Source organism: Chiroxiphia lanceolata, chromosome 4 (assembly GCF_009829145.1).
Source record: "Chiroxiphia lanceolata isolate bChiLan1 chromosome 4, bChiLan1.pri, whole genome shotgun sequence".
Taxonomy (NCBI): Eukaryota; Metazoa; Chordata; class Aves; order Passeriformes; family Pipridae; genus Chiroxiphia; species Chiroxiphia lanceolata.
Genome location: NC_045640.1, coordinates 42,777,550 through 43,019,730, shown reverse-complemented (window position 1 = coordinate 43,019,730; position 242,181 = coordinate 42,777,550). Strand labels below are relative to the sequence as shown.

General features: G+C 37.7%; 1 protein-coding gene across 6 annotated transcripts; it reads left to right on the top strand.

The window, feature by feature from the left end:
* The first annotated feature begins 51,171 nt into the window (after positions 1 to 51,171).
* On the top strand, positions 51,172 to 232,520 carry RAPGEF2 (Rap guanine nucleotide exchange factor 2). 6 transcript variants are annotated; one of them, XM_032685079.1, is made up of 30 exons: positions 51,172 to 51,549; positions 102,615 to 102,685; positions 106,289 to 106,345; positions 121,487 to 121,570; positions 141,735 to 141,810; positions 142,970 to 143,137; positions 145,831 to 145,848; positions 186,127 to 186,258; positions 195,099 to 195,276; positions 196,718 to 196,854; positions 197,368 to 197,526; positions 199,184 to 199,336; positions 199,703 to 199,867; positions 202,825 to 202,932; positions 203,019 to 203,222; positions 203,320 to 203,428; positions 205,446 to 205,692; positions 210,107 to 210,264; positions 214,742 to 214,982; positions 215,230 to 215,613; positions 217,157 to 217,368; positions 217,449 to 217,572; positions 218,168 to 218,191; positions 219,246 to 219,469; positions 220,127 to 220,312; positions 222,043 to 222,195; positions 224,197 to 224,422; positions 226,001 to 226,560; positions 228,921 to 229,226; positions 230,403 to 232,400. In XM_032685079.1, the coding sequence occupies exons 1-30, from the start codon at positions 51,481 to 51,483 to the stop codon at positions 230,426 to 230,428; spliced, it is 4,959 nt and encodes a 1,652-aa protein (XP_032540970.1). In that variant the 5' UTR covers positions 51,172 to 51,480; the 3' UTR covers positions 230,429 to 232,400. The 6 variants fall into 6 exon arrangements, with proteins under 6 accessions (XP_032540970.1, XP_032540973.1, XP_032540971.1 ...); XM_032685082.1 differs by lacking the exon at positions 218,168 to 218,191 and having other exon boundaries at positions 230,403 to 232,520; XM_032685080.1 differs by lacking the exon at positions 145,831 to 145,848.
* Positions 232,521 to 242,181: the final 9,661 nt, after the last annotated feature.

The window sequence follows — 242,181 nt, the reverse complement described above, 5'->3', positions numbered from 1 at the left end:
AAAATAATGGAAAATGAAGACACTGACTGTTGGAATAGGTCCTGCGGAGTTTTCACACTCTTTTGTGGCTGGCACTTAGCTCTTTTCATGTGTATTTGAGCTACCTGAAAAATGTGTCACTATTCGATAATATATCCAGTTTTTAAAATTGCTCAGTCAAATGGGAATGAGTGACACCTCGTGTCTGCTAGATTATGGAGTTTAGTTTAAAATAAAGAGGTCATCAATTTCTCTCAAAGTCTCCAAGACCTGACTTTCTATTTAGTATTGTCAGCTTATTGGAAAATCCTTATTTAGAAATAAAAACAGAGATGAGCTGATCAACTATAATTATGCTGAACATCTTTGAACAGGTCTGAATTACAGTCTGATTTGTAGGGTGTAAGCACTTCTTACCTGTAGACTGAAATGTTTGAGGTTTGCTTGTTGGTCAGGCTAACAAAATTTGGAAGTAAGGTGAAAAGCCCAGGAACTTTAGCATCAAGGGGCTTGATGGTGAGGAGAAAACCCAGTTACCCTGTCCAGTCTTTTCTTCTGTCATACTAGCTGCATCTGCAAGTTTTAATCTTTGCTTTGCTCTGTTGTGCAATGAGTCCCTTGTAGCCAGTTGAAAGATGTTTACAACAGAAAAAAAAAAAAAAAAGCTGCTGCTGGGTTAACAAATTGAATTTGTCTCAAAGGGGCAAGGGAAGAAATGGGACCCCTTAGCTAGGAACAGAGAAGGACTGAGATTGCTCCAGCTCCTGATGTCTTTGGTACTTGTGAACCATTGGACTATCTTGGTGGTTTAGGTGGAGCAGCAGTGGGTTTTCCACCCAGGCTTTGTGAGACTGTGAAACTCCTCTGCTCTGATTCCACTACTTAAAAAAATGTAGTTAAGCTGTTGATCATATCAACTGGTTGAATTTCTTTCTTAAGGGCACTTAGCCAGTGTCTCAGAATCTGTATGTTTGGGATGGTGGCAGGTTAGGAAGAGGCAGGTATGGAAGCTGACAGGTATAAAATGGCCAAGCACTGGGAAAGGATGGAGACCTGCATTAATAAATACTTATGTGGCTGAGAGGGCTGCCACAGAGCTTTTAGGACAGACAGCTGCAAAGGAGAAAATAATACCTAGATTTGAAAAATTCTCAAACTCTGCAGTCAGATTCCATGATTTGTTCAAAAGATGTGACTTGAAATAATACAAATATTGATAGTGAGCAATTGATTGTAGTTTTCCTGCGTATGAAGGGATTCTCCTCATACGTAAAAAGGATTTCAAGGCTACAGCAGTAAACATGAACTATATCACAAAGTTAACTAAGTCTTGTACCAAAATTCTGCCAGTCTTTCTCCTCTTATCTGTAAATGAAAAAGTTATATAGCAAAGCTTTCTGCTGATCATCCATGCACCATATTCTTTTGCTTTCTGTACTTATATGTTTGAAGAGATCAGGACTAAGCATATGAAACAGGATTTTGGATATAAAGGACATTGGGCCAAGTGACAAACCATGAGACTGTGACCTATAAGGCTTCTGATCCCATATAAAATTATCTTGTGGACACATGCTAGTAATCTGCATGCTGGAAAATTACTCCTATAATAGTTGCAGTTAGTTGTCTGTCTGGCACAATTCCAAAGCTAAAACAGTTTAAGCAGTACAAGTAGAGTAGAACTTTGTCTCGAAATCCTGAAGGTCAACACATGACTGAAGGGCTTATAGTGACAGTCAAGCACTCAAAAATAAATGTAATCTCATAAACTGATTTTTTTCCATTTGAAGCTACAAGAGAGATTCCACTGTGATCTGACAAAATGGTGTTTGAGAGAGAGCAGACTGCCCTGAGAAATGAGTTTCTCACCAAGAAGTAAAGCTCCCAATCCTAGGGGCAGAGAAACGTTCGTGAATGTGGAAATATGAAGTGATACTTAGGTCTGCTTGAGATCTTCCCATGTAGGGGTTTTATGTTCTGATAAGAGTAGCATAGGGTCAAGGGCTTGGGTATTTTGGCTCACAAAGATGTTTTGCCTTCTGTTAAGTTGAATTCCAACCCTGCATATAACAAAATTGTTTCAAATATGTCCGTAATGTTACTATTTTAACTTTTTTTTGCTACCTTATCTCTTTGTCCCTAGGTAAAATGAGCCTGTGTAGTTTTCTCCTCTTTTCTGTGTGTCATATAAATGTTTTCATTTTTTATTTTCTACAATATTGCAATCACTTTTTTTTTTCTTTTTAAGATCTGCACAGGCCCTGTTAGCCTCAAGATGGACAAATCTCCTAAAGTTGTTCACTTTAGCTATGAAAAACATAGGGGTTTTAAATTGAACTACTTGTGATTCCCTACAACATGTGTTTGACCTTCAAACACAGCTGCCTCATAAGCAATGTGAAATTAAAAATCACATTTCCAAACCATCCCATTAGCTCCTCCTGCCCTTTTAAGGAACTGACTCGTACAAGGTCACTGCAGTCATAGTGCAAGCGCTTTAATTCTTAAAAGGCTTCTTTCTAACAAAGAAATTACGCCTTAACTTTTGATTTGGGAAGCAGAGGTTCATGGGATGCGCACATCATTGCATCAACCCATTGCTGAATGGGTTAAGAGAGCCTTCTTCATTGCCTGAACTCCAGGCCAGCCTAGTCCTGCATTGTGGCCTTGTTGGTCAGGAATATTGGGAGTGGCCTGCCTGGTGGGGGAATAAAACAAAAATGGAGTTAGCACTGAGGGAAAGTTAACTTTTTTCCTTTCCCTGCTGTTACAGGGAAATTACAGTTACAGTTCTGGCAGTCTCCTGTCAGGGTTTGATATTCCTAACGTGGAAAGGGTGACTGAATCCAAAGGCTCGTTGAGCAGGGTCCTCTGGATGCTGACCTGCTGCTATTGCCAAAGCCAGTGACAGACTGACCTGTGCCATTTCAGCACAGCTGGGAACATAACAGCCACCAATGAGTGAGTTCCAGGTGAGTTTGTCAGGCCTCTGGTATTTAAACCATTTGTGTTAAACCTAGCCACGGCCTCACCCCAAAGGGAGACAGCTGCCTCTGGTTTTCCATGTGCCATTTTCTTCCCACAAGAATGCAGTAGCCTGTCCTGTTGCTCAGTAGTGGGTAAACACCAAAAGCAAAAGATGCAAAGCCCATTTGTCATGTTGCTAAATAAATTCCGAGTCTCACAGGTAATTCGTTGGCTGATGGGAGTGGTTGGAGAAGTAGCTGTGCATTATTATATGCTTGAATTAAATAAGCTCTGGTGGCTTCCCAAGTGCGAGTGCCGATGCTTTTGATATGCAGGCAAGCTGGTAATTAGAGAATGCTGTTCTTGTCTTCACAAGGCTTCCTGTCCTGAGCCTTGTGATATTTAGACTATGTTGCTGCGAAGGACCTAATCTAACTAGTTCATCTCTGGGATCATACTAAACTTTACAGGGAAGCTGACTCTTCTCCACCTTCCCTTGCTTCACTTCAAATTAATATTCTTTCTTTTCTTGTAAATATACAAAGCTTTTTCTACATGTCTGTTTTTGTGGCCAGCAACTGCTCTGCAGCCCTGAAAAAATCTGGCATGGACTTAGTGATTAGTGCTGAGAAGATTTCAGATCTTTGTCTGGTTGGAGAGCTAAGAGCGGAATGGTCCCATTCCAGGAGGCAAAGCGCTTCCAGCAGGGGTCCCTGGAAATTACTGTCTCAGTGAACCCAAGCAGCGATCTGCACCTGCAGGTCGCCTTGCTGCTAGTCGTTGGATGTTGCTAAGTGTCGATCTTTCCTTAACAATTGGGGACTGTGCTAAAAAGCACAAAGATGAACTTGTTAGTGGTCTGGGGTGAAGCCTCTGCACCATCAGACTGCCCTTTGCCATGTTACACTTCCAGTAGTTTGATGATGGTCAGCTGCCAAAGTGCACGTTACTACCCTTCTTATAGCTGTGATGCTGAGCTGGGTTGCATTGTAGTTGAGGTTGAAATATGATTGAACTTTACAGTGTGGTGGACTTGCTCAAGGTAAATGCAGTTTTACCGCTCTGTAATGATGTAGCATCGAGGATCCTGATAGCACAGCTTGTCAGTGTAGCACAGCACTATGCAGCGATGCTGAGATCATCTCTGGATTCACTAAACCTGTTTCTAGTCACTCTGTAACACATCTTAATCTCAGGACCAGGCTGAGTAAACCACAGTGATTAACCATTCCTAGTTCTTGACTAAGCTTTGGCTGGTGGCAGGTCGGGAAATTTCACCCTGTGTCTGTGGCTCATCATGAAATCAGCTCCTGTTTGTTTTCTCAGCATTCTGGTAATTATCACCATTTATTACAGAAGGATGAGGTGATTGGCCAAAGGTATGCAGGGATGCTGTGTCAAAGGTTAGTACCCAAGTCCTAAAATAATGCCATCATCATGGAACAATCTTACGGGCCAGGCTCAGATGAGGGCATGTGTACACTTCCCTTTTCCCTTCCTGGCAATGGCTTTAAAGAGTCAGAGACATAATGTCTGACATTCAGACATATCTCTTTTGTGAAAGAAAAGAAGAGAAAATGTGTGCTCATTCTTATATACTGCGTACAATTAAAATTGTACCTATAAGGCTATTTTAGCTGAAAGTATCTACCGCGTGGATTCTGCCAAATAAATGTATTTTGGTTTTCTGAACACCTGCTTCTTTGCTGTTATGCATCTTTATTTTTTGCTTGAGATGCATGAATTATGTGGGAAAAAGTAACTCATGACAAGCAGCTGAGCAACACTTTGGAAGAAATAGCAGGAGTCAGTAACCACCCAAAAGAAGTGCTAGTTTTCAGAAAAATATAGGCAGAAGTGAAAAATCAGAGTCTCTGAGGGAGTTTCTTGTTTGAGGCAGTGGGAAGGTGTTACAGACAAGCATGTGGAATGTACAAGATGTTAACTTACTCCTTCACAGAAACAGCTTATGTGCTAGTTTGTACTCGTTGGTGTGCAGGTATCTGTAATGAATGTTGTGCTGCTGTAATGCAGCATGTTTATATCTGACCATTTTAATATAGAAAATACTGATATAATGCAGTTTTGCTTGGAAGTATGCGTATGGGCTGAAATACTGTAATGAGTGTTATGGCTTTAAACTATGTGAATGGATAGGGGCAGGAGGAAATAGAAAAATGAGCAAAAAAGTAAAATTCTGGGTCATAAATGCCATTTGCCTCTGTACCAGTGTCTGTTGTGAGTTCCTGACTCAGCCTTGGTGCTGCTTGTTTTAATCCATGTGGTGGGAATCCGAAGATGAAAAGCAACCATGACCAGACAAGATGTGACTGTCATTCTCTAAGGCGATAAATGGCCATGGCAATCCTGGCTGTTGCTGTTGGGGAGCCAGCTGATTTTGGCCAGCTGCTAGGTAGCTGGAGATGGTGAACCCCTTGGGGATAAGGTGCCTTCTGCATAATTAGACAAGCTTGCAAACTGTTTCTCAAAACAAAGGCCATTAAATTATTTATTTCTGCTGCTTGAGATTAAGGAGTGGCTCTGGTTGTAAAAGTGAGTGCCTGAGAGGCATCACCAGTTTCTGAAGGACAGCAAATGCCAAACCAAATTGGAGCCTGAGTTTTGCTGGCGTGTCAAGGGGAAGAAATGTGAGGTTTGACAGCAGGAGAAAGAGAAGACTGGGCACCTACTATAGGAAGGAATAATATTTATAGAATCCTTGAATCGTTTGGGTTGGAAGGGACCAAAGTCTTCTAGTTCAGGTCTTCTAGTTCAGGTGTAGTTAAAGGTCTTCTAGTTCACCCCTGCCCTGCAATGAACAGAGAGATCTTCAACTAGATCAGGTTGCTCAGAACCCCATCCAACAAATAAACACAGTGTTTTGATCTTTGTGCTCATGATGAGGATGAGGTTGAGTCTCTGAGCAAGTGCAAGGGAAGTGGCTGTAGCAGGGAAGAAGACAACATGTCTGCCCCTTTCAGCGTAGTCTGCCTAAAGCAATGATCAAATGGGAATTTTGAGCACTGAGTTTCACATAAGTTAAGGCTGTCTGCTGCTGATCCCTTGTGTTTACTTGTGGAAATATACCCTTACCTACCGGCTTGCAGTAGGGGTCAGATGAGAGCTGCTACTGTGATGCCTCGAGAATCCATAGCCAGGTGTTAAGGATGAGAGGGAGAAGCATGACTCCCCCTTCCAGCATCACCTACCCATTACTTCAGCTTAGCTGTAGCATGAAAACTGCACTCTGAAGGACTGGTGAAGTAACAGAGGTACAGCTGGCTATAATACCGAAACGCATGTTTTGTGGGACCGGTGCCAATCCAATTCTCCTTTTCCCCAGCTGCAGTTAGTGTAAAAGCTGGTTTCAGATTGCTTGCCTAGCTCTAGATTGGCATCAAATAGCTCAGCTTTGCAAACCCTATTACCGTTCATGGTATGTTCTATTGGACCTGATTGTTATTCTACTGGAGACTGTCTAAGGTAACCTATTGAAATAAATCCCAATTGCTCCCTTCCTCACCAGTGAAGCCCCCTGTGAAGCTAGCTGTCATTATTTCTGACTTTAACACCACTCTAAGAGGAGGTGTAACTCCTGGGAAATTGCAGAATGTATTCATTCTGTTTCCAGTTTTTTGCCTCTGCTCCCTGACTGTTACAAAGCAGTCAGGGACGCGGGGCTGGCAGTGGGCATCAGTCGGAGAAGGAGCCGCTCCAGCCGAGTATCTCCCACAGCTGTGAACACTGCGGAAGGGCATTGTGTAGCTCTTGTTTCCTTCAGGAGTGGAGTCCCTGTTCTGTGTGAATTATGAGCACAATTGTCAGTGCTCCAAGCACCGGCGAAGGAAGCTGCTGATAAATTAGGTGCAGTAGCAGCAGCTGCAAAATCGTTGTCCTGCTGGCTAGGGAAAGGCAAAGTCATCAGAGAATTAAGATGAACTGCTAAGCATATTTTGCACTCAGAAGGCAGTTCCATAGGAATTAAAAGGAAAACAATGCCATATAAAAGTTTTTCTAACTTCTGCTGGAGCTACAGCTGTTGTTCTTCAGGCCTAATATTCCTTCATGCAATGAGCTGCCCCCACACAGCTTCTTCAAATAGGATCAAAAGGGTCAGCTGGAAAAATCCATAAAGAAGTGAAACAATTCAAAGAAGAATGCAAAGGCTTTGAGCAATGGCTGCTTGGAAATCAAGGTCAAATCATGCCTTAATAGCTAAGAGTACACCCAGGAGTTCAGATATCAGACCCTAAGGATCATGATTGGGTAGAAGACAAGAGTCCACAGCTTTTTAAACTCCCGTCTTGTGCATAAGAGAATAAGAAAATGTTATCTTCCTCTTTCAAAGCTTGTTTTGCTCACAGGAGACTGACACTTCACAGCAGCCATCCTATTAAAAAAAATCAGTAGGGAACACCAAAGTAGTAGTAACCACTTGAGCTGTGCTGCGTTTGACACATCGGAGTCCCACTAGAATTGGGACTTGGTCATCTTGTTGATTTAGAAAAAAATTATATTAAGGATATCAGCCTCTCATTTGTTTTTTAAACCTGTGCTTCAGCGTGTCTCCTCCTTAGTTGTTTTGGTCACATGTTCCTCCAGTTCAGGACTTGTGACTGCTGTAGTGCTGTTTACACCTTTTGCAGTGTATCGTTTTACTTATACGTTAAGTGTAGCAAATCTTTCATGATTTACTTTGCAGCTAGCGTACTTTGCCCAAGTGGACTGGAAGCTATTAAAAACTTGCCTTATAACCAGCAGAAGAATAGAGCTGCCTTCTGTCTTTCGGTCCTGCTGGCACACAATGCTTTCTGTTGTAGTAAAGATTCAATTTGAAATTACCTGTAGATGTGACCAGCTACACAGCTGAACTTTGAAACATTAAAACTTTGCATTAAAAGCATTTTGTTAACATAGGTCTGATACTGTGCCATCTTCAGAAATGGCCTAAAGAACCTGGCAGAAATCTTGTTTTGCTGAGCAGCTGACTTCTACCTTGTCAATATAGAGTACACGTAAGTAGAGCTTTCAGACTAATTCTCTATGCGTTTCTCACTCAAGGTCACAAGCAAGACTTGAACTCTCAGGCTCTGAAGTCGAAAGACGGGATTCTTCTATACCAGCTCTTTTGAGGAGCCCAACCACAGCCTTTGTGTCAGGTAGGATATGGTTTTCTCCCATGAGTTGTGTTGGTGTCTGCAAGGCTGCAGCAGACCTCTAGGCTTAGTCTTGGCCTTTCTCCCTTAGGTCTAAAACCTGTACTACCAGTGTGGCTCATTGTACAAGTGTGCATGTTTGTTTCTCCTTGGATAAATCCTCCTCTCTTGCTTTGGCAGTGCTGTTCTCCCTTAGCACGGAGAAAGGCAGCCCAACTGCAGCCCAGCAGGTGGTAGCTGCCAGAGACACATGACCAGAGCAATGATTTACTCCTTTAACTTGACAGGTTTAGGCTCTTTCACCATCTCTGTCTGCTCTGGGATTGTGAAACCTCTTAGCACACTGCAAAATTCCTCAGCTATAGTAATTTCTCTTTCCCAAAGGTGTAATAAGCTGGCCCCTCAGCCTGCGGTTCAGTATAGCTTCCATGAGGCTACAGGGCAGAGTGTGACTGATTCATTTCTCTTTCACAAGACTGCCTATGCTGTGGTACAAAACGACGTTATTCCCAGGGGCTGGTCTTGCTGAAGTTAAATATGTGCCTTCCTTTATCAAACTGCTCTCTGCAATTTCTGCACATTTCACAAGGGGATTGATACTGGTGAGTAAAATTTACAACCAGAAACCTCAGCCCCTTTAGAAAACCAAAGAGGAGTTGGAAGGAATTGTATGTGTTTCAAAAACTAATGTTTAGGTGTTCTGACATGCAAGTGTAACCAGTGGTAATGTCAATGACTTTTTTTTTTTTTAATAAACTCTTTGCAGCTGAAAAATGTGATCACTCCAACAAAACAAACAGCTTAACCTGCAGAAATGAAGTGCCAGCAGCTGGCAGTTTGGCTGTTTAATAAACTCCTTCTGCTATCAGCCTGTATCTGTGCTGTCTTAGTATGTGAAAAATGTGCTTGATGCCACAGTGATGTCATGAGCCCAAGCTGATAGCTGCTTATGGCTTCCAGCTGGGCTGCTGAGTGCTGGGAGGCACCGCAAGCCGAGCAGATCCCAGGTTACGTGGAAGCAGCGTCCAAAATCTACCTCATTTCTAGTGCCTCCTGACCCAAATCACTTATTAGTCAGAAAAACGTTGACCTTGTCTGCTATAGCTCAAGCACAGCAGCTTTTTAGTCATTTTTCTGAGCTGATTGCTGCAGTTGGCTCAGCTCGGGTAGCCTTTCTGTAGGACTCAGATAATAGTTGGTGTTCACTATTGCAATTGAAATCTGTGTTATTGGGGAAGGTTGCATGTGAGAGTGGCTAAGAAATAGTGGCCAAATTTAGGAAGAATTCTTGTTCTGATGAGAGGAGAAACCCCAGGGACATGTTTAATCACTGCAGATTGAGTGATATTAATGGCAAAGTTTTTTATCCTTTGTGTTAACAACTACATGTCATGCTGCACAGACGTGCACTGATCGAGTTACTCTATTCTCTTACTGGCTGGAATTCTTTCTTTGTTAACCCTACTCTGCCTATAGTATTTTTTTCTTCCTGTTCATCTTGGCATATGTAAAATTAGATGGCCCACTTTCCCAGGCAGGTACCAGCCCATGCTTATAAAGTTTCCGGTGTACTATTTGAGGACCCCAAATAGATTAGTTACCTCTTTCCCTTACTGTACTATCTCAAAAGGGAAATTGCTGAGACAAATCTTTCAGGAATGTAAATGACTCCCTTTGTCTATGCTACAAATGAAGAAACAGAGATAAATCTCACCCATGAGGGAGTCCTTTGGAGGACTCATGTGCAGCCCTATCACTTTGGTTTAGGTATTCCAAGCTAACACTGTTTTCATACCCGAATTAGGAAATTGGGGATTTAACTGATGAATATGATACATGTATTTTCAACAAATCACATATGTTTTAGAGGTTCATCTACAGTGCAGGGTTCAGAGGTTACTGGAGTGCTTCTTCCTGATCTGGAGACTGGACTGAAAGGCAGAAGACCAACAGTAAACCCCAGTTTTCCAGGCTGGATGATGTGAAGAGGGCACTGTGCTCTGTGACGTGCCTGTGAGCAGGGTGTGCAGATGAAGAGAGCTTAGCATATGTGTTTGCATGCACAAGTTTTCAAGAGTTCTGGCTCTTCTCTTGTGGAGAATGCTCTTTGCTCATCTTTTTTCACTTCAGAGAGAATAATTCCTGGTGTTTATGGGGTTTCTTCATTTGAGGTAGGTAATATACAAACTGTGGTGGCACATCCAGGCTGCAGTTTCAGAAAAATTGCTTGAATTTAATGTTGATGAAAATCTAATGTTCCAACTTTGAGTCAATGCATCATGTGTCAGCCTTTCAGCAGCATTAAGTTGCCAATACCTATAATAGAATCCTTATCCATCTGGCTATCCTTAGCCATAAAAACAAGAGAAAAATCTCAGCTACCATCCAACCCTAAACCTGTTTTCTTACTGAACCAATCTGGATGTGTCATATGCCATTTAAAAGCTCATATCAATTACAGAGTTATAATCAGTTTGAATATTTTACCATCCAGGGCACTAATTTTCTCTCAAAACTTACCTTGAGTAAGAGAACATCAATTATGATTTTTTTTCCCAACTTGCATGGATAATTGATGTTCAAGATGTTTGTAAGCAAAAAAAACCTGTGTATAACTTACAGGAAGAAGATTTTATATACACACAACAGTTAGTAATGGGACCAGAATTTCTAGGTTGTCAACTCTTTGTTGAGTGTTTGAATTCCTTCTGTGCTTTTCCCAGCAGTCAAATCTGATTGTCTTTTAATGCTGCTACAGTAGGGATTTTTTATTCCATTGAAAAAAAAAGAAATTAAAATAAAATTAACATTTCAAAAGGCAACATTTAAAGGTAAGATGTGAGGAGAATGAGAAAAAATGTTTTCCCCAGTTGTGTTTGTAGCTGTTTGCTAGACAGCAGAGGTGTGTTGCGGCTCGAGAGCTGTATGTTCATCGCCAAATTCTGAAACAAAGTGTGAGAGAGGAATGATTAAAGACCTCTTCAGTTCTCACTTCTACCTCTCCAACTGGTGCCTTCGTCCCCTCCTGGCTTGCAGCCTTTTCCCCCACCCTCTACTCCTGCTTTTGGTTTTGGGCTTTTCTACTCTCGTCTTTTTCCATTACGGCCACCTTCTCTCGCTTTGCGTTATTTTCATACCTTCTCATCTTTAGACCTGTTCTGCATTTTGCCTGTTCAAAGGATGTGGAGCACATGCTGTATTGGGCATATGCACTGAACTTAGGTGACAAATTCTTATAGATTGCTTCTGAGAATGATGAACTGCTTGCCCCAAGCTGTAGGGCTTGGTCAGGTGGAAACTCCAAAAGCACAACCTCCTCATGATGGCACACTTGAGGAATTTCAGGTGTGAGAGCTAACAAAACCCATTCCTTTTACTTGTTTTTTATAATATGGGGAAAGAAATATGCTTTTACATTTTCAGAATTCTGAGAGAAAGGTGATCCATTAGAGCTGACTCTTTTAAAAATGAGACTACCCATGTGCTATCAAATTTAATCAAATAGTTTCTTTTGAAAATATATAAATCATCAAAAATAGTTCCTTAAAAAGTAATCATAACTACAGATGTTGCTGAGTAGTAATACTTGACTCACAGACACATGACTTCTTTTAAATATCATGCAGAACAAAAAAAGAGAAAAATTAATATCACAGGCAGTACTATATTTCTCCCCATCTACCTGGACTGATAAGTTTTCATCTTTTTCCTTGGACAACATTTTAAAAAGACCAAAATTTAGCCAATAAAATCAGCAAAATTCTCCTCCTTCGTTAACTAAGTGCCCAAGAGACAAATGGACAAAAAGCTAGGTTCCTCTATTTAAGAGGAGTTTGCAGATAAAATGATGCAATAAATTTACCCCGGGTTAAAAGTAAATTCTCTTCTAGCATAAAAGTCGCCTTTCAAATGTGTTAGAAGCTTTACAGGATGCAGACTAAAATGATAGGGAATAGCACTTTAGAGCTTTGGACGAGGTAATGCAGAAGTGCTGTATATCTATGCCGATGTTCTTTATCCTGTCACTGGAAACAGACTGCAGTGGCTGCAGTCATTCAGGTGGAAAGGAGAAACTCCTTGAAATGGTGGTTTGTCTTTAACTATTTAAAATTTAGTATGAACTAGCTGGCTTCTAAATAAGTGCCATGGAACGTTGTGCTCAATTAATTAAACTGCTGAAACTCATAATTACTTTTTTTTCCAAGACTATTGTTTTTCCCAAGGAGACTCTTAACAGTGCATTTCCCATATGTTATTCACTTTATGGAACTGTATGTCTTATTTCACATGTACTTCATTTTAAATATTCAGTACTATGTATTTTTAATTTATAGCCAAATATTTCAGCATCTGAAATGGTAGGTAAATACTATTTGTTTTATTTTTGTAGCTAAGGCAGCTAGGGAATAGACAAGTCAAAGGTTTGTGATATGATATATTGGCATTTAAGCAAATGACTAGCAGTCTCCTCAAAACTCAAAGCATGACCTTTTGTGAAATGGCATTATTTTATTGAACAAATGTGTTTTTAATGTATTCTGTTATAGCTGCTTGCTTTTGTGATTATACGAAACTGAACTGCCTCTTGCAACAGTGAAAATTACAGTGGTAACAAAGGGACTGAACTGGTTTTGACTCTTGATTCTCTTCTGCAAATCTGCAAATGCATTTGTTGTAGTCTGCAAATATTAAATCTAAACTTCCACAGTTTTGCTACAGGGTAGCCTGTAAGCCATGACTTAGTGACATGAGAAATGAGAGAAACCTGAGCTGCAATGTTTTAATGATTTTTTTTTTTTTAAGTAGAAACATTCAGTCAAGCCGAGAAAATCCCTACTCATTTGCTTGCAATTTTATCTCAAATGATAAACCAGCATTGGCTGAGAACAGGTTTTGTGAGTTCCTTGTGAAAGCCCTTTATGTGAGAGACAACGTCCTCTTTCCCTCTGCTGAAGGCTGAGAAAACGGCAGGTCAAATTTCTGCTTGTACCAAAGCCCCAGTTCTTGGTAGTCTAGCAGCAAGCACAGTGTCAGCAATTGTAATTCCTGGCATTTCTAACATGGAGGTGGGGAGTGAGAAGGGTAGATGAAATCTATTTACTTTAGAGAAAAATGGAAGGTATGTTCATTGCTGAGAATGTATCAGCAAGGGGCACAGACAAGAAAATAATTTTGGTTGTTCATTGCTTAAAACACAAATATATTCTAGGTCTTGTACATAAAGAAAACCTTCCAGATTTGAATGAGTGTGCAGCTGACAGTGTGGAATTAGGAAAACGAACTTCTCTGTTGGAAACAACACTGCGTATAGGGTACATAGACATGACAACTATGAGCTTGAACTGCCAGCTCAGTCTCTGAATGTGTCCATATTCTGAACCATTTTGCTCCTGCTCTCTTCCGTAGATATAGCTTAGTACATAGGCAAAGCTCAGAAGAATACTCCCCTAGACTTATCACTAGCCTTGCTTACATCCATGGAGAAAGTACATGACATGCTGAGAAAGTACATGACCTCTTCATTACAAAGAACTGTGAGATGTTAATTATTGAGGGATTCATTATTCCTTTTTGTCTTAAAGGAAAATACCAGGAAAAAATGTGTTAACGTTGGGAAGAGGAAGGCTGTCATTAGTAACTTCCGGATTAAAAAATTGGGATAGACTATTTTATTAATACACATGGAGGGAAACAGAAGGCCAGACAGACCCAGTAGGGGCTTCCCAAGGCATTTGTGACTTGAGATCCACTTAGGACATGCTTGGGTTGGCGGTTCCTGGGTCTGTTTATGAGGCTGTGTCTTCAGAACATGTTTGGCTTTGACAGATCCTTTCTCTTTCTCTTCCAGAGTAACTCACAGCCCATCCAGGGAGTATCTCTATGGTATGCAATCATAACTGACCTCTCCATAGGCAGGCAACTGCCAAGCTTTCCTACAGCAGCCATATGATAGCTGGATGCAGTTTAGCAGTTTTATGTGTCTGATTTGTGGTGGATCTGAACCTGAGCTTTTGTTTTGTTGCCTTCTTATGTTTGTGTCTAAATTAAACACTAAGGAGTAATGAAGAAGGATGGTCTTGTGGTTAAATGTATTCAAGTGGCAATCTGGAACATGGAACTATTTCTGTCTCCACCACATCTATGGCCAAGAACAAATAATTTAAGCTGTCTGTGTCTCAGGGTTTTCCCATTTATAAGAGAGGATGAAAGCCCTCTCTGGGTGACTGAATGGCTTGAGTGCTTTGATTCCCAGCAGAAAGAGCTAGAGAAAATAAAGTATTTCCAATTTGGTAGTAAAAATAAATAGCACATAATTATTCTGTCACTGGCTCTTCTCCACTCTGTCAGGGCAGTTCTGGTTCTCAATGAGAAAGAGGATGCCCTGCATATCACACAAGATGCACAGAGCCAAACAAGAGTTAGTCTCCAGCTTTCTCTGACTACTCCAGTGAGATTTACAGTGTTAATGGTGAATAGCAGAGAAATGGTGTATTTACTCATTCTGATTTCACTTGCTGTAATGGGAAGTAATTCCCTTGAAGTCATTGGGATTGCAGTGGTGTAAGAGCTGTATCAATATCTGTGCCCTCAAGCTGATGAGAAAAATAATATATGATCATACCATAGCAAATGTATATAGAAAAGGCAGGGAAACATTCTGTAAATTATATAAAAGCAACATATTTAGCAGATGAGCATTTAAGAAGTAGGAGCCTGAGGAAGTCTTGCTGTTGGCTGGTTTACAGAGCTCTCCACAATATTTCAGCTGCAGCACAGAGCTTCAGCTCTTTCAGAATCAAGCTTCTTTCACCAGCCATCATCTACTGGCCAAAAAAGTTCACAATAAAACAAAAATATTTAATCCCCATAAAGGATGGATGCATAGGAGAGGCAGTTGGAAAAAGGCAGCAGTTGTCTTTCTGGTTACTCCAGCTTCATGTTTAGCATGGGAAAGCGGAACAAAAGAGGGAGGAAAAAGATGAAGGAGGCTGAGGAATAGAGCGGACAAAACCTGTTGCTGCAGCAGAGGGTAGCCCCCTTGTATGACAAACTCAGAGCATGAGGCCCAGCCATGGCCTGTGACATTTCCCTCCCTGCAGCCACAGCCCTGGATGGTGACATCCCACCACACATCCCCTCGCTCCAATGCCGGCCCTGACCCCAGAGGCTGGAGATCACTGAGCAATGTGTAATGAGCCAAAACAGGAGGGTTATACGGAAGGTGAGAAACAAACAGGAGTTCATCAACATGGGGGTGCATAGTAAGAATGAGGTGAGGAAAACAGTGCTGCTTTGTCTTCAAATTAAAATTAAAAAGACATTTGATCTGGCCTTGGGGCAATGTGGGTGCAGTTATTCAGGGAAAGTAGGCTGAGAGCCACAGGCAGTCGAAACAATGCTTGTGTCAGGCAAAAGATGAAGGACAGGGAGGGCAACAGGGCAGAGACCAGTAAGGACATCATGAAGAAATGTGCATGGTAGGTGCAGGACAACGAGGAGATCGGATCCAGACAGCATGGGTCCATGAAAAGCATGTCCTGATTGGACCAACCTGATCTCCTTCTATGGCAAGATGACATGCTTGTGGATGAGGGAAAGGCTGTGGGTGTAGTCTACCTGGACTTTAGTAAATCCCTTGACACAGTTTCCACAACATTCTGGAGAAAGTGGCTGTTCATAGCTTGGACAGGTGTACTCTTTGCTGGGTAAAAAACTGGCTGGATGGCCAGGCCCAGAGAGTAGTGGTGAATGGAGTTACATCCAGATGGCAGCTGGTCACAAGTGGGGTTCCCCAGGGCCCAGTATTGAGGCCAGTCCTGTTTAATACTTTAATAACTGGACAAGAGGATCAAGTGCCCCCTCAGTCCAGGGCAGTGATTGTGCCCCTGTACTTGGCACTGGTGAGGCTGCACCTTGAATCCTGCGTCCAGTTTTGGGCCCCTCACTACAGGAAAGACATTATGGTGCTGGAGAGTGTCCAGAGAAGGTCAACAAAAAGAGGTTGTACCAAGGTGGGGGTTAGTCTCTTTTCCGAGGTAACAAATGATAGGACAAGAGTAAATGGCCTTAGCTTGCACCGGGTGAGGTTTAGATTGAATATTAGGAAACTTTTCCTCACAGGAAAGATTGTGAAGCACTGGAACAGGCTGCCCAGGGAAGTGTTTGAGTCACCATTCCTGAGGTATTTAAAACGTGTAGATGTGGTACGTGGGGACATGGTTTAGTGGTGAACTTGGCAGTGCTGCATTAATAGTTGTACTTGATGATCTTAAAGGTCTTTTCCAGCCTAAATTATTCTATGATTCTTCTGTGCTGTCCCTGCTTCAGTGCAATAGGGTCTGCTTTGGGTCTGAAGGGTGGAAGGCTTGAGAGAAAGGAAGGCAGACTTCACACCTCCCTTTTTTTCAGCTGCTTGGTCTTTTTTCATCTACAGTAGAGGATTTGGTACATTCTATGCACAAATCACCTGATTAGCTAGAGGGGATTATATTGATACAACTTTGAGTGTAGGAAGTCTTAAATCAGCTAATTTTACAGAATCATATTAACCACAGTGCTTGTCAATTTTTTTTAAGTGACTGCAAGCACGTACTCAGAGAATGTTGCAGCAGTTTTACTGCAATAGCTGAAACTTTTGTGAGCTTTGTGAAAGAAAACTCTATTTGCTGGTTTCACACCCTAGTAAGAAAAATCCTTTTTCACTTCTTTAGTTAAGCCCAGAGAGACCCACCCAGTAAATTATAGTAAGAAACAGGTTTTATTCTGAGTGATTGCCATGGGAGGAAGGGACAGCTTATTCCAGGGAATTGAGGTGGGAAGTTTCTCATTGGAAAGCTACCAGAGAAAGTACCAGTGCTGGGCTGGGAGAAGGTGACTGCGAGAGGGGAGAAGCATTTTTAAGGTATGCAGGGAATAAGAGGAGCAAGCCCAGGGAAGTGGTTGGGCTGCAGGATGGTTTTGCTGATGGATGCTTACACAGTTATATCATCAGTCCAAAATATCTCAAGTTATTAAAAGCTGCCTACAACTTAGCTGTTTGCTTTTCCAACAAGGAAAATATTATGTCTTGTGGGAAGTCATGAGGATGACATACCCGAGAATATTGCATATTTAGTCACTAATCATATAAAATAAACATCTTCTAAATATTTCCAGTAACATCTGTGCTAGTTTAACTACTGGTTTATGTTGCATTCCTCTATGGAATAATATCCCAGAAAGCAGAATGTGTGTCACTACCATCCATTACAAGAATTAAACTTATAGATTTTTCCTGTCTATTGAAGCTGAATGCCCTTCAACCTTTAAGAAACATTTACTTCTCATTTTCCACCATTGCATAATCCTAATTGTCTAAAATTTTCAGTGCTTGCCCTCTGATCTTATATATTTAATATTTGGCTTGCATAAAAATGGAGCATGATGAGATAGGGATTTCACTCCTACTGGGCAGGAGAAGCCGTGAGGGAAAAAAAAAAAGAGCTGCATCAGAGTTTAATAGGAATACAAGCTTAGTTTTCTGGGAGAAAAAACAAAACCAAAATCAACCAACCGTCTTTAAGCCAGTAGAAGAGATTAGCCTCTTACTCCAAAGGAGAAAAAAAATCAATAAATCACTTAAAACTGAAAAGAGAAGACAATAGCAAAGAAGAATGGAGACAGAACTCCTCTTATAGCTGAGACCACTGAGACAAAGCACGTTTGTCCTGTACTAGGATATATAGATTACGTGTGCTGTAATAGGAAGTAATGTATTAAGCAGGTATATGTGTTAGCATTTTGGATGAAAATATTTCATTTTTACTAGCAGGCACTGCCTTCTTGGTAAATTTACCATCTTTGCCAAAAGAGTAACTTTTTCTACAGCAAAATTTACAATGCATCCTACTTCTGAGCAAAAGTGTGGGTATATATCACAATTGAAATAATTCTTTTTTGTGGAAAATAACAAAGCAACCTTTCTGTCAGTGAAGTGACAACTTTTTTTTTAGAATAAGAAAAACAAAGAAAAACCTCCAGAGTTACTAAAGTAGTAGAATTCCAGCAACTTTAAAAAGTTCTTGGTGTGAATTCTCTGTGACTTTGAATTATGCAGAAAAGTCTTTTGAGGCTGAAATAGTAAAATATATTGGACCTTGAACTGCCTCTGAAAAAGTCAAAATTTTCCCTTCCAAGAAAAAGCAACCCAAAGAAATGCAAACACCTTATAGTTCTGTTAGTGCTATAAAGAAACTGAGGTGTGTCAAGTACGATTTTTCATATAGGGATGACTGGATTGGAAAAGAGTTGTTTAGCATTTCAGAGTATTGTTGAGTGTTTTGACTCACTCACCTAAGCAAGAGAGAAACCAGGAGAGGACAGCTGCGTGAGGCCAGGTTTTTACTCCTGGATGGGGTCAACTTGCTTGCTGATGCTCCTATGTTGATTGTCTGTACCATCAACATAAATCCCGTCACTTCTCATTGACATTGAAACCAGTAACCTTACACTGGCTGCTGATATCCTAATTTCTCTTCCCTGTAAAGGGTGTTAGACTTTACTTTTGGAAACAGGAGTTAGACAAAGGGTAATGAGGAGTGGGACTGAAACAGCAAATACAACTAGGCTTTTTTTTTTTTTAATTAAACATTAGATGTGGACTCTGCAAATCAGAGATAACAAGACTGACCTAAAGATACAGAGTTAGTTTCCATAGCAATGAGACCTATGAGTTCTCAAAATAGTCGAGTCTCTATTAGGCTGGAAGCAGATAAAAATAATTTGCTTACATAAGGGCAGGCCAGATCTCACCCAGCAAAGAGTTTGATTTTAAACACGTGAGGATAATAAGTTTCCATATGTACCTGAGTCTTTTATTTGCCTGGGAAAGAAATACTCTTGCAGAAAAGTGCCTTTATGTCTCTAGCTCGCTCTTTTTCAACCCTACCACACTGCCCAGGACCTTTGCCTGTGCTTCTAGCTGTCGAGCTATCTTTAATGCAGACTTTAGGTTTTTCCATGGGACAGATCAGTTTCGCTTCACTGAGAGCAAGAGTCAGCACTGAGCACTGCTTCTTCCTCCAGCCTCCCCTCTAGCTTGGCTGGGCGTCACCTAGGACCCCCCACCTCATCATTTGGATGAGATCAGATATGCTTGCAAAGTGTGTGCTGTGAAAATAGGTGTACTTATTACGTAGGTACTTGCAGGAAATATCCTCGTCCCTTCTTCCTGTCTCTTCAGCAAGGTCTAGGTGGAGTTACAAAGATGTGCACTGCATTCCCTAACCACAGACCCCGCAGCATTCCAACTGGGATGGCGTGAAGAGAATAGGAAGTCTCTGCCACCATGCCACGCAGAGCACGTTACTGTAGCAGTGCAACAAGAAGTCTGTCTGTCCAGTGTCTTGCTGTCCCCGGCAAATGCCACACTGATGTTAATTAATCTAATGTAAGTTGGATTTAGCTCATTTGGAATAACATTGCGAGGACAGGACTGCAAATTCAAAATGCTTCTATCCTCCTTTTTCAGTTGTTGTAAAAAAGCATAGGAAGCCACCAGTGAACATCCTTGAGGTGAGTCTTTTTGTAACCAGTGGTATTAAATCATGTAATAGCTCATGAAACTGATCTCTGAGGACACCATGTTCCTTTAGAAAAATTTGAGTTATGTTTCTTGTACTCATGAATTACAGCAAAGGTATTTAGCTTAGAAATGCTTTTCACAAATTAGCACTGTTTCCAATACTGAAGAGAATCAGGACTGAAAGCTGTGGCAGGGAGAGCAAAAAGCCGATGGTGAAAAATAATCTCGTGAGTATTTCAGGCTGCTCTTAAAAAAAAAAAAAAAAGTGTTAATGACTCAGCGTATTAGGAAGACCTAATTTAATTTTCTAATATTGCAACCTTTTGTGAGACACTCCATTAGCTAATTGAACGCATTTAATTTACTTGTTTCCGACTTGGGTGACTTTGTTTTCCTATCCACCTTCCTGTGGTGAAGAGCAAATAAACCATTCCCCAACAGCAAATTGCTGTTTCTTTGTTCATCTATCAATTTAAACTAGGATTACTTTCCAAGCGCTTAATAAGGTGCATGTTTCATGAATGTTTTATAAAAATGACAAAGCTGCAATGCTGCCTGGCGGTGCTGGCTGCCTTCCAGCAATGGACTGAAGACTCCATGGGATCACAGATTTTGTGGAAGTGATTTTTATGCTGTAGCTTGTCACCAGGCTACAAAAGTCGCAACAACACACTACTGTAATAACCAAAATAAGCTGATAATGACTTCTTACTCCCAGCACATGAGGAAGCATACCCGTGCCACAGTTTAGAGAGCAATTATAGCTTTTGAAGACCAGCTGGCCCATCTGCTCCTGGTACTGCTGCTACTACTGGCAAGGTGGAGTTCAGCTTGGAGGAGCTGCTTAGGCTTTTTCATGGGTCTGTCTGTTGCACCCAGTTGAACCCCTGACACCTGTGGCACCAGTGCTGCTGCTCCAGGGTGTACAAACAGGCAACGGGGGGGGGGGGGGGAAAGGAACTTCTTAATATTCTGTGAGAGCTCCTTGTACTATGGATCACTGTGAAGGGAAGCAGTGTCCTGAGGGCAGCAGCTCCTGTTCACAGCATTCAGAAGTGAAAACAAAGGGAAGGGAGGAAGAGACTGAGCAGAGCTGTGTCTGTGTGTCTGCCTGCACGGCCTTGCCCTCTGCCACAGCACATCTGAGGCAATGCAGAGATGTGGTTACATCTGCGGAGCAAGAACAGGACAGCTTTCCACAGTCTTGGGAGCAGGCAGGCATGTTTGGATACCTGCTGTGATGATGGAGGCACTTCAGTCATCACCTCCTGCTTCTCAGGCAAGTTCTAGGGATTTTGGGCATGTCTCATTTTTCACTGGGGGTCACTACCTTGCATACATTAATATGCTGTATTTCCCAGTGGTTATTTTTGGAGAAAGGTGAGAAGATACAATGAAACTCCTTGGGCAGTCCTTCTCCGTAAATGCCCTTACTTCTTTTCACAGCTCTGTGTTTTACCTAGATTATGAATGCCTCAGCAGTGGTGAACCTTGTATATTCTGGCATGGTGTAAATTCTTTTCACATGCATGGTTTGGTGGGAGAGCTCTGCCAGTCTCATAAGGCCTTTTTCTAATGTCACACTCCAATTTCTGTAATGCATTCCTAGCTGCAGATGATTATTGCTTTATAAACCTGAGATTTCTTTCAAGATGATTAATAAAAATAACTCGAAAAATTAATTCTGACTAAAAAAAGGAAATGGGTTCTGTGAAACAGGGCTCTCTCTTCAAAAGGGATTAAATATTCCCTAGAGAGCTCTTTTAGCTGCTTGAAATGTATTGTAGTTTAGGTCTGCAACATTCCTATGCCTTTATGACAAAATATCAGCTAAATACTCTATTCTCAATGGTTTTCTGCAGCAGTGGGTGCCAGGCTTTCATTAGATCTGTTGAACTTCAAAGTCAAGTATGCCAATAATATACCTATTCCAGGAATTCTCAGAGAAATTCCTCATAGGGCACTGATTAGACCAAATTTTAAAAAAATAATAAGTGGTTACCATAAACTTTGGCACCAGCATGTGCCAACCTGGAAGATTTAGGTGGAGATATGACAATGACACTAGAGAATGTGAAAAAAACCCATCACTACTTGCTTCCACATTGTGCAAGGGTTGCAGAGACAGCGGGCTTGCCAGTTGATTGACTCCTTTATAATTTTGAAAAGAGCCAATAAAGAGTCACTTAGAGAAGAGTTTTTAAGGAGAGGAAAAGTAGTTGAAAAGGTAAGGGATTATTTAAAATGCATCTAAAGGTCACAAGTGGAAAACAGAAAAGGAATAAGACCCAAAGTCCATGACAGACTGTACCTCTGAGATCATGGGACACAAATACAGCCAGGATAGCAAATATCACTGCAAATAAGTCAAGGTTCAATCTTCAGTAATAAGCTTTTTTTAAACTTAACTCACTTGAGTGAGATAACCATGTGTATTACTTTTGTCTTGGGGAGAGAAGCAGCAGCACCCCAAGAAGTCTTTATTTGAATTCCTGTCATGCTTATCTGCAGACAGGACTTGGGCCACATGTTGGTAAAAGAACTGGTACAAATAGTTGAATCAGAGCTCCTTTGAGGCTCAACAGAACAGAGTGGCTTAATTGTCCTCCCTGAGTTCTCTGCTTCTTCATCTTACTTGTTCAGTGTAATTGTTCAGGTCCTGTGCAGTCAAACATCATATCAGATATAGATTAAGCAGTGACAATTGGTTAGGCAATTTCTTTTTACTGGGCCCACAGAACTCAAGTAGCTCATGAGCTCTACTTAGACCAGTAGCTGGACAAAGGCTTTGAACTAGCCCATGTTTATCTCTCAGTTTATCTCCCCATTCACAGCTGTCCTTCCCTTCATTCCTGCTACTCTGTTCTCCTCTTTTTCTACATTTTCCTTAGAACTGTACTAAAACAATTGTGTATATCCGGTGGGCTGTTTCAACTGCGGAATAATTTAGACATGCACTTGAAAAACTAAGCAACCCTGTTCCCAGGTAAAGTCTAAAACAGGACCCCACTTCACATGTGGATCAGTGCAGTACCAGCAAGTCTAAGCATTGGGGAAAAACTGCTTCGAGGGAAAATTGGATTTTCCTCTTGCAGGTGTCATAGCCCAGTTAGAAACATTATGAGTAGACAACTGGCAGACATTGATGCTTGGATTCAGGCACACAGATGGAGATGCTCACTCAGATGGATAGGGACTTGCCAGCACTCCTGTGGCTCTCACAGCGCACCACAGCACAGAAGGGGACACAGACCCTTCTTCCTGCCCTGGGTGCTGAAGACTGAGTCCTCCACAGCAGCCTCGTGAGCTGCCTGGCTAACATCCTTGGGGACAGTAAGGCAGCCTGCATTTGGACATCTATCACAGCAGTCAGTAGGAGTTACATTTTGGTTTAGTTTGGTTTGGTTTTGTTTGTTTGTTTTGTTTTGTTTTGTTGGGTTTTCTTTTCCCCCCCAATAGGGCATCTTAAGAGATAAGAAGACCATAGAGCAGCTTGGTTTCTCAGATATGTCAGAGGAAATAAGTTTTTCTGTGGTTTTCTCTGGCAGACATGAGCAATTCACTATAAAAATGCTAGTAAAAGGAACAACAGCAAATTACTCTTAAAAATTTAATTAGGTTTGATTCCACTATACTGTCTGCACAAAAGAGAGATGATTCCTGATTTGGGGAGGTTTAAGCTCCTAGGTTAATTCTGCCTATTCAGCTAAAAGTACGGCTCCAGTGATCTTATCTACCCCCTTTGTACCAGCTGTGTATGTTCAGGCTCAAGTTCACACAATCAAGTGCCTCAAATCAGTTGAATCTGTATTGCCTTCAGGGTCAAAAGCTCAGGTCCCTAATACCACCTATTCTGTGCTTGCTTTACCTTGTCTGGACAGGCAGACTATTTCTAGGAAGTGCAAGCAACAACAAGGAGTGGGGCATTTGGGCTAAGCATGAGGTCAAAGCTGACATGATGGAGCAATTAGATAATCAGCTTCTGAAATCAGTGGCTATTAAGCATATGCAGCCCAGACAGCATGGTGATTGGCACGTAGCAGTGTTGATGCTGAGGGTCTATTAGCTGAACCAGCAGCTCCTTGCTCCAAATACAGGCAGTATTTGGGAAGGGCAGATGATCTGGCTTCAGCCCCTCTGCCCCTGCCACGGCCATTAGGTGTGGCAGGGCAGGTGAAGTGGTCCTCTGGGTTGGATTGAGACCATGGATCACAGTGCAGAGCTTTCTGTGTCAGGACAGGGCTTATCAACATGTTTAGATTGTTATCATTTGATAAAAGCTTAATCAAATTGGTATTTTAAAGAGGTTTGTTTGTATGGCCCTAGCTGTCATGGAAACTAGCTGAATTAAAAAAGAATAAACTAGAGTAAAAGCCAAAAAAAAAAAAAAAGAGGCAAAACAACTGTTTTGATCAGTAACTTAGGGAACACTGCTTCTTGGGTCTAATGCAGAGTTTGTCAGGAGTAGGGGTGGAGAAGACAATGGCAATTAGACACAGCAAATAAACTGCACACACATTGCTGACCAGCAGACCTGGTCAGACCCACACAGCACAGCCTGTGCAGGCTCAAATACACTCAGGCAAGAGATACAAACTTTGTGTTAAAGTTCATTCTTGTATTAAAATTAGAACAAAATATGACTTCTGCTACCATCTGTAATTTTCCTCGCTGCCCATAAGCACTTATGCAGACCTACAAATGTGCATGGCACTTCACTGACCAGGGAAATTGCTTCCCTGCAGCATTTGCTCAACATGGGGAGGGGGGTGAGGGCAAGGGCTTCTTGTAGTAAGATTGCATAGCATGAAAGGCAGTTTGCTTTGGTGGTGGGAGTGCATAGCCCTTCTGCACTGCATTGATTTTCACTCTCCAGCTGTTTTGGAATAGGGCTGAGTGGTTATTTTTGTATTTATTTTAAAAAGCGCATGCTATTTATGAATTTGAGTTCAATTTTGCAAAACTTTCAAATAACAGGTTCTTTCATCCTTGTTTGTGCAGATAAAGAGACTGTCCTCTCTGGCTCTCATTTTAACCAAGGAATTTTCTTTGCATTTATTCAAACTGATTCTAGCCTGAAAAGGTACTGTAGTCTTTATTGTGAAAAATTCACCGCACTACAGAATAATATTTATGTCTCTACAAAGACATTATTTAAAGCATCATATAGAGAAATGATCCTTAAGAAACAAAAAGCATTTGTCTATAAAGAGAGGGCATTTGTTTGGTGCAATCAAGGAGACATAAATAAGGGTTGCAAAGTGTCATCTCTATGGTGACAGCATTAAGGCCCTTCTTCAGCATGCAGTGTGCTTTCACTTTCAAAAATTTGAGGGTATTAACACTAGCAGAAGCCTTGTGAGGTAAGAATTACCACTTTGTACAATATGCTTGAAAGCATTATAAGTCTGGGTATCTTAAACATGCTTGGTTAGAATATCTCAACATTGTATCTGTGGTGCAAAGGAGAATAAATATAAGCACTGTGTTTTATCTTAAAATTTGTTAAAAATCATATGATAAATCATGAGCTAAAAGCTTTATTTTTCTAATAAATTGTTCTAAAAGCTATTTAATTTCACTAAGCAGCTTAAATTGTTTTTATTTTAATCTCTGTTGAGAGCAGTATCTGCAGATCAAAAATGAGAGTAGTGAAATTGTTGATGCTTAGATATTTGAGAGAAGGACATGGAATCTATGTCTGCTATTGATTTTACATGAAGAAAATGGTTCAGATCCATTTTAGTACTAGAAAATACCCACTTAGAAGTACAAAGTAGACTATAAAATCTATAGATTGTAAAAAAAACCCCACTGAACTGAGAGTTCATTCTCTATTGGAGAGTTCATTTATGAATACATAGCCGATAATGGAAAAAACCCTGTAGTCGTAGGCTAAGTTTAACTGCCCTTTGCTGTGCAGGGGACGAGGGGCCAAGGCAGGAGGACCTCTAGTCAGCTATGCATTGCTCAGCCTTTGCGGGCTTCTCTCATGGCCAGGGCTGCAGAATGTGTCAGGCAGAATGGTAACACACTTTATGCAGCTTCTCCTATGATTGAGAAAGACCTTACATCTCCCTTCTCTAGTCCTGAAATCTGGACTGTCGGCAGTGTTCCTTCGTTGTACTTACATTGGACAAGTCTTTCCCAAATGACTACTGCTTCCTAAGCAAGTACACAAAGCTCTGCACAGGGATACCAAATTGCCACTTACTATACTCTATGTTGGCAATTTTTTGGTAAGAACAAAAAGAGTTCGGTGCACATTGTTAAATTCAGAGAAGCAATATCACAAACCTATTAAACACATACACCTATACATGGAGGTTATTCATATGTGCAATATATACATGCAAACCCTTATTTGTGTTTTCATAAGTTTGGACTCACACCAGATTCATTACGGTAGGAAATGTTTTTGGATTCATGGCAGGAGATAATATTCAATAAAGCTTGGACCATACCTCTATTCAGACTTTGCAGGGAAATTATCAATGAAGATTCAGAATTTTACCTAGAAAAGTGGTGTACAGCAAAAAAGGTGTGCTCAGGGAGCAAATGAGGCTTGCAGAGGGTCTGAATGCTGCTGATTTTTGTCTCCCTGCCATTACATTACATCACATCACAAATGATCAGCCCCTAGAAATTAAAGATTTATCACTTTTGTACCAAAGACCGTTTCCTTTCAGAGAGGTCTGATACAGTTAGGCTTCATATTTTCAATGGCTAGTTAGCTCTGTCAAGCAGCTCCATCAGCTTATTACACCCACAGCTAATTTCTTACTGCCCCATATTGATCACCATAACTGGTCTACTCTGGCCTCCAATCGGGAGGCCTGGAGACACATCATCTATAACGCAGCTGTCTCCTTTGAGAACACACGCAGGATCACTCTCGAGGAAAAAAGGCAACGCAGAAAGAACCGTGTCTTGCAAAATACACCATCTAAGGAGTCTTTCTGCTGTGCCTTTTGCAATCGGATATATCTGTCACGTATTGGCCTCATAAGCCACCAGCGTGCCTGCAGCAAATGTGGATAGTGCTTTCCCAAATCTTCATTCGCGAAGCCCAGCCATGATGACATGACTGAATATATTCCTTTGGTTATAAATAGTTGTGAGCAGGGGAAAACAAATACAGAGACTTTCTTCTCTTCCTCTTCTCTGCATCCAGGTGGAAAGATCAAATAGGAAAGTCTACCCCTCTGTCTTGCACATCTTCCCCCTGGGAAGGGTAGAGGAGAGTGAGTGTTTTTTGTGTGTTTGGGAAGAGACCACCAGATCACCAAGAGAACCAAAAAGGGCAGCTGTTTAGAGTTGATCACCCAGCAGCTGGTCTTTCTGTTTAAGGGGATTCCCAGTCAGCTACAAATTCAGTTTATCCCTACAACTTCCCTTCAAAGGTCCTCAAGAAGCATGAAAGACACCTTAAGCTCAAAAGTTGGTTTAATGTGAGCAAGGCAAATTTTACAACTGTAGAACTGAAACCAGGCTCTGAAAGGTTTGTACACACACCTAACCCTGCTCACTTTCTCTATGGGTCTTCACTTCCAAATTCCTCCTGGTTTCTCACCAACTTCCTGGGTTACACCAAATGCTACATACTGTCCTTTACCTCCCTAAAATTATTTTTTTTCCTTCATTTCAGGAACCTGTGCATCTAATATTCCAAGCATTTTTCTAATCCCAACTGTACCACAGTTTTCCAAAATGTCTCATTTCTACTTGCTTTTCCTAGTGGTCTTGCTCTGTCCTTGGGAAGATTCCTCCCTCACAGGCAGGCTCATTTGCTCCCAGACAAAACCCATGAATAACGTATATACTTCCTCTATGTTTGGTGTTTTAATAAGGGTTGGAGGGATACAGAGTGTTCAATGTAGACATACTGCAGCGTAGTGCAAGAGCACCTTAAGTATTGAAAATCTTTTTAAGGAAAAAGTGGTATAAATTCATAAGGCTCTAAATAAAACAAAACCCTAGCCTATTTTGGGCTTCTAAAACTACTATGCAATAAACATAATAATGTAAAATATAGCCATAGCAATGTTAAATATAGCCATGTCATCACATGTGAATTTGCATGCATATGTATAAGAACAAATCTGATGTATATCATATCTACATGTATAAATACAAATTGTTTCAGGAATCAAGCCGTAGGACTTTTTATTATAACCTATCACAAGCATGAATTCATCTGTAACTAGATGTGTAATAGGTTCAAAATAGCTAGAACAAGTGGAAAAAAATTGGATGTCTGAAGCATGTTATCTACTTCTGCACCCCATGCCCTGCATGAGGCTGAGCAACATGCAGGTTTGCAGAATTACCAGGGGTCTATAAGGATCTGTGAGCATACAGACCCTGTGAGAGGCTGAAAACCTGATGCTTTACGTGTCTCTGCAGTGTTTGGGAGTCAGCTGGGACAGATCACTTGATGGCTCGTGTCACTTTAGACCTTGCTCCCTCAAACAGCTCCTCCCACATCTCTGTCTACTCCAGTCATGTGGGAAAATGCAGCCCACAGCCACTCAGCCCTTAAATGCAAACATTATATTGTGCTGGATAGGTTGCTTTAGTCAGGCAGCCTCATGAACCTGGGAGCCTTACTTCAGGCAAAATATTAGAAAAATATTTCTTGAAGCCTCTGTAAGCCTAGGTTGATGTTTTACTCGTACAGTTTTTATCAGTTGTATTCTCTCTTGTTCCTTCCTTAGTCCATTATTAATCTTGGCCCTAATGATAATTCAGAATGAAACTGCAAAGCAGAGCACAACCTTTTTCTGCCTTCTGCAACTCAGGTAATTTCATAGACAAAGTCTTTCTCCACTCTGGAGATGTTTCCTGGTGAAATGGCTGAGTTTCCTCACATGCCACCCAATTTTGCCAGGGTAGTGATGTCTGCGAGGTGATACATATGAAAGATGGGGGAGCCAGGCACCACAAATAGTTGGCATTACTGGTGCTGTCTATCATTGCAGATGTAGGGAGTAAGTTCAGTAATCATGTATAGCATCTGGGCCTATAGACAGAAAAGTCAGAGAAACACACTATTTAAATTGTTTTTCCTACTAACCTATTTCAGTATACTTTATTGTCTTTTATCTTACTTATAAAGCAAGAACATTACACAGCTGTTCCACTTTGCAAGAACATTGTACTTGTTATATCTTTTGTTAGAATGTCTCCAGCTGTAGGGGTCACATAATTCTTTTTCCTGCTCTAAAAATCTGGCTGTTGAAAAAGCAGCATGACGTGAAACAAAATTAGTCTCCTTCTAGTAAAGAGCAACTTTTTGTCATTTTGATTGGGTACCTACCTTTTAAAATGGTGCTTTTAGTTTTATTTATATAAACATGTTCAGGAAATGGTTATGCATTGGCAAAACATATGAATTTAAAGTGGCTTTGGTTTACTGAATTAGATTCTATGATTTTATTCTAATCCAGAATTAAGGTGGCTTTAATTCAATTTAATATATCTCAATGTCAATTTAAAATATTGACTACAAAGTTACTTTGAATAACAAACCCCAGTGATTTTAAGAGACTTTCAATGTTATCCAGAGATGTATCTGAAAGGAATTTTAGTGCAGAATTGTGAAAGGGTCTGAATTTATGGAATGAGATGCTGTTCCAGCTGTTGAGGTGCATGACCAGAAGGCATGGTATAAGAAAAGCAAAATGAAGCCGTACTCTCCATTGCTGATGGGACATCTGGCTGGAAAACCTCATAAGTCCCACCCAGTGTGAGGACCTGAGTTTTCTTTGGTAGCAACATAGGAGGCTGGAGGGTAAGGCACAGAGCTAACCTCAGAGTTTTACTCATGCTCAGGTTCACCAGTAGCTTCCACATCACTGCTTCATAGTCAGTGGTGCAATGGTGCTCTTTTCAGGGAGTCCTGCACTCTTATGGACTAGGTACAAATAAGCAAATCAAATCTTTAGAAAGCTGCTTTAGTAACACAGAGAGGTAGAGATTTAACCTAAGGGCTGGTCATTGCAAGCTGTGTCTCTGCCCTGTGCAAACAGGGCAAGAGTGTTATGGGAACTCATAAATCACCAAAGTCTCTGTAGCATCAATTTGCAGCCTGAGATTAGTATTGATATTTTTACTGTCAAAGCTGAGAGGCAGATTTTTGCCTTACTGGTTATTACAAAGCACTTGCATAATAGCTTCAAAAGAGAAATTCCAAATTTAGTATGACTAAGTTGTTGAGATCATGATTGTCTGAGAGGCACCATTGCCATCATCACCTCTATAACTGGGATGTTATAATGATTCAGCTTTCAAATATCATTTAGCCAGACAAACCCCACACAGATTTCCAGATGAGAAGGAAATATTTGTCATCCATGTTTTTGACAAAAACGTAAAGTCCTAGAAATATTGCATTATTACACTGGAAGACAGGTCTTCCTTTGGGCAACAACCAGAGTTCCTTCTGCACCACTCAGAAGTTTTGTCGCGCAGAGATTGTAAAGCACAGTGTGGCTTTACCCTGAAAAAGCCCTGAAAAAGCCACAAGCCATGTTTTCAGTTAAAAGGATGAACCATTAGAAGCATGCTGACAAAGTCTTCTACTGGAGAAGCATCTGATGATGTTAGACGACTTCATTGCTGGTATAGATTTAAATCAATTCCCTGCTGGTCTACTGATAGTTATGCAGCTGCTTTAGGTAGTAGAGCTGTACTGATCCAGACTGAGGCTGAAAAAAACCACATCCTCCACACTACCGTAGTTATCACAAAATAAAAACAAAAATGCAAAAGAGCAGGATGAGTTTTCACATGAAGCTGCTCTTGAAAATGGGTGAAGCAAAACAGGAACAGATAGGAACTTTTTTTTGTGAAACACTTTGGGAGTTACTCTGGAACAGTTTCTATACTTAATCATACTGAATTTTCAACTATAGATAATACTTGACTCCTGTTCCTAGGCAAGGGCTTAATTTCCAAACCATGTGTTTTCTCAGGATACATATTAAACTGAAAATAGATCACTATGTGCAGAGACAATTGAAACAAACATCACTCCAGTACAGTTCAAAGTCAGATCAGCCCCTCAGTAAAGGCTGGCAATTTTGTTTTGACTGTGATGCATTAACAGTGAAGGACACCTTTTATAACCAGATTCAGTCCTATTCAGCATGGGGCTAAAATTTAAGTATGGGTACTCCATGTAACGCTTCCTTTAACATCATATCCAAATTTCCTGCATCCTATAATAAGCTCTAAGGAGCAGATACTACCTGAGCTCACCTCTCTGAGTTAATAGCTGATGCACAGTATGGTTCCAAGGCCCCTGCATTAAGCAGTCCTGCTAATTTATAGCATTTTTCACTGTTATTTAGAGATCGTGGGGAAATCTTCCTAAAGTTGTTTCACTAATCCAGTTTACAGCACAGCCTCTAAACAGTTGCCATTAGCACAAGTGCAAAGGCAGTGAACTGTGCCATAGGTGAAATAATAAAAAGCAGGAACCTCTAAAACCAACTTTGCTCCCAGAGCTTGGATTTTTGTCCTGATTTTTCCATCAGGTTTCTCACTTTTCAATTCCATAGTCTGAACTGTCCTTTAACTGTACATTTCCCTTTTCAAAGAATCCTCACTAATTACATGTATTATTGGTCTGTTTAGACTTCAGAATAATTGCTAGAAATTGAACTGTAATTTAATAGCAAACCAAGAGTCTCTCAATACTTCCCACTTCGTGATTAACATTCTGTAAGGAATGCTGTCATGTTTGTCATACAGAAAGCAAAGTTTAGACTTTTGTTTCTCCTTGTAGAAGCAAGGGAAAGGTTAAACAAAGGAAATCAATTATAAATGTTCCATTAGTAAGGATGAAGATAGAATATATCTGTCGCTGGGAAAAACCCTGGCTTGATTCCCAAGGGACTGCCTCTCGACAGTTTTGGCTTAGCAAAGGCGTTTGAGCAGGCTATTCTTGGTCAGATAAAGAGAGGCAGTGCTGGCAGCTCACACACTGTGCAGTCTTGAAATCCCTGCAGTATGCTCCCTAGCTTGTCCAGATGCACTGATTCTCTAGGCTCAGTGAAGGACATATTTATTTGATCAAGCTTTTGGAGAAAGCTGTGGGTATATTCCCAGAATGCTGAATGAGGGAAGAAATGATAGTCAGAATGACAGTTATTTCAATAACACTGAGACTGGTTTTCCTTTTGTTTCACTGTTACTCCACATATATTAATTATAAGCTAGGGCAATAAATTTTATTTATACTAATGTAAATAAATAATCATATAAATCTTAGCAGTCTTTCATCCCAGCAAACACATATGCTAGTGGGGCATATTTAAAAGCACAAAACTAAACCATGGCTAAATACAGAACCACTGCTTAAATTTACAACACCCTTTAAGGAATTAGTGTCCTCCCACTCCCTCAACAACAACAGAAATAGTTCATTCTACTGACCAAACAGTAATTTCCAGATGGCATTAATCTGACCAGCTGAAGCTGGTAGTAGGGATTACTAGTCGTGGTGGATATGGTTATGCATATTTTGTGTAAGTTTTCAGAGAATAAAGGCCAAAATTGCCCTTGTCACCCTGTGATGAACATCTTTAACCTGACTTAAACCGTATAAACACATAGCAAATACCACAAGTTGAGCTTGGTGTTCCTCTGATTAACTCTTTTCAAATTAATTCCATGTGTGGACTTCTCTTTTTCTGGAGTTCCGGAGTTCCTGGTTGCAGTTTAAGTGGAACATCCCAATTGCTTTCCAGTATAAAATGGCCACAGCTGGTGTTATCTAGCAATAGCTATTTCATGAAGGCTTAATGAAAAGTATAAGCAGGCCCTAGACTTGTGCTTACAACAGAACCTATTGATTTCCATGTGAGCTGAAGGTACTCTGCAGTTTTGCAGGAAAAATGAGTTGCTCAGAAAACAGAGCCCCAGGGATTGTGATTCTAAATCAGTGATGAGAAGGTTTTCTATTATGTTTTAAACTTCTAAGTCAAGCCAGACAAAGCACTAAACATTAATTTTTGAACAAAAAATGGAGAAAAAATGAAAAGCTGTTTCTCTGTTACAGACCATAATTTCAAACATTACTCCAAATACAAATACATCTCTCCAGCTTATTTTACTTCCATTATTTTCTTCAAAGGATGTAGGCAAAATTTCAGCATCATAAACTGCTTTTCATGTTTCATTTGTTAAATGTATCTCCTCTTGAAAAGCACCAAATGACAATCAGTAAACAGATGTAACCATTCATCAGAGACAGCAGAGACTTCAACATTTTCCTGCATCTCTCTGCTCTTTTTTTTGCATTTTTCTCTTTTGGCTATTTTTAGAGAAAAAAGATACCTAGGGTATCTCAGCGCCCTGAGTATAGCCATGCAAATGTCAGTCACGACATTCAGCTGCTTGGTGTAGGAATCCACCCTTTGAGAATTACCTTGAGGTCATCATCTAATAAGAGGCACCAGCGCTGGATGGGATGCCATGTGTCATTTCTTTGCAGCATTGCCAGTTTCAGCCCCTTTACCTGCCTACCTGGGGATGCCCATGGCAGCGAAACAACTGCTTCTCAACCACATGGTAAAATGCTTTGGGGTTTTTTTTTTGGTTTATTTTTAACACATTAGTTCACTGATCTCATTTTCCATGTGGCCTCAGGGGGTGGCTTGGGAAGAAACAGTTGTGCCAAAACAAACAGTGTGAGATGGGAACAAGTGGTTGAAGGTCAGGAGTGCTGAGCTGGCATAGTCCCGAGGACTGCTGCAACAAGAGCAGTGTTCCCACCCTGGCATGCACAGAGATGTGAATGCCTTTCATCCCTGGGGGGACTGCATGGAAACCAGGGGCTACAGCAATCACCAGATGAAGGCTGGTGCAGAAGGATGGTTTGAGTCTTAGAATATAACCTCCTGGAGGCTCTGAAATCACAACCCATCACTTGTGGCACTTGCATAGAGCATGGTAGCTCAGACTCTTGTATAGTCACGGTATTTCTTTAGCACTTTCTTTTTTTACATATATGTTATGAAGACAGAGATAATGGGACCCTTAAACACAAGAAGTGTCCTTTTAATACCTCAGTTAGATATTTTCAGAAGGTAATATGTATCACCTGCACTGTACGTCAAGTAGTATTTAACTCTGCTTTTATTAGCTTATCTTTATTTTCTTAGATTTGATTAAGAGCCTGAGGCTGGAAAAGCGCAGAAGAAATAAAAGCAAGCTCTACCCTCCTGTCACCTGCTAACAGTCTTTCGAGCAGATAATCAGGATCTTCCACGAGAATAACTGAAATGATATAGTGAAGAAGTCCTGCTTGGTCAGGTTTATTATTTAGTTAATAATTTTTGCTTCCTTGAGAAGATGGGTTCTGAAACTATATGAGAAGGTCAAGGCCCTTTTGACCTTAAGGATGCCAGTTGGAGCAGGATCTAGGACACATCTGCGGAGGTATGTGAGTGCATTACTTTTAAAAAATTGGATCATGACGAGAGAATCATATATTTTGTTGAAATCTGAACCAAGAAGCTTACAGATACTATTACATAAATAAATCCCATTTTATTTTTAAGGAATTATTTAAGGGATTAAAAAAATAATCTTCTTATCTTTAAACCACCAGAAACAGAACAGTAATCATAGGCCTATCTGAAATACTAGGAACTTTGAACATAGATGCTTGGCTCTTTGTCTAAAGAGTCCTACAATGCATATGAATAATACACTAATTATGAACCCATCTGCTAACTTGTAAATCTGCAAAAACACACTTGCTCCATTATGTGCAATAAAACTCTATAAATAATCAGGTGAATTTTACTTTTCCCTTTACAAGATATCAGTGTCACTAATAGCAAGCTGTGCATTCTCAAATAGTGATTATGTTCCTGCGATTAAGTTACTTCTGCTGCTTTAAAAATAACCTTGACTATTCCTCTTGTCTCAGAATTGCCTGGCACAAATCTTTCACAGGAGCGATGCCTGTGTCACACAATACTGTAGTGACATTATTGGATTAATGACAGTCAGCAAGAAGAGCCAAAACACTTTCCAAGATAAGTTTCTCAGGAAAAGTGCTTTCTCCAGAAAACCCATGCTCCTAAAAGAGTGTAATCCACCATCTACTGAGAGTAACAGCAGTCTTTCCATGATATTAGATAGAAAGGAAAAAAGAATAGAAAACCTTTTAGGTAGGAAAACTTCTTAGGACAGAATTGTAGCACAGTAGTTGAACTGAAATAACTTTATCCAACTTGACATTTTTCTAAAACTTGCTCAATTTTTTTAATGATAATAACAATGCTGCAGAAGGGTTGAGTAGGTAAACTGACAGGCTGGTTTTGTCACTGGGTGCTATTTATACAACTTATACCATGCAATTTTACCACTGTGTGCTCTTTCTGACAAGAGTGGGGATGGTATCATGTTGGCTTTTATTAAACAGGCAATTCAGCATGACCTCCAGATAATATGCCACTGAATATATTGGTGCTGCACCTATATCTTGAATACTGTGTGAAGTTCTGATTCCCCACTCTTACCAGTCTCATGAAATGACCTGTTAAAATGAGAAAAAGTATGGAAAGGTGTTGATGTGGATGTACTTATCTACCTGTGCCATTCTGTTAATCTTAATAACTGAAAACTAGCAGTAATCTAGAATCAAAACCATTGACTTCGTTTCTTTTCAGGAAGTCAACAGAAATTTTATGTCCTCTCTCTCTCTCTCTCAGAAATGACTGAAAAGGCTGTGGTAGAGAGCTGTTAAATAATGACCTTTCTGAAGAAGATGAATAAGGAGCAGTTGCAACATTTCATAAGCCAAAACCTAGAATTAAATTGCTAGAAACATATTTAAACATCAAAGGAAATTCTTTTTTCACTCAGTTCATGGCCAAATTGAGTCACCTTTTATCACAAAGAAGTTGCAAGGCAAAACTTTTGAATGAGATTTAAGAGCAATTCTGTCAAGGATATTAGATGATATGAATTCTTAATCTGACCCCAAACTGCAGGTTTTATGTTCCAGCGACTTGTACCTCAAGAGCAGAAGCTACTGCTGTCTATAACTTGAAGAGTAGGTACTCATATATGAACTGCTACTGGAGCACATATACTGTATTACAACTCAATTTATACTACCCAGATATTGTTTCTAGTAATTTGGCATTTAAGGAAAAAATGGAATATTGAAGTACAATTTGTACAATTCTTGTTTAATTACTACAAGATACAAGTGCATTGAAATGTATCAGTCTCTAAATAAAATCATTATTAGTGTGAATCTATATGCAGATCATCACTATAATTTAAAAGCAGTCTCTGAAACGAATGCAAATTCTTTTCATAAAAGCCCATTATTTTTATTCTGGAGTATTTCCTTTTAAACTGGTACATTTGAAATTCAAATGGAACTGTAGCTAGAAACACTGAGAAATCCTTGCTGGTGCTCAGCAGGAGGTTTTCATTTAGTCCCTGGACCAGAACCTCATTCTCCCTTCAAACACTGCCAGGGCTTTTTCTTCAATATGGAGGTGCAGGTCGCACTTTTAAAGTAATGAATGAGAATTGCTGAGCAGGGCATAAAAGCTTCCACACTGAAAAAGCATCCAGTTCAGTTTACTGTCTCTAGGTGTGCATGCCTTTTTAAGCCTAGCACACAATAAATAATCCCTTGAGGCTGAAAAATACCCAGATACTTACTTGATACAAAAAATGTAAACATCAAAAGGAAGGGGTTTTTCTGTTTAGGCATCAAACTCTCCAATGAAACAAAAACTATGGTACTATCTAACATCATTTTTTGTCATTGCTTAATCCTTTTTAACCGTGCTGCTCGTGCTTTGATCACCAATCTATCATGTTTAACCGAGTTTCACCAGACAAATGCTGGCAGCGAAGATACACAGTAACGCTGCCCTTTCCCTGCCCACATAGGACCTGCAGTCCTGTTCTAGGCTGAAGCAGTACCCCTGCGGTTTGAGGGGCTCCGAGACCCCAGCACCAACACATACTCCATGAGTGTCTCCCCACCAAAGCCCTGTGGTGGAAGGGTGGCATGGTGTGGTCTCTCCTTGCCTGAGAGCGGTCCAGCCCCTGCTGCACCAGCGCTCCTGTGCCCATCATCACAGTGGCTGCAGGCTCTTCCACCCAGGCAGGTGCTGAGGACTGGTGCACTATTACATATCATTCCCTTGCCTGCACAAGTGTCCCTGGTCTTGGCCTGGCCCAGTCCCCCCACTGGCAGGATGGCAGCCCTGGGAAAACAGCCGCTGCAGGTGTCCTTGGAGAGCTGACTCCAAGTGAGGCCCTCATGTGTTTCACTGCATTCAGTAAGTCTGCTGGAGATTGCCCATTGACAAGTAAAATTATTTGTCTTCAGGAAACTGGAGTTTTAGAGACCCTGACTTCCTGGGTTTCAGCTGCTATGTGCTACTTTGGGGATCAAAACGGTGAATCCTGGGCAGGACCTGTGGGTCTTCAGAGTTTTCCACTCCATGGAAGTGATCTGAGTGAGGACATGCAGGTTTTTCTCAAGAGTTACTTTTTTTCTGGTTCATCCAGTAATTTCGTTGAGATTTGAGTTTTTTTGATGCTGGCAAAAGATATGGAATAAGAGAGCCCCAGACAAAAGTCTGGCTGACATGCCTGTCAGAGCTGCCTTGATTTCTGCCGATCCTCCAGCTGCTGGTTCCATCTGTTGTCTCCCACTTTTTTTATTCGCTTGTAAACACCTTAGGGCACAAGCCATTTCTAAGTGAGCAAATCCAAAGGACTGGTATGGTGCAATACAAATCCTCGGTGCTTCAACAATGCACACAATATTAAAAATGCTCAGCAAGGGGTTTCCAGTATATTTCTAACCACATCTGAAACAAACTTCTAATTAATGAATAATCAAGGATAGCATGGTGTTCCTTGCACTCTAGTTAAACATATGTGGTAGCTCTGATTTGTGTACTGAAGCATCTTTAGTGTCACTCTAATAGTCTTCCTTTTCCTAACCATGCCTAAAGGGCAGTATTGGAGCATTTGATTGACAATGCCTATCTATGCACACCTGTTGGCACATGCTGATCTTCTGAATAAGAACTGAGCTGATGGACACTGGCTTTGAATCACTAAGTGTTACTTGTTCAACAACATTTTGCTGCTGTCTTCTCTTGGCCCTTCAGCTGCTCCTCTCAGTGTGACTTGTCTCAGTCTCTCCTATTTTTCCTGGTCTTGTCTCCATTGTTCACTCCTCCTCCCTTTACTTTCCCAATAGCCTCTTCCCCAAGCCAGATTGTTTTGTGCTCTGTCATGCCAGGGGAGAGTACACCCAGCCTCTGCCAGGCACCTCCAGGGCCTGGGTACATCTGTCATCTGCAATGGTCATCTGCAATGGTCATCTGCAATGTTGTGCTATGCTGCCTTGCACTCACAGGCAGACTCAAAGGCTGGCTTCATCCTCAAGCCCTCATCTCCATGGAAAAGTACAGTCATTGAAAAACACAGTGCAGTTAAAGAGGTGTTATACTTACACAAGCAATGCCATGTTTGTTAAGTGTGCTTATGCTGGTATTTTTTTCCTACAGGAGGGGGATAACCTTTATTTTTGTTGTCTGAATTTACACTATCCAAACTTTTTCTGCAATTAATGGTGCATGTCTCATTCTGAAAGTAAAAGACCACCCTTCTAACTGGCATGCTTTTATTTAGTATAAAAAAGGCCTAATAAGTTACAGAAAGAGAGAAGATGGGAAAATATGACAGCTGTGTCACTGGACTGCAGATTAAATCGCATGATTTCAAAATTTTCAGCAGCAACACCAACAACAACGTCAGTAAAAAACTTTGCAAAGGTACATGCAGTTTTGAAGCAACCGCATGATGGACATCAGGGCTTCCTCAGGCCTTACAAGTAAGCTGTCTTGCTGGACAGGTCTGTTTCAGAGATGGAGGGAGATACGAGGCACTACTGCAACTGTGGCACATGGTCTGCTTTTTCTACCTGCTTAGGTTTGGTAGTTTGTTTTATTTTCAAAGAGTTTCATAATGTACAACATATATCCCCACCTAGCTGAATAGTATTTTTTTCAGTCCACTGTGTGGCATCTCAGTTTCAGGTGCAAAGACTTTGACTTAAAAAGCCAGGCCTTGGATTAGAAGAGCTGAGATATGGACATGTGCTCTTCTGGCATCCCTGCTGTGGAGAGGGGGAGGTCAGGAAATCAAATGCTGAGATTAGTAACACAATACACCACAAAAGGAAAATTCACCAAAAAGGGCTCATCTGTTGGATCCTGAACGCTTCTGAGAGCATATTCAAAGTCTTTTGCTTTGGTGTGGGGTTTGGGGTTTTTTTTTGGTTGGTTTAGTTGTTTGTTTGGGGTTTTTTCCTTGTTTCAGTGGACTTAGCTCCTCTATGAATTTCACTCCAGGGAGCCATGGTAGAGCTGTCCTGTTCTCCCTGGGCTTATGGAGCAAACTGCGGGAAGAAATTAAGAGGACTGACAGAACTCTGAAGTAGATGATCTGCAGCCGCATTAATTATTGATCATGTTAGCAGTTGATGAGTTGTGCTAAATTGATCTGTGGCAAGATAACGTGAATTAAAAGCTGCTTAAATATTTAGTTTTGGGCTCTTTATATATGGTAGGAATTTGAATGAAAGGCTACGTGTGAGTCATGACTGGAATCAGCTTTTCAGTAAAGACAAGATATCAGAATAAAAGGTACTATCTAAATGTAAATCATGATTTATTAGGGAAGAAATCTCTTGCAGGTAAACATTTTAATGGAAGACTGGAAATCTTTCCTTACAAAATTTTCTCTATATAGGATGATAGATGAAGATTTTCTTGTTATTAGTGTAATTCTTGCATATTTTACTTTAATTAAACCTTGCTGCATCTGAAATAGTGCACAAAGTGCTGTGGGGAGAGAGAGACTAAAGTGCTGTAGGAAGTGAAGGAAGACTGTTGGCTGAAACTCCATATGTTTGCTGCAGCATTGCAACGCTGTACAGCTGGAGCACAGCTTGAGTGAAATGAATACGTAGATGACTGGTGAGAGGAAGTAAGGGGGCTAATTCTGACATTGGATATATGTGTGTGTGTGTATATATATCAGGCAAAAGAATTTGCTGACGATTCTGCACAGGGGCTTGTAATAGAAGGGAGCCAGTGCATGTCAGCACCACGAGCTAAAGTGCCTTTGCGAGCGAGATAAGTCCCATTGAATAAAAGGGTCGGCATCATTCCGTCTGAAGAAGAGCTTCTCGGATCTCCTCAGCAAGCTCAGATCCTACTGCATTGCCTCACGAACCTTTTTGAAAGACTTTGCAATATCATTAAAAGAGTTTTGGAGGTTGACACACATTCTTAGCTGGTTTAGGTGCTGCAGTTCCAAATAAATCCTTGGCTGGCTTCTCCCAGCTTCTCTACAGAGAAATATCCTTAATGTAAAGCAGGCTTGGTCCTGAAGTAGAAACGTTGGCAGTTTAGTGCAAACAGGCTAGAGTCATCTTTAGTGAGAAGAGGAGGCTCCTGCCTACTGTAGTTTCTTCCTTACAGTTTGTCTCACCTCTTTCCTCCATGTATCAGAGAGCACTTTGGCATTTGAGGGTATTTGTCTTGCTTTTTCCCACCCTTCACAAAGGCTGTCCTCTGCTTAACATGCACATTCTTTCCTTCGAAGCCATTTTCCTCTGTAGGCTCTCTGAGCTGGCAAGCTGCCAAACAGTGAGCTGCATGAAAAAGCCTTGATCATTGACAGGCTGTCTTACAATTTCATTCTTGTATTCGAGATGCAGATGGATGTTATTAGAAAGGTTTTTACTTCGAATGTGCGTGGCTTGTCCACATGGCTGAGATTAGTGCTCAACAGTCATATAATGCTTTTCATCCTCAAAAGGTCTTTACAAGCCCCAGCTCTCAGAACGCCCTTGTGAGGTAGGTGCAGGCATTTTGTTATATGGTTTATAACAAGGAGTTACTAACACATGTTAGTAACTTGTTCAAAGATGTATTGCACAGCAAGCATTATAAAGGAAGGAATTATTTACACTTTCCTAATGGTCTTCTGTGATGTTTTCCTATAAAGAAAAAAAAAGTAAGATTTCACCATGGCAACATATTTTCCCATATGAAAGAAGTGATTAGTGACATCAAGAATTAAAATGTATTTCAGGTTACAGTACTACTAGATAAATATGCACTTCTAAAATTTATGAGGCCGAATTTCCTACCGCACTCAGCTTCAATTAATACAGCGGAACTGCAGCCTACAGGGATCGTCAAAGAGACCCAAATTTGATAGAAGATTTGGAGCACTTCCCTCTAACCATACTTCAAAACAGAGGGAAATGATTTTAGGAGGAATGATGAAAAACGCCTGTCTTCTCAGTTGAAAGGATAGTGCAGGATTATTTTTTTTCCCTGCTTTAACTGCAGGATTATAATTAAAGCCCCAACAGTCCCAGTATGAACTCCCTTCCACTGAAAGTTCTTGTAATATTGTATCTCGTCTGAGTGAGGGGGCTGAAATAAGCTGTAGCTATAAATTACTTCTTTATAATTATATATTTGCACTGAGCTTTTACTGGCATGACCACATTGACATGCTTTACCTTGCACAGACAAGCCAGTGGAAGTTTCAGATGTTGACCAGCACACATGATCTGGCTAGGGCCAAGATCACTCTATGAAATGTGGTTTCTAAACTAGGTTGGCAAGACCTTGAAAGCTGTTTAAAAGTCAGTTTTAAAGGTCTTTGTAAACCTTAGTGAGCCTTAGGGCCCACATAGGTAGCTGGAAATATTGGCTTGGAAAACAGTAGCCAACTTGACCCCATAAAGAATAGTTAGGTGAGATGGTGAGGCACTTCTGAATAAACCAGCAGGGGCTGACTGGTGGGAGACTACGGACACGAGGGTTTGCTTCATAGACATATACCTACTTTATGCTTTCTGGGTAAATAGATTGAGAATAGCCTGTCTAGCTCAAGTCGTGAGAAGGGTAAAGCTTGATAGGCTAAAGCAAGTGTATATTTTAATTGCGTTCCATCTTCCCTATTTTTGAGTTAGCTTTACTTTCTTTCAGATTATTTTTTTCACCAAGTAAATAATTGGATAGTTATGTCCATTGAATGAAGGACTATGCAGCATCTCAGGAAAGAGGGTGAGAGTTAGTAACTGAACTCTGGTGTGTCAGAAAGAACCACACACTTGTGCTGCATTGAGGAGACTGAAAGAGTGGAATGGCATAAACTAGTCATGCTTTTTTAACCCTAGAAAGGGTTTCTTACTTGTTTTTCAGAATAATTCTACATGCGATATTATCTCTCTCTTGTTTTTCTGGTAAAGGTATCTGGGGCCACAAATTTCTTTGGAGGAAAGGAAAATGTGAGTTATCTTCTATTTTTGTGATCTCTATACAGTGTTTCAGGTAAATTCAGGGAAATGATGGGCAGATAAATTAATCAAAATTATTTTATGGGGAATTACAACTGGAACAAGTTATCACATTTTTATGGATTACACATTCTCAGCCTGCAATGTCAGCTATCCTATTTCACTTTATAATTGTGCAAGTGAGTACATCTAGACCAATTAAGCATTTTCAGTTGCGTACAAAAGAGTTGCAAATGTCTGCTAGAGGATTGAGATATGATATAATTTAACTTCAAACATTTGGGTTTAAGGTTAAGAGATGCTTTTTGAGGGCTATGACATACCTGCATGGTTTTGAAGGTAAGACATACATACGCACATTGCAAAACCATGAGGTATTTAAGTTAATAGCTCAAGCCTACATCATGCTTTTAATATCTTCAGTACTTTTATTTCTCTTTAAAATTTACAAAAACAAAGATCTGCAAGCACTGCAGAATGGTTTCAGGCCACTTGTGGTCCAGTTTTTGTCAAATGCCATCACATCTCCTTCCACCTACAAACCCCTTTTTATTTCCCACAAGATTACCCTTGGAACCATTGGGTTTGAGGCTCCCACAAAGCAAAGTGCAACTTGATTCCCATGTGCACAGATCTTTTAAAATCTAACCGCAGAAGGAAAATACTTTGCCTAAGCTTCAGTATTGGTCTCCTACTTGAAATGAACTGAATATCTGTACCATTATTGATGGTTTTAAAAAAAATGTGGTATTTTTGCTTGAAAGGCCCCTCTTTGCACTTTGAAAATGTGCTGATGTGTGTTTTTAATCAATTGTATTTACATTGCCCAGGAGTATCAACCCAGTATCTCACTCAGAGATTTACATATCAGGTGAGCAGGACCCTCACTGAAAGTGTATTCCTGATGAGTATGGGTTAAAGACTACAGGTACTTCAAATAAAACTTTGGAAAATCTATTTGAAAATAAAAAATATCCATGCAAATACTTAACTTCTGGACCATTGGTAGTATTTTTGGAACACAAGGGACCCAGAAAAATTAATTAAAGATAAAATTTTCTCTTGTACTCTTCTGCTCGATAGCAAGAGCAATCTAACTTCATACCCGAATGCAACAGTAATGTGAAGGCTTGAGGCAAAATTGTTAGCTACTCACATCAATGGAATGAAGTTATACAGCTCACTTCCACCTGAGAGAAGAACTATTTTAACAGTTTGTGCTTCACTAACAAGACACAGATGTCACCATCGGGCAAACAGGGGCAAGATTGTTTTGTGGTTCGTCATGCACCTCTTCCCAAGGGCACAGCTGAGTGCAAGTTAGAACCGTCTCTCTTTCTGGGAGTTTCAAACAGTGCATCATTATTTTTTTTGCTAGAGAACATCCTCTGCTGCAGCACTCTCAGAACTCCCTGCAAGCCATCAAGAATCAGAGACAAGGAGAGGGTCCTTAGCACTTTTAAACTAGCAGGATTTTGTTGGTTTCATTGAAATACAGGGACTCTAATCAGATGAGGACCTGGACTGTAAAATGAAGATATGCTGAAGCAGGAGAAATGATCTACCCTAGATTTTCTCCTGCTGCAGAATCTGCTTCCTCATGTGAATACTACTTGTGCACAAACAAGAGCATGTGGATGCCAATCTCCACCCTCCAATTTATTTGCAGGAGGGTACTTCTGAAGTATTTCAAGACTTCCTTATCACAAGGACTAAATACACAGAACTGTCTCCATGCCAGATAGCTTGAACTGAAGGAAGAAAAAATTAAGTATGGATAGCAGGAGTGTGCTTACTGTGGCAGTGCACAGAGCTCTCATCATGCCAGTCAGGTGCCAGCATATGTCAGCAGACCTCTAAGTGGCTAATAGCACCAAAAAAATCCTTAAATGTTCATGTGTTTTTCAAGTTTACATCTTCCAGAGGATCACTTGATTTGCCACAAAACATTAATCTCAACTACCTCTTTTTTACAATTACTTCCCACATTTCAGTTTCTCTTCCTGACCTAGAAAACACATTTACAAGATATACTTGGTTGGTTACAGATCTTCATCAGCCACTTCCCTCTGCTAGTTGCTCTGCTAAGCACAGCAACAACGACAAAGGCTTTTTCTTTTTCTTCTAAAAATATGTTTTAGAAAGGAAAAGTGAACCAGACATTGTGTTCTTATGTTTTTCCAGCAGTGATACAAAAAGGCAATGGTGGATGTTCTCAGCACAAATCAGTTGTTACAGGAATAGGAAGATAGTGTTTATCACAGCTAGCTGCTGAATGTTTGAGGAGTATTATGAGTATCTATTGCATAAATGAAACAAATAGCAAAATTAACACAAAAACCCTGGGGAAAAGGGATAATTTGTTGCTCTGTGTCTTAGATCCAGGTAACACAAGGAATATATTGTGTAAACTTCTACCTCAGACTGCTTATGAGCGCAGTAATGCTTATTTTTGTCTGTTCCTTCATGTCTCTATTTTTGTATTACTGGAGGATTTCTTGCTCCAACTGAATTTAATGCTTGAATTTATCATTATGTATTTGTACATAAGCTGAAGTTTATGGTGGAAATAGGGATCTCTTTGTATTAAGTTCATTACAAAAAGAAAGAAATAGTCTTAATTTTCACTGCTGACATTAACAGTGATTGTAGAGTCTATGTGAAAAAAAACCTGGTCATTACAGCGTTTTGAACCTGAACTGTTTATTTTTTCCTATGATCTGTTTATTAAGAGTATTCTTTGACTCTTAATAAACAGGTGCAGGTGCAGTGCAGAGCTCTGCACATACAAGGTCAGGCATAATGTTATTAAATTGTCCAGAATTATCAGAAAAATTCCATGATAAGCTTAGATCACCTTGGCAGCTTAACTCAGTGTCCATCTACATGGAATATACTTTCTTTGGATAGGGTAAAATTAGATTTTAAAGCTCTTATATTCCAGATACTGGATGATTTCTTCCTGGAAGAATAGATGGAACATAAATCGATGGAGTGTGGTATTAGTGATTTGTAAGTAAAAAACTATTAACTTTTATAGAATTCACTGAACTTAAAGCTGATCCTAACCATTTAAATTGGTACCTAGTACTTGTCACATTATGATATAGGTGTGAATATGCTTTGCCAGGATATGTATGTACAGCAGAGGAACATTCAGTTAAGCACACACCCACACATCCCCATATGCTTTGAACAGATCTAAATGGTGACTGAAAGATGAAGAAGGCTGAGCCACATAAACATTATATACAATGACTATTAATTTCAAAGCAAGGCAGTAATTTATGGAGGTTGTTAGGAAGCAATGTAAATACAAATGCTCTTCTAATAAGCACCAGTAGCATCATGTTGGAACATATTTGTGATTCACTATATTGTGTTAAAGCAAGCAGGGAAGAGTGTGGATGATCTCCATGGAAGATGGTGACAAGACTAAAGAGGCAAAAGCTGACAGGAATGCAGCATTTGGGGACTCAGTCCAAGGAATAGTTCTAGCATGGGCTGACTTAGCAGTGCAGTAAGCAGTGCTTGGTAGTTGAGCGAGGACAGGCAATATCTGGAATAATTAATCAATAATTCATTATGGAAAAATGCTACCAGCTGTAAACTTAATTTGTAGAATAATGCCCTGCAGTAATGCCAAAAGTTATAAATATATTCATATTTTTTGAAACAGCTAGTACGAACTGAAGCCAAATGCTTTAATCATATATAATATATAATAAAGCTGACCTAAAAAAAAAAAATAGGTTTCTGATGGCAGTCAGTGAAAACTAGGCAGTTAGTATAGAATCCTCATACTGAAAATAGCACATTTGGAGTGAAAGGTCTTAATAACAATCTTAACAATTTTGTCTCTTATAAATATTTGATATCTTTGTGCAGGAATAAAATTCCTACCTCCTATGTGTTTCATTTTCCTTGCAGAGTTTTACATATTTTATTTATTATTCTGCATGATCTATTAGATAACTTTATCATCTAGTGTTTTATGAGAAGCAGTATGGTTGGATATTAATGATCATCTAGCTATATATCATTAATATGTATGAGTCAAATTCTTTTAAAGACTTGGCCAGCTTTGAATAAATAGTAGTTCTGTGTAGATTTGACTTTTAGACAATTTCTCCTTTTGATAGTTTGGTACAATCATGTAATGTTTCGGTTGAAGAAACTTCAAAAGATTATTTTAAACAAGTCAAATGTAGCCATTTCAGAAAGAGTAAGTTTGTATTTTCTTTTAGGAAATATATTGGTTTAAAAGCAAAACACTGAAATGTAAGCTTTGGCTTTAATTTGTTCAGTAATGAAAATTTCAAAGACAATGAATAAGAATGAAATATTTTTTCCTTATTTGGGATGCTATTTACTGAAATATACTATGAGAAATATATGCGACACCAAATATTTAGATCATGAAACTCTTATGATATACATTCAACAGTTGAAATTGTTCCTATGTATATCCTGCCTATACTAGATCATGGATGACTATTTGGAAAGGAGTAGAGTGCATTTTTTAACCCATATATAATTCAGAAAGTGTCATCTATCTAAAATGACACTGAGCTTAGTCTCTCTGGTACCTTTGCCACTGTGTAGCAGCTGCAATTCGAGAACTCCCACAAGGCACCTTTCCATGCTGGCAGCCTGTTCCAGAGCACACCAGCACCTACTTCCTGCTGTGTGCTTTGCATCTTCCCACTGAACCAGCCTCTCTCACCACACGTCCCGATAATGACAAAAGATGCTATTTAACTATTTCTGTGTCTGTAGTTAATTTTCTGTTTTTTTAAAAAAAACCAACAACAAAACGCTGCTACTGTTATTAGTAACAGCACTTTGCAGCGCTTTCTCTGTCTCAGAATACTTTGCCTGAGAAGTTTAGTTGCTACTTTTGTGTCTCTTTTCACAGAAGGAGAAGCTGGAGATGTTGACACGAGGCCTGGAGCCTAGCTTCCCAGTGGAGGTACCAGCATAGAAGACTCACAACTATCTCCTATCATCACTTTCACTCCTGAGAGACAAGGGCCAGACCTGTAGCACGGTCGCAAACACAAATGAAGCTTGTGTAGATGTACCTGAGCTTCAGAAATACAGGCTCAGCCTTCAAGAGTTCCTGTTAATTTGCTCAGTGTTCACACAGGGTGTAGCATGGGGGCCACCATCAATTGCTATGCCTCCTGGGTGCTGCTGCAATACAGATATCAGCCACCTTTCTTTTTCTCAGGGTACCTTTATCAGTACAGCTGAAGAGAACACTGTGTGGGCTGTGAATTCCTCTCCAAGATCATGTAAATACTTGGATGGTTCGTGCTGGTCCCTGAGCTGTTGATGCTAGTATTAAACTAACTAGCTAAAGCCGGTTTGCATACATTTGCAGCTACAGCAGAAGTTAAATGATAAATATTCCCAAATGTAGCTATGCAAATAGTGGCAAATTCTGAATAAATACATGAAATGTATTATAGTAGTAAAAAATCCTTCTCTTTTTCCTTTAAGAAAAAAACAAAGGATGATTTTTCCTTTATGGCACAGGCCAAGTTCTCTTTCATAAACTTTAGAATTTCATACATCTTATGAGTACAAAAGGACCGTAAAACTATGTTAAACATTCAAGGATTATTTTAGTATGGACCGTGTTAAGCTACTGATATCTTTCTATTCTACCCTCTGATTCAGGGGCACATAGTAGTTGTAACTAGAGGATGTTGTGTAAAAAATTAACAGACAAAACCACCCACCCAAACAAACAAATCCACATGTCCTTCATCATACTGTAAAAGATGCTAAAAACTGGAATTGCAAATGGTAGCAATCCCATCCATGTATAAATCCCAAAAGGAGAGAGATAGCATTCTTGGAAATGGTGCCACCCCTAAAGACAGAGCATAGAGGCTAATCTTGCTCAAAGGAAATTGTCTCCTCTTGGTAGTGGCCTTACTTGTGCCTAAAATAATTCATCTCTGACTTAAAAGCCAATAAAATTAGCTTCAGCCCAGGCTGAAGGGAATGGCTGCTGTTCTGAAGGTCAGCTCCAGAGGGGTTCACTGGGCTGATACCTCCATTCCTCTATAACAGTCTACCTCCATGAATGGTTATGGAAGTATTTTTTATGGTTGCTGAGAAGAGAGAGAGCTGGGAAGGAGACATGCAGCTCTGAGGGCTGGAGTTTGGCGGCATGAATCTGCTTCAGCTGCCATGCCATCTCGAGAAGATAGATGAAAATGAGTACTTATCCAAAGAAAGGGGAGAAAAGGACATCCCGGGGCTTATAACCATGACGACTGTATATAATTTACTAAACTCTCTCAAAGAGGCAATGTTTTGTTTCCCTACCAGGGCAGACAGGCCTGTCCTGAGAAAACCAAGTGTTTAACTGTGGGTGACTAATAACTGGTGTAATGAATTAAAACCTGTATGACTAAGTCAAGTGCAAGCCTTTCAAAGTGTGAGTATCTTCTTAAAAATGAGATTTAGCAAATAAACAAAGAGCTCCCAGAAATACTGAATTTGTTTCCTTGGCATTTCAGTAATTGTTTGACCTGACCATTTCAAATTACCACTTGAAAGAAACAGAGATATTCAGGAAGGCAGGTACTCTGTATTTCCAAGAAAAAATACTTTTCTAAAATAACATAGTGCTTAGTTATAGCTATCCAAAAAGATATTATGCTGAGCCGTCATATTTTGAGTTGCATCCTTTTCATACTGCTGAAATATCAGTACTATATGTATTGCATGTATATAGTTAACTCTTGGTTTCCTTGTGTAATATGGAGTTGAAAACCTGTATAATGTACTAACATGATCAGAAAAACACTGTCACACACCCCTACCCCTTTAAAAAAATCCATTGTAAATAAGGCTAGATATGTAGATTGAGGAATAACCAAAAAGAAAAATGAATGCTATGGCATGTCATGGTATATATGTGTATTTTAAAACATACTGATTTATTGTTAAATTTGGAAAACAGGAGGACAGTGGGACTATGAGAATATTGAATTTGCAAAAACATTTGACACTGTAAATTATATTTTTTGAGTATTTGCATGAAAAATAGGGTTTCCAGTGATAATTGGATATTTTCTCTAATATTTATTGTCCTTACTCTGTATCTTGATGATTATTTACTGATTTGTTTATTTTTTTCTATTCTGAAAAAACTAGACTAATTTCAGCTAGGAAAAAAAACAGCATAAAGGACAGACTAGTATCCACCATGGAGGATATGAATAATCAGAAGCATTTTCATTATACAAATTTGTTGCTTACAGACACTAAAAAGGTGCTAACATAATACATCTTTAAATATTATTAAGAAGTTGTTGAGTGTATTTGTACATAGTCCTCTAGCTTTCATTCATTTCCATTTATAACAATTCATGTACCACGTGATAAGCCTTTGACATACATCTATAACCACTGAGATTTGTCACACTGAGCTGAGTACTATCAGCCCAGATCCCATTGGCTGAAGTGAAACATCCCTATGAATCACAGCTATTGTGTTACCAGACAGCACGGCAAAAAATTAACCAGAGCAAAACACTTCACTTGATGCTGTTACAGCTAATAGGTCTGAAATGAAAGATAATTGCATATTAAAATAGAGTGGGTAGCTCTGTTTTGATGTAGAGATATAAAGATGTCAGGCAAGCTAGTCTGTAGCAGGAGGGAATGGGTGCCCTGGAGTGATTGAGGATTGAAGCCCAGGAGAGCATTCCTCACATTCCTGTGGCACTCGCCCTATACATATGCCCCACAAAAAAAGGGAACTTTAGCACTCCGTGTTGGTAAACTCAGCTTTGGAAAAGCTGACACTTTTCTATAGCTGCAGGCTTGATTAATTTGAAGAAATTATACCCTCTGAATGATGAACACGAGGCATATTTAAACTGTTATTTTTTAGGGCAAAGGACATTACATTATCAATCTGTTAGTTAGGAAAAAAAGGTCCCCCCAAAGGACTACTAATAAGCTCCAACAAGCAAGATGTAGAGAATGTGGAGCCCTCCTTAGTATTTTCCCATAATCTGCCCAGAACGATTGGTATTACTGCAAAAATATTTTGCTGACACATATGAGTGGGATTAGCCCGAAAAGCTATCTTTGTTAATGAGCCATATCTAGAAATTCAGTAGGTTTAGAAGATTACTGTCTGAAGACAGAGCATTTTTGAGAGCCATGTTTGTCTAAAAGTGTAAGATTTTGTCTCCTGAGACCAGCAGTGTATGTTTTGTAAGGAAAAGATGGTTATCCCTGGGACTTTTCACAAATAAAAAAATCAAATAAAGATGACACTACCTTACTTGGGATTGAAATGTGACTGCTAGTGACTGGGAATTAAACAGATTTATTAGTGTTGACATTATTTACATTGCGTGATCCGTATCAGTGAAGGGTACACATCGCTTGTGAAGGCAAATACATTAATAGTATTACCCTGCTGCTAATGGCACGTTAATAATACTTCCATGATTCGCGTTTGTCAAGCTGCTGCTGAGACGTGCTCAGTATCGTGGTAAACAAAGAAAATCAGCCATGTTGCGAGACCCTTTATTCTTTAAAAACTTAAGTTCACGTGAGAAGAATCCGCTGCTAGATAATCCCCAGAAAATTGATAAAGATTTCACATCCCTTCCTCGTTTTTATCCCTTATGACAATGACAGAGGGAACAGCCGGCTGATACGGATTACTTTTGAGAAGTGTGATAACAGGTGGGCTCCCAAAAGTCACTAGATCCAGCAGATCGAGTCTTTATAGTTTTTGTTTCAGTGTCCAGCTTGCTCAGCACCAGGATCCATCTACAGGATGCACGGCCAAAGCTTTGGTGATGCACGTGTTTTAGGACGATGGCGGCAGTCGGTCAGACTTCTTCTTTTTTTTTTTTTTTGGTTGTTAAAACCAGGAAGGATGTTTTCCCAGGGGGAGGATGCCGAACCACTGCCGCCGGAGGAGACCCCGCCGGCCGCGACCCCCAGCACCCCGCCCCACCCTCCCTGCTCCGTCCCGCCTCCACCCGCCCCCCGCCGCTCCGCCTCCCCGAGCCAGCAACTTCCCCGTCGCCGAGGCGGGCGCGGAGCTCCTCATCAGCCCGGATGGGAGGAGGAGGAGGAGGAAGAGGAGGGAGGCGGCGAGGACGGTGCCCAGGGGGATGCGGCGGAGCGGGCCGGCGGGAGGCGTAGAGCCGGGTCGAGAGGGAGCGCCGAGCCCTTGTCGCCGCCGCTGCCACCGGCGGGGCTCGGCCGCCGCCTCCAGCTCCGGGCGGCGGCGCTGCTGAGCCCGCGGTGCCTCCGCGCCGCCTCCCAGCTCCTCGCCCAGCGCCCCGGCCGCGCAGCGCCAGGCCCCGGCCGGCCCTCCCCCATCGCCTCCCCGGGCGGTGGCGGCGGCGGCGGGAGGCAGGAGGGGCGCGATGGCGTCCTACGTGGATAACAGCTTCCGCCAGGCGGTGATGAAGAACCCGGCGGAGCGCAGCCCCCAGGTAGGCGCCCCTTCCCCGCAGACCCCGCGGACCCGCGCTCGGGGCGGTGGTGGCGGGGCCGCTCCGCCCGCCCCGCGCAGCCCCGGCCGGGCAGCCCGGGAGCGCCACGGCCGCGCTCCCCCGGGAGCGCAGCGGCTCCCGAGAGGGGTGCCCCCGCCCCCCCCTCCCCGCCAGCCCCGCTGAGCTCCCCAGCGCTGAATTCCCGGCCGGCAGCTCCCGGGAAGGGAAGACGCGCGTTAACGCGACAACTTTCCTTCTGCTCACTGATTTTGGGGGAAGAAGAGGGATAAACGCCAGCGGGGTTTGTTTTGAAGGTTGCTTCCGGTAAAAAGAAAAATGCACTTAGAGTATAATTTTTCCTTTGGCTTTTTCTTTTCCTGTGTGTTTTGTTATTGCCCCGGAGTACGCTGTGGCTCCGGATTTGAATTCAATCCCTACTTTTACATAGCTGGCTAGAGCTGGCAGCGCTGTTTCATAATGTAAGGGCTGAGGTCAGTGGTATTCTTGGCAAGTCCTTGCTCTCCAAAGTAGGGTGAAATCCTTACACAATGGCACCAGGCAGGAATTTTTTAGATACCTGCGCCGGGCTCCTGGAGCCCTCTTTGTCAGAGGAGTGTGTGAGTTCAAGCTGTTTGTAAGCGTAGTTGCACTTAGAGAGGCTGAGAAAGGTTAAGCTGGGGACCGGCGTGCGTACAGAAACATTTTGACTTAACATGACCTGAAAAACAAGTAAACTGAATGAGTTCCTTCTGCTCCCGAACGCTTGCTGCAGTGGCTGTTGCTGCCAACTGTCTAAAGACTAATAAGCTTTACACTGATCCCCACATCAAGCTGCGGTTCAATAGCTAATGATACAAGGAGTTACTTTGCTTGGAGTTGTAATGCCATCTGTCCTATTTTCTAAAGGCTTGTCCTGCTCTCTGAGCAGTCCCTGTTTTCGGGTTTTGGGGAAGAAATGTTACTGATTGTTTTGGCAGGCGTCTCACTGGCTGGGGATGATTTCAAATTGGGGTCAAAGAGAAAACCTTGACTTTCGGTCACCACCCATAAGTCATTCCTCCTACTATAGATACGTCATTGTGGTAATGTTATTTTTATCCTCATGCTCGTGGAATATGTGTGAGAAAATAAAACTTCTCATGGAAAAACATACTGACTGCATAGGCATCGTATGTAGCGTGTCTTTGGCAAATCTTTTTTTTAAATTCTATTTTACAGGAAAAAAGAAAGCTGCTTCTGGAACTTGTTTTTGTGGTGCTAAAGTTGTTTCTCTGTCCTTGTTTGACCTTTCCAAAAATGTCTGTTTGCCTTCTGTGCTGGACCCAGCCCTTCAGTGTGTTGTGAAAGCTGAAGGAGGCCAAGTGTGCTCTCCTGGGGAAGACAGTCTCCGCAAACTTGTAGCGAGGTCACTTGTGTTGGTAGAGGTGTAAATTCCAGCTGGGGGAGCCTACCAGCAGTGTCCAGCCTCAGGAGATGGTTATCAAAGGATGATTGGGTGTTCAGGAGTAGTGAGGCTGGCAGATGCTCAGAAACCAGTTGATCAGGTTGTGGGGCCACCAGCCTGGGCTTGGGGGACAATGCTTTCCCTGTGGCTTGGTCTGTGCCATGTGAACTGTTAAACTTTCTCGTGCCCTTGCCAGTTGGCTTTGCTGTCTAGAAGGGATAATAAACAAACAAAAAAGGCAGAAAGTAAGAAATGACGCAGTGAAGAATGCAACCTGAATGAAGGGATAAAGCCTATGTGAAGGGCACAGGGCAGAGAGCTAAATCGGGAACACCAGGGCTGCGTTAATGCTGTAAAACTTCCCGAATCAGCAGACTGGCAGCCTGCTGTGGCAATCACGGCAGGAAAAGAAGCCCACCCTTAAATCCATGAAACTGATGCTGGCCCAAAATAATCCACAAATAATACCAAATTTGTGGGAAACATGATGTGTTTTTAGCACTGGAAATACTTGAAACTGGTAGTCAGGCGTGCCTTCCTGTTGCTGCTGGGGAGAGCAGGGCTTGCAGCAGAAAACTTGGTTGATGTTTTTGTGAATAACTCATGTTAAATTGTGTATGTTAAAGAGTTTTCTGATGTTGGTTCTCTGTTCTGGAAGTTTGATTATATTTTACAATAGTATTGGAATTTGAAAGAAATATGCTTATGCTTATCATCTTTCGTTGTTAAGTAAATGGAAAAAAAAATATAGAAAGGTACCGAGACCTTGCTTCTCCTTCCTCCCTTAAAGTAATTTTTTATTGTCTCTTTACTTGTATTTTCCTGTCCTTGCAATGCTATCTCATAAAGATAGTTATTTAATTTTGGCTTTTGGGAAGTTGAGAGAGAGTTGGAAAGAAAAAATATATTTATCATATTCATGTCAGTACAGGAAATAACAAGAGAAGTATGTTAGTAGCGTATTTGCTGCTTACTTGCATTAACAAACTCTTTGGGGCTCAGCTTTTCCCAAATCACGATGAAGTAAATATCTGTTTGACATTACTATTCACCCTGGATTGTCAGGGTGCAAATTTGGCACAATGCCCTCACTGCAGGCTCAGAGGAAAGGAGTGACAGTATGATAGCCACTGTGTATGGCTTTGAGAACTACTAAGTCTCATACGCATTGTTGGAGAAAGCAAACTTAACTTGGTATGAACTTCTGTAGTGCAAAAATCTCTTGGTAATTTTAGACTGGTCTGATTTTTTTTTTTTTTTTTCAAATAGGTAAACAGTGTATTCTGCAATTGCTTTGGTAAATTCTTAACTTTGTATCTCTTTGGTGTATCCTCCTTTACGGAGTTTTCCCGAATTTTGTGAATTACAACTCAATATTCTGTTGGCTAAAGAAACTAATAAATAATTAAAAAAAAGAATATGTGTACGACCTGCTCTTTAACATACCTGTTGTGTAACAGAGCTCTCCTCTTTAATTGCTGTATTAAACTATTCATTTTGTCTTTGAAGACGTGAACTAGGAAGTTAATTTAACTACTTTGGGGAATCTAACTTTTAAATGTTCATAAATTACAAATGGTTTTCTGCCCTCAAGCTGTGAGTAATAGCAATCTATTTTTTTTTCTCCAAATGTTGTCTTACGTGGACTGTTATAGCTTTAAGTCTTTTCAAAACAAATTCTTATTGGCATCATAGACCAGCTTAGTAAGCATGCAGTTTTATACTGGTGTAGCTTAATCTGAAAAAATAGGGCTGCTTTTGTTTTCAAACAAGAGAAACCGAGCCCTAATCTTTCTTTATCCTAACGACTACCTTATCCATACCATTTGCATGGCATGGTATGTGAACAGCTAGTTACTTCAGAAACTCTGCATACTAGTTCACTGTTTTTGTGCCATGTAGTGACGTCTGCAGGCAGAAAATTTTTTAATGTGTGCCTTCATATATGTTAGATGCCTAAGGTTTTCCTCTGGAAACTGCCAGTGTGGTACATTGAGGCAATTCAGTACAGCAGTAACGAGTAGCAGAGATATAACAGCATCAGATCACATCTTGAGGGCAGACGGGAGAACTGTACAGTAGCCCTTAGTTTGATGCTAGTGCGTCATTTAATGTCAGAAGACATCTAAACAGGATGCTGTTGTTAAGCAGATACTCCCTTCTTGAACACTTGAGAGGAACAATGGTTTAATTATAGGATGTACCTATGCGTTTTCCAAATAAACTTTCAGCTTGTTCCCCAGTTGTGTTATTTTTATACTTGTAACCAGTGATAGCATGATTGTGTGCAATCTTCAGATAAGCCAGAAATGAACATTTCCTTCTTGCTATAGTGATCTCTTAGCAAATAAATACAAGGCCTTGTAGTTTAACGGGATCATAGAAACTAAGCGTTTTACGTGTGAGTCTAGCAAAAGAATTTAGTCTTTAAATTCAGGCTGATCATGGTCTTTATACGAAATACACCAGAAGACTAAAACGATCTTTTTCAGAAGAGCTTGTTTGGGATTTCTTTCTTTTGGAAAACAAAAATATTTTGGAGCTTGAGCATTACTTTCAGATTTTCTTCACTGTCAGCATGCTAGCATGTTACCATCTTTTTGAGGCTAGCATTTAAAGAGGAGGGTAACCCCTGTTATCACGCTGCTAACAGCAGTATAATGCTGAGAACTGGTTCTGTTGCTAAATTCTCCTGCTGGTTCTTGGAAGCCCTGAAGAGCGAAGGACTGTGACAGCTGATGCCTGGTATTTGGCTGCGTTGCATTGTTATAATGTCTTTCCATACTGCATCTCAGGGCTTTGTAATGTGGTTATTCAGGGGTAGCCTTAGCTTGCAAGGCTTGACATTCTGTTTCTTTGAGGGGAGCCCATTTGACCAACAGAATTAGATTTCTGACTGCACTTCCCGTGGTAATGTTCAGGCTTTCTGCTGTCTGCAGTGACTAGTTCTGAAGTGGGGGCACGAGCCTGTTACGTTTTGTGTTAACGTTGGGAGCAATGTTAGTAATGCAGCTTAATGAAGAAATGTTGCTAGTTCTTGGTCCAGGCTTCTCTCTTGCTTGGCAGTCAGTGGGCTTGAAGTAAAATTGCCGTCACAAAGTCATCTGTAAGGGTAGTTGATCTGACCAAAATAAAAAAAAACACCAACCCTTTAGATGCTGCAGGGTTTTGGAAACTTGTTCAAAATAGCTAACATCCCCTGAATGTGTCTGATGAACTTTAAGTGATGTCTCTTGGGGTGTAAGTAGGGCAGGAGGATACTTGTGTCTGAAAAAGAAGTTATAACAGACACAAGTATCTAGAGACCTTTATCCATAGGGGTTTTTCTTGTTGTGTTTCAGCACTAAACTGGGAACATAAAATCCAAAGTAACTACTGGGAAAAAGTGATACCTTTCCATGACAAAGCAAATATTGTATTTGTTTAGTGCAGAAATAATATCACAGAATGTATTTTTGAAATAAGTGTACTTTTTTCCCTCTTAATGTTTTTTCTCAAGCTAGTATTGCTATGCAGCATAATTTCATGTGCAACAAACTTAATTGTGTGAATATATCTTTTTGTGGCTGAAACCCTTTGCATAGCTCAGATATTGTGACCTCTCTAATCTCAATCTGTTAAAACAATCCTGGAATGTTTGATTCTGAACTTCCAGTGTCAGTTTTCATGTCCTTCCCAAAAGTAAGGGTATGTGCTGCAATGGGCTGCTCAGTATCCTGTTTGTTTTGAAAGAAGCTATGTTTATTTCCCAGTCTTTCTGATGGGAGGTGTGTGTGTGCATTTTCCCATAACTATTCATATCTTTGTTGCTGAGAGCTTTGAGAAGGGCAAGAAATTTTTAATTTCTTTTGCAATAGTTCTTCCCTGTCATAGGGCTAGTACTTTCTACATTTGTAGATTCTGTAGTGCTGTATCTTTTACCAACACATGCAAAGACCTTGGTATGATCAGGAAGCCTTCACCTATAGCACAGAAATAGCCAATTTGAAGTCTTATCCTAAACACTTGTCTGCTTTCTCATTACATCATAAGATTGCAGCTCAGTTAGCTGTACGTATCTCAGCAAGTTTGAAACTTGGAAAGTGAGCATTTAACTGGAGCACCGATAAGCTCTGTGTAATTTCCTACTTGATTAATTATCTGCTTCATAGTTTGCTTATGATTTCTGCCCTGCCGTGGCTGCAGAAGTGTTTGCACTGGGTTTGGGCTGGGTATGTTCCCGTGAGCATGTTTTTGACAGCCTTTGTGGACAGAGTCACCTTCCTGCACTTTAAAATTGGGAGGCTTTAGTTTCCTAGGGAAGTTACTGAAGTGAGCAGTGCTGGGCCCAAAGCCCGGGGATCTTCCTCTCAGCCCAGGCTTTTTTTGTCCACTTGCCTCTTAATGTGCTGTTCAGATATAAGAGCACGTGTCTGTACCCTCCGTTATGCCAAAAGACCAGTTCCCTCTCACCCACCCCTCTGGTGAGTTGGGCCCAGTGGTGCTGTTGGGGAGCCTACGGTGGAGGATGATTATTGTAAAGCGATACTGATTGGCATGGATAGGCTTGCTTTTCTGCCAGAACTGTAATAAGCAAAATCATCTATTGAACTTCTAAAACCAAAAAGACTAATACATCTTTCTTGGGTGTAAAAGTGTAGGTCAGCAAAGGTAAAGAACACACAAGCATTTTCCCCAAATCGTGTTTTTCTTTAGTAGGAGGATAGAGTATTCTGTGGGTTATCAGGTTATTCACAAAGAACCATTAAGAAAAAAAAAGATAATTTAAATGTAATCTCCAAAGATGATTAATTTATTTTATGCTTATTACAATAGAGCTTAGCTAAGGTTTTTTTAAGAAGTTATTGTTTCTTGAACTCTGTTGTTTTAAAAAAATCTGTATGTTTAAAAGTTTTTAAAGGTCTATGCTTATGCAAATTACTAGTAGCTACTAATTAATTCTGTTGAATAACTGATGTGATTTTAATAATTTTTTACATTGGAATGTTGCTACTTAATCTGTTAGCATGTTTCAAGAATAACTGAACAGTCATTGTAAGAACTTCGACTTCCTCGTTGAGGTTTTTTTGTATCCTCATGAGAAAATGTATTTTGGCTTGTGTTTTGGGAACTTTCCCACAGTAGGAGATCTAATTTTTGTGAGGTATTGTTTGGGGATTCAAAAGGAGCGCTGGCAGAAAGATAGCTCCACAAAGATGCTTTGTGGAGGGCAGCTGAGCCTGCACGCCTTGTTTGCTGCAGCCAGTGTTGCAGATTTAATTTGCTGGATATATTTTGCGTGAAGGAGTGTGTTTGAATAAGTCTCAAAATGGAAGTGGTTCTCTGCTTCCCTTTTCCTGAAGCTGGTGAAGTTAACCACTCTTCTTGAAAAGGGAGAGAGAAGAGCCCTACTGCATCGCTTTTCTTACAGCTTTGTTTTGCAGTTAAAAGCAGCTATTTCTTCTCTCTGGGTATCTCTGTTACGCCCATATAGCTGTAGATGTGTTTCTCTGTGTGTCTCTGTCTTCTCTGACCTGAGTAAGAGTGATTCAATATTTGATTTAGAGCAGTTCTAAAGAATTCTAGTCAACAATAATGAGCAACATGTATATAATTATCTGAGCAAAACACTGAAGCATAAGAAAAGGCTGAAATATTTAAATTGGGGGGAGGGGGAAGGGAGAGTGGAGAGTGGGAGGCACAAGTTTACTTTTCAGGATTGATAAAGGTTGAAGGAATATTCTTATATTAATATTTCTGTGGAAAGCATAACTTACCTATTTTTCTCTTATTTGTATGTATTCTGATAAACACCAACACAATGAAAATGCATTTAGTATCAGTGTAAATTACCTGGGAATGGGTAGTAAGTTTCATGAAAGATGCATTTCTGGAAATGCCTGTTGTTGACTGTCTTTACCAGGCTGTTTGTTTGCTTGCTTTTGTATGTCTTAAAATAAACTTGTCTTAATAAATAAAAACTTTTATTACATAGTTGTGGGTTTTTTTTGTTTTTGTTTTTGTTTTGGTTTTTTTTTTTTTTTTTTTTTGTTTTTTTCCAGTTTGCATTTGCAGTTCTGTATTTTTAAGGATACTCTTGTGTCCCATCCTTATTTTACTTTTATGGTCATTGGGGAAAAACTAAAAATAACTGAAAACTTAGAGGGGTGAGATAAAAAGTTGCACAAATGTGATTTGTAAGCAGTTGATGGGATATACAAGGCTATACCACCAATACAGATGGAAGAAACTTCTGCTTGAGATTTGACTTGCTGAAACCAAAGGCTAAATCTTTCGTGGTACATCATACTTCTTTAGCAGCAAAGTTTGTTTAAGAGCTTTGTTTCCCATGCTGATGTTCTCAGCTGCTTCATTTGTGCCAATCCAACTGTTTCTGAGGCTACAATATACACAGGATAAGTGGTACAATCTTGTTAGCTGAACAAAAGAGATGGTGTGTGAGAGTTTTTACTTTCTAAAATCTACATGACTCAGTCTGGTTTAGATTATGGCTTCAAACGTTTGTGTTGGTGCAGCTGAAGGTGTGAAGACTTGTGCTACAAGATTGAGAATAAATGCTTATGGTTGTGTGTAGGAACCTCTGAAATAGCTTAACCTTCTCCAGAGAGTATATGGTGCTCCATTTTCAAACACTGTCTAGAAGTATAAAAAAAAATTAACCTGGATGGAATATTATGACATTATTTATTCTTGATGCATTTACTAAAATGAGAATTTTTTTTTAACTTATTAGGCATATGGGCAAGATGCTTCTTGAGAGAGATTTTCCCTTTTTGTTTGTTATGAGGATTAATGTAAAAGGAAACTTCTGTAAAATGTAAGGGCTTTTTCCCCATTAGAATATAGCAATGGTTAGAGATCTGGGTAGTAGTGCTACCCTTGCATGCACTGAATTGGGTGGATGAATTGCTAAGGTAAGGCCTGATATATTTTTTTTGTATTGCTAATACTGAATCTTGGCTGTATTTACATTGCTTTGTTGTACGGTACCTGAAAATTGGATGCTGGTGGGCTCTCTTCCCATACTGGGGGCAAAAAAAGAAGTGGCAATTGTATTGGCATGCAAGTTAAGAGATATACAGATTTTTCCATTTGATATGTGAAATCTATTGGGACATACTTAAAATATGCACTGTCTATTGTTTTTGTTTTGACTTTGAGGTAAGTGCTTAATCTTGAGAGGAAACCATTCCCTCACCTGCACAAAACAGTTTCTCAAAATACATAACCTTGCTGAAATCAGTTACATATTGCATGAGTAGCCAGTGCTCATTTGAATGGTTGTGTGGACATTTGCTATTTGTCAAAAGACACATCAGAATACACAGCATATATGTATGTGGCAGTAAATATTTAGATACATTTTGAACTGAGAGAAAGAGGCTTGTCTGTGCAATGTTACATCTTCTTTGTGTCCCTTGTCAGTGTTGCCGTGGGTGTTCCAAAGTGTCTTCCTTCATCAGTGCTGCAGGACAAGCAGGCAGGCACTGCCAGAACACAGGACCCCATTGCTTACTCATACAGTTTTTGAAGGTGCCATAGGTATAGTAACAAAAAAGATGGACTTTTATTTAAATAGTGATGTCAATATTTGTAAGTTGTGGCATTTTACTATGTTTATGTGTGATGGTACGTAGTGTTGAAATAGCTTTGACCTTTATAAGCTAGCAACTGCAAAATGATAATGTAGTTGTTCTTATCTCAACCTGTGATCTTTACCTTTTGTGTCTCCAGTTCCCCTTCCAGTCCTGCCACAGTGGAAGGGAGAGGTGGAAGGGGGCAGTGAGTGAGTAGCGTGTGGTGGTTCGGAGTGTTTCACTGGGAACACTAAATTGGAAAATACTTTTCCTAAACCACGATATTACAGTCATTGTAATATATTCCCTTTCCCCCATTTTGAGTCTCGTGTGGTTGTGTGGAAAACGATCTCACAGTTGGGTTGAGATGTGGGAGGGGGTTTGGACTAGAGAATTGGATTTTGGAGCTCTCAAACCATGACAGGAGCTCTGCCTGTGGAATCATTCCTCAGCTCTAGAGGAACCACAGTCTCCCAAAAGAGTCAAAAACTGGAAGAGAAAAGCAAGTGCTGGGTGCTGCTGAAGCAGAATGTGAGGCAAAGGTGTTTTATGTGGTTGGGGTTTTTATCCCAGTTGCTAAATTGATAACAAGATGCTGAAAGCTGAAGTGATGTAGTCGATCTCAACACACATTGTGATTTCTAATGATCAACAGCTTCTCCAATGGAGGCAGTAAGTGGCCCATCGATTTTATGAAATGATATTATCTTAAGAAAGACAATAAATGGGGGTGTAGTTCATGGAGGATGCTCTGTCTGAGTATGATGCAAGAAATAAGATTTTGCACTGGTTAATGAGGAGTGCTGTTCAGGTGGTGTCTCTCTCTAAACTCTATTAGTGCAGTAGCTAAGTAGCTTGAATGTATTTGCTGCTAAAGGAGGTAGTGAGCAGATGGTGAACACTCCCAGTGAGGCAGTTTTTACGCTGAGTTATGGGGAGGTAGTTGTGAGGGTTTCAGTCTGAGTTGCATTTCATGTTCTCCATTGATCCTGTGGTACACATTGCTAGATAGTGCATCAAATTTGTTATGGGTCTTCAATGAATTTGTTATACAAAACACAAAAGATCAGACCCCATGTGAATAGCACACAGTTGTCTGATTTGAAGACTGACGTATTTCACATGTGCCATAGATACAGAAACACAAGTGGCTCTTGCCATCTACATGCTGACCAGGAACAGGCGCCTGCTGGAATGAGGGTAATTGAGTTTCCGTCCTTGTCACAGCTTCTCCGTTACTGCTGAAAGCTGCTGATTAGCACCAATGCCTTGTTTTAATTCCTGATGATTTAGTTGGAAAATGCCAACTCCTTGATTGTAGGCCACTGAACAACTATCAGATGGCAACACAATTCCAGCTCAGCTGTTGAAAATGGTTTGAGGTAACAACTGCAGGGGAAGGATGATAGTTGTTGCTGTGTTGTGGGTATTTGTGGAGGTGGAAGAGAGGAGTATATTCCATTATTGCTGTATTTTAGACAGCCATCTATTTTAATGCTAGTAGCTTATATTGTACCAGACAGAGTATTGATGGATAGCTGATCTCCACTGTTCCTAAATCCTCTTTAAGAAGCTTGTACGACTCTTTAATTTAAGATGACTTTTAGAGGAATATTGCTTTAGTAGTTGAAAAACTTTTGGACTACTGGGTATTGCTGGAAAATATGATTGACATGATGCACAACATGACGGTGTAGAAATGGTTTGTTAGCTCTGTAAAGTAGTGCTAAGGACCCAGAGCAAAGAAAATTGAGTTCTGGGGTAGGATACTTCTTTTTGATCTGTGGGAGAAGATGGTATGTTTCTATATGTCCAGGCAAATTAGAAATCCTTTTTTAATTTCTCCCTTCTTGTACTCATTCTTTGTACCTAGTCTTGTGCTATGATTTAACCTGTCTTATTAATTTGATGTCTTGTAGTTTTTCCCTTTCTAAACCCCCATTAGTAGTGCTTTGTTGAATTTTGTGCCTTAAAGTCATCACTTGAGGTACTTTTCTTCCAAGGAGAGCACTTAGGAAGAGCTGTGTGATTTTGGCTAACACTTTCTGTCATATGTATTTATTTCTGAGTGGGAAAGAAACTCCTTTTTATTTCTGAATTGCAATACAGTGTACTTTATGCAAGTTATTTTTCACTTTTAAAACAAAACGTACAAATACTCCAAGTATGTCATCATCAGAATTGGTGTATGCCTAACTTCTACTTTTCTTAGGTTGATAAACTAGCATTGCTGTTTAAGGTCTAATGTTCTTATGTAAATGAATATACTGTGTGAATTCACAACTGAAGAGAAAATAATGGCACTTTCTTACAGTCTATCTTGGCTTGATATTAAATGAACATTTAGTCATGACGAAAGTAACACAGTTTACAGTGACACAACCTCTATAAATCCAGTTGGATTTGCTGTTGACATTGGCCCACGTTCCAGTATGTGAGTTACCTTACATTTCTTTTGAACAAAGGGGGTTTGTTCAAAACAGGTGCTCTAATGGTTACCCTGGCCTTTATAAATAGCTTTTAGGTGAAGTATTACTTCTACTAACCATGGGTAACTTCACAAGGCATCTTGGTTTCTTGTGTGAGGTTTCCATTTTATAAAAAAAACCCAAAACCCACAGCTACAGCTTTGTGATGTTTGCTGCCTCATATGTTGCTGCTTATTTTTAGAGCACGCTTATCACAATTTGTCAGCCAAATATTGGCCTGTCACCTCTGCAGTTAGATAGCTGCTGAAATGCCATTCTCAGGATGACTTTACCTACTCTGGTTGTTCCAGTGTGATCTTAGGTTCAGTCGTAAATAACATATCTAGAACTTACCAACTTTGTGAAACACATAAAACAGTAGAAGACACGTTATATTAAGTTTTGCAACCATACCATAATGTGTTAAACTCACTGTTATAAAATGGTTTGGAGAGTCTATGATAAGTTGCCTGAGTCTGTCGAAAGGTTTGAGTGTTATTTATGAACGCTAGAGAAGAATATTTCTAAATCGTTTGTAAAATGAGCCAGGAGATAACAAAGAAATAGCAGGGCCAGTATCTAGGCTGCTAAGACATAGCTACTTGCACACTGTGCATTGCTTTAGGAAAACTGTGTCACAATTTCTTTTAAGGAAAAAGGAAAGTTCTGCTTTATACAAGTGACATTTGATATCTTACTTGATTTCTTTTCCTGTTTCTTCTATTTATAGATGTCTTCAGTTTGGGATTTATCTGAAAGCTAAGGTCAGGAAGTGCCTTCCTCCAAAAATGCTACTTGTTGTGGTTTTCTGGCATGTCCTCTCTCCTCTCCTTCCCAAAAGGAACTGTACAGAAAGTATTCTTCCACAATGATCCTTAGTTCTGCAGTATCATGCTGTGACTGTGGCATATGCTGGTTCACCTCCAAAATTGAAACTATTTAAAATAATTTCTTGGTGTCCACATCAGTTATATGACTGATTAAAATGCAAAAGACAGTAATCACCTCAGTTTCAATTTTTTCTTTTAGTAGAGTCTACACCTGGGTTGAAATGTGGAGGCAGAGACACTTAGGCTGTATCCTATTTGGTAGGACTGACTTCCCACGTAGATTTTTTTTTTTACATAAGGATTCATACATACTTGGGGGAGATGCTTATCTGTTTCATGCTTCTACCAACCATGTAAGGTCATGGAGGGTCTTAAATGTGAAAGGTCTCTCCCACCTTGGAGGTGATGAGAATAACAAGCAAATGGTCATTAAATGCATGATAATTTTTGCTAGTTCTAGTGTATAGAAGAGGTTCTCCCCAATTTACAAACAAAAGGCTTAACCACTTAAACTAGTCCTCAGGGAATACAACAATCCTGAGGGCAGCAAAGATGTGGGAATGCAGTGAAGGCTTTTGACTAAATAACTGGTTTTGTCTTAGCCAGGGTTCAGTGTAAGGTCTTAAATTTAGGATTGATTTCTCACAAACAGCCCTGTTTAGTCATTAAAGTTAGTGCTATTGTTTATGCAGCAGTAAAACTGAACTTGTATGCTTGTGGTATGACCACTTAGCAAGCACATACCCTACAGTACATTTGAGGAATAACTATTGCTATAAGGAATTCAAAATGAAGTTTTATGTGAAGACATGATTAAAATCTATAACTTAACGACTCTAAAACATCAGAATGGACATTTGTCTTTCAAAATGAATGTGTGGGTTTGTATTTTTTTTTAAGAAGAAAATGACAAAATAGTGTCTGTAAGTAGTTAAAAGGGACAAAGTAGTGTCTGTAAAAGAAAGACCTTGTTGTTCTGTAGATGATCTGATTGCCTGCAGTGACAGACCATCAAACGTGGTGCTCAGCAGCGGCTTCTTGATGTTGAGTCATTTCAGCCAATTCCAGCTCTAAGGATAGCGTGGCCCTGCAATACCTGCATTGCAGCTGCTCTGGAAGGATAACCTGCTCAGAGTATACTTACAAAACTTGGAGATGCTGCAATCATGAGTCATTTAGAATTTTAGTTAGGAGCCTGCTGCTTAGGGACAACCCCCCCTAACTTTTCAAATGGATTCCAGCTTAATTAAGTTTAAAATTATTTACTTTGATAATATTAAAAGGAAATTATTCTTAGGAAATTAATTCGCCCTTTCAGTTAATTTTCTCAGGAGAAGAAAATCTTCTGTGAAGATCTTGTGTGTGTGTGGGTTTTTTTTTTGTTGTTTGTTTGGTTTGTTTTTTTGTTTGTTTTTAGTTTATCCTTTTGGGGGGGGTTGTAATTAAACTAAACCCAAACTAACAAACCAACAAACAAACAAAAAAGGAAAAAAAAGAAAACCCACAAACCCACAAAAGGGATCTGTGTGTGTAAATAGGTGATTTGTGAAACGAGCTGGTAACCAGAAGATTGTCTTCAGATCTGAGACAGAAAAAGAACATAGTGAGAAGCTCCCAGGTATGTGTAAGATAGTGACCTGATAAAAAGCCAGATAGAGAAAAAATGTTGCACTAGTTAATACAGCATCCCCCACATAGTGGGTTGTCTTTTGTGTGTTTCAGCTTGCATATTATACTACCATCACCTGATTCCGTTTCTTGAATGAGCAGAAGGCTTTTTTTCCTTTCTCCAACTGAGAATCTCCCAGTTACTGTCAACTGTAAATTTTTAAATTTTTTCCCCCTTGGTTACTCTTCTCATTCTACTGTTTACTCACTCTGCTCTTCTCATTCTCTTCACAGTTGCAGGCTTTCTGTGTGCAGAACTTTGTTTCTGATTGGTTTGTGCTGCTAGGATTCAGCTTTCTAAAATTCTGAAATTATTCACTTTGGTGTTGAACAATGCAAGAAAAATGCTTTAAGGGGTAAAAGGAATTCAGTGTGTCATAATCACTAAAGCATACTTGCTGCTTGTGGACAGATTCCTTCTCCAGCCTAAAAAAACCACCTCTTTTAGAAATCCCATATAGCTACAAAATCTGAAGGATGAGTTAGCAATTGCACTGACATCTTGTAGTATGGTGAAACTGAAAAAAACCCCCTAGGATTAATTTTTTCTTGGCTTGTTACTTATGACATTTCTATTTAATCAATATGCTGTGGTTTACATTTGCTTTTTATTAAAAAATAAAGTTCTTGGTAACAACATGATACTGAAATGACACACTTTAGAAATGTTTTCTGACTGTGTTTATGCTAAAAAATATTCTATTCAAACATCTGTTTACACTCGGATAAAATCAAGAAAATGACCTTTCTCTCCCATGGGGTGTGTGTGGTTTGTTTGGTTTTGTCTTATTTTGTGTTATGAATAAATGCATTAAGGCAACTGAAACTAATATGGCTACACTGAAATGGTATCGCTTGATAGCATGGAATGCTTGAAACAGCAGGAATATGCTTTATATGTTCAGTTGTGGAGGGTCTTCTGTTATTTTTATTCTCACAATGCCGTCTTTAGTTAGTGTGAGTTATAGTTACTATTAACACAGGTCTAACATTTCATAGTCATTCTCAGTTTCAACAAATAAAGTATGGCTTTAAGAAAGGAAACAAAACTTCTCCACTTTGTGTAGGATAAATGACTGTAAGAATGAGGATGTACTTTCCAAATCAGTATTTCATATTTGGAGTTGTGGGTAGCAGTTTGTCAGTCTTTCCCCATGTTTGTTGAAGAGATAATTTGGAAAATCAGTGGACAAGTAAATTATTCAAATGCTATGCCAGCTTTAAAAATATAGATGACATGCAGAATTAAGTATTAATTAATATCTTTTAGTGGAACCCTGAAGGTATTTAGTTGGATTTCTAAGTAGTTCTAAGAAATAAAGCTTTATCTTTGCATTTTCTGTGATCTGCTGCTTGTTTGGCATTTGACAGAGTAACAGTGGGAAAAATTGTGGATCTGGATACTAAGAAATGCTTTTATAGTCAATGTAAACCTAGAATGTGAGTTAAAGATATATTTTTACACGAGTAAGCAAATATTCTAATGCCAGACTGCTTTACTGTCTGCTGTCATTAGAACTGGGACAGCAAGCAGAAGACTTGAGTGCTTTTTTCCAGATAATTTGGCTTTTTATAAATAAACTCTGGTGTGGATTTTTGTGTCCAGCTCCTTTGAGTATCTCTGGAAGTTATAGTACTTCCAGTGATAGCAATGTTGAGAAAAAAACTTTTTTGATGTTTCTGCATTATGACTTCTGTAATTGCTATCCTGTGGACAGCTGAAAGATATTACCTGTTTCATAAGGAAGATCTTAAGGCTTTTCAGGTGATGGGACTGCAGGTAGGCTGCTGTTTGTAGGAACCTTAGAGCCATTTATATTAGCTGAGTCATTAAAAAATTAATTTTAAAGTACTTCAGTAGCTTTATCTAACCCTGTCTCTCTGCCACCTATGTGCACTTACTTTTAACACTTTGGAGAAAATTACTTTTGCAGATCTTATAGCTCCTTAAGGGTGACAAAAGATGTTTCTGATGCCCTGCAGTTTGACTTGGTAGGTGAATGTGTAAGGATTACACAGTCTTCAGGAGCTAATTCAGTTACAATGTATGTTTACGTAGGTTATTGGGTCTCCATGGTTAGCCTATAAAAATATACAAAATTGTGAGGATGAGATAAAAACTTTCACCAGTCAACCTTTATAGTAAAGAAAATGATTACTGGTGAAACTGTCTTTGCAATCTGGAAGACTTAAGCAGACTTTCGTTAGAGAGTCTACAGTTTCAGGTAACTTTGACCCTTTTTGCAGGTAGAGAAGGGGAGAGAGTGTTTTGTCATAGTTATGCTGGTTGTATGAAGGTGTATATGTAGACATGGGTATTCCTAATGGAAGTGGATGTTTTTCTCTTGCCTAGATGATGTACTCTGCACTGACCTGAGCACCACTGTGCTGCTGTCTATGGAAGGCTTTTATTGAAAGAACCATCTATAATTTTTTCCCCCCTTCAGAATGAAGAGAGCATCCTGTAACTCTGTAAAATGTATTTTGTATACAATTACTGTTTTTTCGTGTTAATGTGACCTTTTCTTCCTCCATTATCCAAACCCAAGAAAGATAATTTGGTATCAATATTTTGTGCCGTTTCTCTTAAGAGGAACTTAGTGTAGCTTATTTGAGGGGAAAAAGTGTTTGTATGCAAAATTAATATAATGTCCAGCTTGAAAGTGTGTGTTGGATTCTATAATATGAACAAATGCTAATATTTAACAATAATATGGGCAGTAATTACTCTCTTGGATAACTTGGAAATATTAGCTGCAGGCATTTTAAAATGTTAATGACCTTCAGCCCACTAGTCCAGACAGTTTCTGAAGGCTGAGGAAGTTGTTAAATAATGAAGTGCAGTGATGTTCGCCAGAAGCAGCCTAGCAGCCAACAGAGTAGGTACTACTTTATGTGACATTTTAACATGTAGTAGATGAATATTAACCACTTTACCAGAACAATGTCTTTTTAAGAGGTTAGTGGTTTTTAAAGGCTAAGCCCCAGGTGAGTAGTACAGGAAAAGGAATGAAATAGAAGAGGGTAGAAGGTCAGAGTATGTGGTGCATGTTTCCAGGTAGCTTCTTTTTCTCCCTCTGTTAACTGTCCCCTCCAGCGCTTGGCACTTGATCTGTGGTTCTTTAGAAAGTCATATTGTTTCATTTACCGTAGTGGCAGAAGAAACTAACTTTCAGAGGAAGGTTATATAAGGAGAAGTAGTGGACTTGAGTTTATAGTGACTCAGCCCATATTTTTGCTTAATTACTACTGAGATAAGTTTTAAGGTAACTTCATTAATTTTAATTTACAGAAGCAAGTATGTGAATATCTTTTATTGAAAAAAAATATGTGAAGGGCTTCTTCAGTGTGACCAGGCTTTTAGCTTATTTCTGTTTTGTTGGGTTTTTTTCTCCACTCTTCATTCAGGTTGAGGTAGAAATGTGCCTTAACTCTAATCGGATTTGAGCATCTCCTTGATTTAAATGAACTGTATTGGCAAGGCTGTTCACGCACTGATTTAATAGGCTCTAATGTCATATATAGATTGCATACTGTAGTTTGTGGGAGTTTCTCATATCTGGACTGGGATCTCAGAAGGAAGAGGAATGTCAGTGATGCTCTCCTGTACAGTGGTACCAGTCTAACTTATGCTCTGATCAGTTTTTATACTAGCAAAAATGCTTTTGGTCGTGTCACATCACTCAAATACTCATTTTGTTCTGAGAAGTGACATAAACTGTACTGGCAAAGCAGCTTTTGTAGACGTCTTTGCTCGTGTCGACTAGGTTTGACTGCTTTGCAGGCTGTTATTTTTGTAGACCTGTCTGGAGACAGAGAGGGTGTGTAGGTGTGATAATAACAGCTTTCATTTTAATAAAATTTAGTAAATTTTTTTGTAGTCTCCTTGCTCTCTTTCTGTACAAGTACTACTTCACCAATGAATTAAATAACAAGCTAACTGATCTGCAGGTGTTTCTAAATTTTTGGATCCTGTGATGTCAATAGATATGTTTCATCTCGCTACTGCTGTTCATAAGGGAAACGGACACAATTCTCTAACTTTTTCCAGTAGATTACAAACACACGGTGTGACACTACAAACCCCATACAGAGAGAAAAAAGTGTGCTAAGATGACAAAAATTGCTGTATGAAACTACTAGGCAGGCTGACTTAAAAGTAAGGCTTGGACTAATGACTCTGTTTCAGCAGGAACGTGGGTTGACTGGGTCTTTTGTAGTATTATTTCTGATTTTACTAACCTGGCATATCTTTTAAAAAGAAGTGCTCCTGTCGTAAGGGGAGAGAGGGGAACCCATAGATCTGTGATTGTGTGGTTGAGGAGGATAAAATTTTCCTATGGGGATACCAGATACACTTTTAGTAAATTAATAAGGTAAGCAACCTTTCTGTACTTTTACGCTTGGCTATAGTTCTTGTAGAGAGAAAATTGGGGGCTAGTTAACTTTTTTGTCCCTGTTTCATTGACAATATAGTATCTGTAAATACAGGTTTAAAGTATTTAAATACTTTAAATTTTTTGTTGCTTAAAACCTGGTTGTACCAATTTGAAATTGAAAACAACACTGCTAATGTTAAATTAAAAAAGCAAGAGCTTCCAATTTCAGTGAAGTGTCCTTACATGGATTACCTACGTTCTTTTTTTCTTGACTTAAAGCTGGGCAAACCAAAAGAAAACTGAAGGAAATGATTGGTGCTGGCATTGGTGGATACACTGCTAGCACAGCTTCAAAAGAGAGGCAACATTCAAAATTAATACATGAAATAAGACTTTTAAGTTCAAAGTAGGAAGAAAGTAAATAACACTTCAAGATCTTCATTATCTCCAGTTTGTGCTTTTGCAGTAAAGCTTATAGCTTTCTTATTTCTGCACAGAAACATTCTAAAACCTGACAAAGACTTGACCTTTTGTTGCTATTGGAAATGGAATATATTTACTCCTTGGTATTTAAGACAGCCAAGCATTTATTTGACTTTAAATGATCTTGAAGTGTTAGGAGTAGCATCTGTATTTGTGTTTGGGGTGCTCTTGTTCTCTCAAAGGCTATATTGTATGCAAGAAACTGAAATAAAAATCATGGCACAATGTTGTTAAATACATAAATACCTTAAATAAACTTTTCTTTCTTAATTCTTGGTTCGACACTGTACTGGAGAGAGAGGTTTTATTTTGGTAATCTGAAAACAGATCCGTTTCCATCATAGCTAAACAGTAATTTGAGAGACAATACTGCCTGTGTAAACTATGGAGGCAAAAAATAGACTTCCAGTAGTCGTAAGACTTGCTTGTTTTTCACAGCTGCATTGTTGCTCATAGGAAGGTTTACAGTTTGTTTAATTAAAGCTTGCTCTGTAAACAGTGGAAAAAAATATAACTTTTTTTAACCTGATGGTGCTTTTTATGTGCTTTGAAAACTGACATGCCAAATTTTACAGGAAAAACAATTGCCTGTTTTCTACACCTGCAGTTAAGAAGCAACTCCTTCAAATAGTCATAATCTAGATTTACCAGATTCAAAAGTGAATCATTTTAGCACTTTTGACAGCATGCATTTAACAGCACGTGTTGTGTGTAGCAAAGAGAGCAGCAAGTAGATTGAGTGGCCCATCAGCAGCTGCCAAAACTGTACATTGGATTTAAGCCATAGCTATTAATCATTTCTTCTATGAAAAGGAAAAAATGCATCAAAAGCCTTCAGGGCATTGGGAGGGGACATTCCTCCCCTCTGCTAAGCAGAGAAATATACTTTATTTAGTCATACAGCAGCTGCTTAAGTATTCTGAGCTAGTGGAGTTGACTTTGAGTTGTGTTTCACTTCTGTGAATTTCATTTTTTGCAAATGTGCTTATAAAACTTTTTTTTTAAAATGCAGCCGAGACCATCAGGATTAATTTATTCTCTTTTAAACAAAGCTGCAAAGATGTCATCTGTTAAATTTTCTTTCTGTGTTTCCACAAAACAGAAAGGGAGGACATGAACCAAAATTGCTTCTACTGCTTCTTTTTTTCTTTAGGACCCAAAAAAATCATAGGATTTGGAAGGGACCTTTAAAGGTCATCTAGTTCAGCCCCACCGCAGTGAGCAGGGACATCTTCAATTAGATCAGGTTGCCCTGTCCAACCTGACCTGGAACGTTTCCAGGGATGGGGCATCCACTACCTCTCTGGGCAACCTGTGCAGTGATTCACCTACCTCATAACAAAACAAATTCTTTTTGTATCCACAAGATAACACTGTAGTATTTCTAAGTTATAAATTTTGCAACACTTGTAATTACTGGACAACATCCTTTACTCATGTGCTGTTGCTAATGAAACATCAGTTGCGCTGGACTGAAAGTAGAAACTCTAGAAATGGGCACGTTGGTGGAATCTGAAGAAAATGTTTTTGTTCAGATTTATGTCAGCTACCCATACCGCCTGACTTGCTCAGATTTAAAGGGATGAATCTTGCAAAACCCCCGCAGTGAGTCACAAACATTTTTATCTTAGGAAACTTTGAATTTCCATTTCAGGAAGTGGAATATATATAACCTTCCGTAAGAAGACCAAAAATTCTTTAGATAATATAGAATTTTAATAGTAGATATTAGATGGCTGATATTTTCAGGGCCAAGATCAGTCCAGTCTGAGTCAATTGTATTTATGCAGTTTTCAGAATAATTAAAAAAAAAAAACTTAAATGTTTTTCTAAATCACTGATGCTAAAATAATTGCAAAGCCTGAAGATGAATATAGCCATAAACAGTCTTCGCTTTGATTTTCTTCTTTAAAATTTTGAATTAGAGATTTTGAAAAGGGGATAGAGTTATTAAAAAAAAATAACGCCTCAATATGTACCAGTATTTCTCATTTATATTTGCATCGGTAGAAGCTGCACTTTCAGTCTGCATAGACTGAAAATTAAAGCTACTTTTGGGTCCAGTAAGGAATGGCTGCCTCTCAGTAGTCAAAAATGTCACATCTAATGCATCATGATTTAAAAAAATCTCTACATCCTCTGATACAGATCACAACTCCAGAAAAATTCCTGCTCTGCTGTGGTGTGTAGCTCTTAAATCACTTCTATGAACTTACATGTTTGCTCGAGTGCTACAAGGGGTGGTATTTTGCACTAGACAAGACACCTTAAAATTTTTCAAATAAATTTTGCAGATAGAATACTGATTTGGCAGCAGCAAAATGAGAAGAGAGATGCCATTCCTTCAATGAGATGTAGTTTTGCTGGGCATCCACAGATGAAAACATGCACGTATATTCAGGCTGAGGGAGGGGAGTGTCGACCAGGTAAGAAGTTGGAAAATGGAATCTTGGAGCTGGTGGCAGAGACAAACCTGCTCCTGAAAGATCAGGCATCTGTTGGTAAATGATGCTACAGCTTGTTTTTGAAATGAGTAGGAGTGGTACAAACCCATTTTATTTGGCAGTGCTGGCTTTCAAGGCCTTTTCAACCTTCCTCTACAGATTCCTTGTTTTGCTTTAACAGTGGCTGGAGAGGAATCTTAATGAGGAAGAATCCTAAATTAGTACTAAAGTGTGCAAGAGGAATGTTGCTGGTATCTCTTTTGGTCTCAACCCTCCTCATGTTTTTTGTGTTCTGAACTGTTCAGCAATTATGCTGTCAGGGATGCTAACAGATTGACAGCTATGCTTTGCATATTGGACAAGTGAATGACGGAAAAAAACTGGTCTTTGTGGCTTCAGGAGAGGCCTGATTTGTGTTGGGTGGAATATATGCAATTTTATGCTGTTACTTAAAATGCAGAATTTAATTGAAAGAAGTAATGTCAGCTCACTTGTGTAGCAAATAGGAAGGAAGTAAACACTGTAAAATAAGTATTCTTGTGTTCTAGGCTTGTAAACTTCCCATAATATATTAATGCTATTACCTCATAATAGCAATCTCACTGAGGTAGATTTTTTGTGATACTTCCATTGTCTCAACTCTTAAAGAAGCTAGAGTATAATATTGTGGGAGAAAAATTTGTAAAACTTGAAGATTATACTGTAATTGAATATCAAGTTAACACATGTCTCCACAGAAGACAAAGTTCTTTTTGCCTGCTAGAGTAAAAGACTCAGCACTGTCCTTGTTGATACTGACCTGATGATAAAGGCCTTTCTTATCGCACCTTCCCTATATTTGAGAATTTCAGGAGGTTTACCTGAAATTTCTGTAGTATTGAAATGTTTTGTTGTATGTGTTTCATACTTCTGTCATTCTCCCAGATGCAAGAATTTCAAAGGGGAACCATCTGGGTAAACAGAACTCTTGAAATGCCAGTGTCTCTTTGCACTGGAAAGTCTGTGCTACATCCTAAAAGTGCATTTTTGATGTGCACAACCTTGATACTCCATATACATATGTTCAGAAATATTTTAAATACATTGAAGTATGTAGACTCCCTTGCAATTTCTATGTATGTAAGCTTCAGGTTGACTAAAAACCTTTACTGGCTAATTAATTTGAAAGAATACTGAAGGATTTCTTCTAAGTACTTGTAAAAATGATTCTTAAGCTCTATGGTATGATTAGGCCACTGTGTTATAACACAGTGTTGTTAGGAAAAAGGATGTGTATATGATTTTTGTGGGGTAATTAAATGAGGCATAAAAATGTAGCCCTCTCCAGTCCTGACCTTGTGAATTCATTTAGCTTGCAGTCCTGTTATTTTAGTTGAGGTGTTGTAATGCTTAAACTTGGTGATATGAACTATATACTTTGCTCAGATGCTTTCCACCAGTAAAATAGTGGTTGCTGAGTATATAAATTTTATATGTATTTGTTGGCATCTGCCATCTATCACCTTAACCTCTGAACTCCTTTTTCCCAAAAGCTGTCTTTTAAGGAGTGTGTTTTCCCTCTGCTTTTGTAGTCCATTGTGGATTTTGTGGGCAATGACCTACAGGGGTTTATAATAAGATGCCTTAAGTCTGTAGTTTGATTTCATGGCCTTGCTTTATACAAAATATTTTAAAAATAAATTCTTGATTTGAACTGAATGAGGAAGTAAGTTTTTTACCCCAGACAAAACATGTATGTAATGCATACTGTCCAAGGGAACTTAAGAGTTCATTAAAGGTCAGTGGTCAGATATCTTCTTGTCTTTCCTTGTCATGAAAATATTTCCATGTTTCTGTGGCATGTCTAAAAATAGTGACTACATCCCCATATTTCTGTGCAATTCCAAACAAAAATGCATCCTGTTGATCATATAAAAAATATCCAGTGGAGTTGTTTGCAAATGGGAACTCTTCAGTTTTTTAGTAATAAAAACTTGTCTTTCAAGAAGGATGAATTCTCTTATTCTGTTCTTTCAGTTTAATTCTTTAAGCCTCAGAATGCTGTATAATCCAAATGCCAAATGAAGAACAATATAATAGAAGACATTTTCCTGAATTGCTTCCTGTGGAAAAACAAATAATAATGATGCATGAGGAAGACTGGGGTGGTATGAATGTTGGCAAAAGATGTAATCCTGAAACACTGGAAAGCTGACTGTAACATTAGGATGGGCACAAGTTTGTTATGAGGTATTAGGATTGCCTGGAATCTTAGTGTTACAAAACTGTTGATGTGTGTTGTAGTGTAGTAAGGAGGGTGAAATATCCTTCTAACGGCAACATTTCAGTATATCAGACCGTATCTGTTACAGTATACGTGTTTCTGGCATGCCTGTTGGAACAGCATGGATGGAGAAAAATTAATTTTTATGGAGTAAGCCGAAAATGACCACTGATTCCTGTTCTCCCTGGAATGAGCTGCTGTCAAACACAGTTTTGCTGGTCTGTAACCCTTCCTGAAGGCAGCCTTCAACCCTAATGAGGGGAGTGGTGGAAGAAGGTGTTTTAAGAATTGATGAAAATGGGGAAGGAAGACAAATAGAATCAGAATATCCAGAAACCATGTTTCTAATGAGATATTGCACAGCGAATGTTTCCTGCAGGAGGACATATTAAACCACGGTGACTCACTAGTGGCTTGGTTGCACAAGGTGGCCAAGGCTGTGCTTGTACATGTGCTTGTGGAGGATGTGCCAGTTGATGCAGTGGGTAATTTCTCTGATTCAGTTTTACAGCACAGCTGCTGTGTGGGACCAACTCCTGTGTGCAATTATTGCTATATTTATGAAGTCCAAATGCATGGGATTCATCTTTGATTGTGGCAAGGAAGGTTAGAGATAATAAATGGTATTTGTTTGGTAATGAGAGGGATGTTGTTTCCCAAATCAGTTTAAGCTTTTCTTTTAAGCAGTTGTAATCTTTTGTTTGTTACAGCAAATGACAACTTTTACATAACAGAAAAAGATAGTGTACAGAAATTATCCTAACACTGAATAAATATGTTCAAGTATGATCTCATTCAGTTTCCTAAATGCATTTTGTCCTTACCTAAAGGAGCAGCTGGTGGAGCTGGGGAGTGTGATACCACTGAACACTAACCTCCCAGAAAGTGCAACAGGGCAGGTTTCTCCCTGCCTGCACCTCTTGAAGCTTTTTTGCCTGTAGCAGGAGTTACTGTTAAATGAACAAAAACATTTGGGATTTTTCAGATCATAGTGAAACTTGGGGAAAAAATGGGGTAATATGTTTATTTTAGAAGTGCTAATTCCGGGTAATGGGACTCATCTCTCAGTAGCTATGCAAAGGATAAGCAATATGCTCTTAATGTCAATATTTTTAAAGCTGGGTTCACTGTGCACATGATTTAATGCTGAAAAATGAGTTTAATACAGGAAATCTTGTTTGGGTGACAATGGAAGGATAGCAAAGGAATGTATTTCAGTTTGTTTGGCAGAGCTCTTTTTGAGCCTCCTTGTCAGATATGGATGGCTCTGACTGCCAGGATTTGGTTTTTTTTTTCTTGAAAGTGTTGTGACTGCTGTTTTCCCATTATGTTTTTTGTATTGGCTTTCTTCTTTTTGAATACCATTTTTAATTGGTACTCCATACCATAATTATGGAGTGCCCCTTTATATTCTAGATTCATAGATTCTTAGAATAATGTCATTGGAGAATTTTGAGTCAGCATTTTCCTTTCTGTACTCATACCAGTTTGTTTGCTGTATTAATTGGGCATATGAAGAAAACATATGGAGAAGGCTGAAGTTCTGTTGAAATGATGCTGGAGTATACTGCATGCCTGATATATAGGTCTAACAATGACTACTCAGAAGGCATTCAGGGGAGCCACCTGAATGATTTGGACCCTGTTAGAGACTTGGATTTTGCTGTTTTTTCCCCTAGCACTTACTTTGAGGGGGGAGTTCTCTAATTAGCATAAAAATACATACAAAGTATTCTTTGTAGCACTGAATATGGGAAGACCACAAGTTAAACTAGAGAAATTTGTAATCTGAATAACTAGGAAAATGTTAGTTGTCAGTAAGTGCTTGAGGCAGGGGATTGTTCGAGCAGATTCCCTTGCTTGAAATCATAGCTCTGTGCTATTCTAGTGGATGTAGAAGTTCTGAGTATGCTTCTGTATGTGGTGGTATGTGATCTGCTGTCTATGGGAGCCTGGGCTGGTGGTTCTGCGTTTAAAACTGATGAATGGCACACTGCGAATGCTAGCTATTACTCTTTCTGGAATGTGTTGAGGTACTTGGCATGATTTAGTTGCAGTCCAGCTTTTTGCCATTAAAACGTTTAATGAAGATGGGAAACTGTGCTTGGTGTAGGTTATCTTGATGTTCTCTTGTTAAAAAAAAAAATCTCATAAACTAGGAAGGTCTCTATACTTGCCTGGATAAGCTGGTGTCTGGATTTAGTGACTAACTCTGAGTTATATTTCTTCTGCATTTCTCACTTCAGATCAATAGACTCAGTGCTTTTAACAAATCAGGGCCTTTATTAGCAGCTTTATTTTAAATGTGACTTTACCTGTACTAGGTTTTCTAAGTTTTAAATTGTGTGTGTAGTCTCATTTGTAGGCACAGAACTTTGAATTTACAGCTTCCTGTTCTCCCTTCTTTCAAAGGAGCCTGTTTTTAATTCAACAAAGCAAACATCTTGCCAATGTTTTTTGAGCTGTATAACTGCTGTAGAGCATGAGAACTAAAGAATTGAGGAAATAAAGTTGCTATTCTCCTAACTCTATTTAGTTTTTCCCTTCACTCATTTCTTATGAATGAGAGAACTAAATTGAAGGCTTAATTGACAGCAAATATATTCAATAGGAAAAAAAATTAAAGGATACATTGGAGAAGTAATATTTTCATATTTAAAGAAAATATTGAGGATTTTCCTTTCTTGTTGGTTGCTGTAGGTTTAATGAATGCTGAACGGTGCCAAAGTTACTTGTAAGGCAACCCTGCTTCCCCTGTTATCTCAGGTGCTTATCAAAAAGGATGCTGCTGAGTATATAACTTGGTTTTGCCTTAGTTGTGTTTAACCAAATGTTTCTGAGTAATGATTTAACCCAAGTTTATGAACAAATTGATACCTCTATACCTCTTTTCAGAAAGCTAGTTGTTATGTGGGAAGCTTAATTTTTTCTCAGTAGTGGAGGCCTGTGCAATACTTTTCCTGATCCATTCCTCTCTCTTTCACCTTTTTAACATAGCTTGATGCAAGCTGGAGATGCTCAGCTAGGAAACAGGAGTTTAACACAACTTCGACCATTTTAAGTTCTTCTGAGTCACCTTGAATAGCCCAGAGCTGGTGGGAGGAGGAGGGAAAGTGGGAGAAATAATACTTTGTACCACCCAAATTGTGCAATCAGTTATCGCTCCATGTGGTTTCTGAGAAATTCAAAGTTGTTGGTCTCCAGAAGATGAAGCTTTAATTATACCCTCTGAAATGTTGCTTGCCCTTATTCTTTTCAGAATTCTGGTCAAGATTTTCTATCCAGTATCATTCCAACTTTAGAACTCCTTTCACAATTGCAAATGAACTTTTATATGAAATGTCTTACAAAGTTGGTGTCAGTTAGAGTTGCAGGAGAAGAATATGCTTGGCACATAGAGTGAATCTTGACTCTGGTAGCTGATGAATAATGGGGGAAAAAAGGGCATTTTAACCTTGAAATATGCTTGTCGGAAGAGTCTTATAATAGGAATTATTAAGTGGAAGTGGAAAAAAAACACTTAAAGATAACAGATTCAGTCAAGATAGCTCTACTGCATGCAGTGAAGTTTTTGATTCTCTTTCAACTGTTTTAATTCAGTAATCTGTGCAGTCTATGTAACTCTTTTCTTGCTGACAACATCAGGTAGGCATGTTTATTATAACGCGTCATTTTGAAAGCTTTAATGGCAAGAAGAGTTCGTTCACCTGTTTGTAACTCATGGCATTCAGGATGTAGGTGAAGGCTGAAACGGAACTCTGTCTCAGAGGTATGCAAGAACTACAATTTGTCTGATTCAGCTCATGGAAGAAAATGATCTATGGTTAATCTTGTCACCTTCCTCCTCCTCCTCATTATGGTGCCAAAAGATAGGAAGGATAATAGGGAAAGGATGTGTGCCAGACCTGAGATGAGTATCAAAGATGGATTCAAGGGAACTCAACTTACTGGTTTGAGAGTCCTGAAACCAATTACCATGCCTGGGCTGGTACTAAAGAATGAGGAACTGGGGATACCACTCTCGTTAGTAGTATGAACTTCATAAGTGTCAAATTGACACCTCACTGTAATCCCAGGTGTCTGTCACTTATTCATCTGCATGCCTTGTTTCTTAAGGTGAAAACAAGTGGCTCATCTTGGGACAGATACTGGGCAGGGACTTGAGAGAAGTGAGTGATACCACTCACCAGTACCAGTATTACCCTCGGTGAGTTACACAAACTCCCTAGCTAATCTGTTGAATTATGTTTACTATTCCAAACAGCAAAGTATGCAACTATAACTCCCCTGTGCGAGGCAGGGCACCAGTCTGCCTCCTAATAGTAGGAAATTAATGACTTAATTCCTCCTCCCCCCAATTGCTCTTCTAAAGCAGGCTGGGATACTGAGCGTGAATGAAAAAACCCTTGCTAGTATTTCAGTCATGGTGTTTTTTGTGAGTGGTTGTTTTTTTTTTTTTTTTTAAGCTTTTAAATAACTCCCAATGCTACAAATAGTTGAATAACACTTCTTGGTAACCATAAAAGTTGAACTCTTTGACTTGGTAAATTGGGCACATGCTTTCTTTATTCCTTTTTATTTTATGGCAAGGATAATCATCATCTTAAAAGCCTAACATCCTAATTATCAAGGTAATAAATGGTTGAAGTAGCTGTAACCCAATGATGCAAGCCATTGTATTGTCTCCTACAGGTGTTTTCTCATAAAGGGCAGATGGCTGATATGTTACTGACTCCTCAGGGACAGCAAATTAGGAGAAGGCAAATGCAGTTTACTGCTTCTAGAAAATAAATTTAACTCCATGTAATTTCATTCTTTTAAAGATTTCTCCTTGTTTTTGTCCTTGACTTTTAAAAGGTTTGTGTAGCCTTCATTAAAGGCACAATTGAAAAAGAATACAGAACTTTGGTCTTGCGTGTCAAAATTATGGTTGTTCTTAAAGAAATTGAATGTTCAAGTACTTCATGTTGAAGATAGTGAACCTATTTTCATTTAATAAAATGCATGTAATGTATCTGTAATTTTTAGGGTTCTAGGTTGAGTGCAAAACCTTGAATTAATTGAGCAGTCAACTTTCCTTTTTATAGAGGACGTTGAACATCTTTTTCAAATCGCCATTTCTCAGAGTATACTCCTACAAAATAAGGCTATGTAAACATCTGTGTAGTGAGTGCTTGGGGGTTGGAAGTCATGAAGAGGAGAGGTGGAAGGAAAGCTGTGGCTCCCTTAATTTGCTGGTATTGTGATACCTTTGGGATATAAAAAGTCAGGAGAACAGTATAGTTCATGATCTTTGCTGATGCTATCTTTGCTGTGACGGAAATGCTCAGATGGGTTGTACCACTATAGCTATTCTCCTGAAGAGTTTGTTTTGCTGTCAGGAAGGTGATATTTCCTTATGCAGTAAGGAAGATGCTTCCTTTTATCCCCATTGATTTGTGTTTGTGCTGCAGCTGACTTGCTCCAATTATTCTCTCTGTTTTAAGTAGGGTGGTTTTTTTTTTTTGTTTTGCTTTGGTTTTTTTTGTTATTATGGTGATACTTGCTGTCATCAGTAGCTCATACATAACAAGGCAACCTCAATATGTATGATAGATGGTTTTGCCTATTTTATGGAGATAGTGTTGGAGTATGAAAAAAAAATCAAAACTGGAGGAGGAGGAGTTACTTTGTACTGGAACACAAGAAATACATACATTAAAAACTGTCCAGAAGTCACCTGGCAACTATAGATTTGGGCAACTTGAAATATTTCTTTCTAATGAGAATGTTGTGCATGGCCTTGTTACAGAAAACAGTCTTACAAAAAGACTTCTGGATACTCAGTTCAGTCATGTTATGTGTGGTACCTCATACAGATTATAAATGTAGTGCTGCTATGACTTCTCTGGTATTAAGTTAAAATAGACCCAATATACTCTTGCTGTGCTTTGAGCATATGCTAAAACAATAATGTTTTTTTCTTTAGTCTAATGCAACTTCTGTCAACTTGATCTGAAACTAGACAAATACCTCTTTGTTGTTTATGGTATATGAAGCTTCATAAACATTGTAGTGTTCTCTTTTTACTATGGCATCTTTTCTTAATTGGTGAAATGTGTGCAATGGGCAATTGGGAAAACAAACTAAATTATTAAAGAATGCATTTTGAAATTTTGTCCAGGATTTTTTCCAAAAATAGTAATACAGTTTTTCAGGAAAGAGATAAGTATCAAATAAATATTATGTTAAGATAACTTTCTAATATCAAGACTCTTAACACATTGCTGTAAAAGTTAATGTGTTTGACTACAAGCTATCTGATGAGCTTGTATAGCTACTGCATGCTTTTGATACGTTTACAGCCATTTCATCATTGAAATCCTTTAATTGATTGATATTCCAATGTTATTTTTTTTCAAGAAGAATTGGAAAAATACACTTGTTGCTGAAAAATGGCTTGAACTTAAATAAACCTGTGTTGTATCATGTACGTGTGTATAGCATGTCCTCTTGAAAGCCAGTAAGTGACTTAGCCTGGTTTCAAATGGGATTTTTTATTATAGTTTTGACATGTGTGTAGATTGTGATTCAACACAAAAATGATTTTTCCAAGGGTTTTGACCACGACTAAAAGACCATTAGATCATCAGTAGTCTGGGGTTTTGTGAATTGCTGCAGTTTACTTGATTTTGAATCTAGGCTTGTTCTTGTGTTTGAGTTTTGTGGTAGGGATGAGTGCGTGTGGAGGCAGCACAATTTGCTGTTAACAGTCTCTAATGCTTTTCTTTAATAGAACTATGCAAGTTAGTTATCTGAAGAATAGTGTAAGGCACTTGGTAAATACTGAGTTTCACTTTGTTACTGTTGATGGAACAGCAGTAAGTCACTAATTGACGATAGACAGAAAGAGTCTCTAATTGATGCTGGAAGCTTGTGGCACTATTGAATATAACAATAGGGGTTTCCTGATAGCAAGTACAAAAGAGAAAGTTTCCTCCAAAATAACGCATGGAAACTTTTAAGATGAAAAAGCAAAACAGAGTTGTGTTCAGAGCTGTTGTTCCTTTATTTATAATGACTTTGCTAAATTATATGTATGTGCAGGGTCTGTTGGATTGTGCTTTTACTCAGTCAGAACTGCTTACTGTTTTCATTCTGACTGCAACTTGTTTCCTCCTCAAGTGGTTCTGACAATTCTTCTCCCTACCCCCAGTTTTAGTTTCACACTCTACCCCCCCCCCCCCCCCCCCCCCCCCCCGCTGCCCCCATGTTTCTGAGGGCTTAACTGTCTTTCAAATCCATGAAGAAAACCCAAAACTTAATTCAAATTTGCCACAGTGGTATGAAGCTTAGTACAGAAAAACAACTGAAGACTGTATATGGCTCAAAGTACCTGCAGATTGGATTGGGGTATGATATATGGTAAACCTGTCCTAAGCTCATGCTCCTAATAAAATGTACTCCCATCTTGGTTGACTGGTAACACAGGCTTTTACACTATGCTTCTTCTACATCCTCCTTGAAAATTTGAGGTATGACTAAAGTACAAGTCAATATGTATACATAGGCCTTCCAGCTACAAGAATCTTAATGAAAACTCAGATTTACATCTTCCTGCAGATGTTTTTAAAGTATTGCTGGATGTACAGTCTATGAAAGATCTGTAATCTGATAAATGAATGTTAAAACACTAAGCCAGTTCAGTGGTTTCTGTCATTACATTTCAGGTTTGTCTTTTGTCAATAAGCTGGAGTGTATGGGAGGTGACTTGTATAAACTGTTGTGTTTCTTTTCTGTTCACCTTTTTGGTCCTTTAGTTTTTTTTAAGATAGTGGTCCTCTCAATTCAAAGAAAGGAAAAAAATACACCTTGACCCTTGCTTCTAATCTTCTCATGTAACCGATGGACTGCTGAAACAATAGCAGTTACATCTGATACTACAACATCTTATTTATAGATGGAAGCAGCTGCATCCTCTGCCTTTGCATGCAAGAAGACCTATTGTTTTCAAGTCGCCAGGTTAATGAGACTGTGGGAAAATGGAGACCTACTATAAAAGCATTATTAAAGATAATTAGGTAACAAAAAAAGGAAGAGAAGATGTGGCTGGTGCGACTTGCTCTTAAACTTGAGTTAGGCATGATGTAAACATAGGATTTGTCAGTGCTGACAACGTAAGCTGTAGTATAGCCTTGAGTTTACTCATGATTCTTATATTCTACTTGGCTTATTAAAAATACCAATTTCCCCAGGCCTGAAATTTCTGGTGACTGACATTAAATAAGTTCAAATAAGTTCAGTTTGTAGGGAAAAGTCCATGCCCTGTTATACTTCTTTCCCACCACTGAAACCTTTCTACTTTCAGGCTCCCCCAGTGGGTTGTCTGCCTGGGAGTGCCCTGGTGTGCCGTGTCGTTTATCAGCAGGTACCTCTGTACAATCCTCACTGGGTCACTGAGGCAGGGAATTGCCAAGGATGCAGCAGGGAGTGGGTGGCACTGTCTGGTGGTACAGTTTTCATCTAGGAAATGTTCCTCTGAGATCTGTGACCAGCTGGCTGACCTCTGAATCTGGATTTTGGGAGCTCTAATAGGTTGTTAATCCCTCTGTTGTCATCCTCGTTTTTCCCCTCTGTTGGATGCCCTAAGTAGAAGGAATGACTTCCATCTTCATGGTAGAGCTCTCCAGGGTGAGGAAAGCATCTGAGCTTCGTTATAGGTCCCTGGAAGTCTGTGGATGAGCAGCCAAGGTCCTCTTTTTCTGTCATGTTTCTACCAAGTGTTCAGTGATGTCAGTTTAAAGGCTGCAACCTGTGAAGCACAGAATACAGCTCAGGCCAGTGCTTTCTCCCCTCGTGCAGAACATGCTTTTAGAGGCTGTAAAGTGTTTTCCATCTAGTTCATGATGTGTGAATAATAAAAATATAAATTGCTAAATATAAAATATAGGATGATAGTAGCATTAGGGTTGAACATTTTTTCAGTGCAAACTAAAGAGTATTAGGTTGGTTTAAAGTATTTCATGTGAAGTATTCTTTTTCTAAAGCACATACCTTTAAAATTTGTGCAAGTGGCAGTCTCTGACTAAATAATGAAGTATGTGTTAAGTCCAATCAACATCCAGGAACTCTGGTGTCTTCTGTAGTATACTTGTAATGTGTAGTGAATTCATCTTTCGAAAGCTATCTGGTTCTGGTGTAAGTGATAAGAGTTGCTGAATTCTCTGGTAAGCTAACTGAATGTTTTTTTACCAATCTATAAGAAAACCAATAGCCCCTGAAATTTCCAGTTTGAATTGTCTTATTTCAGGTTCTAGGTTATTGAATTTCACTCTGCCACCTTCTGTTGAACTGGGATTTGGAAGACTGACATGTGATGCTTGCTTGCAGGTGATCATCCAGTCTGGGTACCTCAAAGCCTTCTCTAGGTTCAGCTAACTTGACCTCATCAGCTTTTTTTTTTTTGTTTTTTTAAGCTTAGTAAGTTTGTGTTCTAGATTTGACACTAGTTGGTTTTCTTTCCCTATAAAGTGGTTATAAATTTTATTTATAATATCATTCAGTTTTGGCTTTAGTTTACTGATTGGTTATGCTGTGTACTGATGTTATGCTGTTCATGTACTGGTTAGTTGTGCTGTTCCGAGAGAGGATTTTTTGTGGGGAGGGAGTGGGAGTTGGCTAAGACTTTTTTTTCCTTTGTTGTCCATTCTTGAACTGTAAAGGTAATTAAAAGCAAAGGACTTGTTTTACTGGTCAGCTTGTAACTTGGCTTATATTGTAATGAGTTTATAGTAATTTTTGCTCTTGATTTAAATCATATAGAGAGCTTAGTTTGTTAAATGAGACTTTTATTTTAAAAGTCAGCAAGGTAATATCTCTTTCCTGTGGAACATATTTTTATAAGAAATCATTATTAGGGAGATGTTTTGCAGTGTTTAGGTCTCTTGACCCTTCTTATCTTGTTGAAAATCTAGCTTCAGTAATCTTTTAATATTAGACTGCTTTGTTGCACAGATTCTTTGGTAAATAGATTAATCTCTGGGTCTTGTGACTGTATTAATCTTGCTCTGCTGCTTAAGTTTGTTGAGGGATTTCTAGTAATTAGGACATCTTTGTGCTTGGTCTCAAAACAGTTACTGTTTTTTTTTCTGGGATTCTAATGGTGAAGTAGGAAACAGTGGAGACAACCAGATGTATTAGCAGTTAAGAGGTTATTTGGTTACTTTTTCTTTTCATGTTGCATAAAAAGCTTATAAATATTTAAGTAGTTTTTGCCAAGACACTGACCTGAAACAGAACCTTCTAAAACCATATTAGCTGTGAGATTCAGTGTTGGTATGTTTATGTAGGAGACATTAAAAGAATAAAATCACTTTTTAAAAAAAGTGCAGGCACTTTATTGCCTCTTCTGATACTTCATTATGGTTACTTGTAAACTGTGAACTACAGCAAGGCTAAATCAAGAATATTAATGTCAAAATGTATTTCTACAGTAATGTAATTCTTGTCGAATAGCACCTAGGACTTCAGACAATCACATGATCCCTTCTTGCTGGAAGTTCGTGCTTATCAATAGAGCTTTTTTGATTTACCTCCTCATAACTTTTCTGGAGAAAAATGTTGACACCAGGGGCAGTGGAATACTTCTTGTGAAGAAATCTTGTGTATGTTTTGTTGCAAGACTAATTTCAGTGTATTGATTCCAGTTATTTAATAATTTTCAACATTTTACTGTTACTTCAGGCTATTTTGGGGTGCTTTTTAGTATTAAGTGAATAGAGAATACAGAAAAGTTGCGCATGATGTTGCTTAGTCAGGATATTTGTGTTCTTTGTGTAAATGCTCTACCCATAACCCTTTTTCCATATGTGATGCCTGTTGTTGTTTTCAGTAAAGCATGCACTCACCAACAAAGCACTTTCCGGGAGTTAAGCTGGACATATGTGAGCCATCTCAGCATTCATTACAAGTGCATTCTGAGGCTTTCCTCTTCTGGCTTGAGGTCAGAAATAAAACTTACTCTTGGTAATAGTCATATTAAGGACTCAAACAGCAGGCTGTTAAAGTGAATGGAATGAAATGAACCAGAAGGGCAATAAGAGCTTTTTTTTTTGTTATTTTAATTTGCTTAAGAGAATGAGATTACAGCCAGAAAATTGTCTTGTCAGACAGCCAGATATTACTTCTTGGTCTTGCCAAATGCTCCAGCTTCCCCCTCCCTGAACCCTCTGCCAGCTCACCATGAGAGCCAACAGTGAAATCCTGGGCTAGTCCTTTTTGTTGTTTGTTGGGCAAAATGTCACTTAAGCATTGCTTTTTTACAAGATCTGAGAATTTGGATAAGCTGCGTTTACTTAAAAACTAGCAAAGCTCCTTTTTTCTTGAGGTCACCTTTTGTTTGTAACATACGAGAGTATATGTGTAACTTGAAAGTGAGGAGGATGCACTGATTTGCTGACATAGAACTCACTTTTAGTTACTGAACTAAGGGAAACCTGATATATTTAATATTAACTTTAATTTAGGAAGCCTGGAAAAGCTGATGTTTCAGGTCACTTGTGTTGGTATGAAGTACTTGACAGGTTTTTTTTTTTTAATTACATTTTTAAAGAGTTATTCTGTGAGTGTAAGAATCTGTGTAAATATTTGTTTCCAAGTGTTTGATGTTCCCAGCTTGTGCCTTCCTTGTGCTTCCCAGCCCTTAATCTTGTTGCTCCCAGTTAATTTGCATTTCTTCATTATTTCTGTCTGTTGTAAACCTTTCCAGCTATCAAGTAAGTTTAAAACTAGCCAATGGGCTTGTAAGTGATGAAAATTGAGATATATACAGGTTGTGTACAAAGGCAGTATTTGTTTCTCTTGCCCTGACCCTCGAGAATTCTAAATCACAGCAAAAATAAGACCAGTTGGCCTTAGATAAATTCCCATAGTTATCAAGTGAAGGCATACCAATGCCAAAAGGTGATCAGCTATTGCCAAAGTCTCAAAAGGAGAAATGTTTAAGGATCTATTATACAACACTGCTGCTCAGAAAATCCTTTATTCCAATGTTTAAAATATAAAAATGATGTAATTAATTCCCAAAGCACTTCAAAGTAACTCCAGAAAACCAATTCCAGAAAGCACAGAGCAAAGTTAACCTGTCTTTCTTGCAGTAGCCTGAGTGTAGCATTGTCCTGTCACCTCCCTGCACCCTCACTGTTGTGACCATTCTCCCAAATGCCAAAGGAACACCTTGCCTGACACCCCCAGCATCCTCATGATAGAGTTAAAGGATGTGTTGTTGACCCTAAACTGCCTGGAATTATCAGCTGGTTCACTGAAGGGCAAATGGTCTTTTCACATATTTTGTGGCTAACTATGCTCCATCTGTGTCCTGTGTGTGACTGTAATCTTAACCTAGTAAATAGCTAATCTCAAGTAGCCCCCCTCTTACTTCTTACTCAGCTTGTACCTTCTGTAAGTTCACAGTGCAAGTTAATAATTTCAGGGAGTATGTGTTCTTGCATTAAATCTTGAGCTTAGAGTCTTTTCACGTGCCGTTGGAAAGAAAATGAAGATATCCTTGGAAGGAAAGTGCTCTGTAATTTCAGGTTATTTGGGTAGAAATTTATGATTTCCTGATACTCTGAAATGAAAATGGAGTTTTAAATGCTTAAACCCCTACCCTAAACCAAAAGCGTCAAAACACAAACCACGGAATTTGCTGTTCTTGACTTTTAAATTACCTTGTAAGTCTTTAAAAAAAAAAAAAAAGGCAGCACAAAGGGAAAAGGGAAGTGCAAGTCACTGGCACAAAAGTGCAGAACTTGACCCCTGGGTGAGACAACTGTTCAGAGCCAGCTAAATCATCACTGTAACATTGGGAAATCTCTTCTGGCAAAACTCGGTGTGGAAACTTGAGGAGCAACTGTCTTTGTCTGTCAGCGTGGTCTTTCATCTGTACAGTATCCACCCGAGCAGAGCTGGCAGAAGGGAGCACATAGTACATGTGCTGTGTCAGTAAATAGCTTACAATTGTAAAACAGTCTCTGAGAGGTTGCAAAAAGGTCTTCCCAATCCTCTGGGGCAGAATTTCAGTTTAGCAGGGTACTTGTGAGTGCAGGTTCCCCCAAACTACATGCAAGACAAGTTTTGTACCAGTGCATGTAAGTGACCAATTAGTATTTGGCCATGGTGGAATCAAATTGCAGATAGCTGAAATCTGTTGCTTGTGACAGTGACCCACAGCCAAATCTTGCCTTATTTTTAGTCTGTTCAGTTGAGGGAGGATAAATATAAAACACAAGCAGTGCAGTCTCGGTGTTCTGCACTCAAAGTACAGAAGGAAAGGAAGCTGCAAGGTCCCTATTTGGGAACAGACTTAAAGTATTTACAAAATTTTCAAGAAGATTATTGTGTTGCTGATTGTTTTCATGTATGCAGCCAGCTTATGCTCTTGTTCTAGAGTGCTTGGCTGCTTCTTGTAACTTCACAAGTGCCAAAAAGCTTTAGTTAAAAGTGCGGCTGGAAACTACGTAGAACTTTTACCAGATTTTGCAGGATTTGGCTCGCCATTAAATGTGTGGGGTCTTGGAGCTGCTGCTGCATTCATTCAGACTTTTTCTAGTATCTGAGACTGCCAAGGGAGGTGACAAGTTCTTTCCTCCCCTGGTAGGTTCTTTTAGGGCTGTTTTTCCTCTAGCAACTACTTCGAGACCTCTGATTCATTTCTCTGCTGACCGGCAATCCCGTGTCTCCTAGCTGGGGCTAAATGCTGGTATCAGTGAAACTGTAGAAGGGTATGCAGTAGGAATGTAATGAATTAATTTCTTTGAATTAAGAATGAAGAAAAAAGCATACATATTTGCCAGTCTACAGCGATTGATAGGTTCATGAAGGAGCAAAATCCCTCAGATCTTTTTTGAAAAAGTCAAACTTTTGAAATGGGTTAAAAATACTGCTGAGAGAGGTAAGGTGGAGGGATTAATGTGACAAGGTAGAACCTTATGTTGTCAGAAGCCCTCAGCTGTAATGCATGGATCTTGTATGTAGAAACAATGACTTTATAATCTGAAAACACTTTAGTTGTATTGTGTTGTGGATGAAAAGTTTACAGTCTGATTACTGTTTTTTGAACTGGACAATTTGCTGAGACTACTGACCACTTGTAGATTAAATAGATAAAATCTGACAGACAAGCCACTCTTTGTGTTGGACACTAGAAATAATAATCATAATCTGTGTTAAATGTAATTTAGAATGTTGTTTTTAAAGGAAAAAGTCTCAACCCTTACAGGCTTCCCTGTTGGTTGTTATCTGGATCACTCACACTGTGATGATCTTTCAAAGAGAGGTCAGGTCCTGCAGGCACGCTCTGAGGAAACCTCGTGATGATTCAGGGATAGTGTAACTACTGGGCTTTATTTCTAGACCTGAGGACAGTGAACAGGATGCAGAGACACCTTAGATTTCCACAGAGCTAGTTTTGATCAAGTTCTGTTGCTCCGGAGACAATTTCCTGGGGATCTACCTTCTGCATCTCACTCTCCAGAATTTCTGTGGGTTATTTCACCAGCAGAGAGATGCTGTCTAAATGTAGTAGAGACTGCTGTGGGTATTACCTGACTCCTGACTTAATGAGCCCTTCCCGGTGGGGTTGGAGAGCAGAAACAGTGATTAGCCCTATTGGTACCAGCAGACAGCCACTGGAGACCAGAGCTAATAGCAAGCCTGCCTGTTCCTTGTGCTGAACAGCACAGGTGTGGTGTCCTGGTGCCTCGCCCTCTTAGCCCTCTGCAGCTCGGGAGCCAGTTGACCTCAGTCACCATTACCAGCTTTTCTTGGAGTCTTCTCGTTTTAGTCATACTGTCATTAATGATCCCTCTGCCTCTTTGCTTAAAGCTTAGGAGCACTGATGCGCGTAGTGTGCATCCACATATCCCAACAGATGCTGCTGGAGGCTCCTGGCTACCACCTGGCTGGCTCCTGGAGAAGGTGGCAGTGCTTCTACATGGGTCTCCCATTTTTTTTGTCATCAAACATCACTATAGGCCATTGTATCTTTAAGAAACATCCACTGCTGTTTAAAATCACATTTGTTGCTCCTATATTCTTGTGTCATACTAGGAAAAAGAAGTGGAAAGGTGTTGTCTCTTCCATGTTTTAGGACATTTGAGGGCTGTGCAAGCAACTGATTAACAGTGGTCATATTAGTACAATCTTAGGAATGCTTAGATACTGATGTTTAAACCTGCTTAGAGTTGGATTTCTAATTGCAAGGGCTTCTGTGGGACACTGAAAGTGGCACTCTGATGGCAGGGATTGCACCTATTGTTTATCTGAGTGCTTTTGGGAGGGGTGCGATATTTCACTGCCTTGCTTTACCTGAGTTCTTTTTGGAGTTACTTTTAATGTTAAAAGTGATTTATCAGACTCAGCAGGAAGTTAGTAACTCAGAAGATAAGCAGTAATCTCTGATGAGAAATATGCATACTTTTCGTGTCTGAATTTGGAGACAACATATGATTTTAAGCTACTGTGAAGGTATGCATTCAGTGTTTAAGAACAAATGTTTGCTCGTGAGTTGATAAGCAATATCTTTTTAAGGTTTGGTAAATTGATGGCTGTCATATGCTTAATTTAAATTAGTTTGCAAATCAACTGGTAGGTTTTCCCACATTAAAAATTGCTTAAAAGTTTATCAACAGTGATGCTTAAGATCTAGGCAAAAATATTCTCTTATGAAACCCATGGTATGTATTTTATTATACATGAAGAATGCAATGTTATATCTCTCTTTTTTAACTTAAACTGAGCAAAGCACGTGACATATGGTCCTACTCTGGAAAGACTATAGAAAAACCTGTTTCTCTTTAATACAGGTTGGATTAAGATTCTGAGAGACTGCCGGACATTGTCCTGTGGATGGGGTTTTCATGTGTTGATGTGTTTGGTTTCTCAATCTTGCAACACTTGCTGTTGGTCCTCTGATGACTGTACCATCTGCTAATTTGTAAATGTCCGTCCTTGTTGGGGCTCGTAGCAGGGAGGAACCAGGATAACAAATGGAGGGACATTCTTGAATGTCAGTAAAAAAAAAAGTAGAAGTCAGTTGTGACATGACAACCAGATATCTCACTCCTAGTTATTAAACTCTAGTTCAGTAGACGGTTTGTAGGCCAGCTGTGAGCTGTCACTGCTATTGTGATGCCTTGTGTTCTTAACTAGCAAGCCCCTGGTCACAAAGAAATAACTGGCAGTATCTCTATCTCTTTATGGTTATTGGTAAAGTTACTGAACAAAAAATACAGAAACAGCCAAGTAGGAAATGGAGTCAGTGTCAGATCAGCTTTATTCACAGCTTCTAGCCTCAACTTCACATGCTCGTGTGTGTGATACTGAGTGAAAATCATGTCCATATGACCAGCTCTGTAACTTGTGATACAAATGCGGTGTTTTAAGATATGCAGTTGGCAATTTGACAAACAGTATAGGTGTTGGGTCTTGGTGTTGAGCTGTCTGATGTGTGGAAGTGGAATTAGATCTGATGGATAGCTTCAGCAGGTGTGATGAGATAAAAAGGATTTCAGAGTGCTGAGAAAGAGCTATCCAGAGCTGCTAATGACAAATATTAGAGAAGGGTGTTTCCAGATTTGCTCCTATGGTTTAACAGTACAGCCAAACCAGTTGAATGGCTTGTTCCCTCCTGAAGGGATTTTCAGGGACTGGCAGAGCATTCCAGTGAAGTTTTGCTGTGTGACTTCTCTTGTATTCTTTAAACTTGTGTGCTCTTCCTGATGGTTTTCCTTTGTGGATGTAGTGCCAGGTAAGACTGAGTCAAGACACTCAAGTCCTTTCCTGTTAGGGCAGTGGTCTGTTACTTAAGTTGAAGCTTCTCTGTGTCACTTCACCTTAATAGGCAGAGGCAGAGCAGATGGGCTGAACCCAGCTCATCCGTCTGCTTTGCCACCCAGCCAGGGTGGTCCCACATGCCCTTCGTCATGTGGGCTGGCTGTGGGTGTGTACATGACTTCTGCTTGTTGGACTTGGACCATTAAAGAGTCAGAGCATTAGCCTGAGCCAGAGAGGAGGCAGCTTTGGCAAGTGGGGTTTGCTCACTAAGGCATCAGATGCTGCCCCAGTGCCCAAGAGAAAGGCCAACCCATTCCATAATGGAAGGACTTGCTTGCTTCTTCCCTCCAGTTTTATGGTCCTCAGAGCTGCATTTAGGTTGCAGGGTGATAACCTGAGAGGGGCTGTGCTTTACCACCACCACGATCCTACAGAAGCTTGAGCTCTATGGATGTTTGCCCATTTGATGTGCTAATTTCTTAGGTGGTTGGTGTTCTGCTTCTTAGAGTGCAAAAAACTGAAGTCAGATCAGAGCAGCGTCCCCAGTAAGCCCATCTGAAATATGGAAATTGATTCATCCTCAAGTAGTATTTAAAAAAACAAACCCCAAACTTGTGTTGCCTTCAGAATCCTACCATTGCTCATAGGAAGTAAAAAAAACCCACTACAACAAAAACCTAAACAAACAAAAAAACCAAACCCAAAAGATATTAATTTGGAGTTATTAAATGCACTCTGTTTCAGGAAATACTGGAGCTAATAAATAAATTCAGGCTTGGAGATTTTTCTGTTTGACTCCTTTTCAAAGAGAAGTAATCCCAGCACTAGGAGGATGTGACCACCAGCAGCGTTTGAGATGAATTTTTGGGTGAGGAATGATTTGACATGCAAATATGTTCTTCAGTATGATCATTTGCCTGATAGTCTGGGAATAATTTTCATGTGACCTACTGTTGTTGTTTCAAATAAAATTAATATCTGTTGGAAGAAATGCTCAGAAATATGCTAGAAATTCAGCTACTCAAACAAAAAAAGAACATGACTGCTATCTTGTGTGTTTAACTGTTGGGAAAATTGTATCTGCCTAAGTGAGTCTTAATGCTTTCTTTAAGCACATGAATATAAAATATATATATTGGGGTATTAACCTTTGGAATTAGTTGTGGTATAATATTTTCTCTCCCTTCCTCATGGTTTTATTGTATCTACCTTTATTCATAAATATGAAGAAACTGAGCAACATTATTCCTCCTAACCCTCCCTCAAAACTGTTGAAAGCAAAAAGAAGTGGTGCAGTTTTACTTCAGCAAATACGGGATGTTGCCTTGGTGGTTGGACAGATGAACTTTATTTTTTTTGTTTTGTGTTTTTGCTTTGGTTGGTTATAAGCCAGCAATATAAAATGATTGTAAGCCAGCCACAGAAAACAAGTCACTGTATTTTCTGTTGATTATAGTACTACTGAGATATTTCTGTAGTAAGATCTGGCAGAGCTCAGCTTCCAACGCGTGCTGGTTCCTTTTGTTTCTGGATGTGAGTTGTCATGGTAATAAGCCAGGAGCTGCAATGTGGAGCTCCTCATCTGCTCAGCCCTGGCTCAATAGTGACTGTTTGTGACAAGTAACCTCTGGAGGGATGGTCAGGTACTCCTCTGGCATCAGGGGCTTCTAGAAAATCCCAGTTTACAAAAGTGGAGGTGTCTCTGATACTCTGAGTGGTTCTGTAAATCAAGGTATTGCCAATTGGTAATCCCAATAGGTTGGGATTGAATTGTGCCTGGGAACTGATTGTTTTTGACCAGAGAGTGGGGTCAAACATACCCAGTATGTTTCTGGGTAGTTTTGGTGTTTGGTTTTGGTTGACAAAGGGAAAAAGTGCATAAAGCAGAGGGTGGAGCATGATGACATTCAGCACTTGGGACAGTGCTGAAATGCCCAATTCATTGCTGGGCTGCACCCTCCCAACAGCACAAGGATGTCTGTTTCAAGATCTTGCTTTAAAAGCAAGGTATAATGCAATTATATCCAAGAAGTTAGATGAAATAAAAGCAGTCAGGACTGTTAGAGCATCAGATGCAGACAGATGATCACAGGTGATTTGTGCAGAGGTGGCTTACTGGGTTACCCCTTCATTAGCTCAGGAACATTGATGCCTTATCTTGTTACTGAATTTATGGTGTGTTTGCTTTGAAATCTGTAGACTAATTAAACATTCTAAAAAAAAAAAACCAAACCAGGAAAAATATCTGAGAATTGTCATACCTTAATCTTGCCCTCACAGCTCTCGAGGAATCCTCTAAGCACATCCTATTTTTGGAAGGCAACCTTACCTGATATACTGTGGTCTCCTTTTCCTGGCCACCTTGTTTACCCTTCCTGATGTTACTCTCTAGGCTGAGGTCCTGTAAAATGCTTCTGCCATCACAACTTGGTACCGAGTAAGAATTTTTCGCTGTTTACTCCAGGACATTTGTGTATCACTTTCATTCTCCCCTGTTTTATTCTTTTTTCCTTATTTTCTCTGCTACAAGTAGTTGTTTAAAAATAAGCACCACTGTATTAGTAGCTGATACATTTGTTAGAGGAAGATTGATTTTCTTTTAGTAGGATATTTGGTCTTATTTCAAAAGGAAACCCCTGTAGGAACTGGCATAACTCTCCAACAAAAGATATGAATATTTGTGCAGTGAATGTGCTAATGAATAGATACGATACAAGCCTCCAACTGTTGGCTGTAAATATTGAAAAGGTGCAAAAAGGCAATTACCTATATTTTTAATGGTAAATAACTTAAGTGCCTTTCATAATTATGAAATGTGCAGCCAGTAGGAGATTTTTTTGTAGTGAAACCATTTTGTTTGCATTTGGACACTCAGCCAACATTTGGATTTTTGACTACAGAATATCAGTTTTTGTGTTAAGCATTCAATTGTCTGACTTCTGAGAGTCTGGAAAGCAGAAAACAAAGGCATTGCACTACCCTGTAATTTCATATGCTCATTAGTTTGTTTGTGGACTTCTATGACATGACAGGCTTTAATTTCCCATCTACCCTTTCCACATTCATCCCCTTCTTATGGGATGATTATAATAATGAGTGTCTTAATTTTTTTTGCTGTATTCTGCTAAAAGCTTATGAACAGCAGGATAGGTTGAATCAAGTGTACTACTCTTGAGACAGTGTTAAAAGTTGGGTAGTGTGAGTGGGTCATTGCACCTTCCAACTCACTGTTGTCCATTTCCAGTTAGGAAAAATTCTAAAATGCGAAAATGAATATATGTAATGAAATTATATTTTGAGGGAAGCTCTTTAAAAAGAAAATAATTCACAAAAGAAATAAAGTATATTTGAAAGACAGGCTGATTTCAAGACTCCATTGAAACAACTTATTTCTCTGCAACTATTTTACTATGATCCTGTGGTGTTTCTCCAATCTCTGACATTGAAGCAGTAATGCTGTTAACTCTTTGGAGAAGCATATTTTTGTTCTGTACTTGGACAACTCCCAGCTGAGACAAACCAGGAAAATGGGATTTCTCCTTTTTCTCTATGAGGTTTTGGAGTTGGTCCTGATTAGCTTAATGTGTGGGTGCTGCAGTTTCAGATTAAAATTACCTGTTCATCCTGTTTCTAGTTCAGTTTAAAATCCCACCCATAACCCATAACAAATGTCCCCACCCTCCCCATGGTGGAGCTAAAAATAGCAATTTTTGTGTGCCAGTGAGTCTTAACAGGATGACTACAATATTCCTTTCTTGCTACCTCTAGAGGAAGTGAAGACTTGGGTAGGCTTGATGGCCTGTAAGCTGCTCTTCTGATGAAGGCCAATTCCCAAGCTTAATCATGCCTGATTTCTGTGAAGTGATGTTCTGTCATGAATTTCCTGAAATATAATGCATGAGACAAATGCATACAGGTTTAACATGGTAACATTTTTCAGAACTTGATCGGCCACTAACACGTTTGGCTGCGGTTCAGGTAACTAATTTGGCATTTGATGACTCTAACAGACCTCTAAATTTCAAAGTTGTTTTGAAATCCCAGTGAGCTGTTTGGGGCATGAGTAAGAAGGTATTTGTTTTTAGACGCTCCTCAGTTTCAAATTGTCTAATAATTGTCTTGGAGAGCTGTGGTTTTGAGGTAAATCAAGCTGTTGCCTGGAATGGGCAGTTATGGAAAGGTGGACTAGACTGGTGGCTGACAAACTGGGGACAGCAGAGCTACTCTACTACGATAGGTTGTCTTCTTACCCATGTACCTGGCTTTGCACCTGTGTACAATGCCTCTCGTTTTTGCTTCTCATCCTTCCACTACATTTTTCATATGCCAAGCAAAAGAAAAGGAAGAAATTATAATGGCAGTGTGATGTGGTGGATGGTACTTATCAGAGCAGTTCTGCTGAGCTGAGTCCCCTGTGTTTGTGTTGTGAACAATGAGTTTCCGTTCTTGCAGCTTGTCTGGGAGCTAATGGTGCTGCTCCTTGGCAAGGGGAGGCCTGTACTATGCTGAATGGTGACTGGATAGGTCTGGTTTGCTCTTGGCAGGAAAATAGAAGCTCCACAGGTGTAGATAAGGACAAAAAGGATTTGAAAGTGTGCTTAAAACTGATTGATAAAAAGGGTAGGAACTTCTTCAACCCTACTGTGAGATCATTGAAAAGGTAGCATCACCCACTTCTGTAGGTTTTCTGTTTGAAGAATCAACCTACAGTATTAAAAATGTCAAGTTTGACAAAAGGAAGTGCTAATTGACTGTTATACAAACCTGATAGACCAAGCTTTGCACTCTAGATTATGCTTAAACACTGAATGTATTAAGAATGCATACTTTTTTCCTACATTTGGGAGTTTCATTAGTCTTGATAGCTTGCAGTTTCAAAATAGGCTCCTATAAAGGAAAATGGTTGTTTCAGGTAGATTTTTCAAAAGTAAAGTACATAACCTGTATTTATCCTTAAAACGTGGCCCATGGGATTTCATTCACGGAAGTACCGATTTGAGCCATTAAACACATATAATTTCACTTAAATATTTCATTTATTTCTGTGTAGCTGCCAAGTCAGTATCAAGTCAATAAGTTGTTTCCAATAACTTAGGCTTTAGGGTTTTTTAAGCCACAGATCTCTATGTACAATAGTAAGAATGGCTTGCAGAAATATGTTGTTGTACCTTACAGTGAAATTAAAAAGAACAATTTATCTTAAATTGGTAGTGTAATAGGTTGTATCCTGGCAGGCTTCCTGTGTGGCAGCTCCCACTCCCACCTGTATTTGAAGGTTCTGATGTAAGAAAAAGAATGTAAAAAATTTGTAGCACATGGCAAACACTTCATTTTAATCTCTTCGGCAAATTTGTCTTGGTATGGCTCAGTGATAAGTGCATATGTACCTGGGCATGCTCCTGCACAGCAGTTAGGATTCTGTTCAGGTTTTTTTCCAGTGCTGGGACATTGGAGGTGAAGATGAAGTTTTCCTCTTGATGTGTGTATGGCAGTGATTTTGATATCAGCCATACTGGATTTTTGTGTCACAGATTTTTGTATAGGTCAGTTATTGTGGTTTTGCTCCTGTCTTTTGGCAGGTTAGTATTTGCAAATGTGATCTCACCCTTAGGTCTTGCCTTCAGAGAAGGTTTTGGCTGGGGTAACTGACATACTCCCCTAACACTGCCCTGCCTTGCCTGCAGGGCTTGCTGACTCTGGAGGCAGTAACTTGTGTCATCTTCTGAGCTGCTGTTAGTGAGAGCCTGGCATTTCAGTGTGAACCAGATGTGAAGAAACATACTTGGGAGTGGCCATGTCTCTTCTGTGGACATGGAAATTTTTGTGTAAGCCAGATGGGGTTGATGCTGCTGTAGTCCAGTCTTCCTTTTGGTGATGCTGGCACTGCTTTAGCCTTAGTGAGCCAGTACAGGCAGGCAGACAGGCCAGTGCTAAATCAATGCTAGAAGAAAAAAAGCAAATATAAGTGCTTGGTATAGCTACCTGAGTGGCTGAGAGTCAAATGGTTTCAGGTGCTGGGTGTGTGAAAAAGGGAAAAAGACAGGATCCTATCACTGCAAGGAAAGATAGACAGGACTTCAGCAACCTGGGTTTGGACTGTGGCTTCATTGCTCAAGAAGAAGGAAAAAACTTGGCATTGCTGCCTTATTAGGACATCACAATTTGAGGAGTTCCCACTTTGAGCTAAAATAAGTGTTTAGTCAACCATATAGAAATGACAAATGCCTCTCTTTTTGTGAGCAATTTCATGGCCTGTTTAAACCCATCGAAGACTTCGAGGTCCCACCTTTTCCCCGCTGCATGAGCGGTTGCCTTCAAGACAATGAATTGAGGAATTAGCTTGTGTTTTATTTTTGCCCTTTGATATAAAAGAAACCAAACTATTAAAAGATGAAAGCTGCTGTCTTGTTTACCACTTCACAGAAATGAGTGGATTTCTTACTCACAGAGCAATGAATTTCTCAGCATTTTGCTTAACTGTGGCAAGGATGAATAGTTGAGTTGAGCCTGTAGTTTCACACCTTGATGCAAACCAAGACTGAAACCAGTGTAAGCTTGCGATTTTTAGAGATTTTAAAGAGATTTTAAGTTTTTCAGTCCAAAATAGAAATTTTTCACATCTCTATTATCTTACTAAAGTAAAAATTTCTTCCTTTAGCTAGTGTGAATTTGGGCCCAGCATTCTGGTTTTTTTGCCAAATAGGTTTGAAGCACAAATCAAATGGATAGAAATGACTGGGCACAAACATATGCAGACTTTTATTAGAATGGAGGGCATATTGGTTGCAGACCAATATGTTTCTACCGATCTAATTGAAGTTGAACTGTGTTAAAACTTGAGTCTCTGTTTTGTTTCAAAGTACAGTCAGAACTTTAAAGTGAGCCATCTGACACCACGGAAACCAGCAAATTAAGAAATGACACTGAATTAAACAAATTTTGTGCTGCTCCACACACAGCAACCAAAGCATATGACTTTGACTGCAGTACAGATTTAAGTGGAGGTTATATTTCATGAAGTCTCTTATCTTTCATTTAAATAAAACCTTGCTTTAAAAGCTGTACTAATTTGTGCTATTTGTTTTGGTTTTGGAGTTTGCATTGAGCTGTTTTTTCAAACTGTTGCCTCAATCTTTGTATAGAACTTGATTCTTGTAGCAAGATCAGCTGAGCCCTTGCATGGCTTTTGCTTTTTTTTTTTCCTTTCAATTCTGCTGGCTGGATAAAACTAGAAAGCAGAATGTTGGTAGATCCTCTGTGCTTTTGTGTAAGTAGTCTTTACTGTAGCAGAATATTTAGCCAGTTGTAGTGGAGATGATTGTCTTTGCTCCTCTTGACATTTTAAAACTCTTATAAAATTATATTTAAAAAAAAATGAGGGAGAAACTGTAGAGAATGACTTTCTCTGAGGTTCTGAGGTTCGGTCTGCCACCTTGTGGTCATTTGAGTACATGGCTTTTAAAAGCGGTATCCAAAAAAGTATCAGCCTGCTGCTGTCACCTGCCTGTTTTTATATATCCTGCTAGTGGCAGGTTTCAGGGACACTGTGAGCTAGCAGGAATGTTTCTGTAAGTCACAGTGGGGTTAAATTTAGCTGCTGTTTTAAGGGTTTTGCTCAATTAGCCGGCATAAATCACATAGGCAGGTTACATCCTTGAAAGACAGAGGTCTTTGCCTGAGAGTTTTAGAAGTTTAGCTTTTGTCAAGTGTCTAGAATATCAAAACCAAAAACTTTCATAGCCTAATTTTATGTGTGTGTGTTTTTTGTGAAATGACTTTCAGAATCTGCTTAGGACATTACAACACTTGGCACAAATATTTTTGAAGGACTCTTGAATTCTGTCAGTTCACTTTTAATTAAGAAGTTAAAGCAGCTGTCTGTGTTTGATATTGAGTATTTTTGCTAACTAAACAAAGCATATTTTTTTCTGAGATAAATGGAAAGCCTAGGTGTCCTAATGACAATAACTCGATATTCTAATTTTACTTTTTCTTAAATTGCTTTCCTACTCTTTAATGCTGCAGACTGACTGGAAGCATGCAGTGCTTTCTGACAATATATGGATATATATTTGCTGTTTTGACTCTACTACCGTTTTCCATACCTTGCACTGTTATGGAGAAGTTGATTGAAAGGAGTGTTCCTGGGTATTTTTTACTTCAATTTCAATGCCAAACCTTTGGTGCTAGAGGGAGCTGTTACCTGCCAGACACCCTCTGGAAAGATACAGCTTAATGAATGGGCAGCAGCTCACTTTGCCATTTTTCGGAAACAGCCAGTGCATGTCAGCTGAGATGTTATAATGACTATTTACTTTGATAGGACCCAACTGCTGAAGCTACTGGACTGTTTTCTTGCTGCTTTTTTTGCAAATAAAAAAAAAAGCCTCTCACCTTAGTTCTCTCAGTGATGAGATATCTCTAGCCAGCAACCAAGATTTTTTTAGTTGTGGTTTCCCCTGCCCCCCTTGCCCCTCCTATTTATTAAAGATCTTTAGATGTTTAGATCTTTAATGTCCCTTTCAACCCAAACCATTCTATGGTTCTCTGACTCCCTTCAGTGATTTAATTAGTTCCCTCTGCATTGAGTCACTTCAGCTGCATTTCTCTAGGAACATAACCTGCATTCATTAGTGCTTTATATATCTGTAGGGTCACTAGGTTTGTGTCATCCATGAGTTTTGAAAACCAAATGTCTTTTACGTCTGTGGATCGCTGTAAGCTAGCATCTGTTCTGGGAATACTTTACAGCAGATAAAATCTCTGCCACTTCTGAGAAACCTCAGTGCAAGCCGGTGGCAGAAAGGTTACTCTCCTTCTGTCTCATCTTGTCGTTAGACAGACTTGCAGGAAATTAGTTAGAGTAGCACCTTCTGGCCAGGCTCTTTTCCATCTAATGTGCTGCTACGAGCATCTAATCCTCAGTGCTCCACTCCCAACTTGCTGTGGTAGCTGGTGCCTTGTGCTGCACAGTCCACACGTCTGGATGAGCAGCAGTGGTGCCATGGAGACTGTCTGGCTTGCATCTTGCCCTGCTGCCTGCACAGGGCTCCTGGGAGCTTCTACTCACCTCCAGCCTGTCTAGCAAGTGAGCAGGTCACTGACTACAGCACACATGTCTTTTCACACACTTTTATTAATACTAAAAAAAAAAAAAAAAAGGGCAAGCAATGACTGTATTTTCTCTTCAAAGCCTTCTGTGTGCAAGGTCCCTCTGTCCCAAACCATGCATAATTACTTGTGTCTTTTTTGTGCCCTTTGCTCCTCACAGGACCAAAGCCTCTAGAGAGCAAGGGAACAGAAGGACCAGAATAGAAGTGAAATTGCAGTATTTTGGCTTGTGTGTTTCTTCTTCTTTTTCAAACTGAATATTTACCTTTTCATTGTGAGAAAAAATGTTTGTTTTGATACCGAATGAGAGACATCTATTTAGCCTTAACCATTGAGTGTAACTCTTGGTATCCTTTCTGACATGTTACCATGGTTTTAACAAGTACAGCAACATTTCTACACTTAATGTATTTAAATGGATTTTATTTTTATTTTTCTTTCTTAAATTCAGGTTCTCTCTGTGACTTCAGTCCTAACATCTTGGCTCAAATACCACATCTAGCATTCTGTCATTGTATCTGAAAACAAATATTTCTTGTACTTTGTGGTCAGTTTTAAATACACAAATATTTCACAGTGATCAAATCTTTCATAAATTTCCAGCTTAGTTATATTCTATTACTTGAAAACATCTTCTTAGAGTAAGTTATGAGAGTTGTATTGGTGTTAGTTTATTCTGAACTTTGTCAACCTCAGCTAGTGGTTGTGAACCATTACTCTGATTTTCAGTGAGTTATGCATAATACTTTGTCTCTCAACTAGCAAATTTAAGAAAAGAAAAAGGATGATGAAACAGCACGAAATCTGTGATCTAAAGTTAAATCACCCTAGAGGTTGTGTGCTGCACTGAAGTTTTCTCATAAGTCCTGTAGTCATTTTAAATATAAATTGAGCAAAACCTCTGCCTGACATTGGTGTTTCCCTAGTTGCATCTTAGAAAGTTTTAGTCTTCAATGCTCTTTTTATCTCTTTGTTAATGTTGTTTTGTGAGCTGGGTATTGGAGGTCCACAACATTGAAAGTAACATTTTACCATGTAACTAGCATTGTATTTTTGATTTTTTTTTTGTTATTATTGTCTTGTGCCAGTTTTTTTCGTGTCTAAGATTATGACACATCTTCCATTTGAAGAAGATACAATTTTAAAATATCTCTGTACAATGGAGTATTTTGTTAGGCTGTTTTGTACTTTTTTCTTTTCCTCTGAACAGGAAAAGACCTATTTCTTATGACCTTGCTTTATGAAATAAATGAAGGTTTTTGGGTATATTGGCCTTGGAAAGCAGGACAGTGATAGTTGCAAAGTAGCTCTCTTGCAATTCTGGATTAGGCTTGTTTCCTAGACAATGAATAATGACAGCAGAAGCAGAAAGGTTTCTGTATTTGATATGGATGTGGTATGATTCTCCCCCATGTCAGGTTCCAATGTATAATCAAAGGTTTTCCTGCAATTTGCCTTTAACCTCCTGAAAATGTTCCTACTACCCCAATAGGAGAACTTTGGATGTTTTCAAAAAATTTTGAAGAGGTATTTTAATAGCTTGTACCGAACTGAGAATCCTAATAATGTTTTCCTCATGTTTGTAGGACTTGGAGATTGTTTATTCGTATTTACATGGAATGGAAGCTTTGTCGAATCTGAGAGAGCATCAGCTAAGGTACGATACTTTGTCATTACAAAACACATATGTTAATGCATTAACAAAGCAAAGGAACAGTAGTTTTGCTAACTGTATATTACCTCTTGTGTGCCCTACCTCAAACTGAAAAGCTGACTTTCACTTCCTCCATTTCTTCCCTTCTTTATTGTCCTAACACTTTGCCCTTGTATGTGTGCATATACATCTCTATTTGTTCCTTCCTATTTATGTCTATTGTGGATGCATTTGTTTTCTTTTCAAATTTTCAGACTAGAAGTAAATGCTTTACGTACAGAGTATAAGGTCCAGTCCTGATTGAAAGCTTATATAGAGATGAAATCATTTATGTAATATAATAATCAGGAGAGCGGAGTCTGTTATTCAGCTTCTGTTTCAGTGTGTGCTTACTTTTGTATGGAAATTTTAGACAAATTGAGTACAGCACGTGCTGTACCCAATGATACTTAGTAAAAATATCTAATAAAGGTCATCCACATTTTTTTTACTAAAATACTTCCTGAAGCAAATGACTTAAAGTAAAAACTTTCACATGAACTCCTGATTTTTTGATTCTTTTTGTAAAGACTTGAGTTTGTTTGATTTTTATGTAGTTGTTTCAGTTGTCCTCACATAAGCATCTTACAGCAGAGATTTCTAAGAGTATTTAGGCATTGATGTGAAGCTGGCAGCTGCAGAAGGAGGCCAGCACATCTTCTGTATGCTCTGTGGGGTGAGAGGGTGAATTACTGTTGTTTTGCATCCTGGTGTATGCCAACATTTACCACATCTGAAGATGCTGATGCAGCTTTGACTTGATTAATGCTGGTTTAGGTTCTAATTTCTGGCCTTTTGCTTTGTCATTCTGTGGAAGTCCACGTTCCCAAGCCAATATTCTGTAATTTGGAAAAAATAGAAGGTGGGGTTTTCTTTCTTCCAAAATGATCAAGACACATTTTGCAATATGAATGTTGACTTCAAAGAAGTCTCTGTAATTACTTTGCTTTGGAAGGAGTCCGTGGTCATATTCAGCTAAATTATTTTGTGTTATGTTATTATGTGCAAAACTTTTAGCACATGAAGTTTTGCATAGCTGAACTGATGTTGTTTACAAAGATCAAAGTGTGCACATATGGTTGCGTGGTATGTTGGTATGTGCTTCTTGGCTTCCTGTGCAGAATGAGGTTCCTGCTGAGGAATGTGTGGAACTTGCTCTCCCAGCATAGTGAATTCCTCAGAGAGAGCTTCTGTTTACAGTACCATACATGGAAAAGGCTGGGCTCCTGGCAGATGTTGAACTGAAAGCTTTTATAGTATCCTTTAGGATACAACTCTTCTTTTGGCAGTGGAATGCCATAAAACCCTCTGAGATTCTTTAAAACCTAGTGTGTTAAATGTGACCTCTAGTAGTAAATAACTTACCACATGGCTTGCTGGTGATCTCATATTGAATTTATTATATTTGTTTAGGAAGCGGACAAAGATCACATTTGAGTGATCGAGCAAGAATTGGGCACCAGTACTGACCAGAACTAATTCAATTTTTCAAATACTTGAGGAAGCAATCTAGTTTGTGCTACTTGGTCACTGTAATTTCTAACTGTGCCACTGTAACACAAGAATTGAAACGCTTGGCTACCTTCTGTAAGAGGCATTTTTTCCTCTATTCCTGTCCTAATAATGGAACCAAAATGCTGTAATACTCAGTGACAGTGGTGAACTTGCGTGACTTTATCAAGAATGTGCTTCCTTCTATCCCAATTCAGAGGGGAACAAAACTTGCTTGTTGAAGTGATTCTGTTTCCTCTAACTCCTACTCTTAGATGGCCCATTGCCTTGCATCATTTCAGACCAGTACGGCATGGACTATCCTTGAGCAGTATTTTAATTTTTAAATCTGACTTCTAACAATGACTCTTTTTTTGGTATCTTCTCACCAGTAACTTCATGTCTGTACTCCCCTTCCCTCTTAAAACAGAGGATCAGAGAGAAGATGAGGGCTCAGGAGGTAGAAGCTTTTCAGTGTCTGTAAAAGATTTTGACAAGACCCAATTTTATGGTGGAGAGCACTGTCTGAAAAGAGGTGGTTCTGTGGTTCAAAAAGTTTTTGCTGTGCCAGGAAGCAGGAAGATTTTTCTTTAGCTGAAATTGGTACGCAATACATAATGCTTAATTATATACAGTACAGACATTGCCTGGAAAAAAGTTCTCAAAGATGGCCCAAAGAGTAGATCTAAAATAATGGGGTTGGAAGAAAGGCTGTGGTAATAAAACTTGATTACTAATTTGTATCTATACCTATATAGATATTTTATTAGCAAACAGAATTACAATCTCAATTTTCTGTTAACAATTTATGAATAATCAGGATACCACTATAAGCCTACCAGTTCTGGACAGAAAAAGCATTATTTCTTTGTGGGCTGAATTAATATATAAAAATCCTGCAAGAGGTGAGTGCTAAGGTGACTTTTGTAGCAGTCTGTTGGCTATTGAAATGAATGACCTAGGAAGTGGCAAAGAGATGCCTTTTTAAAATGTTACATCAAGCCCAGACTAACTCTTCCAGGCCTCAAATCAACTTTTTTAAGAGTTTTTGCCTTAGCAGCAATTCTTGAGTGCTTTTGTCTGCTTACGATATCGTTGCTGGCAGCTGGTCATTGGTACACTGAGATTCTGAGGATGAATTGTGTGAGGAAAGAAAATTTACTTCCAAAATTTAAATATAGTTACTCGTTTGAATGTTCACATGAGCCTCTTAGGCAAATCTCTGTCTTACTGTCTGTCAAATAGCCTTGGGGTTTGCAGTCTGCTTCAGAGCCACAGAAAGGCCAAGGGAGGCAGAGGGATTTGTTTCCTTCCCCTTCCCCCCCTATCTCCCAAGTAATTTGTACGACTGTTTCCTTAAGACAATAGACAGAAATGACATGTTAATTTTTTTTTTTTTACACCAAATTAACATTAGATTTCCTAATATGTGGTAAGTTCTATTATAATTTCCCTCTATTATGCCACATTTGTCAGGGAGACAGTGAATACAAAAGTACTTTAATCCTCCGCTCTAGACAGAGGATTTCTCTGCAGGAAATTGTCTCTACTTTGAACCCTCTGGGATTTCAGCATTAAAATCTCATGGTAATTTTCAAGTTACTCAATTTTAGCAAAATGAGAAGCATTGATTTACCATGCAACATAATTTCTTGTTTTATCTATTGAGCCTGACTTGAAAATGGGAGCAGTTTTTATATTGTTTTATTTCTGATGGGTGTTGTATATAACACATTTCCATCCACTTCTAAAATTCAGAATTGTTTTTTATAAAGCAACTTTATCGCATCACTTTATAAAATGAGATCAGTATAATTATATCCATTTTTATAGAATTTTTTTTATAGGAACAGTTACATCTAATGTCCTAAATCAAATCTGATCTTGGATGAACTAATAACTTTAATGCTTATATTTAACAATTTGTTTTCCTAAATTATGAATCAACTTAGCTTTAAATTGATGGTTAGTTTCTGCTAGTGGTGGAGGCACATGGAAATGCTGAGTAACTTCAGAAAGTGAAGTCTTTGTGACACTGATAAGAATTGTAACTACAAGTGACTTCTTCTCTTTCAGAATGATGTGTGAAACTGTTAGATATGAAAGGCATGAAGCGAATGAAGTTCTGTACTAGTAAGTATTTCTGCTTCCTTTTGTAGAATATTTAAAGAATTAATTAATTTTAAAGTGAGTTGAGGACAGTGATTGATGCCAAATCCCTTGCCCAGTGCACAGTGTGTAAATATAAACGATCCACTTCATTTTCATCATCAAACAGTGGAGAAATTTGCTGGTGCCAGGGAGAGAGCTAACAGTGGCTCTTGCTCAGTGGTGCATGTTGTATTAAATTTATATAAAATTAGAGGGTGTGGGATGTCTTCTCGTTAGTTGTCATTTTGTTTTACTTCAGTTTTGTGAAAGTAGTAGTGATCAGCTTTTCGTGCTAGAGGTGCCAAATTGACACATATAATGTGGTTTATAATTAGCAGGGATGTGCTCTAATGTCAACTCAGATTTGCTGTAGAGATCTGAGAATTGCGATTGCTTCATTTATGCAAACAATTTATTGAAACAAAATGTTTATCGTATTTTTACTTACTGCCCTCTAAACCAGACTCTAAATGCATATTGTTTCTGGGTTGTCTGGTGTTATTTGAATATTTAAGCATACAAAAAGCCTGTATGGTTTCTTTAATATATGTGTAATTTTTCCTGTATTGACCATCATGAAGATGATGTGATTGAACAAACTTTAATGCTGAGCCTTGACAATTCAGCAAAGTTAAATTAAGGTCTAATGAAACCCAGTAATGTTATGTATGGGAAATGCGCAAGGTAAAAATCCATAGGTGGATAGATAAAATCTATAGGTGGATAGATAAGTTTAATTAGACCAGTACAATCTTTATTCATTTTACAGACTGATTTGCTAGAGACTGTTGTGCTGGTGATTTGTCCTTTTCTAGGCAGTTGGTTTGTGTCTGTTATGTGTAACAGAGTTTCTGTTTAGACCCAGTATTTTTTGGCTCGTTCTAACCACTGACTTAAATTTAAATTATATGCTGAATTAATCAATTCTGCTAGTTAACCATATACTTAATACAAGCAAAAGTTGTAGGAAATATGTGCCTGAAAAAAGAAAATTCACAAACAGAAAACTGTGAAATCTAGGTTAACTTGAAGTGCTTTTTGCACTTCTTTTGGACTGATTTCCTTTGTCACTCCTTTCATGTGACTTCATCTTCACTTTGGTTGTTTGCCTGTCATTCATATTTACTTGCTTCTTGACATTTTTTCCCCATGACTTATTCAGTAGATTTAATGGGCAGTTTGGCAGTTTCTGGATAGAGATGCTAATGTAAAATGTGCTTGCACTACTGTTTTACATTTCTCATTTAATCTTTAATGGGCTAAACCTGAAAGTTAGCACTGAATATTTTTTATTTAAAAAAAAATTAAAAATTCAATATTTTTAAGCCTGAAATATACGTTCTGTTACTCTGAGTAACAGAACGTACAATTTTTTTTTAATAAACGATTTGAGATCTACCGGGTAAGAAAATCCCATGGAACCTGCAGTCTTTTTTCAGTGTTCTATTTTTAGAAGAATAAACTTGGAGGAATCCTTTTTTTTGTTTCTCAAACTCAGCCTATGTGTTGAAGATGTATTCTTCTAAAAAACAGAATTCCAATTTTACAGTGTACATGTTTGGAAAAATTCTTTGAGTACTGCGGGAGATAAGCAAACTGATAGCCAGGCCAGAATCAACCCACTCTGTTATGAGCTATACGAAATGAGTTTGAAACATGGAACCTGGTCACTTTTTGTTGAACATACCAGAATTTATTACTTAAAACTCTTATTTTGATCATGAAGGCTGAGATTTTAAAAAAGTATTATATTTGAACTTTTTAGATTGTTTGTTAAATTACAACCTTATTTTTCCCCCAGTGATGGTATGTTTGCAGTGAAATCTCAGTTGGGTGCTACATCTATTAAAATAGCTGCGACTGTTGGAGTTGTTAATTGACTTGTGTGTGTGACCTCCCTGAGGCACAACTTAATGTCTCAATGCAGAAAAGTTAAATCTTTATCCCTAAGTGCTAACATGCAAACTAATACCGTTGCTTTGTTTATTTCATCAAAACTTTCTCATAGTGAAAATTTTGTTTTTGTCTGCATTGTTAGCTGTATGTATAAAGAGGTAAGTTTCTATTGCGTGTATGCAATGCTGAAAATAATTATCTGCATTCCTTACAAACACAGTAATTATTTTATCCTACATTAAAAAAAAGTAGTTAATTTTCATGGTATCTCTATAGATTTTTTTTTTTTGACCAAAGGGGTAAAATAGGGCACGTTGTTTAAAATTGGCTCATCTCATCTGCATTTACTTTACTATCAGCGGGTATACATGGTAGTGACAAATTCTCAAACCCTGCGGCCATCTCACTGTTTAAATGGAAACTGGGTTATTAGAAGTGGCAGTTCAGCTTGAGTTATTCTTCATTTGCCAGTCATCCTACTACTTGCATTTGATGGGAAGATAATGATAAAAGGGCTCAAAAACCTGCAAAGCAAAATTTCAGAGTTGGGGTTTGCTTGACACGCACACTTGTTCTGTTTTTTTCTTAATCTACTTCTCATTAAAAAGCTATTTATTTTGGTCATTTGATACATATTTTCTCAGTAGTTCAAAGGAAAAAAAGTTCTGTTTTCATGTCTGCAGGATAGTAATTGTAGATGTCTCCAACAGTAAGTTTCCAATTAGCTTTTTCTTTGGGAAGCAAAGTTTTAGCAGATTTGTAGAGGGTGTTTATACCTCTTGACAGTTGAATAAAATTTTTCAGATCAAAATTTAAATGTTTGGTCTGATGGCAGACAGCAATCTTTGGCAATAGATGCTTTGCTCTTAAGGAAATTAATGGGTCTCTAATAAATGCAGTACCTCTTTTTCCTCCTCATTTTTCGTGCAAGGACTGTATGTGTTTTTCAGCCCTGCTCTTTGATATTTGTCTGTATGCATCAGTGGTGTTTGGCTTAGTCTTTCTGTAAGGAAGTTGTATATGTCTTTAGACTTTACTTATTTTCTTCCCTAAGGATATTGAATTAGCAGAAAATATTTCAAGATTTGATGACCTGCAGTCCAAAGTAATTCAATAATAAAACCTCATGTGTTTCTGAATTTCCAGGCTGTAGCACATGTTTTTGTGATCACATTCCCTGTAATTTCTGAGCAATTGAACCTGGAGCTAACTTAGGTACTGCTTGTATTGTTTTTTAAAAATACAAAGGAAACTCCAATCCCAGGTTATTGTAAAGTTGTCCTAGTTTAAGAGATCCTTCAAAAGAAAGCCTAATAGAATATATGCTCCTACCTCCCACATGTCCCTAGTGAGAAAATGTGTATTTTGGATTTAAGCTCTGATCAGTAAAAAATTGTCTCAGTCTGCAGCATTTTAGTAGTAACCTATTGGTTTTGATTGTGTTGATTCTTAGAAAAGGACAAGTGTTTAAAGAAGAGTAGTTATCTCTTGGATATCTTGAACTGAATTTCAGTGTTAATTTCTATGGCTGAAAAAAGCTCTTGTCTAATGCCAACATGTTTGTGTGCTTTTATGTCATTCAGTTGTGCAGCCTTTAATGAAATTCAGTGTGGGGAATAAAAAAGTAGAAGTTGTGCATGTAAACTGGAGATTGGAGAGAAAAAATCTTCTGTAGAACTGAGTTATTACTACAGAGAGTGTCCACAGCTGAAACGAGAAATAACAAGTTTGTTAATTTCTAAATTACTAACACTGGTAGGCAAGTGTGTGGCAAAAAGCTGTATTTGTACAATTCTGTTTTGTCTTGCTTTTTTCCTCATTCTTTACTTGTCATACGATCTGGGATGAAAAGCATGCACTTCTGTTAAGACTGTAGTGCATATATGGGAGGTGGAGTGTGGAGACAGAAGGGGATGAGAATTAGAGAATGCTCATCTTTTTTGATATTTCCATGATTAGAACTAAATTCTCAGGCCCAGTAGCAGTAATATCACCATCCAGTCTTAGCCAAGTTTTCTGAATTACATCACCATGGTAAATCACAAGACCCAAACACATTGGGTTTGGGTTAGCCATGCAATGTTCTTCAGTCATGGCTTGACCCAGCTATCAAAACCTGAAACAAATGAAATATGGAAAAGAAATATAAGAGCACAACTTTTTAGTAGCTGCTCAAATACCTATTGTTTTTTTAGATGAAAATGTTAGTGTCTTTCATGAGGTAGAGCATGAAAATGCTGGAGGGCATTAACTTTGTGTAGCTTTGGGACAGGTTGTGTTAGATCATCTCCCAAGGGCACATGGGTGAGATGGACTCAGGGCAGTGACTGGCAGGGAACTTGCAGAGCTTGCTCAGGAGGATGCTCTTCCCAGGGAAGAGACATGCTGTCATCCAGCCAGGTATCATGCATTACACAGGAAGTCATGGGGATTTTGGATGTATCTATAAAATATCTGTGTGTGCCTTAGCTAAGCAGCTGTAGGTCTGTGTAATCAACGTAGAGTTGTTCTGTGCAAGGACAGTTGAGAAATAGATCTATGAGTAGTCTTTAAGAGTGTGAATCTAGGAGTCCAACAATAAAAGTGACATTTATTGAATTCATAGTTCTTTCACAGTAGCATATTGTCCTGAAGACCCTCAAGAGGATAGAAACAGTGCATATAAACCAACAGAAAGTTATACCAATGTTGCTGTACACTTCTGCGTAGCCCGACTTAATTGTACGGCATGTGACAAAAATGAGTTTAAAGCACCTTCTTTAGCTATTATTGCATGATTTTTAAACAGAACAGCTTTGCTGAGACCACCTTACTGAAATTGTATTGAGTGCTTTTATGTTCTGTAGGTGTTCAAGAAATTTTATGATGTTGGTATCATAAAAACTAGTTATTCTATACAGATATAATGTATGTGGTCTATAGCTATATATGTTTATATCTTACAGATATAAAGCTTAAGTCCTAAAAGACTGCAGAAAGTAATTGCTAGAGAAATGTATGAGGATTAATCTGGTGTTTCCACTAGTGGTATTCCAAATTGTCAGTAAAATTAATACCTTGTATTCCTTAATACTTTAACCAGAATTTCTGAGTTTTGGACAGAATGCACCTTTTTGTGGGGGCTTATGTCATATTTCTGCAGTTGCTGTCCTTGTTTACTGAATATTCTTGACTTCACAGAACCCCTATAAAAGATTTCCTCCTTGGTCTTATTTAAAATGCACTGAATATACATAGTAAACTCAGAGTATGTCTTCTTCAGAGAAGCAGAAATAAAACAGAGCTGAGAGTGTGCAGTCTGTTTGGTCATAGATTGGACTCAGTCTCGGAGGTCTTTTCCAGCCTGATTGATTCTGTGATACAGGTGCCCAAGAAGGCCAGTGTCATCCTGGCTTGGATCAGCAGTAGTGTGGCCGGAAGGACCAGGGCAGTGATGGCCCCCCTGTACTCAGCACTGGTGAGGCTGCACCTTGAATCCTGTGTTCAGTTTTGGCCCCCTCACTACAGAAAAGACACTGAAGTGCTGGAGCGTGTCCAGAGAAGGGCAACGTTGCTGGTGAAGGGTCTGGAGTGCAAGTCTTATGAGGAGCAGCTGAGGCATCTGGGGTTGTTTAGCCTGGAGAAAAGGAGGTTCGGGTAGATCTTATTGTTCTCTACAGCTACCTGAAAGGATGCTGTAGCAGAGTGGAGATCGGTCTCTTCCATGTAAGAAGTGATAGGACAAGAGGAAATGGCCTCAAGTTGTGCTGGGGAGGTTTACACTGACTATCAAGAAAGATTTCTTTACAGAAATGCTTGTCAAGCACTCGCACAGTCTACCCAGGGAAGGTATTTAAAAGACATTGTAGATGTGGTGCTTGGTGACATGGTTTAATGGTGAATATAACAGTACTGGGTTAATGGTTGGACTTCATCATTGTAAAGGTCTTTTCCAACCTAAATGATTCTAGGATTGCTGGGTCAGTATCTGAATTTTCAGGTATATATATGTATAAAATATATTCATATATTCGTGCTGCTTTTACATCCATAGGTTTCTGTGGAAATCCTGCAGCACTATATTTAATAATGCAAAGAACTGCTGCAGCAGGGCTGGTTTCTTCTTCCTTTTTTTTTTTCTTCTTTGTCCTGAAAGTATTCCTAAAGGTGTATTGCACCTTCTGCTAGTTGGATAGTTACCAAAATAGCATTGGGATACTGCCAGTTCTGCACTGCAGTAAATCAGGAACCTGAATTCATATGTTGTATTGTGAATGCATTTTCTGTGGGAAATTTCTTAGGCAATGTGTATCATTAAAACAAACACATTCAAGGACCTGACAGTTGTCTCTGTATAAACAGACACTGAATCAAGGCTTCTTAGTAGTGTCAGTGATCAGTGTTAATCTGTTGGCTTTGCATAGCCAGTTCTAAATTTCTGTTACTGTTTGACCTGATTTTGAGACTTCTTTGAATGACAACTGAAGTGATGTTTTTGCACCTTCTTCGCTGTAAATGCTTCACTAAAACCTATCGTATTTTTGTTGTTGCTGTAATTCTGAGAATAAAAGCTTTGATTTTGGAGAAATACTAGGAGGCGATTAGATATAAGAACAGATTTGTCTGTCTTGACCACAGAGTGTTTTAGATCCAAGATTATTTTATTTTACTACTTCTGTAATTTTTTTTCTTATGATTTAGGAGACTATAATTTTGTTTTCAATTTCTCTTCTGCTATCAAGGGATAATTCACTGTACAAGTTTAGGATCAAGATTTCAGTGACAGTAGGTCAATTAGCTTGTGTGTGTTTGTTTGCATAATATATTTATTGATTGCCTGTTTAATCACCTGTCTTAGACTGACAGGCATTACTGACACTGCAATAATCTTTAATTTGACTGAATTTTCTGTTTTATTTTTATTGATTTTATAAGTGGAAAAGAATACAAATAAATTTAATACTCTAAAGAAAAATATACTTCTGATTATTTGTTTTCAGAATACTGAGTAATTACTTTCTGTGGTTCATTCTTCTTCATTTCCCATTCTTTCTACCAGGAAACAAGACACCAGTTTTCATCTTGTGTCCATTAATAAAAGATAATCATGGACATCAGTTGAAATATGCACTTTAAGATGCTTGTTCAATGAAAATCAGAAGTTCTAAATTCTTAGTTAGCAGTTTTATTACCGAATATGTTTTAACTTTGTCTTATATTTATTCTAATAATCTTCTAATCTTCACTCTAATTATGACTTCAATGTGTTCGTATAACAAAAAAGTATTTGAAAATTGTGGCTGATGCGTCAAGTACCAATCTCTTTTATTTCTGTGTTTGGAATATACCTGCTAATGTCATCAAGAGCATCTAAAATGCTCTGGCAGATGTCAGGTAACTGCTTAACTGGCTTAATAAGGAGGATTATAAGGATTATAGACAGTGCTGACAATGTTAGTAAATGGTTCTCTGGCTATTCTGAGTGTTAAAATACTACAGTGCTAGTGAGCAGGATCTTCAGGCAATGAGAAATTTACCTGAAAGAATTGTTCAACTTAGGCATGTTTGACATTCCAAGGCACTTCAGGGCTAATGTTTAATTGTGGCAATGGTTATTCAATTAAAATGATAAACTACCTGTAGCTTTCAGCAGACAGAAGTTAACCAAAATGAGCAAAGAGAAACAGACAGATTAATCTGCTGGAACAATATCCTATGAAACATAAACTTGCAGAGCAATGTTCTTTGTGATTTCTTCTTGTGTTGTGCTTAAATGTCTGAAAGAGGTCCCAGTTCTGACATGTCAAGTTTTCATTGTTTCTCCCTCTCACAGGTGGAGGTCTGGGAGCATGAATAATGTCTTTGGAATTAGTCTGTGCTTACTTTCTGAAATTTATTCAACTTTGAACAGCGTTGAGTATGATTACATGACAATGTAATCTTCTTGGTACATCTTGGTTTGTAATATGTTCTTTTGTCAGAACAGTACAAATGTTATAGTTTGTAGCATGATGGTACTATATCCAGTTTAAATATAAGTCTTGAATGAATCCTTTAGTGGTTGGAATTTTAAAGAATTATTGTCTCCATAAATCAAACCAGCTCTTTCACAACCAAGAAATTGTTCTTCCTGATTTCATGACCTTTTTATGAAGTAGCTTGGAAAATAACTCTGAATGGAAAGTAATTCTGGATGCTAATGTTCAACTTATGTTAGGGGTCCTTCCAGCATCTGGTGTTGCTGGACTATTCAGTCCAGCATTGGAGGGAGAATGGCACCTCCATTGTTTAAGTCTCAGGATAGACTTAAACTCCTGTAAAAGGAATATTAAGCAGTAATTGTATGGAAGTAATTTCCATGCTTGTTTCCATTGAGACCTGCATGCTGCTTAGCTTTTTTCAAGTGCTGTTTTAAAGGAGTTGGCTGAAAAACCAATGAACAGAAGGTGGTCGGAGCAGCAAAGACTTCTCTTCAGCATATGCTTTTAAGTCCAGGTACTGAATTTTGCACTGAAGAGAGGTCTTATTTTACAGAATTAAAGCATGTCTGACAACAGTCATCACAAAGACCTGCAAATTCTTGCCACTGTACTTATTATCTAGTTGAAGCAAAGGCACATGGTAAGCATGTGCTGAATGATTCGTTATTCCAGAGGTTTTAGTAGTTCTGCATCTCGTTTTGGTGGAGAATGAGAATTAAATGGATTGCATTTGTTAAAATCTAACTACTTCTAAAGAAATTTTAAAGGAAAGTGATGCATCAGGACTTGTTAGGGTAGAGTAAGACACTATAGATGGTGTAGATATTTGAGATTTATTTGGCCTTTCAACAGGTTGACTTAAATCTTTATTGTAGCTGACTATTTTGGAGGGTTTTTCTGCATCTTATAGGATCAGGAAATCTGAAAGCTAAAACTGGAACATCTGTCCTACTGTAGAGAGATGCCTTATAGAATCCATAGGTGTAAGGGACACGTGTTGAAACAAGTTATTTCATGTGCATAATTTTTTTGATATGCTTTTAATATTTAATTCAGATACATAGTTTAAAATGTATAGTTACAAATGTGCAAGTGCTGCTGATTGCTTTATATTGAAATAAAATAATTAGAATTAGAAAATAAATCTTTGGTTTTAAGTAGTATGTAGCTAATTGGGGATCTGGGAATAAGAAGCTACCGCTTCTAGGGGAATGAATAGATCATAGCATGAAGAGTTTGATACAAGCACTGAAGACTTTGAGAAAGCCTGCAAGCTTTGTGGGTCTTGGAAGTCTGGAGGTTTATAACTGCTTCCTGACATTTGATCTTTGAGTGCCTCTGAGGTCTCACAGGACAGTCATATGCTAGAAAATGTGAAGACCTAAGTCTGAAAAGACTGTCTAACCTTATCAGTGGTGACAACCTAGTGATGTCATCAGCTGTTGCATAATTATGTAATTGATGTTTTCAGACAGAACAGTTAGTGACAGCTATGGAATGACTTTGCATAGTTCTGTCTTCAGGTTTTTGTCATTTTCAAAGCACAGAGGTGTGCTGTCTGGCTGGAGGCTTTAGTTTCATTAAAGGAGTGCGTCAAGGAAGCTGGGGAGGGAAACACAATGGGAAGACATTGCAATCCGGTTTATGGGTTTCTGTTTCTAGCTCCTGAATTGCTGTAAATCAAATTCTCTGACATTCTGGGAAATTATATATAGATTTCCCAGGAAATCCACTGCTCTCAAAAGTGCTATAATACAAGAGTCAAGATTTCAGGTCATGCTTTATTCAGATTTCATATAACTGATGTGCAGATTATGAATAAAGCCTGCATATTGGTGAGTATTTTGGTATTGGCTTTCAGTTTTGCATCACTTTAAGGTTACTACTAGAACCTGAGTATTCTGAAAACTTTATCAGTAGGTAGCTCTATCATGTTACTTATAAGAGAAGAATACTCTTGGTACTTGAGTACTTTTTCTGTTGTCTTCACAGAGCATGGATCTTATTTTCAGGACAGAATGACTATACGTGTATTGATTTAATTCTTCTTACTGCCCCTTAATGTGTGACTTTTGGGTTGACTTCATTCTGATTCTCTGCAGGATAAATTGCCCGTGTCATCTTACTTTCTCGGTAATAAATCTTGTTTTCTGTAACTTGGGGAAGTGGATAGCTTTGCTGCATTCAGTAGGCAACTTTTAACAGTCCTAGGTTTCATCCCGATGAATATCCAGAACAGTAATTGAGCTGAAACCCCCCCCGAACAAACAACAAAAACCAAACAACCCAACCCCCTCTACCCCCCCAAAGAGCAACACCCCCTCCCCACCTTCCCACAGTCTTAGGTACTTGAAGGAATGTATTCTGTCACTTAAGCCCAACAGGTAAAGTAAAATCTTGTCTACAAAGAAGAACTCTGATTGCCTGCTTGGACATGTACATGTGTCAGTAATTCCTGATTTCAGTTATTTCCACTCCTGCTGTGCATGTAGCCCTACAAGACTGGAGGGAGGATGGGGAGACGAATTCAAAGCTAGGTAGAGGTGCTACTTATCTGGGTTGGATGAGCTTTGCTTTCAGCCTGATGTGAATCACAGAATCACTTAGATTGGAAAAGAGCTATTAGATCATTGAGTCCAACCATTAACCTAACACTGCACGGTCTACCACTAAACTACGTCCACATCTGTGTGTTTTTCAAATACCTCCAGGGATGGCGACTCAACTACTTCACTGGGAAGCTTGTTCCAGTGCTTGACAACCCTTTCAATATCCAATCTAAACCTCCCCTAGCACAACTTAAAGCTGACTCTTATCCTGTGGCTTGTTGCATGGGAGAAGAGATCGACTCACACCTTGCTACAACCTCCCTTGAGATAGTTGTAGAGAGTGATAAGGTCCCAGGTAGTTGTAGAGAGTGATAAGGTCCCTTCTGAGCCTCCTTTTCTCCAGGCTGAATGACCCCAGCTCTCTCAACTGCTCTTCATAAGACTTGTGTTCCAGACCCTTCACCAGCTTTGTTGCTTTGTGGAGCTTTCACTGCTCTTCCAGTGACAGCTGCTGCTTCAGTGGTTGCAGTGATGATGGACAGCAGTGGTGTCCTTACTAAACTAGTCATTGGAAAGATCTTAACTGATCAGATGTCTTTCCTTTCTACATCAGCCTGACTGATAGATGCTACTGGACCCTCCCCTCAACTGTTCTAGGCTGAAAAAAACCCAGTGTCCCTGTAAGGATGCCTTTGGGGGAAAGTCATCAACATCTATCCCACTTCAGCTAATTCTGGATGAAATGAAGTTAATACCATCCTGCAAATCCAGTCAGGGATGTGTCCTGTCCACAATAAAAGCCTTTTAAGCACAATTTACTGTTTTCTCTATGACAGAAGTATCTGTAGGACAAAAACAGTTTCTAAATTCTTCTGTGGGCTGCCATGGGTAGGCAGTATTCTGGCATTGGAAGAAAGCTTTATAATTGGGCTTATTCTCTAGAATTTTGATGTTTAAAACAAAATGTGAAATGTGATTCCAAAGAAAACTTTTCAAATGTGAATGTTCTCTACTGGGTAAAATGATATTTACATGAGTCCTCAGGTGGATTGAAGAAGTGTTTTTGTAATTCAGCATCCCCCTCTGTAGTTTCTTCTGTCTTTCATTACAGACACAAAAGTCTTGTAGAATGCAAATGCATTGTTAATGAACAAATGTCAAGCATAGTAGAGAAAACATGGAAGCTTGATTGAAAGCCACAATCTTATCAAACAAATGTTTGAATAAGATTGTAGAAAGCCCAGAATCCTTAAAATGAAAGAACTGCATGTGTTTCTTGTAACAGTACTGTCTAGCGAAAGCTGGCTGCCAAATGGCTTTTTTGAGGCTTAATTGTAATCAACTGCGAGTGTAGCAAGTGTTGAAAAGTGCAGGAGTTATATATTGTTTTCATATGAAAGGAAGAGATCAGTGTTTAATTTGCCTTTTTTTTTGGGGGGGGGGGAAAGCATGTGTGTTCTCGAGGAAGGAAAGTGTTTGCTATACGTGTGCGATTTTTTTTCAGATGTTTTGCTCAAGACTATATAAAGACACTACTGGTTGTAAAAAGGAAGAGAATCAAAACCCTCTCGGTGTTCTTTGCTCTTAAAGACTGTCTTGGAAATATTTATGATGTTTTGGCTGGCAGTGAAAGTTTTAAAAGAATACAGTGTATTTCAGGGAAGATACCTTGAATATAGACACTTTATGTACTAATCTTCCGCTATTGTGACACAGCAATATTGAAGATTGTTTTTTCTATTTAGATAATTAAAGGGTTGAGTTCAGGAGATATGCATGATGCAAATTCCTTAGAGCTTATAAGTTCTCAAATGTCACTGTAAAAATAAAAACATTTTTGAAGTACATATAAAACAAAGGGAAAATAAATTCCATCAGATGGTATTCCTGAAGTTTTATTTATTGTTTTAATCAGTGCTTTCAGCTGTCAAATGAGCAGATGCTTCTTTTGGTTCTGTATAAAGTAGATAAAGTATGATGCTCATGATAGATAAGTGAGAAGGAGCAAAAACTGTTGAAGAGCCAGCTTGCAGAGAAAGAAAATTAGCCTGTGAACTGAGAAAAAAAAATAAAAACTGAGTTGGATGATTAACTGAATGAAATGTCATGCTGTGTGTGATCAAATAAGAAAAAATTAAACCACTTCAGTTAAATGTATAATCATTTTAGCTGTTTGTTAAATGATTCAAAGGCAGGTTCAAAAGTAACATTAAGGATTTGAATATTGAACATATTGCCTGGTGCTTGTGAAAGCCAGTACCTTTGAAGTAAAAAGATTTCCTATGAGAAGAGATAACTAAAGCCCCTTACATGTAGGTGTTTATTATTACAAATAATAAAAAGTTAATCAACTCTTAAAAGGAGGGAAATAAAAGATTGTATATTAGTAGATTTCTACAAAAGTGAAAATATTTTCTATTGACTTAATTTTTTTTTCTGCTTCAGTTCTTTTGTAATTGGAAATGGCTTTCTGGAAGTATAAACAGATCTTCTAGATGACTTTTGCTTTAGAGTTATAAAGCCTGTGACCTCAGGTTCTTATCTATCAGACTATGCTTTTATACTTGGTCCAACTGATAATTTTTAGAAAAAGGGAAAAAACTACCACCCCAAAACACAAAACTTAGTGTGTGAAAATGTAATGTACTGTAATCCACATGAAAAAATTATTATTGACATTCTAATACAGTTACTTCCAAGCGCTTTAGGAAATCACTCTCTATAGCTATTGCTGAAAATGTCTATTTCAGCTGTGCTAATTAGTCCAGATTATTTGTATTTAGAATGACATCTATTGAAAAACAACAAAAAACCCAACAGGCTTGCAGTTCAGCAGCAGTGTTGTTATATGCCTGTCAGCACAGGACTCATGAGGGATGGAATGTTTAAAGACATGCAACAACTCAAGTTCATGTTTATTCTTTTGAGAATGATATTTTCAGTTGAAGTGCTGGTTTTCTTGAGTTTGTCTGCTTTAACCTGGTTCTCTGTACTTATGTAAAATGCTCATTTTTCTAGACCAACAAGTTCGAGGATGATACAGGTCCATGTGAGAAGCAAGCATGTGGGGCATATTTCAGAAAAGGCAGCTTGGAGCACTTCAGCTCTATGGAACAAAATGTTGTTTTAGCTGTGGGACTATGATATTGCTTGATTTTTCTGTTGTCTGTCGGTGTAAAGAAGTATTCCTGAATCTTCATTTTAAAGATGTTAAGTTTTCACTGATCTGGTGTGTGTAGCTGATCAGTGTGGCTTCACTGGTCAGGTTATCGGCTGGTAGAAAGAAAATACGAACTCCATCATCTTATTTAGCTCTTTTGTTCTTGGCCATAGATGATGTCCTTAATTTCCTCTGTTAATTCTGTGTGTTTCTGATGTTTGTCCTTTCTCTCATGCTTTTATTATACAGTGCAAGATGAAAATGGAACACATTTTTAGATTGGATGGTTTGCTGGTTTGCTGTCAGCTGTTTTAGGCTGGCTCCCTCCCTCTCTTGTTTTGAGGACCGCTTTATATGTACTTCTTAAATTGAAGTTCTTCAACTGAAAAGCACACTGCTAACATGTACATTGTGTACTTAGATTTAAGATTAGGTTTAATACTAGGCTGTCATCATCATTACAAGATGTGGGCTGTTCTTTCTTGAAGTTAGGCCTAATTGTTTCTAAAGACTTGAGACATGTAATTTAAAAAAAAATGAAGGTATTACAAATTAATTAAACAATTTGCATCTCTTAGTGGCACTAGGGTGGTTTTCAGATAAGAATGCTCATGCAGTTCATAATGACGTACTTGAATTCAATTAATGAGTTTCTCTGGAAGAAGCAAGAGTGTTAAAAACTGAAGTAAAGTAGAGAGATTCTCAGTATTGACTATTAAAATGGACCAAGACTTCTACTACAGCTATTTCTAGTAAGCTTAATCTATTTTATTCTCTTGTCCAAACATTATTTGCACTTATCCAAGAAGAGTCTAAGCATATAAAAAGGGTTTTGTATTACTTAAGGAGCAAGATCTGAATCTACAGTAGAATGAACTGGCCTGGATGATGAAGTTCTCGTCCAGTTCTTCTATATCATGAAAAGAGGGGAAAAGAAATTTTTTGTCCCTTTAATTGGGAATTTAGTCTTGTGCCAGGAAGAGACAGGAAAGGGACAGTGCGTAGTAGTAGCAGATAATGATGACTAACAAATCTAATACAGGTTTATCATCTGTGAATGTTTCCAATGCTCTCTTATCTTGTGGGAAGGTAAGCTGATGCCAAAAGGCAAATTTCTGTCTTGAAGAAAGGTTTTAAGAGGAGATGGCTAGGATTGGGAAAGGAAGTCTTATTTATAGAGGGAAAGAGGCTACAGTTCTCTTCAGCAAGAGGAAAGTAATACATTCAACAGAATACAGTACAATATGTTTACTGTAGCTTGACTTAATTTAAAACACTTTGTTATATTTAATTGGATTTCTGCTGTTATCAAGTGGATAGATATATGCTTTTAAAAAAGTGAAGTAAATGAAATGAGACATTCTTATAATGTATATATTTGCAGATGGAAATTAGAACAGTTTCACAGAATTGTTTTATAAATGATTGAACTGGAGCTTCCATAATTTTGAGCATTTTTGTCTCTTAGTTCTTTGTAGTGCAAATTTGGTACTGCCGTGAGTAATTTAAATCAAGTGTTTTGAACTGTGTCCTTTTTTTTTTTTCCTTTTTATTCCAGCCCTGATGATATTGGTAGCTGTTGGTATATCCTGCTGTCTGGTTCAGTCTTCATTAAAGAATCTATGTTTCTTCCAAGGAGCAGGTATGTCAGCTATGAATGTACTGCATTCTATATTTTAAACATAAATCATGAGATGTGGAAAATTTTTAGAATTAAAAGGCAGTATCTTATTCTTAATAACACACAGAAGAACACATGTAAGCACACTTTTCCTGCCTTTACTGACTGTGGTAACTGTTTTATGCCCATATCTAAAATTGAAAGCATTGTGGACAGGGTACAACCATGCAAAATGTTGAGCAGATGCTGTCAATTTAAAAAGTAAAACAACTGTTTTTAAAAAGTTGAAAAATGATAAAATGGAGGGAAGTACTGAGGAGTCTGTTCCTGTGAGTAGTCAAAGTAATCATAGGATGCACTAGAACTTGTGATGTTTTCCTGAGGCTTTACTTACTGTGCACAAGTCTTTGGTGCATGTTTTAGTATATGCTTAGATTATGTTACTGCAGGTTTGTTGCTTCTTTTTAAGGCTGTGCTTCACGCAAATGGATTTGCCATGAAGAGTGGTATTTTACATGGAAAAAAAAGTTTGAGTGTCAGACACTCAAATGTATATTGCTACAGTAAAAAAAATTAATTATTTTGAGCTATGGGAAAAATGCAAGTGATTGCAAGGATTTTACACTAACGTGGCTGAACTTGATCATTTTAGCAGAAGCAGAGCAGAATCACTAAGATCTTGGTTATATGTCTATTCATTTAGACTGCTCTAAAAGGCTTCTTTGAAGCACGTGGCATGTAGTAAAATTTGTGAAAGGCAGAATGAAAGAATGACCTGTCTCTGTATGGTATCATGATAATGAAAGTACTGGAAATTTTTTAACCATTTTAAACAGTGGAAAACCACTTTAGAGCTAGTATTGCTTGGCACATGAAAAATTAGATCTTGATATCTGCCTTTCAGTGGATGAGCAGTGCTAGTCTTGGGACTTCCATTTGTTAATGGTAGTTCTTGGTGCAGTCAGGTGTCTTGCATTTGTAAAAGGACAGGCAGTGCTGATAAAATGGTATATTTGATGTGCCTTCAAATAGATGATGTTAAAATTGCAAAACTGGTTATTATGAAAAGTATCACAACAACGGATTAGAGGATCCCTGCTGCTGGCAGAGTGAAAGTGTCATCCATAAACAGGCACTGCCAGAAACAAAGCTGGCAGTAAGTGCTACCTTTAGGTACCAGGAGAAAGGATATATAATACCTGAATTAAGGTAGGGTGATTGTATATAGTCTGTGGCAAGAATCTTCCTTTGAAATACAGCAATGTTTGTGCTTCCGCACACTTCTGGACACTTGAAGAGAGGTGAGATGAACAATGAGCTTAAGATTCTTCCTGGAAGAATGAACAGAAAATTTCAGATCCTCTAACACTAAGCAGAGCATTTAAGGTCTGTTCACAGAGAGAAATTCAGAAATTACATCTGGTGGAACAGTGTCTGAGATCTTTGTGAAGTACAAGCATGGAATTTGACATTAGGATGAGTTTCATAGTTGTGGATGAAGTCAAGTAGATGTCAAAGTTAGTGTCTTGGGAAGTGAATGCAAGAGAGACAATTTGTTAATTAAGCAAGCTAACATAAATCTCTGAAAGCAAAATTAAGTAACGTTAATTACAAAGATAGAAAGTATTTCTAGAGAGTAAAATCAGAGTTATTCTAGTGAGGGGCTTTGTGCTCAGAAGCTTTAGTCATGAAAGGGTAGGGGAGGACCTTCTTTAAATTTAGGACAAGGTTAATCAGGATTTTTTCTTTGTAAATGAGTAAGTTGGAATATCTGGGCCTTTGGCTAATCCATGAATAAGAAACTTGGGAAAAGTGAGAGGGCACTTAGATTAAATTTCTGATTTGGAATACTGGGGGTAATAAGTGATTTAATGATTTATTTATTTAATAAAGCAAAGCTTGAGAAGGAAATTAAGTTTTTCAGCTTTAGTTACACTACCAGTGAATTGCTCAGACAGAAATAGTAAACTGCTCAGATATACATACTTGGCAGAAGAAACAGACTAGCAGGAATGCTAAAGTGAAATTTTCTGTGCTCTAGAAAAAAGGAAGAGACCTACTGAAAAGGCTGCTGTCCAAAAGGAATTGATAGAGTGGTATTTTGAAATCTGAAGAGTGGTGTTAAAAGTAGGCAAAAGACAGTTACTGGATAACTTCTTAAACTGACTGTTTACATATACAAGGAGTAACAATTTCAAGAGCCTTTTTGAGCATTGCATAATTTGTGAGTCTTGCTGTTGTCTTGTTACAGTGAACTGGCAATGCTTTAGCAAATGGAGTACGTCCTCATTCATCACTGACATCAAGTAATAGGAAGAGACCTAAACATTGCAAATTAGAGATCATCTAATTTTGATCTTATTTGACTAAAACATTGTCATTTGAGTAAACTAAATTTGCAATAGTAAATTCATATGTGCACTATTTTAGTGTGTTTTTTTGCAGATTAATCCATTTTATCTTTACCCATCTAAAAAGCCACTAGGAAATTATTTTGCAACATGTGAAGCTTGTGAGATATTAGGATGGAGCTGAGAAGTCTGTGTAGGAGCAAGGAAATATGTAGAAAGCAAAAAATATATTCCTATCTCCAGATCTGATTGACACAGAAAATTCTCATTTCCCTAACTTTTCTTTTCTCTGAGCTAAGAGTAGTTCATGCCTAAGCATCACCATCCGAAACTCGTAATTTTTTTCCCCATTTTAAAAATATTCTCTTTTTTTTGACAGCCTACCCCACGCACCTGTAGTAAATCCCTTTGGACAAGTTCTCTGGGCTGCATCCTGCCAGTCCTGCTCAGTTTGTGAGCTTCTCCTTGCTTGTCCTCCTGACTCTCTCAAGCTTGACTTCATTAAATGGTGGCTGGGCAGTAACTGACCAAATTTAAAATAAGATACATGTTGTCATCGCCCCCCCGTCCCAGCCCCCGAAACTGTCTAAAAGCATAAGAAATGACAGCCTCCCTGCTTTCCCAGTGTCATGGTTTAGGAATGCCACTCCCTAATTTGATGCCTCTCCCTCCTCAGACTCTCCCAAACCAGACACTGCTAGTTCCCCTCCCCTTCTGGTGGGAGACACAAAGGGTAGAGATTCTGAGATAAGAACAATTTACTGGAAACAGCAATGAGATACCCCCCCAACAGTAAGAGCAACAATACTAATAGCAGTGTGTAAAAGAGAGGGTGATTTACATGCAAAATGCTCACCAAGCGTTGAACAATGGCAGATGGACCCTATGTCCATGCCCACCATGTTTTTTAGGACTGTAGGAGAGAGTCCCTTCCACCACCCATGACATAAGATGGTATTGAATAACACAATGTCTTGACCATGCCCACAAAGCTCCTGCCCCCTCACAACTAATGTGAAAAGTTAACCCTGTCCTTGGCTGAAACTAGGACACCCACTCAAACCTGGAATAAAAAATAGTATAGCAATCCAAAATTAAGTGGTTTTGTAATGTATATGGTCAAATAGCTGCTAGTTGAAATAGTTTGAAATGAGTGTCAGAGCTGCCAATTTTTGCCAAAATTTTATGATGTACTAGGTGACTTGTAAAATTACTTGTAACTAGCTACTTGACAAGTCTTTAATTTCAAATTTTAAAAAAAAAAGAGATTCAAAATGGAATATTGGAATACCCGAAGTCCTAATTTGAGTAACTTGCTTTGGAAACTTTAGCATCTGAACCATGTCTGTTTTTGAAAATAACATGAGTTGAATTGTATTTCTCTGTTGCCATATAGCTTAACTTGTATTTGTTCAAATGCTGACCAATCTGTTAGCAAATAGTGTTCATAAGATAAGGCTGAATTTTATTATCTTAACTTATTGTTTTGTGAAAATATGCAATCTACAGTTTTCAAGAATTTTGACCTGAACAATTAAAGCTGTCATATTTTTGGTGACATAAAGTAAAGCTTAATCTTGCTCTCCTGTTTAATTTCTGTAAATTGCAACAATGAAATTTATTTGGACAGGAAAGATTATCCTTCTCCCCTCCCCCCCCCAATTTTACTATTAACATTTTTCAGACTTATTCCTTTACTTTAACATATCAGACACATTATGGTTAAACTAAACATTCTATAATTCTTCCCTCCCACCATGACCACCAAACTAGCACACATTAACACTCAGTCCCCTCAGCATTTCTCCATAGCATCTGTACCCTGAAGCAGTTCACATGGTAGAATGAGGTTTGTGTATAAAGTCTAGAAAATAAATGAACAGAAAATACCATTCACTGAGGGTTGTCCTGGCTCTTCTGTGTTTTCACATGGCCACTGACAGCAACAATGACAGTGACAGTCCCTCAAAATATCTTTTGGAATGGGCCTCCAGCATCCCTTGGCCTGCTCCATGCTCTCACCACATTTGGTCATTTGCTTGGATTTTCTGTGTGGTTTTTGTACCAGAACTTTGCTTCTAACGTAAATTCTACTGGTTTCTTTTATATTACTTAAATGGGACCTGCAGTACAAAAAGGTTTCCTAGATCTCCCACAACTAACCTCATGCTTGCCCTTGGCCTCCATGACCAGAGGATGCAACTAACTCTTTGCAGCAGCAAAATACAGAATTGCTGGGCATTTTTTCTCAAACCGATAGGCTCTGGTACTTGGGTTTTTCTGCTTTTCTCCTAAAATGCTTCTGAGACCATCTGGGTAGTGTGTGCTGTGCTACTGAGGCATACTGCAATGCTGACTTGACATGTGCAAACCTGGCTTTACACTTGTCTCTAACAACTCACTCATCTACACTGTTCCCTTGCTGTAACCTCTTCTTTTTCTTCTTTGCTGCCATATCCAGTCAGTTCTCCCCTTATCGCTTCATGTGGCAATTGAGAACTGCTTTCCTTTTGGCAAGTTCAAAAATTTTATTACAAGAGCAATTATTTAAGCTTTTTTCTCTAATTAAAAGATTAAGTTTTGAAGGTGAGAGAACATCTGGTTTTTACTATTATCAAAATGAAAAGGGATGTATCTGTATAAATATTGATTATTTAAGCCTCTGGTCTTTCCTATACTAAAACAACTTATAAAATGGATTGGAATATTTAATCGTACTGGAGACTCATTGAAGAAATTATGGACTTGTTCTGAATGTGTGTAAAGCAATATCAAAACTCAGTTTGTGCAGAAATTTTTTGTCTTCATCCAAGTGTATCCTGATTAACTTATGAAAGTAACCTTTCAGAAGAAAATTTGTTGGGGATTTTGGAAGGTTTTTTTTATTTTGACAGGTGATGAATGTGAGTGTTATGGTACTGGAGCAGAGCCCTTTGCTATCTACATACATTTTTATGGCTTTATGTATCTGGAACCTACTTCCTAATTTTTGTGATGTCTGGGTCATACTATTTTGTGTGGTTTACATATATCTGATGGGGTGTTTATATTTTAAATACACAACTGTCTTTGATCAGTCTTTTCAGTGAATAAAATTACACTGGTAGCTTTAATCATTACAATAAAATCCTTCCCTCGGTATATGATTAATCTATTTGAAACTTAGTGTTTTTTAATAATGGCTATTGCTGATGGAAACCTATGAGATAGCAGAACGACTGAGATTTTAACTGAAAGAGGGTGATCAATGTACACAAATATTTAAACCATGATAAAATCCCATAAAAAGGGATTTCTTTTTTTTTTTTTTTTTTTGTCTGAGCAAGAAACTGAGAGTTGTAGAACAACAGATTTGGGGGATGCTCAGAACTGTACTTTTGGGAACTGCTGGTTTAGTTGTTTAAACTGCAGAGGGAGTTGATCAAGAGCTATGCTGAGCTTATTTAGCTTTTGACAGGTTCTGAGTTTTGCTTATGGCTAAAGATTTACAGCATCATGATGGAAGCATGAAGACTATACATTGGAGCTTTGTAGAGAAAAATAACTCCCCAGGTTATAGTTTTAAGTCTATTTAAGAAATTACTTGAAAATGTGTGAAAATGGATTTAGTTTGCCCTCAGAACTCTCTCTCTCTTTAGTATAAAACTTCTATTTTTTTTTTTTTTTTCCTGCTGCTAGCTGCTGCTGCTGGATGTCCCTGTAACCTGTTTGTTGTTTTAATATGTCTGTATCCAGCTAGTGATGTTCTGAAGCCTTGGTCCTGGCCATAGGGGCAGGTATAGAGTAAGGTATTGTTGTGGGCTGACCCCTTGTGCTGCCTTGTCCCCTGTCTGGTTTGAGTACCTTGATTGAGCATTTCAGTCCATCAACTGAAACTGAAGCATGAAGGAGTGTGATCTTATGGTTTAGTCTAGGAAAGGCTGAGATCATAGGCTGGAGAAAGAAGTTGGAAGAAGTAGTGATGTCAGTCCTTTTATGACTGAGTGCATGGCTACCATGAATTACAATGGATTTTAAATAGATCTTGAGAAATTAGCACTGATTGCTTTGTACTGTCTGCATCTACCCAAAAGACTGCATATGTCCTTTTGGATGGAGATGCTTACTGTTAGTTGCAAGCAAAAAATTACACTTATCACAGTGCGTGTGACTGTGTTTGCTTATTGAGACTAAAACTCCTAGAGAAAATAGAAGCTTACTTCCAAGAGGTAGCATTTTATTGGGAGTGTCTTATCTGGCCATCCGCCTTGAATTTGTTGATCTCCTGTTGGTATCATGGTCGTTGTTGTCAGTGAAGCACAGTGCTTGCTCTGATTTCATCACTTAAACCACAGTCAACTCTGACTGTAGCTGAATTAGCTGAGCCATAAATTGATGGACCTTTGTCTTGTGATGTCACCTGCTATTTCAGCGACGTTTGTGATGCAGTGCACAGACTACTTGTACCAGTCATGTCACCTGAAATTGTCCTTACAGTTTGAAAAAATTTGTGTACTTTTTTTTTTAAATATGAATACTTAAAATTATTTTTACAGTTAATTTTTCTTTTATCCCATCCATCTTCTGTTCTGCTGAGTTATTGAAGAGCTCATTGAGGTTTGAAACTGGTTATTTTCCAAGTGTGCTGCCAGTATCTGAAATGCTGGGAAATAGGAGACAGTTCCTAAATGATGAGATTGCCTGGTATCTGGCATTGTTCCTGTCATATTTCAGTGCTACTGGAATTTTGGTTTTGCAGAGCTGATAAAATACTAAGGGACTTAATCTATTACGCTGGCAACTTTTGGAAATAAAAATAGAAATTCAACATAGTGTGTCTAGCGCTACCAGGCTTTCTTCCAAGTTTGTAATGAATGAGGAGATGAGAAGGTAACAATGAAGCAGAAAGTGTCAAATGACCCGAATAAGTTTTAAGTGAGCCTGAGTAATTCCGATTCCTCTTAAAGTGAGGAAGGCTTTTAGGAAGGGAAATGCTCATGGTAGGAGAAAAGCCAGTTTCAGAAGCTCTCACAAATGCAAACCTTATACTAGTTTCTAGACGTATATACTAGAGCTACAGACGTCTATCTCTTTCCACACAAAAGACATGATGATGGACTTGAGATGGCCTAGATCGCCTGCTGGTGCTCAGGTGCATTTGTGGGATGTTCAGTACAATTTCTTAGGTTTTTTATAGGAGAGAGACCATGAATTGATAGTGCAGAGCTTGTAGATTCAAGAATTCTTTTTCTGGTTGGTTTTTCATTGTTTTGCACATGGTAATTGTAAGCTCAGTCAAGATGGCATTTCTTACCACTGTTACCACTTTTAAAATAAGTAAATAAGGTAGACTTTTCTTATGTTGTGCTTTATTCATATCAATGGAGTTTATCTTTCCCATTGAAACTGAGGTTGTGTAAAAGTACTTAGTTAAAGGTATCTACTTTAATGACGAAATTACACTTATGAATTTGTGATATGGAGCGTAAAACCAAAGTACGTTACATTGTAAATCCAGACCACTGCTTTTATGGAGAGTTTTGCCTGTGAATGAATTTAGGTTATTTTTGCATTTGCTACGCAGAATAAGTATAATGAAAATTTTTCAGTGGGTTATAGCCAATGCCAACAAAAAGCAAAATCTGAGATAGATTTTTTTCTGTGTAAGCATGAGTGTATCTTAATAGCTCAAAGTAACTGAAAAGAACCTTAAGGAAAAATTAAGGAGAAGGGTTTAACAAACTAGATTTATGGGGGGTAGTCTTTGAGCAGAAAGAAAGCAGAGGAAAGGAGAGAATCCTTTAAGGTAGCCGATAGAGGAAATACAAAGTTTGTCATCTATGAATGATACCAACTCTCACATCCCATTTCTTTAAATGTTAGAAAGTTGACTAATTATGGCTAAAAATTGAGAGTTCTTTTTGAGAAACTAAGGAGGGGAAAATTCTCTGTGTAATAAAGTAAGTGGTTATTAAATGTGAGACCTGTTATACTGGGATATTCACTACTGCTTACATTGCTAATTAAAGGTATCTATCAGAAGAAAGTTGTTACTTTCAGAATTGATATGGCAGCTGGTAAGATGACCTGTTATGTAATCTGTTCCTTCTGATTTAAGGTTACCTCTGATTCAATTTAATAATATTTAAGGTTTTGAATTTTAGTACAAACCTACAAAACATCAACTCCCTCCTCAGTTACTTGAGAAAACTGCATTATAAGATTCTTGCTGAGGTCAAAAGGAAGTCCATGTTAGTTTTATGTGCTCTCAGAGTCTCTGGACAAGTTTTATAAGTGTAATGAACTGAAGTAATCTGGTCATTGCTTACCTCAAAATAACAAAATGAACAGTGCGCAAAAATAGCATAAAGAATACCAAAAAGGGAGAACTACCACCATGTGAAGAAAGGGAACAGAGAGCATTGCTTTTTCTTTACCTCATGTGAAACTCAGATGATTTTCGGTGAAGGACAATCTTGGTAAGCTGAAGTAATGACCTTTACTTATGTACTTGGAGGACTGTGGAAAAGGTGGAAGGAATCAGAAGTATTGTTTTGGTTTTTAGGTTGATTCCACTACAAATGATCTTTTCTGCAGTATTGAATAACATTAAAGACTTGAAAATGTCTCAGTTTCAAGTGATGCTAAAATTTTCAAATGTTTCTGAAAAACAAATTCAGGGATACAAGACATAAAGTCAAGTGAGGGAGAATTTATTTTCGAATTATAATATAAATAGGTAAAACAAAATTGTCAGTACTACTCCACTGTTTTACTTTGTTTATTCAATTACAAACTTACAAATTTGTCTTTAATATATCTGTTTCGTTCTAATAGATTTATGTAAACTACTAATTGAGGTCATGTGTTTAGCTCTCCATGTGAGTGAATTGGTTGTATTGACTGAGTTCAGCATATAAATGCATGTGGAAAATTTCAGTATATGTGGTCTTATTTCACTACTAAAAATCTAGATGACATGCTAGGTTGTTTTATTTTATTTATGTAAAGAAGCTAAAAATTTGTAATATCTTAGTTATGAAGGTCTGTAGGGGGACTTAAAAATACCTATTCTATATTTTTCAATGTAAAAACTCCTCATTTAGAATCTAACATCTAAAGTCTTTGTATGACATTGGATAAATACTCCTCTGTTTTAATGAATTTCATGAATGTTAATAAGCCAAACTGTGTTCACACGAGGTCTTGCCTCTTAAGTAATGTTTTCCAACAACTTCTTATTCTTTGAGACCATTATGTAGCTCTTGTGATGTCACGGTAATCTCCATGGCAACACAGACGTCATTAGCAAGAAGCATAAGCAAAGCTGTCTTTATTCAAACCATTTATTTATTTATTTATTTAAGGAACAACCAAAAAAAGTAGGTTAGGAAAAAACCTTTCATCTTTGAATGTTTTCTGAGATAAAATAATACAAGAACTTCTAATTTAAAAATAAAATAAGTATAATTTTTCCCAAAGAAAGACCTTTTGTCAGCTATTCTGATGAAGTACCTGCCTTCTAGCTTTCTGTGCTAGAGATGAAGCAAAACAGAACTGCTACAACAAGCTAAATTTTGTTGTTGCCTCTACTAGGAGGTTCCAGTTGTCCAGTTTTGTTTCTTTGTGTATATAGTTTATGAATACAGATCTTGAATTCAACAGGAGAATGTCATCAACTCATTTATTTTTTTTATATATGAAGATTTCATATGTCTAAATGAAAGGGTCCTAGAAGAATTTTAAGTGGTATTCTAGTCTGAAAAGTGTTCAGGATCACCTCGTTATATAAAGGCTCTGAGCATCTACCTTTGTTACAGTAAATTTGCAAAACAATTTTTTATTCTTAACAGTACTTTTTCAGATTGGGTTTTTAACCATGTTTCAGCTTAATGTGTTAGTTTTAATATAGCATTATGAGAAGATAAAGTGAGAAGGAACAAATGTGAAACTTTACACAATTATTTAATTTTTTTTAACCTAAACTAGTCAAACTTGCTACCATACTAAGTCTTATAACCAGGTAAAATTTTAAAATTAACCACACTTCTCAAAACTTTCCCTTTTCTAAAAGGAAAACTGTATGAAGATCATAAGGCATACGCTTCAGGGGTTGAATGAGGGGATTTTCTGGAGGTTTGCTTCCAGAGAATCTTGCTAATTTTAAATTATTCACTGTGGGTTTTCAGGAACTTCTTTTGAAGTGCTTGCAGTAGTCAACTATAAATTAACAGATTAATGCAACCGCTGATCTGTGTTGCATTTGCATAAGAAATAAATCCCTATGAGTATTATGTAGATACAGCACTATAGTCTGTCATCTCTAAGGATGCTAACTAAATGTGTTCAAAATACTGAAGAAGTTTACTAAAGCTTTCAGCTGGAGTTCAAATTAACTTTCACACACTTTTAGTGTTTTTTTCACACACAAAATTTAAAACATTAATTTACTATAAATATGCTTATTCTATGATTTTAGTATGGTCTGGTTAGTCGTCAGGCATTCTCTCTGTCTGGCTTGCTGGGTTCTTCCCAGCTGTACACCCTCCTGCTGCAGCACCAGGGTTATTGCCCTATAAGAGATTCCTCTTCTCCCACAGGCAGTGGGCGGTTTGGGTCCCAAGTCAAGCAGGGATCTGCAGTGATGTTTGAGGCTCTTGTCTCTTGTGAAACACTCCTCCCAGAGTATTATTAAGTGGCGTGTACTTAGCTGTGATGTCGCAAGTGAGTCCCTTCGCTGACACATGAGCTGTTGTATCTGAGACTGTAAACATCTAAGCTATCATATGACACTGGATAAGTCTAATCATCCTTATCCGTGGTATGCAGTGAGCTCATGTCTCCAGGATTTGCAAGTAGTGACAGGTCTGAAAATGCCTCTTCAACTTATATTCCACTTGCCAGCATCTCAGTTTTCCTTTTAGCTGAAAAGCATTTCTTTAAAGCAGCTTTTTGATCTTGTCGAAAAAACCTGCTATAAATAAAATAACAGAAAAATAATATGTAGAAAAATAATACATAGAAAAAAATATGTAGAAAAATATGTAGGAAAAAAATGTAGAAAAAATATGAAGAAAAAATATGTAGAAAAAATATGTAGAAAAATATGTAGGAAAAAAATGTAGAAAAAATATGTAGAAAAATATGCAGAAAAAATATGCAGAAAAAATATGCAGAAAAAATATGCAGAAAAAAAATGCAGAAAAAATGCAGAAAAAATGCAGAAAAAATGCAGAAAAAAGCAGGAAAAAAAGCAGAAAAAAAGCAGGAAAAAAAGCAGAAAAAAACGTAGGAAAAAAAGCAGAAAAAAACGTAGGAAAAAAAGCAGAAAAAAAAGCAGAAAAAAAAGCAGAAAAAAACGCAGAAAAAAAAGCAGAAAAAAACGTAGGAAAAAAAGCAGAAAAAAAAGCAGAAAAAAAGCAGAAAAAAAAGGCAGAAAAAAAAGCAGAAAGAAACGTAGGAAAAAAAGCAGAAAAAAAAGCAGAAAAAAAGCAGAAAAAAAAGCAGAAAAAAACGTAGGAAAAAAACGTAGGAAAAAAGCAGAAAAAAAAGCAGAAAAAAACGTAGGAAAAAAAGCAGAAAAAAAAGCAGAAAAAAACGTAGGAAAAAAACGCAGGAAAAAAAAAGCAGAAAAAAAAGCAGAAAAAAAGTAGGAAAAAAAGTAGAAAAAAAGCAGAAAAAAAGCAGAAAAAAACGTAGAAAAAAACGCAGAAAAAAAAGCAGAAAAAAAAGCAGAAAAAAACGTAGGAAAAAAAGCAGAAAAAAAGCAGAAAAAAACGCAGAAAAAAACGCAGAAAAAAAGTAGGAAAAAAAGCAGAAAAAAAGTAGGAAAAAAAGCAGAAAAAAAGCAGAAAAAAGTAGAAAAAAAAGCAGAAAAAAAGGAAAAAGAAGCAGAAAAAAGTAGGAAAAAAAGCGGAAAAAAAAGTAGAAAAAGAAGCAGAAAAAAGTAGGAAAAAAAGCGGAAAAAAAAGTAGAAAAAAAAGCAGAAAAAAAGCGGAAAAAAAAGCGGAAAAAAAAGCGGGAAAAAAAGCGGGAAAAAAAGTTGGAAAAAAAAGTTGGAAAAAAAAGCGGAAAAAAAGCGGAAAAAAAAGCGGGAAAAAAAGCGGGAAAAAAAGTTGGAAAAAAAAGTTGGAAAAAAAAGCGGAAAAAAAAGCGGGAAAAAAAGCAGGAAAAAAAAGCAGGAAAAAAAAGCAGGAAAAAAGCAGGAAAAAAAGCGGAAAAAAAAGCAGGGAAAAAAAGCGGAAAAAAAAGCAGGAAAAAAGCAGGAAAAAAAGCGGAAAAAAAAGCAGGAAAAAAAGCAGGGAAAAAAAGCGGAAAAAAAAGCAGGGAAAAAAAGCGGAAAAAAAAAGCGGAAAAAAACGGGAAAAAACGCAGGGAAAAAAAGCAGGAAAAAAAGCAGGAAAAAAAGCAGAAAAAAAAGCAGGAAAAAAAGTAGAAAAAAAGTAGGAAAAAAAAAGGTAGGAAAAAAACCATAGCAAAAATAAAATAACATTGAGAATCCAGTGATTATTATGATATGAAGATGACCACCACGTTTTAATTAAGAATGTTAGTTATTGCAAATCAAAAGGAGTTTGGGTTTCACTTGCATCTTTATTTGCTTTTTCTAAAAGACAGACACTAGTTCAGATGAGAATTGGAGAAGTCAGCCTATATTATCAGCTAATTTCATGTTCTGTATAATGATCTCCTGTCTTTTAGTTGACAAACTCTTGATTTCGTAGTTTCCAGTGTGCAGCTCTAAGTGTGGGGAAACCCGCTGCTACCTTCCCTCCTTGCATCATCCCCAGTGGAGAGCTGTTTGCATTGGAGTGGCTCTGCATGCATGAAAGGCTCTGCCTTTTTTTCTGAGGGGTCAGGAAATGGCCATGCCAAATTTAGTTTTTGTCAGAACACTTAAGCATTCCTCTGGGAATGGCTTATGCATGTATACGAGCTTTTAAGTTGTTACTTTCTTCTTTTTCATCCCTGGCAAGGATGAGTTGGGTGGAGGTCAGCTCATTGATGTGAAATCCAGCTAAACCCAGCTTCGCTAGAAAAAGCCATATTGAGGTACTCATGTTTTTCGTTCTAATCTGGACATACCAAAGTGAAATGTGGTGTTTTTTAGTAAAAAAACATACATGAGAAGGAACTTGGCCGAATCCCCTATTATCTCCCTAAATGGCAAATAGAAAATAGTCCCCATTTTTTTCCCCATCTAGACATCTACTAAATACTGCTCTATATTTCATCCAAGAATTCAGTGTGACTAGTTTGCTTTAGAACTAAATCTAACACATTTTGATGTTGTTCTAAGTTAAATGTTGATTATTACATTAGACTTGATTTTGGGATTTGTCAGAGACCAGACATTCTGCTCATGTTTGCTTCTCTGTCATCAGAAAATGCAGTGATGGAAAGCAAGTGCCTGTCATGGCTGAGGTCATGGCACTGCTGTGACAAGTGGCGTGTGCATGTGGGACATGCAGCAAATGATCCATCTGAAGGAACAGAGATTCCTATCTATTCTGAGATTGAGAAGTGGAGGGTAGAGGGAAGATGGGAAATGCAGTAGAGAGTACTTGAATGTAAACGATGATGGTAGTAATAGCATTTTTAGGATGAGGGCTACCTAAAAGCAAATGAAGACACTTCAGCTTACATAACTTCAAATTCTAAATATGCTTCATGCAATACTTCTGTATTTCACTTTGGTAGTTTTCTATGATTCTCCTAAATGTAGATGTCAACTGAAGCAATGTAATTTTCACAAAAAGAGCTTGGAAGTATTGGGTTTATATGACTTAAGATTTGGTTTTATCATGAATTTATTAAAAGCTTGAGAAAGTGAACTCAACTATGCACAGACTTGTGCTTACAGATTTATTTATCTATAGTCTTGAAGAGAGAAGGATTGATTTTAGTTAAGATGGGAGAGGGATAATGTTTACTTTAATCTCCATGTATGTTTAGATGTTCTGCATTGGCAAATATTGCACAGCAGTAATCTTAAACCCATTGGACATACCATTTGAGAACTTCAGAACAAAGAAAGTTTTTGAATATCTGTTTTCTAGGGTTTTGGCATAAATCATTGCAATATTCATGCATTGCATTTCTACTTTAATTAGATTGTAAATTTTTTTATCAAAAAAATCAAAATCTCTTTAGAATTTATTTCCTTGCATATATGTACTCTAGAAAATTCTAAGAACTTGAGAACCAAGAAAATGTGTTACTTGTATTTTTCCTTCTGTTAGAACATGTCTAAATAGAACATACTTTTTGATTGAGAGGAACTGCCAATTAAATAGGTTTTATTTTCAACCAGCAACTTTGTTCAAAATATTGCGTTTACATGTACATGAAACTATAACAATATTTTGCACTTAAAAATGCGTTGAAGAATGTGTATGATAGAGATGACCATACTTGTGGAACTTTCTTTTTGAGACTTAAATGTGGTTTTACTAAAACTTTAAGCTAATGCAACGTGGTGAATATCAAAAGAAATCAAAGTGAACACAACATTATAGAGGAAACCCTAAATTTTTGTACGTCCTTTTTGCAAAATAGTTGTCAATAGTGAAATTGAGTTTGAGTGATCTTTGATTTTTAAGAGGAAGGAGGAAAAATGCTTCACACTGAAAACCCGTTTCTTGGTGTTCATTGTCAGTGGAGTTTTCTTCAGATTCTGCATCACTTTTGGTGAATATGTTTGCATTCCAGTGCTGAGAAATAACTTTCCACTTGGGAGTTGGGTTGATGTGAAAGCAGGAATGTGGAGGCCCAGGTTGAGGGGACAGGGCAGAATGCTGATAGGGAAATGTTCCCTCTTCAGTAGCTGCTGCCTTCCCTGCGAGCTTTGAAAAGAGCATCTGTATGTGTGTGTACAAGTATGTCTGGGGACCTGGGGGAATGGGTGGGTCATGTCTGGAGAAAACTGCCTTGTCCTCCAATATCATGATGATAATAGAAAGAATAGAGTGAGTTGCCCTCAGTACCTGCAAGTTTTTGGCTGTCTCTATGTGTAAGTGCTTACAAAAATTTGTGTGTTGCCTGTGGCTGTAGATTTAATTGAAGTACTTTATTGTTTTGTTTTATTAGTAAATTTATTAAATTTGAAGGGGATTAAATGCAGTGATCCTAAATTATTCTCATGTTTTTTGTTAGCCACTGACATATTTGTACTATTGTATTTTTATAATAGTAAAGTTTTTTTTTTAATGAAAACTGAAAGTGTAAACTTGGGAAACATGGAAACCCTTAACTTTCACTTAAAACTTGTCTTCTGTTAACAAGCATGTTGAAAACTGTAATACATCTGTTCTTTAGCTAACTGTGTATGTTTTGAGTATAATGAGTTATAAGCTGAGATACAGATGTAGTAAAGTATGCTTATGGAGAAGGGAACTGTCATCTATGGTCAGTGTAAATTCAATTTAAAAATGCTTTTGAATTGAAATTGTAAATGACTTATATGAATTAAAATATCTACTTTTAATACACAGAGTGAGCAAAAGATTTTTTTTTTTTAGTATTAATGAATTTATTTGGAAATAATGCTTTTGAATAGTCAAGTGGAAAATTAGACTTGTCAATTGTTTAAGGGAATAGTGTAGTTAGGGAGCAGTTGCTTGGGGAAAACATCTGTCTACTGTAAAATGGATTCCTGTAAATAACATTGTTTTGTATATCATTGTTAGGGTTTTGTTGCTGTTGTTGTTGTTGTTTGTTTTTGTTTTATTTGCAGTAGGTTTATATTCACATCATACATTCAATATGTAATACAAGTACTGTGATAGAAAAGGACTCCAGAAGTGAATTTACCTCTAGGACAGGTACTGAGGAGAGCATCTGTGAAGTTTAATACTTGGGGAAACTCAAGTCAGAGCTTATGTGGTAGCAGAGAAGAAAAGTGTTAGAAAAGCTGCTGCAAAACAAGGTTCTTTGGGAAATTTAGGTGAGGCAGCAATGTCCTGACCAGGGAACCCTTCCGGCTTTCTAAATTACTGTTATAACCTGTGCATCCCATATTGACAGCTGCAATTGGAAAGATAACTTTAAACTGCTTTAACCTCGTTTGATGAAATTCTCTTATGCACATCACTGATTTAGAGAAAATGGTTGCAAATCTAGGATTCTTTCGGTATATCACTGACTTAGTTGAAACAAGCTATATTTAGGAGTTGTATTGAGACAATTCTGATTTAAGTGACACAACCAAATGTGAAGTGTATATTATGTAAAATTCTTTACTGCATTTTAAAAACGAAAATGGGTTTAAGCTTAAGCTCCAGAGTGAGGTCATATATCCACAAGCTTATCTCACTCTACAGTAAGGGAAGGAGTAAATTTGTCAAATCCCTGGTCCATTGAAACTTGCTAATAAAGGCTCTCTACATTGTATTTTGGCTAGCCAGTACTCATGTAGACTATGTGTTTAGTGAGAAATCTGGGTAGTCATACTCACTTCCTATGGGAAGTCTGGCATCAAAATTTTGTAAAGAACATTGTCTAGTCAAAGTTACTGAAATAGAACTGATATTATGAAGATAATGTCAGCCCTTCCACTGAAATTTTACTTGGTGATACTGTTCCTGTGTGATACTTAACATCCCTCAAGCCAGCTTGCATGGTGGCTTGTGGTCCCTTGAATGAAGTTCTTCTCCTGGTATTTCATGGAATCACAGAATGATTTGGGTTGGAAGGGACCTTAAAGATCAGCTGGTTCTAAATCCGTTGCCATGGACAGGGACATCTTCTACTAGACCAGGTTTCTCAGAGCCCCATCCAACCTGGTCTGGAACACTTGAAGGGATGGGAGTCCACAACTTCTGTGGGCAACCTGTTCCAGTGCCTCAGCGTTCTGATCATGAAGAATTTTACAAAAGGCTTTTCAACTTGGGCTTTTTTATCAGCTCAGTAAACAGACTGTATTATGTGTTGGGTATTTGCTTCCTCTTACTGCTTGCTGATGTGTTAAATAACTTGTTTTCAATAAAATCAAGTTTGTTTAGTGGCTTCCTCTACTGAGTGGCTAAGCTACCACAGTTGGGGATTTCAGGTAGAATGCCACTGAAGTCCTTTTTTGTTGGTCTTTTATTTTTGCTCATGTGAAACTCTGACAAATTAATTCAGTTGCGATGTTTGTCGTCAGTCTTATGAATTGAAACAGCAGGATTTGCAATGCTCTAAGATCTCAGTAGTTTCTAGAGTTTCTCAGAGTTGCATGTCACACAAAAACCTGTATTGAAGTGTGGTTCCGCAACAGATGGCATGCAATACTGTGATGGATGTTCTACCACAGTCAGAGATGGACACTTCTGAAGTTTCCAGGTGTAGTGGACAATGATAAGAGAGTTCCCTAATTTTCACTGATTAGGTGAATTCCTCACTGGTGATGAATTTTCAACAGAGATTGGAAATCAGGAGGTTTAGCTGGTGTGGTTGTCTGAGAACTGCAACACTTGAAAGGTCATTTAACTTTCTTATGCCTTGATTTACTTGTCTTCTTTCCTACAATACTTCACAAAGATTAGAGAGTTTATTTGCAACCTGAAGTGCCTTGTGATCTTTGGTCAAAGATAATATATACATGTGATGCACTGTCTGCTCTGATAAATTTCATGCTGTCATAGGAATCTGAGCAGTACAACAATGACATGGTTATTTGCTGTGAGAACCATCGTGTTACTGGGGACAGAAATCGAGAATTTTTTTTATACTAACTGAATGCATGCCTTCTATCTTAATATGTTGACTGCCTGTTCCCTGGTGCTGAAGAGTAAAATCCAAACAAGTTATTCAAGAATAGAGAAACACATCCAAAACACAGCTTTTTGTTTTTACTGTGTTTTCTAAAGCTTGAAACTTTTGCATGTCAGCAGTGATTAGCAACAAACAGAAGTTTTAAAGTTGATACTTACGGTCAGCAATAGAGGAAAAAGAAATGGTGGAGGGGAAAAGTGTTTATATGTTTTTTTGTTGAAATGAGTACTTGCTGTGAGACTAGAAAAATGGGTTGGCAAAAAAGAAATACAGCAATAAGTGTTTTCTAAGTGGTAAGAATATTTGTGTTTGTTTCCAATTAGAATATCAAATAAGTTGACTTCCTAATCACCATTTTTTGCATTGCTGTTTTTCAATAAATGAGTTGACTTACTTTCTGCTTTCTCTCCTCATCCTTTCTGTTTTTAAGGAAAAACTGTGTGTATGGATCCAGTTATTTACCAAAATATAAGTTTGCCACTTTTGCAACAGTCTAACGAATCAATATAATGGCTTCATTTTCTCATGTCCTTAAGAGTAGTTGAAATTGGATAAAATTCAAGATGATATTGTAGAGTAAAGAACCCTGTGTTTTGTTGCTGGACTATAGGAGGAACCATGTGTTTGCCTCTAGGAAAATAAGCATTTTGTCCAGAGACTTCTTTATTGAATGTTTCTTTTCAAGAAGCTTAGTATTCTGGAAAATTTTTTCTATTGTAGAAGTCCCATGTACCATTAAATGCGATTATTATTTTGATGAATAAGCACAGCTGGCATTTCTTTTCAATATCTGACTGCCTTCTTTTTGAGCCTATAAATGTGCTGTTGTCAAGAGATTAGCCTTTGGGGTAGTGAGTTAAGTTGTTCATTTCTACTAATCGCCAGGCGGGGCAGGAGCATAGATATGAACTGACTAGATATACTGTTCCAAATGGGATATGAAATAAAGCTTAAAAAAGTTACCTCTCTCAAACATTGTTGTTTCATTGTGTTACCATGACTGTGCATTACAGGATTGGTTAAAATTCAGATTTTACCATTTCACTGAGTCTGGTTTGTTTTTCAAGCTGTTGCCCTGTGGGCTTCAGATAGGAAGGTTTCCCATGTCTGTTGCACGGTGCCAATTGAAGAAAGGGAAAGGCTAAATGGTTATATTGGCTCTTTGCAAACTATAGCATAGGTTGGTTACAGCAAACTACAAGCGGGGTCATGAAGTTCCACTCATTTTGTTGTCTCTCCTGCCCTGCAGTCTGCGATGGGAAGGGTCTGGCATTGACCTGGCATTCCTACCCAGAGGAGGAATCACATAGCCCATAAACAAACTTTAACTGGCTGCCTTTCTTTTACTCCGATGGTGTAGGATTAAGGATCTAACTCTAAAGGTTCTGTATTTCACTGAATTATGTACTGGTTCTCTGCACTCCACCTTTACATCTGCATTTTGAGGATTCTTTGCAGTGAAACCTGCAGGTGCACACATTCATTAATACAGGCAGAGCGCTCCAGAAACTAAAATTAAAAAGCCTTTCTGTTTTATCCTGCAGGAAACAAAATAGTATCATGTTTAATTATTGCATTGCAGTGGGAATGTGTCATGAAAGGGCAAAACAACCTTTTGTCCTCATCTATTCAGTTTGGGAATACACTCATGTTCCTTATTTTATTATTTTAAGTGGAAAAGAGTTAATTGAAGTTGATCAGCCTTTTAATTATTTTCTTGGTCTTCCAGCTAGCTTTCGTTATAGAAATGCAGATAGCTTAGGTAACTTAATACTGTAATGTCAGAAGATACGAGATCAAACTCTGTAATGTAGTTCAGAATCAACTATACCTCTTCAGTAGGCAGCTCTTGATTGACACTTGTTTTAGTGTTAATAGACTTATTTAGCAAATACTCTTAGGGAACTATGTAAATACAAAATAGGTTTTAATTAACTGATAACCAAGGACACTATCGAAGGACATATACATGAAACTTGTATTGTGTAGAGGTATGTACATTTTTTTCTCTGCTTTGCAGTATCTGGATAAGATGTAAATATGCTTATTAATTGTGCTATAGCTCAGATCTCTTTTATAATTGAAATATTTTTGTTCTTCAGTTTTGGCAAGCGTTCTGCTGGGAGCATGAGGCGTGGATGTGAATGCATTGTTCTAGAGCCCTCTGAAATGATTGTGGTAAGAACGTTTTCACTCGGTTGCTTTCAAAGTTTACAGACCAGGGTTAGTAACACTTCAGTTTCCAATACAACTTAGAGTTTTCTCTTTTGCATGTGATCATTTAATAAATATAAGATTTCACACATGACTTTCTTACCATTCTTTGCTTACATACTTACATTGTTTGAGTGATAAAAACAGCCGTTCACACAGCTACAACCAACTAAATTGTATACTTTTAGAGAACAAAACTGGGACAACAAACTGTTCCCTGTACTTGTGAGTTACACAAACTGGTAACAAACAAGTAACCTAATCCCTTCTACAACCTTCAAATTATACCACAATTTCCTGACCTTCTGCAAGCTTTACATAAACTGTCACTTTTTAGGAAAAAATGTTTAATATCACAGTCTATATTTAAGCCATCTCTATATGGCTTAGATAATTGTCATGCCTGTATTATGAACTGATCTGTTAATAAAAAATTTAGCCTGTTGATTCTGTATTTGTTCAGATGAGGCATCCTGAGCTGGCAGGAGCCTCAAAGACGATGCTATTCTGCCACTGGACTACAGCAGATGTTGCTAGCAAAATAACCTTCCCTTCACTCAGTAAAGTTGGCAGAATTTAAAAATGTTCAAATTTAGTCTTAAAAACCTCAGATGGCTGAGAATATATTTAATTCAATCAAACATTAATTACTTAAGCTAACGTGCGATTAATACTTCAAAGCATCTCTGCTTATCTATAATAATAAAGCAGCTTAAAACAACCCCGACAAACCTACAAACTCTTCTGGTATTTTGCTAGCACAAGAAAACTATAGTTTTACAAGAAATCTGTAAAAGTAAATATAACAACAATATTAATGGTGTACCAGTTTTCTTTCTGCAATATTTTGAGTGGTGAAATGTTTGTATTTGTGCAAGTGTAAGAAGAGGGTGAGAAAGGGAGAATTTTTCTTCTGTCCTTTTAGAAAAGTGTTCATACTCAGTGATGCTGTTTATACTAATGTTGATATATTTTTTTTTTTTAGTAATGGTTTCACTCTTAATGCTGAAAATGCAGGAAATTCAAAGCTAGCTGCTGTTTTTGAAAGTAGGATTTGTTGTTTCAAACAAGAAGCATTTTTATTTTTTGTGGGAAATGACACCCTCTCTCGCATCTATTGTAGGTTGATTATATGGAAGAAAGTGAGGCATATTTTCAGCGTCAAGCATCTCACAGGCAGTCTCGAAGAAGGTTTAGGAAAATCAACCAGAAAGGGGAACGACAAACAATTATTGATACTGTTGACCCTTATCCTGTGGGGAAGCCACCTCTACCTAGAGGTTACCATACGGTAAGCTATCTGTATTTATTGTTCACAAAAGAACAGAAACATGAAAATTACTGAAAATAACACAATCAAAATGGCTAAACTTGCTGGTATCTTTAAAGTGTGCTTCTGTAGGGAGCTTTCCCCTTAAAATAATGTGAGTTTGGCTCCATCAGTAGTGAACGTGTGTGCAGCTTGCATCTTAGTTCAGAGGTGAACGTGTGTTTCTGACCGTGAATGTCATGTATTATTTTTTCCAGTCATTATGGGAAACTGTGAAAGCAATTCTGTTCTCATTTCCTTTTTCTCTTAAGTTACAGTAGCATTAGTTTAGTGTACTATGTTAAAAGGTCAGTTAGAGAAGCACTCGCTGTATGTGATAACAGGTGTTGCCTGAAAAGGGCTGTGCTACATTGCAGTACACCAAATACTTTGATTAGATCTCTCATTTCTTTTTGGTATCCAGAACTTAAATTTAAATTAACTTATGCTGGTGTCAGCCCTTTATACTTGGGTTTTAGTGAGCTACATAGTTGGCCCGTCATCAAAGAAATCATTTGGTCATTGATTGCTTTTTTTTGGGGGGGGGGGGGGAAATCTATACATGTTGAAAGTTTCCAGACTTTCTCTTGAGATGAAAATAAACTAATAATTAAAACTTATTCTATAAAATTTTTTATATGGGTTTTAAACTGAGAAAAGCTCTATTAGATTAATATGTTTGCTTGGTATTGATTTCAACTGTGAGGAAAATGCTGGAAAAGCTGTTTGTCTTTGGCTATTATTTGTTTCTTTAAGGCCCTAAATCTACTAGAACCGTAAAGGCATGGGCATAAATAACTTTGTGCATATTTAATCTCATTGAATTCATTGGGCTGAATTTTTCACAATGTAACCATATACATATAAATTTGTAGCATTAGAGCTTTAGTTTTTAAATACTTCAGTTTTTAAAATACTGTCTTTGATACAGGGCAGTTGTAGGCGTTTTCAATTTTTCCTTCATCCTTATTCCTTGACTTGTTTGCCAGTTCACTGTATATTCAGTGTGTGTCTGTAAGCGTGTAGATGTTTGATTACATCTGCTACTTATACAGGCTTTTCTTCATGAGTTGAATAATTACATTTTATACCAACAATTTGGTTTTGTTTATACAACAGCTTTTAATGGTTTAATTTTCAGTGCAGTTTTAATTGCCTCCAAATTTAATATGGATTAAGCCAGTTCATTTGGTTTGAAGATAAAACATTTTACTGACCTGTTTTTGCAAAAAAAAAAAATAAAATCGTGGTATTGTACTTTATAGGAGTTACAGGAAGAATTGCTTTTGTCCATATTATTTAGATGTGTACATTGTGCTTAGCAAGCAGTTGTAGTGTGATCTGTACCTACCTCTAGAAGGGCAGTGTTTAGATTACACAGTGCCATTTGCATTCACAGGAGCTTGCCTGTTGTATAAATTTCACTTTAGGTACGCCTGATGAGTTTTTGTAAGCTTAAGTGGTACTTAAGAGCAAAAGTCTATCATGTGCCGTTCTGTTGTGCAAGTTCATAATGGCTTTGTGTATGTGTTTGGAAATTCATTGCGAGCAAGATTTCATGTTGAGTTGGAAGAGATTGCCAAATAAACTCTAAAATTTTCAGCAGTTACAGTCAAATGTTGCTTTTCAAAGTGTAATATGATGCATATGACCGAGCTTATTATTTTTTTTCAAAGCAAATTAAGTCAAATAAGCTCAAATGAGTTTTAAAACGTAGTCAAGACTCTTCACGCTGGTCCATTTCCTCCTATTTTTACAGTATTTGGTGATCTTGTAGACGTTATTCTCTCATTCACTTCTACTAGCAATGTTATTTCTGTTGTTTTATCCATACATTTACAGGCTACACTGTTTTTTCTCCATTCATATTTTATGTCCCTTGACCTTGTTTTTTTTTGGTCTTAATTTCTTGAAAAATTGACTGAAAAAAGCAGGATTTTTTTCGAAACACATAGTAATTTGAAACATAGCACATATCCTGTGGACTTATTGCCTATACATTCTTTCGCCAACATCTGTCAGGGTGTCATCTTTGTTTCTACTTCTTAATTTTGGGTAAATAAAGAAAGAAGTATATAAAAAAAACCCCAGAGGTTCAGATATTGTAGTAAATAATGTGTTAAAGTCAAATTGAAAGAGGCTTAATATGATGCATTTGTTTTCAGATTTGCTCTTCCGTGTGGGTGTTCTAGTTTAGGTGTTATTTACATAAGATTCAAAGTAATAAAGCCGTTTTGATAGCATTCTCAAAGTCTTCACAGTGTATAATTTTCTTATATTTTGTTTTACCCTAAATCCATAGTTAGCATGTGGAATTATTATTTTTATTGTTAAATTATTATGCTTTATTTACAGTAATCTCTGAATGCTTTTCTTCAGAAATTTCAAACAGTATTTTCTGAAGAAAGTTTTCTATATCTTCATGAAAACATAGAGCAAAATGTAGATCTTAAATGCAGATGCATGGCTGTGCTTTCCAAGAATTAAAAATGAAATGCAGTGCTCTCAGTTGTGGCATGGCTTTCTGCAATAGAAACAACTTGTGGAGGACGGTGGACCCTCTTTAACAGAATTTTAACATTATCTTCATAGTGGTGGAATGTACTATGGCATGTCTGATAATGTTCATCTTTTCCTTTCCTCCTATATGGCATTCATTTCATTTTGGCTCACAGGAATGCACTAAACCTCAGGTATTGTAACTTACTGTGTATGGTCCACTAACAATTTACTTGTGGGTTTGCAGTGTGGTATCATAATACTGATGCTACGTTATGACTAAAATTGCCTCATAGCCTTTGCTTTGTTAGTTCAGCAATTTCACTATGATATAAAAATACAAATGTAAACACGAAACTTACTGACAGCACAATGTCTCTTGCCATCTTGACTGACCTTCCTTGCTTTGATGTCCTGTGATTTGTAGGAAATGAGAAGTATAAGCAAAGGGTATATATAAAATATTTAATATTTGACAGACATTTTACTTAAGTATCTCTTTCATGACACAGAGGACTTAAAAAATTGGCCCCCATAACACTTTAGTATGTCAGTAGAGGGAAATGGAGTGTGACAAGATGAGCACTAAAGAAGCAACAAAAAGGATTTGTCATGGTTTTTCTTGCTTGTTTTCCACGTGTAAGAAGACTCAGTAAGAAGAGGCTGGATTTTGTAGACTCCTAAGAAAAAATGCATAAATGGCTATTATTTGAAAGACGACCTTGCCAAGCTAGGGAGAAGAATGTGCCTGAATAAATCAAGCATCTTGGAATGGTACCAAACCAAACAAAATATAGAAGCTTTTCCTGATATCAGACCTCAAATACACTCAAAGTAATATGAAGATCTGAGTGACATCTTTTAAACTTAACTGGCATTTGCAGTTGCGTTTGTCAATGCCAAAGTGAATAAATACTGAGCATCCATTAAACACAATGTTTGATAAGAATGTGTCTTGTCAAACTGTTAAATGTCCCCACTGTTATGCTTGAGAAATCTCTTGTGATAGAGCTGAAAGCAAATTAAAACGACTTTTTTAGCTTAAAAAGTCTCCCTTTCTTCAAACATTACTTTGGTCAATTCTTCTGCTATTTTATCAGGAAATATGTTTAATTTAAAAGGTCCTCCTGTGTCACATTGTCAAATTCCTTTATCTAAAACACTTAAGAGGGTTCAAATTTCAATATGTTTCCAGTATCGTAGAGGAGTGATTTCTAGGCTGAAATTTGCTCTTTCTTCAATATGTATATTGCCATCAGTGCTCCCCAGTTTTTCAGTGGCACAATCCGAAGTAAGCTATGATTACTAAAATACTGTGTTTAGGAGTGATATTGTACTACTTAGATTATGATAGGCATTTGAAATACTTCATAGTGTTTTAATAACTTACTGTAATGTTTGAAGGATCATTTGAAGTGAAATCTGATGTTGAATATCATATTTAGGCATGTTACTTTTGGAACAAGCATTGCTGATTTCTAGGGTAAGAAAAATAGAAACTTCATAGTATATGGAAATAAAAATGTGTTTTATCAGCCTGATAAAATTGCATCCCTTTTACCACCTTTTGTAGTTTGGTAAAATTGGTCAGTTCTTTTTCAGGAAAGAAAAAAATACTGATGAGTTTGAGTTGCTCTCACTTGAATCTAGAAAATTTTTCCTTGTGCTTCTCAAGTGTGAGAAATTGTCTTTAACTAGATTAGTAGTAACACCTCCTTGCTTAATAGTCGAAATTGGATTTTAACTTCTGAATGTGGATTTTATTTCTGTGTGTATCTACTTCAGGCTACTTCATTTTTTCATAAAAAGCCCTTGTTTAAAGCAACTTGACTGAATCGAGTGTGGACCCATTCTCCTGAGAACCTACATGGCTTTTTTTCTACCCTTAGACTGTTTGTTGTTTTTGTTTTGATTTTAAAACTTTAAAATTAAATAGTCATCTGAGGAGTGAATTTAAAAAAGGGCAGATTTCCTTGTAATATCTTACTGCCAGTAAACTTTGTGGCTTCAGTACATCTGTGAAAAATTAGTCATACTCGGTCTGAGTGTTGCTAAGCTGGTTATTCTGTATATAATGCATGACATATTCAGTGTAAATTAATACAAGTTCATAAAGGAAAAATAACTTTGTCCAAAATAAGGTACTGTTCTTCAGTGGTATAGAGTAGTAATTTGTAACTCCCTGGTTTCTGGTAGTCTATGTCTGTCTAAACTTGGTATGTAAACTGCGATGTGGGCTTTAGTCTGTACTGTAGTCTTTACTTTGCTAAAGGCAAAGTATCAAAGCTTACTGGTGTACAGTTAAAGATATGCAGGTAGGCCTGCAAGTATAATGCTGAAGCACCTGCAGAGAGCGCTGAACAGTAGGATTATGTGTGGTGTTTTACTCTGTGATAATCTGTCTAGATTTGAATTGGTTAACAGGCTTATGAAATTTGCTGCTAGTGCATTCTCAGCCAGGCTTGCTAAAGCCAGCTGCTGAAATCCCTGCAAAAGGGATCTCTGCCTTTAGTAGCCTTTCTTATCCCATTCAGCTTGAGATTCACGTGAGGTGACAATCCGTTTATCCGGTGTTGGAAAGAAAAGAGTGGTAGGCATGGAGCCATCAATAACCCTGGCTTCCACTCCAGTTACAAGGATGTAACAATTTTATCCTCATGCACTGCTTTGAGACAGCTGTCGTGAGATGTGTTTAGGGCAGACAAGTCTTCCTTCTGGATTTTATTTGAAGGAGTTGACTGAAAATGTAAATGAGAAGAGGTCTGGAAATGAAACCATGTCTAATGTTACTGAGTCAAGTCTTGTCTGCAGCCATGACTCCCTGAAAAAATAAGTGTAAGGGTTTTCCTAGCTTTTTTTTTGATGTGTGTTATTTTAAAAAAATATTAGAGCCTGCTGATTTAGTAGCAAATTGTAGAAAACTTCTTGCCCCATCTTCTTTTAAAATTAATAGTACAAAGCATTGACAAAGTAGCCTTTTTTCCTGATACCGTTTGGATTCATACTGTCTGCCAAGAGTCTGAAGTTCCTGGGTTGAAAATTTATGTTCAGATTGTTCTATGAAACAAATTTACCTTTTCCTTTGTCTGCAAAATTACATTGCAAAGCTACTGTGTATCATGTCACTACATTTAGGAAGGATTTAAAAACTCATGAATTTTAAGTTTTTATGCCTGAATTTGATGCAAAACTTTGTTTTCCTTTCTTCACTGTGTCTGGCTGCTGAAGTCATGTGGAAGTTTCCAAAACGACAAGCAGTGTTTTTTGGTGGTTAACATAGTAGATGAGAATTCAAAAAAGCTGATTCAATTTTACCCCTTGGTTACAGATGTCCAGTATAATTTGGGATGAGACTTAATGTTAAAAAATAGCCTAATACCATTGCTTCTCTGCATGGTTTTTTTATGTTGCATGTTGTAAAATACATACTGCTGGATGTCTTTCCATGGTCCACACTACATATGATCATGAAATACCTTATATGTGCTTGCTTCTCGAGAGTATGGTCTTTGCAGTAGTTTGATATAGTGTCTTCTTGTTAAGGCATTATAAATTGATAATAAGTTCAATAGTACATTGATGCCAATGTAATAGTGTACTTAGTCATATTTATTACATGTAGGATTTCAGTTGTTTTAGTTTGAACCAGTAGGAACAGTTGTCAGATACCCAGTCACAAGAAATCGGTTTAAAGGAACACTGTCAGTCTTTTAAGCCTGTAAATAGCTGCAGCTTTTAATGTTCCTGATGATTTTTGGGATCATCTAGAACTTTCATTCTAATATAGGATCACTTAATAAAACAAAAAGCAAAGAACAGACTCAGTCATGAGTATTCACATTAACAAGAAGAGCTTTCTTTTAGTAAAAAAAACCAAACCACATCTAAGAAAATTATTTGATAGGGCAGCGAACAAAAAGGTGTGGACACATTAAAAGCTTGACTTCATAAAAAGGTATAAAGAATATGGAAAGGTTGGAGGGAAAAACAATTTTCTAAGCGTCCTTGACCTTGGAAGTATTACATTTACCAAGTCTGTTTACAAAGGCAATAAATGCACAGAAAAACAAACTACTGAGGTCAGGTACGCTTGGTCGTCAGAAATGTTTGGAGCACAGGATGTTTGAAGGTTTTGGCTTTAGAGGCTCATATGAGTTATGGCAGCTGAATCAATTTAAATAGATTCAATTTTTGAACTTGCTGGTAACTGAGTTTCCTCAAGATAGAGGAAGAATGTGAAGAGCAAGGAGGGAGGAAGTTGAGTAGATTCTGCTGTGTGCCTTATGCAAAATGAAAGCAAAAAGGTTACCTGACTTAAATAGAAATTGAACTGAACTCATTCTGTTCTTTGTTATAAAACAAATTAATTTAAGTAATGTCCGGAGAAAAATGGTAATTCAAAACATAATTGTATGCATACCTAAATTTGCAGTGTACTGCTGATGGGAAGTAGCATGGTATGCAAAAGTGTTTTAAACATGTTAGCATCATTAATGTGTGCTTGTTTGCTCAAAAAAATTTGTCTCTATTAATAACAAAATAGTATAAAATAATTTATTTAGTATTTTTAATGTTTATAGTGAAAATAAAATATACTGTATTGAATGTTCCATTAATAAAAGAAAGGACCTAGTTCTTAACATTGACAAGTGCAAGTATCCTTTTACCAGACAGATATTTGTTTAGTTGCTTTTCATCTACAAAATTCAGTGTGCAATTTCAAAACCACACAAATTATTCTGTGATGGTGATAATTTACTCATGATTTGGAGTGAAGTCAATGTGTACATCATACTAAGAAGTAATACAAAATTACTGTATTTGTAGTATTTGAACACATCTAGTACCATTAATTCCTGAAGTGTGTGACTGTATTATATATGTAGGTGTATTTTGAAGTGAGACACTACAAAAATTGTGGGGTAATTTTATCTGAAATGTGAAATGTCTGAGATGATTTGGATGGTTCCCATTAACCATTTTTTTGTATGGAAGTTGGATGTTTCTTTATGGGAACATCCACTGGTAATGCTGTAAGGGCAATAAGTAATTCCCATCCCTGTGTTCTGTGTCTTGTGGCAAAGCACAACCTTTTTAGCTGCACAGCTTCCTTCCTTCCTCCATGCTCTAAGGGACTATTACTGTTTCAAATTATATGTTAAGTTGTGTATTATTGTTAATATATGAGCAATGCTATAGTTTTATTTTGTGTAACACCTGAAGCAAAACAAAATTGTTAGTTCATCATCCTTCTAGTAATGACTACTGGCAAGCTAATGCAAAATTAATGACATGCAGTGTGTTATTTACTCAACTTGCAGCTTCTGTCAGAGTTGTCTATTTTTATATATTACATCATCCTTGCTGCAGAACTCTTAGATCCATTGGGATTTACTGTTCTTCCATTCCCTTTGGAAGGGCTCACATTGATGTCATAACTGGATTTGTAATTGTGATTAGATTTGAAAACTCAAAGAGAAACATTGAAGCTATGCAGTATTTTCTGCAACTGAAGTGTCAGTAATATTTCTTTTTTTTTTAGACACATTAATGACACTAGGTCCTATTTACAGCTTCTGGAGTTGCCAGTACTTTATGACCACACACACATGAAATTTTGGTTAATAATAGCATAGGTTTTCCAGAGTAGCATGGTTTTATTGCTGTTACTGACTTTATATTATATGAAAGGTTGTTTGTCTGAGATGTAGATTATAAAACTAAATATGAGGTTTGTTGTCAAAGCAGAAAGTTGTTCATGCAGCACAAAAAATAATTTTTCATAGCTTTTCTAAACTGATCATTGCATAATGTAAGTAAATGCAAATGTTGATTTTTCCACCACTTAAACTTGATTAGAGCTGAGGAAAATTATAAAAGCAAACATATACATATTTTTAAAAGGAATATCCTCCTTAGGATAAGGTTGTTCAGGTAGGAACAATGTCTGCATATAAAGTACATATGGGGAAATGGGATCTACCTATGCATTATATTTGTAGAATACCAAATACAGATCCTTTCAAGTCTGGTATTTGTATACAGACAGACATCATGAGTGATAGTCCTAATGTGGATATTTGCCCACTAAAGGATGGAAAGAAGCTGCCAATTAATTTCTTTTCCCAAGCATCAGAGCCACTGCTATGTGAGCTGAGCTTTACACAGTGACTTCAAGATAAAATTATTAGTATAAGGTGTCAGTCTTTCCAGAAAAGGTTCTGTTTCTGAGTACTTTTAATAATGCCTTGTATTTGACTTGACTAATTTCAAATTATCAGTTTGCTGAGTGACTTTCAAAGCTCTGAAAAGCTAAAAAATTTAGTAGTTAAAATATCCTGAGCAACTAAGAAAGTATGTGCAGAATTGAAACATGGGAAAAATATAATGTCCAAGTTTCAAGAAGGCCAATGGCATCCTGACTTGTATCAGAAATAGTGTTGCCAGCAGGACCAGAGCAGTGATCATCCCCCTGTACTGGGCATTGGTGAGGCCACACCTCAAATTCTGTGTTCTGTTTTGGGTCTCTCGCTACAAAGAGGACATTGAGGTGCTGGAGCACATCCAGTGTGTGATGTGTAAACTCTTTTTTACTGAATTGGGTAGATGTGTGTATTACAGTGCCCTGGCTACATCCTGCTGAGTGTAAATGCTATTATCCATGCTTGCATCTTTTGTTAGGTGACAGTTCAGTTCAGGAGAGCTAACAAGTCCTAAGTAAAGCAGAGTACACACAAGGTTTTGTGTGTAAGTTCTTTACCTCTCCTTCACCTTTTTTTGTTAGTTTGTTTGTTGTTGGGGGTTTTTTGTTGTTTTTGTTTGTTTGTTTGTTTTGTATGATGAAAAAAAACTTCTCTTGTTTTATGACAAGTCTAGTTAAAGTGTTAGTATTCTGTTGTGTGAGTAATGGTGTCGTGGTTTGAGACCCCCAAAAATCCAATTTCCGAGTCCAAGCTCCCCCCTCCCACAACTCACTCCAGTGTGAGAGGGGTTTTCCAGACACAACACAAGACTCAGTATGGGGCAAAGGGAATTATATTACAATTATTACACAAAAAAATATTATAATACATTTATATACATAATCCTAACTATCTCTCCTATGATAAAGCAATATTTACGTTGGATCAAATCTCTTCTCTCTCCAGTAAAAGTCCAGAAGGGAAGAAGGAAAGATCCTTTCCACTTTCAGGGCAGCAGTGTCTCTCCTCTCCAATACAGAAATCATAGCTGGAGTTGTAGCTGGATCTCTCTCCATTACACACAAGGGGGTCTCCTCTCACTCCTCTCAGCTCTTCGACTCCAAGTGAAGGTCTCTCTCCCCCATGGACTGAGATAGCCGGGACAAGGGTTCACCTCACCACATCATATCACAAAGTGCAGAGATCTTCGTGACAGTCCCTTCCTCAGGGGATTTAAGCTCCCCCTGATTCAGAACGTTTAGGGCAGCTTTCAGTTCAGTGTTTGCCCTAAGCATTCTATCAAAGCTCCTCTGCTCTGTCTCGAAACTGCCAGCATGGCAGCAGCAGGAGCGCGGAACAAGGCCACTTCCCCCACGTTCCATCCGGACATCTCGGTCCAGCTTCCAGGACGTCTTGAACTTCTCAGCTCCTATCTCTGATGCTGCTGCATTCCAAGACTCCCCTCAAGTAGGAGTCCACCCCCTCTTCCTAGGAGGAGTCTCAAAGGGGTTTTGGTTCTTACCCCAAAACTGTCTCTCTCTCTCTCTCTCTCACTCTCTCCATCAGACATCTCTGTGTCTCTCTGCTTAGCTGCGTGCCGTCTTTGCTGCTTGTTTCTTATCGTCTTGGCCTTCTGCCACAGCTCTCCGTTCACTGCTGCTCTGCTGCCACTTTCAGTATCTCTGGCTGTCCACTCACAGCAAGGAAACTTCCCCCAGCTCTTAGTTACAGAGCTCGGTCCAGTTTAACACTGTTTCCAAGTTTCTGCAACCCCAGCCAGGGGGCTGGCAGGCCGTGGCCCCCAGCGGGGCTCCTGGCCCCTCTCTCTCCTTGTGGCTTCAGAACATGGCCACTTCTCCTCCAACTACATCATCATCCTTCTTTTCCGATCTGGTGTGATATGTTTAAATTTGGCAGGGGCGCTGATTGGGTCAACATCAAGACACCACCCCCTTGGGGGTTACCATTTTTTTAACTCCAGGGGGAAAATCACTTTTTTTCCCCACCACAAATGGGTACTGGGAGCTGGGCTTTGGGTTTGAGTGGTTAGTCTTAATTCTGAATTTTCAGACAGTAAAGTTTTGACATGTATCTGGAACAGTTGGCAGGTGTTACGTGTATTGTTGATGTGGCTGACATAAAAACTACCCAGTTGTGCTCTCACTCTGTTTTGAATTATTTTATGTGTGTGTGTGCATATGCTAAAATGTAAAATATTTTGCTTTTCCTTCCTTTCACTTCTGAATTACATTCTCTGTATTACTCTTGACCACTGTAATTTGATGAATGTAAAGGCCTGCGGCTAACTAATTTTAAAGTCTTGAAATGATCTGTGATGCACAGAAGACCATCTTAAAAGTAAGCATTCTGACACCAATCTTGGAATATAAAACAGTGTAGAACCAAATTGTCGGGGAGAGTCAGTTTGGTAGGTACACTTCTACCTATTTTTATTTGGCACTTCTAGGTAACTGATCTTGTAATTGCAAGGAAAAAATGTAAAACATTTGCAAAATGGGATGTCCATCAGGTGGTGGTAGTTGGCTTCCTGATTGATTTGGGAAGAGGAGAGGGAAAGGCATTTCTTCGAACTTTGTGTTAGATTCTCTTTATTTGAAGGATATAATGTCATGATTTTACTTTTTTCCTATATAAAAGCAAATTGGCTCATTTTGCTTGATAATTATTTTTAAAATAAAGGACAACTGAAATTAAATGGAGTTTGTTACTTATAAAAGTGAAAAGTCTGGATAAATTATTTCTGTACAGTTGCTAGAGGCCCTACACAAAGCTTTCAGGATATGTTAATGTATTGTGCATTACACAAGAGAGGATATGCAGGGGCACGAGAAGAGAGTTCTCCCAAAAGAAAATGATCTTTCACTGGTAAACTGTCTTCAGTGTTGATTTTAATTGGAAACCCCTGGAGTAGGCTCTTTGGAGAGTCTCCTTGCATGCGACTATGACCGGAGACAAAAGCACAAGTTATTTCCTTCCAACAGATAATTGAAGTGAATGAAAATTTTCTGTAACAACTACCAGCCCTTTCGAAATTAAACTTCCTCATAACACGAGAGATAAATAATAAGTTGCTCTAGGAGATGTCCAAGTAAACATTAAAGATGATTGCAGAAAGGACTTAACAACAGATAAGGTATAAAAAAGACACAGAATTTCCACTATTATGTGGGGCACTGGGAAAACCTATGGTGGTTTTCTGCTGGTCCCATCTATGTCTGTACCTTGAACATGGTGATGAGAATTTCAGATTCTCCCTTAAAGCTTCTAAGTGAGTTCAAGGATAACTCTTAGAAACCATATCGTGTTAGCTTAGAACAGAAATATTGCCCCTCCACTACCACTGAAGTCACGCGATGAATAAACAATAAAACCCAGCAGAAGACCAGCTAGCATTTATAGAAGATTGAAAAATATGTTTGTTTTTAATTCATTTATATTTCACATTGAAACATTAAATAATTATTCCCCTTCCTGGGGTGGTCTCAGGAATGTTCAGTTCTGTGCCAGAACTATCATCCTTGTGATTCAAACGTGTCAGCATATTTCAGGAACAGTGGTTTCAATGGTGGTACTAATGACCATAACAATATAGAATTTGTATGGTTGATTAACCTCAGAAAAGTCCCTGAGTTTTATTCTTACATTTTAACAGTGCAGTAGTAGGACACACACGAAAGAGGTATACGTTTATCCAGCTTCCATGAAGTTTTCCTACACTATTACGCAGCAAAGAATGTGAAATCTTAGGGTTGCCTCACATGAGTGAAGAACTTGTGTCCCTGGATTCCTGCTGTGAAATTGGTATGGGCACAATGATATGTGAGTTTTTTTGTGGGCAATTTTTTCTGTTTGTTTTTCCTCCAAGATAGTTGGCTGATTTGTATCTCAGTAGTAAACCTTGTCCCCAGCAGGTATGGATGACAAAGTGTTGTTTGGATGTGATAAAAAGAACTTGCTTGTCCTGAATGCCTGATATCATGATTCTTGACCTTACACGTGTTTACTTTTTTATTTTCATGTGTTTTTTCACAGTTTAAAAACAGAAAGCACTTCTGCATGTTCTCCAATTTAATTAACGCACACATTAAATCTTGTCCTTACACCAAAGTGAGAAAATTTTGTGAGTGTTGGGAAAAACTTCCATCTATCCTCACAGAATGCATTTTTTCCACTGCTGAAGTACTGAAACTGTTAAGACAGTGAAACTAATCTGTGACCATTCTGCAAATTGAAATCACTAATACCTCAAATTTCAATGTCTAATTTTTAACATTTAATAATGATAATTTATAGTTTTAAAGCCATGTTAATATGCATTAAACTTTGTTTGTGTAAGTAAAAATACTTTGCTTTGTGTAAAAACCACATCACATAAAATGACTTCACAAACATACATATTATATATAATTTTGATCTAGCCTGTAAAATAGGCAATGCAAGACCTTATAAGTGTTGCAGGAACACAAAAGATACAGTTATCTTTTTCTTTTTTCTTTTTTTCTTCCTCAAAACATTGTTAGATTTAAAGCATAAATAAGTATGGAGTCCAGAGAAAAGTTTGTGCTCTGGTACTGTCGTGAGCCTTTGCTCAAGTCAGTTTTGTAAGCTAATTTAGATATTCTGGAAATGGGACATCTTGTCACATTTGGGATGAGTATTTATCAGTAATAGGTTTTCTTCATGTCTGTTTCAACATATTTGTCATACATAAGAGAATTCAATGGCAACTATTTTATGAATGCTACAACTTGCTCCCATTTTAAGATGGATGGCATGCAAACAGTTTGCTGTACTGAAAACAGAGCTAGGCACAGAAGGTGACAAATGAGTCTGCTGTCAAAGGGATGATTGGCAGTCTATGGCACATCCACCCAGCTGAGGCACCAGCCTGACTGCTCTGGGCTTGTCATTATTTTAAAGATCCGGATTATAGATTCATCTGCAGCAGCAGCAGCTCAACAGAAGGGCATTTGTTGGAATGATCGGTAACTTTAGTAAATGTGTTACCAAAGCAGCACACACTACTGCATTGTAACTGTTGCTTTGGTGTTGCCAGTTGTGCAGTGAACATCTAGAATGATGTTAGTGCCACAGCTTTATGAATAAAGAAAATAACTTGGTGAATACTATTACTTTATCTGGGTGTTTTGACCAAAGTGGTGTTTTACTGCCTTGGAGAACATATTTAGTAATTTTCTTTTATTCAACAATTTTCTTTGAAGTTCTCAAAGTTCTTGAGAAAATACCAATAGGACAGGTGTGCCTAGACCATCCCATGTCTGCATTATGCTGATAAATATGAACTTGCTTGCATGAAATTGGGTCATGTGGCCAGAGATTTAAATTTTTGGCAGTAAATTTGTCTAAATACATTAGAATAAGACTTATATATTGTATGGGGCATTTAAATGTATCATGACATTTTGAATGAATTATTATTCTGGGGTTTTAGTGGTTTCAGTTGGTGTTTCTAAATCTGATGGGAGCATGAGATTGTTATTCAGCAATCTCTCTCATAAGGTTGGTGGGAGGGAGAGGACATCAGCATTATAAACTTCAGAACATGCCTCTGGGAGCTTAACAGTTTTGTGTCCAATAGCCCTGAGCTTAAATTTAAGTTTTAAACCTCCACTTCTTTCCAAGTGAGGAGGGTGGGGGAAAGAGAAGATAGTTCTGCCTTATTTTCCTAAAATTATGTACTCCATTCTTGCACTCTTCAATTTAGCTGTCTGTTAGTCCACCTACACAGCTGTGTAATATCTGTGTAATTGTCCCTTCACTGTAAGTGTTTTTTCTAGCTACTGGAGTCATGAAGTGGCAGTAAATTTGGTGACCTTAGAATGCACTGTTGGTGTTTGCCTAAGTTTTTTAACATGAAGGAAATGATACTTTACATTGTGTTTAAGGGGAAGAGGAAAATGTGCTGATAATTACTGGTTTTGAGGTACTTCGGGAAAAGAATGGAGGATGGTTTCTGTGTATGTAATCTGTATTAAAAATTAAGTACTCCTGTAAATAGTTGTGAGTTAAGATGACTGCCCGAAACTGAAGAATTGAGGTAATCTGTTATTGCAGCATTTGTCATTAACCTAAAAAGCTTTAATACTCCAAGCATTGTTGACACTGCTTAGGAGAATAATATCCATTTGAGATTATGTCCCAGAATGTAAAATATTTGAGAGCCATTACAGTCAGATGATACATGCTGTTGAGATCTCTACCAATTTTTACCTTGAATTCAGAACTACTGTTTATGAATCCCAAAACCTATGGGTAGTCCAAGGATGTCCAAACATCTGTAGCTACCTTTGAAAGGTTTTTCAATGTTCTTGTCTGGAACTCCTGAAGAGATACTAGATTTCTTTATATAAATAGAGTATTTTGAAAGCAGCAGGGATAGCTCAACTTGTGCAATTTTTCCACATCAGATTTATTAGCATCTCACTTTAATAGTGTAGAAGTGTTTGCAAAAATGTCTCACTTTTTTTCAAACTTTTAAGTGTAAGCAAGGAGTTCTTACATGGGTTTTGAAAAACACATGAACTCAAAGTTGCACATAGGTTTTTTATGAAGTATGGGATCCATCCAAAGGTGATGAGGGAGCTGGTGAAAGAGCTCGCCAGGCCACTCTCCATCATTTACCAACAGTCCTGGCTCACTGGGGAGGTCCCAGATGATTGGAAGTTAGTGAATGTCACGCTGATCCGCAAAAAGGAGGACCTGGGAAACTACAGGCTTGTCAACCTGACCTCAGTGCCTGGCAAGGTTATGGGGCAGATCATCCTAAGTGCAATCACACAACACCTACAGGATGGACAAGGGATCAGACCCAGTCAGCACGGGTTTAGGAAGGGCAGGTCCTGTCTGACCAACCTGGTCTCCTTTTATGATCAGGTGACCCACCTGGTGGATGAGGGGAAGGCTGTGGATGTGTCTATCTGGACTTCAGGAAAGCCTTTGACACCGTCTCCCACAGAATACTCCTGCAAAAGCTGGCAGCCCATAGCTTGGACAGGGGCACCCTGTGCTGGGTTAGGAACTGGTTGGAGGGCCGGGCCCAGAGAGTGGTGGTTGAACAGTGCTGCATCCAGTTGGCGGCCGGTCACCAGTGGTGTCCCCCAGGGATCAGTGTTGGACCAGTCTTGTTTTATTGATGATCTTTATTGATGATCTGGATGAGGGGATTGAGTGTCCCATTAGCAAATTTGCAGATGACGCCCAAGCTGATCTGCTGGAAGGCAGGAGGGCTCTTCAGAGGCACCTGGACAAGCTGGAGCGATGGTCTGATTCCAGTGGGATGAGGTTCAACAAGGCCAAGTGCTGGGTCCTGCACTTTGGCCACAACAACCCCATGGGGACATGGCTGGAGAGCATCCACGCAGAAAGGGACCTGGGAGTTTGGATTAACAGCAGCTGAACATGAGCCAGCAGTGTGCCCAGGTGGCCAAGAGGGCCAATGGCATCCTGGCCTTTATCAGGAACAGTGTGGCCAGCAGGACCAGGGAAGTGATTCTTCCCCTGTACTCAGCGCTGGTGAGGCCACACCTGGAGTACTGTGTCCAGTTCTGGGCCCCTCAGTTCAGGAAGGATATTGAGGTGCTGGAGCAGGTCCAGAGAAGAGCAACGAGGCTGGTGAAGGGACTTGAACACAAGTCCTATGAGGAGAGGCTGAGGGAGCTGGCATTGTTTAGCCTGGAGGAGATTCTATGAGTGTGATTTATTCTTGTTTGTGAAAATTTCCAGGATATATTGTTCTGGTGTTTTACCCTGATTTAAATACCACTCATTCTTCCCTGTAACCTATAACAATTCACTGTACTTCTGCTTTAATTATTTTTTATGAAATTTAATTTGTATCTAATTATTTTGTGAACTGATAATGGACAGTACATATGATTACACCGCACCACTCTACCTGGAAATGGTGATATTGAGGAGGAACGAGTAGGGAAATGGAATTGACCATTAATTTATTGAAATTGTTTTGACTTACAAATTGTTTGTGAGTGGTGTTTTCTTTACCTAATTACATAAATGTCACTTTTCACATTTTGAATGTAAAGTAGCTTTTCTTCTATTTTGGAAACCACAAAGTTTTTGTCAGTCTTGATGCACGTGAACATCAATTAGACTTTGTTAAGTTGATAAAAATTTTTGCAATCATGTGCAAAATACTGACTTAATTTATTAACAGATGAGTAAAGGTGTATAGTAATGACCAGCATAAGTAGTAAGAAAGTGTTTCATATGAAATGGATTTAGTCGTGTTTTCATGTTACTCTTGAAGGCTTATACCACAGAAACCTGGCCTAGATTCTAGTTGGAAATATCAACTGATACTGAGTGGGATGCATGTTGATAGTTGTGTGTGTGATGAAGTTCAGAAAGTGGTGTGCTGCCTTCCTGTGCTGGGAAGATGTTTCGCTTTTGGCAGAACTCAATTTTTTTTTCCTGACATGAGTATGAAATACCACACTCAAATTCTGCTCATGGTGTTAACTGCAAGGCCACCGAATCAGACTCAAGAAGTTTTTAATTACTTTGTCAACAAGTAGTATTTTTTAATTTTGTACTAGAGAGGGTTTGCTGTAGCTTCCTAGAATGCATAACTTCTGTTACTTCTGATCAGCGCTTTATCAGAAAGTTGATTGTACTCACCAGTAAACTATTTTACAAGGCTTAAGCATAATTTATCAATTTAAAGTCATCTGTTAGTTGCACTGGCACATTGCAAAGACTTTAAAATCCTAAACTAATTGTTATAATTGAATAATTTAAAGAATAACTTGTCTTTTAGAATATACTACAAGACCAAGGGTACAAGTGTCATAAAACTCTCATAAATGTAAATATATTCAATTTAAATTGTGTGCTGTGTATGAAACAATTTTCATAGAATAACTGTGCAAAAAATAGATTAGGATATTTCAGGGTGTTTTCTGGCTTTACTAAAATTAATTTCCACTAATTTTTATAGCTTCATTTACTAGCAGTCATTGTCAGGAGTGAAAGAAATCAATGTGTAATTGACTAAACTCATTATTAGTGGACATGTAATTTGATGGAAGGCAGCTGCAGATTTTATGGCATAGTATTCTGTAGTATCCATTTTTTCCCCTGTGTATTTGTACCTGTGTAACAACTGTTGTCTTTTTTTTTTTTTTCTATTGTCCTTGTTAAAAAAAGACAACAACAACTTTGAAGTTATTTTTAGGCCAGGTGGTCTCTGCTTTTAAAGAATGTGTTGTGAAGGGGTTATAGAGAACTTTATACTAAAGATGAAGCCTGATGGAAGAGTACCATGTTCCTGGCTTGGTCAGTCCTCTGTCAAGTGGTACAAACTCATGACTCTCAAGAGGTACATTGTATAGTTTGTTTATTGCTTGAGCATGGTCCCGAGTTGCGTTTCATTTTGGCTCCTCTGCAGTGTGATTTTGCTAGTATAATATGAGAAGTGGTGTAGTGTAAATGGGAGTGACTGGGATATTTCTAAGTTTAAGACATAGTTACAGTCTGAGTGGAGAATTATAAACGCCATATGTGTGTCAATCTCTTCCACAACCTGTATGCCCATGTGTTTTCAGTGGAAACTTTATATTCACTGTGCAAGGAGAGGCAGGCGCTGTATTCAGAAAGACATGAAATGGTGTGTTAAAAGGTTCTGGACATTTACCTCCCACAGCCCACGAATGGATGTCTGTGGCCTGTGTAGCAGTGAAGCTGCTGAAAATCTGAGAGAGCTTATCAAGTGCACCGTTTATAAATACGTGATAACAACGTTTACACCTCTGCAGGAGCACTCTTTTGCAGGGGGTGGAAAGGGAGGTGATGTCTTTGCTTTAGCATTGTCTTCTTGAAAAGTCGTGTTCAGTTCAGGATTTGGCGAGGTAAACGTGGGTCCTCATTCCCACCCTGACTTCAGTGATATTCTTAGGAGCCAGCAGCAAACGGATCCCTCCCCTCTGGGGATGCCTTGATCTTCCGAGGCTGATACCAGACACAGGCAGGAGCTTGCTGTTTTATCTGCATTGTCCATCTCTACCTTAATGAGTGAAACAGTTAAGTATCGGAGGGGGCGAGCCTCAAGGAATGTGTCTTCCATTTAACTGGAATATTTCGGTGGATAAAAGGAGAGGGAGGGAGAGGAGAGAGAGAGAGAGAGAGAAATGCACTTACATCACTCGAACTGCATTGAGTGTGTGCCTGTGTGCAGGTTAAGAGACAGACTTCAGTGTCTTTGCTTTCTGCAGGAAGCAGCAATGCCGTTTGTATCCTAAGAGGAATTTTTTATTTAGAAAAGGAAGCATTCTTTCTACCCAGGAAATGGCTTTCCTTGTGCGTTGCTATGCCAACTGCCTGCAGCCATGGTCTTCCAAAGTAAGCACAATAACGTAATTATATTGGCGTATTGCATTCAGACTCATGATTCTCTGGGTTTTTGTGTGTAATTGTGTTGTATTTTAGTTGCTGACTCTTTGGGCGGTAGAAGTGCTTGTCTTGATTGCGAGGAACAGGCATCATAAAATTAAATGTCCATCAATGTCATGCTGCTGAGATTAATTGTGCAAACTTGGTTAGCTGAGTGGAACAGAGATCACTGGTCACTACTCTGTCAGCATCATTAGCAGTCAGGGGAGGAGGTCCCTATTCGTGTGCGCTGCCCTGATTTTGGGGGAGTGGAGGGTAGTGGTGGTGGGGAGGGGGGGAGGCTGCATGTGTGAGTGTGTGTGATTGCAAATGAAACAGGAGTATTAACAATGCTTGGCTGAGTGCTGGAGGCTGATTCCTGCACCCTGACTAATATAATACTGTATTAAGCCTTTTTGAGGGAGCCTCTGTGCAGTCAGCCATTTTAGCTTTTTTTTCCTCCTTTTTTTTTTTTAGCTTCCCATTCCTCAGGCTCAGGGAATGATTTTCTTCCTCTGAATGGATGCTGGATATGTAGGGTTTCATCAGGCTCTGTACGTCCTGACATGCTTAGACTTTCAGTGTTACAAAAATGGAGACTAACGCTGTCATTCGGGTTGCTGCTCTGCACTACAAGTGCGAGGAGGGGTTTGAGCTTACCAGTGGTGACACTTTTAGCTCCAGCTTGGCTTCACCCCCTCCGCCTCTTTTTAATTTAATGCTGTAGAGGGTGACTTGCCATCCATAAGAAATTGGTACATGATGTGTAAATTCAGTTCAGCTTATGTTTCTTCATTATGAAACCACTTGCAATCCCAGCTAACCATGGAGTTATGGGCCAGCAGGAGAAACACTCAGTAAGTATTGCAAATTCTGTTTGTTCTATCAATAACCTGTCACAGGCAAACTGCATGGAGATTGAAACTGCTTGTCGTCCTGCTCATGGGCTTTCTTGCTTGTGAATTTAACAGCGAGTTTGGAGGGAAGGCTGTACCTGTGGCATTAGGGTCGGTGGCTGTATTGAAAATTGTTTTTAGCTTAGAAAAGACAACTGTGTAGATTCTTTTTGAATGTTAAATGTACTGAAAAAATGCTGACATACTTTCATTGGGCAGGAAGCTGTGAGCATTCAGTTAAAATCCCTATGCATTTGTTAAAACTTTAAAGAAATATGTAAGCTGTATAACAAGTGATACAATTGTAGGTGGTGATAAGAATAGATTTATTCTGTCTAGTGTATGGTACTAGTGCACTGTTGCCTTGTAGCATGGCGTTTAACATCTGTGATACACTTATGCTGAAATTGCAGAAACTGTTAGTAGAACATGGAATGAACAAAAGGCATAAGTACTGATGCTTTATAATTGATCCCATGAGTCAGCTACACCTTTGTCATGCTTTAATCCCATAGGGTGCCTGTGTTTATTGTTTGGGAAAAATGCATTCATAAGCAGAAGAGCAAACATTATTTAACAAGGCCTCAGGTGTCAGGAATTAGAAATTTAGGTTTTGCATGAAAAAAGGTTCTGTAAGTTTTATGAGAATCTATAGATTCTTATTGCTCAGTTAAAATGTTCAAATCTTCATGCTGGATTTTATATGGCTCACTATAATTTTAATCTTACAATTTGTTTCTTGAAAATATATTTATATATATGTTCTGTGCATACTCTGTGTTAGAATGTGCATGGGCATGTGTACAGTGTGTTCTGAATATACGGCTAAGAACTGGAAATATTGGGAAGAGGTGATAGCAGAAACTTTTTGAAGAAGGAACATTTTTTACAAGAATTCAGGTCTAATGGTGTAGAAATACAGAAAGTAATCTAGCAATGTTTCAGAATGTGTCCAGTAGATTTTTCTTATGCAAGTATCAAACATATCACAGTTTCTTGTTGTAGACTGTTTTGTTCCTTTCCCTTTTTAATTGCATTCTAAGTATAAGGGAGTTCATGTTACCAAACCATTTGGTGTTCATGAAATATTTAGAACTGAATCTAAAAAAAGAAAAAAAAAATCTCCTTCGGAAACTCAAGTACCGAAAAAGGTGAAATAGAATAGTATATCCTGAATTTGCAAATAGGAATAAAATGAGAAAGCTGCATGTGTATTGGTTTTTCCTGATCTTTCTACTCTTGAAAGAATGTTGATGAAAAGTTCTAGATTGACTAGGGTAACACAACAAGTCTAAGTGATATGAAATAAGTGCTTATATGCAAAGGAAAAAATTAAACTAGCACAAGCTGTCATATTTTAGTTGTGTTACTTTCAATTACTTAAATCACAGAGGTGGACCAAAATGTAGGAGTAGTAAAATGGAAAAGGTCAAAGTATTGCTTTACAAAAAGTTAGTTTACCTTAAGAAACGTCCCCATCTATGCAAGAGAAAGAAATCATGCTTTGACATAGGGCTGGCATGCAGTTGCAGATTTTGCAATAAGCCAAAAACATAGTTTAGAGATTATATAGAAGTTTAAACTATTAGTACACAATGTAACTCAACAAAAACCACGATTTTGGCAATGAAACTTTTCATGCTTGTTCATCAGGTAGGTGTTATTTCCCTTGGAAAGTGGAACTGAAATTGTTGGTAGAGAGGGAAGGGAAGCTTGGAGTTTCAAGGTATACAGACTTTGTCTTGCTTTGCCTAAATGGAAAACTTACTGAATTAATTATTTCTGGTAATTAGTTATTTTCATGTTATTATGTTCCCAGAATCCTAAATATTTTATTGATATCTGACTCAATCTTTTTTCAAGGAAAGAGGCTTAATTACTTCTCTGACATCCCCACGGTTTGATTTGCTGGGACAATCTAAAACTGAATGCAAAAATCTCCTGTGCAAGGTTTCACAAAGCTCTGTGAATTAGTTTTAGTTAATGCTGTTATATCTTAGTTTCACACTATTTTAGTCAGGGAATGAGGTATAAGGTTTAAATCTACTGTTCTGCGAAAATGTTATGCAAACTGACCATTGTGTTAATCATGGTGAAAATGGAGAGAGGAGGAGTAAAAAAACTCTCTTGCATTTCCTATATTGTTTAATATAAAAAATAAAATCAGTGACATCAATCAATTGTACTGGTCTTACACGCCTCATATTTCGTAAATTGAAAGAGTTTGAAGCAGTTTGAATCTACAGATACCTATCTGAAAGTGAAGTGGATCTGTGGGTGATGTTCCTTGATACACAACTGTTGTCATCTGTTTAACAGGGAGGAAAGGTATGCTCTGGGTGAAAGATGGCAGAGAAATGAAAGCTGGATTGTTGCAAAAATAGTTCTGCTTAGTTCTTTTTTTTTAATGTACTTAACCAGATTTCATCTAATTAATGGAATCTTAGAATGGTTTGGGTTGGAAGGGATGTTAAAATCATCTAATTCCAACTCTCCTGCCATGTGGGCAGGGACACCTTCCACTAGACCAGGTTGCTGAAAGCCCCATCCAACCTGTCCTTGAACACTTCAAGGGATGGGGCATCCGACACCTCTCTGGGCTTCTTCAGTAGGTTCATTCTGTTTGGCTGTGTCCTTGTTGCTTATAAGAGTCCTCTCAACTAGTTTTGTAGTGCTTTTGCTATAATTTTCCTAATCTTAAATTTTAGGAAGATGAATGATGTATCAATAAATGTTGCTTTGTGGATGTTGAAACAACAATCTCTTGAAAAGCTTTACACATTACATCTTATATCTACTTTATTATGTGAAAACAATCACATGAAGGTCTAGAGCATAAAGGTTCCTGTGGTAGGCTTGGACCTTTTAAAGTGTTAGCTTTCTATCTAATTTCTCCTTTTCATCTTTGTATATGTTGTTTATAGGAACTTTTCTCAAGGTCAACTAAAAACAAAATTAAAAAATTGACAGGTATAATGGCTTTTAAAAATGTGACTTGAGATACATAGTTCTTTTATGACTGTGTAATGATTAACAACTCATGAATTGCAGAGTACATTGGAGTGACTTATGGACAATCTGTAAGAAAATGTAAGTTCTATTTTTACTTTGGGTGTAATAGAAATAAAGTCTGCTAATAAAGGATAAGTTTCACTTCTAGCCCAGTGACTCTTCTTTAGTGATCATGAAGGTACTGCAGTCTTTGGATGTGCTTGACCTGTCTTGAATTACTGAAAAATATTGAAAGCAATATCTCAAATTTTTGGGTTGTTCTTACCATATTTTAGTTCACAAGAATTTGTGACTCTCACTCCCAGAAAAGAGAGGGAAATAAGTGGTATTTTGAGGAAAAGTCTCGAGTGAGAACTGTTCAAATATGGTTATTTTAGTTTGTTGTATAGTAAGTGTGCTGATTGGCATACTTTCCTAAGAAGTGTAGACCTATACAAAATAAATATAATTTTCTATTACTGGAAGAGATCATCAGTATTTTTTTTATAAAAAAATGTAACCTGATATAGTTATTTGTCCTTTGAGTGAGCATCACACATCACTAATAAGACTTGGGAAGGAGGCGTGGTGTTGTGATCAGATGGCTACAGTTGGTAAGCTTTTATAAATTTGTATAAATATATCTGAAAAAAATAGATGTATGAAAAAACTCTGGCTAGGTAGTAACCTATTAGCTACTGTAGCTGCTGGTGGGTTGTGATTTTGTTCGTCTTAGTGAATTATGTTGCACTGGGACTTGATACAGACTTTCTTCTTTTGTTGTTAGGCACCTTTATTTTTAGCAGAAACCAGATTTCTAGTTTGACCCTTTCTGATTATTCCTTTCCTTTTAATTTGTGTATTTTGAAGAAAAGTTATCTTCTCTGAAGACCAATAAGGGGGTTGTAGACTTTTTCATGGGACTAGAAATAGTATTTCACCCCTTTATAGGTGCATTATGAAAGTCTTTAATTATGTGACCGTAAGATTCATCTCAAGATGGATAACTCTAATCTAATGAGCAGCTGTTTGATATTTTGGACTAGTTTCATTGCTCAAAAGGCTAGTTTGTGTTTATGGTGTAGTATTCAAGTTTTACTTAGAAAATGAAAGCATAAATATTTTTCTCTTCTGTGATTTTTTAAGATGCTTGTAACTACAGTGTTCATGCAATTCATTAAAGGATTATGGGGGAGGCATCTTAATTTTTCAGGTAGGTCTGCTGAAGGAAATCTTTGGCAAAACATAAGGACAGAATTTTGAGAACTTAAGGTGCTTATTTCTCAGCATAGGTAGATCTTAGTAAGCATTCAAAGAATGCATTTTGTTACTTGAATTTTTGTGTATTGTTGCAGTTCAGGCACCCGCACCCTAATGATCATATAAAAGGTTGGTTTTAAGTGACTTGTCTGGCATACTACCAGAGATCTGTGGTATACCCTGGCTAAATTCCTATTCTCCAGGATAACATTTAACTGCAAATTTTTCCAAAACCTTATAAATGGCAGAATTTAGGTCATTTCATAGGAATGACAGTGTGATTGCATTTAGTGACCTGGAGAGATGGCAATGAAAGTATCCTTGGCAAATAGAAGATGTCCTGCTATCTTTCTGTTATGGTTTCAAGGCCTGGGGATTGCACAACATATTTAAAGGTGAGAAAGAAAAGAAAAAAAAAAAAGAAAACTCACTAAACCACAACCAAAAAGGCTGCCATCTATATGTATATTGTGTGTGTGCTCAAAATATTGCTTTCTCTGCCTTCTCAAGAAGTAGCTAAAATTTCTTCAGGTCAACATGGACAGCTGGTATAGAAGATTGCACAGTAGGGCATTTTTTAGCAAGTTTATGGAGTAGGAGAGTTTCAGGCCTCACAATGAGAACTGGGAAATTAACATAGTCAGTATTATGGCTCTGGTTTGTGTTCTGAAGTGGCCAAATCTGTTGGAGTGTTTGCAGAGTGCTATTTATGATGGTACATACCAAAATGTGGTATTTATAGTCACAATGCAGATGTGAACCTGAAAAGGAAAGTCAGCTTCTTCCAAAATGCTATTTCGAGACCGACAGACTAAAAGCTATTTATTATTCCTGAGTTGCTGGCACTCCTGCTTGATCTTCAAATGTACTGAAATCTAGCTGAAATTGAGTGCTGCTGATACGCAACAATTAAAAAAAAAGAGAAAATCATCCAAGCAACCAAAAATCCCAAACATCAAAAGAAGCAAAAAATCCTAAATCCCTTAAGTTACAGTTGGTTTGCTCCCAATTCTATGAGTTAATAAAAACATAGGAATAAGAGAAACTTTAAAAAGCAGAAGATAATGTGTTGTTGTTAAGTAGCCTAAGTTAAAAGTACCATGGAATTCATATGCATGTTGAGTAGCATGAAGTTCATTGTAACTAGAAGCAAGCACTAAGGGAATCCTATGTCTCAGTATCTCAAGTTGATTATTCCACCTGCAAAATAATTGCACTCCCTTGCTAAATACTGGCTCAAGGGTTTTATATACTTATGCTGGTACTTAAACAATTTTCAAGTGATGTAAACTTAACAGTTTACCAAATGAAACTGTAAAAATATTCCAGTGAGATGAAGTAAATTAGGTTTTTGGAAACTTCATTTTTAATTATCTAAGGCAGGGGATCTCAGTGATATGTAAAGAAATACGTAGTTTATAAGAGGATTGGAAAATGCTATCAGCTCTGCTGATTGGTTTTACAGTCATGATTGTCGCTGCTGCAGGTACTACCAGTATGCAAAAGTGAGGGGAAGTGTCTCAAGTTCTGTATCTGCTGCTGAGATGACCTGAAGCTCATCTGCAAAATACTTGATAACTTCACAGGTGGTCTGTAAAATCAATGAAATATCAAGAGATAACCAAAATGATTTAAGAATATGAGCATTAGGAACCATGATTTCTAAATTTTAAACTAGAATTTTATAAACATTTAGGCTATATTCAGACCATCAGCAATCTGGAATAATGATGCTGATGCTGAAAACTCTTAAATATAATTTTTTTAAGGTTATTTAAAGTTTGTTTTTCTTCAAGTATCTTACATATTTTTTATTTCTTATTGTATTCTAGGCTTTAAATTGTTACAAATTAGCCTGTAACAGCATTCTTGATGTTTGAAACACTGAACTAATTTTACTAATCCCCTTCAGGAATACACAGTAGTGTGATTTTTGTTTGACTGAAAAAGAGATAAGATTTTCAGGTTCTCAGGATTATTTTGTTAAAATCTGATTTTTGTTTTTGATATCTTAGTTGCAACAGCAGATCTATTACCAGACTAGTCATTCTTTTCACTTACTATTACTGATGAATTCTTGTTAGCATTTTCTAAACTTCAAAATTAATAGAAGTAATACTACTAGAAAGAAAAAACCCAAACCCTTTGATAGGGTATTTCAGGAGGTTTTTGCGAGTGAATGTAATACTAAACCATTTTTTCCCAATATTCTTTATTGCCAATGGATGAGAAATAGAGTTAATATTAAGTATTTGAGAAACATGAAATATTAATGTCTTGAGATTTACCCTTGACCAAAGAACCTTGTACATGTCACATTTCATTTTCAATATTGTATTTAAGAATCTGGTAGCTGTAGTGCAATAGAGGTGTGGGATGACCCCTGCAGGTCTGCAGTGTTTTTAGGATTCTAACCTCTGCATCCTTAACCTATCAATCTGTTACTGAAATGTTACTGGCACTTGTATGGTATCCCAGAATTGAATGGGTGGTGGTTATTCCAGTTTTGTCAGCTTGCCAGTAGTCTTTGCTGTTCATTTTGAGGTGGTGATGATTCAGCTGAAAGCCATGGGATGCATAAACTGTGCTGAAGGGGTCTCTGCTCAGTGGGTTACTTGTGAAAGCTGATCCTGTGCCCAGAAGCTGGAATTTATAGGAGTGTTTATCATTCCTTCCAAACCCCTTGTTTGTATGGGGATATGAGAAGGGCGGATCAAGGACAACAGATTGCAATGCTTTTACGTGGGTGATGTTGAAGGTAAATAGCTTTACATTATAATAGCACCTGACACAAATAGTGCTGCTACTTAGTCCCTCATACATCTGAGATGTACAGGTAGAGCTATTGCCTTATTTTATATTATTTTTTGCTTGGGAAGGATCGCAACATTTGGTGAAATAACTGGAAGATAGGAAATTTTGTGTATATGTTGGTTCTAATTTACTCTTGTGATGCTGGACTTGGTTATTAGACTAGCAAGATTCTGGTAATTCTGGTAGCAAGATTGTGGTCCTTTTGGGCAAAAGGCTGCATCTGTCTTTTTGGGTTGCTCTTGCTGCAAATGTGAAGCTTGCTACCATGAACCAGTGTTACAGTGTTTAGCTAACCTGGCATTCTCTACTTGGCCTAAACCTTAAGCTGCTCAAAAAGCTAAAAATAAGGGCATCAGTCTTTTTTTGATCACTGGTCTCCATTGCAAATGTTGGAACAGAAAATCCTGGCATATTTAGTTCCCTTTTCGTGAAAAGTGAAAGAGGATTTTCCTGAATGGGGAGTAGCCTGCTAAACCTCCCAGCTTGGGGTGGGTAGTTTTCTAGCCTCAGTTACAGGCGGTCAAGTTGATGTTTCCTGTAATATACTGTTCCTACCAACACCTGTCTGGAACACCTTAAAAAGGCATCAAATAATTTGATCTGCTACAAATTTCAATAGTTCCAGTCCTTTATAGTGTTTGCAGTGTGACTACCCTTCCTAAAATTCATATGGGCTTTCTGATTTTCCTTATGTGTCTTCTGAGTTCCAGTTTAGTGACTACTGTAATTGACAACAGAAAGCTCTGAACCATTTGACAAAATGTGAAGATTTTTACTTTGAATGTGAAGATGGTTGTGACTCCCTACACTCAAATGTATCCATACCTCCATGGCATTTGCAGCTCTTAAACGGAGGTGACAATTCTCCTTTGGTCTGGGAATATGCAAACTGGTTTAACACCAGCCTTCTCTTTCAGTCCCAGTTTCTCAGTTGGATCAAGAGCCAGTTGCTTTTCAAAACAGAGGAAAAGGAGGCTTGTGAGTTAGAATACAAAGTGCAAAGTATTACATTATAGCTATGTTTAGTATCTTAATAAGCTAACAAATGCTGTGGCAATCATAAAATGTAGCTTCATGTAGCCCATGTAACTTTCTACGTGTAGGTTACTTATTTCAGCTCTCCCGGTCTGGTGACCAAATGCCAGCTTTTAGTAACTGTAATGCATCCTCTTGGTAACTGCAGTTACCTGGTCTTCAGAGGTATAGGGACAGCCAGCAACGATGTTGTAAACCCAGACAATAACACTGTAGTCAAATTCCTCAACCTGTGATTTCTTTAACTCAATCTATAAATATTACCTTGTTTTATCTGACTGCAGCCTGTCAGCTTGCTTGCTTACAGCAATAGATGCTGTCTGCTGGGTCATTTGGACAAACAGACCAGGTAGGATTTATTAGTTTATGGCTTGACTCCAAACTATGACCTTGCAAGTAAGAAAAATGGATTCAAGCTTTCTTCTTTTTTTCCTCTTCTGAAGAATGATTTCATAAAAATGATGTTTTGCTATTTTGTAGGTCTCCCTTTGTGTGTGTAGTCATGTTGGCTTGTTTTATAGTTAAAAATAGGCTTTTACTGTTCTGTGCTGCTGTTATTCCTGCAGAGGCAGGAGAATGGGAGCTGGGTTGTGCTCTTAGGACTCCATCCATAGCATTGTTTCCTCAATGCCCTTCTGCTGCTGTGTGCCTGCCAGTCTGCTGTATGCTGTAGGAGTTGCCTGAGTGTTAGGAAGGTCTAACGTGGGATGATTTGAAAGAGATTGGGAATACCTGAAAAAGACAATATGGCTGCAGAACTGGACTATAAATTTAATATTGGTAGTGGGATCAATGGCTTGAAAATGAGGTGATGAAGGACATTGTACCTGAAGGTATTTGGTTGTGGTTGAAAAAAAAATATTTTGGGAAATCTAAACTGATTTTGGGAATTATTTCTTAGTTAACTATATCCTAGGTTTGCTGAACCATCAGCCCTGTTTTCATCTTAGCTCAACTGCATTTTTTGGGTTCTGGATTTGTTGGGGTTTTTTTGTTTTGTTTTTCTTACATGTAAGGAGCTAAAAGTTCTTCAAAACATGCACTGTACACTCTTTGCCTTTGCTGCTTCACTGATCAACGTACAGCTTGACCTCTAAATCTTAATGTATTCCTGATAACAAGCTAGGAAAAAAAGCAGCCCATATTTTCCAAATACTTGGCAGGCAGTAGCTCTTTACTCTTCTAGATTGCTCAGGAAAGAGCCAGATGTTAGACTTGGATGTACCTCCCTGGCATCTTTGCATTTCAGTCTTGACCCACATCACCAGTGGATTTTCAGCTAGGTTTTTTGACCTTTGAATAAGAAGCTGACTGTAGAGGGGTTTTGTTTGAAATACATGTAAATAATGTAGAAGGATCTTTTTTTGTATTGTCCTTGCTTTTAACAAACCAAGAGGAAAACGAAAATGCATGGATTTATGGATTTTGAAGCCTTTGTAAAATGTGGTACTTAAATAATTAACTCTGTCTGGAAATGGTGGTTCCCTGGATTTTTTCCTTTTTAAGGCAACAGAGAAGACTCATACTAATTCCTTTAAAAATGAAGCTGTTCACAGCTGTACGTGCAGACTAAAAACCAAACTAAAATGAAAACAGTATTAGTTTCTTTTAATAACTGTGAAAATCTGTATGCTAGTGTACCTCTCCTTGCCTGCTGGTGTTTGACTTCTGCAAACATTTGCTGTTGTCTGACTCCAGGAGTTTCTGTCCTGTTCTGTCTTGCTTGTTTTTAAATTAGTAGGTTCTTACAGTTGATAATATTGTTGTTGGTGGTGGGATTTTTTCCAGTTTTGTGAGAAGATTAGAGACTTCTTGTGTTTCAGGGCAAAGGATTTCGGAAATTTCCATTTAGCAGAGATTTTCCAAGGTCCCTGAATACAGGTACTTTTCCTATAAATGGGTACTAAAATGTAGTTTCACAAACAGTGGCATGCATGTCAGCAGCAGGATACAGAAAATCTAGTTATTTACTTCTTTCCTGTTAAAGGAAGAGATTGTTTAGACACTTAAATGTCACTCCTACACCTGCAACTTCCAGTAGTATTGTACATTACTATTCTTTCTGTGATGATGATACCCAGGGAAAACTAAATTTAGGAATGCCTGAATTAGAGTAATATGATTTTTTTTTTTTTAATTTTAAGTGGAGGCTCAGTGTTCCAACTGGGATTTTATTCAGTTAAGCATCCAGAGATAACATGTTTAATGCAGTAATGACTAAAATGTCTACCACTTTTATGAAAGAAAGTAACCATGTGTTATAGCAAAGTCCATTGTAATGCTACCGTGAATCTGTGGTTGACTTGACTCTCAGATTATCTGGTTATTGCAAGGTGACCTAATGCAGTAGGTGATGTAAATGCACACATCCTGAGTCTCTAAAGCTTATCTTCTGGTAGGTGGGAGAAAAAAGATGAATGTCACTAATTGTATCTATAGAATCAGCTTCAGTTATTGGCCCTAGTATTTCAAGCTGATTTCTCTATTGCTTATTTTTCTGCAGCTTGTCAATCTGTAATGTAAAATCTTTTCCTAAATAAACACCACTGAAATATTTCATGGTGTCAGTAGAATATATAAGTTGCTACATGGATTGTGTTTTTAGTATGCTGTTGACTCAAGGCAGGAATATAAGGGATGCTTTAAACTCTGTTTGCACATCTGCACAGACACAAATAGATAAATTTCTGGAAGTGACAACTGAATGTCAGCATTTTGAGCAGAATAACACGGGGCTTCAATTGACAGTGCCTCCTTACTGTAAAGCAGCCCTGATTTTAGCAGGCTCCATATGGAACCTTCTTGTTTTGCTTGTCTTGTATGTTGTTGTGGACATTTGTAAAAATTAGGTGATTTAAAAAAAAAAAAGGTGGGAGGCTAGTGGAACTTAGCATTAGATATTATAGTTTTGAGTAAGTGCCACTGGGACTGCAAAGAAAAGCTCTACAGATTGTTTCAAAATTCAGTGGAGATACTATTAATATAAAAGATTCTTCTATGTTGATATTTGTAAATAATTTTAAATGTCTTTGCACAGTGGTTGCTGCACTGTGCTCCAGAATTCAAGAACATCTTAGCATTTCCTAAAAGGTCCTTGACAAAAAAGAAGAAAAATGGTCCTTTACTTTTTCCCTTCCTATGATCACAGTGAGCACAACTAGTAGATCTCTTGCCCCAACTAGTAAATATTTATACTAGTTCAAAGAAGTTGGAATCTTGTTCTGTGTGACAGAATAGAAACTCTGAAGGTATTAGAAATGCATGATGGCACATACAGTTTTAAAAGCTTGTGTCAGTGTGAAAAAAATTCATTAGTTTTCTTTGACTACCATGTGAGGAAAAGTGTAAAAAAATGTAGCAAGCAAAGCTGGGGCTGTTAAAGCAACATTCACTGCTGCTGTATTGCCATCGCATGAGTACAGTTGCACTTTCAAAACTCATAAAGTACTAAAGCTGCTTGACTAGTAGCCATGTTAGTATAGTGTTAAAATATCATAGATATGGTAAAATCATACTATTTGAAGATTTTGCGACATTAATCGCGTATAAAAGGAAATGCTTGTCATTTAAAAATATTTTGAGTTCTCGTTGCTGTGCTATTTTTACATTATCCAGAAAATTAGCAAGACTACCTATATTGCTCTGTAGTGCAAATATGAAACCTTTTTACTCTCTGGGTGATGGTCTTAGAAGTATTATCTATAGACTTAAAGATCTTTTTAAGTAATATTTTTTTAAAATTCACCTTACTTTGAAATTTACATCATCCCCATTTTTAAGCAAAATTAATTGCCTCTTATTTGCCCAACTTTTTTTTAATTTTGTGTCATTGTTTTAAAATGCTCACTATTATGCAATTAACAATCTCAAAATGTTGATTATGGTAATACATTTTTGCTTTATATTAAAGAATGCTACAATCAGATTATTCTTGAAAACAAGATTTAACAAGTGCTTTGATGTCCACTTGTATGTTGAGATATTCATCTTGTAATATTGCAGTTGTTTTTTGTTGTTGTTGTTTTTTATTTGTTTGGTTTGTTTTGTGGTTTCTTTTTTTGTTTGTTTGTTTGAGGTGAAGCAAAATGTGCATCTTTCATTGTCAGACAGGGAAAACAGAGGAAACTTGCACCCACTTTTCTCCTGAACTACTCCTTGATGCTATAAAGCAAAGATAATGCTTTAGTTAAAACTCCAAGAGTGGCATTGACATGGCTGCAGCCATCAGACTTCAAACAAAATTTTTATTTAATTGCTTATGAATAGTCCTGTCTCTCTTTAAATTTTCATCACATTTTCCTTCAGTTAATCTGATATTTTATAGAGGCAAGACTCAGTCTGCAAATGGAAATCTCCAGTTTTTGCATCTGTACACAGTAGCTCCTATATATCTATATCTTTAAAAAATTTGCCTTGAAGTGTACAGAATACTTAGGTGTCTACAAAGAAACAACCGAGAAGAAAATGTTATCATGTTGATCATGTTGATTTTTGTCTTTTTTCCTCCTTTAGTTAGTCTGCTTCTGAATGATAAGTATATAAAAGAACAGGCACACTTCAGATTCTTTTGCTTGAAGGAGAGACATGGGTCTGGAAGGGAGTTTCTGGGTCACTGCTGTTACACACTGTTGTGCAGCATACTCATAACTTGGCCTAGCTTCAGTTTGAAAGCTGCCTCTGCCACAGATCCTGTGGAGTCTGGTTTCGAGAATCTCTGTGGTTCATTAGAAAGCAGCCTTTTTTCAGCTTCGTGCTCATTAGGCTTCACACCTGTGTTGCCTTTTACTGGAGATATTTCTTTTCCCTCCTTTCTATTTCTGGATAGTGCTTATACCCGCTCTCAGTGGGGGCTGAAAAAGTCCTGCTCTTCCTACACTTTCTCAAATATTGTTTTTTCTTCTTATAGTCCTGATAGTTCTTCTCTCACTCTATGTGAGAGAAGCCCATCTTTATTTAAAACATACATCTGGGACTGTGTGCAACATTTCCAAATAAGGTCCCTGCTGGGGTCATGGAGAAGAGCCCAGAACTGTATTTCTGCAGGATACATGCTGTGATCTCTTTGGATTCTCCTTCTGCTGCATCACCTAAACAATTCAGTCACCTTCTAATCAGTTGATACATGGAAACCTTTTCACAGTCATTTCTGACAGGGACGTTCCCAGGCTCTTTGTTTTTGTCTTAAAGTGCATGCTTTCATATCATCTACTGCATTGTGTTTCTTTTACTCCAAGTAGGAGTCATCGTATGCTCACTGAAGTGTCCTGCTTATCTCTTCTATCAACAGTGTCTTATTGCACTGTGACACCACCAGGTTTTATCAGCACCTTTGGTTTTTTCCCTTCACTTGGAAAGAGGGGAGTTCTAAGATATTTTCTATATCCATAATTTTTCATATCCCATCTTTAAAAAAATGACACTTACTTGAGTAGCCCTTAAATTAATTTATTCTAGGATCAGTTCACTTGGGTTTATTTTACTGTTGTAAGTTAGTTCGGTGCAGTAAAATTCAGTGCTGTAGTTCAGTAGTAAACTGCAGTAGTTCACATTGACTGGCTACAGTTCAAAACTGAGCTATCACCTTGTGAATGTTTGAAAAACTTAATCAAGTTTTGGTAGATAGGCTAGAATGCTGTAATCATGAAGTATTCTGTGATCAGGTATAAAAAAAAAAACCCAACAGCAACACATGATGTAAGAATGCTGTACTGATGGGAGAGCTTCAACGGTTGGAATTGTAGACATATCATAGATCTTTGCTTTAAACCATTTCAGATGTGCCCAGAATATATGTTTTCACCTTTGGGTTAAACTCTCTACTTCTCTATAGTGGTTTCCAATTCTGAGTGCTGCCTTAAAGCTGAAAATAAAATCTGTCTGCAGGTACCATCAGTTTTACCCCTGCTGGTGTGATTGCTTTTTATCATCCCTTGTGTCCACTTGTGAGACTGCTATGTAAGAAACACCAAATGAGTTCTATATGTGAGGTATACATGAGCATTCTGTTATTTATTTAAAATATTCTGTAGGATTGAGAATATCTTGCTTGAAAATGTTTGAATCAACATTTCCTGTAAACATATGTGCCTACATAAAGTGTTCTTGAAATTTTTTGCTTTTACATCCTTAGGCGTAAATCTTTTGTCTGGTTTCCTGTGGAAACAAAGTTTGTTACAAGGTTCTCTGTTCCTTCCTCTCCCACAGTTACTTGTAACAGGCCAAAGAGTTCAAAATGTAACCTTATAAGCCTCCAGAAGCCCTGAAAACGGATCATTTCGTTTCAACCCAGCAGTGGTTCTCAGCATATTAAGCACCCAAACAGCCACAAGAGGAAGTATTTAGAAATATTTAACTGTGGGAAAAACATCAACTGGAGCATGCATTTTGTTAGTATGAAAATCAGTTATTCCCAGGAGAGAGATCTCTGCAAAGCCAGGCTCTATTATTTTTTTTTGTCCATGTCTATTGCTTTTAAATAATATGGAACTTTTACTGAAGTTCAGTGATCGAACTGTGTTTTCTACCCTCCTACCCTAGAGATATTGAAATGCCTCAGAACGGTCTTTCCTTCATTCTAAACAGCAGTCATCAGTGAGTGCCTATCCCTACTTGTCAGTTTTAATTATGTAGATTTCCACAGGATGAATTCCCTTCCCAACCTTATTCAGTGTTTTTGGGAAACTGTTAGTTTGTGTGAGGGTGTGGGCTGTGCAGGCTCTGTTGGGGCTCTTAAATGCATGTGCTTGGTGAGACAGCGGGATGCTACCAGGAGTGGTAGGGTATATCTTTGGACATGTGCAGACATAATACACCAGAATAGAGATTCTGGTATTCACAGTAGTTCAAAGAATGGGATCTGATCTAAATCTGGAGTAAATTTATTTATTTATGAAATAAAATAATACAAAATACCAGATACTTAATAAAAAAAGAGGAAGCAAATCTGAGAATCCTACATAATCCCTTCTGCAAAGTGTCACCATGTTTCTCCATGTGATTGAGGTTGTCAAAGAGTTGTCGGTATTAAAATGTATATCTGCAGTCAAAAGTTGTAGAGATCTTTCTAGCTTGATCCCTGTAGCAGAACTGCTGTGACTTTAAAACCACCACAGAGTCCATATTTTAAAATTGCTGAATTATCTATCCTTTGTTGCCCAGTTAAGAAGTTACATTTTCACAAGGCATTTTTTTGACTGACATAGACTTCTGAGTAAAGTTCTAAATAAAAATATTTTGGTCATGCAGATTTGTTCCATTCATTGCAAATGTGTTATAATAGTTTGAGTTCAGAATTTCAGAAAGCTGAGAAAAACTTCAGAAAATTGTTCAGTATGATTTAGTTCCATCCTGCAGTTTTTTCCTTTGTATTTGTGATTCACTGGCACTGTAAATACCTGAATGATACAATTTTTCTTTTTTTATTTTCCCCACATGTTGTCAATAAATTGACATTTGTGTTTGCTGAAGGAGTAATGTTTGTCAGATTCCCTGAAGTAAGACACTTGAATATAAAATGCTACATTAAATCTCCAATTCAAACACTGTCAAAAGAAAGAACAAATACTAACATATTTGATCATACAACAGAGAAGGTAGTTAAATTAGGTAAGAATGGGTGCATTTCACTGATGCATTTCTTTTCCTTTAAAAAGTGTTGTCCCTGGGAGCTTTTTCATTCCCCAGGCACCCATTTAAATTTTACCACCTCTGTCCCTCTGCAGAAGTCAATAATCCTTCAAGCAAAGGATTCAATGCATTAAGTGCTCATAGGATTAGCTGCTGAGAGCTATGAGTAAGTGGCAGTTGGTGTGTGTTTTGTAAGGGGAAACAAAATGAAGTTCCTGTGCCTTCACTCTGTCTTGCTCTCTCCCTGAGACCAGCAGCTCACTTTGCATTAGCTTGAACCTCTGAATAATTTTCTTTTTTTGGGGTGGGGGGAGGGTGGCTAGCTGTAGCAAAGTATCAGTGGAGGAAAGTATTAAGAAATTGCCAGAAAAGATCCTTATAATACCTTCTTTTATTACTTTTAGAGGTGTTCTGCTTGGGCTTTGTATATAAACAACTGCTAAACAGCAATAGTATCAAAATGCAATATTTTCAGAACGCGGGTTGTGTCTTGTGTTGTACTCAAGATGAAGAAAATATTTAAGAGTAGATCTTCATGAAGTTTGAGCCACAGCTTCACAGAAAGATGTCTGAGGAAAATTTAGAGATTTGAAATACATGAGGTATTATTGTCTAAGGTGAACAGTTATACAAAAGACATAAGTCAGTAAGTTTTTATTTAAGTCTTACAGAAGTTTTTGTAGAATATATATAGAAACTTCTTAATCTTTTACACCCCTAGGTACAAGGAAGTCCTTCTTCTTTGTGAATTGCATCCTAATTTGAACTGTATTTAGTTTACACTTTTATTTTAAATTTAATTCTCCACTGGACATGTCAGCCTGCATCATGTCTGCAGACAGAATCGATAAAAATCACTTTATTATTCAGTAATTACTTACATTGACTGCTGTGTTTAAAATCACTCAACCTTAAAAATGTTTTCCTTGATGTCTCCCTTGGTTAGTGAAAGAATTATGTTTAAATAGTATGTTGGTGAATAGCCACCATAATTAGAAATATTTCTTCTTTCAGTCATTAAATACCATAAAAATATATATATGTATAAACGTGTATAGCTTTAAAATACAGACAACAGACTTACAAACATTTAATATAAAAATGTACATCTATATAAAACAGTGAAATAAAATGTTAATAATTTGATAGAATACTGAAGAATACTGTCTTGGTGATCTACACTTTTGTAGTGCAATAAAAATTTTAGAACTTCTGTCTTGGTGGGGGGAAAAAAATGAGAAAGACTAAGGCACAGTATTGATTTTATTTGTCTGCCGTTCTTCTTCCTTCACAAAAAGATACAGAATCCCAAAATAACTTTGTTGTAATTTACTTAGTTATATTTGGGGGACTAAGTGTGTCATCTGTAGAATAAAAATACTTTTTTATTATGGTGGCTTTTGTTTTATTAGTAAAGAGTTACTACAAAATAAGTGCTCATGTGCTTAGAGGTTAAAGAGTCAGTGTTTACTTGTGTTTCTTTAAATTCAGAAAGTGGAAATAGAGGCTATAAAGGTGATATTTTGTGTTGTATTATGTCTACTGTACTTGCTTAGCCTGTCTCAGTGGCACTTAATTACCTATAAGAGCATTCATTGGGAATTGCATAACAGAATGTTACACCTTTGCTCTCTTTAATCTCGTCTTTTTGCAGATCTACTTCAGTCACTTTTCAGGCTTTATAAATTTTTCATGAAGTGCTGAGCAGCCTTCAGTAGAGGACCTTGTTTATAAAATGGTTACTGATATGTTTGCTGTAAAAGGAGTAGTATATTGAAGCTCTCTAACCAGAATTCTTCTGGTAATTGAAAATTACATTCTTGTGTCTGTCTCTCACATTGTTGCATTTATACTTGTTTTCACTGCATTTAAAAAACAAAACACCAAATGAAAAAAAAACAACAACCAAAACCACAAACCCCAAAACAAAAGAAAAAACCCCAAGAAGTAGGAATACTATTTAAATAAAGAAAGGGGTTTGGTATAGTTTCACTTAATTTTTGTCTGGTCTCATTACCTTTTATGCTATATCCAAGGATTTTGATTTTTTGTCCAGTAAATATTCTGAAAATGTATTTAATTTTTTAAAATACTGTATCATTAGGATAAGCCCAGTGATTTCTGAGTAGAAGGTGCAATAGAGGTTGCCTTTTGTTATACAGAAAGGCATGCTGTAGGATAGGAGAAAATCATGACGTTCTTAAAATAGAAGGAATATATTCAGAGCAAAGTAATTGTTAGTTTTGCATGCATAAAGTGATGACTCACTTTGAGGGTGGAAGTAATAAAATGCTGCTTTTAAGGTAGGAAGATGTGATAGGGTTTAAGGTATTGTAGAGTTCAAAAGCGATATGCGTCTTTGTCCTTAAGATAGTTTCACATAATTGTTCAAGTGTTCATTTGTTTTAGGGTTTTCAAGAAGTAAAAACGTGGAGTTCCCAGAGGTACTGTTTTTCCTCTGGTTTCTATCCATGTGTGTAAATTGTATGGATGTGTGTATGTACAGGCTTATGCTTGCTTTTTATGTTTCTAAAATACTATTTTGACTACTCTCAAATTAAGATTAGTGCTTTGGTGGAAACTATTTTATCGGTTTTTGTTTTGTATTAACAACTTTTGTCCCCTGTTACACTTGATTAGATCTGCGTTTCACATAAGTGAAACCTTAATGTTTGTCACTTATGAAGGTTGTCCTGAGAATAGGTCATCAGGACAGTTTTCTGACCCTTTTAATGACTATTAATTATTTAATGTTGGGTACATTTAATGTATTTTGAAACTATATTTACTGAAAAATAATCATACCCTAATTTTTCTAAATTACTCTGTTGTGTTTTTACTCTATCCACTAGTTCCTTCTGATGCTGTGACTCCGAGTGTTCAGTAATGAAGTTAAATATTGTATGTGTTGGCTTCAGCAAAGCTGTAGTTTAGTGTGGTCGCAGAAAAATAAGCGCTTGTTATGTAAAATAGACAAGTTGCTTTTGATCCTTGTTACTTTGAATGTCTCCTTAAATCTAGCCATCATTTAATGAAAATGGAAGACAAGATAAAAATGAGTATTCAGTTTTGATGCCATTTGTGGTGTTGTCAGTCTGTAATAGGTGATGTTTCTGAGGCAAAGGGTGTGTCATGCTTCCTCATATTGCTGGTTGATAAAGCCTGCTGGTCTGGTTGATAAAGCCTGTGCTAGATCTAGCCAGTATGTGCTTCAAAACGTTGCAAGAAAACCTTTAGCTTTCTTGTTATACTAAATACTAAACGGCAGAATAGAGTGATAGCTGAATACAAGGACAGGAGTGACAGGTGTAGCTGGTATTGGGTTAATGTGGTTGGGTTTTGGATTGCAGGGGGCTACAGGGGTGACTTTTCTGAGAAGCTGCCAGAAGCTTCCCCTATTTCTGAAGGAGTCAACGCCAGCCGGCTCCAAGTTGGACTTGTCACTGGCCACGGCTGAGCTCATCAGCAACAGTGGTAGTTCCTCTGGGATAACATAGTTCCAAAGAGTAGGAAAAGAAAAACTGTGCAATTGCAACCAGAGAAGGCAGGAGTGAGAATGTGTGATAGAAACACCCTGCAGACACCAAGGCCAGTGCGGAAGGAGAAAGAGGAGGTGTGCCAGGTACCTCAACAGAGATTTCCCTACAGCCCATGGTGCAGACCAGGGTGAGGCAGCTGTGCCCCTGCAGCCCACAGAGGTCCTGCAGACATCCACCTGCACCCCATGAAGGAGCCCCATGCCAAAGCTGGTGGATGCCTGAAGGAGGCTGTGACCCTGTGGGAAACACGTACTGAAGCAGGCTCCTGGCAGGACTTGTGACCCCACAGGGGACCCATGCTGGGGCAGTTTATTCCTGAAGGACTGCACTCCATGGAAGGGACCCATGATGAAGCAGTCCATAAAGAACTGCAGCCTGTGGGAAGGGCTCACCTTGGAGAAGTTCATGGAGGACTGCCTCCTTTGGAAGGGGAAGAGTGTGAGGAGTCCTCCCCACAAGGAGGAAGGAGCAGCAGAGACAACCTTTGATGGTAACCTGATGTTACCGGGGACTGTAACCCCATTCCCTGTTCCTTTACACCACTGTGGGGGGAGGATGTAGAGAATTTGTGAGTGAAGTTGAGCCCAGGAAGAAGGGTAGGGTGAGGGGAAGGTGTTAAGATTTGGTTTTATTTCTCATTATCCTGCTGTGATTTGATTACTAATAAATTTAATTAATTTGTCCCCAGATTGAGTTTGTTTTGTCTGTGACAGTAACTGGTGGGTGATCTCTTCCTTCCTTATCTAGACCCACGAGCCTTTTGTTGTATTTTCTCTCCCCTGTCCAGCTGAGGAGGGGAGTGACAGAGCAGCTTTGGTGGGAACCTAGTGTCCAGCCAGGGTCAACCCCCCACACTTTAGTAGAAGACTTAAGCACATGTGGGTTTTCATTGTCATCAGTGCTTTACTTTTTTTCCCCCATTGTATTTAATGAAGTATTAAATATTTTAAACAGCAGTATGTCAATAAGATAGAAATGCATGTATTTCTCACGCCATTTCTCATTGAGTTTACAGTTTAAATGTATCAACTTATTTAATTTTTGTATTTATTTTTTTCCTCATGCGGCCTTTTGCCTTAACTTTGGGGGTAGGGCAGTCAAAGTGGATGCTGCTTTCGGGCATGTAGCACAGAGATGTAGTATTCTGCAAAGATGTGAGCATGTGCTTTCTGCTTGTAAATAGTCCTATTTGATTAGGATCAAAGTGACGAGTTAGGTTGCCTAAAGTAAAATGCCTGCTTCTGATCTTCTGTCACCACTTGGCAAGTCCAGCTCGTGCAGCATGGCTTTGACTTGAGGAGTTACTCTGAAACCAGTAATCACCAAGCTTTCAGCTGATTGTCTACAGCCAAAAAAATTCTGAAGGCTTGCTTTTATTTGCAACGTATTCCATCAGTTATTGTGCAATCCCTGCTTCTTCCTTTTGCCTTTTGTGCAGTTACAAAACATAAATTCTTGCTGTTAATTTAAAACACTAAGTGCAGTCATTATATTAAACATAGCTTGATTTTTTTTTTAACATACTAAGTGGATTTGCTTTGATGTGAAGTTCTTTTAAAATTTTTAGTGCATTGATAAAAAATAAATGTCATTGTTAATGACATGGAGATATTTGCAGGGCACTATGAAAAATTGAATGAGTTTGGCTGGATGTAAGACTGTATTCATATACAGCTCTCTATGGAGTTAATATTTATTTGGGACTGAACTAGTTTGTTATAAAAAGTAAAACTCTCAAAATATTATATCTTTTTAAGTTATTAAATGTATGAATTTGAGATAATTGGTGCATGTATCTTAAAATAATGTGTAAGATTTCTACTTGGAAATAAACCTGGACTACTTTAATTATAAGAGATTGTACTTTTGAAGTGGGCATCAACACATTGCAGAAGCTATGGCAGTTCATTTCCTATGCATTCTACCTATGGAATGTATAGTTATTTGTAGAATGGCTCAAATAATGATAAAAAAAAAAAGTTGCAGAGTGGCCTGAGTATCAATATATATGGTTCAGTTTTGTGATAATGCAAACTTACAGATTGAAAAGTGAAATAGCAAAGACAACAGATACTATAATGCACTCCCTTAGTGCCCTGTTTTCTCCTTCTGGTACATCATCAAAAGTGGTGAGCATAACTAGATTTTTCTGGAGGCAGCATCCATGGCTGTATGTATTAGGGTATTGCTTTTGTTAATTGCCCTCTCTTTGTTGATGAAGATCAACTCTAGCTCTGGGCTTACTGAAGCATTTTAGTATTATTAGTGTCTGGTTTCTGGTTTTAACCCCTCTTTCAGGTAAAATACTAAGAAAGAATGCTTAAAATGTCACCATTTTTGTTATCACTGATACAGTCAATGCTGTGATAAGGAGGAAATCCTTTTCAGATACATTAGAGTAGGAAATGCCAGTCAGTCTAAATAAGACTAAGGTTTTCAGTTGTCTGTGCTTTTCATGGCAAATCTTAAAGCCAAGGTTCTTTCAGGTCATGCTCCGTGAACAAACTTAAGGCAAATAGCAGTAAAATCATTCAGTATCTTTGGCTGTACAGAGCTAATAATTTTCTCAAGCATGCTCTCTTGTGACTTGGAGATGACTTTTTTCATAACCTTTTATCCTGATCGTCTTATTCTGCCTTAACACTGAATGAACTCTTATTTCCATTTCCATCCAGGAAGAACGGTAATAGCACCAAGATAGCATTCATAATTGACATGGATGGACATACTGCATATGACATTTTTCATACAAACACAACTCCTTAAGATGAAAGTATCTGCCTTGTCTGAGTTGAAACAAATTAATGAGCAAAGCTGCTTTTTTTTAATTATTGAAGAATTTATTGCACAGCAAAACCGATATATTAACATACTTTTATTAACTAGCTGTGGGATGCAGGCTTCTTGGGGAGAGCAGTGATTTGCCCCTGAAATAGCATTTAAATATTTCTTCAGACAGCAGATATTTTCCTTTGTAATTTCTACAACCTGGCAGTGTTTGCAGTTCTTAAAGATCTTCATGGGAGCTGTGTGCATAAAGCAATAGTGAAAATACATATCACAAATCTTGGTGGATGATTGTTCAGTGATCAAATACACAGTCTTGATTCATTCTTCAGCACTGCATGTGAGCAAACTCACGTCAGGATTGTAGCTCTTTAAAATTGTATCATTCTTCCTGCATTTCCTATTTGCTGTCATATTATTTGGCTCAAAGTATAATGGATAGCTCAGTGACTTGGATTTTACTTGTCTCTAATGTACTTTGTCAATGTGAGAAACAAAATATACCAAATCCAGAGCAGTACTTTTTGATTTTTTTAAAGTATGTGACTTTACTCAACTGTTAATTTTAATTCTGCAGGAAACTATTGATATTGTAAGCTGCACAATATTCATATGCATTTTAATTCTACTCAAACCCTATAGCAAGATACTGAAGAGTTTTGGCATGTTGCTTCACTAGTGTTTGTCCTCAGATACATTTTTCTTAAATCTCTTATATTAGCAACAATTTGCTGACCTCTGCATGAGTTTAAAAAGCTGCAAACCTCAAAATTTTTATGCTGCATTCTCAAGCCCCAGTGTTTTTCTTAATACACTTGGTACTGGCAGAGGGTAAAGTGACATATATGATTTTAATTAATTTTGCTGTGTATCTCCTTCAAATTGTAATGATGCTTTTTTTACTCCACCTGTAGCTTCCTGCAGATTTCACAAAGCTGCACCTTACTGACAGTCTCCACCCACAGGTGACCCACGTTTCATCTAGTCACTCAGGATGTAGCATCACTAGTGATTCAGGAAGCAGCAGCCTTTCTGATATCTACCAGGTAAGACTGAAATGGATGCTGATCGAAGGTGCAATTGCCAACAGTTTTGCTGTTAATAGCTAAATGCCCATGCTGTTGCCTATTGTCAGTTTTTGTCTGAAGAAGTACTTGGTAGACTTAAAAAAACTAACTTTTTGTTTGAATTGTAATAATTTCAGGGGTTTATCCACCATGTATTAGTCTGATGTTTGAAAACTCCTCGAGTAATCTGCAGCACAGCAACATGATATGTCACTGTAGTTTGTTAGGATCTGAGTCAGCCACGTAGAGATTTAGTGTTTTGCATATCAGGATTGTACTTCATGAACTTTGTTAGTAATTTGAGGGGAGGAAATCTTCCTGAACTTCAGCATGGAGAGCCAGTATGGCTTCTCCAGCAGATGTCCATAAAGGGACCTAAAAAGCGACCTAAAAGGCAAAGGAATTCTGTTCCTGACTCCAGCAGTTCGCCTCCTCTTTCTGTCTGTCTGATTGGCTAAATGTTTAACAGCAGCTGTGATGTCTACAGATCAAAACTATAGATGTAGGACCTTGTAACGTGAGCGATTTTCTTCTTGATCCTGTATTTTGTATTTCTTAGATGTGTTGGCTTCATAGTGTAGAACTATTCAGTGATGGGGAAAAATAAACACACAGTGAGCAGCCTGTGCTGGCCTGACTTAAGGGGCATATTTCAGTTTCTCCACCTTGTAGAAACCTGATGGCAACATCTTAGAAGTGCATTCCCTCCTGACCATCCTCAGAAAGATGGGTAGGTTGAACTGGTGGCACTTTATAAATAAAGTTACACTTCTGAGAGGGCTTCACATTGTGAAGCTCTGTGCTGTTTTTTTGGAACAGCTTGATTTTGAAGAGATTTACTGTGAAACTGATCCAGAGTTTAAATTTAAATTGGAAAACAAATCTAAAGTGAAATAAAATGAGGAAGTCTGCATTTTTCACTTGATGTTTACTGTTCTTGAAATGTTATAGGAGGATCGGTCTTGATAGGAGAGTATACGAATTTGTTATTCTGAAAAAAAGGCATCAAATCCAATTAAAATATATTTCTATCAAAATAATAATAAATTAATGAGACCACTTTTACATGAAGTACTGTTTACTAGAAGAGGAATAACGATTGTTTGGGATGCTTCTATAATTGCAAGTATAGTCATTTAAATGATGGGAAATGCATCTATACAAATACATACAAGTTCACTTGTGATCATAGTTGTAGGATGTAGTCTGCTTCAGATGAATAAGCTTATAGGTTTTTTTTGTGGAAGAAGATAAGCTATAAAAAGGTCCCAGTTCAATTTAGACAGTTAATTGCAATAATGCAAGGGTTTATTTTTGTAAAAAGTGTCAAATTAACTGCACTCCAGGCATAGCATATGTCAGTCAAGTAGGTTTGTCAAATTTCTTCTGAAGACAGGATTACTTAGAGACAGGATTTATGTTTATACTGTGAGAGTGAAGATGATGTGAAATCAGCTTTTTTCTTCCAGTCTTTTATAGAGTTTCATCCCTTTCATTGCAAAGATTTTCACTTTAACATAAAAATAACAAGTACCTCTAGAGACACAGTTATAGGTGGCATGTAGTTACAGCTATACTTTAGATAAGTTGGAAGTAAATTTTTTGCAAAGACTTTCAGCAAAACTTTCATAACTGTGAAAAGGATCATTGAATTTCTGTGCAATTAAAGAACCCCAACCAAACAATATAACAAACAACTATAGAAACTTCAGAGAAATACTGGTCAATGACTCTTGTAAGTTTTATTGGCAATAATGGAATCAACAGGATGGTTGATGTTTGGAGAGAGTTAATGATTTACTGAAATACTTACACAGAGAAAATTTACTTCTTAAATATTCTTTTAAACTTAATTTACAAACATAATCCATTCTTGGTGATCTTCAAAATATTATCTAGTTTCTTCAATTAATTAGAATTAATTTCTTGGCAAAGATGTATTGAGAACCATGTAATTGCACAATGTCAAAGTAAGTTTTAAAATAACCTATGTCCATACCAACATCAAGAAATACGACCATACATTGTAGAATGTAACCCCATGTTTTTGTCTTAATACACATACTTGAGGAAACGTTTATTAAGAAAATGGTAAGTTCAGGTGTGGAAAGTGATAAGGTTCTTAAATTCTTGACTTGATTTCTCAAATTGTGGTAAATCATTGATTTCTAACCTCGATTTCAGTTATAATGAATGTAATGTAGCAATGTTAAGGTATGTTTAAGTATTGCCAAAAAAACCCCAATCCCAAACCAAAATAAAATGGCTGTAATTTGAGTTCTCTAGGTCAGGTTAAGGATTAAATAAGCAGAAATAGTTGGGTTTTTTTTAAACTAAGAGATTCAATCAGTCATTCTCTCTCAGTTGTTTGCCTTTTAATTCTCTCCCAAGTGTTTATTCAAAAAGTGTAAACCATAACCAAGTCATAAAAAAACCATTTTTTTTTTTGTTTCAAATTTAGTAGATCTTAGGCAAAGCTCATGATCATTGTTCCTCTGATTTTTATGTTCTGTATCTAATGGCATTTTTCTGTTCAGTGGAGTGGACTTCTGTTCATTATGGCTAAGTAGAAGCAATGATTTAGAAAGATTACCATCTTACCTTCCAACTGATAAATAAATGTGGGGTTCTTCAAAATTTTACTGTTATTTAGATCTTTACTATTGAAATCCGAGGTAATGATATATCATGTTTGCATCCTAGTAAGTTTTAGTTCTGTAGCCTTAAGAGCAACTGCTTGCAGTGAAAACTCGTTCATGGCCTCTTAAGATTTTTTTTTAATAAATCATGACGCGGAATCTTCAGATGCTTTCAACATTGAACTGAGAATACTTCCTTTTAAATATTAATGCGGTATCTAAATTTGTTTGTCAAATGTTGCACATGAAAGAACTTCTTTTAGGATAAGAAGTACTTACCAAAATAAAATAAACCTTTATGTTTACCCCACCCAAGTCTCAAAAACATTTCAGGTGCCAACTAATAAGGTCCTTAAATATTGTTACTTTTATTTTAGGAAATAAGTTCATCAAATGACGAACTCTATAGGGTGACTTGAGAGGTAGGGGATGCTGAATGTTTGTAGATTGTGTGCTGGCTTGTACTTGCCAAGAATAATACTTTGATTCTGTCTTGTATTGACTTGGCAAAGCAAATCATTCACTGCTGCTTCTCATGTATGGCTGCTCCCTCTTGACTCTCAGGCTTAGGTAATGCTTCCCATATGAAAGCATATACCTATATGCTCCTAAATGGTTCCTATACCCATCGTATATATTACCAGATGATGTTCCTGGTTGGAGAGGGAGGAGATTTAAGCTCATGAACTTGTGTTATTCCCCCCACCCTGTTTTGGAAAGGCGTTGCTGTGTTGGCTCAGCTCTTTGCCAGCCTTTCTTTGCCTTATCCTGTCCTCAGACCAGTGGCTTCCTGCCACCTCTGTGTGCCCTCAGGTATCAGCTCAGATACCACTGGCAGTACAGGAAACCAGGAACATCCTTTCTGAGACCCTCCCAGGATATGTGTATTGCTTAGAAATTTTCGAGATGTCAGCTTTGCTTTCTCATGAGTCTGATAAGGTAGCTCCTAGAAGAAAGGTCCACTCTCCAGAAAGTCTTCCTGAGGGAGCCCAGACTTTTTTCTCTCTCAAACCAGAGCATCCGTGGAGCCTGCCCCTGAGTATGCAAAATAAAGAGATTTTACGTGAAGATAAAGTCAGTCTTTCTGACTGTACCAGCCTCTGAAATGCAACTCGGGTAAACTATGTCCTGTGAGCTGCCTCCTCCTGCCCCCACAGTTTCAACTAAGTCCTCTGCAGTACCTTGTTGCTCCTGGTAAATTTAGGTCCTCTTAATCTATCCTGAAGCTCATAGCCAAGGAGTACCTTCCAGAGTCCTTGTTCTGTATGCCTGTGGTCTTGGCGAATAATGCCCCATTCTGGGAAAGCAGCAATTAGTTGGCTATAGGGTAGGATGCTGTTCCTGGTGTGCATTGTCTGGATTGTTACACCTTTTCATCTTTAGTGAGGAAAACTGCTCAGGCTGACTTCTATGACAGATGTGGGCTGCTGTGTTGTAATTTTTTGGTAGATATTGAAAGAACATATATGGAGAGTGCTGTAAAAATCTTGGACTAAAGGAGTTTTAAGGTATTTCATGGTCATTTACACTCATGTCAATGGAGGATGAAAAAATCATTACGTTAGATTTATGTATGATTTGTGCATATGTAATAATTATAGTTGACTGTAGTACATATAAGTATTTAATAAATACATATTGTAATTACATGGATTGAATTCCATCTTAATTTATTGATATTGTAAACTTTTACTCAGCCTTCTGAAAAGTAATTTAAAACAAAACCCCAGCCATGGTTTCTCTCTGTGGAGAAGCTAGATCCAATGTGTCTATGTGACAGGAGGGAATGTTTCAAGCTAATGAGACTTTTACATGTGATTTCATGAGACAGGCAGAGACAGTGTTCTTGGTGTTTTGTATCAGTACAGGCTTAAAAATTAGAAAGTAAAAAATGAATGTTTTTCCTAATAAACATTCTTAATTTCATTTTTTAGTTTATTTTTTAACCCTTAAACTACAATGGTTAAAAAGTAATGAAGAAGTGGGTTTTTTGAGCTAAGCATGGCTGCTTTCTCTGTTGGCTTCATGAGACTGAAGTACTGCACCAGGCAATGAATATTTCTGGTTTGTGCAAGAAGTTTCTTCTATTCTTGCTTTTTAAATTTTTAAATTTTTTTAGATCTCTGGTGTTTTGCGTAGTTGGAGATTTTGGATTGTTGATTTAGGTGGTAACAGTAGTCACAAAGGGAATTTATTCTTCAAAATGATGCAATGTTTCCTAAAGAAAGTAGTTAAAATAAAAATAAAAAAGTAAAGGTTGAAATAGTCTGTTTAAAATACTAAGAAATCAGTAGTTAGTGTGGTTATTTTACTTGTTTTCTAGTTTTTTTTTTTTATATTATTATCATCTAGAAGCTTTTTTTCCCAAAGTGAAAAGAAAACTATGAAGGCCACCTAAAACAGAGCCAGTCATCTTGTAAGCACTTCTCCAGGTCTCCACGCTTTCTTTCCCATACTAAGGGTGATGTGTGTGTGCTAAAGCAGCTGTTACACTGGGGTGAGAGTTACTTAATTGTGTAAAGGTATGGATCCCCCTTGACCTCTTCTAATCTATTTTCTCAAGAAACCCAAAAATTCATTGGAGAAAGAAATGAGCAGTAAATTAGGTCATCTTCTTTAGCTGCTCACATAGTCCATCACCTCTCTCATTATGCCCATCTTCATGATGCCTCTGAAAAATGAAAGACCAGCAGAGTGGGATTAATCAGTTTCCTCTCACGCCAGTCTAAAGGGACCAGCAGAGTCCCTATTTCCCCCATCTGCCCAGTTTGACCTAGGGGAAATGAATACTAGTTCTCTTTTTTTTTAATCCTCCTCCCCTCCAGTCAGTTAAGGAACCAAAGGCTAACCGAGAACTTGCACAAGACTCCTTTATTTTACATCTTTTCCCACTTATTTCACAGTATTTGTTTAATTAATTATCACTCAAATCTGGAGGTGTGTTTGGACTTCAAGATCCTTAGCAGTTAGAGCAACCATTTTTTATTGTTGCAATATTAGCCTTTCTAGACACTACTTAATGTCGGGCAGATTGTCCTTGGGTATCAAATGTGAAATAGCCCTTCAACTCAGGTTTGAAAACATCTGTCTTAATCTCTTGATCTCTCGTTGGTGATGTGACAAATAAAATATTAGGCTGTCACTATTGTGAGATTCCTTTGAAGCTTCAGAAATTTTCTTCATAGTTGGAAAGATGACATGAGAAATTTACTATCACGATTGGTATTCAGACTTTGGAGAAACATTGTTCTGTACTTCAAGCTGCAACCAGCATTTTTCATGCATGCTATCTCTTTAGATTTATTAAAGTGAAGCTAATTTCTCTTATTACCCAAGAAACAAAGTACAACATGCATCCAGGAAAAGAAATTCTGAGGTGTACTTCATCCATGATTAAATGCTCTGAGAAGCTCTAAGTCTCGTGATTGACCGTAGTACAAATTCTGTTGGATGTTCATCTCGTGTTCTGGTTTTCGGCTGCTGAGCTAATAAGGAGCTAATTGAGGTTTCCCCTTTAGTCTTAGATCGATGCAAGGCTATTGCTTCTTAACTAAGGGTTCCTGTGCAGACATACTTGATTTTTCTCACACATGAGGGAGAAATACTCAGAGCAGGTCGGTTATGAAGTTTCACGTGTCAGCACTTAATGTCATATGTGATACTACTAAGCAAAAAAAACCCCCTATTTGTGGTGGTTTTGTAACAAAACTGATACAAAACTTTTTGCATGTATAAACACAAGGAGTCCTTGTGGAATGAGGGTTTTTTGGTTTGGTTTGGTTTGGGTTTTTTTTACTGCTGTGAAAACATATTACCTATGAGAAAAGGCTAAGTTTATCTTCCTTTGCTAACTTTTGTGTAATCATAGCATTTTCAGAAAGGTGCTTGAAAAAAGGTAATTTTTTTTTTCAAAAGATATTTATAAAGGTGCCCTAAATTAATAAGCTTCATTACTTTGTAGATTGTTGCATTCAATGCTGAGCTTCTTTGTTGAAATGGTTTGTATTTTTTGATAGCTAGTAAGTTAGAAATAGTTGCTTCTCCTTCACCAATAGCTTTAGTTGTCAAAAAAAGAAAAAAAAGCTCTGTAAAAGGTGATCATCTTCAGGAAATGCTTGTAGCCTTTAGTAGTATTTTTAATATTATTTCTGAGTACAAAGTTACATTTAATTTGGTGTGAGAATTTGTTTTAAATAGCATCAACTTTTCTTGATAAAAGAGCTTCAACTTTTTTATTTTTGTTTTATTGCTCTAAGACAGTGAAATAACTTGTCTTTTAATTATCAGATTTTGTACAATATGTGGAAATTTCTCATGTATGTTAGACTAAATTGAGTTCTGCATTCATTTTACTAATGTGCTTTTGAGAGAGCTTAACCTGGGCAGGTAGGAGGGGCACTTGTTAGTAATGGGAAGGTTTACAAAACTGACTGTGAATCAGTCCCACTGTCACTGGAATTTTCACTATTGGAAACTTCACATTCTGACAGATTGGTGTCATAAGCTTTGTGTCTACTGACTCATCGCCACTAACTTTTCCACCAGTCACTTTTGATGAAGGCTATTTTGAAAGAGTAGTTACAGCAGCTGTTTCAAATGTATCATGGGGAACATCCATGTTAAACAGAGTAAGACTGGTAATGAAAATACTGCTATTGGTGCTATCATTTTGATGATTTGTTTGTATGCCAGTAGTATCTTTCCTTATTCTGCTTAGAAAATGAGCATTTTTCTTAACAACGGCAAAAAAAAAAAAGCTAAACCAAAAAAGCCACAAAAAAACCCCAAACCACCAAGAACAAAAGAAACCAAACCCAAAACCACAAAGTGAGAATAATTTGAATATTGTGTAGATGTTGTTATCATGCTTGTTACATTAACAAGGCCCCGTTACAAAGCCGGTGTTGTGCTGTAGGACAGAAGCATTTAAGACTCTCAGTAGCAGCCCTGATCCATCTCCAACCATATGTTACCATTCATAAGGTGGCTGTTTTAGTGGCATTAAAGTAACAGATGTCAGCCACAGCTAGTGAGGCAGGGATAGGGAAGATGATTCTACGAAATTACCAATGCAATTTGTCTTACCTTCTCTGTATTTGAGGGTGACCTAGTTTTGTGGGTTGTCTTTTTTACAAGAGTGAGAGACAGATCGATCAAACAAGCTTTAGTAGCCGTGTTTGTCCCATGTATTATTTTTAAAGCAGTTGTGAATGCATCGTGTGTGTCTCAGAAACAAAACATCCCTGCAAGGCCTGTGAAACTGGATTTCTCAAGCCTTGGTTTAAAACTTGCTCATTAGAAGCTTGCATTTCCTTAAAAATTGTGATAGCTGAGCCTTGGCAGCTGCCATGGTATTAAATCAGGTTCTGAGAAAAAGCAGCTTTATCAGCTGTGACAGACAAATGTTTGTGGGATTTATTAAGTGTTTGGTCTTCAAACTGAGTCATTAAAGTATATTTACTTTTAGGTGCTATACTAACGACCTCAGGCTATATCTGGACTATGTTTTTGTTCATTTTAATACAATATAAAGGAGGTTAAATCTGTGTAGTCCATCTATGGTGTTTAAACAATGATTTTGAATTTTTTTCTGCATCTGTAAATTCTTAGGCAGTTTATCAGCAAATGAAAGCCATATTTAACTATGTTCAACTGGAATTGTAAAAGAAAAATACGGTCCTACATTACTGTGAGATAACAAAATTCCTGTAGCATTTTGATGCTGTACTTATTTCCCAAAGCTGTCTGTTTAAAATTACATCATGTTCCTAACTGTCTGAAAATATAAATTTGGGGTGGGGACAGAAACTGTCTAATGAACTGTTTATTGAAAAAATTATGTTCAACTAATATTTCAAAAAATTGTTGGTTGAAATATAAGTCATCCATCCCCCCCAAGTCCTCCTGATTAAATAACGTCTTGTTGAATTCTTTTTATGTGTGACTGATTGAAACAAATGTTAAAAGCTCTGTTTAAACACAGTGAGTTTGGTAGATTAATCTTTAGTTGTTCTAAAAAGATATGTGAAGAAAAAAGTAATATAAAAATATTGAATGAATTTGAGTGATCTGTTGGATGGCAGATTTCTGTACATTTAACTAGAAATCTGTAGCAGAAGAACACATTTGAATTTTTTTTGGTGTTTGTTTTTTTTTTTTAATTGTTTATACATATATTAGGCTACAGAAAGTGAAGCAGGTGATATGGATCTCAGTGGATTACCAGAGACAGCAGTGGATTCTGAAGATGATGATGATGAAGAAGACATTGAAAGGGCATCGGATCCTTTGATGAGTAGGGATATTGTTAGAGACTGCTTGGAGAAAGACCCAATAGACAGGACAGATGATGACATTGGTAAGTATTGCAATGTGTGAAATAGTGTTAAACATGTTCTCCTTCACCCCCCCAAAAAATTAGTTTTTGAGCTTGAGGTTTTATTTTAATAATTGGCTTTTGTAGTTGGTAAGTTTAGTGTTTATTATTATTATTATTATATATTATTACAGTTATTATCTGTAAGGAGATTCATAAATGCCATAAATTCAGCTAGTGAACAAGTATAGCCAAAGAAGAAGAGGAAAATGCACATAATATAGGTGAAACCTATTACTTGCTTGCCGTTTTTATCTCAAGCATCAGCTTCTAATTGATATCAGAACAGGTTTATGAAGTAAACATCATTGTGAACTGGAAAATAGTTAGACAGAACCTCATCATTAACATCAACACTGCTTATCAGAGTGTATTTTTTAACTGTAAGTTGTGGTGATGTGATTGGACATTTGTGATAAACATCGGAGCTGTTAAGACTTGAGCATAAATGTGCCTCTAATCAAACTAATTTGCTATGTTAGCATACAGGTAAATACATTGAAAGCAAAGCATAACTAGAATTTAAATTCTAATCTAATCTGTTTCACTGGGGAGATTTGATTTTTTCTTTTATTGAAGTATGACTAAATGATGATTAAGGTTGATTATCAGATGATTAAGGGACTAGAGCATCTTTTATATGAGGAAGATCTAAGAGAGCTGGGACTATTCAGCTTGGAGAAGACTCAGAGATCTCATTAATGCTTACAAATACCTGGAGTGAGGGTGTAAATATGACAGCCAGATGGGGTCCTATTGAACCCTTTTAGTAGATGGTTTAGATCAAACTGGATGCAAAAATGTTCTTAGGGCATATAATCATTCAGCAGGACTGCTAAGTAAAATTGAGTACTGTAGTTATGAACAATATAAAAAATGAAAATGCAAGAAGTATGTTGTTGAATACAAGTGCAACTCAATGGCATGCAGAAGTCAGAGCAGCAGTAGTCACCTTTAAGACAGTAATCCTATCTGGTCCGTCTGAGAGGAACTTTGTGAAACCACCAGATAATGATCAAGTACAATTTACTGTTAGGTCTAGCCTAGGAGGGGATGGCTTTACCAAACAACTTGCTCAGTTTGTCTTGCTGTGTTTTATATAGTCCTGTCCTAGTCTTAAGGGAGTTATTATGCTGACTGGAGTATTACAAATATCATTGGTTGTATTCAGAGCTCCTGGTTACATTACAATTCTTCCATTATGCTTTTACTTTGCAGGACTTCTATTGATGATATGACCAGCCAGTCTGTGTCTACAAAATACCCAGTAATTAAAACAGGCCACTGTACATGATTTATTAGTATACAGAAACGATTGTGCAGCATTTTAGCTTAAGTAGCCTTGGGCATCTTGCTGAAGAGCTGTCTTTACAGTGCTTTGTTGTTTTGACATGCACGACTCAGTGGGCTTTTTCTCCTTCAGAACAACTACTGGAATTCATGCATCAATTGCCTGCTTTTGCCAACATGACAATGTCAGTGAGGAGAGAGCTCTGTGCTGTAATGGTGTTTGCAGTTGTGGAGAGAGCAGGAACTATTGTACTAAACGATGGAGAAGAGGTCAGTAGAAGTTGCTTTTGACTCTCCTATTATACCAAACATCCCAGATTCCACAGGGTTAAAGTCCTCCTTTGTTGCTTTAAAAAAAAAAAGGTAACATTGATCAGGTAAATCAAGCCTCTTTTTGTTGTGGATTAGTCTGAAAGCTTTTGTTTAAGCACTCACACATTTCTTATGCAATAAAAACATAATAAAACATTCTCAATACTGTACAAAATGCTTTCTGCCTATTTGAGCTGATCTGGGGAGTTTATTTCAGTGTTTAAGTGGTGTTTTAAAACCTTCTTTCTTTTTTCCCTCACATTCTTACATTACTTCTTAATATTAAGGATAAACTCAGGTTTCTTGAGCTTGAAATACTGTACATTTAAGGCAAACTAGCTTATAATTTTTTCAATAGGTGCTAAAAATAACTTCTGCTTTAGAAAAGTTGTGAATCTTGTATTTATATAGTATGATATTTCAATATTAAGTGATTTGGTCTTCATGTATCCTGCAACGTTTGATTTGTAGCTGGATTCCTGGTCAGTCATTTTGAATGGCTCTGTGGAGGTTACATATCCTGACGGAAGAACAGAGATACTGTGCATGGGGAACAGTTTTGGTGTTTCCCCTACCATGGAAAAGGAATATATGAAAGGAGTGATGAGAACCAAAGTGGATGACTGCCAGGTAAAGTGTCGGACTGTAATACATGCAAATTCACAAACATTTGGGTGTAATGCAACTCAGTAAAGAGACACAGTTTTATTTTAAAATGAATATATGTAAAATCTCCAGTGGGTAACCCTGGACAATAGTTGGGTGATATGGCTTCTGCATTTCCCACTGTCTGGGAAATTGAGTTATCTTCTTCTGGATAGGGATCATTTTGGGTGAGGAGGTTTGCCTACATACTTTCTTCAGAACTTGAGGCCCATCAGCCCATTCCACCCATTGCTTCCAGTGTTCCCACAGTAGGATCTTAAGGTCTGTTAGCCATTACAGGCTCTTTTACTTCTACAGCTAATAGTTCTTCCTTACTCGACTCAGCTACTGAATATTAGGTAATACAAATTCTCCTATGGTTTGAGTGAAAAATCTACTTTCAGCTCATCTGGCCTTTCAAGGAAAAAGCCTTGATGTTTGCTATAATAGTAGCAGTCAGATGTAAGGAATGCTTCTCATGGCATACTGGCCTAATCTGGGTATGTGGTTGCTATTTGCTTATTCCCATCCAGAAAATAATAGCTGAGCCTTGGTTGAATTAAACATTTTGCTTGGTCCTGATGGCTAATTAACTTCAAGAAGATGACCTTTGAAATGGGTGTAAACATATTAATGAAGTCACTTGGTTTGGTTTGCCCATCTAACTTGCAAAATGTGCGTAAATGGTTTCTTGTTAGGATAATGTTTTCAACAAATCCAAACCATGGGACTTGTTTCAGCTACTACTAGCTGCTGGAAAAAAGAAATGGTGTGTAAATGAGTTTAAAGAATGCAGGAGAAAATGCTGTCTCTGATTCTCATGCCTTTGTCTTAAATACGTGCATGATGATTTAACACCTTTTTAATCAGAAGAAACGCTTATTTCCTCTCAGTTAAGATACCTGACTTCATATACAAAGACAGCTTAATCTTGCCTCCAGAAAGAGACAAAGGCATAAAAATTTTAACAAGTTATAGGAGGTAATTCATAGTGTGTACAGTATTGTCTTTCTAAGTTTTGTAGTTGTTCTTAATTATATTTACACAGTGTAGGAATATTCTTAAGATAGTTATTCTTGCACATATTCTTGGCCGAACAGATGATTGTAGAAAGTAATTTTCCTGCTGTATGCTTTAATCCAGAAGTAATTTGTTTCTGTGTGCCTGCTTTCATTAATTGAATAAACGTTTGTTTTCTTAAAGATAGACTTTAATAGTAATAATAGCTATGAAAAATGAAAATAATTTACCATAGCAATAGGAACAAAAAATAAAAGCTAAGTTTTCACTTCACTCTTTTAACCCTTCTAAACACAAAACCTTTCATGGGAGAAAAAAATACTGGCTAGGATACTGAACTATATCTCCAGCAGTGAGGAGGTCAAAGCAAAAATGGCTGATAATGCTAAATCATGTTGCTCTAATGGATCTTGGTCTCCTCTAACTGCAAGACTGTAGTGGAAGTACTGTGCTTATGTATTCATGTGCTTACTACAGCTGAACTGCTGGAAAGACAAATTTGACTCACTCCAGGTTGAGAAACTTCTTTATCTTTTCTATTAATAGAGTACTTGCAGCTTAAGTCTACATGCTTTTCTGAAGATTTTACCTTTTAATACTGGTGCGTGATGATTCTTTCCAGTTTGTTTGTATAGCCCAGCAAGATTATTGCCGCATCCTCAATCAAGTGGAAAAGAACATGCAGAAGGTGGAAGAGGAAGGGGAGATTGTGATGGTGAAGGAGCACAGAGAGCTTGATCGCACTGGAACAAGAAAAGGTCACATTGTCATCAAGGTAAAAGCAAAAGAAAGAGTCTCTTGCAAAAGTCTATGTTCTATAAACTTCTTAACTTGGCAAGTTAAATCCAGGATTAGTTGAGAACATTAAAAATATATATTTGAAAATAGACTGTTAATATTTCTAGATTTTCTTTATAAATAAGCACATTGACAACTAGGTGATTTCTATAGAAATTAATTACTTAAATTTTTTACGTTTCTTATCACAGTGTTTAAGGCATTATGTTTGCTTAGTTTATCAGTTAATGGATGGCAGTACTCTTTCTAGTGTAATGCATCTTCAGTAAGAAAACACATTTGCATGTGTTGAAAATTTGTTTTAATAACTTAAATTTCTTTTCATTGTTTTGGTTTTTAATAGGGAACAGCTGAAAGGTTAACAATGCATTTGGTGGAAGAGCACTCTGTGGTAGACCCAACATTTATAGAAGACTTCCTGTTGACGTATCGGACCTTTCTTTCCAGCCCAATGGAAGTGGGCAAGAAGTTGTTGGAGTGGTTCAATGACCCCAGCCTCAGGGATAAGGTTAAAATCTCCTGAATTATGCACCTGTTACCATTTGAATTGAAACATAAGCTGTTAAATAAAATATGTTTCAGAGAGAATGATTAAACTGAATAAGACACGAATAGCTAGGGACATATTTTAATGGCAGAATATATGGCTAAAACTAAGAACATGTTATCCTTGTTTTGTTTAAATATTAATGTATTCAGGAAAGGTAAATTAGCTGTGTTTTTACCTTGCTGTGTTTTTATAACATAACTTAGTTGTTTGCAAGTATACAGAAAGGTTTTTTCCAATAATCAGTATTTTTATTTCATGTGATTGAATAGAATTTTATTGTGTCTCCAGATTTGAGTATATAACTTGAGTTCTGTTTTTCTGTACACAACTTGGCAAACTTTCTTGGTTTTTTTTTTTTTTTTGTGAAGAGACTAGAAAATGCATGCATTAAGAATCTGTTGAGCTTTATGTGGCATTAAAAAAACCGCACCAAACCCAACCCAAACACAAGAAAGCAATCAAATATCCTCTTCCCTAAATAAAATTTCCATGGTGGAAGAATAAGATTTATGCACTTTTGGCACACTGTCTCTTGAGGATATATTGTACTTCACACTATATTGCTTTATTTTCACTTGTATGCAACTTTTTCATATGTAAAATAAGTACTAAAAGTTTCCACACTTTTTTTTTTTTAATTTGAAACCAAGAGAATTTTATTATTAAGGCTAAAGAGAAATTTGGTTTTCAACTTTTATTTAAATCTAGGTATTTCTTCTGGAAATGCTAGTATAGCTATGCCTCGGAGGAAGGATCATACATCTAGCAGAGGATAGGCTTTGCAGCTAATACTGTTACAGCTTCAGAGCTATAATATTGGAGTTCATCTTTAAACTCACTTTGCTTGTCCTCCAGTAGATAATCCCCTCAGCCTCTGTAAAAGCATGAGCCAGCACAGTTGCTGGTATCAGGTCTGAACACAGAGCAACTCTTTGTTCTGCTGCCTCAATGACCAACCTTTTCTGACATCCAGTAGCACTGACAGAAAGGCAAGAGGCAGAGAACAGCTTGAGACAAGTGGAGATAAACCAGTAGGGAATAAGGAATCTGCAAGATTTTGGCCCTTTCGTACTGGGGGCTGATAGTCCGTGAGGAGAATGAAAGGAGTGAGTAGAATTTCCTGGGCATGACTAGTACTCAGGAGTAATCATACTGGGACACTTGAGATTCAGCCTTACTGATGATTTTGCTGAGCAGCAGGGTACTTGATTTTACAGCTTTAATTGTCTTTTAATGCTGTTCCTGATTGTGATACGAGTAGTGGCATTCCTTTGGAAGTCACCATTCAAATCTTCCTAGCATGGTGTCCTTTCAGTATAGATTAGTAAGTCCTAACTTGGAAAGCAGCATTGTCAGTGAGGCTGTTACTGTAGAAGTTTTTAGTATGTTATGTGGTATGGTTTGCAGCTTCCCAGCCAATTTAGAAAATCTGCAATTGGCCTAAATTTATCCAGACATTGTCTGGATCTTCCAGTGTCAACCACAGTATTGGAAAGTATCAGAGCTGTTCAACAGGAATGAAGTTCATCTTCAGTTTCAAAGGTGGAAAAATCTCAAGTGTGTCCCTGTGGCTGGGAGCTGCAGCACATAGTGCTGTACAGTTGCCTTCTGTTAGAACTCTTGAGGACTTCTGAAGTACCTTGTTAGTTTGGTCATTAATTTCAGCAATTCTTCTGAATTAATTTACTTTTCTGAGGTAAAAGGAAAACTACTTAGAAACTGTATGTGAAGGTGGCAGTGGTTGGTTTTACATGCCTGGTGTCAGCCCTTTAGCATATGAGGCTGCAGATGTTTAGATTTTGTGCAGACACAAAGAATGGACAGAGGTTAGCACTAGGTGATTAAAATTTTTATGAGACTTTGTTCTTAAGCTCTAGGTTTTGAAATTTTTGGAGATTTATCCCTACTAATTTACTTTCCCAGCATAAAAGAAGAAATGCAGCTGTATTTTTAGAGGTAGTGTTGAGTGGCACAACCATTTTGGATTAAACAATTTTTTAAAAAAGTGTGAATAAATATTAATTCAAGACATCAAAACTCTTTTATTACATCAGCAGTGCTGCTGATGTTCCAAATCAAATCACATGCTAAAAGAGAAAATATTATAGTGGAAGCATATAGTTTTAAAAAATGAGGCTCTTATTTTGTGGCGTTACCTTCATTAGTATTAATTAGTAGTATTCCTTTAGGTTTTTTTTTTTTCTAACAAACTGTAAAATACCAGCTAAGATTCTTCTAAACTTGAAGAATTGTAGTTGGTTCTGGGGAGTAGTGGTGGAGAGAAAGAAGGAGGAGTAAACAGAAAGATTGACTCTTAAGGAAAGAAATTGTAGGATTTTGCTGTTAAAACTTTTTTTCTGCATCGTGCAAGAGCTCCTTTTTCCTGCCTCTCTAAACATACAATAACTCTTTTACACAGATAAGTGCCAAATGAAGTTAATGGTGGCACATCTAAAGACATGAGATTCAAGAACCAATATAAAGCTGTCTCGTAAGCTTTATGATCATGTGCTTGAAGAATTAAGCAGATTTAGAAATGTACATGAACAGGAAATTGTTGTTATAGGTCAGAAATGGATCTATGTCGTTGGCTTTTTCCTGTGTGCACTATTCCCTACTTAGTCAAATTTCATACAGCCAGTGTTAGTTTTCTGACTCATAGTATTTGTTATGCAATACAGCATACAGTTGCTTATACAAGTGAAAACAATTTTAATACTTAGTTTGTTCTGTCCTCCTGATAAATGATCACATATTAGTAAAGTTTGCTTTTGATATATATATTTGTATGTATAATATTTAGGATTCCAGTGGAAATTTACAGGGCCTTTAAGGAACAGGATTTTTAAAGGATTTAGCAGTAGTGTTGGTCTGAGTATTCCTAGAAAATGTTTATATCCCTGATTAATTTTCAGGTTACACGGGTAGTACTGTTGTGGGTGAACAATCACTTCAATGATTTTGAAGGAGATCCTGCTATGACTCGATTTCTGGAAGAATTTGAGAACAATTTGGAGAGGGAGGTAAGAGTGAGTGGTTTTTTTCTGGCAATTTGGGATGACAGGAAGTAGCCAGGCTGTTACATATAACTTATGCTTTTCTCTTGTAGAAAATGGGTGGACATTTGAGGCTGTTAAATATTGCTTGTGCTGCTAAAGCTAAACGAAGATTGATAACCTTAACAAAGCCATCTCGAGAAGCCCCTTTGCCTTTTATCTTACTGGGAGGGTCTGAAAAGGGATTTGGAATCTTTGTCGACAGTGTAGATTTTGGTAGCAAAGCTACGGAAGCAGGCTTGAAACGTGGAGACCAGGTATCTAATTTTAAAATGTGTTCCCCATTCCCCCCCCTTTTTTTTGTTTCCTTTCTCTTTACTACATGAAAATAACATTACTTGTTTGAATTTTTAGATACTGGAAGTGAATGGTCAAAACTTTGAAAACATTCAGCTGACAAAAGCCATGGAAATCCTTAGAAATAACACTCATTTGTCTATCACTGTGAAAACCAATTTATTTGGTAAGTTTGCATGCACTGCTTGTTCAAATTTCTGTTCTAATTTTGATGGAGACTTAAATTATTTTTTTAACAGTTTAAAACAGTTTTGTTCGAATCTCTTTTGTACTAGAGGAAATAGAAAAAGGAAGCTTGCAGGTCCTAAAATACCTTAGTTCATAATTGCAAACAAAAATTTATTAATAGAGTCTGTTACAAAGTGATTTCACTCTCAGAATTAAGAGGAACTGTATTAAGAGGAACTATCATGACCACGTAGCTCAAACTTATAAAATGTGTTTGTATTTATAATATTTAGTTCTTTCTCAAGAAAAAGCCTCTTTTGGCATTTCAGTTGATCAGTGGTCTTTTTCTGTGTGCTGAATTTGATTGTAGTTTTTCAGCCCACTATGAGTGTAACAAGCACAAGGCTAATACAAACTTTCTTGCCAGCTAGGTGAAAAGAATTTTGCTAGCCTCTGTATTTATTCTCTACATTTTTCTCTCTAACAAGTACTTAAGTAGGCATGAAGGAATCTTTAAGCAGCTCAAGGCCTTGGTTAGCATAAAAAATAATTAATAGCTTGGAGGTTTGGTTTGATTTTTACCACTGGACACTTGGATTACTTATACAATTTAGTGGTGCGTTTCCTGGATATCTCTTTCAGGATCAGGTTCTTCATCACAAGCAGGGCAGAATATTATCACAGCATGTCACTGCACTAACTGATAATTAAATATGCCTAGGTTGTCTCCAAAAGTTTGAGCAATCTGTTTGTTGCTTTAGTATGTTAAAGATTAAACCTGATTTCTTCTTTTCTTCAGAAATTGTGTTTTTTCCTATCTTGTTGCTCCTGTGCAAATACTGAAATCAGATTACAGTAGAGTCTCAGAGCAGTTACTTTCTGTGTATTGCATGCACAATTCCTTCTCCACAAATCCCAGAGGGATTTCTTTTTTCAACAGCATCTTCTTGTCTGTATCTAATTTTTCTCTCCAGCCTCCAATTCCTATTCAGCAGTACAGTTATTGGCTGGGATTACTTTCCTTCACTTTTATTTGTGTGTCTTATTTGAAGCTTTTGAAGTCTCTTGGTGATTTTTTATGTATCTCTGTAGATGAAGATGAACATTAAGGACAAAATTAATAAATAAGAGTAAAACCTAACCCCTAATACTTACTCTGACTTGGTTGCCCTTGTTCCCATGTTTTCCAGCAAGTCCTTAATTTTAACTATCAGTTTTCATTTACTATTACAAATTAATTCATCAGATGATTTTTTCATTTATATATGGGAAGTTCCTGTCATACTGAGAATATGTGACTTGGTCTCCACATCAGTTTTGTTTGATTTATTTAAATATATCAGCATTGTTGTGAGGCTGAAAATTGCAGTAGAAGAACTAATTTACAAATTTATCAGGTATTTCTGCCTTAGAGATGACTCTTTGCTAGGGACCTGAGGGAGAATGAGAGGTTTTTTGTTATCTCTGGCAGATGGATGCAACAGCCCTGTCGAACATCCAAAGTGTCTCAGTAATCTCCTACGTTGTTATATTTTCTTTCTGACTTTGTTGCAGTTTCCCTTGTGATTTTTTTTGGTCCTGTTGCTAGTAATTTCTTGTCCATCTGACAGCTTTTGTTGCTGCCTGTCTATTTAAACCTTCCTTCTCATTTGCATTTTTCAATCTCAGTTTTGTCTAGTGTACTCTTTTTATGCATGTTACTATTCTGCGGAAGCCTTTGTCCTTAGGCTGAAAAGTCAAATTCATTCTCTTGAATCCGTGCAACCGTGTGGTCACTAGTGGATTTCTATTCTAGACTGGGCCAATTTATGTTTTTTCTGATTCTTACTACAGAAAATGAATGCCCTTTTTAAAATAGAAAATGTTTTTAAAGTCTTATATCTAAATTCATTTAATACTGGAATTGACAGAATATGCTAATCACTTTTTAATAATGATTAATATTAAACTGATCTGGTGCACTGAGTTTTCTTTTACATTTTTTTTTCTTTTCTTCCTTCTCCTGTCTTGCGCAGTTTTTAAAGAACTCTTAACGCGGTTGTCAGAGGAAAAAAGAAATGGTGCTCCCCACCTGCCTAAAATTGGTGATATTAAAAAGGCGAGTCGTTATTCCATCCCTGACCTTGCTGTTGATGTGGAGCAGGTAATAGGATTAGAAAAAGTAAATAAGAAAAGTAAAGCCAACACAGTTGGGGGAAGAAATAAGTTAAAGAAGATACTTGACAAGACTCGAATCAGTATTCTGCCTCAGAAACCATACAAGTGAGTTTATTTCCTCTTAAATATTTGCCTTGTGTTAAATTTTTGTAATTCCTAAGAAACTTGTATTTTATGATGATACTTTTTTATTTATTAATACAAATCATGCTTATATCTGAAAAAATATACTAAAAAATACTACTCTGAATGAGCATAGTCTGTTAAAAATGCAGCTTGGATGTATTTTGCTTCTTGTAGATGAAGTGATGACACAAATACTTCTTTGTCATTTACTGTTTTCTTTTAAGAGGACTGTTAACTGAAAGCATCCCAGGCAATTAATTTCAGAATAACTGCAGGCAAGTTTGCTTGCAGAGAGTTGATATGAGCAATGATTTCAATGTATCCACATTCCAGTGGTCTATAAAAATTTCTGTGTACTGCTGTAAGGGAGACTGAGATTAAAATGGTAACTTGTCCTTGAAAGAATTGTGTATTTTTTTAATGAAAGCTAAATACGCTATCTAGTAGCTTTTATTCAATGAACACATTTTAGAAATACAGTTCTGAGAAGAATTGTTGGAAACAATAGAAGAGTGAGTTTTATATGATGGGAATCTGGTTCTTGGCCAAGGCAGATGATATGATGGGGGGGAAAATGAATTGTAGAGGGCAGTTGATGTGTGATCAGTATTTTCTCTTGCACTTTTCTTTCCTGTGACCCACTAAGGAAGAAATTATTCCACACAAATTTGTAAAAAAGGCACTTGTGCTGAAAATCTAGGATTTTTTTCCTGCTGTTACTTAAAAAAAAAAGTTTACTTAACTAATGTTAAGTATTCCCTACTAAATGAAAACTTTTCTGAAACATACATAGAATGTTAGTAATAGAAAGACTAAATTAATTTAAATTATTATATCCAAATACTGGATGTTTCTTAAGTTGATGGCAATACATTTCAGTAGAGGAGAATCAGTAAATCCTCTTTTTTATGTTGTTTGTCTTTAGAATGTTTTCCTTTATTTCACTGGTCTGGCATGTTTTTCCTCTGATGACCTCTGCATACAGTTAGGCCTGATTTTCTGCACTGTTCACTATTGTTCATAGTATTTGCATAAAATTTTCATGTTTCTTTTCCTTCTTTTTCTTTATTTTTTTAAAATTTTTACACTTTTTCTGTGTAGGGACCTCTTTGGGTAAGATTCAGAATAACAATACATTTAACTTATTTTCTTTTTGCTAGCTTTACTTTGTGTGTTATATATAGCAGTTGGTCTGCAAAGCCTGTTGACATTCAGTTGTTTGTGTCTGCACAGTTCCTGCATAGACATCTGTAGCTGTAGACTACTGTTTGTGCTTTTCTTTTCCCTATTGCATCAAAGGATCTATCTTGTTCTTCCTAATAATTGCATATATTCAAGGAATTTACCTAATCTCACATATTTTTACATACCAAAAATCAAGAGGGTTGAAAAAACTGATTTACTCATTAATTAAAATAGGCATTTAAAGCCTTTATGAGTCAGCTAGCTTGCGAGGTTAAACTGTCCACCTTTTTTTGAATATGAAGACTGCAGAAGTCTGCAGTGCCTCCAGGATGTATCCAGACAAAAGCAATCTTTAAACTAGAACGAGGTCACTCTTAGAGGGAGCTTGTCTGCTTCATGAGACATTAAATCAGCATCAAAGATGAATCAGTTTGAGCAGGAGAATAATGCCTTCCTTCAGTCTTGCAGTTTAGTCCAATAATGTCAAGTAACTTCCCAAACCGAGCAAACAGCACCATTTCCTCTGCTCCTACTGGAAAATCTTCACTGGCTATAAGGCATCTCTTGTAGTTTGCTTCTGGCTACAGCCTCCACTCGAGCTCTTTGTTTACTTTTCTAATGCGGAGTGGTTTTGTGGTCTGTAGGCTTAGTTGCTCCAAATAAGGGTTAAACACCATCCCCACCTCCCTCTCTAGTAAAGTTCTGCCTCCTCCACAGTGCAGCATCCCAGACAAAGAAACAGCCTCCAACCCTCCTCTCTGTTTGCAGCCCTGCAGTACGATGCAGAGGATGATGTGTTTTGAAGGAGGAAGCATTCAGACAGCTCTGCCATTCCATTGTCACTTCTACCCTGTTTGTCTTTCAGCAGGAAAGTTATTTCTTAGTTAATGTGCTGTCTCCCTGCATGGCAAACGCACACAGAAAGCAATAGAAATGCCATTCCCTTAAAATGACAGTCTCATCTCATCAGCATAATAAAATATTTTATCTAACAGTAGGACAGTTGATCTTCCTGGCACCTGGATTTTTTAGCGTTGCTCTTTGTGTCTGAAGTTTCTGGCATTCATTTCTTTTTTGCATAAGCTAGAACTCACTCAGATTCTGATTTAAGTTTTAAAAATAGACAAAACTGAGTGTAAAGTAAGTGCATTCCAATTTTTTATATGAATGCTTAAAACTGAGCAGAATTTTAGATGCTTCCTTTTTCCTTTTAAACGTAACATTTGTCCGTTGATCCACTTTACTGAAGCCGCTTTGGTCATGACGCACAGGATCGGTATAAGGATATATGAAACTGACAAACCGCAAAAGGAATGCATAATGCAAATGAAACTATTAGTATACGTGTGAGAGTCACATTGTCTTCATTTGATTTGAATTTAGAGAAAATACTGGTGTTGGGAGACTTAGGAAATCTAGTATATAGTTGTTTAGAACCATCAGAAAGCATTATGAGGTTCAAGAGCTTTGAGTTTTTTTGTTTACTGAGGGGTTTTTTTTTTATGTGAAGTCATTCCTACTTGAAAGATAAGACATTGATTGCTAGCAATTTTTTTAGTTGTACTGAAAGGCTTATTTGCTTATGGCTTAGCATAAAAATGTTGTGTGCTGAATTGAGCATCACTGCTTGTCACAGTATTTTGTGCTTGATATGGAAGTACAAAAATACAAATGTTCAGATTTCAGCTTACCTTCTGATTGGGAGAGAATCCAATAACTTTTAGTTATCTTGTTTTTTAAAAAAAAAACAATGAGAAAACCCAAACACATCATACAGAAGTATCCCTCCAAACTTTTTTGACTTGCATTGCATTCTAAAAAACAATTGCTGTGTCCATGTAATTAAAATTTTCTTAATTGCCCAGAGATACTGTTCCAGCTTTCCAGAGTACTATTTTATTCATAGCACTTAAAGAAGTGGTACAAGAGTGTACTGTGTAAACTAATTCATTGGTAAGCACAAAAGGATATTGGTGCTGTAACAGCTATTTGAGATAATTATCTGGCCCTATATTACTTCTGTTTAGGTTTTCTGAGGAAAACTGGAACACTAGCAGGCTTAAGTGCCCAATATTAGGGTACAAGTGGTCATTTGTGTTGCATCATTTAATTTACTAGACTGACTTTTCAGAGTTGTAGCAGTTTGCAATGAAGTGTAAGTTCTGGCTTATGCTTTATTTACACATGTAGATACAGATTTAGATGTGCTTGGCTTTTAGAAAGACTTTGCCTACGTTTGCTATATTTTTAGTTGTTTTCATTTTCTATAATGCTGTTCAACATTTTATACCCTCTGAGTATTTTAGTAAAGATTTTAATCGATGTATTTAGAGAAAAGTTCAATGGCTGTCTCCAGCTCTGCATCCTGTAGCAGTTGTTCTGCTTGACTTGATAATTATGAACTCAAAAGCAATAAGCAAGTCAGTGCCTACTATAATGTGATGATAACTCTGATCCATCTAGCACTACTGACCTCCTTTGGGACCCTGCCTTACACAATTTAACAGACAAAACCCTTCACCTTTATCCAGAATACTTTATTTACAGCTGTCTGGCACTTTGGAGGGTATACCAGTAACACACAAGTCCAGCCGTTTAGCTTACCCTTCCAAGTTAGCTGGCATCACTTCAGTCACATTGAATGAAAAGAAACTCAGAGAGGGGATATAGGGTAGGAAGATGAATGATCTCAGTGGTCCTCTCTTATCTGTCTGTTGAAAGATATATGGCTATAATATGTCACATAGTTGCAAATCCGATCTCTGATGGGGTGAAAAATCTGTGAAATTCAGGTCTTGTAATAAAAGTGCTGAGGGGACAGCAGTATTAGACAAAGTTTGAGTGCTGGGATGGTGCAGGAGTGATGAGGTATTCAAAGGTACCACCTTTTGAATGAAGATCTTGACCATTGAGAAAAGTCATCAAAAAATGGGCCTAGCAGCTTCTCAGAGCTTAGTGGTGAACATGAGGATCTTCTGGCAGTGTGAGCATGCATATCTAATCACTCTGAGTGGACATTTGGCTGCTGTTGACAAAGCTAGACAGCAAGTACTGTTGTTTTCTGGAGAACTTTGACTACTAAATAGCAATTGCTGTACTAACAATAGAAAGTGTAAAAAGGTAATGATAGCGGCATCCCTGAATCTCCCTAGTATAGCCCCAGCTCTGAATGTCTGTAAGCCCTGATTTCATTTCTTTCTGGATGCAGTGACATTGGAATTGGCCAGTCTCAGGATGACAGCATTGTGGGACTGAGGCAAACAAAGCACATTCCTCCTGCTTTACCTGTCAGCGGAACCTTGTCATCCAGTAATCCTGATCTACTGCAGTCTCATCACCGCATCTTAGACTTTAATACTACTCCAGGTAAGGATCCTTTTTTGTTGTTGTTCTTGACCTTTTAATTTCCTTTAATAGATCATTTTTTTTGTCTGCACCTGGAGAGACTGAACAAGGCATGCGAGTTTTTATCAACTGTATGGTGTTTCGCACAGATTACCCACATATAAATGCATTAGGATTTGTTACATTTGCTCCAATATACTTTACCCTAATATAATAGATGTCTGTTTTTTCAAGTGTACTGTATATAGAGTACCTCTTACTGATTGAATATTCTTGGTCAGGAAAAACCTATTTTGCTTGGTACTTTATAATTTGCTCCAATAGATCGTTATTTACAGGACTGCAGTGTTTTGAAATAGCACAGTAGGTCATTAGCTTATAGTAAAGAGAAAGGGTGTTGAACTGGGTCCAGGACATGCTTTTCAGTCTTTTTCTGAACAGACTTATATAATCTTGTACTACATCTGTAAGGGACAGTTTCAAAGTTTCCTGTTAGTCACCCTACCCTACAGCTGTATGCCAAATTCTTTGAATATAAAATCCCTTTCTGAGATAGATAAAAAATGAACACACTTAGAGAGGATCAAAGCACAGGGGTGAGTGAGGGAGAAATAGAGGGAGAATATGAGAAACTTGAGAGCCTTATCTTATGAGAAGGGTTTAGCTGGAGCTCCTGGTGAGGCTGGGATTTGGGCTTTTATCTGGCTGCAAGAAGATTCTTAGTGGGAAACCTTCACTGAGTTAAGTATCCAAATCTTTGCTATTAAAATATAGCTGCTGGAGGAGGATATGGTGGTGGTAGCTGTGCAGACACATGGTTATTTTAGTCTAATCTTTAGAGTATTTCTCAAAAGTAGAACTGAAAATTCAGTGCCCTCCTAAACCTGAGGGATTCAGACATTACCTAAAGGGATGGTGCTTAAATATCAGCCTACACATTGGCAATGTTGGTGCAATCATTGCATTTGAAACTGTGATACTGAGCTTAACTTACTTCAGCGGGGGGCTTTTTAGGGCTAGAGAAGACTGCAAGAAGGTGCTTTGTGATTTTTATCCCAGTGTCTGAGATTGATCCTGAGAGAGTTGGAAGATAGATTTTTTTTTTATTTTATCTGATGACTAGTGTCCGACACCTTAAAGATATACTTTGTCAATAAGAGTCTAACTTTTCGTCAGCACTTTTTCTATAAATGGCAGAAGATTCCATTCTCTAGCTTCTTGCTTACCCAGACCAGTCAGTTCTAGGTAATTAATGTGCCCCTAATGCCAAGCACAGCAACTGGCTAACTTCCAGAGCTGTGGGCATTGCTGACTTACACAGCTCAAACAAACTCCATGAATTGAGAAGGGCAGTTGTTGCAGGCCTGACAACCCTTCCATCACAGATGGAGTTCAGAGAAGCTTAATAAACAAATAAGATTCTACTATTTGCATTTTACTTTGAGGAAAGGACATAAATATGATGTAATGGCATTGCTCCAATGTTTTAGCGGCTTTTCCATTATCTTTGTAGAAAAGGTGTTTCTTTATCATTAAAAAAAAAAGTTGGGTTTTTTCTTTGCTTAAAATTTGCCCAAATGTCCACACACTGAATATTTTTAAAGTAATTCACAGGTAAAATTTTTTTCCTGTATAGGAAGGAAGGGAAAGAGGGATTGAAATAAAAAACATATAACTTAAGGGCTATAGAGATAGTTGCAGTGTAGACAGAAGAAGTGAATTATTCCTCTATATATTTTAAGACTTAGAGAAAATTAAACCCTACAGTTTTAATTCCTTTTACTACCTTGGTCTAAATTAAAGATAGAAACGGAGGCAGACTGCAAGAAATTGAATGCACTGGAGAAGAAAGAGAAAAGTGGTAGAGCAGCTGTCCTTTGAGGCTTTGGTGTATATCCCTCAGGACAGAAAATAAAACAACTTACTGTTTTGGAAGGGTAGTCTTTGAGGAGAAAGTGTGAACAGCTTGAAATCTACAAGAAGTCATTGTAGTTTCTGTTCTGGTTGGCTCAGGCTGTTTCAAACATACTTTTAAAGGTTTATTTTTAAATGTTCAATAGCACTTTGATTTCTCTTTTCTTGTGCTGTCTTTGTTATATGATTGGAAGTCAAAATAACATAGTAATGATGAGCTGCCAGTCACCAGTACATTTTTGTCCCCTCACAATCTTTCTAAGGGCCTAGATTCCTATCGTACAGCATTGCATTCTTCAGCCTGCCACTCCAGTTTCCTTTATGAAAAGGAGGGAAGTGGAGTGATTACGATTCTCTTCAAGCGGTGTTTTATTTAAAAATTATTGAGCTGAATTACTTGCTACCATTGCTATAGCTGTAATCATTTCACTTTGCTGGCAGACTTCTCTGTATTCTGGGTTAGAGCTTTTGCTACCAGCTCTGATAGGTAAGCAGCCTGAGAAATTGAGTGGTAAAAAGCAGCACTAAAACGGGACTTTTCTATTTGCTGATCTCTGCTTTTCTTCCTATTGGCTTCAGTGATCCAACAGTGTAGGTTATTTTCTCCTTGCGTAAAACACTTATTTCTTGGGACTCTTAAACAATTTCTAACCTTTGTACTGTTTACAGTAGCTTCCCAACTTTGTAACATTTCTTTGAGTGGCAGGTATTTCTCTAATAGCAAGAGGCAACAAGATCTAGGGCATGGTCTGTTTTTCAAGAACATATCTGAAAGGCTGTGTCTTTGGCATCTGCCTTCCTCAAGATGTCAAAAAATGTAGAAAATATTTCAGGCACTCCTCTGTATCCCTCTTCAACTAATTACTGAAGGAAGATCGGTCAATATAGAGTTGGTGATAAAAGGCAAAATCAGCTTGCTAGTTATAAAGTATTTGTAGATTTGACTCAAGTGCTTAGGAAGGGCTGAAAAATGGCCCGTAATATTCTTTATGTGTAACTGATGATGTAATCACTCAGTTCTAGTGTGTTTTGGTATTAGTGCTTCTCAAGCTATGAAAAAACTACTGTGAGCTTGAAAGTTATGGGCTTAGTTGCATGAAATTTGTAAACTGATATATTTAAGCCTAAACAGCCTTTGTGGCATGTAAATCAACTCATATCAGACAGATTTATCTTAATGCTTTCTCAATTGCTATTATGGAAACGTGCAGCAGCAGTGGGGAGATTTAATTTCTGTTCTTTTGTCACAAGATTTCTGCTGCTGAATAGATCTTTCTGTAGTAACTCGGTACGTATTTTGCACATTCAGGACTTGTCAGAAAAGATTGTGGTTGTATCAAAGTGAATGTTTTCATCTGGCAGCTGTTTTTTCAGTATTTTTTTTAATGATGGTCATTTTGTGGCGGCAGATTCAGAAGGCTTTCTATTATTAAATATTTTCTTGCTTGTATGACCTCTGGGATCTAAAAAAATTAAATTATTTTTAAAAATCCTATATTAATTAAAGAAAGAAAAATTACTAGATGTCATTTCTCACAAAACTAGAAAAGCTTATTTATACCAGAGGGAAGAAGTTAAATTAATTGAAAGTATTTGTCAGTTAAAAATACCTGATGTTAAAAAAACCCATGGTGGATAGCTGTACAATTTCATCTTTTTTTTTTCGTTTTATAATACAGTGATAACAACCAAATGTCAGTTTATTAATGGGTCTGGATTTCAATCCATTCATCAAAATATGAAAATATGCATGGATTTGGTATCTCCGTATAGCTTATGGAAATCCCAAATCCAACATTAGGCAGGTAGTTTTCCATATTTCCTAAAAATCAATCACCTTGTAGGTGTTCATTGTAAGTTTTGTGTCACCAGTCACTTGAAACAGTAATATATTTAGAACTTGAATATTTGTGATGGTTTATGTCTGGCTGCTGTAGTTCTTAGTTACTAGAACATTGGCACAGAGAACTAAAGAGCAAAGTTTTCAGTCTGTTACTCACACATTTATTATTATGATCTAAATGTATAAAGGATAGAGTATTTTTGATAATTGAATACTTGGGTGCATTAATACTACTGCACTTTTATCGTGTACACATGCATGCTGGGCACTATACGAGCATCTTCCTAGCCACTTATATGTACCCATCTTCCCTTTGTGTGTGGCACTATAGTTGAGTGTCAGAGTTAGGTAAATGAGTCTATTTTCTTTAAAACATCCTTAGGAAGATTGACACTTCTATCACCAAATTGTTTAAGCTTCTTATATGTCATTGTATAGAATAGCATAGCTTATGTCCTGGATTTTTCTCAGACTTAAACAGAATTTTCCAACACCTGTGAAAATCAGACTGCTCATTAGTTTGTCTGTCCAAACTTTGAAAATGTTAACATATTTTTGTGACTTGCTCCATCTATAGCCTAACTAACTTCTTTTCCTGGATGTTAATAGAATTAGTCTTTATGGAAGTAAAAACTTAGCACTAGTAGTTAAACTCAATGTAAATTGCTTATTCTTATACCATTAAGTTTGTATTTTTCATTGCTTACTAAAGTGCGTAACGTGCATATAATTTTTTTCCAGACTTGCCAGATCAAGTTCTGCGGGTTTTCAAGGCAGACCAGCAAAGTCGCTACATAATGATCAGTAAGGACACGACAGCAAAAGAAGTGGTCATCCAGGCTATCAGGGAATTTGCTCTCACTGCAACCCCTGATGCATATTCACTATGCGAAGTATCTGTCACACCTGAGGGTGTAATCAAGCAAAGGAGGCTTCCTGATCAGCTATCCAAGCTTGCTGACAGGATACAGCTGAGTGGCAGGTAAGACTGGAGACTGAGCTATAGCTGATGATGCCAGTTTATTAAGTCAAAATCCTGTTAAAGGAGTGTTATTTAATTTTTAATATTCTGTTTCTTTGCAACAAGTTGCTGCTTATGCAGCTTTTCATTAATACCTATGCCTGGTAAAATTAGTTTTATATTAAGATTCCAACTGGATCATTGCTGTAACTTTCAGCATTAATCAAGTATATTGTATCTAGTATCTTTTTGAATTTTGTTTTTACAGGTATTACCTGAAGAACAACATGGAAACAGAAACTCTTTGTTCAGATGAAGATGCTCAAGAGTTACTAAGGGAAAGTCAAATTTCCCTACTACAGCTCAGTACTGTTGAGGTGGCTACCCAACTCTCCATGAGAAACTTTGAGCTGTTCCGTAATATTGAACCCACAGAATACATAGATGACTTGTTTAAACTCAAATCAAAAACAGGTTGCACTAATCTAAAAAGGTTTGAAGAGGTGATAAATCAAGAAACATTCTGGGTGGCTTCTGAGATTCTAAGAGAAACCAACCAGCTGAAAAGGATGAAGATCATTAAGCATTTCATTAAGATAGCACTACACTGCAGAGAATGCAAGAACTTCAACTCGATGTTTGCCATCATTAGGTATGGCCAGTAATAATTTTACATCTAAGTAAAAAGCAAAGTCTTACTTATATTAGTTTAAAAAAAAAAAGTAATTAACAGAGTAAACCTAACATCAACACTTGGCAATCCAATAAGGAAGGCATTTTTCAGTAATCTGAACTTGCCATTGAAATGTTTGCTGAAATATTATTTGGAATGCTGCTATTATGTACTTACTGCTTCAGACAGCATGGCAAGAGTCACTGGTGAACATGACACTTGAGAAACTACTGTACTTACTTAAAGATGAAGACCGAGAGAAACAGTAGTTATAAATAGAAAAATTAAAACATTGTCATAAATGAATGTGTTAATTTCCTAAAGGCAACTCATTTTTTATGTAGTTCCTAGTATCTTGAATTCATTCAGCCATAGATACGTTCCTTTGTTTTTCTTTGTATCAGCAGTTTCTTGCATGAATCTCTGCTAATAGTCAATACCATATTATAGGCTGTAAATAAAGGTATTTCAATAAGAATTTTAAAAAGTCTGAAAATCTCAGACAGAAAACCTTTCTTACTTTTGGAATGAAAAGGAAGAGAGGTCTCTAATTTGTGTGTTCACACAGATTTTTAAAAAGCCAACAAAAGAAAAAAACCCCCAACTATTGTCTGTTATGAAAAAGCTTGAATAAGTTACATTAGAATGACAATTTTATCACTGTCTCCAACAAAAGTTCTTGTTGCGTTCAGGCAACAGATTGAATGTAACACTTTTTCTGATTTTGAATATCATTTGATCAAATGTGGCAAGCTCCAAAGTCAAGGATCCATGCTGATAATTGGTCAACATCTCTGAGACCTAAAAATATTGAGATTTTGTTGAGCTGATCTCAATGAGAAATAAAAGCAGCCTTCCTGCTAGGAAAAACTTGAGTGAAGGAAAGATTCCAGATGCCAAACTTTCCCATAGGTAGAAATTAACAACAAGGCAGGCAGTGCCATTACAGGGGGCAAAAACACTGTCTGTACCAGCTACAGCTTCCATATAACCTCAGATATAGAAAATGTTACAAAATTTGATCTAGACAGAACAAAGTCAGATGGATTATTGCAAAAAGAAGGCATGTCACTTTACTATCACCATGTGATGTAGATGAAAGATGTTTTTTCCTCCAGTTTGATAATCTGGAAATAAGGGATGATCCTGAGGTACTCTTAGATTACAATATTAGTATCAAATTCAGACACTGTTCCAAAGCAGCAAGTACATAGTCTGTATAAAGTTTAATTACTCATCCAAGTGTAATTTTATCTGTTTATAGTTACATTGTTCACATATCTCCAGTTTTTATGGCTTTTATAAAAATGACCTGAATTATTCTGTAATAATAGTTATTAGTGTAATAATTCTGTGCTGGTGAAAAGAAATTTTCACTTTCTGTTACCTTATTGACATTGTTGTACTATACTATTCTGGCCGTATGGTATTTCTCCCATATAAAATTTCACATGATCTTTTATAGGATTTTTTGTTTCTTTCTCTTGTTCTTGAACTTTTTTGCACTTTTTTTTGTTTCAAGTGGCCTGAATTTGGCACCAGTTGCAAGGCTCCGAACTACTTGGGAAAAGCTTCCAAGCAAGTATGAAAAACTGTTTCAAGATCTACAGGACTTGTTTGATCCATCTAGGAATATGGCAAAATATCGTAATGTCCTTAACAGCCAAAACCTACAGCCCCCTATTATCCCCCTGTTTCCTGTTATCAAAAAAGACCTTACATTCCTTCATGAAGGTAAAAGCAGAAGTACATCATCTTTTACCAGCTAAGAAAAACTAACTTTCCTACCTAATTACTGATATTGTTGATTGTAGGAAATGATTCTAAAGTGGAGGGCTTGGTCAATTTTGAGAAGCTGAGAATGATTGCGAAGGAGATACGCCATGTCGGTCGCATGGCGTCTGTGAACATGGATCCTTCTTTAATGTTTAGAACAAGGTAAGTGTGTTGTATCAGGTAAAGCTTTTCCCAGCTGAGAGAAGCCTAGGTGTCAGCAAGAGGGGCTTTGGAGTAGTACGAGCTTCTTGTCGTTAACAATTTGCCAAAATAATGTGGTGGTCTAAAACTGGAGAAACCATTACATTTTGTGCTTACTGATACATACTAAAAATGTTTCTTATTATTCTTTAGCTGACAGTTACTTCATAAAAATGAGATTCTATCAGTGGGAGGGAGGGGGAAAAACTGTCTCGAAAACGTATGTGTTGGTCTGTTTGAAACACTGACATATGCCAACTTATAATTTTGTAGGCATAGTAATGTATCTGAAGCAGTGTCAGCTAGTAGTCTTAGAAAACATGGAGTGAATGCTCTTTGTCTTCATGTTAGACCAACTTATTGCATACTCTTTTTCTTAATTTGAGGTAGAAGAGTTTGTAATATCTGACTGTGTGTTCAAGTCAAGGCTCTTTTTAATATTTGTGAGCTTCCAGAACTGCTTGTTGTGAGGTCTGGTCTTTTTCTTTCTGAGCTTGTGATCTTTCTCTGTCTCTTCTTAAACCCGTGCTTTACTCTTCCTGACTCTCACTTGCAGGAAGAAGAAATGGAGGAGTTTGGGGTAAGTGGTTGGACACAACGCACACAGACATTCATTCTTCCTTTACCATTTGCATTGTTTCCTACTTGCTATCTTTAATTTTCTGGTGTTTTGACATTTTTTTTCTTTTGTTAACCCTTTTTACTGACAATACATTTACATTTTCATCTAGGAGTGCTTTTGCTTTTGAGGTTATAACACAAAAATTTTAAATTATTTTTAAGTGGTTGTAGATAGAAAAGGGATGTTCTCCTCCCACCTCCAGTTTAAATCGCTAAAGGAAGTGACTTTGAGTCAAAGAGAATTATAAAATGACAAGGTTGCAACAGCTGAAAATAGCTGTTAACTTTGTTATACCTATTAAGCAATTATCACAATCGAATACAAAAGTTAAAACTTAAAGTATCTGCTAGACTAACTTATTTTCATATTACAATTCAGCCATCATTTTTGCCTTAACAATTCCAGACCGATGCATAGCTTTCATATAGATACACATACATTGAAATGTGCATGACACTTTTTATTTCATCATGAACAAGCTGATCATTTTATTTAACAAAAAGCTGTCTTCAACCTCACGAGTTAGAAAGAAGTTCTGTTCTGTAAAACTGAGCTGTACATTTTGTATACAGTCTGATTTAAAACGTAGAGGACTTTCAAGATGCCTTCTGTATATGTATTTGAATTTGAACCTTAGCCGTTGTCTTCTGTCAGCATTCCCTTATTGCATGAGCTTTTCCTAATGCTCCAATCTTCTCAGTAGTTGGCTTATGTGAGAGAGCTACCGTGAATGCTTTCTAGATGTGTGAAGTGATGTTGCCTAGTTGGAGCAGAATAGGTTAAAATATTTGTGTAATTAAAATAGTGCCTGTAACCAAGTTAAAGATTTCCTGGCCCTCATCTTTCTGTCTGTTACAGCTGTTTGATTTACTGGAATGAGGCATGTAAGCTTTGACTGTAGACTGACATTCATGCAATGTTTTGCACGTTTCATGTTTATCAGGTGCTACTGTGTTGGACTAAGTCATACCTTTCCCCTCTTTCCTCTTCCTCCTGCCCCCCTTCACTTCAGGTCTCTCAGCCAGGGCAGTACCAATGCAGCTGTGCTGGATGTTGCGCAAACAGGGGGTCATAAAAAGCGGGTCCGTCGCAGCTCCTTTCTTAATGCTAAAAAACTGTACGAAGATGCTCAGATGGCACGGAAGGTAAAGCAGTACCTTTCAAACTTGGATCTGGAAATGGATGAAGAGAGCCTCCAGACACTGTCTCTGCAGTGTGAGCCAGCCACCAACACATGTGAGCATTGTCATTTGCTATGGATTTCAAGGAAGCTGTTAAATATACCTCTGTTTCTAATCCAGAGAGGCAATTTGGAACAGTAACTAGACAATGAGGTGGAAAATTAGGTGTGTGGTCATTTTCAAGTACTGAATGTCTATGAATCTTAAGAAAATAATCCTGTAGGTTAATAGGATAGAGACAGTATTTATACAGGTGATAAGGCTTTAAGATGATGTCACACTGAAGTGCACAAGGGCTTTTTAGCTTTGACTGTGCAAAGGATGTGGAGGATCAGAAGTTTTTCTATGTACTCAGGTTATTGGTGTGAATAGGGATATGGTTATTCTGAGGCAATAGGGGTTTTCCTTATGTCCAGATGTTTCAGAGATACTTAGAGGGCTGTATCTGGGGGCAGCAGAGGAGGACCTTGTCCTGGATATATCAGTTTGATTTTGATTTGAGAGAATGCTATATGTTGTGCCCTTCCCTTGCTTCAGGATAGCAAGAAATAATAATTATATATCCATTCTGAATCAGTTTGTAGTCCTTAATTGTACAAGTATTTGAGCACCTTTTAGTTATTAATTGGAGGGCTTCGTACTGCTAAGACTAAAACACCCGCCAAGTTTTTAGCTAGTAGTCATTCAGTATTTTCTCCCCTTTCTTGCAAAGTGCCGAAGAATACAGGAGACAAGCGACCTGGAAAATCTGAAACATCACCAGTGGCTCCCCGGGCAGGCATCCAGCAGAAAGTGCAGCAGCAGCAGCAACATAAAGTAAACCAAGCGTTGCAGGTCCCTGCCGTATCTCTTTATCCCTCTCGCAAGAAAGTGCCAGTCAAAGACCTCCCACCATTTGGTAAGTGAAACAAGGAAGCATTTGGTTTAATACTCTGAAGTTTGTTCACTCATGTCAGGGAGATATTTTGAATCATATAAGGTTCAGGCATTTATTTCTGGTAGTATGATATGCAGGTTATGCCAATTCATGCGGTATCTATCCATAATTTTATTCTCTAAAAAAGGAAAGAAAGAAATCTAGGAAAGCATCCTGTCAATTTAATCAGTACAAGTATTTACTTGTTACTAGCAGCTGGAAAGAAGAAATGGTTCTGATTGTTTGCCCTGGGATCTTGACTTAACTTTTCCAAAGGGCTTAGGGACATGGAGTCTTGAATGAGTCTTGAATGACCCATCTGAGATGTCTCCAAAGTTTTGGTGTCTCTTCAGAAGTTGAACTTTTAATGTGAAATTCAGGCCCACTCAGGTTGGTCATCCTGTTAGAAATGTAGGTCTGGAGTTTCACACTGACAATTGTCCCTGTGGCTTCTGCTCCCTTCTGCTTTTTTATTGTTGTTATTCAGTTGTTGCTGCCTCCATGTTGCTCAGAAAGGCACCAGACTATAGGAATTTCTTCTACTCTGATTTCCAAATCTGTGTCCCAGAATGTATACATAACATATATGCATTATTAAAGAACTTCTTAAATCACTTAAAGTGTGGTAATTATCCTAATAAGTATATGTAGCATAACTGGCCCTTCCTATTGTATGATGGTAATTTCACAAGAGCTTAATTCTGATTTCACTCTTTATCAGTTTTTCTCATGCACTGCTTAGGCTGCAATAAAGCATCAGAAGTAGCAAAATGAGCAAGAAACAATTCATTATTTGTCTATATCTTGTTGATTTTACCATTAATTTTAAATCTTAAAGGACTTTGAAGCTCCATAGACTGCATTTTTGCAAAGTGGCAAAGTTTCTGAAAACTGAGTAGGTTATGCTGATGGAGCAGCTATAAATTATTGATAGCAGGACTGAGATCCAACAGATCAAAGATAAATTCTGTGAATGCTTGAAAATAACCTCTATCAAAAGCATTGGCAAAACTGTCAGAGAAGCTCTGTCTTCACTGTCCTAGAGTGGATTTTTGAGGGGAGAGGAAGAGAAAAAAGGATAAATGTGGCCTGGGAAAAGCAATTCTTGGTGCCCTAGATCTTTACATCATACATCATCTTCAGGATGTTTTTACTCTTTAGTTTCCCAAAATAAACGGGTGCAGAGATAGTTCTCAAAAATGAAAGGGAGAAAGGCAGCTGCAGGATGACCTTGTTTCATAAGCCTAATCTTATTAATGTTCTTTCCAGCTTTCTTTGACCTTCTAGGCTACTCTGAATAGAAAAAAAACAGAACAGTTTCAATTCTTACTATATAAATCTTCACTAACCAATGAGGTTGGTTTGTGTCTGTATTCATCATAATTTTAGTTCAAGTTTTTCAGTAGCCATTCCTATGCATATCCTCAATTTAAGTATTGTATAGGCAGTATTCTACAACATCAAATCTTCATTGTGTTTTCTGTGGCAAAGTATTTATTTTAAGTGGCCAGAATGAAAGACCATCTGCACTAATATGTGGAAATAAAGCTCTATATTTTAAACAGGAATAGGTTTAAACATTTTGCTTAATTTAAACTGGTATCAGAAAAGTTAGGGTTTTTTCCTGTATGATGTCTGCTCTATAAATGCATTGTGAAGCATGAAGTTGTATTTATACTGGACTTTACATCTACATTAATTCTTACTTAAAGGCATTAACTCCCCACAAGCTTTAAAGAAAATTCTTTCATTATCAGAAGAAGGAAGTTTAGATCGTCACAAGAAACAGTCTGAAGACACAGTCTCAAGTGCATCTTCACAGCTGTCTTCTCCTCCTACTTCACCACAGAGCTCTCCAAGGAAAGGTATTAGATGTTCAATATTTCTCATCCTGTTTCCTGAAACTCATGGACTTAGGAAGCTTCTAAGAAAGAATTTGGACAGTTGATAAACTACTGCTGCTCTTATTTTTGTCACATATGGTCAGCAAGAGGGCAGGAAATGTAGCGCAGTGTGGGATACCTAAAAGGATAACTGTGAATCTGATTTCAAGGGTACTTGAAAGCCCTGTGGTTATCAAAAGCCAGGAAAAATAGCCTGGTATGATACAGGATTTGATGCAGTAGGTCGCTCTCACTGCAACTGCTTTTGACAAAAAATATTTCTATCATCAGTGCTTCCTGCCAGTGTAAGGATGTGTGGTTGAAAACTTAAAATCTTTGTGCAGCATTGACCACACTGGCCTATTAGAGGAATTTATTTCCTGTGTCATGTATGTGGATGGAATGTGACTAATGTATGACAGAAAGGCTTAAGATATTTAGGATTCAGATCACTACTACAGAATATTTTAATAGCAGCCTGATTATTCAAGCCATGTGTATGAGTATTTGAGGAATGGTATTACACATTAGAGCTTCCTTGACCAGGGTCTTTTTAAGTGATTTCATAGAGCTATTTTTTAAAGTGAATTTAGGACTTTAAAGGGATTTTTTTAAAGCCTGTTTTGTTTTTTTTTCCTGGTAGTTGTTCTGGTTATGAATTGACAAAACAGAAGATGGAGGCGCTGTGCTGTAGTTTAAACAAAAAAAAAAGCCCCTTTGAAAGTATGATAGCCTAGATGTATTGCAGGCAAAGTTATTCTCTTTTCAGAATATCATAAAAGTTCAGTTTAACAGTTACATAAAATAATGTTATGGTAAAATATACATTGGGGTTGAAGTGACTTCTATTGAAGTATTATTTACTAAAGTCAGATGGTGGAGGATGTTATGTAGAGAATATATCATCTCAAGTCCTTGTAAGCTGTCATCATTACTTCTCCCAAATACTACGTTAACAAACAGTGAATTTATATAAATATGGGCAGGCCTATGCATTTCTTGAAAAAGGACTTGGAATTCTGTACTTGACTCATAGTGGAAAAAGCACTTTATTTTTGCAAAAAGCAAATCAAACATGATTTTAAAAAAAAAGCCTTGGTTTGATGGTGACATGAAGCTAATGGTAGATTCTTTCAGACAAAAATGACAACATTAATTTCATGTTCTCAGCATGTGAATTGGGATAGATCGGTTGAAGTAATTTTGATGCTTATGTGTAAACTGAAAGCAAAAAATGAAAACGGCAGTTACTTGTGGACTTATGTTGTTTAATGATCTTTAACTTAGCTGGCAAGAACATTCAGCACAACTTTGTTTAGTACTAAAGCAAAAACTGAATTTGGTTCTGTGACATGGTATGCAGATTTTATCTCAGTCTGGCTGTGTCAGTGCTGCCTCCGAATTTCATTATAATTCTGGTAATATATACTATTTGGTATAACAAAGAAAGCTTGAAAACCTGGCCTTCTCTCAGCCAAGATATGTAGTAAGCAGTCAGCCCAGACATCTGGGCTTCATGTTGTTTCTGCTGTTCATCTGTGAAGCGTAGCTTTGCAAACAAAAAAGTTGTATGGAAGGTCTCTTGGAGTACTTTAAGCAGTAGACTCATCCTGAACATCTCTTTCATAACAGTCTTGGAGACAGTGTTTATGCATAGGCAGTTTGTTGAGAAGTAAGATTTCATAATGTGAGGATATGAGTATGATGATGAATTTGAAAAGAATTTGAGGTAGGATGGCAGAGAAGAAGGAAGATGAGCAGTTGGTTTGTAAATGAGTAGTGTGTGTTCCCACAATCTTAGACCTCTGATTAAGAGACCAAATACACAGTGTTATGCAGTTTTGCTGCGTATCTTTGTCTTTTGCAATGCTGTGTAAATGTAATCATAGCTTTGCTCTACTATGGTAGCAGTATGGCCAGCTGCCTGACAATAACTGAGCAGGTGTCTTGGAGAGTCCTATTAACATGATGTTCCCTTTGCAGGCTATACTTTGGCTCCTAGCAGCACGGTGGATAACTTTTCAGATTCTGGTCACAGTGAAATTTCTTCTAGATCTAGTATTGTCAGCAATTCATCTTTTGACTCTATGCCAGTCTCCCTGCATGACGAGAGGAGACAGAGGCATTCTGTCAGCATCGTGGAGACAAATCTTGGTGTGGGAAGGATTGATAGAAGAATCATGATTGAACCAGATCAATACAGCTTAGGGTAGGAATTTTATTTGTGCTTGCTTACATTATACTTCCATATAGTGTGTATGTGGCATGTGTATTTGTCCATGTAACTTTCTCTGTATCTCTCAAGTATTTTTTCTCCCCTGCTCTTAAAAATTACTCTTTCAATGCTGCATATTGTGATAATGCTCAATTTCTGACAGGAAAAGGTTTTGCACTCCGGAATGCATGATGAGGTCTACAGCAGTACGAGTTTACCTCAGCAGACTTATCATCTGAGCATTTCAGTGATACTGTAGATTATCCTCTTTGTGGCAGACTAGTATCCTAGCCTGCTTCCTACATGGGGAATTAACTGAATTAGATGAAGTATTATTCGTACAATTATTCAGTGATCAAACTGAGAACAGAAATAGCTAGTGATTTTCCAGTCTGTTTCATGGAAAAGTGCATATTTGTCTAACTCCAAAATATTTTGCCCCAAATATCTCTTCTATTCAACAGTAATTGGAAGCTAAAATTCACATTATGCAGCTGGTTTTCTAGGCAATTAACTTCTGTAATGGTGGGGAAGCTAGTACTGTGAGGAGTTCTCTAAATCTCTAGTAGTGAGCCTTGGTGTGAAAATAATTGGAGCTCTGGCTCCTATTGTCTCCACTTACTTTTTTTTTTTTTTGAGCTGTTATTCAGTCCTCTAAATAGTTTCAAGGGTTTTAATCCTGCAGTGTCTGCAAATGGCAGACCTGTTCCAAAACTGATGTACTTCAGCTCTGGGAATCCCAGGCTATGCAAACTCTTTAGTCAGATGTCTTAATATTTGGAAGAACAGGATTTCAGTCTGCATAGCAAGCTACCCTGGAAGAACAAATCCCACGAGCCGGGATAGCTGCTAAGCAAAAGTGACACTTTGTCGGTTTTCTCTGCTGCTATGTAAGTGATAGTGTCAAGCTCACTTAATTGCTGAGAGGCTACAGAGAACATATTTGCTCTAGGAAGTAGCACATGTTTCCAAAATTAAGGTTGAAATACATTTCCATTTGCAGGAAATGTTGAAAATTGAGCTTTCCGAGTTTCCTAGGCAAAAAAAAAATAATCTGAAAAGTGAAACCTAAATCTGAATATCAGCCACTTCCTTCTAAAACTCTAGCTTTTGAACCTTTGCTTTGTGTGGCTGGAAAAGCAGTAGGATAACCCTGTCTATCAGTCTGTTCACCTTTATGTGTGTCAATGTGGTTTGCCTGTCTTAAAAGGCTGCTGCAAAGTTAAGATTTTATCTTTTGAAATAACTCTCTGAAATGTAAAGTTTTATCAGGGTTTTTTTTGTTGTTTTTCCTTTATTGAGGATGAGCTTGAAAGCAAAGTGTCCTGTTTTCAAAATTGAATTAGCCATTAATGCAAACAAAAGATACTATAAAGCACATCAGACCTTCAGTCATAGAATCATAGAATGGTTTTTGTGGAAAGAGACCTTTTAAATGTTATAAAGGTCATCTAGTCCAACCCCCAAATATGTTTGTTTTTCTCTTGATTGTTGAATTGTGTGTCTTGTACATGATTTCCAATTCCAACACTGGATTTTATTTTTTTTTCCCCATCGTCACTGTGCATCTAGCTCATATGCACCACTCTCAGAGACCAGAGGCCTGTATGCTGGAGCAACTGTGCTTTCTTCTCCTAGTACAGAAGAACTGTCACAGGATCAGGGGGACAGAGCTTCGCTTGATGCAGCTGACAGTGGCCGTGGTAGCTGGACTTCTTGTTCGAGTGGTTCTCATGATAACATACAAACAATACAGCACCAGAGGAGCTGGGAGACTCTGCCTTTTGGACATGCTCATTTCGATAGTTCAGGCGATGGGGCAGGACTGTGGGCCTCAGGCAGCCATATGGACCAGCTGATGTTCCCCGATCATGGCACAAAATATGGCAGGCAAAGTCAAGGCAGGGAGGGCCTTGATCAAGCACAGTCCAGAGCAAGCTGGGCATCCTCAACAGGATACTGGGGAGAGGACTCAGAAGGTGATACAGGTACCATAAAGCGGAGGGGTGGGAAGGATGTTTCGATTGAAGCTGAAACCATTAGCATAACATCTGTACCAGCAGAGGAGACTAAACCGACTCCTGTGCCCACTCATACAGCAATGTCATCAAGTAGTTCAAAGGGGCATGTTGGTAAGTTAAGTTTTGTTTACCATGAAGTATTTTAATTCATTTGCTTATGGGTTTTTGTATTGTTCTAAAACTGCATTTCTTTTGTCTAGTTTGATTTTTTATTTTATTTTTTAGGTTTTAAAGCAAAACTGAATATTTTGCAGTCTCTCTTAAATTTTTCCCTTTAACTGTGCAAGGGAAAATAGCATTTATTGTTGATTCTCAGTTCTGGCAGTGCCTTTGTGTCTCTAGAGAGCCTGCCATACATCAAAAACCTAGCTCAACTGCTGGACAGTGTTTTGAGAGGTTGATGTATTTAGATGTCTGTTCTGAAGTGTGAATTTCTCATCACAGTAAGGCTCCATATACTATATTTAGAAGTCTTAATAAATGTGGCCTGATTTTTGTAGAAGTGTTTTACTTTATACCTCTATGACTTGTCTGATAATTGTGAATATTCTTTACTTCTGAAAATGGGATCACTTTGTGCTTAAATACCAACTGTAAAATATTTCTTTGGCCTGCTGAAACTGAGGAGGTTTCTAAGAAGTTAGAGGTGAAATACATTTATATACATTCAGTAATAGAAAGATCATATAATCTGTAAATTAGTATGAAGGTGTCTTTGGCAGAACTTAAATTTTTTCTCGTACTGTTCCTTCTGTACATCCCAGTTTTTAGGCCATCCAAAACCTCTGCATTTTTGCCACTTTTCTTCCTTTCATTCCCCTTCACTTTGCCTTTTGTCAGGTTAATATGAAGAACTATCTAAGAGCCATTTTTTGCTGACACAGCTGAAAGTCTGCCAGATTGAGGTCATGCTGAGACCACTGTGATAAAATGACTTTTCCATTTTCTGCTCAAGTATATTGCTTAGCAGTGGTGCGCTGCCTCAAAGCTTGGGTGCAGATCTGAATCCCTGGCCTATGAAGAGGAGGAACCTGTTCAGTTCAGGACTTGAGGTTCAGATTCATGCCCCTCTCTAATTTTTTTCTTTGATACCCTTGCTTTCCTCCAGAATGTGTAACAAGCATGCTTCCAAACTTGCCTCTCAAGGCAGTGGTTGCCACTAAGTTTTTAGGGACTTGAAAGAACATGAAAGAGACCTGAAAATTCAAACCAACACACTTGCACGCACTTCACTACTATTAACTAATTATCCTGCAAATATAACTCTATGTATCACTGTCCAGCAGGACCCACTGTTTTGTGTAGTACTTCTACACTGAATAGACATTGATCTCTTGCAGTATTTCAAGAGGATTTTTCTACAGAATTTCTTCTCCTTTTCAGAAATATTTGAATAAAATTTCTCAGAAACCTCTTCATTCTGCTATACTTAGTTAAAACAGTTTGTCCGAGAAAAATACTTAGAATCTATTGGAAACTATTTGGTTTGGTTATAATCCCGAGGATTTATTTTTAGTCTATAAAAACTTATATCTGAATAGCACCGGTCCATTTTGAGCTTGTACTGCCCTTTCATTCAAATCATGCTGCCTAATGCAGGGTGGTGTTGTCATCACCAATTGTGCAAGAATACACAGTGTATGACAAGCTGTGGAGACTAAATTGTCTGTGTCAGTGGTTTTCCCTGCTTTATTTGTAAGGTTTGTCAGTTAAGTGGTCATATGTTAAAGGCCTAGATCCACAACAAGTGTTCAGTATCAAAGACGCAAGTGACTTTTCTAACTATGTAACTCAACAACAGGGAGTCTTCCTATCTGTTGTGTGTCTCTGCAGATGCTTAGAATTCTTAACTGCTGTTTTCTCCCTCGAAGTTCTCTCCAAGAGAGAGCTTCTCAGTATGCCCAGAGTTAAGTCTTGTTCAGGTAAACAGTTACGTCTCAGTGAGGTCCACAACCTAGGTGGTGGTCTCTCGATCTCCTATATAAAGTCATATTCAATCTTTGCTCTTATGGGCATACTTTCAGTTTTGCAGAGAATACAACCATGGGGCAGTGGACAGTTGTGCATTCAAAATGTATGGAGATGAAGCCCACTTCCTTACCTTTTGGAATTGTTTGCTGCTTCTGTAGACTCTTGTGTCTTCCATGTTACTTTGATCACTGTACGTTTTATTCTATGCAATTGATGGAACAGTTCAGTTGTGAAGTTTGAACAAATTCCCCATGTAATTTGATGAATTTTGTTAGACTAATGCTTCACTACTGGAAGAATAGCTGCATCCTGTGTATGTTGTATATTCTGTACTTTCTTGATTGATTTATTTTTCGCAAGCTCGATGGTTAACTTTTGTCCTTCAGATTATTTCTTCCTGGACTGTTGAGTTGCTTGATGTTTACTTAATAACTGTCTGTTTTCCTTTTAGCAATGTTTCTTTTCCTATCTCTTATAATCATCTGTTGTTTTCCTTGCAGCACGAAAAGAAGGTCGATATCGGGAACCACCTCCAACTCCGCCTGGTTATGTAGGAATACCTATTGCTGAGTTTGGAGAAGGTGGCTCCCATCCAACCAGAAAGCCTCCAGATTACAACATAGCACTTCAGAGGTCTAGAATGGTGGCACGGACATGCGAGACTCATGGAACATCAACTCCACAACAGCAATCTCACGGCCATTCAACCAGCAGGCCTGCGAACAAACCTCAGTGGCATAAACCAAATGAGTCAGATTCACGTCTTGCTCACTATCCATCTCAAGGGTTTTCCACAGAGGAAGATGGTAAATTTTTAATTGATAGATTTTGAGTGGACTGCATGCAAAACTGGTCAATGCTTTCACAGACACAAAGCAAATTACACAAATGTGTTGTGCCATAGAAATTCTTGCCATAATTTGAACTCTTATTTCATTTTCAAAACTTGCTATTTGTTGACTTTTTGTAAGGGAAGGAATTCAGTTCATCCTAAATATGGTTTAAAATTTGGAATGTAGGTCCATGTGAGTCTTGGACAGCCAAGTAGTTGGCTTAGACAACTTCTCTGGAGGTGCCTGTGTTCACCATGTACCTCCCCTAATTTTTTGCACTAACCATGTATTTAATGATCAAAAAGTAGCCTGGTCTCTAGAATACCTGCCCATCCACCCCACAGAGCATCATTGGTCAGGTTTATTTGAACAGTCACTCACATTCTACCTGAAACTCTTATGCTGTGGACACTGGATTTTCCACTCCAACTGTTTCACATAATAAACCCACTACTGTCTTGCTTTCTCGCTGGCCCAATTGTATCTGCATGTTTGTGCTTTAACTCAGCTATAATGCTTTTCTGTGGAGTATAGGTGTGGCTGGATTGAAGCTCTAGGCCTAGGTGCTCAATATTTAGGCAGGATGGTGCCCAAATCACACATTCGAACTCTTTGTTTTGCCTAATGATAGAAAGACTAACATTCCCCTTCTCCCTCTAACTGCTTAGTTGCTAAGGTTTTATGTGCAGGATGAACTCTGCAGTTGAATATGATGAGATAAAAAAAATGGAAGTCTGCCTTAACTGAATTGCCTCAAACTTTGAGAGTTACCATGACAGAGAATGTTAATTGTTTCTACCAATGATGACTAAATTGCAGGTGTATTTAGGGAAAAATATAAGATGCCTTTCTGAAGCTACTGGCCATCTAGGAGTAGCTGTTGTGTTCCTTGGGCTGAGGAACTGCACCTAGCTCAGTTAGGCAATTGTCTTATTTTCTTCAAGAGCAAAATTACAAAGAAGTACTTCCCATGAGACCTGAAATGCACTGAAATTTAGATAGTTTTAAAGTATATACCTAATAGAATGAAATGGAAAACACGTGAGCAGAGTACACATAGTTGTTGTATGCACGGGTTTGTTTCATTCAGTAGCAGTCCTGTTCTGCATGAACTAAATTCTATTTTCCCTTATCCTATTGTATTTGCAGAAGATGAACAAGTCTCTGCTGTCTAAGATTTGGACTTTTCTGGATCCAGAGTGAGCCACCTTAAAGGAGAGCACAAGAAGACGTCCCTAGAATAGGAGCCTGGGAACTACGATTAAAGGATGGTGGACCTATTTGCCTCCTTCCCTGCCTTAAAGCAGCATGGGGCTTCTTCCTCTGCCCCTCCCCCTTCTGTCCCCTCTCCCCTTGCATGTGAAATACTGTGAAGAAATCGCCCTGGCACTTTTCAAACTGTGTTGCTTGAAATGCACAGTGCAGCAATCTCCAAGCTACCACTGTCGCTGTCTGCCACATCACACAGTATCATTCCAAATTCCAAGATCATCACATCAGGATGATTAACTCTGGCTGCACTTCCCAATGCCTGGAAGGGTTTTTTTTTAAATCTTCCTTTTAGATTTTAATCACAATCCTAGCACTTAGTCTCATTGGGATAATGAGATAAGTTAGTTGTCAAATTACATTTGGCCTTTAACCTATGAAGAGAAAAATGCTTTGAGATCCTTCAAGGAGGCAGTGCTTATTTGCTTGTTTACAATGCCTTTGTTACAATTTTGTATGTTTGCATTTGGAAGATCAAATACTGCATCTGCATAGTAATTACAGTATTATTTCACACCTCTAAGTAGGGTTGCCAGCCTGAACTCCTGGAGAGAATATTGCTATCATGTGGCTGAGCAGGGCAGAAGGGAAGGCAGAGGCTACAGGATGCAGCCTTTCCTTAACCATCTAGCTTCGTTCTTAATGTGCCCCACCCTGGAATCTTCACAAGTTTGTAAATGTTAGTGTTAATGCCATTCTCATCTGGGTCTGGTGTAAATGCAGAAACACAGTGCTTGCAACTGGTCGATGATGGAAGAGGACACTGTGTGTCTCACACCTGTGCCTTGTGGAATACAGGATGGCATACTAAAAAAGTGTCCCGTTCTAATAAGACAGATGGCAACCCCACCTTTAAGTTATGTACTTTTTTTTTTTTTTTTTTTTTTGCTATAGTAGTTTATATTAAAATAAAAATTAACTGGATAACATTGCAGTGAAGCCAAGTTGGGATGTCACAGCTCGTGTCAGCTGTTAACACTGATATAATAACTTCCATCTATTGACTTTGACATTAGGGGATAAATGAGCCTTTAAGTAAAAAAAATAACATGATTAGATTTGCCAGCCTTTGCAATGCAGAAATAGTCACAACTGTTAATGGCTTCATGGAACACTGCATGTATAGAGAAGGCCAATGTGTAGCAACCACTTGCTCACAGCTGCTATTAACCCTAGAATGACTGAAATGACCCTCCCCTCTATTTTTGTGTTGTTTTTGCACAGACTCCGGAGAAGTGAAGGCTGCCAATCCGAGTAGTACTCAAATGTGAGGAACTGCTGGTCTTGGATTTTTTTTTTTTTCCATTGAACTCAGCTGATCATATTGATCAGTAGATACACGTAAATAGCTTCAACTTTTAAAGATCAAATTGCAGTGTTTTTTCACTGTATCAAACAAATGTCAGTGCTTTATTTAATTCTCTCCTGTAATCATAGCTTTTGTCTATTTGCTTATATATCACATTGTCAATTATGCATCTGTAATTTTACCTGTTATATGCATTATTTGCCAGTTTTATTCTGAAGGCTATGGACCTCATGTGCATATAGAAATACAAAATCTTAGCTCTATCACAAGTTGCACAAATGTTATATAAGCATTAAGTAATTGTAGACCATAGGACTGCTAATCTCAGTTCGCTCTGTGATGTCAAGTGCAGAATGTACAATTAACTGGTGATTTCCTCATACTTTTGATACTACTTGTACCTGTATGTCTTTTAGAAAGACATTGGTGGAGTCTGTATCCTTTTGTATTTTTAATACAATAATTGTACATATTGGTTATATTTTTGTTGAAAATGGTAGAAATGTACTATGTTTATGCTTCTACATCCAGTTTGTATGAAGCTGGAAAATAAATAAATATAACATTAATGAAGTCCATATTGATTCTTATGCATTTTACATGTTCCACATACTTGAACAAATTTATGAAAAAAATTTACTTCTCTGTGTATTAATATTAAAGGGACATTGCCAAGTGATGTGGGCAAACCATTGGTGTGGAGTTTTTCTTAATATACAGTTGTGCTCCTAATAATTTTTGAAAACTTTGGTGTGTGTACTGCTGAATGAGAATGACTGATATGTTGTGTGTTCCCAGCAGAAACATTTGAGATGCCAAAAAACGTATGGTCTTTGGTGTGTATAGAATGTAAACAGTTTTAAAGGTAAAATTGTGTTGATTTTATATTCTTAGTGCTGTAAAAGTAAGAAATACATGTTTTAACATTTAGATAGGAAGAAGTATGGAAAGTTTTTGCTGAACAAGGCATTTCAAGTAATTAAAATCACCCAATAGCATTCCCAGTAATAAAAGCTGACATTAATTCAATGTTAAATCTGTAGATTTTATTTTCTTCCCCCAGAGGTTAAATTCGTTATTTTCAATGGTATGCAGAAGACTGGGTTAAAATGGCACTGCTAAAGCCATTAACCTCTGTATCCTATTTAGTTTTAAAATGCCTGGCAGATGATGTTTCCAAATCTAAAATTAATTCATTGCAAAGAAAAGCAACAAAATGCTCTTGAGATTTAAGTCTTCCTAACACAACTCTAGAAATGATCCACATTCATAAGAACGTTAAAAATCACTGAAAATATAGGATTTGTAAACATAGTCTTTTAATTGCTGTAATCTCTAGCACTGTAGGGAAGGAAATTATGGAGACTGTTAGATTTGTGTGGTGTGAGTGTCAGTCTGTGGCTAATACTTCTTGGGTACATTTCAATAAGCTAAAGACTACCATCGGTTTTGACATTAGTAGAATGAACATACATTTTTACAGGTCTTGTCTGCAAGTTTGTCCTTCAGTAACACTAAAGGTATGTTGATAGGGAAGTTATTCCTCTAACCAACTTATGAGGTATTTGAACTGTTTGCACACTTGTCAGGTTTTTTCCATGTGCTTGATATAGTGTTGAATTGGGCAGCATTCCCTATCCTCCTATTTATGCCTCCGTTCTGTAATTAGAACACATTATGTAGAGATGTCCTCAACACTCTGCATCCAGTACACATAGCTTAATTCATTGTGGATTGGATGATAAAGAACACTTCACACAGCAACTGATCCAATAGAAATAAAGGCCTTGATGTGACTTCTTATGAAATGAATTCTTATCTTGTTTTAATATAAGTAATACAAATATTGTACTTATTGTGTGGATGCAGAAAGATCCAGACAAAGACCAGTTGCTGGTATTTGGTGTTGCATTCCCCAAAATCAAATAGAACACTGAGATCTAAGGAAATTTTCTTTTTTGTTTGAAGAAATGTCATTCAATTATCTGTGCTTTTTTATGACTTTGTTTTTTTACTGAAACTTACTGAGGCAGAGGCTACACCTTTATGCAGTGTGTTGCACATTGGAGTCAGCATGAATTTGTAAAAACTGGAGTATTGAGAGTGCTGCTTAAATGGATTAACCTTAGTATCTAGAGAAGCATGCAAGTTTTACATCTGTAAATCTGACTCAAATATTTAGGCCACCTAAGGCGAGGAACAGGTTTTGTTTTAAAATAACAATAAAAACAAACCCCCTTTATTTGCATCAAGACTAGTAGGAAATGTCTCATATGGATTGTAGCATACTTGAAACAAAATCAACTCTGGAGAATGTGAGTAATGATTTAATTGCAAGTATTAATATTCATGTATTGGTATGTGATGGAACATTACATCTGTGAACAAAGGTAATGTAGCAGCAACAACCACTCTAACATATGTTAAATAACACAGATCTATTGAAGAAGATATGAACATTGTTAAAACTACTCTGAAAATTGACCCCCTCTGGAGACAGCAACCATCTGAGATGATTAGTATAATATGATCAGCTATCCCTAGACTCCTTTAAGTAAGTTTGAAGTCTTGTGTCTAAAAATGGCATGTTTTGAGAGAAGCCTGGTAGTGAAAGTAGGTTTATTACTGATGTAAGGTGGAATCTGTTACTTTCTGTTTTCCATTGGGAATGTGATAAATAAATTTTTTTACTTTTTACTAGAATATGAAAATCTTTAAAGCTCTGTCTTGCTTATATGTAGTGAGCATTTAGGAATGAGTTGAAGGTATTCAACTACTAGCAATCATCAACTGCATAATCTTAAACTATTCTCATTTGATTTTCCTGGGATTAAATTTATACAGTAACACTCCACACATCTACACGCACACTGCATTCCTTGTGGGATGGGTGAGAAATGAGTCTTGGCTCTCTGTGTCGAAACTCAAGTTTGTGTTAAGTAGAAGTGCTGGCTTCTCCTTAAGCACAGACTTGTCTCCCTCTACCTTTTATTTGGTGGCACTCTCTCATGACTTGACATGCTCAGTCTTCTCTATCAGTTTGGAGAATTTGCTTGGATTTTATTTCTTTATTTGGTGGATCCTTAAAGGTGTAGTTTTGTCCTCAGTAGTGTAACCTGTGAAAGGAGGATCATTTTCTTTGCAGCATTGTTGCCCTTGCAGGCAGTGAAATCCTTTGTATGTGTATATCAAAACATAATATATATATAAACATTGTATATGTGTGTATATATAGGAAAAAACTCCCATTATAGCACCTGCATTTTTAGCTAGGATGTCTGCACTGGCATTTGAGGGGTGAAGTTTGACAATCTTTTTTTCAGTGAAACTTACACTAGAGTAGTGATTTTTCAAATGCTTTCTCAATCACTGCCAAACTGTTTGAACATGCAGTTGTTATTTTCTGATACAGTTTAAGAAAAAAATTGTCACTTGCCCCGGGGTCAGTAGCTGTGGCAGAGAGAAATTGCCTAGGTGGTGTGTTCAATCTGTTTTGAGGCTTTTTTCATACCTAGAGAAATATGAGGGGTTTTTTAACTAGTTTCTATTCCATTTTGTATAACAAGTAAAATGATCTGAACTGTTGCTTTCTAACAGAAGTTAGTCTATGTGGACCAGGATGGCTTTTCTTCCTTGGTGTCTTTGCTCAGAGTCCAAGTAAAACACAGGAATTTGCACTGAAAAAAAAGCAACCTTCCACACTGAGGCTTTGCTTTCAACATAGTGTAGAACTGGAAGGGTTGTTCTGATTTGATGGTCCAGGGAACCCTCATACAACTTTGACACATTTTGCTCTTAAGAAGAGATAGCCTTTGTTGCTGCATTTCATAACTGGAAGACTGATCCATTGCCCTGGTAGTCAAAAGATAACAAGCCTCCATATACTGGTTTATGTGTGTATGAGATTTTTGCATTAGACATTCTTTAAGGTGAGTAGCTCTCTTCCTTTCTCTTTTCTTGTTCCTATACCTTACAGTGTCCGTATGTTGTTCCTGTCCTGTCAGAGTAAGCCAGACTTCAGTGGGACAGGTAGAGTGGAAACTTCTTAGGCACTCTGCACCTTGTGCAGTTTGGTTTTTTGGTTTTGTTTTTTAACGTAAATATCCAAAACTACTGCTTGAAATGAAGCATGATCTGCATCTTGATCTGAATTTTATCCTACTTTTGTCACCGTGATTATCATGTCATCATATCCTCCTCATACAGTATTCTGATCTCTGTTGTCAGTGCCTTCCAACACTGTGTTCCCAGCTAGTTGTGCTGTATTGTTCGTAGTTATTAAATTAATAATCCGATCATTGAGAACTCCAGCAGTAGTCCTTCTCCAAACTGATGCTTCTATGTCTTACAGCACAGTTTAAGTATAATTTATTCTCATCTCCCAGTTGCAAGTAGGTGGTTTGTTTTACTTGGTATTGTCTCTACCTTGCGTTTTATTCCTTTATGTATTTTATCCAGGATCTATAAACAATCTTCTGTTTTGAGTTATGTTCTCAAGGTTTTAATAGGCCAGACTGGTGACTTGTTTGTTCCCCCCACTTTTCTCATATGTTTGTAATTCTTCAGTATATATTCAGTATATGTATAGTATATTCTTCAGGGATAGCTCCTCAGGTGATCGTTTCATCGGGTCTTGTTACTCAGTCTGTGATATCAAATACTAGCTCTTTAAAAACTAGTAAGTATAGTAGGTAGCTGTAGTTGGATTATTCCTGAACTCTGTTCTTTCTTGGTCATATAGTGGCCCTGAAGACTTATTTTTTGTTTTGAGGCATTTATTCAGTTGAAGAATCTTTTGCTTTTTATGTTAATGGAAAAGTCTAATTCAAATTGATTTCTGTCCATTTTGATTTTTGTCTTCATCCTCCAATATACTAGTTTATCGGTCTTTGTTTGCTTTACTTGCTTTAGTTTGGGTTAGAGGATAGGTTTTCCTGGTTACTCTAAAAATTTGGTTCGGTTTCATTTTATTTCTTCCTCTTGCTGATGATACACGCTCTGGACAGCTTTTGTGTCTTGGTACTGTGCTTTGAGAATGTCTGTGCCTTCTTGAAAGAGGAGAACAAGAAAACTTAAAGGTCTGTGAAACGCAACTTCCAGGGAAAATTGGAGTCCTATTTACTATAGCTCCCTAAGTGGAGATACTAGCACAGTGAAATATTTAGGCTGAACAAACTTGAAACTGATGGAAGTCTTTCTGTGATTAAGGCTGAACATAAAAGTTTGTAAAGAATGTTGAGTTTTATGTTCAAGTAATGTTGGTAAAATCACCAAGCTTCCTGAAATTTTGCATGCTGTGCCTTGGTCCTTACGAAGTTCATTTGACAAGTCAGTCATCATATTTGTGAAAAGCTCATAGCAAGGACTTCACTGACATTCACATTCATATGTATTATGTATTTATTACTCTTGAATATGATTCAACAAATCGTTCATGTTTAAGTGCTTTGTTGACTAAGAAAGGGTGCACTTAGCTAATTCTCCTCTTCCCAGCACATACGTGGTTTTCCTTTCTTATGCCTCCTTTGTTGTTCTTTAGATGCATAATTCTTCCTCCCTGTTAACCTCTTCCTGTTGCTTATATTAGCAGCTTTCTCATGCAGCTTCTCTTTACTCCTTTGTAGAACACAGCACCACCCATTTCCTTCCTCCCAAAGTGTGTTTTGTATGCAGTCCTCAGAAACAATAGAAGGAGGCAGCACTTTAGTGCTCAGAAAGCTTGAAAGGAGTGTACCCAGGCAGGGCAAATTCAGACTGCAGTCCTTTGTCTGCATGTACATAGCCCTTTTCTCAATTGTTGCCTGAAAGCTGGTTTACTCATGTTTCTTTGTAGTGCCCATATATATTCATAGCATAACTCTTACTTTGTGATCTGATGAATACAGAGCTTTTGGGGTTTTACGTGCTAAAGCCTTTGTCAGATAGAAATGGGTGTGGCTTAGTACCAATGGAGGGAACTGGGGAGGAGGGGAACCAAGGGAGGGGTTGTGGTTCTGGCCAGACTTCTGAAATGCAAACAGTAATCTTACAAGAAGGGTCTGTTATGTAATTAAAAGGGTTTAGTCTATCTGACTAATTTTTAAAATCACTGCTTTTAATCATGCTTGACCAAGATGCATTCTCTATATAAACATGTTTCTTTACAAAATATTGTTGAAGACCTGTACAGAACTGAACTACCTCCACGTTGTGTATTAATGCTTCCCAGGGAAGTGGTTACAGCACTTGGGCGATACTCTCAGGCACATGGTGTCATTCTTGGGGCTGTTCTGTGCAGGGCCGGGAGCTGGACTTTGATGATCACAGTGTGTCCATTCCAGCTTAATAGTCTTGTGATTCTGTGATTACATTTGGTTGGTTGGGATGTCTCCAGTCTGGCACTTGCATTTCAAGCAGCTGGCTTTCCAGAGTGGCATGCATTGGCACTCTTTTTTTGGTGTAGTTTTGTGTTTTGATGTTTTAATTTTCTTTATGGAAACTGATATGTCACAGGTTTATTTAATGTCTTTGAAGTCTCCCTGGATCTTCTGTAATTCACTGAGTATTGTTTGCAGTTCTTGGTTGCTTATGCTACAAAGCTACCTATGTTAAGGAGTGAATTAGGTACATCCTACTTCTTTTCTTGTAACATGTAAGTGGGATGTAACATTGCAATTTCAGTTAGAATGCAGTAGTTTGCAAATTCTGATAGCTTCTGAATAGCTGAAGTAATGTCTTTAGGCAGTTAGTATCCTTTTCCCTTAGGGGATTGTACTAAGGCTTGCAGAGGTAAGCAAGTGTCCTGTAGGTACTACTGACAATTTTAATTACACTTCTCCAGATATTTCTGGCAGGTATTTGAAGGTTATGGCTATACCTTCCTTCATGTTATCTTTGCATTATGGACATAAAAATGCCATCACTTGTAGGCAAAGCACCCTTAAAAGCCTATTTGCATATCTGGTGGAGTCACTGTGCACAAATACAATTTTCAAAATATCAATCCACTTGCAGAGAGCAAGTTACTCTATTCAGTCAAGTTATACTGTCTGTAACTATCACGAAGAGTATGAGTTGGTTTAGTGTTTGTTTAAATCACTTGGATCTGATGCAGACATTATTTTGGTGTCCTTGCAACTGCTGGTCTGGGGTTTAAGTGTCTAATTTCAGCCTTCGTTTTACAGAATTTGTTTTTTCTTTGAGTTCAATGAGTTCTTCCTGAGGTAGGTGTGGCATACTACATCTTTTTAAATCTTTGCTGACTAAGCTGCTGGGATGTCACACTACATTGTTTGTTCTTAGTTCTTTTCTGATTTGTTTTTTATTCACCTAAGTATTGCTTGAATTTTTTGTTTCAGCTTTAGAGTCATTGAGGTTTCTGAATTTGTTTTTCAACCAAAATCAGGAGTATGAGGTGTTTATGTAGCATCTGCAACGTCAGCCTTTATTCCTTTCATTGATGTAAAACTTGTCCTTGTTTTAGTGTTGTCCTGATGTCCTCGTAATTTTAATAGCTTTGGCTGAAATTTCACTTTCCACTTCTGCTTACTGCTAAAGAAATCTTTGCAGCTGAATGTATTTGCTGTCTGCTGATGTGCTGATACTGTTCCTCTTTGCATTTGGTGCTAGTCCAAGAGTCACAAATGATTTCTTTTCCTTGTGTTGAAGTGCACTAATGCTATATGCACAAGCTACACTTGACACTTAAGATGGACTTTTCTTGGGCATAGTTTCTTTTGCAACAGCTAGAGAAATGTGAATTTTTCTTGTATCCTGTCCTAGCTTGTAATGTTAGAATTCTTAATTCCTCATACAATTCACAGGTGCCTGAAGAACCTTCTCGTTGTAGTCTGTACTGTAATGTTGTCTTTGCCGATTATTTTCTTAAAACAAGCTGCCATACTGTGTATTGGTTGTCCTGATAAGATGTTCCTAAAGGAATCGTTTTTGTGGCTGGAAAACTGAGGAACCCAGGTTTGCAACTGTTTCTGCTGCAGATGGATGCTAGGGCTTCCTTAGTCCATTTGGCAAAGACTGGAAGTAAGAAGTGCCTAACTATCTAGATATGTAGTTGGAATTCTCAACACTTTATACTGTGGAGTGAATAACCATGCTTATTTCTAATTAGTAGAAAAACAATAATGCTGTGGTTTTTTAACAAGATTTCTATAAGCAAAAGATATACTCCTTTGTATTAAAATAATCCACCTTTTATTTCCTGCTCCCACTCCCTGATATTGCAACTATATTATCCAGTGTTTGTTCTAACACTGTTTGATTATGATTTAGAGCTCTATCGTATTTTCTTCTAGTGAGTCATCCCAATGGCTACATGGCTTGCTATGTAATTTCATCACAGCAGAAGTGCCAGTTCAGTTCACTCTGGAGTGACTGGTGCTCTGTAGCTGAGAGGGTCCTGCCTTCAGTCCTGATGAATATTTATGCAAGTTGCCATTTGGCATGGGTCACTACAAAATGGCATTGTGGTTGAAACATGAACTTCTGCAGATTTCTGATGCTCTGAAAATGTGCATAAATAAAAAGCACACGTGAATGAATGGGAAGAATGCAAATTGCTGGCCTGCTGAAAGCGGTCATGTCCCCTTCATCCAAATGAGCTGCTTGACAGTAGTTCAAGTTCCTGTGGCATGATGAGCTGAAGGCTTTCTTGTGGGCTGTCCCACTTTCAGTGCCTTGTTGAATCCCTGCCTGACTTGTGTCCTTGTGGAGACAACAGCATAAAGCTGACTTAGCTGAGTGATCAGTGGTGTTCTTTTGATTATTCACCTCAGATAGTCAAATAAATTGCTGTTGCTGCTGTTTGGAAATTTGGGGGTTGTAGGTTAATATTTTATAAATTATTTTACTTCTCTCTTCAGCTATATATCTTCCAGTCTTTGTCAGTTTAGTCTATACCAATATTTGTTTCATATACAAGATTTCACTGCATTGTATGAGCACAATCTGCCGTTCATTCCAGTCCCTCCCCACTGTTTACCTTCACTTACTACATCCAATTTGTTTGCTTAATTTAGACTGGAGACCCTTTGAGAAAGGCAGTGTGCGTTTCTAAAATATTACCATTGGATAACTTTTGGATTTTTTTGTTTTCTTGAAGCATGCTCTGCATTGCCAAGGTTATGAAAAAAAAAAAAAAGCACCCAGTTGTCTGCAGATTTCTTAAATTATAGATGCACATTTAAATAGTTTAAAAAACATTGCTTGCTCTGTGAAGGTCACCTTCTTTCTGAAATATTATTTTATAAATGAAATGTGCTGGGATTTTAGAAACATGGAATTGGCCAGATGTACCGAATCAATACCTTTCACAAACCTGCTAAAAATATGTACTTAAAGAATACTACATGTTGATGACATAGCATTTATTCTTATTAAAATAAATGGGATTTTTCAAAGATGAGAGTTCAGTTAAACTTATTGACATTTTCATACACACTTAAGGAAGAAAAATAGTGATAGAATGACTAAGACTGCTATTGTTATAATGGTGTGGAGAATTTGAACAAATTTAATACTTATTTCAATCTTCAAATTTTGCTCAGCACAAAAAATTACCTTAGCACTTCCAAGTTTTTGTTACAAAATGGTTTATTTAATTCCAAGGAGAAAAATGTATAAGGAAGGTAATTACTCCAAACCACAGAATAGACATCATGCTAGTCTGACCTTCATACATCTTTATGTATACTTACATTCTGGGCAAACCACAAGCATGCAGAGCGTGCATAATACACTTTAAAAAGTCCTGAATGCACTTAGTTTTGCAAGACAGGGTGGCAGAAATTCTTTCATTGACCATCAGTCAGGTGAGATTAGATCTCTCTAGTTTACAGATCTCATTTCTTCTTCTCATATCACTCATAAATGAGTGATAAAGGTAATCCAGACTAATACTAAGAACAAAGTGCAATTCAGAGAATAGGGCATAAAATAATATGAGAAAATTACTACTTAAAATTATGCCATGAGAATTAATACTCAAAGAAAACAATTCTGAAATTTTAGGCTTTAAAATCCAATGGTCTATATTCATAATGATAAGTTATATTTGTAGGTTGACAGGCTGATTCGGCCTGCAGATCATTACTTTGAACTCCTTTTGAGTCTCCCTTTCATCTAAGATATGGTAAGTAATAAGCTGTCTACACATGTTTACATATGAGTAGGGTGCTGGGGCAAACAAGGCTTGAGGCAACACAGTATGTTTGGCATGTTTATAGTCTCCTTTGACAATAGTCTACAGTAGAGGTATTGCCAGGGTCAGAAAGGCCTACCCACCCCAGGCCCTGGGTTAGGGACATCACCAGGAAACTTCCCAACTGATACGGCCCTTGGGCTGCTACCTATTAC

Excerpts from the sequence above, each read along its gene's own strand:
- RAPGEF2 (XM_032685079.1), top strand. The coding sequence starts at position 51,481 with ATGGCGTCCTACGTGGATAACAGCTTCCGCCAGGCGGTGATGAAGAAC. Across the intron at positions 199,337-199,702 it reads AAGGTCACATTGTCATCAAG|GGAACAGCTGAAAGGTTAAC; the intron begins GTAAAAGCAAAA and ends GGTTTTTAATAG. Across the intron at positions 220,313-222,042 it reads CAAAGACCTCCCACCATTTG|GCATTAACTCCCCACAAGCT; the intron begins GTAAGTGAAACA and ends TCTTACTTAAAG.